Consider the following 243,793-nt stretch of genomic DNA (forward strand, 5'->3'; position numbering starts at 1 on the left):
CTTTCTAAAGATAAACTTGCAGTGGCTTCACCATCTTCAATATTAAGCATGGTATTAATATTATCATGACTCCATTTAACCTTCATTCTTATACTTGGTGAACATATACTCCATAGCTAAAAGCCGTAAGATCCTTTTGCTTAGTTAGTTAACTCAGATTCCTGACTTGTCACGATTTGATTTCTACTACACTCATTTTCTAATCTTATTTTGAGTATTTGGTAGAAAGGCAATGTAGTTTTTAAACATAGTGGCTGAAAAAATTGTACATGGTATTTTAGGCAAGTTGCTTTCTTTGAGATGTTCTAGAGAACTGCATTTTATGTTTCATAACTGATTATAACTAATTGTTTGCTCCACTGTTTAGCGTGTCATCTCCTGATCACATATTCCTTCCTATTGCAAATTGGCAGCCCAAGGAGAATCCAGAAACAGAAGATGATATAGGGCCTCTAGTTCAGCATATCTACGAGGTATGCAGTTTCTACTAATTTCAATTACACTGTTCTGTGATAAAGGAGAATAAAGAAATCTTCAGTGTAGCTTTCTGCTGAAGTGGATGATCTTCTTTTACTTTTTTCTTCTGTAGAAACAAAAACTTAATTATACTGGGTTAATAAGTAGTATCTGCAAGAAGGGTTTGAATGCCTGCAATTACTGTAACAGAAGTGGCCAAATACAAGAGAATATTTTTTTTTTAATAACTTCGTTACACATCTTTTATTGTCTGTAAGATTTTTCTAGCGCTTTGAAATCTAGATAAAATATTTGAAGTACTTTGAACTCAGAAAATAATTCATAGCTGTAAATTATTTAGTATTCTCATTAGTATTCCAACTGTTCTGAATCATTATTGTAAAAGTCTTGAACAATTTTAAGTATTAAAAACTTCCTTAGAAGAATGATCACAGCTTAAGTCTAGACAGTTGAATCAAACAAAACTGAGAGAGCTGTGTGAACAGGAATAGTGAAAGTTCTCGAACTTATAAGAGACCATTTATCTAAAGAAAATTAGAGGTGTATGTTATTTGTGCTCAGGGTGTCTTGGCTGAGACACGTACAGAGGCAGTGATTCATGATGACACTACAAAAACTACATTGCTTCAAGGCGAAAAAATTAATGCTAAAAAGCTTTCCTTGGAAGTTTTTTTCCCCATCGTGTTACAGAAATAATTTCAAGTTTTGACTGCTGCGGGACTGTAGTTCAGTTACCGTTTTTAGGTAAAGTTGTTGATGTTATTGCTCTAAGTTGCTGGGGGTAGCGACCTTCATGTAAGTATCTTTTGTGGCTGAAATATAAACTAACCACTGTGTGTGTGTATACTTGTGTATTTATATACACATATACATGTACTATATGTATTATATATAAACTACATGCATTTTTTAAATATATATATGTTTTTTTTTTTTTTTTTTTACATCTGTAATGCTTTTTTTTCATAATCAGCTGAGAAACAATGGCCCAAGTGCTTTCAGCAAGGTGATGATGACTCTGCAGTGGCCTTACAAATACAAAAACTATACGCTGTTGTATATTGTTCAGTATGACATCGATGGTCCCATGAACTGCACTTCTGATATGGAGATCAATCCATTGAAAATTAAGGTATATGGTACTTTCCTTTTTGTTTGAGTGAAATGCAATATGTTTGCTTATTTGCAAAGACTTTAAAAAAGACCTGAATCGAAATACCTAACACACTGAGTTGAGTGTTCCTCTATTGTTGAGGAGCAAGACCACAGTGTTTGATTGTACTTGTTAATGTACATGGCAGGTGGAATAAAAATAAAAGGTAGATAACAGATTACCAAATTGAAGACAAATTTGTGTCAGATTTCCTTTTGCTTTTTTCTTGAAAGCCATACTATCTGAACAAAGACCAAAGCAACTGAATTCTGTTGAATGTAGATTTAAAAATATTCCAAGTAATTCAGGGCTATTCATGTAAATTTTCTAGATTTTGTTTCTTGACAAAATTGCTTTATTTTTAATGTTAGTAGCTTTTCTGTTGCTTAGCCACTTCCAAAGATCCCACCTTGGTCAATAGGTGTGTTTTGCTGGAGAAAATAATATTTACTTAAGCCCAATTGAAACAAGTAGCTTGTAAAGAACAGAACAGAGGAGAAACTCCATTTTCCCAGGTTGGAATAAACTTATTCTATATTTTTTCAGGTCTCTCTTATATGTCTGTGTACACACGGACAGTGATGAGGTACATCAATACAATACTAGTGCTATTTTTTTCAGAACTAAGAAATCCGAAATGACAAGGAAAAATACTTAATAGAACATGACAAAATCAGATTTCCATTGCCATCTAAGTATTTATATGTTCATTGTGCACTTGAAAATGTTTTGAGTTGAAGAATTAAGTTATTCAAGGCTTTTTGTTAGATCTTAAATTTAGCAGTGGTCAAGAAATGGCATGAGTAATGCTTTGATAACAGCTATAGCGGAAAGCAAAGCTTCACTAAGATGGAAAGAGGAGTTGTATTATTTTCTTGAAGTTTTAACTGAACATTCAAGTAGTTGATTATCTGAAGGTAAGAATTATTGTTTGGGCTTCCTTGGTTTATCCAGATTTCTGCTTCAAAAGAGGATGAGAAGAATGAAACATTTAGCAGGGAAGATAATCGCAATCATCGTATCAGTCGGAGAGATTTAACTGCCATTGAAGGAGACGTGCAAACCTTGGTAAGCTTTTAACGTCGATGTATCCACAGTATGTTGGCTTATAATGGAGAGATGAAAGCTCTGTGTGACAAAGCATTGCTTCAGAAAACATGCTAGGGTTCATTCTGTGTTTTAAAGGATAACAGACGAAGAATCTCATTCTCTGGAGCTGTGTGATGCGTTTTGTTTGTTCTTATTTTTCTCCAATGTGTGCATTATTCCCATTGTAGCCATCCAATGATGTGTGTGGCTGCAGATTTGTTGTAAGTTTTATGCCTTCAAAAACAGAACTCTAGACATTCAGTGCCTTACTTCTGTATTGTGCTATTTCTTGAATTTAATAGGAGGAAGACATGCAATGCAGGTAAAACAGAAGCAGACGAGTGCTGTACCCATTGCCTTCGCTGCAAGGAGTAGCTTACAGTTTAGGTCAGTGAGTCAGACCACATTGAAGAGCAAAGTGTAGTTTTACTAGTTGCAGTTACTTAGACCTGAGTTTTCCTAGTGAAACAAATGTGGAGGATGGTAATGTAAATTGATCAGAAATGCCCTTCAGTCTGCAGAAATTTTTTCATACGTACTGACAGAAGTTTCAGCTTTGGGATCCAAAACTGTAGAACTGGCTTGAGTAGCATTTTTCTGAATGTGAACTTACTGAACACTGTCAGTAGTCATTTAAAATTGATCTTCATTTAATGTACTTAAATAGCTTACGGTGCATTGCCTAGCAAATAGAATGAGTACCTATATAAATAATGGCGTTAACAAATATTCAAATGTTTTAATCTTTCTCATATCATTTCTATTTTCCATGCACAGGGCTGTGGAAATGCTGATTGTTTAAAGATAGTCTGCCAAGTTGGCCACCTGGAAAGGGGGAAGAGTGCAATACTGTATTTAAAATCACGACTTTGGACCCAAACTTTCATGAACGTAAGTAAATGGATACAGTATGATCCTTCTTCTGAAACACAATAAGTGATTTTATATACATACACAATACTAATTTTGTTCTTCTTCTATAGAAAGAAAATCAGAATCACTCCTATTCCCTTAAATCATCTGCTTCGTTCAATGTTATAGAGTTCCCTTACAAGAACCTTTCTTTTGAAGATATTCACAATTCCACAGTGGTAAGTCATTTACATCCACCCTGAGTTGGATGTAAAAATAAATAAATAAATTATTTTGTGAATGGTACAAAAAGAATGATTGTTCAATAGCTGTGCGTGGCTTCGTTTAATTCTAATTGTATCAAATATTTAATTCGTACATTGATTTCAGAACACTTGAGAATAATGGCAATATTCTGTGCTAAAATTAGAGTTAAAACGATTTGTAGCTTTAAAGAATTAACTGAAAAACGAGAAAAGGAAGTCATGGTGAAGAGTTCTAAGTATTCTTGTTAACAGCAATTTTGCTACAGAAATATTTGATTTTGAAAATTGTGCTTTTCTGTAGTAGCACTTACAAGTCTAAATATTGGGCCTTGATTGTATTATAATGTGTGAGACTGAAGACCATCTGTGCCCTAGAGAGGTCTGAAGAGAAAGGAGACAAGGTGCAAACAGGAAGAAAGATATGGGTCACTATTTGGCTGCCAGAATAAGGTTTTGGTTGGCATTACAGTGCATTATAGTGTAAAAGAGATGAAAAAGGACCTTGGCTTATTTTAGAGTATAGATGCCAATGACTATTATTAACTGCTTTTTAGCTCTTAGAACTTCAGGAGTTGAATCCCTCCTGCCAAGGAATTGTAAGGGAATTTTACTTTTTTAGGGGAAAAAAAGAAAAGCAGTGAAGAATTTTTCTCTAATTTTCAAAACATTTCCAAAACCCTGCAGTTGTGTTCTATAATGCTTGGTGATTCTCAGTACAGGTTGCCATGGTATCTCTGACTGAAGGGGAAAAAAAAAAACCACAAACAACTTGTGAAAATCCTATTAAATTTGGGTCACTGAAGCCTTTTCGTCACTATTCTATGGCTGCTTACTCACACTGGAGTGAAAAGTTAATTTCTGCTGGATTGAGATTATTTTAATTACAATAGAAACCAGATAAGCAGTACTTAAAATGCATGAATGAATTCACAATTCAACTGCTGTGCAAAATGTGTTTTTATTGTGTTTTTCTTTTAGGTTACTACAAATATTACATGGGGCATTCAACCACAGCCTATGCCTGTGCCAGTGTGGGTTATAATTTTAGCTGTCCTAGCAGGATTATTGCTCTTGGCTGTTCTAGTGCTCGTTATGTACAGGGTAAGTACAGTATTGTTTACTTCAGGGTTGATTTCAGTACCAGTGGTGTATTACTTCAAATAGTAGCAGCAGCTTGCAGAAATAACTTGTTTTCCTGGTGACCTGTATGTGTTAACTTTTTTAGTTAGCCATAAAAACTTTTCTGCTTTGTCAGGGAGAAGTTCAATAATAAAAAGAGAACGTCTGTGATTGTGCTGAAATAATCAGTTTAATCTGTGTATCTGGTAATTATTGGCCTTAGAGGTCAAAAAATCAAATGGAAGTGAGTGGCAGGAAAAAAAGAATCAGTAGCTGATAAGATGAAGTCTGTTCAAGATGCAGAAAGAAAAAGATGTGTGTATGTTTGAAAATAACACGGTTCAATTTCTCTGTTTTCTGAATTACAGATGGGCTTTTTCAAACGTGTGAGACCGCCTCAAGAAGAACAAGAAAGAGAACAGCTGCAACCACACGAGAATGGGGAAGGAACATCAGAAGCTTAAGCAGAGTTTTATCTGTAAGACATTCTAAAACCTTAAAATGCCTACATCTTAGTTACAAATACAGGTTTCCCCCCTAAGGAAAAAAAAAAAACAACTCATGACTGCAAGGATTATGGTGTCAGAAGATATCAGCACACAGATAATGAGAGCAATATATTTAAATCCTCCTTTTTGTATTAATCATGTCCATACATGTGACTAACACGTCTGCACTGATTTGCGTGTGAAAACTGTTAAGTAAAACGTAGTGCTGTGAGTTTGCTTATTGGGATGCAGGAGACATGTTTTTAAGAGACCGACTTTATATGAACTACTACACAGACTCCTTTTATTAGGCTGAAGCTAACAGCTTCCATAGATACTTGAACGATTACATGTTGTTTCAACAGTTACTTTTTTCTGTACACTACAGTTTATTTCCCACTTCTTGAAAGCTAGTTGCACAAAAATGACCACGGCTTGTTGAATTTTGTAAAAACAAACAAAAAACAAACAAACAACAACAAAAAAAAACTAACAAAAACCACTCCTTGACTCATTAACTGTGCTGGGGATTTTCCTCTTGCTCAAAAAATACATGAAAGATTATTCAGTGGAATCCCAGATGTGATGCCTGTTGTGCACTCTCATCTGCTCTCCTGTCTAGAGGTTCGTCTAGAGCTTTCCCTCTAGATGCTACAGATACTGTCCTCCAGGTCCAAGGTTCCCTACAAAAGGGGTTGAGCCTACACCACAGGAGGGGTAGAGGGCTGGAGATCATGTACTTTCTATATGGGACCTAACAAAAGTATTCAGGGCAAGATCTAAAAACTGTACTATGTGTTTCATGCAGCAAGATCCACATGTCCCACAGTGTCTTGGCAGCATGGTGCATTTTAGGAATGACCAGGGATAAGCCTTTGGACCATGGCTGCCCACAGACACATCTGATGAGAAAACCTTTCTCCAAAGATGAAACCTCCACAGGGTTTGGAGTCTGAGTCTGTATATTACTTGGGCTGGCTGGATTACGGTTTCTGGCAAAGCCATTGGTTACCTGAGTGACAGTTGACCTGATGCACCTAGGAGAAGATGTTAATAATTCTCACATTGCATAGTTGACTACATCCAAGTGCGGGATAATAGTGATAACAGGGATGGTTTTAACTATGCTCTGTGCCAGCCACCTGTGTCTCGATTACATCAGTACATTAGCCTCACTTCCACCTACCCTAAGAGAGTGGTGAGATTGTCAAATGAAGCAGAGTATAGCAGGCAAAATGAAAGGGTTTTAAAAGAGAAGGTTGAGTTGGCTTGCTCCAATTCATTCATTCATTGTATATTTGATTGCACAAAAGATGTTTAATTATGTTCAGTACATTTCATTGCCAGAAGAGAGACTATTTCATATCACTGCTGGTTTATATACATAAAATAATGTGAGTGGGCTCGAGCCACTGGTTTTAGTTATTCTTAGCTTAATTCTCTCATTACTGGTCTAGTAAAGTGAAGCCTCATATACTTACGAGAGCGTACAAAAAGTGTGTATGCATTTTAGTAAGTAAGTGCAAATCAAGCAGGTATTTGGCTCGCATATGTAGCTGTGTTGCACAAATCTTAGAGTGAACATACTTAAACTGGTAGAAAGATGCCTTATATGAGACTTGTTTATTCTCTATTCTGGAAAAGAATTCAGCCACATACAGAAAGAAGCATTCCTTCTCTAATTAATGTGATTTGTGTTTAAAAAAAAAAAAAGTTCTTAGAGGGACAAAAACTCATTTTGTAATTTGTGGTTTTCATTCACATCTGCATCTCTCCCATAAATGTTGCAATGTCCAGTGAACCCAGAATTACTTGAAACAAACAATATGATTTGACTCTAATTTCTTCCTCCTTTCTGAGCTATAAAATCCACAAATAGCTTTTGTTAAGTCCACTTTTACTCACTAGACCATAAAGGCATTTGAGTTAAGGGAGACAGCAAAAAGGTTGTGAGGGCCAGTTTGTATATCACATCTTGGTTTGTATATTATCCATGTACACATTTCTATTTTAAACAAGTTGCTCAGATCTAATTAGTTTATTTGAGAGAATATAGGGCAAAATTCTGTTTTCCCTGAATTTCCCAGGTCTTTATTGTGAGCAAGGTCATGCTTTTGCATTTGCTTCTAGTAATGTTACTAGTAATATAGTAAGGAATTGAGAGTCAGGCTTTGATCCTGGCTTCAAAATGTGACTTCTATAAAACACAACTGTAGTTACTTACGCAGGCTTCTATTTCTCACACCTTGTCAATTAATTATCTATGTGCAAGAAGGTTGTTTTTCCCAGTCTTAAACTTAGTAGGTTAAGAGGTTTAAGGGACTGCCAGACAGATCCATAGCTCTAATTCTTGTGTGTTTCTTCCTTACATGTACATATCGGGTTGACTTGAAATTATTTAGACTACTCGCATGTCTAGGCACTATAAGCAGATGAGGAGAAAAAAAAAACAGCACAACAAAACATGGTCAAGATCTCTTCAGCTGACGTGAAAGGGTTTTTGTAGCCCTGTTAATGTCGTTGCTAACTATGTCTTAATTTTACTGTGGCAACTGGAAAATCGTTTTGCTGTTCTTCAAGATAAAGAGGTACATTTTGTTGGTACATGTACTGTAGCTATGGAAAGTTTCTTCCATTTACTTAAGTTACATAAACACTTATTTAAACAATTTTTATTTTCCAACGTTCTATTTGAGAATAAATGCAAGTAGTTACTTCTCCCACATCCATTAATTTCCACTTTGACTGGTTAAAGAAAGAAAAGTAGCATACATAAATGGAGCATACAGAGAATGTCAATAGATACAACATCCCAAATTCACTTTCAAGTCATGTTATTCTTTCAGGAGGGTTCTGAAGAGACTGCTTTTCTGAAGGGATGTACAGGCAGGGATGTACATTTTGCATTTTAAACTTGATAGTATGGTTAAAGAAAACACATGCACTTGTGTCACTATAAATTTTACAGTGGCATACAAGCATTGATGTATTCTTATAGCACATATTTTAGAGAGACGTTAAAACTTTCAAATAAACTTAAAAAATGTATTTTGGAGTGAAATTAATGCCCTTGAGTCGAAACTAATGCAAATAAGATGCATACTGCAAGCATTAAGAAGCAGCCACTAGAAATACAGTATCAAATAATTGTCTTAGCCTTCTTTTCAGAGAGTTATGTTTCAGAAGCAAATGTTTATGTATATAGTATCAGGAACTACGTAATTCTTTAGCCAATGGAAACATTATCAAGTGCTGTATCTTTTACAGTGAAAAATGAAATAATGTAAATGTGAAGAGGAGGATCTAACTGAACGGTTGTTTCTCCCAAGAAACACTACCAAATTGAGATAGCTTTTGCCTAACCATGACTGCAAAGTCAGACATTTATTAACATAAATGGAAATATTTGAGAGATGTCGACGGGGTTAGTACCAAGTTTATCATTTTACTTGTCCCACTGTTCTAAATTGTGATTGACGTGTGGATCTTAGATTCATGTAATGCTTATGAAACTCTTAAGAAAGTTTATTATATATGTACTTTCTTAAAAAAAAAAAAAAGTTTATTCCAAGCAGAGGCTTCAATGTTTTTATGTTTCTCAATTTGTAACTAGGGTTAAACAGCCATTTAGCTAAACTCTCATGAGTATTTAAAAAATATTCTAGCTGTAATCAGCATGTTCTTGGTCCTTCAAAGGATTCATGTTGCACTTCAATTTTCTGCAACACTGAGCTCTACTGATGGTTATCCCTAGGTCCTGAAGTATTTATCCCATCCCATCCCATCCCAAATAGTCAGCAATAGACCAACATTACACTGGTGAAAATCCAGTTAGTTTTTTTTTCTTTGGTCTATATCAAGCCACAGTCCAGTGAAATGACAGAAAACCTTAAATTCACTGCAGTTGCCTTTCAATTATACTCTTCACGTTCAATGTTAATAAGGAAGACAAAACAAAGGAGTTCATGAAATGAAAATGGAAGTCCAGTATAAAAAGTAGTTGGCAGACCAAAGATGAGCATTACGGTGAAGTCAGAGTTCTTTGTTTGCTCACTTGAGTGATGGGATGAACCCATAAGTAGTGGCAGTGGCCTTCAATTACAAACAAATGGCATACATTGGAGCATGATTCCATGCTGAGCTCTACTGATTCTCACAGATGGGAGTGGGATCTGAGCTCTTTGGTACAGAATCTCTAGCTTCTCATTCCCAAGTGCAATATACCATGATCAGAACTAGTTCACTGCCAAGATGTCTGGTTTTGTTTGTCTAGGAAGGGATGTAGCATTTGTTGACTTGCAGCGGTCAATATTTTTCAAAACTTTAACAAAACTAGTGTGACGAAATGAAATGATAAATGAATGGTGTAGAAAGATGTTGATCCACCCACATTGGGTGAAACAAGATGTATATTCTAACCTATATCCATTACTAAATGTTGAATTATTGAGAATTGGTACAATATTCTTTAAGTCGACTCTTGAAAACGTGTCTAGAGGCTGTACAAAAATGGGTTTGAGTCTGTAGTGCTACTGCTGTTTCATAGAATGTTGGTCTTTTTTTTTTTTTTCCATTGTGTAAAAGTTTTCAATAATAACCCAAGGAACTTAGCATTACACGCAGTGACCTCTCCAGATATGCTTCATTAAGATTGAATAACTTGACCTTTGGCTTTTGTAAAGAAAATGAAGAATTGATGTAGCATTTCAGAATCTTCAAAAGCATCTTCAAAAGATGTTTTCAGGTTTAGGTGGCCCTTTCTAGTCCAGGAAGGCAACTGGTATTTGCTATGATATAATTATGTTGAAAATGTAAGGTTGTTTTTCTTGGTAATAGAATTTTTTCATTGATTTTTTGCTCGTGCATTAAATCATTATAGCATAGTTTGCACAGGCAGAAAATTAACATACTAATGAGACTGCTGCGTTTTGGGTTTCTTAGTTATGTAGTAAATATTTGTAATGAACGGGAATATTTTCAGTAACTATGAACTTGTTTCCAAGGTCTTCGGTACATTTAAAGAGAGCAATATGCATTTGAAGTCACCTTATTTTTATTAAATTATAAACCTTGAAAAAAAAAGTGGATATTATAGCACAGTAATTTTGTACTGATATCAAAAATAGCTATTAAGCTATGGTTTACTTTTCAATGCATTCTTTTCATCTTAATTGAAAATTGATTTTATTAGGTTGTATTTTTCTATATGTGTATGCAATTTCAAAATATTGTCGGATAACCTGTTTGAAAAAAATGTATTTTGAGTTGATTTTGATGTTAAGAATTTTGGAATAAAATACCTCTTAACTATCATGGCTTCCTTCATTTTTCTTTCCTAGATTTTAAAAATATATATCTAATTTACCTTCAAGTATTGCATTGTATATGTTTACAATCACCATGACGTACTAACCATGAAAAGGTCATATTTTCGTAACTTGTACACTTTCAGGTAAAACAGCGTAGGTTAATCTCAAGCCAAAAGAATTCATAGCCACAAGCAAAAATGAGGATGTGGTCAGAAAGAATTTTCTCATCACAAAAAAAACCAAACCAATTTTCTTACAGAAATTTCTGTGTACCAAAAGTAACTCAGATTCTGTAGCTGTTGCATCGTTGTAGAAATTGTTCAGTTCTCATTCTTTGCCCAGGAGAAGTCTCAGAAGTATTGTTTTTGGTTGTTGTCGTTGTGTTCTTAGCCTAACTTTATGTTAGGATTACAGTCTAAATAACAATCATCCTTGTGAGTAAACACTTTGTGTCACGATAAAGGTATACACTTTTACTTTCCATTGATTGCACATTTGCTTTTTTTTAGAACTAAATGTTGACATTTGTGAACGCTTGAGGAAAAACTCCAAAACTGGGTTACCTGGATTGTTAGTAGAGAAATTGTTGGCTTAAAGACAATGACAAAAAGACACAGAAATAATGAAAAACTGTTAGTTATGTTTTAACAGCATTCTGTGCCTTTACAATAGCTATAGTTTAAGCATGTACAAAGCACTATTACAGCAACCGAAACATGCTTCTGAGTGTTGTATCAGTACCAGGTGCAGCTGATGTAGGCCTAGTTTTGGATAGCTTCAGTTAGTTATCAGCACAGATAGATATGCAGATTATATATATCTGCTATACAGATTGCTATATCTCTATAACAGTTCCAAAACAATGCATGATTAAGAAATTAATGACAAGAGCTGTATCTGTACAGCAATATGAAGACAATGTTTGTTCAATGTTTTTCCATCTTATGCAATGATCACCTCAAAGAAAATGATGGTCCCTGTCTTGAGGTTATTTATACCAATGGAACTCTACTCTCTCCAACTCTGTTATATTGCTTCACATACTCTGGGTTTCTAAGGTACTGGTATATTAATAAATATAAGCATATATAAATGCATTCTAAAATTACCTGTTCAGGTAATTCAAGACTGTGGTGATAAATGAGACTTTTTTTTTTTTGAGTTTTTGTGTAAACCTCTCACAAAGAGATAGGATTAGTGCTGTTAGAAATCCATAGTCACACACACAGGGTATTCCAGAAACAATCTTTTATTGCATCTTTCAGATAAACCTTCTGCACATTGGGTGCTGAGCCACTACCTCCATTCACAGGTGTGTAGGACTTGCCAAGACCAACCTCGTAGGGCCCAAGTGTGTAACAGACCTTTGAATGTAAGAAGCTAAAAATACATACCTTGTCTTTACAACTTCACATGCAGATCATGTCTATTTGTTATTTCTATTAGATATCTGCATTTACATTTTGTGTTCCTTTGTACAGGCTTTTCAGTCTCTGACAAAATATTACCAGATGCCATGTTGCATCCCTGCGGTGGTTAATGATGTGCAGATATTTTGTAATCTACTCAAATTTTGAAAAGTATAAGGCCAACCTTTGGAGACTGCAGAAGTTTCTGCAGGATGTATTACCTCAAATAAATACTCAGGAAGGTGAAATAAATTACTTACTATCAGATAACAACCTTTTTTAAGAAGAAAATTTGGCTAAGAAACTTTAAACTTGATTGTGATTTTTCTTATTTTCTGAACTTCATGTTGTTTGTACTTTCTAGGGTGTGCCAGTGCCTTTTTAGAAGTTTATCTAAATGCAATACCACCACCAAATTTCCATATAATGCTTCCTTTTGTGAACTGTTTGCAATAATATTATCTCTTAACATGTGCTTAATGGATTTATTTCAAACTTCAAAAAGATTAATTACGCATATTCAGACCATCAATGTTAATTTAAAAAGCTGCAGCTGCAAATGGGTTAGACCACCCATCTTCAACTAAACTTGGTCTATCTTTTCTTTTTCTAAGAGCCCAAATATTTAGAAATGAAAATCTACTTGATCCATGCTCACCCAATACCACACACCCTTCATCAGACATTGATTAACAAAGGTAACAAATTGCTTACAGCATTTAATTAGCTTTCTGTGGATCCCTTTCCTCTCTCTCAACAATGGCATGGAAGCAGGCCCTCTTACTTTGCCCATGTTAGAGGTTGAATAGGAAGCTAGTTAACAAGATGTTACCTGGGTGCATGGGCACTGAGCAAAAAAGAATCTCTTCACTTTGTAAGCTGCTAGAGGAGAGCTCCAAAATTCCAAATGATGGTTGCGTTCTGTGCCCTTTTGCTTAGTTCAAATAAAGATCCTTTCAGAAGACATACTTTCCATAGCATGTATTTTTTGGTGTTGATGAAGAAGAGGGAGACCCAATGTACTCAAACTATTGCAAAGAAAAATAGTGGATCTTACCTGTTGAGGCAGCCGTTAAGTTTCCCACTGCAGCACAATTTGTCCTTAAGGCAAGACAGCTGAATTCATATTTTTCAGCAAACTCAGCAACTGTAACAAAATCATATTTTCAGTGACAGCCCCAAATCTCTATGAAGTCATTGTTAACGTCAATTAAGCAACCATGTTGCACAGAATGACATGAAATTATAAGAAAAAATATATTAATTTTTATTAGATTTGTTAAAAAATCCCCAGAAAATACACTTGTAACCAGCGGAGAAAACAAATATTCTTCCACAGTTTGTATTCTGTTGCATTCCTTTTCTACTACACAGAAGAAATCTGAGGTCTGAACACCAAGGTTTGGCCTGGCTTCTCACTATGTTTAAAATAAAGATCATTATTTGGCTACTATTTAATTTAAGGGAAATAAATTTCAAAGCAGCTTTATACCTTCTGAAGAAACTCGTTTACTACTGAAGCAACACATGGAAAAGCTTCAGCACCTGCCTCTCTGAAATCAAGGCACGGCCGCGTCGGTGCCGTCATGAAATGCTCAGCGAGGCAGTCCCCACACGCTTTCAGCACTTAGCCCTGCAGATGATGGACACCGTTCAGTCCGAGGGCGGTGAGGCCCCGGCGCTGCTGCCAGAGCCGTTTCACCTCATTGTCACTGCGGGCTCTGCTCCCGGGCACCAGTGACAGGACGGGTTGCGCTGAGGGAGGCTGGGCTCGGGTGTAAGGAAAAACTCCTGTGAAAGAGCGGCGATGCCTGGCATACGGCTGGGTCACCACCCGCGGAGGCGCGCGAACGGAACGCCGCAGCCCCAGCACCGCCCCCCCGTGCGGCCCCGCCCCGGCACGTAGTGGAGGGGCGGGCTCAGCGGCCGCTTGGGCCGGAGCTCCCGGTGCGGTGTTCGCTCGCGATGCTCCTCCGCTGCCCGCGGGCTGCCCGCCATGCCGGGGACCCGCGGGCCGCTTTCCTCTCTGCTCTTGGCGCTGCTGTTGCTGCTGAGGGGACGGTCGACGGCGGCTGCCGCCACCCGCCTGCAGCCGGAGCGAGCGGCGCTACCGGGGGGAGCCCCCGCCTCGGCGGCCTCAGGTAACGGCCCCTGACCTGCCGTCGCTTCCCGCCTTCCCTGAGGAGAATTCTCCTCTCCCTCCGCGGGGAGCGCGACCCCGAGGAGCCCCGTTTGCGCGAAGCATTAAAATGGGGCGGGGGAGATAAGCGGCTGTGGCGCAGGGTCGGGCGGAGCAGAACCGTGTTGGTGCGGCTGTGTCGTACCTGCGCGGAGGCTGCGAGAGAAGAGCCAAGCGGAGCGGGATCCATCTTTGATAGCGCGGCTGCCCCGAGGCGGGAGGGGAGGGGAGGTGAGGGAAGGGAGGCGCGCGGCGCGCCCCGCGAGGTGCCGTTCGCGGGGTGCCGTCCTCGGCGGGCGCCGAGCCGCCGAATCACCGCCGGCCGCCGCCGTATCCACGCGCGGAGCTGCGGCCACCGCGAGGCGTTCGTCGTCGCATTTGTAGATGCGTTCTGAAGCCTTTAGGGCTCGAGTTAGGAGCAGGCTAACGTTTGCCTTGACGTATTGCCTTTCGTCGGAGGATCCCGGAGCGGTTTCAGGCGTTAATTATTGAAGCTCTTTTAGCACCCGGGTTCCATTTGGGGTTTCGGTGAAGCATATGCTTGGCTGTGCCGCCTGTGCGTTTCTGTTTCCAGCTGCCTCCGAGAAGGTAATGTATGCTTAGCTTTGGGCATATGGTTAGCATTGCTGTGGAATCGAAGTGCGTGCACACCAAGGTGTGTATGTTAACTGGGAAACGAGCACAAAGGAAGGGGAAAAAAATCCCAAATTATGGTCTTGTAAGTTCTTAAATGTGGGAAGCAAGAAGCCACATTGGGTAGAATGTGAACAGATGCTTAAATGTTCCTGATACGTGCTTAGAAATGTATTAATTTGATTTTTGTGGTTTATTGGTTGTTTTTTTTTTTTTTTTTTTAATTGCTTTAAGTTAAAAGGTCTTACCTGTAGGACTGCGAGGAAGGCTGTCCTCCTTTGGAACAGATTCTTTTCTTGTTATTTTGGCTCTCTTCTTGTTTTCAGAGGAATGTGACATGCATCACCACTGTGAAAAGGCACTGTCAGCATTTCTACCTTGTGCAGCCAGCGTTTTGCTCATTAAAACCAGCAAAAAAGACCGTTTTTTGTGATTTGCTGGTTCTCTCTGGATTTGTGTATTGATTGTGTTTTGTTCTGAGAAGCTCTGGGACCTTGCTGCCATCAGTGCTGCCAAAATCCCTGTGGTACCCAGTCTGACCCCAGCACCATTTGTTCACAGTTGTGGCTGTTGCAGATCCACGTGCCTGGCGGTTGCTGCTTTGCTTTATTTGCTTACTGTGTCTCGTGGCTTTGCAAGTGCTGAAATGATAATATGGGATGTAGCTTTCATAATCAATCCCACCTTACGAATGTTAGAAGCAATCATTTGTACTGCCCTTAGCATTTGGTTATGTCACGTCTAACCACAGCTACAGCCTTGTTTCACTCGTTGGGCTGGCTTTCTAAATCATCTTTTTTTTTTTTTTTTTTCCTGTCATAACAAATTGATAAAGCCTACAGTGATAAATCTTAAAAAGCAACAAGCTAATCACCATCAGGAAACCTCCTATGAAATCTGCTAAGCGCTGCTGTATTTCATGTGGCATTTCCTTTCGATCGAGTGCTGTGGGTAACTTTTGTTATCTTGACGCCTCTGAAATTTTAAAAAGTAATGGCTTGACTCTGGACCTGGTTTTATCAGATGTTCGTGTCCCACCCCCTCTCAATGAGCTGTCCTTGTGATGGCTCAGTGCCGAAAGGCAGGCAGGATAAATGGCTGTTGCTTTGCTCGCAGGATGCTGGCAGCAGAGCGTTCCCTAAGGGCAGTGCTCTGAAAGGCCGCTCCTGCAGCAGCTGCAGACCCTGTGCTGGGGATCTGCAGGCAAGCGGAAGGGGAGAAACCTGAGTTTGGATTCGTGCTGGTTGTTTGTGATTCCAGTGTTGAAAGGGAGAAGGAGACATAACCTCCTAGAACAGAGAGCTGAGGTTGGAGTTCACAACCTTTTCTCGTTTGACACTCTGATATCCATGTCCCTTCTCTGTCCGGGCTAATTATGCAGTTTAACAGATCGATTCCCTCCTGGCTTAACAAACTTCTGCCAGAGTAATTAACATGCTGCTTAGGAAGAGATGCTCACGTCTGCACAGCTGTGTGTGAGGGTGCTGGGGTGCACAATGTACTGCTAACATGGAAGCGGAGTGATGAGGAGGCCATTGCGTGTGATTGAATAGTTGTTCTGTTCTCCTCCTCTTTCTTCTCCCTTAAAAACAACAACAAACCCACCGCTGCCAGGAGAAATAATAAAATACTGAAGGGTAGGCAATGAAAATGTGCACAAGAGAGACTTGGTTCAAGAAGTTACTCTGACTCATGCTATCTAATGAATGTAGCTATTCTTCCAAATTATAGAAGAAAGTATTCAGGAAGAGAAAGCCAGCCGTTGTGGTGAAGGTGCTGATTGCCAAAGTGGAGAGCCTGTCTTGGTTGTTGTTATTCGTAGGGAGTTTTCCCATTTTCTGTTCAGACATCTGGGCTCTGGTGTGCAGCGGTGATCAAAGCGAAGTCAGTGCGAGCTTCAGATACTCAGCATTGGGTCTGTGGGTTTGAGCGCAGGATTCAGGAGGCAGTAAATCATAGTCGTGGCTTTGATCCTGGCAAATGTTATTTATTTATTTTCTTTGCTAATGTGTATCAACGCACATTCTTTGCAGGAGGTATGGGGGTTGTAGTTGACAATGTTTAAGAAGCGTGGATATTCTGGAAGTGGTTCGTTGTTATTCTCGTTATCATGTAGATCCTGTGCAGTAATTTAAGCAGAGACCCCTAATTGCATACGTGACACTTAACTGCCTCGGTTCTGTGGCAGATCTGATGTGTACTGAATGAACAGTGCTGGGGGAAAAACAGCCATTGTGTGAGTAGGAGCTACCACAGTATGTGTAAATAAATAGGAAGACGTGCACCTTATTAAGGTCTCAAAAAAGAAAACAAAAAAAACAACATGAAGTTAGGTTTAAACTGTGTTGAAGAATACTAATTGTCATGTCCTTAAGCATATGTCGTATCACTGCATGTTTTGCTCTGTGGGTACTCGCCATACCCTTTGAGATCCCAGCATCAACAAGGAAAGACTTGACTTGCCTTCCAACATAATAAATCATCTCCAATCTACATTATGTTATGAATTCAGGGAAAAGAAACTTATTTATTTCGCTTTTCTTTTGCTGATTTTTTTTTTTTTTTTTTTTTTTTTTAATGGCAGGTGGCCTTGTACACGACAGATCAGCTTGTTTTTTTGCTGGGTGAAATGCAGGCGGTAGCAGGTGACAGCTCTGTTGGTTGAGGCTGATAAGAGAAATACTTGAATGCTGGAAAGCTCTGAAGAAAATAAGAGGCTGCTTTTGTCAGCCATGTCTGGATGCTGCCTGTGCAATTGGGTTCTGTGCCTGTTTCTCAGCATTATCTATTTGCCTCTGGTATTAAGTTGCTATCTAATTTGAAGCCATGTTCTAGACAAGGGATTTCTCACTAAAATTTTTCTAAACTTCTTTGTCTTATTTGTTCTGATCATTCAAGGAGGAGGTAGCTTTCTTGTGTGTCCTTTCTTCTGAAATAATGAAACAGAAATATTTCTGACACTGTCTTGCGTTTGGTTTTGATAGCTTGTTCTGTCAATCTGATTGGAGTTAGTGATAATGAATTGTCATCCACTTCTGTTTGTTTGTTTTAATAATACAGTGCTGTGTGAATGATTCGTTGCTTGGTGGTGTCTTGCCCCTCTAGGCAGTGGGCAGGCATTAGTAGGGTAGGAATAAACCCAGTGCTGCTTCAGAGCTTCTGGTGCAGGCAGAGACCCTGAAAAAATGAGTGAGGAGTTAAAAGCTGTATAGGAAATGGTGCAGTGCTCTTACTAAGAAGAAAATTGAGCAGTTTTAACAGTTTGTGCTGAAAAAGTCAGGGCTCTCTAATTAAAGAGCTCTAATCAGCTCTGGGGTTAATTGTTTCAGACAGCCAGGAAAATGTTTTTCTTACCCAGTTGGTATTGGAATGTAACTGGTGTCAGGGCAGATGATGTATTTTTAAGGTATCAAAGCTTATGAGTGAAATTATACTACTTGCTTACTATTTGGACATGGAGGACCTAGCTGAGGATTTTTGACAAAAGAGAATTTTTAATGCTTTAAATTATTTCAGATGTAAATGTTTGTTGGGAATTGGTATGTTTCGTATGTAAAGAACTTCCATGAAACTTAGGAGAGACTGAGTTGCGATATGGAAAACAATTCATTATCAAAAAGAACTGCAAAAGTATTACATGCATGCAACAACAAAACGGTTTTGTGCAAGCAGCAATGAAATTTCAAACAACCAACTGCACCTCCTAGATAGGAGCTTGGAAAAGAGCTATTTAGTTGCTCCTGAATTTTCTCAGCCTCTGAAATCTGTAGTAGTGGTTTCTCAGTTAGGTGAGAACGCACAGAAAGATTGCAAGACTTAAACTTGTCCTGGTTTATTAGACCTGATGGTCTTAAGTGACTTAGCTTTCTGTGCTGCTGTGAAGCTTAGTAATAGAACAGAACACAAGGAGGGGCATTAGGACGCATGAGAGAGGTGATAAAGCATCTGTAGTTTGAGTCAGAAGGGAGTAATGAAAAAAGAGGAGATTGCATTTGTTTGTCCATGTGTTCCTCAGTTTAAGCTATTCTGTCCCTAATAGAAGAAAAAGAAGAGTTTGCATTTCTGTCGTTGAGGCATTTTCTGTCGTTGAGCACAAAGAAAAAAAATGTTACTTTGCTAACTTTGGTGAAGTGCGTAGGTATAAATGGGAAAGTGCTGGAGAGTTCTGAACAGGTAGGTAGCTTTCGAGTATTTTTAGTGAAACCTGGAATATATTACACAGCATTTAAAAAAAAAAAGAAAAAAAAGCTGGGAGAAGGAAGGGCAGGATTGACTATTCATGAAAATGGGATCCGTGGTTCCGCCTGGCAGAAGTGGCAGGAAGTGGGAGCCATCAGTGATGGCAGGAAGCTGTGGGTTGCAAGGGGTGGTTTTTGCAGTTCTTTGTGTTGTTCAAGTTTCATTGCTTCTCCTAGTCTCCTGGCAGGCAAGACACTATCAAAGACTAATTGATATGTAAAAAACATTCACCCAGTTGCTGTCGTGCTTTAAAAAAAAAAAAAAAAGGCTGTTTAGTGATTTGGAATACAAGTGCTATCTGTGTCACTGGGGATCTGTGGTATGTTTCATCTGTGAGCTGGCTGAGTGGATGAAGCCTCTGAAGACAGAGGCAAAGATCTGAGGGGAAAGCTTATTCAGAATGAACCTCTTTTTTGGCATTAAAAAAAAAAAAGGGAATTACTCATTTGCCTAGAAAGCTGCACATTTTTTATCATCACTGTACCTTGCTGTAGCAGATGAGGATTTGAGGTGTGATGTGATAGAACAGTTGAGTCCTCTGTATCACTGCTGGTTTAATTCCAGATTTGGAGGTTGAGAGCAATCCGGTGTGTCATCGGAGCACCCAGATCGATTGGTTAGGAGTGGCCTTTGCACTGTAGAGGTTAGTGCAGTTTTGAATTACCCTTCTGTGTTCTGTAGGGTGAAAACATCACCAGTGATAGCTTGTCCTACGTAATCTGGTTTGACAGGACATAGCCAGCAGAATTTCAGTACATGTGTATGTGTGCTCCTAAATAGCATCTTCCACACGTCTGCAGGAAACAGCCTCTTACAGGCTACAGAGGGGCTATTGCACTTCCTGCTTTGCGCTCACTGTTTCTGAGGAAACATGAAGCTTGAAATATTGATGATAGCACATTTGAAATGAGGACATGAATGTGCACAGCTGTACAATCAGCAGCATTGAAGTGTTTGATGAAATGACCTCTGCAAGGGAACTTAGGGGTGAAAATCTCAAGGGAATGAATTTAATTTTAGCCGTACCTTCTGTTCCTAAGTCAGGTGTTTAGTAAGGAGGACTTCACTCAGTCTGTGCCTCATCATTTTGTTTGCGTTCCAGGTCTGTTCAGAAGAGCTGGCTTTGGCCAAATGGAGTTTGTCAAAGCTGTATCTGAGACTGGCACAATTGAAGGCAATGCCTGTATGGGCCTCACCGTATTCACTCCATCTATACTGAAAAGGTGATCTGGCAGATACTATCCTGTCTGGGAGAGAGGTTGATCAAGATGTGATGCTGTTTCCCTGTGAGAGGGCACACTCCAACTTTTGCATGAGCAAGCTCTTGTGACCAGCTCTTGTGAGCAGCAGCAGACAGCCTGTTGTGTGAAAGGCTCTCCTAAAGTACCCATTGCATTAAACACCACTTCATTGATAGGACTCTGTGCCACACCAGTGGTTCTGTCAAGCAACAAACTATCATGTGTTACGAAATGCACCAGAAATTGTCATCTGTGGAGATAATGTGGAAAGACCTTCCTTCTTCCTGCTCAGTTAGACTGGCTGCTCAGACTAGTAGTTTCCAAGTGATTCTGCTGTCCTCTGGCTGGTAGCAGGTATTGTATTCTTAGAAACAGATTACTGGCAGCTCTGCATATTATTGTTTGCGTGTGCCGTGACCACAGTGTTGTGTGTTCCTGTCTGATGTAGATCCTGGGGCCATCCTGCATGGCCTGCTATGGCTGGCAGGGCTAAGGAGTGAGGTTCCTTACTGTCTGCATGCCTAAGGCACACCAAGTGCAGACATGAATCCTATCAGGTTCCTGTTCTGTTCTTCCTTCTTCCCCTTCAGTTTCTTGTCTTTTTCTTCCAGGCTGTAATTAAGCTTTACAGTGGGGGCCAAGGAACAGCGTGGAATGACTGAAAGGCAGAAATGTTCAGACCTCAGGACACAATTGTTTCCTTTTTCCATGTGAGAATGGGATATTAGCTTACAGGCTCAGATCCCCCTGCTGGGCTTTCCAGGGGACCCTCCTCACTACAGCATTCTGCATCTCCTCTTGTTAGTGCTGGCTAGGACGGTGCAGTCATATCAGTGTAAGAGGCAGAGGTGGCCTCTACTGAAATGACGTGGAAATAGGTTGTGGCTCTGGGTAGGTTAGAGAGCAGGAAGAATATTTTAGACCTTCTGTCTTCAGGTTTTTTCCCATTTTGAAAGATTTAGATGCTTTGATATGAATCTCGTGTGAACTACTGCCTGCTGTAGCAGTTTCCCTGCAAATGGTAGATTAATAGCTGTAGTGCCTTTTGTATCGAACGTAGTGGGTGTGAGGCAGATATTGAGCCATGTGCATTAGGACACAGCAGTGTTCTCACGTTGAAGTGCACTATTGACATGAGCAGAGCACCCCAGAAGAGCTGTGATGTCTGTGGAATGTGGTTTGATGAGTGTGTGCTTCAGCTCATGGGTCTGAGCGTTCGCTCGAGTGCTTTGGCTGACAGCAGAGGAGTCGTAGCCAGATAAATTGGTGCACTGACCTGTTAGCACACAGCCTGTTCTACAGAAAAGAGTGAGATGTGGCTTTTTAAGTTTCTACGTGGTCAGTAATAGTTCATCTGCTTCCTCTGGAATGTTTTCCTGTGGTCGACCCGTCTTTTAGTCCTATTTGTCACCAGTTTTTGTTTGTTTTTTTTTTTTTTAACCTTCGTTCTGTGTGCATGCAGCTGCTGTTTTTTTTTTTAATCTGCAGGTCCAATCAATCCTTACGTTATTCATACTGAAGGCTTTTCCTTTCGTAATCATCATTGTCTGTGTTCACTGACAGCGAGTTGCAGTAAGATCATGCAAAGCATATTTTGTCTTTTCATCCCGTTTCCTTATCTGTACAACTTGCATCAAGCTCTGAGCTGCAAACTGCCAGGTGCTTCTGTTCCCCTAAAACAAGCAGGCAGGCCCACTAAGCGTGTTTAAGTAACACACCTTTGGTGGTTTAAGAACCAGCTTTGCTCTTTGTTGGAGTTTTTTTGTTTGTCTGTTTTTCCCTTTGCAATGTTTTCTGTCATTTTTGAAGTAACTGACTGTGAGGACCTGCAAGCATGAAGTGTGAGGAGCACTTGTCCAACCTCGTGCCTAAAGCAGGGTTGTTGCTGAGTTCAGAGCAGGGGCTTGGGGCATTTTCCTGTCAGGCCGTGCAACAATAGGGATCCTGAAACCTCGCAGGAGAATTCATTGCAAAGTTTTCTTGTTCGCAGAGAAAAGAAGAGTTTCCTCGTGTCCAGTCAGATCCTTTCCTTTGGTCTCTGACTGTTGTGTCTGATAATCCTGCCACTCACCACAACCATAATAGGGCTGTCATCTTGGCAAATCCTTGGCTATAAGAGACTTGTTTAGGTCCCCTCAAGCCTTTTCTTTGCAAGGTTAGCCAAGCCTGGTTCCCATAATCTCTCCTAGTTGACCTGTGCTCCTGCCTCCTGACCATCTTGATCTTGCTTCTCCTCTGCTGAATGGCTTTTTTTTTTTTTTTTTTTTTTTTTTGAAGCAACCCCAAATGTAACAAATGCTGATTCTAGCTGCAGTAAAAAGACTTAATTTCTCTGCTTGCTATGGTGCTGTTGATGCAATGCAGCATGCCTTTGGTGTTCTTCCACGGATTTCATTTTTGGGGTACATTCTTTTCCGCTAGTGAGTATAAATTAGAAGGTGGGATTACATCCTTTGCAACAGGAATTGGGGCTGTTTTCTAAATGCTCTGTCTGCAGTTGGCTCAGTCAGTTGAAATTGATAGCAGTGTGCAGTATGGCCTTCCTGCCCCCTGGTAAGGATTTCTTGGGTTGTAAAATCTGTCGGGGAACCAAATTTATTTATTATTAATTATTATTACAGACTTATGTGGGCAGTGTTCCCAAATGCAGCTAATTGGAATGTTCTCCTGTAAGTAATTTTTGATGATGTCGTGAAGCTGGTTGAGAATTTGCCTGTGATTATTTGCTTGCACTAATGCGAGCTAAACTGGGAAAAACGTCAGTGATGTCAAGGCATTGGAAGATCCAGGGCACTGTGCTGGAATGAATGAGGTGATTCTTGCCCCTTTGAACTGTTAGAGACGTTAATGGAATTAAGAAAAGCTTCTTAATGGCATTCTGGAAAATATTTTTTCTTTTCTGACATCTTTCATGAAGTGGTTGATCAGGAGAAATCAGTATTTTTATGCTGGGTGAATGCAGAACATCGTTAGAGCACGTTAGGAACAGTGGAAGCTGTTAATAACAAATTACCTTCTGTAATAAATATAGCAGGAGCTTAATTCATTGTTTGTGAAAGTAAGGGAGAAAATGTATACTCTCACTGGAGAGATTTTATTTGGATTATAGACCACGAACACTGAGAACATTCTATAATTAAATTGGCTGAAATAGAGACCCGACAAAATATTGGTGAAAATAATGCACACTGTTTTGGTGTTGGGCAAAAAGATCGTTGTGTCTGCTTGCTTTTTAATTACTTGTCAGGTTTCTTTTTATTTCTCTCTCTTTCTAAGCTCAACATAGGAAACCTGTCCCTGTGCTGTAGTGTCTCTGATTGATTGATTTTAATTTCATGGGACAGATAGTCTCAGAAATGACTAAGTGGATCTGTTTCCCCCCATGAAGTTGGAGCTGTGTCAGCTTTGCAAAAGCTGGCCCCGTGTCACAGGTGCTGGGTGAATCTGAGCATGTTGGGGAGAAAACAGTACTTCATGTCCCATTTTTAGTCTTGGTGTCGATAAAACCCTTTTCATCATCTTGGAGAGGTTTCCATGGTGCTAAGTTGTTCTCCAATTACTCCCTACAGGAATTCGGCTGCTTGCTGTGCAGGGAGAACTAGTTTGTCTCCGGGTGTTTGTGCTGGGGACGCAGCTGGGGAGCAGATAATTGCATGTCCATTTCAAACGGCTGTCCCTAAGCTGGGCCCTGGAGGGCTGTGGTGAGGTGCCCTGGAGGCCCTGCTGAGCTGTGGTGAGGCGATAATGATTCCAAGCAGTGATGGCCGCTTTGTTCCTGTGCTCAGTATCACCCTTAGCTGGGTGGCATCACTGTGTGCGGAAGCGGTGTGTTACTGTGGGGACATGGTTGCAGCTTTATAGCTGTATTGTGGGGGCTGTTGCAGCTTTGTAGGTCATCTGATCTGGGAGCTATTACGTCAAGATCTTTTATGAGATATGTGGAATTTCACTTCGTGAAATTAATAATCACTAACATTTAATCATTGTCATCATTTGCAATTGTATTTGTAGAAGTATCGTATTTATTGACGTGGTATTTAATAATTCAGTTTGTGAAACTCAGCTTTGTTAAAGCTGGTGTAGGAAAGACAGAGTACGTTATTGGGTGCTCATTTTGTTGCTGCGATATGCCTTTCCTATCTACTGCCTTCAACTCCTCTCCTATGTGGACAAGACTTCAGTGAGGAAACACTGGCTTGTGAACTTTGCATTTTCTCCATAACATCTCTGCAGAGTGGCCTTACTGAGGGACTTAGGGGACCTTTATCCTTTGGAAGAGATGAACAGTGCACGTGATCTTGCAGCTGTCAGGGAAGAGAAGTGTTTTCAGCCGAGAGAGGTGACCAGTGTGTTATTGAATGGTGTCATTGAAAGCATCGGTGATTTTCCCTTGCAATTCCTGAGTGGAATGAATTGATGTTTGAGTTACTGGCTCGTAGGTTATGCTGTTCTGCTGTGAGTTTGTACAGGCATATCTGTCTTAAGCTTAAACCTACAGGGCATTAAATGTCGTGTTTGAAGAGGGTATTGCTTTGTCTTTCTGTGCATTTGTTTTCATTCTCTGTCAGATTAAGGGGATGCTTGAACTTGTACAGATCTTTTACCGGCTAGTTCTTACTAGCCACCACTAATAAATAGGTGAGATGAATAGGTGAGACCCTAACCTATGAGGCTCAAGTAAGGTGCCTGATGCTTTAAAGCTACTGGAATATTCTTTGTCTGTTGCAGTGCATGGACCATTAAGGGGCAGGATGGACAAATCATTGGAAATTTTTCTGTAGGAAGTGATACCATTTCATCAAAGAGATGGTGCTGAATGAATTTTTATATCCACGTAACAGTGGTTTGATTGTCAGCTTCAGGAGTGGGAAATGCATGGTGTTTGCTTATCACACAGTAGGCTTGTGCTGATGGATTTTCATTTTTTGATTCCTGAGTATAAAATGTAGGGTGGGAATTTAAGACATGACAGTTGAAATAAGCTGTTGTGCAGGATTTGATGTTTCCTTCCGCCCTTTCTGCTCAATACCGTGTAAGGAATTGTGAATTGTAGTACTCAGTCTTTTTCATTCCCTCAGTTCTGACGTGAGGTAAATGGTACAGGCAGTCACATTTACTATCAGCAACTGAGTAAACTGAGATCAGAAAACTTACAGTAGCTTCTGAGCTACGTATGCAGAGGTGCTCTGAGGTTCTGAAGGTGTTGGGAGTTATTACTGGCATTTGCTTGTTCATTTAAACCTCTTCCACTCACAGTCTTTTCTTCATTTGATGCATGTTTGAAGACTTTGATGTTGTATATTCGTCATCTATCTTCCCTAAGATTACAGAACGAGTTACTTAAAATGAAGAAATTAATCCTAAAGAAGTGAAGCTCTGCAGACCACAGCAATTTGTCGCGTCTGCCCATCTGCTTTGCTCCAGGAGGTGAATTCCCAGCTTCCATAGTAACCATCCTTCTGACAGCCAGTCTGGCTGATGCAACAAAATAGCAGCCAATAAAAATGCTAAGTTGCTATGGTAATTGTCATCGTTGCAGCATCACTAGTACGTGTTCATTTTGAATGTTACTGAAATTATTATTAGTTATGCAAGTATGCCGATGCTGTAGAATTTGTGAAATATGATTTGATATGAAACCTCTGTCTTATCATATGCTTTGAGCTAACATGTTAAGTCTTGGGTGGTGAAACGTCAGGTTTTCAATATGTAAGTCGAATGGAGAAGGCATTTGGCAGCAGGGAGGAAGGAACATTCAGCTACTCACCAAACAAGTGTAGTGTGTTCTTTCACTGAGTTCTGTGAACAGCAGCAATGTTAAAGTCATACAGAAATAAATCAATCACGTACAAATTGTATAGCTGTTTTTATATCTGAATTTTTTTAGCTCCTGCTCAGGTAGCCAATAAAAATATTTGAATTGAAATATTTGTTTTCTTCTGTTTCATGTATATTAAATAAATACATATATTAAACCCAATATAATAGTGATTGCCGTGTTTGGGGATATACTCCCATTGGATAGATCAGTGGGTTGTTAGCAGCTTTATGGATTAGCCTGATGACATTCTTGCACGGTTTTAACAGTTGTGATCATTCCTGGAAGGTGTTTATTGATTATGCATTAGTAATCGTGGAAGATGCAGCCTATAATGATCTGGTTTATTTTACAGATTTTCCAGGGGCTTAGTTTTGTCAATATTTGGTTCTTGTCAACAACTATGGAATGATTATTGTGCTTTTGATCAGTACAGTTCTGTGTTTGGTCTGAGATCTTGGTTGAAAGTATAACCGTTTACATTGGTACTACACTGATATCAATTGTGAGGGTTGATATATATATTTTTAAAGTAATTAATAAGTCCACTCTTGTATACAACAGATGGCAATAGAAGAAGATGACATGTTAATTTACCTATGCTGTGGTACAGATTTCCCGCTCTGTGTCCAGATCCATGGTATTGAAGTAGTTAATCTTTCTTAATGCTTAAAAACTTTCGATGGGTCTGCTTTGGTGATAGTTCTGTAAGCCCTCTTTTTTATTTTAAGAGTTACTACTTGCTTCTCTTGGATGCTTAAACAAGTTCAGTAAAATCCCATATTGCATAAAACATAATACATCACATATGTTACAAAGTATTATGTAAGCTATCAAATTATATATCAAATCCACTGCAGTGGTAACAAGCACCAAAAGCTTCTGTGTTTGATATGTGATGATTTTTCTTTTGATGTGATCTCAAGGTAAGCTTGCAATCTGTATTTGTATAGGTGCATATTGTGCAAGAAAATAGCTGGATTGATATGGCATGTCTACTTGATAAATACTGGGATTTCTAACGTCTTTCAGTTCTGTGAAGAATCTCCCCACATTAGGCAGCTATATCCTCTATCAAAATATGATAGCTAAAGTGCGCCAGTGTAGAATGTTGGCTCTGCTTAGTGCTGAATAAATCTCAGCTGTTTAAGTTCCTTCTGAAATTGGAGTCACCTATTCCAAAAGCTGTAAGGAGATGAGTTCACTGATTGACACTGACCTAGTGAGTGCTCAGTATTTTGGGAACTGCACGAGTGTCTAAGCACTGATGAGGCATAATTTGAAATCTTTTGGAGGGCAACGTTTCCATTCAGAAAGTGATGTCATCCTGTTGATCTCCTGCTTTAAAAACAAAACATACAAACAGAAATGCACACACAGAACGCGTGCCTCGAGCTGCTGCAAACCCTCCTTTCATCTTTTTGGCTTCAGATTTCTGTTGGTGTATGCACATGCATACCTATAAAATATAAAGCATAGAAATATGGTGTTGGGGTTAAGAGAAAATAAAGAATTATTCTGTTTTCAAGTGAAACAAGATTTGTTGTTGGTAAATTAAGTCAGTGAAGAACAATTTTTTGTAAAAGCATCAGTAAAATATTCAGTGATGATTGTTACGTGAAGATATGGTGCTGAGTCTGTAAATAACTCTGCTGGAAAATAAGTTGGGATGTATAACTGGGAATCAAGTCTGTTCTTTGAGTGGTGCAGTGGTTCTATTACTTCTTTACTGCTAGAATCTCCTTTAGCAGTGAAATGGACCTTAGTCTTATCTGTACAATACCTAACTGTAAAAATATCTGTATATATATTATTTCAGTAGATAATGAGATTTTCTATTCTGTCTGTTAGAGTTTTATTATAAGATGAAACCGGTTTTTGGGTCAGTTTTGAGCCAGATGACTAATTATTCTCTGACCTACCAATTGACCCTCGACCTTGATGCTTGTTTTGGACGTGTGCTAATTTGCCATGGGCAACCCCATGTGGCTGTTCAGTCTGCTAGATTTGTGCTCTCCATTTGAAGTGCACGTTCTGGCAGGCTTGATTCAGTACATCTGATGTTATGTAATTGTCACTTTTTTTAAAGCTGATGAAACTTGAAGAAAGCCATTTTAGGAGAAGTAAAGGTCTTTGTCCATAGGCTCAGCCTTCTCACAGACTGAAATATGATGCAGAGTCATCCCACAAATGGCCCCAGGATGGAATGAAGGAGACCGAGCAGGTGTTCTCAAAGAAAAGCAGGCAGCATTGCAAACAGAGAATTAGTAAATCCAATTTTCAGAATAGTGAATGAGCAGGCAAAGATGAGATGCTACTGTTAGAGATAACAGTAGATACATTCCTCTCTCTCTCACATTGCTGCTTTGCTCTGCTCTTGAAAGCAAACGTGCACTTGTTTCAAAAGGTGTCATCTGATCTTTGTGTGGAACTGGGAAATCAAGATGGTGAGCAAAATGTTTTATGAAGTTGTGTTTCCGTTTTGCCCAATTAAGGTAGAAAGAAGGGCCACATAAACACTGCAGTGTGTGATGAAATAATGCGCGTGTCGACAGGAATGAACTTGCAGTAAATAACTGCCATTTTCTTCTTAGTAATTTGCAGATGCTTAAAGACTCTGGCACTGTGGTCTGTATGTGCTTAGCACAGCATGTGTTGCAGAAGCAAGGAAATGTCTCTGTCTGAAATAATGCTGCATTTGAAGTCATTGTAAGATTCAGGGATTGAAAGTCTTCTGAACGACATCAACAATAAATTGTTTAGACTAATAATAGCTCATGAAGTGGTGGAAGGGATTTTGAATCCACGCTTAAGCAATACTGAATTCAGTTGTTTTTCCTAGTTTAGCTGTCTCAGTTTTTCTTGAAGTGTTTGTCAGTGATATCTAGATTTGACTAGAATGGGTTAAACTACATCTGCCATAAAAATGAATGTGAATGCCTTTCTCTGTGAAAGGCACTGCTGTTCCCCTCAGGATCTGGCCTTAGCTCCTTCATAATTAGGATTTTGTTGATGGCTTCTGTGGAAATTGGTTGACCAGAAGTAGGGCGATGTGAACACTGCCGTGTCCTACTTTTCCAGACCCCGCTCTGCTGCTTTGTCCTTGGAAGTCAGTAATGTGTTCTGTTCCACTGCATACATTTTTGCTCTTTTCATTGTATACCTTCATGTTCCATTGTGCATTAGAATATTTTCTTAAGATAGTGCTGAAGTATGGAACTGCACTGTATAGATATTATGGTCCTGCCTTCATGGAATTAGCAGATTGTGTTCAAGTGGAGCAGATGTTGATTAGCTCTGGGCTCCGATTTACTTCGTGCTTCATTTTTACTATGGCCTTTACATTGCCTAAAAGCAGTTCTCTGCGTGTCTCTATTTATAGTTGAATGCCACTGAGCAGCACCACTGATAAATAAAACTGAAATGCCAATAGGTTCTTTTTCCAAATGGCGTTTCAAGGAGCAGTCCACGCTTGCTTTAAAATTAGAGTTACCATGCTGCTGTTTTGCTTGAAGATTAAATTAAACATGGGCAGCTCTGATCTGTGGCTGTACCCCAGCTCTGTCCTTGTGCATGCACTTTTTCCCACCTGCTGCCCGGTTGTTCCTTGCCTGTCTGCTGGCTGCCTGGAGGCAGTGATGCTTGGAATGTTCCTGCAGGGACGTTCTTAAGGCTGTCTTCCAGGGCAAGAATAAAACCCTGTCAGCTAGTTGTCAACTGTTTGTCCTTTTTGGTTAGTAGAAGGTCTGTTTGTTGTTAGTATCTAAATGCCCCAAAACAAAGCTAAGTGGTTTTCTTTATTTTGTGCTATTATTTTAAAGCAGAGGAGTACCATGTAATTATCACACATGCATATTTTGTAAAGAATGCTATGATTAGTTACTGATAGAGATATTCTGTTACCAGCTGGGATTATGTAGAATTGCTTCTGTGGAGTTAGGAATGACTTTATATGTGTACAGACCCATCTGTACACTGAGTCTATAGAAAGCTGTGTGGTTCCAGGAAAGCACTGATAGAAAGGAAGCTTATGTTAGGATATAGGGGTTATTAATCAGATTTGCAGGTTACTTGATAGCTGTGAAGCATAATAGCATGAGGCATAATGGGTCTGACACTAACCAGCAGGATATTACCATGAAATAGTTAGCAGGGGTTGGGGGCCACCAGTAAGCTCCTTGTAATGCACTGCGCAGGGCAGCAACATCTGCACTCTCAGCGCCTCGCACCGTAGTGCAGAACAAAAGGTTTCCACATAACCTTTTTACTAAAGCCAGGTAGGTGTAGGTTGCACTTCACTGACTGTTTTTCACTGGTGCTACGCATGAGGTGTTGCAGTGGATCGCACAGGCTGATATTCTTGGAACATGGGATTGCTTCTTCACAGATCAGTGCACCTTTCATGTCCTTAATTACCTTAAGCCAAAAAATATGGTGGTGTATGAATATAAGAGAGAGGAAAAATGACTGTTCAGTAAGTTAAGGTCAAGCAAATTGCACAGCACATGTTTTATCTCTCTCATTAGCTGAGAGCTAGGGAGTATTGGCAGTTTCCGTAAGACACATCTAAGTCCATGTCTTTTTGGGACTTTTCTGGCATTAGATTAAACATTCTTTAGGCAAGGATGAGAAAAATCTCTTCTTGAGAAAGCAACTAATAAATAATTTAACAGTAATTCCCGTTCCTTCCACTCTGTAAGGCAATTGCTTAATTGGATAGTTGTTTGTGTGCTTGAGAAGGGTAACGGCCAGCCTTTCTCACTGTAGGAAGTTGGTGAGAGATATGGAAAGGGAATTGGGTTGGGGCTCAGAATGTGTAGGGGTGCTTCCCAGGCAGTTCCCTGTCCCAGGGTGCAGGAGGATTTCAGTTCCAGCACTCCTTGGCTTTAGGCATTGGAGCTGGGGCTGCGGAGGGAAAGCCAGGCCCACAGATAAATACAGTAACCAGGTAACGTGTTTGTCTGCAGCTGAAGGATTAACAGGTTACATCAGGCTACTATGAAGACAGATTTTTCTTTGCGCTGTTATGCTCGGAATTGAGAGCTGGGTACAAAGTATTTCTTGTGCTTAGCGCTGTGATATGATCTCTGAATTAGGATAGTGATGTGAAGCGAAATCCCAGGCACTGTGTCTTGTTGCTCATTGTGAGGTGTCGTTTATTAACTGTGGCATTTCTGAAGCATGCTAAGTGTGGTAGAAGGCATTGTTTCCCTTTTTCCAATTAGCTCCTACATTTGTATGAACATTTATCAGCAAATGTTTAAATGTCTTAAAGCTGGCATTTTCAGTGGGCTTGCCAAGAGACAAATCTCTATTCCTCGGAGGCAGCGCAAATCAAATTAGCACAGACTGAGTTCTTTTTTCTAACTGTGGGAGTTCTGTCAAATCCATTTAATACTGAGATAGAGCTGACCCACTTGTTTGGCAAGTGGTAGTGAGCAGAAAACAGCACGAGTTCGGGAAGTTCTTAAACGTATGAACTTTGGTTTTGTGAAATAGTTAACCAGCACTTCCTTTTGTAATAATTTGTTCAGTATGTATTACTGTGATGTTTAAAAAAAAATTCCTCCTTATTTGAGTCTTGAACGTTCTTGAGGACTTGTGCGTTAAGATCTTTTATAGAGGAAAAGATCCTCAAAACTGAGGTATTGTCAATGTTAAAATAATGTTGTTAATAACTCAGTGCTGTTAAATATGCCGATACATTTGCACACTGAATGTATGTGAGGGAATTGAAAGAGCTAATATGAAAAGTGAGTTGGTCCAGGGATGGATGTCAGGTTTGGAAAGGAATGGATCAGTCAGGGGCACTGTATTACCGATGCATGCGTGCACAGTCTGAGCTCTGAGAACCAAAGCATCGTGTTGCTTTTATCTAGGTTGTTGTTGCTGCTCTGCTGCAGGATGCTTTGGTGCAGCCAGCTCCATCAGCGCAACAGTGAAATATGGCTGGGGGAGCAGGAAAGCTCTTGTTTTTCTTGAAGGATTCCGCAGTCTGTTGTTTCAATCAAAATCTGCTAGAGAAGTAGGTTTTAGCACGGCTGTAACTGAAGGAAATGAGAGGAAGTCATATTCTTGCATGATAGTATCTTTGAATGTACTAATTGCTGGAGAAGGGATGTAGTGATTCTCTGTGTTTTTATCTGTTTTGATTTACTAGTGGAAAATGGGAACACACAAATAAAAACATTGGTAGGACTAGAAGATGTCAGAAGTTTAAACATGGTAAACTTTTCAAAAAAATTTCCATTTCTTTTTACTGCATCGAGCTGTTAATGGTAGGTTCCTTTCTCAAGTGACTTCATTGCTTGATGACTGCTAAAATACCATTTTGTTCCAGGTAAACGAAATGCATCCCTGCTGGCGTGAGCATCAGTTCTATGCTAGTGATTCTATTTTTTAATACTGTTTAACAAAACGGTTTCTGGCAACAGGATCAGAATGTTGGGCGCAGCCTATTTTCCCTGTTTGGTGGCTGTTTCAGCAGCCATTGCTGAGGGCAAACTGCCTGTCTTCCAAGTTCCAGGAACCCCTGGAATGATGCTAGGACCAGTGTTGAAGGATCTGCTGAGTCCTCATAATTTGGTTACTTATCACAAATGTATCTAATTGTTAGAAGTTTTAAAAATCCTTTCTCAACAACAAATTAAAAGCAATTGTAATTTAGAAAAATAAGAGATGACAAATAAATAAAATAAGTAAATACAGTTATTTACAGTAATCTCTGTAAATAAGAGATGACAGCAACATTCTAAGTTCACTGTTTTTTAATTCTATAAATATGTTTGAGTACTATTTTACCTTTGCTTTAAGTAGATACTAATTTGCTGGATGTGGATTACTCTGTAATGTCTTAGAGGATCAGACTGACAAAGCTCTGAGGTTTTTTGCTACATGTGATAAGTAGTAGTAAACTGAGTAATAAGGTATAGCTTTCTGTACATGAATATATAGTGTGCTCTGTGCATACAGTAGACATTAGCCAATACTTACTTCACAGAGACCTCACGTGTTTTCCTTGCATACTGCTCTATAGGTAGCAGTTGGCTTCCCAAGGCCTTTTGATTTAAATCAAGGTCAGTGGTAGTAATCTTGCGGTGCAGTGTCAATCTTGATTATAGGGGAGATAACATAGTGAAATTGAGTCTGTTTTTGTGCTGAGAAATTTCAAGGAAACTCTCGTTGACAAATGACTTAAACATAAATGCATACTGATAACTAATGCATTTAATAACTCTTGCATAGCAGGAGTGCAGTGGTGTTGAATAGTAGTAATTCTGTGCTCAGAATATTGGGAAATTGATGTTGCAACCTGTCTTAACAGTGGTCCATAGGTACTTCATGCTGAGAACTGTATTTCATCCTGGAAGTAATAAGAATTCCTTTTTTCTGGTTCGCGTTGATGTACTTGCTCTCTGTGGAAAGATTCCCTGGTAACTTAGTTACAGTCGAGGTGGCAGATTAAATTGAATGTAATTCAAGTGCACTTAATGTTTTCAGTATATTACTCAACCATTATGATCCTCATCTCTGCAAGACACCTGGTATCCCTAAGGAATGAGTAATTAGCAATAGGCAAATGGTATTTAGAAAGTGTGATAGTGAAAGGTGAAAACCAGACCAGAAGGGTAAATCTGATGAGAGATATTAGACAGTCTAAATCTGAATTTGATTACTGTTTAAGAACTTCATACATGTAAGAAAAATTGTTGGCCCACCATTTGTAGATTTTAATTTCTGTTCCTAAAAAAAAATGTAAGATGCAACTCTGAAAGTGAGGGCCAAGCTGAGGGTTACACTTGTCTAACAAGACCAGCTACAACTGTCAGTGTGATATGGCAGAGTACTTGCAGGGCACACTGAGTCTCACATCGTCACATGTGCATTGTTCAAGCTTCAGTGAGAGCAGGAAGAATTGCTTCTTAATTTGGGAAGGTGTCTGTTGTTGTTTTTGTTAGTAAATGATTGTCATTTTTTACTTCTGGCATCTCCATTACCAAGGTTTTTTGCTTCCTTTTGGTACAACTCTTCCTCCCTTTTGCAGTAATTTAGCTATGGTGGGACAGGAATGGACCATATATGAAATGGACTGCATAAGCACATAAAGCATGAGCTATAGGACACAGTAAAGTGGTTAAGTTATAGTCCTCAGCTACATTATGATCTGCTTTTTTCTTCTCTTAATAGGGTCGGTGTTTATGCTGAAGGTTCAAGTAAATGACATCATCAGTCATCAGTACCTGGCACAAGCAGTAGTGGAAGTGTTTGTTAACTACACCAAGACAAATTCTACTCTCACTGGAAACAACGGAGCAGTATTAATAAAAGTTCCTTACAAGTTAGGATTAAGCTTAACTATTGTATCATACAAAGATGGCTACATGTTAACACCTTTGCCTTGGAAAACTGGGAGAATGCCAAGTATGTAAGCCTCTTACTGTCCTATTATTAAACTGTATCTATTGGTAATTACAGTACCTCTTCTCAGCAGTCCATGTAGCTACTATCAAGTGAAAATGACTGCAGTCAGTTGAGGGAGGTGGTGCCTGTCAGTGCAGATGTAAGGGTGAAGGACCTGTTAGATCTGTCACAAATTCTTATTACTGTGCAAGTGAGGAGAGCCCTTGTTAACTCTGAGTAGGTTGTACTGCAACACTGTGAGTGTACTCTGAGAAATTATTCACTTAAACATAGCAAAGGGCTTTTAATGCATTTTTGATAAAAATCATATTTTATCTAGTGATTCACGGTGTGCCAGTGCTTTGAGTGTAGTATAACAGGTACAGCCTTTTGTTCCACTTTCTTTTCAGCAGTACTTCCTCCCAAGTTTTTCTCTTCTTAAATGGGCAAGAAAAAAATCATTATTTAAAAAACAAATCAATAAGAGGATGCTTCTAAGAACTCTAGCGACTTGTATTCTATAGAAAACATATAACAGTACCAAACACAGCCATATAGAACTTTGTCTAACCAACGTAATTCCTCTTCTGGCCACCAGGAGTCATTGATTTCTCTAGTCTTCATGTGCTCCTTTTCAGCTGCCCTATTCTTTTGGAGTCGGAGAGCTTATTAAATGGTTATTTTTTCAGTTGCATAGTATAACAGATATTATCACTTTCCACAGTATACTCGTCTGTGACGCTCTCGTTGTTCCCACAAAGTCAAGCTAATATATGGCTGTTTGAAGATAGTGTTCTGATCACTGGAAAATTGTCTGGTAAGTTCGTTGTGTACTGCAGGCTAAGCAATTCATGATACTTAGAAAAAAGAATGGCCGAGTTCATGCTCTCTGTAAATGTTCGTTTATCAACACTTGCTGATCTTCTAGGGACATGGAAGCCACTTAAGCCAGGGCTACCTGAGCACTGCTTTTCACAAGAGCTAGATATTACCTATGCCAAGGCTAGAATTTTGGTTGATTGTTTAACCATTTGTGACGGATGTGAGACTAGGAACTTAAAAGCCTTGAAAAAAGACTGTTCTGCTGACTGGATTTCTGAGCAATATTAAAAAAAAATGTGTATTTTTTTTACCATTGCTAAAACAAAATATTAATCTTTTACAGATGCCAAATCTCAACCAAGTGTTCAGTTTCAAAAATCTTTAATAAAGCTTCCAACAGATCACCATATTACAAATGTTACAGCTTATTTGACAGTGCCAGAGCAATTCTTGAAAGTGGACAGTTTTCTTTATATGACTGGAATTCTTCTAAACAAATCAGGTATAGTAGATGTATTATTTACATTTTTAAAGAGATTTTAAAAACGTCATGTTTTTGAGCACAAACTGTTTCATTAAAAATATGCTGAAATTAAAAGTGCCTGAGCCAGTTTCCATTGCATTAAATTGGTTTACTCTTCTTGCTATGGAGAAAAGCTGTGAACACAGCTGGTAAGTAAAGTTGCTCTTTGATTTGTTCCATGTATGTTTAGTGTAGTGAGTCAGAACTCGTAACGGTGAATTTTTCCTTGAGTCTGCTTTACAGACGTGTATAGATAGTTCTACTTAGTGCTGAAGCACAGTTACAGGATTCTGATGCGCAGTAAGTAACCTTTTAAATGACTTTCAATTGAAGATATTTGAGATATCGTGAGGCTGGAGAGCTAGTCAAATTAACGCCTTAAAATGCAGTTCTGGACAGTGTGAGTTATGGGAATCTAAAGCAGTCAGTGGGATTAATTTTAGCAATGGGCTTTTCTGTTTTTTCACTCGAATTCTGTCACCTGGTTGCTAGAGCTTTACACTTAGCGTAAAGGTCTTGTGCAGAGTATAATTTGGCTCACTGTAAACCTGTGTAAGCCTGTTTGAGACCAAGTAGTCTATATATATACAGAGCACAGTTGTAGTGATGTTTTCTATTCTGCTTCACAGGAGTAGCAGTGAGTGTTTTCAGTAGTCATTCAATCCAACTGCGTATCGGCATAGTTTAGGATTTGCCGTTGTATCAGATTTAATTTTTAATTACAGTTATCTCTGGCAGATCATACAGTTCTGTCTGTTTTGTTCTTTTGTTTCCATTCCCAGGGAGCTTGAAGCCTTGTGGCTCTGAATTTGATTACAGCGCATGCGGTGGCTACTAGTTGATTTATTTCAACTAACTGTTCTTTAATTTTCATTGAATATCATCACATCTAATTGATATGTTGACTGATGTATTTCATAACTGTTCTCATCTGTATCGCACCTTGTTAAATTTAAAGCATAAGAGAATAAGCAGCATTTCTCCTCTTCAGTTTTTCTTTCAATCTGTCTGGCATGTGTATTAAATTATTCATATACTCCTGTAGGAATAAGCTTCCTTTTAGGGAGATGGAAGCTAATTGATATCTGATGCACCAGGAGTTTTGTCGCAGCGAGCTTCTAACAGCCTGTGCAGATTTAATATTATTCCAGTACTTATTAATTCTGTTTCAGTTTTTTTTTTTTTCCAGTAGCCTGTCATATCGTGGACTCTGAAGTATTTGCAAATTAGTGTGAAGGAAAACAAAGGAAACAAAATGACAAGCTGCACTGTCAATTTTTGGTTATGGAGTTTCTTTTGAATACTTTGACATGTTTCAAGCTTGAACTACTCAGTTAATTTTAACTGAGTATGCCAAATTAGCATATTAATTGGTACGGGAAAGTTTATTAAGAGGGTTTGACTAAAAGGAGAATTGTGGTGGTTGTATATTTGCCATGTGTCTTCAGTTGGTTTCAAAGTTGTGTATATTGCATGATTAAAAAAAGTTAATCTGTTGGCTGACTCTTTGGGAATCAAGTTATATGATAAAGAAGGGTTTCTCCATCTCCAAGCCATCTTTGGCGTAGTCATTGATTCTACAGCCAGTGATGAATCTGTATGTTAGAAGTGTTTCTCTTTCACAGATGTGATATACAAATGACTGTTTTGGGCTTAGAACACAAGATTTACAAGTCTAGAAGTGTTCATTTCATTTGATCAAGTTAGTGATGTGTAACTGTGCATCTGAATGCAGATGAGGGCTTGACTTTGTTCCCAGGGATATATAATTAATTCTAATTATGTTTTTTGAAAAGTGTACTGTGAGTGGAGGATTACAGACAAAGTATTTCTGTAATTCAGGTTTCAAAAGCATTGAATTGACTCCTCTTGCTGCAATATGTGCAAACGTTCTCTTGGCTGGGAAAGAACTGAAAGTAAATGGTCCTATTCAGATTACACTTCCTCTTCCTACAAGTACTGTAAAATCAGGAGATGCTATACCTGCATGGACATTTGATATGAAAACTGGTAAGTAGGCTGATTTGTTATTCAACGTTTTAACACATTCTTACAGTTCTGAGTATATGCCATTTTATCATAAAATATTAATAGCGCTGATAAGTTGTTGTTAAATAGTCATCAGTTTGGCTGGAGATCCCGTGCTGGTTTTTGGATGACTGGCCTGAATTGTTCCAAGCCATTTCACTGCTTTCGCTAGTCTTAAAAGTGCTGCTAAAACTCATCAGCATTCCTATTCAACACGTTTGATTTAACAAATGATTATTTTCATGGGCGGGCTAATAATTCGGTGAACATATTTCATATGGTGTTGGACATGAAAACCTAATAATTCTGTGAAGGTCTTTCTAAAGGAAAGTGAATCAGAATTGAGAATTTAAGTCATTTGTTTTCTAAAGTATAGCTCTAAAAATCCTTTGATATTGAAGCTGGAATAGATGTTACTTAAGTCAATAAAAACAGTTATGAAAGTGAAATGGAGGCTACATAAGAGTTATTCATGGTAATACCATAGTTCTTTAAGTATGCAAGGGAGGCTGGGGATAAGACATGCTAAACCTTCTGTCATCACTCCATGTCTAATTTTAGTCAAGAGTAATGAGCTGTGTACACTTAGCCATTTAATTGTCCCATGTTTGGTGTGTGTGCATTGGTGTACTCACAGTCTTTGCTTGTTCCTTACACCTTTCACCATAGCTCATCTTAAAACATGCAAGTGAACAAAGATGTGAGTCTTTCCTCGCTGCTAAAGCAAATAACTGTTGTAGTTGAAAGTAGAGGAGAGGACGCTAACTCTGAAGATTTATTGTTTACACACTTGAGAGAGAAATTAATCATATTGATAACAACCAAAGAGCATAATTGATTAAAACCGAGAGTGTGCTAATTAAAAATTGGCATATAGAAAAATTTCTGAAGTCAATTTTAAATCTGGCTGTGCACCTAGGAGGCTTTCAGAGAGGAAAGTGGTAAAAGGTAGCATTCTTCATCAAAGTAAGTCTTTATCTGTGATGGCAAAATAGCCTAAGGGGATTTAATTTCTTGTTGCCATAGCCATCTTTGTCATCTCCTGTGCTCATCTCTACCTATGCTGAGCTGTTTTGACTTAGTAAACGAACAAAACTAGGTCAGCAGTGCTGTAAAAACAAAGAACTGACAGAAGTAGAGCAGATCAGCATAAGGGCAAATTGGAAAGAAACCAGTGTAAGGTGCATATCTGGGTGCCGAGGAGCCTACCCAACGTGCCTGATGAGGTGTGTCGGTCTTGAGACAAGAACAAGAACATGATGTACTAACTTAACAACTGTAGCAACAAAGGAATAGTTGATTGTTCACCTTTGGGGTTGTTCGCTATTAGAGGTTCTGTAAAGGTAAATTGTTGGCGATGATCCCTCACTGAAGTGCAGTACTGAGGTGGAGCCTGGAGTTTGGTGAGGGAAGAATAAAGAGAATTGAGAACAAGGAGAGAGAACTTACAGGTATAGCTTTAACTTGCATTTTTCATTCTACTTCTTCAGCTGTCCTATAGAGTAAGTATTTGCAACTATCTTTATGGTTCTGGATGTTTGTTCTTACATACCTTTCTTTATTTTACTTTTACTCTGACGTGTACAAATTGTGACTAATTTCTGACGTAACTGAGGAATAGCCAAGTATTTAATGCTGGTAACTGAAGCCAACTGAGCGTCTCAGCGATAGCACAGTCAAGAGCATCCACAGGAGCTGAACAGAGAGCTGTCACCACACCGAATAATAGTGTGAAAGGTCTTACGTGCAGGATGGCCCAACAAGATGTTGACATGTACTTCAGTATTCTCAAGTCCTTTGGTAGTTTGTCATACGTAATCAGAACTTCCATATCAATGCTGATAGATGTAAGTGAACAAGCCTGTGTTGTTGTGTAGATTAGTCTAGGTGCACCAGAAATAAAAACATAGAAAGTGTTTTCTTGTATCAACTTTTGAAGTGCTCCCCTGGGTAGCTCAGTGTACTGGTACAGACACTTAATGAAGTTAAGTGGTTGTTATTGTGGCTGCTGTAAATGCACAGTCTGTTCACATATGTTGAGTGTGGCCTCATTGTAGCTAAACACGTTGCTTTATTACAGTTGATAGAAGAATCGTAGAATCCTTAGAGTTGGAAGGAACCTCTAAGATCCATCTAGTCTGACTCCCTTGCAATGAACGGGGACACCACAGCTAGTTCAGATTGTATTCAGAATATGCACTTGGAAAAAATATTTTTTTCTTAATATTTACTTTTTTCTATGGAGTATGTTGTAGGCAAGATAAAACTTGAGTAGTCAAAAGAGATTATACTGCTTCTCATAGATATCTTAATTCGAAGCAGAGCTTTTGGAGACGTAGGATCTTTTAAATGTGATGGTGTGTTATTAATTTATTTTTTGAAAGCGTCTAAGTAGCTCACCCTCTGTACTTACAAAACTGTTGTTTTGCAGCATAGGGACATCTGACTTTAGAGCTGACAAGAAATAGGATTTGAGGTTCTGTTGTTGCCTCCATGTGGGAATTAGGGATGGAAGACACTTAGAGGTGTTGCTACTCCTAAGTCTGGAAAAGAGGTTCTCGACGTAACTGAGAAACCACCTCCTTCAGGGTTCTAGGCTCTTGCTGTTCCCTCTCTGCCAGCCATTATAAGTACCAAAAGAAGACTGCAAATTTTACTGCCAAATGGTTTGGAGAGGTGAAGGAGGTTGCAGACACGTGTGGCATGGGTCAACTCTCATCTCTACCTTCGCTCTGATAGTATGTCTTGGGTTTTCTGGAAGAAAGGGCCTGGATATCAGTTTATGTGGCTTTATATAAATCACACTTTTTTTGTAGTTTGGTTCTTAGTTTCTGTTTTTCTCCGCATGTTAACGTTTTTCTTTCTTGGTATTTGCAGTTTGAAAATGTAAGATTGTTTATATGAGACAGCTTTCGCTTTTCAGGATTGCACAGATGGTATACAGCTAATGTATTCAAATAATGCACTGTTTAATTCCATCTCTTCTACTGCACGCTTTATTAGTTGTAGAAGTTGGCATACCATAAAACTTGTCCTCTGCATTGCCTACCAGATGGTGTGGAGTCTGTGGCCTAACAATAGACCTTCCTTGGTCTAATTCAGTCGTTACTGTATTAGAGGAGGAAAGGAATGTTCATGACAAGCGTTGTTTATCCTATTGTAGCTTATTAGATTATGTTGCTTTCCCACTGATTGGTGTAAGCTGATGGAAAATTTCTATTCACATCCTTAAATTACTTGCTCCTTGATTTTTAAGTTTCTTACCTAAAATAAGGTCCTTTTTTTTTTTTTTTTTTTTTTTTCTCCAAATAATTGGCAGGAATATCTATTTAAGATACTTGTTATTAAGAAACGAATGATGTGAAAATAATTCAAGTAATTGCTTATGATGATATTTTATTTCAAAGTCAATGTATGTAAGGATATTTGTGTTGTAATTGTCGAAAGAAAACTTGCATTTTTAGCTAAAACTGTAATGCATAGCGTACAGGACAGAAGTTTAATTTTTCTTGAGTTTTTGATAATAGTTTATTTGATAGTGGTTTTAGATAGAAAGGAATGTGGCATGGCATTTTTGGAGTATCTTACCTTTTTCAGGTGCTTGGGTAAGCCGTGGCCTAGGAATGGTGAAGGAAGCAAATGATCAGTTAGTATGGACATACACTGCTCAACACTTAGGCTACTGGATTGCAGCTCCACTGCCTGGAACAAGAGGTATTGCACGTACAAATAGTGAATAATTCAAGTACAAAGTTGTCATCAGGCTGTTAGTTTGATTGTTTTGAATAACAAAAGAAAGGGAAAATGACATGGAATTTCAATACTGATAACCTCTGCTTGTTTGAATTCTGATAATGTGTGCCTTTCTGCATGTGATTGTTTCCTGGAATTTGCAGCACAGCCTGTATTTCCCTCCAGCAGTGCTAAAAGTTATAAGTTTATATTATTGCCATCTTCTGGAAGAACCTTGCAAGGAAACTGTAACTGTGGAGATTTAAAATGATCAGTAGCGTGTCCCTTACAGCTGAGGATAGTGTAAAACAGGAAGAAATGCAAGGAGATTAAGCTTAGGTGTGTGGCCTCAGTGGATCCTTTTTTATGTATACATGTTGCATACTTGGATTTTGCAGATTCAAAATGAGGGATTTTCCCAGGAGAAATGTGATGTGAAATCGTAAATATTATAAAAGCACTTCTTAATAGAAACACTGAACAGAATATATAGGTGATGTTTCTAAGTCAATGTGGACACCTCAGACAAATGTCATTTGGCTGGAATAGAATAGGTTCATGGTATTCCTTTAGTATCTAAGATGAACCCTTAGAAATCCGTTATACTGCACATTTTCTAGACTGCTAAAATAGCAAAGTGAGAAGGGATAGATGAATATAGTACCATAGGAACACACAATTATGGGAGGAGTACAGCATGTTGTATTGCTACAGCTCTGCATATCAATAACCATTACTTGATTTTTAAATCTAATTCTTGTCTGCTTTTGTGTTTGAAAATCTAGAATCGATCATTAGTGCGGTTTCCAAGGACATAACAGCCTATCACACAGTGTTCCTTACAGCCATACTGGGAGGCACTGTTATCATTATAATTGGATTTTTTGCTGTTCTTCTTTGTTACTGCAGGTAAGCAAAAAGAGGGGCTGTAATGAGCTCAGCATTAATGTAATTTAAGATTGATAAACTTGGACTTGGCAGGTTTCTTAACACTATTGAAAAGATATTAAGATATAAAGCAAACAGAATGTTTTCAACTCTTAATACGCCCAACTCCAACATGTAGCCAAAGATTTCTTTAATTTTGGTGCTTACAGAAATTCATTTTAAGTTTTTTGACAACATATTATACTAGTAACTTAAACAACTTCTGATATTCAGATATGGAATTGAACAGTTGTTGTATTTCCTAGCATACTCTGCAGTCACTCTTCATTTCTTTTGCTTAGGGACAAATGCGGTCAGACACAAAAGAAGGAAAAAAATACAACCAAGCTGGATGTCATAAAAAAAGACCAGACCACATCAACAACTCACATAAATCACATCAATGCTGTCAAGGGGTCTTTAAAGTTAGAGGATAAGTCGCAGCTGTATACGCCGAAGATGTCTTCATACAGCCCTCAAAGAAGGATGTCCACGGACACAGAAGATGGAAAATCACGAGACAATTTTAAAATCTACTCGGAAGATGCTTCTTATCAGTCATCCTATCAGACTGGTCAGTCAATAAATTCACCTCATTCCTTGGAGCCTGGTGCTGGACTCAGACACTTGCAGCCACCAAAACTTACTAACAGTGCTGCTTCCCAGGCTCCTAGGGACATTCAAGAGCAAAACAGGTATCTTACACTGCAAGAGGAAATATATGGGCTTTCCCATATCCCAGAACATCTAATGCATATTTACAACCAACCTATTGCTATTCTTCAAACTTCTGATCTTTTCCATTCCCCAGAACAACTGCACGCTGCTAAATCAGCAACTCTGCCAAGGAAAGGACAGTTAGTGTATAGCCCCATGATGGAGCCTGTGAATCGAGATGGTTACATACAAACACTACCTAAAATGCCAGTGCACTCTCATCCACAGCCTTCTGTCTGCAGAGATGAGAAAAGCACCTTGGATGGTGAACAAGGCTTGCCTTCTCAAACGTCAAACTGGGGTCGGTACACTAACAGCTTACTGGAATCTGTCTCTGTCCCCGGAACTTTGAATGAAGCAGTTGTAATGACTCCGTTTTCATCTGAGCTTCAAGGCATTTCAGAACAAACGCTACTGGAGCTCTCTAAGGGAAAGCCATCTCCGCATCCTCGTGCATGGTTTGTGTCCCTGGACGGGAAGCCGATAGCTCAAGTGAGGCATTCTTTTATAGATCTGAAAAAGGGCAGAAAAACAGAGAGTAACGATACCAGTCTGGACTCCGGTGTGGACATGAATGAGCATCATCCTGGTAGGAAACTGGAGCGAGAGAAAACCTTCATTAAAAATATGCCGCATTCAAAGATCCTTTACTTGGAAGATCTGGATCTGAGTAGCAGTGAAAGTGGGACCACTGTGTGTACTCCAGAGGACCAGGCTGTGAGGCACATTCTGGATGGAGGGAATGGGCCAGCCATAGAACAGCAAGATGAAGAGGGTCTAAGAAGAAAAACTGTGTCAGGAAGTCAGGAATCCGGTATCCCTTCCCCTAAAAAAAGGGATAGGCCATCTCTCACAAAAAGAGATAGCAAGACTAATATCTGGAAGAAAAGAGAGGAGAGGCCACTTATTCCTATAAATTAAAACACAATGTGCTTTGTGTTGTTGCTCTCCCTGCTGGTTGGTGACTTCTTGGCTGCTTGTGTAATTCTGCAGTGTAGGGTTTACAAGGGAAATATTGTTTTCTAGTATCAAGAAAAATTAACGTTTTTTAATGTACAGATTGAGTTACTTTAACTTCAGCTGGGCAATTGATATTCAATGGGAATTAATTGATAACAGGGAAACACATGAAAAATTTACAATTCCTAAAATTTTGCTGGCAGTGTAGAGAGGGTCCACATTTTAATTAGCCCGTCATTTTTTTTGACACAACTCTTAGAATGCACAGTGAGAAATGTAGGCACATCTATTTTTTTTTTTTTTTTTTTTCCATTTTTTTGCTGAAGCAGTACTATAGTGGCTCAAGCCATTTCTCAGTCTTGTTCCTAATAAATGTGATTATCTGTACAGTATTTTATATGTGAATTTTTCTAGGGATTTGTCACTACCACTTTGTATAATGCGTCATCATTTAGTCCCTTGGCACCCGAAGAAGAGCTCTGTTGGATTTCTCAGAAGAGTTCTAGAGCATTGCTGTCCTCTCTGTGTCCATCGGTGTGCAAGAGGTAACTGTTTTGTACAGCAGTGGCAGCAGGGGGATCTGTACATGCTGTGTGGTTACTGGAGTTCATGATCTCTGCTGTCATAAGATGTTGCCTATCTTTTTTAGTCCGCTTTGTTCTGAACTGAGGATGTTGACAACTGGCATCAGCATCCACCTGCTACAGGAAAGGACTGGTTCTGGTCACATTTAGAGCTGCTGTTACTGCTGATCTCAGTGGCTTCTTTAAGCTTTGTTGCTAGTTAAAATCTTCTCTTCTGCATACTGTTGAAAGAGCTGTGCTCCAAAACATCGTCTTGGATTCCTTCGGATTTATAAGTTAGACTTTGGACTATGATAATAAGTGTGCAGGTTTAGACAAGTTATGTTATAGTATGTAATAGTGCCCTTTGGTGGGAAAGCTGTTGCTTTTTATTTTATGATTTGGAGATGTACGTGCCTACATTTTACTAATCCAAGCTACTTAGGTCCTAGATTGTGCATCACAGTGGAGTTAAGCAGGCTTTAAAAATTGGGGTTTTTTATAAGCATGAGAGCAGATTGCAAAATTTGGTCTGTAATGCAGTATAAATACTACTTATGACTCAACTTAGAGTTAAGCTTACCAAAAGTCATGGATGCATGAAGTGTAACTAAGATATGTATAGGGGAAGGGAAAGGCCATCAAAATGTTCTTTATTTTTAATGTTCATCTTGTTGAAGTGATAGTTTCAACTTTGGCTAACAGAAAAATATACATACCCTTTGAACGTGCTTTGTATATAGAATGTCTTTCTGTGGCTTTTAAGATGCTTCCCTGATTAAATAAGTTCCAGCATCTTGGCCTTGGCAGTTTGACTACAAATCATCCTAAAAAACGTTATAAGTGTTTCCTGTAGTTTGTAGTAGTTTAGGTTCAACAGTGAGGTCCAAGCATGAAATGCATGCAGGTAAACTGTAGGGTGCACTTAGTTGACTGCCTGGCACTGCCATCCTCCTGCCTTTTTGCCACCGTTGTTGAAGCACGCCTTGATTTTCTTCCATGCCAGTGCTTCAGGAATTCTGTCTTCTGAGAAATTGGGGGGGAGGTTGGGAGTAAAGTGTGATGGTGGTGTTTATTAACTTCCATCTCACGTGTGCACTCAGAGTTGGGAAATATCCTATGTGGCTGGGCTCGTGGGAGTGAATACTCAGGAAATTGTTCTGTGAACTGTGTCTCTTCTTTTGGAATTGTCAGTTGTCTGGTGGCTGTTTCTAGAAGAATATGTAAGATAATTGGGATTGTACTAGCAGTCCATTAGTCCAAGTTTTTCTGACGTCTCTGATTCTCTTTGGCGAAAAGACGCTGATTTAATTATGCAGTTCATCTGTTTTAGGGATTAAGATGGCTTGCCATATTAGCATCCCTTTGGTACTTTTTCTGGTTAACTAATTTAACTTCTCTATACGAAATACAGTACCTATTTTCCTGTATTCAATCCACTGGTTTATTTATATGACTAATTTTATAGCCAAAAGTGATGAAAATTTCTTTTTTTCCTTTGTTTGCTTTATTACTTATCCATTATGTATTTTGAAGTGTATTTTTGTAAGAACGCACAATTTATTGAAAGTTACTTTTACTTTAGAGGTTCAGCATTGCCCTGCTTAGAATTGCATCAGTTGTGATGAGTCCCTTTTCGAAAAGAGACTTTCATATCTTCTGTTGAAAATAACAGTAAATCCTCGATAGTGGATTTGAGTTGTCTAAATTGAGTATCGTTTTCCTACAGTAATTTAAATATGCAGCAGATTCTTTCTCTTGTTTAAAGAATATTTTAAATTGTAGGTACCAAGACTACGTCATTCCTTAAACTCACTTTTATCATGGGAAGGCAAAGACTGTAGCAAATGGCTTTGTTCATGTCAGCTCAAGTGAATGAAATTTTGCGCTCCAGTGATCCTGTTCTGCATCAGAGTAGGTATCTGGTCAGCAAAGAAAAAGGGTTAGAAATTTTGGAAAGATCAGTTTAGGATTTCAAAAGAGCAGTTTCCAAAGATGCACTGAGTTTGTGCTGATTCTTGTCTGCTATGTTGTGGATCACAAGCAAGGAGTGGAGTTATTTTCTGAACCTTCAATCTTAATGGGCTTTTGGATGTCTGGATTAAGCCACAGTTTTGCTCTTGTAGGCCTCTTGAAAGGCTGTCCATAAGTGCATCAGCTCCTAGGCAGCCAGGCAAGTTGGAGGGGAATATTATTATTAAGAATTCCTTGCTGCTGAGCTTCTCAGTAGTAGGAAGCAAAATGAATTTCTTTCTGAAAATGTGCTTTATGTTCTCATGACTGGTAGAGATGATTTATCTGTGGATAAAGTACGTGTCCTTAGTAGCCTTGCAATAGCTCTAGCTGTGGTGGGACATCTGCTAACAACTTCTTTTGTGAACGAAGGGCCTCAGTTCTCTCTTGCCTAATGAGAATGTGAGCGTTTGTTTGTGTGGAGTATTTAAATTCTTGTCTAGAGTGCACAAGCAGCAGTAAAGGTAATTCAGTTTCCAAGACTGTCTTGAACTGTTGCTTCCATCCATGCTTTGCTTGCTTTGTAGATCCCATATGCCAACTCTACTGTATGTGACTTGCTGGCATTTATCACGTTGTCATATACTGCTGGTAACACTGCAGAACACTTTTCTTTAGGTGTATGTGGGAGGATAGTTGTATGAAAACAGATGATGCCCCTAAGCGCACAGTGAGAGGGAATTCTTCCCTGGCCCTAACTTGAGCATTAAAACTTGTATTTTTAAATTTGTCTACTATTCTAAAATGATTAAAACACTTGATATCTGTATGCAGTATTTACAGGCTATATCCTGTAAGTATAGTCATCATTTTCCATTTGTGTGTTGGAACTTGGTGCACTAGAAACCTATGTTACCTCTTAGTGACTGGAATTCTTTATTTTACTCATCTGTTCAAGAAAAGGAGTTTTGCTGCATTGAGTTCTAATATTTTCATTGCAGATACTGTATGCTATGTGTATGTAGACAAAATGTTACCGAGATGTTGAGTTTCTTGCAGCTGGGTATATCTTTTCTATGTGTTAGCAGGTTTTGATGAGGTGGTTGATGGAGTGAGCTGAGGCCTTGCTTCTGCAGATGAATCCGTGTGGCTCAGATCAGTGCTTTCATGCACTGTAATCATTTTCAGGATCTAAAGGGGGTCTATAAGAAGGGGATGGATTCTTTAGCAGGGTCTGTTGTGGCAGGAAAAGGGGAGGTTATTTCAAAATAAAAGAGGGAAGACTGGACATAAGGAAGAAGTACTTTTACAGTAGGATTGGTGAGGGGCTGGAGGTTGTCCAGAGATGCAGTGGATGCCCTGTTGTTGGAGAAACTCGAGGTCAGGCTGGATGGGGCTCTGAGTACCGTGATGGAGCTGTAGATGTTCCTGTTCACTACGGGGGAGTTGGACCAGATGACCTTCAGGGGTCCCTTCCAACTCAAACGATTTTATGATATTGTAGATGATCAGATTAAATAATACATAGCTGTATATACATTAGTATTGTGTATGGTAACCAGAATACAAATGAGCTAATAAACAGTAATTTTCTGGTGGTTATAATAAGTCAGGTACTGCAGGAATTTAAAAAAGGAGAAATGCTTAAGAATTAGATTAGATTAGCAAGAAGGAGCTTGTTAATACTGTCAGAATTAGGAGAAGTCTACTATCTCATAAACCTGAAAGCACAACTGATTTGATAATTAGGGACATTATTTACCATTGCAGAGCTAGAGATGATGCAAGAGAGATAATCCAGTATGTAGGACTGCACATTTTTAGTTGTCCGCTCTGTTTCTGTGCAGTGATTTGTACCAAAGAGGGTGAGATGATTAGGCAGCACTTCAAATTCTTCTCGTTAGTTAAAATATGAAGCAGATTAACAATGTTATTGCTATAATGGTGTACAAATGAAAATACAATACACTACAGCCATTGTCCACTACTGCATGTGAAACGTGGCATACTAGGAATATCTGAAGATCTAAATTAGCCTGCTGAAGTGCCTTTCTCTGTCATCAGACTTATTTTATCAGTGGGACACGTGACTATCTGAGAAGCACAGGTATGTGGTTTTTTTTCTGTTAGCCAAAAACCCCAGTTCAAACCTTCGGTTGTGTAGCTTTTATAATGTTTTCAAAGGCAGACCTAGTGTTTTTATGTTGGAATACTGACTTCTGCATGTTGATGATGATGACTGTTGTACACCCTGTCTTTTTTGTATTTTATGTTTGAAAAGAAATTAAAGAAGTATATCTTTAGCAATCAGAACAGTAGTATCTTTTAAAAACCACATACAGAATCCAATTCAACTTAATAAGCCAGAATGAAGCATCTTGGAAGTCACTGGGCTTATGAGTCTGAATCTGTGTTTTTTTAACTTCAGAAATGAAATTATTATGTTTTTAACATACAAAGTATGGTGATGATAAAAAGCCACTGTCAGTTGCTAACCCTCATTGGCGGTAGGACGTATATTGAGTGAGGTGTATTGAGTTTTATTTGTGTTTTAAAACCAGTTTATATCTCATTGTGAGGCCTACCTGGGATTGTTTACATAACCCAAGCTTCTTCATTGATTTGATTTTTGTTTTTTAAATTTGGTGCAGTTGTACTCGGGCAAAACACGGTGATAGACCTATAGAGTTACAAATGAGTATTCTTTTATAGAATTCTTACTAACTTGTGCCACAGTTCTAACAGAGGACAGGTACGTTTCTCTTAAAGAACTCATACTACAAGTGGGTTAAGAGATTTTAATCTCAACTTCATTTTCTTTTAACAGCAGTATTCAGTGTGTTCTGCTTATTAAAAGACAAAAATTACCTGAGGTTGTTTTCAAGACTAGCAGAAGAAATGTGTGTTGTAAGTCTTTACTATTAACATTCAGCCTGAAAATTATCTTACAGAATAAGACTGAAAATTGACTGAAACCTTTTTCAGTCAATTTACAATTGCTGAATATTTCTATATTTGCATCTGTCCAAAAAGTGTACTGGTACATTTTTCCTCAGTTTAATTTTTGAGTTCCTGTGAAGCACTTGGTGCACTTCAGTCCATGCTAGAAGAATACTGTTTTTACAGCATCTTGCTACTGTGTGTGAAGACACTGTTTAGTGCACAGTTTGTGAACGGAGGCCATAGACCATCGTTGGGGTACCAAATTGTAGGTGAGCTGATGGTTGTGGTCATCACCTTGTGTGTTGGAGCTTTACACTCAGCAGGCACTTCATTACCTTCACAGGCATTTCAGGAATGTTCAAGAACAGGTAGGATCTTCATTTACAACATTCCTGATGTTCAACATTCAGATTTTAAGTATTTTTACATTTTCATTTTTTATCGGAGGTGTCTTCTAATCTCTATTTATTACAGTATCAGTGAATATGTTGCTGAAAATGTAACTAAGACTTGTAAGATGTTAGAGCTTATGCAATATAATAAAATAGTTAAAAGTCATCAGTGCCATAACTTCAGTTTTTATGGTCTTTGAAATCTCACGTTGTCCAGGGACACACTGGTCTCACTTTTATCTTTGTTAAATAGTGCTAAAAAATATTCTGTATTTCTTCCATGGCCATAATTCCAGTGTTCAACCAATGTTATCCACCTTAAAAGTTTACCAATTCTAATTCAGCCATATTCTGTTCCATTTCTAGTAAAGAAAGCCTTTGATCTCCACAGTGCATCTGATTCCTCTCCGTTTGCTGGCGCAGCTAAAAGTATTACCTGTGTAAATTGATTTTGTTGAATTGGAAGGAAGTACCCAGAGAGCTAGAATACTCTTTCAGGTTTTGTTCGTGCTCATAATATTTTTTTTTTTTCTCCATTCTTTTATTTAGATACTTTCTGTGACTCTAAGAGCAAATAAGATTTCTGCATGTCTGAATGTGCAGATATGCCGAAGCATCGGTTCTACCTACAGATAACCTCAAAATATCCAGATAGAACAGAATGATTGTATGATACAGGAGAGCTTAAACCAAACTTCAGGGCTTGAAGTAATGATTTTAATCGCATATAGTGCAAGCCTTTTTCTCTTTTTCAGCTTTATAAAAGCCATTTGTCGATTATCTTGTGTTTGTTCAGAAACACTACAAGACTACAGGCTAGCATGCCACAAAGGTTCTCCTACCATAGCAGGCATTCTCATGTGCTCTGCAATCAAATGCTCTGAGAAGCTACTATCTTCTAGGAAATTGCTGGTTTTCTTCTTATTCACTCAGAAAACAATATTTTCAAACTTCCTGACAAGTTGTTTCACTTCATTTAAACCTATTGTGAATTCGCTCGTTGCTTTGAAATGGAAGGAGTTTCCTTAGTCTCTACAGGAAAGCAAAGCAATCTCATGAATTTTATTTCCAGTTCAATAGAGGAAAACTCAGCGTCAGTCAAATTTCATTTTAATGTAAAGATTAAATATTTTTTAATATTCAATATAAATTTTTAAAAATATTTATAGTGGGTCGTCAGATCTATGAATGCAAATAATTATACAAAAAATGAGCTGAAGTTCAACTCAGTCTATGTTGTCTTAAAATAAAAAAACCACAAAGCTCAAGCTCTCTGGATTAATCATTAAATATCAATTCAAGTCTGCGAGTGGGTGACACTGGTAAGTTTGTTGTGAAGAAATTGCAACAAATTCTGGTTTCCCTTAAAGCTATAAAGATACATACTGTATACTGTGTCAAGATTTCATTCCTCTTGTGAGTATAAATTATCAGTGAACTATAGCAGATCTTAAAGAAAGTACCTGAGACTATAAATAGGTTCTTTTACATCTCCCTTGTATTATTGTACATTGAAAATAGCAGTTGATAAGACTTTTTTCAGCAGTGATGTTAAAATCCATCTGGCTATTTATTACAGCTCTGAATAAGAACTTTGTTGTAATTGGTCTTTCAAGAATATCAAAGCTGTACTCATTTTACATTTCTTGGAGCAATTTACTTGACTGAAGGCTAAGAACTTAAACAGCAACAATTTCACAAGTATGCAGCTATTTTCTGAAACATCTGCACCAGCCAGGTCAGTTGCTGTACTTATTTGAGATGATCTAATGTAAACACTTATAGCAGCAATGAATTAATTTTTGCGGCGTATACAGTTAATGGCATTGATTATTCATTTATTAATTTGTTGTCTGATCTCCCAGAAATCCTGTGTATGGAATATAAAAGCGAAAATACAGCTGTGTTACTTAAAACAAGAAAATAATGAGCTGGTATGCAGAGGAAATCCTTCCAGGAATAAATCTGTTTTTGCAGGTTTGAAGTTGAGGTGATGAGGGAGTCCTTGTCTTAGGGGTTTTTGTTGATGACTGATCTTTCCCACTTGTTTACTCTCTTTTTGTGAAGAATGGCTTGCTACACGGGTGGATGTGAAAATTCAGCACTCTGGGATGTCTTTGAATTGAGGAATTATCACAGATACCTGTTGTTAAAGCAGATGTGTTCCTTGCACTGCCATTGTCAAAGCGATGTAGGCTTCTCAAAGCTTGGTTTATGTCATCCTTTCTAATGGTATGGGACTTCCCAGAAAATGCTGCCCCAGAAGAGCTTAGAGAATTATCCTCATCATGCTTTGAATGCTCACTCAGAGTTGTGCTGTTACAATCAGAATCACCTCCTAGGTGGTGGTCAATATAACTGCTTAAAATTAAATCCTTTACAGACACAGACACTCTTTTGTTGTAAAGTGTTTTGATGCTACTTGGAGAACTTTCTGATCAGTGTTCAGATGATACTTGCTTGATTAAATATTGATTTCCAGAGACACATGTTTCTGGTTCCACTTCTTTTGCAAGTTTTCTTATGTGTGTATGAGAACCATTTGGGAAACGTTCATGTTTGACTGGCATATTGTTTCAAGTCAGAGCATGGTATACAGCACATTGATCAGTAGGTCATTGGCTTTTTGGTGCACTAGCCAACTGTCAATACATTCCTTATGAAACTTAAAAGACAAAGGTCAGTTGTGAGCATATTTCTCAGCTAAGTATGGGCTAATCAATTGTTTGACCATTCAGCAGTAATTCAATTTTGTCCAGTGTTTTGGGTGTCAAGAGGAACTTCACTGAGCACGATGGGGGCTGTGCTGCTGGTGAATAGAGTGAATACATCCCAAGTTATGGACACTGTTAGGCTATAAAAAAGTTTTCAGGCTGCTGCAATTGAGGTATCTAGATGAGGTGTCTGAAGGCTCTCCAACCGTCTGTAAGAGTAACTTGAGAGTAAGATCACACACGTTCATTAAAATGAGGAATCAGTGCTGACTCTGCTAGCTTTTCTTTGAGCTTAATTGCTCTTATGACTGTGCTACGTATCAATGCTTGGTGTAAAGGGTGGTGATTATGGACAGTGATGAAGATCCTGAAAGTGATCAAAACTTGGATTTTCTATTACTGATGTTGTTCATCAGTGGAAAAAGTACTGCTGGATAGGTAAGCTAGGTTGAGGTAGATCTGAAAAGTGTCTATGTTCTAGGGGCATGCTTAAGAGTGCAAAGGTGATCTTAACAGGTTGTCCGGGTAATATGTATTTCCAAATACTTACCAGTTGAAAAGTCTGAGGTGGTGCAAGTTAACAGATTTTGTGAAGATTTGGTTCTTTGATGTTTGAAACACTTTTTTTTCCCCCTCTTGTGATTACACGGTAGGAATCTTAGTGTTGACCAAGGTGAAAGCTCTTCAAACAGAATCTACGCAGAGTACCTAGGGCAAATAAATTAGTTTGCTACCTAAAATGCTGGATACAGAATTTGCAGTGTTGTGTGGGGTACAACTAGTCCTAAAACAAAACAAAAATGAGTGCATTAGGAGAAGTAGGAACTAAAGCTGGATGCTTGAGAATGAAAAGTTTGCCTTTGACTGAAATTTTGTAATTGATAGTTGAGTCAGTCTGCTAAACCAGAGCTGTTGTGCAAATCATTTCTGTGCTACTGATCTTGTGGGAATTGAATGTTGTTTCTGCATCAGACACAAAATAAGAATTTTGTTGATTTCATGGCCTCTCTACCATTTGGGTCATTTATTAGAACTAATAGATCTTTTTAGGAGCCTTTCTACATTATTGGGGTTCTCTGATAAATTTTCATTGGTAATCCCCTAAGTAAATCTTCCCCAACAACACATATTTGGTAAATAAGTAAAGTAGTATGTATGAATATATATAAGCTAGTTACAACTTATGTATAGCCAGTGCTGAGAATATGTCACACACATTGCAGCATTATTCTGTGTAATTTAAAAGGATGACTCGTTACATGCCTCAGGGAGTGCCTGAAGAAGGTATTGAGGAAGATTGGGCACCTCCCTTCCGTACTCTTTGTTTAACAAGGACTCTGAACAGAATCGCCGTATCAGTATGAACAAGAATGTATTCTTGTATTTATGTAAAACATAAATGTTGAGACATCTTGGAGACAACAGGACCGACACCAGATAACAAACAAATTAACAAGTAATTAACAAATGTAAAACCTTCTGATAAGATTGTGAACCTGGAGTACGCAGCCAGTGGGAAAACAGGGGAAGGGGGAGAAGGCAAGGGGAGAGAAAACAGGGTCTAAAGGCTGTTATGATGCGTCCATAGGCGCGCTCCTGCTTGTGGGACGCCCGCCATTGCATTCGTGAATAAATTCTGCTTTAATCAGAGATACTGTCCTGACAAAATTACTTGGAGATTTCCAACATCTTACCAACCCTTAAACTTCCAAGAACATCAACTAGTATGTTGCTTTAGCCTGAACAATTGCATAATGTAAGTTATTGAATTTTTGCAGTAGTTTGTGTGACTTTTCTGAAGTTTGACTTGTTGCTTTATTAGAAATATTGCTATATGTTCTTATTAAAATGTTTATCCTTTTGTGTACAGTATTTACTATTTCTTCGGATGCTGTTTAAGAGAGTGTTGTGAGAAGATTTTTTGTTTGTTATAGTAGATGGTGCAGAAGAAGACGAGCTCTTACTTCCCTTGAAGGCGTAATACTTCTTTGGAACAGTTTGCTAGGTTAAAGCTTTCGTATGTTCCTCTTTCATCTGATGGTTCTGAAAGCAGTTCATACCATTTCCATTTCTTATTTCTCTTTTGTGCAAAATAATTGAGATAAATGGAATTCTGTAAGATAAAGTGCCCTTGTGATTAAAAAAAAAAAAAAAAAGTAGCTGAGAACAGTTGATTGAATTTGTTTCCTAAATGTTTTTGGTGTGGCAAATACAATTAGCCTTCTTAAGTGAAATCTCTTACTTGGACCCTTGCAAAGCCTGGAACAGAAAGCATTTACTTCAGTTTGAACATGAAGATATTCTCACTTCTTTTTTCTAAGACAACTCCCAGGAATGGCAAACCTCAAGAACTGGTATTTCTAGAGATTCTGACACAAAGTGACAGAAAAATTAACCTCTTAAACGTATATTTGTTTATGGTTGTTATGGTAATCTGAACTGATTGATGTTTTTCACTGCTCTGATGCTGCAGAGTGAATATAAAGCTGGTCTAAGGGAACCGGCTTTCTGTAGACCTGTATGTACGTGTGCTTTCAGCTCCTTGATTTAATGGGTTTTGTGTTTCAATTGTAGGCCTGGACTCTTAACAGTCTTCTTGTAGGATTTATTTGGATAAAAACTTGTTGACAGACTTCCGTCAGCCTGCATTTGTCTCAGGCGTGCCTCTCAGAGAAGGTAAGCAGTTAGTTGCAAAAACAAGTTAGAAAGGCAGGTTAAGTTAACTAATGTATTCACAACTGCCCACATAAGGGTGTCATAATACAAGGCAGGCGTGCAGAGGATAACTGAGCTTGTATCTCAAGGTGTTACTTCTTTCTTATCTCACTATTTTTTCTGTAGTTACTTAGCAGGGAGCAAAATGAGTATAGTTCAGTGTGTAACGCCTGTATGATTCGTTTAAATAGAAGAGAGGTAATATTGCATAGCTCAGGGTAGGAGATAAAAAGAAAACTTTTCTGGTACTTGTCTAAAAAGAAAAACGTGAAAAATAACAAAATCCAGCACACTCCGTACAATTAAGAGGAAAAAGAAATCATGTCTACAGAACAAGGAGTTAGGGTAATAAGCAGTTAATGTTGTACGGTGCAGTAGTGAATAAGACTTTAATTTAGAAAAGGAAGATTCCAAATACGTATTACAGAATTGTATGGATGTGTATTGTCTACTCTGTAGTTCAGATCATTGATTAAAAAAAAAGAGAGGAATAAACAAAGACGTAGCTGTCTCAATCTTTATTTAAAAATACCTACTTGCAGCACTTCACCACAATTGGAAATACTCTGCAGTTATTGCAGGGGATTCTGAGGTGCTTATCTAGTTTTGCTTTCTCTGTTGTGGTCAAAAGCTGGCGAGAGTTCATAAATTCTTTCAGAAGGAGCCTCCCTGCCGAGTGGGCACTTTGCTACAGTCATTTTCATCTTGGTGCTCGGTCCGATTTTTCATACATTTTATGTGAATGTTGTTAGAGAAAAGATGACGAATTTCTGAAATACTTCCACAAGCATGTTAGAAAAATCACAAAGCAATACTGAGCTGCCTCTGCTTTTGTTTTCCTCCTCCTCCTCCCCTCAGAGTTTAGCTTGTAGAATTGCCAAATTTTTAAGAGTGAGGAACTACAACAGCTGTATTCTTGTGTACTGAAGCTAGCAAGGTCTTGTAAATCTGCAACTAGAAAAGTAGCAAGGCAAAGAACAAGTAATTATTATTGTAATTGTATAATGAACAGTAAGTGATGCAATGAACAGTAAGTGAAGCAGTAAGTGATGGGATGCGTTTTCTTGAAGAACTGCTGACAAATGGGACAAACATGCTTTTCATCAGTTCTTTCCCTTGATGTACCACATTTGTGAGAAGGGAGTTTGCTCTGTTTGTGTTCTTGGTGCGATTGCTGCAGTACACCCTCAGCTTCTCTTTCCTCAAGACCCAACTTAGAAGCATCTAGCAAAAATCAATGCAAACATCTAAACTTTTTTGCATGTATCTCATTTACAGGAACTCTATATCTCCAAATGCAGAAGGGACCATGTATGTCAAATAAATATGCTATGTTTCAGCCCGCAGATGATGTAAATTCCTTTTTAAGTACCAGAGAAGCTTTTTGCAGTATGCAGGTTTTAATCTGCAATGTTGTCTGAGGCAAAGAAGAATCTGAGATGTTTTTAAGCCATGAAGCTATCAGTGACAGCTTACATTTGAGATACAAAAGAATAAATTAAACGGTTTTAGCATAACTCATGATGCCTGCAATTAAATGGTTTTTTTGCTTCTCATTTAGGAGGCTGATCTTGCAGCCGATTGCTGACATTGCAGTAAAAATTTCAGTGAGATAATGAAGAACTCTCCTTAAAGCGATGGGAAAGCGATGCAGGATAGAAAATAGCTCTGTTAGCAACCACCTTTGGCCTATTAATCTGGAGCTCCATCTAGGTGTAGTGCTGATGCCACAACATCGGTCGCACTGCAGTCCCGCCGCCATGGGGTCATTGGGATGGTGTCTGTGGATGCTGTTGGTGAGATGAAATCCAACTCGTTGTCTTCTGAAGCTACTTGCACCTGTACAGACCTTCAGAAAGTTCTGAAACGTTGCTGCGATAGAAACACAGGCTAGTTTCTGACTTACTAAAATGAGTTCAAACCGAAGGGGCCGGTCCCCCTCCTGCCGTCTCTCCCTGCCCGTTTCTCCGCACTATCCGGCCGCTGTGCCCAGCGGCAGCAGGCGGCTGCTGAGGGCTGCAGCGCCACCTGCCGGCACCGCGTCGCCCCTGCAGCGGCCGATTGGCAGCAGGCGGGCGGCGCGCGCAGCTCCGACAGGCGCTAAGGCGGCACGCGGGCGCGCTCCAACCGTTGTAACGGTCGTGACGGCTGCTCCGGTTCCTCAAGCAGCGTTTGCTTCTTTCGCCTACGGAGGGATCTGCAGAAAACAGAAGGTCGTCGCCTCATCCTTGTTACTCGCTGCTTCTTTTCTCGAAATGCACCTGTTCCGTTACCTGCTTCTTTTTTCTTCGGTTTGGTTTTTTTTTTTTTTTTTTTTTTTTTTTTTTTTTTTGCTGAGAAAGGCCCTGTGGCCGGAGGGGTTTTACTGAGGGGCGTGCAGTTGTGGTTTCAGTGACGGTTCCTGCTGGCCCTTTTGCCGGTATGGGGTGTGTTGGTCCCTGTGTGTTTGTAGGTATGGCTGTAAATTGCAGGAGTTTGTGAGCTTGTTTAACAAGCAGGCTTCAGAAAAGAGACTTAGAGTAAATGGTGTGCATCAGCAGCCACGTTGTGCGTAGTTTAAACACACGTTTTTCACAAGCCTTGTAGCTAGCAAATGAGGGATAGTGTTATAATTGCTTATTACGTATCCAATACAACAGACCCTTCCCTTCTGCAGGTATGAGCCAACCCGTTACATGATGTTTTGTGTGTCATTTTGCTCTTATGAGGTGATGCTTGACTTTTCAACAGTTCCAGAGCCGGTCTGATACTGATTTGCCTTTTGTTTTGTACAAGTGCTTTCGGTCCTCCTCCTCCACTTACAAAATGCAAAATGACACCGTTTCCTCCGTCTTTAATGCAGACCACCTTGTACAGATCCTTGCTAGCATGCCTAGCATCTCAAACAGCGTATCCATAGTGTGACAGTTCTCACACCATGTGGCAGGATCCAGCTGTATGAATAGTCTTTACAAATAACTGTTATGTAATAGGGCACTTTTTCTTATGTTCTTTGAGGCACTGAGTGCCTTTTATTTCATTTTATTGTGTTTTAACAGAGAGAGCTTCTTCTTTTCTGTGAGTACATAAAAGCTTCTGGAAGTTTTGTTAATTTTGAGAGAATGTATGTTTCATCATCCATCTTCATCTCTAAACTGTTACCATGAAGAGTACAGGCAGCAGTGGATTATTTCCCCTTTAACATGAAGCAGTTTTGAACACTGCTAGAGCTCAATTCTGATTTTAGTTTGCAAGAGGATAACACAGTTTCAGCTCTCACCTCTTAAGAAGGTCAAATCTGCATTTCTTAAGCATAGGAAGCATCTCATTTTCAGAGTTGAAATTACATGAAGTCATACAGGAAAGGGAACTCCGAGCCTCTCTTTCTGAAAGCCTGTTTCAAGTCAAGATTTCTGTGGCCAGACAATATGAAGGTGATTTAGGTTACTTTTTATTTTGTGTGTTTGTAACTGTGCAACTTCCAGCTCTTTTTTTTTTTAATAAACCTTTTGTTCACATTCACTGCACAGACTGCAAGTAAGTGGAAAACATTTAATCTTACACATTTCTTTTTTCAGATGAGTATCTTAATTGCAAATTCCATGATTGATTCCTTTTCTTCTTCAGGGAGATTTTGTCATTATTCCCATGTACTGGCATCATTTGGGCATTAGGAATGGGGAATGCCTCCACCGTTCCTATTCCATTCCACTGGAAGTTACTGTGAAATGCTGCCCTTCTAATTTCTGGAGAAGCCAGGACTTCTATGCCTATCCTGGGGTTAGGTATTCCTTCTCATGAATCTGATCCAAAAGTTATGTCTCCTATTTCATTCTGTTGATCCATGATATTAGAGGTGGATGGCGGTATGGCAGTAGATGTTGAACCTTCCCATCAATATTCTGTTACACATTGGTGCTGTGTGACAGATGGCAGCAGACGGGTGTGCTGAAATGGAAGTGTGCATGAAACAAGGGTTGTCTCATTGAATTCCTCCATGTGGAAAAAACTGACATTCATGGATGCTTGCTGAATGCTTACGGAGACCAAACAGTGGATGTGAACACAATAAGGAGGTGAGTGATGCATTTCAGCAGTGATGTGAAAGACAAGACATGTTCTAGACGTCCATGCAAGCTGTTACATGATAAAATGAAGAGTGTCTCCATCAGCTTGTCACTGTTTCGTGACTTGTGAGCAGTTTTATCTTTCCCTCTAAACAGAAAAGGGAAACAGAGCAGTAAAAGTTTTCTGGGATATGTATTCTTTAATGAGAACTAGGTGCCTGGAAATATTGACAGTCTGTGGAACTGGAGCTTCAATTCTTAAATTCCCAATGCACGATGTGATGTTACGATGTGGAACACCAGTAACAAAGATCATAAAACCATTACACAATCTTTCTCTTGAAATATGGTAACACCAGGCCCCATACCAGCATGAAGACCATGGAGCACACTGCCAATCTTGGCTGGGCTGTCCTACCACCCCCAGCGTGTAGACTGCATGTGGTGCCTTCTGACTTCCACCTGTGCAGGCCAAGATGGATGTCATGGCAACATTTTCTTACCAACAATGCTGTCACAGCAGCTGTGAAACAGTGGATCACCTCTGCTGGTACAGGTTGTTCATTGTGGGCAAAAATGCAAAGTTAGTGGTGGTGACTGTGTCGAAAAATAGAATTTTGTATCTGAGCATTTGCTCTATCAACTGGTGTTATTGTGCTCTTTGGATCAGTTTCCATGGAAATAAGTAGGAGGCATTACTTTTGGAATGAGCTACATGTTTAACTTCATCCTGTTTGATATATACATGTCTACATTGTGCTTAAGCCCACGAAGTTCACAAGGTAAATATTTTTTTTTCTCTAGAATTCAATTTGACAGATGCTCCCTGCCTTGCTTGAGAATCGATTATATCTGCTTCCAAGGTGTGTTTTACAATCACTTTATCCCAGGAGTCTTTAAATACTGTGAGCATCATGAAATTTTATTCCAAAGAAGCTCTTTAAAAAAAGAAAAAAGAAGAAAACTTGTCTGAGAGATAGGATCAAAGATTCTGGGAATCAAAGGGAATTATTGAATCTGTGAAAATCTCCAGCAAATCCTGAAAACAGAAAATATTTCCTGTCAAAGATACTGATTTAGAGGTAAGAAAAAATAAATTCTATTTTAAGGCTTAAAAAGCCAGGTGATCTTGTGGCTCAGTGATAGACTTGTGGAGATTCTAATTATCCTGGCTCTTCTAAAAACTTCCTGAGTGCTATTGCTCTGCGCCTCAGTTTTCTGATGGTCGTATTTCCTTTCTCCTCTTCCCTGCCTCACCTGTTTAGACTCTGTCCCTAAGGAGGGGGACTTGAGTTTTATCACTGTAGATTAAATTCTCTCACTAAACACTGGCAGTGACGTATTTGTTCAGTTCTGTCATTATGTTCTGATAGTGACTCAGGGTTTGCTTTCCTGTATCTGTTTATAATTTTGTGCTCATCCTAATGCAGCACGGGACGCTGTCGATCACCTTTGCTGCAAGGCCCCTTTTTCCCATGTTCTGCCTGTTGTTCACCAGGATGCTCGGAGTCTTTCCCACAGTCAGCATCTGCTGGTGGTTCATGGGATTATTCTTCCTCAGCTGTAGGAGGCTGCATTTCCCTCTGTTGAACTTGACATTCCTGTCTGCCTTTCTGGAGCCAGCAGCCGTACAACCAGCTGATCCATCAACCACCCCTCCTGGATTTTTATCATCTGTAATATTGCTGAGGTTATGTTTTGTCCTGCCTCTTGGGTTATTAATGATGACCTTCATCAATCTCAGCCCCTGTGTCAGGCCCTGGGATTTTCAGTAATAGTTTGATGAATTAGGTGTGGTGTTTGGAATATTTTCTTCTGGTCTGATTTTCTACAAATATATTCATGTCCTTTAGTTTATGTGTGATGTGAACTGTAATATTTCCAAATCTGAGATCATTATTTCTATTCTGTGGTTAATAGTTTTGCTCCTGAACGTGCTCTTGGCATCCTTAGATAGAAACTTTTTCGTTTTTATGACTTTAATTTTGAGTAGTCGATGATCTGTTGTGCTTGTAGATGCTCTTTGCCTCTTGGAGGGAACCAAATTTGAACCTGTAATTCACCAAAAGTGATTAAAATTCTTACATTGAAACAATATTTAATGAAAACTATTAACTTATGCTGAGTTTCTTTGGCATTATACAAATGCATCAGCGAGTTTGAAGGTAGATGAGTTCCAAAGGGTACAGTTCATCCTGTTAGTCACCATGAGGATTTTCATAGTTTACTTGTAAACAGTTCTCAGGAGTCTCAGTTCTTTTATGTGATAAACTGTGTGAAAGCCACAAAGCAGTAAATCCCTGCTGTGCTGAATTTCTATGTGTTTGTTACCGTGATTAAATTATTTCTGTGTATTACGCAGGCAGGTGAGTGTTGAGGAAACCAGTACAGTAATTCACACGTCTGCTGTAAGACTATCTTCTGTCACTTCTGAGGCTGTCACCATGGTAGGAACTTGTCTGGAAATTCAAGTGGTTAATCAACACTTCATTGATTCAATTACAGGAACAGGACAATCTGCTCTGTTTCAGAAAATGGTGTTTCGGAAAGACCTGATGATTTGGAGACATTCTTCCCTGACTCATAATTCCATTTGTATTGATTATGCTATAGCAACATACTCATCACAGGGCAATGTCTCTCTTTTTTTGTTTTATTGGTACTAGAATATCTTAAAGAAAAAAAAGCGTGGTCTCCCATCAAATATGCTTCTTTTGCTAGAACCTAAACTGTGAGACTGCAGTGTCGCTGTGTCCACTTTGCCTTGGTGTAGAATATTGATATAGGGATAACTTAGCACCTCTAACGTTGCAAATTAAAGAAATAGCTTTACTATGTCACCTCCTAGCTGCATTGAAGGATATTGTGGTAGGGATAAGGACCTCTAGTCACAGTACAAACTTTTTCAGGTGGCTTGGCTGTATTGTGCAATAGGTTGTGCGTTGGTGAGAGCATTTTCCAGAAAGATGCATGGTTCTGTAAATGGTAACCCACTATGAAAATGTGGAGTCCTTTCTAACAGATCAAAAGTAATAAATCTTTCCCAACAGATGCCTTTTAATATTCTGCAGAACTGAAGATTTATCCGTTTTTTATTTTACAATTATGAATACGTTTAATGTAAAATAGCATCAAGTGATAATTCAATCTAAGGAATTTCATTCTGAGCTATAATCTTTCTAAAGGAATTTTTTTGGATTGTGGTACTGCGCGATTTGGAGCGACTTCCATTGTGAAACTGTATTCTGACCGTTTGTCACAAGAGGGGGCTCAAGACCTTTTCAGTTTGTAAATGCTGATATCCCACTCAGTGAGAAGAGTGATACTGTGTACGTGTGTGTGTTGACAAAAGAAATCCTCATTATGGGGATTTTTATTTGATTGTTTTAAAATAATTATCAATCTTGATGATAATAATAATAAATAGTGATGTTTTTAAATGATTTTACTGCTTTTCAATAATGGTCTTCACAATTGTTGAAATACATCAAAACGCTGGGCAATTACTAAGAAAATAATTTTCATATTGTTTCTTGTTTTGTGCTTTGCTGGCGGATATGTAATTATAAAAACCATGATGTAAAACTTAGTATAAGTAGGTTGGTAACATATTCCTGGATGTGGTCAAGTTATCAAGCAGTGAAATTCACAGAACATGAGACATTCTGTATCTCTAGAGAACCAACTAAAAGTGATTCGAAGGCATCAGCTAGCCAGGCTAAAGTACACAAAACAGTGCTTTTTAAAGCTGAGGCATTAACCCTGCTTATGCCAGTATTTTTAGGTTGTCAGCGTCCTGTATAGATGCTGTCCTCTAATTCTGTGGTGAAGAGACAAATGTCATTGCCCTTTTTAGAATGCTCATTGGGAAAAAGCCTTGAAACAGTAATAGTACAACAATAGGGGCATTTTTTTTCTGGATGATCTCTACAGAACCTGACAGATTAGGAGGTTCTGTACATTCTTGGCTCGTTTATTTCTGAGTGCGCAGATCCAGGATGAGGAGTGCATTTTTGGCAATGCTTGTGAAAAAAGCCATGGACGGTGTTAATGAAATGGCTAAGGCTCTACTTCTTATGGCAGAAGAGGATGATGTGACTGAGAAGGTGACGTCTTCCATGTTTGGTGATAGAATAGATTTGGAAAGGCTTCTCCAGATTTAGAGGGGGTCTCAAATGTTAGGTGATTGCAAAGACTTGGTTTCAGTTAGTGGTAAATTATTATGATGCAAGAAAGATAATAGAAATATCTGCTAACCATCTTGTGGGGAAACCTCAACCTCTTTTCTCCTTCTTGTTCTGGAGTAACTCGAGTTATTTCTCTTTATCTGTCTGTAGGCATCCATGAGACTTGGATCTTCTCCTTGATATATCATAAATGGATTTCAAATCTTGTACATCTGGCAGCACTTCGGGACTTTTAGAATTTCAACACACAACTGAGTGGCTTTGCAGTGCTGTGGCAATGGCTTCTCTGTTTTTTGTGCCTTTGTGTTTTCAGTCTTCTAAGAACATTTTTTACGTGAGCTTTCTTAGAGCTAAAATCACAGAATACATAAAATGCAGTATTTTGGGGGAAGAAGTGGTTTTCTAGGCAGCACCACGTGTACTTTAAGAAATACAGCTTTAATTAACGCAACCACAGGAAATAATTCGGACATTGCTGGTGTGTGTAAAAATGTCAGAAGGCTGTATGCAGTCCTTATGGAGAACAGTGTATTATGGCGGCCCGGTTCCTCCCTTTCACTCAGTTTTGTTTGGTTTACTTCAGTATTCTGTTGAAAATCCTGACCAAAAGAAATGGAAAAAAAGAGAGACAGAGGGAGAGAAAATCAGTGAAAGAAAAAACCTCTTGGGCACTGCAATGCTGAAAAAACAGCGTACACTTCAATAGATTTTGTTTTACAGTTACTGCATATTTAAACAGAGACTGTACCCTCACTTTTTTAGTTGTTGTTACTGAGTACAGCAGAGTTCACACATCAAATGTGGAGTATCATACAAATTTGACACAAAGTAAGCTACAGTTCATTTTGTATTTACTCCTGGGAACTTGAAATAAAGGTCAGCACAAGCTTCATTGTGCCTCTCATTTGGGTTTTCCCACACTTTTCTTTTTCCCACACTTGCATGAATCAATCTAGTACTTGCTTATGATCATCGTGGTGCTTTATGTTTAAGATATGATGTTTTTGAACCTGAATATCATGCAGACTCATAACTGAGGTTCGATGAGATGTTGTTAATTAGGTCCTGTTTCTCTAAGTGAACTGAGGGTTCCTTCTCTCTTTCCTCCTCTTGTTTGGAAATACTTTTCCTTACATTTGTAATTGATTCACCACTGAGAAATGTCTCAGTCTTTTTTCTTTTCCCAGCAGTGGTTTTTTCTTAAGAAAGCAGCCTGAACATGCAGTTCCTTCAGAACATCTTTCTTGTGACCAAGACTCTCAAAATATGAGAGCAAACACAGCCTTTCCCCTGTGAACTGTAAACTACAACTTCATTTACCTCCTTAGCTTGTTTGCTCTGATCTTGGTCCCTAGCTGAAAGATGTGAAGAACAACAACCAAACCTTATTTTGAGAGTGATTACAAATAGGACATAGTCAAAAGGAAACATTTCTGGTTTTAAACTTCTGTCTGCAGCATCAAACATGAGATTTTCTATCTTTTGTTTTGCAAAGTAGGGAATTCCTAGTTCTTTGTTTTATGTGTGTGTTTAAAATTGTCTTTCAGATTCATATTTATTTTTATAAAAACAGCTGCTAATTAAAAAAAAAAAAAACCTTCTTGCAGTCTTCCCACTGTAAGCTCTTTGCACTGTTCTTCAGCTGTTGCAATGACATACCTTTTCCTGCTGACAAATTAATTCACAAGCTCAAAGGAACAGGTGTCATACCACACTAGGCAGCCTGAGCAGAAAAGAATTTTCTTTGGAACATCCTTTTACTGCCAGTTTTACACACAGTCTTATATGTATCAACTACTAAGAAATGAACAAGTGTGAAAGTTAACTAGGAATTTACTTTGCGTATGCTTTAAGGTAAATGTGTATTTGAGCCAGAAGTTGGCCTAAATGCCCTCTGAAAGTCTCTAAGTATGACTTAGTTGTTCTCTGTTGGAGACTGTTACCCTGTGATGTGGGTAGTTTGTTTATCCTAGACAGGTAGGTCTGGTAAGAGACCAGATGGGGCCATCAGCTGTTGCTTTTCTGCTGTAGCTGTTGTTTTTAAGTTGTCTTTTGGTGGTTTTGTATACAGACAGAACTTCTCTTGCATCATGGAGTCTTGTTAATTTCAGGTGAGATTTGTTTGGGATATAATTGGACCAATGAACAAAATGGCCTGTCAGTGTCACAATTAAATATCTAGGTTTGGAATACGGATACCCATTAAATTTGTATTGACACGAAAGCGGTGTTATCACGTGGCTAAATCGACCCCAACTGGTTTAGAAGATAATATGAATAATACAAGGTATAAAAGTAAAACAGGAAATTTCTACTGCCATTACTTTAGTTTTAAATGTGTAACAGTAAAGAGAAGAACACATATGGTTCTCTTAAGTTCAGAGACTTTTGTTTCTTTTTAGAGAAGGTTACTGCTGTAGAGGTTGCACTTTCTCTATGTTTTAGCTGCTGTGGCATTTGAAGAGTTTCATCTCAATTTCTCAGGTGAAACAGTTCAATTTTTGGTGATTTTTTTCTGAGTTCAGAGGTAACTCTCCATCTCCTTTTTAAGAGGGTTCTCATGAGAGGTAGATCCTGCAGGACTTTAACTGCCGTCAAGTAATAGCTGGTCAGCTTTGTACTATAACTTCAACGTTCTCTTTACTGAACTGTGACCAGTAACACATTTTTTTAGTTGTATTCTTATTCTCCAGAACTCATTTTATATTTGTAAACACTTTCTGAATGTATTTGTGGCTTCTGCTTGGAAGATAAAGCAAGCAAATGGAAAGTGAAAGATTTCTACAGGTTGTCTTTGCCACAAAAGGCCCAGGAGAATCTACATTAGTACTTGAGACTTGTTTTGCTTTTAGCCTCCCAAATAATACATTTCAGAACCATTCTTCAGCTGCATTCCTTACACCAGATACTGAAGGATAGAAGTTGTTTTACTGCGTCATCAGTTCATTCTAGCTGGTCATTCCCAGCTCTGTCTTGTGTGTATTATATGTGTGTATAATAAAATACCTTGACTTTTTACTCCTTGCTACAGAAACACGCCCATTTGTTTTCTCTTCAAAAGCTTTCTGGTCTCTCAGCTAATCTTTCTGTTAGGTCTTCAAAAGATCTTTGATAACTTTGCCTCAGTAATAATTTTTGTATTCTTTATTTCTTCCTATGTGTTCTTGTTTTGAGGATTTCCCCTCAGCTTGAGCAGACATTTAGTTCCAAAATATCTTCAAAATGTAGTATAAAAAATCATTAAGATTTAAGATACTGCCTATCTCAGTGCAGACACGATTCAACTTTGCCAGAGGATGACAGGTACTTAGAAACAAAGGTACTCACTGATGTGATTTATTTGATGAACTTTTTGTTACCAACCAAATCTGGCGTGGTGCACAGATTTCTGGAAGCGATAGCATCCAGTGAAGTACAGTTCAGTGAATGCACAATGCTTTAAGTTCTTTCCTAGGGAACATTAATAGTAGCTGCTGCATAAACCAATAAGCTGGGTTCAGGATGCGCTGAGTTTACTGAGGATATGTCTGAGCTGTAGGTCTACTGCTTCAAACCTTCTTCAAGTAACAAGGTGTAATTTTGTTGTGTGCTGAAATACTCTGTAAAAAGAAATAAAGTTGTGCATGCAGGATATCCCCTTTCAAAGAGATGTTTGTAAGAAAGCGTTAGAAAAATGAGCAACTGCTGATAGTTATTGTAAATCAGAAGTTTTACAGAGTCAAAGAATGGCTTGGGTTGGATGGTGCCTTAAAGCCCATAAAGTTCCACCCCTCCTGCTGTGGGCAGGGTTGCTACCTGCCAGATCACCTTGCCCAGTGCACCATCTAACCTGGCCTTGAACACCTTCAGGGATGGAGCATCCACAGTTTCTCTGTTTCCATGGGAAATTGTATGTATCAGCCCCATCCATGCCATGTTACAGAACATATATCCAACTCTTTGCTAAGTTAGCTGAATACTTTCTATTGAGTATCACATCTGTGCTTTTTATCTGACAAAAATACAGATGATTGAGTTAGAGATGTCTTAATGTTGGTATGAGTTTAAAGTTCAGGCATTAGATACACTGGCATAAGCCATATCTTCCTCACTACCACAGAATGAGTGAGAAAAGGACTAAACCTGCTGCTTTTGTAATTTGTTCCTGTTCACTGCGACGGCACACCCTCAAAATGTGGGAAGTGAATGTCTTCCTCATGAAAGCAGGCTTAAGTGCTGTGATTACCTTAATTTTATCTGTTGAACAGTTTGATTTACTTTCTTTGCAAATGTTTGCTACATGGATGCTGTTGACCATAGTGAAAATGGAGTTAAAATCTCGGAGAGGAGCCTCTGATGCTCCCAAGATTCAGCCTTGTTAGCTGCTGTACTTTGCCATAAATCAAGTAGCCATACAAAGAAAAATCACTACACAGTTCAGAAGGAAGTGGGATATGATAAACTCCTGTTTAAGCCAGAATGACTTCCTTTCGAGCCTCCTTCTTATGGGAACAGAAATATTATCCTAAGCTATTTGACAAATTAATATCTATTCAATGTGTTTTATATCTATTAGTTCCTTTTGTGATGAAGCATAGGCACTTCAACTGGAGACTGTGGTGCTTGTTATGCTAGGCACAGTTCAAAACAAGTTGAAAAAACTGAGCTGGCTTTGAAGACTAAGTTTTAATTACCACACAGAGAAAGGAAAGAGCTTTTCCTTCCTGTCTAAAGCTCCATTTGTAGGATACTTCATGCTAGTTTGTAAATCTGGCTAAAAGGCACAACTGAAAGAGGTGCTTTTTTGTTAAGAACCACAAAATATGATATGGCTATTAAGTCTGTAAATGGATTTTCAGAACAAGTAAAGCTGCTGTAGGCTTGTATGTAGTTGTTTTACTACATGAAAATGTGGCACTCATCGCAGCTTTTATATCAAATAAACTGAAAATGAGCCATGATCTTCAGTTTGTATTCTGTCATTCAATATAAGCCAAACTGATATACATATATTGGGGGTCGTTAATGAGACACAGCTTAACTGCTGCCAGTGGCATTTCATAGTATTAATGGAGCATCTAGGGTCTCTATTCTTGTGCCACATGCAACAAGTATACTGTGAAGAGTTTGTAAGAGAAAGGGTAACTGGCACATGAACAGATAAGGAAGGAATTAAGTGGCCAAGATGGCAAATTAAAGAATGCTGTAGAAGTACAGAGGAGGAGACTTCTTGAGCCCTGGCTTGCCAGTTAGCCCATTAGTTCCTGCAGCAGAATACAGAAGTTTTTTAAGCCTTTGCATGTTGTTGAAACAAATTTCTTCTTTTAAAGTCTAGCCACTTACAGGTTTTCTCATCGCCGGCCGTAGATAGGCTAAGTGACTTTGTTTGGTTTCTTTCCAGTTTAACATTCTGTGTTTAAATGCAGCTTTGGGAAATAACAATGAATGAGCGGAGTTAATAGGTTTGCTGCTTAGTCTTCAAATTACAGAGTCAGACCTCTGCATAAAGACATGAAGACTGGCGAGAAGTGTCTATGTACTTTCTGCAGAGGTTTTATTGTTTTTCAGCCCACCAAAACTGCTCTGTAAATTGTGTGATTCTGACTAATATAAGCACATCAAATTTTCCTTCAGATTACTACTGCCCAGTGTTAGATGTGCTCATAAATACATGTCTTCATTTGTAGCCCGGATTTTAGAAATCCCCACAGACCAATTGAGGAAGTGTAAAGAGACCAACCCGAAATGTCCTGGGAGAATTTCCAAAAAAAGCAAAGAAGCAAGAAATGGAAATCAAAATAAGGTCTTTAAATGTCTCTGCCCTGAGTTCTTACAGCAAAACTTCCCTTTCAACTTTCTCACAAAAACATAATGTTGTCATTTTAGTAGTTGCGGCTACTGCAGATTGAAAAGCATTTCAGACCATAGTTACAGACTCAGTGCAGCCCTTCTTCCAATTCTTTTTTTTTTTTTTTTTGCTTTTGTGATTAAGTGCCTATGTTCAATTTCCTTAGTAAACCTGGGACTTAAAAACGAGGAAGAGGTGTAAGCATTTAGTGGGAATAGTCAGGCTATTTGCATTTTGCTATTCTCTTAAGTGGCTTACTAAGGGCTAGGCTGTATGTTCTATAATTTCTCTAATGTATCTCCATTATAGTGCTGCTGCCGCTGAATGCGTATATGGAATTACAGATTACTGCAGTGTGACTGTTTAGAAGATTGACCTTTAGCTACTTCACTCGTTAACAACAAACTCCTTGAACATTTGAAGTCTTTTAACACGTATCAGCATTAAGGACACAATGCTACATTTTGGCCTGCTGGTGATAATGCCATTTATTTTGGACTGATGGTGAAATCCTTGATGGTTCTTGGTCTCTGAGATAAGGGTGATGGCTTTTGAGATCTCTTTGACAAAAATTAGAACCAAGGTGGACTTGACTTCTGTCTTCTCTGATTTTCCTTGACTACGTTTGTTGTTTTTACGCCATTGCTCCCTCCCTCTCAAAAAGGATACCTCTATGCTTTTTATCTTCTTTTTGGCTTTACTGCTCACCCTTCTTTTGTAGCAGAGTGGTTGTTCTATTTATAGTCTCTCATTCTTATCTTGTCTGATAGCATCAATTATTTGAATGCCACTTAAATGTACCCAGATTCACCTGTTTTTGCCTTTTCTGTCACAACACTCGTATTGATATCAAAGCTATATATTTCCAACCTACTCCAGGAAACTGTTTTAGCAGAGGGGTTGTGCTAGATGTTCTCCAGAGGTCCCTTCCAACACATGCAATTCTGTGATTCTATAAAATATTTGAAAATCGTGTACAGTTATGCCATCAACAAGATTGAAAAATACTTTCAACAAGATTGAAAAGTACTGCTGTTACTTACACTGTTTTAGTATATTGATATTTGGATGAAGGCGAGTGAATATTAATTGTATCTTGATTAGTGCAGTTATGCTTTTTGGGTTTTAGAGCCCTCTATATCGCATACAGTGGAAATTTAAGCAGATTGATAACATCTCTGAAAAGAGAAAGCATACTGAAAATTTCTGATGAATTTATATAGCAAATGAGAGCCACATGCATATTCTTTTATGAGATTCAGATTAGTCCTTAGTCCTGCAAATCTGGAATAAGGAGTATTATGGAATAACTTTCTAAGGCTGGTGCTCTCACTAGTGCTCGTTTTTCTACAAGACTGTGATGCCTGACACAGTGCATGGTACAAGAATGGAATCTGGATTATAGCCACGAGAGACACTTCAGTGAGTTCTTTTCAGACTGAATATGAATATGATTAAGCCCTGAAACCATTTACATGAAGATGATCGAATCTCACACAGTCAGTGGTTAACCTAGATATTGCTTCCATCTCGCTGGGACAGGGACACATTTTCTTTCCTCTACACATCCTTCTGAAGCAGGAATCAGCATTACACTGTTACATCAGCACCTGCTTCTTGCAGTGACTTTCTTGCTTCTTTCTTCTCCCCCTATCAAATACAGCTGCCAACAACTGTTTGTGTCAGGATAGAATAGAGATGAGGAGGCTTTTTACTGTTGGAAGCTTTTGGCTGTTGGCAGAGCTTTCATTGCTCAAGCAGCTGTTCCTTAAAGTCCCTGGGGTAAAGTAATATGGAAGGAAGCCAGCTGGACTGCATGAATTTGGGTGTCTTTCACTTAAAGTTATTACATTGTACTTCATAAGAAGTTCAAGCAGTTTTTAAGAACAAGCCATTGATTGCCAACACATGACAGAAAGTAATTTCTAAACTGCCAATTTTCATTATTTCTTCGTGCGCCTTTTTTTTTTTTTTCAAATGAGTTTTTAAAGACAACTGCAAATAGTAAATTTTAAACAGATAATTTTCATTAAGCTTTTTCTTCTCAATATTCTGTTTGAATTGTAGTACTAGATACAGAAATGTGTAATAAGCAGATTACCGGAGCTCCTCATTCTAGTGACATTTCATTAGCACCCAGACCAACAGAAAAGGAATGCCATTTTCATAAGAATACACCATTATCAAGTAATAATAGGAATTTAAAAAGCAGATAACGCAGCCATCCAGTCGCTATTGTTTAAAAACTTCTTGTAAAAAACTTTGGTTAATGTAGCTCCAGGTGAGCTGTATTTGTAAGATATTGCTTCTGGTGGATTGTTCTTCTTCTTGGTGATGTATATATATTTCAAATTGCTCGACCGTGTCTATAAATGATTCTATCAGCTATGAGTGATAACTACATAACTGTAACAGCTAATTTATTACCAGTGTAATACCAATGTACCAATTAATTATATACCAGTGTAAAGTTCCTTTGTTAGTATCACTACATACCTCAGGGTGTCCCTTTAATTTCCCTACAGTGCCCAATAAAAAAGTGTTTTCTGGAGTACCATAAGGGAGAGAGTATCTGTAACGTTTAATGAATTTAAGATTGTACCCATTTTGTTCTTCTGCTTCTTTACTGTCTTCTCTTAAGCTAGGGAGCAAATATAAACTCTGTGGCTTTTCCAGCAAGCTAACAACAATTCATATTAAAATAATGCTTATCATACAAAGTTAACAGTAGCTATCAACTACAGTTGTTCTAAGATAATACATGGGGAATAATTTATTTCTCTGTTCTAATTTATGAGATTGATGAACAGAACAAAAATGTAGCTTTCATTATTGGTTGCTTTAACATTATGTGCTAAAATTTTGGTTAATTTTTCAAAGGAACTTGAAAATACACATGAAATTCAAGATTGGTTAATCACATTTTGAAACAGTCCACACACATACGCTGTTTTCTTCATATTCTTTTGTATTGCGAATTTCCAGGATCAAAAACAGGCATAGATTGCATTTGCCACTCTTTTCTTCCCTGCAGACAAACGCACATCTGGAGTGTCTTAAACAAAAACAACTTCTAAGTGCTGAAGTCAAGAGATCTTGTCTAAAGTTAGTGCTGGAAATCTTTGCAGTGGTTTTGGACTGCATTTATTAAGGACCTTGAAATATTTGCACCAAATGAACAATAACAGAAAAATCATTGTTGCGGATCGTCATGCTTACCTTCGGGTTCTGTTTCCTTGAGATACATTTATTTTCTAAATTAGATATTGAAAACAGCGCAGTTGATTTTCCGTGTTCTGGAACTGTTGTTTAGTAAAATGCAATTTTCAGCATGTTAGAAGTACAGTAAATGTTTTTTGTGTTCGTTTTTGCTGAGAATTTGGAGCTAGTGCATTTGGAGTGCAGTTCTGCAAGCCCAAAATGCCATCCTTTGAAGTGCTTGAGTCTCCTATGGTAGCAAAGTCTGGGTGCATATCATGCTTTTTAGTTTCAAGAATTTGGTTCTGTAGGCTGACTGCTCCAGAATGGGGTTTTTCATACGTGTTTTCTCCATACACCCCTCATGATCTGTTTCTTTGAGAACACTGGATTTATGTTCTCATTGCTGTGCAGATCTGCCACTTTTTAAAATTTATACTAAGACATTAATGAGGGCTGACAACAAGTAGCTGATCTACAGCAGTGAGACAAGAACATAGGCCTTTTCTTTGCACTCTGCTGAGAGAAAAAAAGAACAGTAGGAGCACTGCTGATGCGACTTAAAGGCAAAGATAGGAGTATGCTGAGAACTGACTCTCAGCTGACCTGAAGAAAGTACCTGCAGCTGTATCTGAAGCAATTGCGGATAGTGGAGGTTATGATCTTGCTCAGGTACTGCTCTCTGCTTGTTCTGTGGCCAAAATTTCTTGTTCTGTGGCCAAAAAATGTGGCCAAAAAATGAGGAAGTATTACTTTTCAGAAAGGGTGGTCAGGCACGGAATGGATGCCCAGGGAGGTGGTGGAGTCACCGAGCCTGGGGGTGTTCAAGGAAAGGCTGGACGTTGTGTTGAGGGACATGGTTTAGTAGGAGCTATTGGGAATAGGTGAACGGTTGGACTGGGTGATCTTTTAGGTCTTTTCCAACCTTGGTGATTCTATGATTCTATGAAAATTAGTGCATTTGTGCTGCTTATTGAAATGATTTATTCTGGCACCACTGAAGCTCCATAGTTTTCCTGCATTCTCCCTGGCCTTTTTTGAGGAAAATTTGTATTCTGAAATAAAAATTAAATTTTTATTTCACTATTTTTTTCACTAAGGATACCAGGATTATATGTGCTTTTTAGCATCTTTATCGGTGATACTGGAATGGAATGCACTCCTACCAAGTTTGGAGATGATGTCAAGCTGAGTGATGCAGCTGACAGAACAGAAGGAAAGCATGCCAACGGGTCCTGCACAGGCTTGAGTAGTGGGCCCACATGAACCTTACTGAGGTTCAAAAAGGCCAAATACAAGATACTGCACTTGCATCAGGGCAATCCCAGCTATGTGTACAGGAAGAAGAACTCCTTGAGAGCAGCCCTGCAGAGAAGGACTTTGGGGATGAAAATCTTGAACGTGAGCCAGAATTGTGCTTGCAACCTTTAAGGCCAACAGTATCCTGGGCTGCAACAAAAGGGGGGTGGCCAGCAGGGAGAGGAAAATGAGCGTTCCCATTTGCTCTGTCCTCATGAGGCCCCACTTGAAGTACTTGCCTAGGGCTCCCAACAAAGAAAAGATAGCAATCATGCCCAAAGCTGGGGATTGGAATTGCAAGATCTTTAAGGTCCCTTCCAACCCAAGCCATTCTGTGTTTCTATGATGTATTTGAATCAAAGCAGCCAACTTTAAATGGCATTTCTACTGAGCTCTGTAGTGTTATTTAGCTTTATAAATTTGTATTCCTTGTAAAAGCCAATTAATGAAAAGTTATCTTCGGCATAAAATGGTAGCCATCTTCATTTTGCTCTTACATCAGTAATTTTCCTTTGGCTTCTCTTTTTTCTTTTCTTTCTTTTTTTTTTTTTTTTTTTTCTTTTTTCTTTTTTTCTTTTTTTCTTTTTTTTACTGCATTGAAGATTATTCCTAACAGTTAATAGACTCAGATATTTTTGAATTTTCTTTTAAAAAATCATTTTGTCTCGATAACATTTTTGTTACAGTTTTTGGTTTTTTCCAAAGCAGATTTTATCCCCAGGACTAATGCTGTAGACCTAGCACATGCTGTTCACTGTAACTTCAGCATTTTCAAACTACTTTTATGTTTAAGCTTAACACAGCTGAGGTGCATTTTTACATGCAAAAAACCCACAGGGTGTGCCACTTCTTGCACAAGATATCGAGTCACACAGTCTCTTTCTGGTTCAATTTCCTAACTCAATAATGCAACTTCACATTTGCAACCGCAAGCAAAGTTTGGTTTGCGATTTTTATACATACAAAATTCAAAAGCCAATACCTTGTAATCTGAGAGATCTTTTGAGTAAGCCGTGAGTAAATTATGATTCTCCATCTAACTCTAGGGGAAAAAAAATCAAATAAAGGAAGAAGTTAGTGATATTAATTTGACCCATTATCCAGAGAACGAAGTCATCAAAAATCAGTCTGTTGCAGTAGATGTTCAGTCATGTTCAGCTTGTTCCTGCAGCTGAGGTAGTGACTGCTTTAACAAACAATTGTATTCAGAAAAATGTAAACCAGAGAAGAGAGAGAATTTCCGTCCATTTACCATTAAGTAATTTAAAAAGAGATCTATTCATTATTTATACAAGGAAGACCTAGTTATGAAATCATGGAATGCAGGTTTAGGCACAAATGTTGAAGTTGGAAGATAGAACAAATACTTAAAAAAATATCTCTATTATCTGTACTTTTTAAATCAGATGTATGGTTTCAGATTGTATTTTTGTTTAAGTTCAAATACTGAAGTGCCAGCCTTTGGTTCCTTCTGTCAAAGCATGTGACTAAAGGTTGGTATGAATGTCAAAAAACCAAAACTTTCATTTTAATAAGACATTTCATAATTTTAATAATCATAGGTGCACATAATTTGCAAACACTTCTTCAAAATTAATCATATCTGATCAAACCCCACCCAGTTTTGTGAAGATGCTGCAATGCTATCTTTTAAAAGGATGTTCTTAATTAAAGCTATGCCCTGGAATGTAAAATCTCCTAACCCTGCAGGAATGGAACAGTGAGTAACAGGAAAGAAGCTACCTGATTTTGGTGTGAGGGACTTCTACATGGTGGAAGGAAAAATCTCATCAGGAGAATTTCCATCTGCTTGAGAATACACTGAAATTGGAAGGATTATGGGTTCAAAGGGTAAAATTGTACATTTAACTGTGCTGCTTGAAGTGGCTTCGTTTCTCCGTGTTACTGGGCAGAGATTTCTATAAATCTGCTAGGCTAAGAAATTACTCGCAGTTCTGCTTGCGATTACTTTCTGATTTAGGTGCAATTGTCTGTACTGAATTCTACTCCATCTCCTAGAATCTCTACTGCTATTATTCCATCACTAACTAATCTGGTGAATGAAATGAACTAATAATGAACTATTCTTGTGTGAAGGACAGTGAATTAAAACTACTAAGGTAGCATTAATACTTGTTTGGAGGTGGAACATTGTGGCCTACTCCTGCAATTCACTCTGCAAATGGGTGGAATTAGCACCATTTTATTACTTGCTGTTACAAGTAATTAAAAACTACCTAGTTCAGTAAGGATGAAAGCTGTTCCTTTAGCATTATGGATACATTTTATTCAAACCCCAGGTGTGTTTTCAATATACAGTGGATGTATTTGTCAGTGTAACCTTTCTTAGTAGATTACCTGCAAAACTGGGAGTTAGAATTCATATGGAGCATCTTGCCAGTAGAGCCAAAGAAACTATAAACAGGGACAGAAAAAACATTAGTTTTTGTAAATAAAATGTGATTTGTTTAATTTTCTCGGCAGAAGGATTTTCTACTTTCAAAACTGTCTTCTCTTACACACATAAGGCTGGAAATAATGTAATCACCTTGCAGTTAAAAGCAAAGTGAATTGCCATGGAGACAAAAAATAGAAGTGCTTTCGATGGACTAAGTGAGAAATGAGGCAGACTGGGAATGTCAAGGTTTTTTCTGGCAATTTTATACAAATAAACACAATTATATGCAATTTTACCTGTCAAACTCTTATTCAAGTAACCTAGGAAAGAGTGAATATCATGGTAAGCTAAGTTGCTGGCCTTTATTTATCCATTTTTTACAATTTGATACATCTTTTCCTTTCTATTATTTTAGATAGAATGCAGAAGTGAGGCTCAGTATCATTAGATCTGAAGACTGTGTCACTGTGCTGGGAGGATACCTTGAATGAACACACGCCTGTTTGCCTAGAATGTCTGTCTGGCAGTCTTTCTTGCAGGAAACCAGCTGTTAATTGGTCTGGGCAGGGCTCAGAGAGGAAGTTCAGTGGTTGTCTCAGTCCAATTAGTACCACTAGAATGATTATTCTAGTACTAGTTGTAGAACATGGACAAATATATCTCATTTGGAAGGTGCTTAATAGGCAACTGCAATCAAAGTAGTGCAAAAGATGCTTACAAACTGCAGTTTAGATCATCACTGGTTTGACATTTCTGTTTATAAATTTTCATGCTAAAATTTATTGTGGCACTTTGTCAAAATTTAAGTAACAAATACAAAGAACAGAAATGAATCTTGTTAAAGTCTTATTTCCTTTTTAATTAGGAAATTGTGTTTGGAAACTAATACTAACAAGTATTAGAACTGAAAGCTGGTGACTATAGTTGGTACAAATACATCTGTGTGTTTTGAATATACCAAATCTACACATGCTCAGATATAGTACACATAAAAAGTGAAAAGGCTGCAATATGTACAAGTGCATTTTCCTTGGTATGTAATTTTAGTGGCCAGCTGTACCTTGGGGGTAAGTAAGTAAGAGGGGAGAAGCAAGGATGCTTGTGAATGGATCGGATGGAATAGAAATAAAGAATAAATACTTGAGGAATTCTGAATAATCCTGTTTATTATTTTATTTTCTTTCAAGGTTATGAACATTATAGCGAAACAGAATGCCTTGCCATTCTAAGTCTGTTTCTTTACCATCTTATATATGTCATTCAAATTAGTATCAGCTCCCTGGGAATAATAAGAAAAAAACTTTCTTGTTTCATCAAATGTTTTTTGTTAACTCCAGTGGAATTATTAGAACAGAGCTGGTTTAACTACAGATTTACAGAAAACTTCATAATATGACTTCTCATTAAAAAGGAATTTAATTTCACAAGTATCTTGAACGCCTATTAGTCAACCTGACCACACTTCTTGTGTGGTTACACAGACGCACGTAAAGTAAGCAAAAGCAAACTTATTTCAGAAAATTGAGCATTCATTGTAAGACTGCCATCCTACAGCCTGTCTTAGGGAGATGCTGTTCCTGGTATCAGTCTCACGTTTCTGATACCATGTCTGACTTGTCATTACTCCAAGTAACTAGTCCCTATTCAAGTAACTTGTCCCTATCTCATTTCTACCTCTCCTTCCAATTTTCTGTCTGCATCTATTATTTTCTTTTATATGACTTGTCTGTGCAACCTCTGACCTTTCTTATCATTTTCTTCACAGTATTACTATGAAATTCTGGACTGATCACTGCTATATGAACCGCTGCAATCATTTCTGAATCTAGTATTGGTCTGTGGGACCTGCGAGCTTTGTGCCTTTTGAAGTTTAGCCTTCCTTATAATTAATATTATTTTTTGTAGCAATTAAACTATACACTGGCTGTTGACTTCCACAGGGGAATTATTAGTCCATTATGATATGAGCATGACAAATGAAAAATTAATTTGATATCTGAGGATATAGCCGTAAGAAATGGATTCATTCCCATCTGAGCAGCAATAAAGACAAAGAAGTGAGTTGGCTTCCCACCAGAAGGAAAAATGATTTTAATACTTAGAGACATATGCCTCACTACACCTAACAGCTTCTACATGTTTGTAAAGTCTTTGCCACAGTAGGAGATCAGCCAGTTTTGCAGACAATACGTTCTGTGACCTCAAATTCTAGTCCAGAAAACAAATATTTACGTCTTGGATGTTCTCTTCAGAGTTACAGTAGTTTACCAAGAACTTATATTGAAGGTTTTCGTCCTGTGGGGAAGAAGTGTTGTATTTCAGAAAACTGAGTTATGTTGTGCAGACAAAATTAATGGTGTTATAAAACGTTGTTATAATTACTCATGCAGAACTTGATTGATGCAGTATGTTCTGAAAGTCCTCACCATATTATTCATAACTATCTTCTTTCTAGAAGCAACAAAATGTTCTGACTATACAGTTTCCTTTCTGGGAAGAAGCTTTTTGCGTCTTGCTACAGTTTTCTAAATAGACTCTTTATACATTTAACAATAACACAAAAGCAATAAATTGTGATATAGAGTTTTTGAAGTATGCCAGCTAGGGCGGGCTGGTTTATGTATTAGAGCTGTCTACATTAAGAGAGGGGCATGAAGAAGTGTGTGGCAGTTGTGATATTCTTCATTGTGTCTGTACAGTGTAATAAAACCTGGTAGAGCTTTATCTATCTGTCCACAACTCTATAGTTTTAGTATTGCATTAGTATGAATTCTTGGAAAACAAAGACGGATGTTGCACATTATGCCAGAGGTATATGGGTTAGTAGGAAGTCTTGTGATTTTCTTTCATTAACATTTTCTCTCTTTGCTCTTGGAGTTTTGAAATTCATATGGCTTTGGTAGCAGTTATAGGGAGCCTATTAGATCAAAATGTTTTATTTTCTAGATTTTCTTTAGAAACTTTCTTGAATTTTTCTTTTGCTTAAAGACAGTTTATTTATTTATTCATTTACTTGTTTGTTTATTTGTTTGTTTTTCAGAGCTTGAGAGGCAGAGGGTAGACCATGCTCAGCTCTAACTGTAAACATACTGTACTGGGTACCAAAGGAACGAAGCCTTGCTAATTGAAGGCTATGGTGAGTGATGCTTGCTTTGATATTGTAATGTCAGTCTCTCATGAATGATTGTTTGTCTTCTATTGATGAAGGAATTTTTAATGCTTTTGTAGAAGCCTATCTATCGTGTATAGTACTGTGGATTTTCTGTATTTACTGGGTTTCAGTTTATTTCATAGAAAATAGGCTGGGAGGAGTGGTCCTTGAGAGCAGCTCGGCAGAGAAGGACCTGGGGGTCCTGATGGACGAGAGACTGAACATGAGCCAGCAGTGCGCTCTGGCAGCTCGAAAGGCAAATGGGATCCTGGGCTCCATCAGGAGAGGGGTGGTCAGCAGGGACAGGGAGGTGATTGTCCCTCTCTACTCGGCTCTTGTGAGGCCCCATCTGGAGTACTGTGTCCAGGTGTGGAGCCCTCAGTACAAGAAAGACATTGAGATTTTGGAAAGGGTCCAGAGGAGGGCGACTAAGATGATCAGGGGGCTGGAGCACCTCCCCTATGAGGACAGGCTGAGGGAGTTGGGCTTGTTCAGCCTGGAGAAGAGAAGGCTGCGGGGTGACCTCATGGCAGCCTATCAATACCTGAAGGGAACCTACACCCAGGAGGGGAGTAAACTCTTCAAAAGGGCTGACAACAGCAGGACTAGGGGAAATGGATCCAAGTTGAAGGAGGGAAGATTTAGGTTGGATGTTAGGGGGAAGTTCTATACAAGGAGAGTGGTTAGGCCCTGGAACGGGCTGCCCAGGGAGATTGTGGATGCCCCGTCCTTGGATGTGTTTAAGGCCAGGTTGGACGGGGTCCTGGGCAACCTGATCTGAATGTGTGTGTTTGGTGGCCCTGCTAGGCAGGGGGGTTGGAACTACATGATCCTTGAGGTCCCTTCCAACCCGGGTGATTCTGTGATTCTGTGATTCTGTGATTCTGTGATTCTGTGTGATTCTGTATCGAATGGCTACTGTTATCACATTCAGAACAACAGTGTATTTTCTGAATGGCTCCATCCCGTTATCTCTTCCTAGGGTATGTGTCTTCACTCATAATAACTTAATCTAAGTGCTGTAATATTTTAGTTAGTGTTGTCTGGGGTTTCAGTTTTACAATGTAGTGAATATTACCATGCCTTATGAAGAGCTAGACTATTAACCATTTATCTCATGCAGTACAGAACCATTCTGAGATCCCCGGCTAGCACTGCTAAATTTTCTTATGTAAATGAGTAGAATCATTTGAAATAACAATCTTGAGTAATGGCAATTATATGATTGTGTTGTCACAGCACTGCAATAGGAGCAATTAGCACTATCTCTCAAACTAAGATAAACATTCTGCCTCTGTGTTTGGAGTTTCAATGTCTCGATGGTGCTGTTATGAAAGAATGAGCAGTGATGCTTCTCATAGCTGTGATTTCATGAAAGATCAAGACACAGAGAGGATGAGCTTTGTGTTAATATGGATTTCAATTATGCAGAAGGAAAGCATATTGAATATGAGCACGAAAGCTCTCCAAAATAATAAAATTAGTATTCTAGACCTTGCTTGAGTAACCTAGGTATTCAATCTGCAAGCTCAGTTCCACTCTCTGTGTGTGCCTAAGGTCTTGCACAAAAGAACATTCATGTGTCCTGCTTGTGCTCTTTACTCATTGTGTAGTGTGAAAAATATACTGCAGATCATATTACTGTGTGGTTGTTTGGGCTTTTGTGGTTTCCTAATACTAACTGACTTGTCTGTAAAAGAAAACAATGCCAGGATTTTCAAGAATTCCAGCTTAAACACATGGGAGTTGGATGGAACATTTCCTCTGTTGTATGTCATAGAGTTTAATGGTCAGCTTTGATGGTCTGGTGTTCAGGCTCCATTTTTGCTACTAAAGTAATGAAGCAATGCACTGTTTCAGTTTCCAGCTACAGAAGAAAAATTCTTTCCAAACTTGTAGGAGTGTAGAAAAATAGGATTGGAAGAGCCTGAAGAAATAATTTAGGTTATCCTCCTGATGAAATCTGCTTGCTCCACAGTCTTTCTGACAGCAGTAGAAATTATTAGGTAACAGCCTGAAACAAACTGTCATATGAAAATCTGATTTATGTTCTGAGTGAAATGTAGCCTTATGCAGAAGCAAGCATAAAGCATCTGATTATCTATTAGAAACTTATGTAAAGAAATAGACGAACGTGATTCTGTTTGGTATGTGGGTGGAGATAGCTGCTAGTGAGAAAGGTTCCATGCAGAGAGGGATGAAAATCTAGTGGGAAAGAGCCTTTTGTAATTTAGCTCACAGCGTGATCTGCTTGACTTAGTATTTTTTGTCTAATGAATTAAATTTTCTTTACCTCATATATTACGTATTTTCACACTGCTGTCTGTATAGCAAGACAAATTGAGGTTAAACATATAAATGCTTTGCTCATAGCTGGTCATCATTAGGAGACCTGTGATTTATAGCTGGTCAAACTCTTGGATTTTCACGTAAATACACTAATGTTTCCAATTTTCTTAGTTTCATTTAGTAAGAATAGCCTAAAAGAGCTAAGAACAGATAATTTCTGAAAGCATATGCTGCAGACCAACTTGGAACTGTATTCAGAAGATTAGAGTAGTGTTTATTTTTATGCCTACTTGACTCTGTGCTGTTTCATTTTAGAGACTATATCTAGGGATTGCAAATATAACAGTTTTCTTTCTATAATCAGAAAAGTATGCCATTGGAGATGCTTCAGCTTTGAAGAGCAATCAATTAAATATACAAAAAACTAATGATAATGCTCCTGGATGAACAGGAACGAAGGCCGATGTGAATGATTACAGTACCCTTCACTCCTGTACATTTGACTGTTGTGTTGACTGGAGATCTATGTAGTGCATCTGGTTTGAAACAATATTTCTATTATCCTATACTACTGGGAACATATATAGATGGCCTTGTTCTCCATTACCAATAACGGACATTTACATTTATACCAGAGCGAAAACGTGTGCTTTTTTGGGTATATGTAGCAACTATACTGGGAAATGAAGTAGCAATGTTTTTCTTCCCTTTTCCCTTTTCCCATTCTTTTCCTATTTTTTTCTTTTCAATATACGTAAACACATTTCTGCTCTTGCCATTTTCAGCACTGAATTTTTTCTTTTATTTGACTAAAACCTGTCATCAATATATTTTAAATCATGCCCAGCTTGGAGTATAAGCTATACTAAATTGTATTGTAGCCAGATCCTAATTATATTTTGAATAGTTAAATAATTCTTTTTAGAGGCAGAAAAGGCCTCTTCCCGGGACCTGGCACTCTGATCAGCAACAGAGGTGGTTTTTCATAACAAACTGTGTGTGGAGTTTATAAACTCCAGCTTTGAATATGGAACTCCTTCTTCGCAGTCCTCACAAACAACGAAATGCAACTGTCATAATGAAGCACATAAATTTAAATATGCACATAATATTTAAATATAAATATAAACATAAATAAGTTACATGAAAACGCCTGTTTTATGTCTGAAAAACCACAGCATCTTTCGCTACAAACACCTTAGACCTTATTTCTGTGAGCACTGTTACATGAAAATTATCGGAATATACAGGTTATCATAAGGTATATAATTCTTTATTAGATTTGCAAACATGAAAGAACATGAAATGCTTCTTTCCTAAGTTGACATGCTGGTAGAAACAAGGAGTAACCAATGCATTGCCCTTGTAGCATGAGTCAGAGCTGGTAAGATACTGCACTTGCTGTAAGAACTGAAGCTGGATGCTTCATCTGCTAAAATTTTAAGAAATAAAATCTGTCTTAATTTGTCCTGAAGCTCTATGTACTCCAGTGAGTTCACACATCAGCATAACAATCTGCTTTCCTTACATATTGAGGCACTTTGTTATTTTACTTAATTTGTTATTTAATCTTCTGGATGCAAACCTCTGTAAAGTCCGAGCATTTCAGTGTGTTGCTGAGTGCAATCCCACAAGTACACCATTCCTGTTATTGTTGTGTGGAGCTGACAAAAGCAAGAGCAAAAATTATCACGTGTACTCATTTCAGAAATGGAATGCAATGAATAATATAAAATGCAGAATACTGTCTTAGACTCAGTGATTACTATTAAAACAGTTATGTTGTATCTTCCCCAATCAGTATTCAGTTCTATAGGTGTGGTTAATGGAGGATTCCTGAAGGCAGACAAGAACGATAATTATGACTTAATGTGAAGTAGATGAAGGCAGCTGTGGCAAATGGAAGTCAGTTAGCATTATTATTTCTAATTAATATGTAAGTAATAAAATCTCCTTTAATAGGCATGGAGAAATGTAGGGAAGAGCTTCTCTATTTTGTTATGGCATATGGTTACAAGAGCAGAGGAACAAGTATGGCTAATGGAACAATTGATGCATTTTATAAGCTCACTAAGGGCTGGAGTGAAAAGCTACATAGGATTTCAAGCAATCATTTTGGCTTAGATTTCTATTAAGAATTACTTACCAATTATGACTGCCTGGAAGCAGGTAAAAAAAATCCCAACCTGAAATCATTATCTCTTGGTTGTATAATTCTTCTAAAACAGTTTAAAAGGTTTCACACAGTGGATGTTTTGCCTTAATAAGGCATATCTTTTATTATTTGTTGAGCCTATTGCATTATAAGAGAATGACTATTGATTTCCTGACACTATGATCTCTGCTCTCAAAAGTGCAAGACCTTGCGTACTTCTGTTGTGACACAAAAAGTGGGAGCTATGAATATTTGAGAATTAACATTATGTTGATGGCTTATATAAGGTTCCTCTATTACTTGAATTTTAAGTTGTTTCAAATTTGGATGGAGAAAGAACGAAATTCATGAGTCCTTTCCCTTGCTTTCCCTTTCCCTCCCTTCCCTTCCCCCTTTTCATCCATCCCCAACCTTTCATCCATCTGTGTCTATTGAAGTCTATAAACATCACCAGTTCCACTTCAAAATAGCCTGTTAGCTATTTTTTCATCTGTATGCTAGTTTCTAAAGAGAAGAAATTAAATAGGTAGGTTGCTCAAAAAATGAAGCCTCCTTTTTATTTCCATGGGAACTACAACAGCAGCACCCACTGCCTCACTGTGCTCCTCTGTTTGGTCTCCATCAAAATTCAGCAAGTATCCATGAATGTGAACGGGTGCCATTTTTGCTGCATGGAAGAATTCAGTGTCACACCTTTGGCTCATACGTACTTCCGTGTCAGGCACTGTTCTGTCAGATGGCAAAAAATGTACTGGAATATTAGTAGGAAGGTTTGAGCTCTACTGCCATACTGCCAACATCATCAAACAGAAGGCATTACTTTTGGAGCAGCCCTTGTATATTAATAGTTCTCTAAGTCCTCTTACCTGAATCTCATTTTTACACTTCCATAACTTAAAAACAGAGAAATTCAAAAATATTTTTAGGTGCAACTTATTAGGGAAAAGAAATGCCGAAGACAAAGGACTAACATATAAGATGTACAATTACAATTTCTGATTAACATTCATTTTCGATGAAAGCTTGCAACGAACAAGATCACTTGAATTTACAAAGCGTGGTACAGATGTGACAAAAAAGAGGTAAGAAAAATATACACATTTCATAATTATTAAATTCACATTTTAAAGCAAAATATAGACATTTGAACACTTAGAAGGCATTAGAGTCAGCTTTGAACATATTAGATATACTTAGATAATGTATTGGTTAATAAAGTTCTGAGAAGAGTGAAAAAGGGCATATGAGTAAGCTTGATAGAGAGAGGCATCCTCTGGCTTAGGACTCTCCCTGTTCTTCCCCTGGTCCCACCTCCTTTGGGGAAGAGAAAGTGCATTTCTCAGATAAAAAACTGGCCACAAGAAATGGAAGAGGCTGCCTGGCAACAAGGTGAGGAAGTACTGTGACACACTAAGCCTACGTTGGATAACAGGTTCACAGTTTTCCATGGTAATGTGGTGCGCTCCTGAACCCTTCTGAACTTCACCTGAACCCAACACTTGAGCACTATAAGAGCTTCTATAATTCTTCTATAATCTACCTTAGAAGTGCCCTTCCAAGTCATGTGCCTTCCATATCGCTAGAAAATGCCCCCCCAGTAAATTACCTTAAGAGCACTAAATGCTTTCAGAGGAGGAGGAGAATGAGTGAGTGAGGCAGAAAAGGAAGAAAAGTACCTACATCTCTGAACTGATATCACTAGTTCCTATAAAAACAGTACAAATAAAATTAGCTAAATGCTTGGTGAGGGATGGCAGAGCTTTTGTTCAAGCATGCTTATCTCAACAAGATAAGCTTTTTTCACTAGCTAGAGTTCTATGCATGTGCGCTGATATAAATAGAAATATTCTAAAATAGCACAGTTTGACATGTTGGTATAAAAGTTTTACTTATTGGGTGTTTTTAGTGAATTCAGCTTACATTATGACAACCTGACAAATTATTTCCCATAGACTGTCGGATTTTGCAGAAGTAAAAATGAGCAAAATTAGCCTTTGGGAAAACTTGAAGCATGTGAATTTGTCTACCGTCTGTTAAAAAGAAAGTTTTCCTTTTTAAGAAAGAAATGTCAGAAGCATTTCTTAGATTGTTACTTAAAGTTCAGATCCAACCTTTCAAGACAAAGGTGCACCCATCTTTGCTTTTCTAAGTACATGGCCATGATGAGACTAGTGCTATTACATTCAATGTTTCTCATGGAATTCTTGAGGATACAGCCGTGATGAGTGTAGCTGCACAGTACTGAAGAGATGAGAAAGAGCTCAGAAAAAGTAAATTTATCTTGCTTTTGAGGCAGACGAACCTTTGAGTACTCAGCTTACACATTCACACAGTTTTTATGTGAATACATACAAACGCTGAGAAATGTGGTAAAAATTTACTATTTCTCTGCCTCTTCTTTTGTTTGGAGAAAACAACATACAAACCTCTCTTTTAGAATTCACCACAGTGTTTTTTCATTTCTGGAGAAATAAAAATTGGGCTAGGCTTTGAAGTACTTTACTAGCCCTATTTCTCTCTTGTTTGTGTGGGAATATGTATGGTACAGTTTAGTGGGCCTTTTGCACATTGCATATCTTAAAAAAGTCATGTAAACACAATATTGCTCTAGTTTTGGAGCTCTAATATTATGTTACTTTATGGTTACCCAGCATTTTCAATAGTGGAGGCCCATGATGAGGATTAAATTGTGAGAAGCTGTGCTGATGGCCACCTGCGTGGTCTCAGGTTCTTTGTGTTAACAAAAACAAGCCGTTGCCGTAACGATATATAGAATGCACCTGTGTCAGAATAGAGTTTAATTGGGCTGGTGCTCTTTCTCCACTAGTCATAAATAGGAGATGCTGATTAGAGGTTGTGAACCTGGTCCTCATCTGCAAATCATTCCCCTTAACTGCTGAAGGCACTGGGTGAAGGGTAAGTATTTGCTATATTTTTTTTTTTTTTGTCTTTGTAATTGTTCTTTCCAGCTCGGTTTTTAGAAAGAGATTTTGCTTGTTGTTTTTTTTTTGCTGAATCAAAGTTAAATTGTCTTTGCTGTTACACAACTGAAATCCACTGTGTCTTGTACATGTTACAGAGCTGATGTCTTTCTGTGTGTAGCTTTAAACGTATTGAACTGTAGTTCAAGAAGTTGCAAGTAGTGAATGTACTTGGAAAGTATCCTTTATTGGGAAGAAAAACATATACTTTATGAATTGCTTAGAAGTTTTATGTAAAACAATTACTTCCAGAGCTGCAGGTATTTTAATTTCCCCTTGTGATAGATAATTTAAATACTTGATGTTAATGAAGTTGATTGTGGATCACCCCTATGTTATAGGATACAGGTTTAAGTGTTTAGCAGTGAAAGCTCTGAGGACTGAAACTGATCACCAGTTTATTCATAATTTCATCCAAGGTCAATGATGCTGCAGGAATTTGTTTTGTCTGAGTTTGTAAGATGAGTTCTTTTTAATATATGCAATTGAATCAATGGGTGCTGTTACTGCTAAGAGGCTAGAATTGAAGTCATCAGAACTCTCTGTAATTGAAATATTTTCACACATGCTTAGCTCTTTCAATCTGTTTGTTTCAGAAACTTGTTTTCCCTGTCTTTCGTTTGCATCTTTCTTTTTTCATGTTGTATTCTGTTCTCTGATCATTTCAGAATTTCCACACTTTTTTTCTTTCTTTGTTTTTATACAGTAGAACTGAATAACCCCAGAATAGTTGCATTTTTTTTACTTTTTACTTAAGCTCTGATTTGTCCTGTTGGAACTCTGTGTAGGTGGTTGTCTACTTCAGAAAGCTACTACTGTGATCATGTTCACCTGTGCTGCAAAAGCTCAGGACTGCAATTTTAGAGTTCTAGTTCATTCTAATGGAAGAAGAAGTTGCAGCTGTGGCTCTAGTGGCTTTGTTTTTTCTATGATTCTACTAGCCCTGCTAGCTTACTGTGTAGTTTTCCAGAAATGTGGCTTTTTCAGAAAGCTATCTCAATGCTTTTATTTTACAACAGTTCTTTCTAGTCCCTGGTCTTCAGTTATCTGATAATTCTTAGATCCATCAAATAGTTCTGGCTGTAGGTATGTGTAATTTATTCTGTGAAGAAGAAAGAGGAGACTTTTGTCAGAGAAGAGGTAATGTGGAATGGCATTAGAAGGTTAAATTCTTTAGTATTGTAAATAAGAGTTTCCTTACTACTTGCTGATTCCAAGAATTGCTGTTTATGGAAGGCTTGTATCAGAATAAGTACTAAGTTTTTTTGTTTGTTTGTTTTTGTTTTTATATGATTATTAATACTTAAAGAAGTTAAATCATTCATCCATAAGAAACGTGTAATGGTGGAAAAGATGATAATGTGGTCCTGGAGAAATGTGTAAGAAGAGATTACAACTCTGACAAAAAGAACAGTTAAGAAATGCAGAATGTTGGAATCAACTTGGTGGTGGTGGAACAGAGATTCAGTGCACTGTGATCTCACAGAAACTTACTTTCTCATTTCTAGCTGCTGGAACTGCATGTGGCAGTGCTTAAGTGGGAGCATTCTAAAGGGTTTAAACAAGATAATCGAAGCTGTGTATGCAGGCCTATCTCTAGACAGAATAAGCAGAGAAAGCTCTATGAGTTGAATCAGTTTGAACAATTTATCCATAGAAATAAAAAGGAGCTCTTCTTTGATTTCCCTGGAAAGCTGCCTGGATTAGTCTAGCACTTTCCTTGAATTTTTAATCTCCACATGGAAGTGTATAGACATTATTTCTACCTGTAGTAAAGAATCTATTCCCTTTATTCTTGTTTTGGTTTGTTCTCTTGTTCCATCAAAGCTAAGTGAAAATTTGTCCACGTAGATGTATTTCCAGGAAGTTATATTACGTTATAGATGGGTCAGAAGTATTCCTAGTAAAGTCAGCATTCATGTCAATGGTGACTGCTTCTTTTCCAGGTTCGTTTTGATTTCGTGTGACCATGAAGTCTGATTTTCATAACAAATTCCTTGCCCTCACCAAAGGTCACATTGACCTAAAAATGTATTATTCGATACTTCCTCTTGGCTTTATTTTCTCAAGCTAGCTGGCTTAGAGTTATTTGAGTTGTAATTAGACCATTAATAAATCACATTCTATCGCTTACATTCGCTCTTGATTGCTTGAGAGAAAACATCAGATTAGGCTGCAAGAAAGCAGTCAGGGCTGGCAGCTCCAGGAGAGAAGGTGAGCCCAGAGCTAAGCGCAGTAGGCTGGCAGCACCTAAGTGAGGTATGTAAAGCAGGGCTGGTGAGGGGAGCCTGGGTCAGTCAGTCAGGATGGCTGGGCAAGGTCACCAGGAGAGGCTGGGTGTCAACACAGATGGAGGCCTGGATCAGCATGGTGTGCTGCAGGAGTTGTAGCTTGTGCAGGGACCAAGTGGTCAGTGATAGCTTAAAAGCAGCTCCCACAGGAAGGACACTGGGCCGCAGCAGTGCCTGGATGTTCTCTGAGATCAGCAAAGGAAGGGTGGCAGCCTGCAGCTGCGCTGTCTGCCTCTCAGCCTGGAGCCAGGCAGGCAAACCTTGTGGAGAGAAATGCTTTTAAGGCATTTGCGTAGACTTTGCAATTCTTACGCTTTTAAGAAGCACTGAACACTGGTTTATCTAATTATTGGTTTCTATTTTTCTTTAATTTCTAATGACTCTTTAGAATTGGGTCCTTGATTTTTCTGAGCCTATTAGAAGCTGAGGATCCTTGACAAAATCATGTTCTTGGGAATTAGATTTTCTTTGCTTTTTTTTTTTTTTTTTTTTTTTTTTTTTTTTTTTTATAAATATTCTCCAAGATTACTGTAATTCTTCTGCTAATGTTCTGGTACCTGCAGCACTGTCATGTGAAGGATGACCCATGTCCAACATGTACATTATATTTGTTCATTCTGTGTTCTGTTTTGTTGATAGCAGGTAGTAGTGTCTGCAGGAGATGTTCACAGCTGTGTACAGGGAAACAGAGTCATTTAGTTCTGTGAGATGCTGATCTCCTAGCCAGGCTGTCTTAAATTTGTTGTGATTGCAGTTGCTCTTATTTTCAGTCAGCCAGAGCAGTTGTGGTGGATTTTTTTTTTTTTTTTTTTGTTGCTGTTGTTTTCTTTGGTTTTGTAAACAAAGAGCTTTGAAATCTAAGTGAAACCGACTTGTCAAGAAAAATTATTTTATTTTTCTCTTCAGTTAGCTTAGGATTTTAATTTTGTCCTAGCTTAAAAGAGAATACAGAGAAATAGAGAGAACAAAGGAAGGCTGTAAGCATCAAAGAACCCAACGTTTCAACAATCTGCAATCTCGGGGTATGAGTCTTGAATTTTAAAGCATTCAGTGCTATCAGTTTAGGGTATTCTCTCAATTTTCATTTTCTGCATGGCTTCTGCTTCTCTCTGTCTTACATGGTATGCCAACACTTCAGTTGTGGTGAAGTGGCTTAAATGGATCATGGTGTGTGCTGAGAACAAGAATACCTTGATTTTCTCCATTTTTCTGTTGTGGAACTGTATGTATCTGGAATGCACTGAATTAACTGTGGAAGCATTTACTACATGCTGTATATGGGAGGACTGTATTAGGTACCAGTTATTGCTTCTTACTAATAGTAAATATTCTCTAATGGTCAATTTAAAATATAGCTAATCTTTGTAATAGGTGTGGGAAATGAGTATTGAGTGGGAATTTAAGCCTTTTCCATAAACAAGCACAGTCAACTTTGAAGAAAACTTAGAAATATCTATCAAGATGGCTGTGATGATACGAGTGCATGCAATTCAGCTTGTGCCATAACAAACTTATGTGGGAGCAAGAAGTAAAATGTGAGAAGAACTTGAATACCTAAGCTTTCAAAATACTCTTATGTAGATAATAAAGGAGAAAAATGGGTCCTATGTTTCCTGATAAATTTAGGATATCTTCTGTCACCGCTTAAACTCTTGCATGATTACAGTTCTCTCTGAACATCAGCTTCGATACAAGTCATGGCATTGAAAGCAACTATAAAAGGATATGGATCAGAAGAGCTTTTAACTTAGTTTTTTAAACCTTTTTGCTTTGACTTTATTTAGTGTTTTAAACCTGTGATTGGTGTCACTTTTGCTTACAAAAGTAAGCAGTATAACTGCTAGGAGGTTAAGCTTAGCTTTCCTTAATTGAACCTTTCCCCCATTTGTTGTTGTTTGCTTTGGCTATTGAACAGAAAAGTTAAAGCAGTTTTAAATCTACCACCTGTCGTTCTCATTTATTTTCTCCACGTTGTGTACATGTTTTTTTTTTTTTTTTTTTTTTTTTTTTCTCCATATAAATACCATGCCTCTTCTGGATTGTATTTCCTTTTATTGGAAAGGACTTGGATGCCTTTCCTAAAGCAGAAGCATCCCCTCCCACAGAACAAGAACAAAAGCACCAAGTTTTACCAGTAGCATGAATTTCTATGCTTCTGCTTAAGAAACCCTTTAGTGTTGTGTGTTTTTTGTTAAGAGAAAAAAAAAAAGTGGCATTTTGAAGCTTTTACTAAGTCAGTGTTTTATGTGATACAGTCCTGTCAGTTCTCTTGTCTGAATAAACAGTTTTAGGTCTTAGGTAAGAGTGAGATAAATGAAGACTTAGCCTGGCAATTCTTAGTTGCTTTGCTGTTGCTGGCTTTCAGCCATAGAAACATGGAGTAAATGTAGAGTAAACATGAAGGGCTTTTCTTCTTATCCTTTGCGTTTGATCATAGAGGTTCTAAACTGATTTTTGCAGCTAGAAAGCAATACAGTGACCCAACAGAATTTCTGAACTTGTATGCAATGACCTCTGCCGTTCTGAGCAGAACAGCAATATAGATGTACTTAGATTTACTGTGTTGGAGGTAGTGATTACATCCTGTTAATTTTACTTTGACTTACATAAGCATTTAAAACTGTCAAAATATGCTACTAATAAAACAAATTGTATTGCAGTAAATCAGATCCATGTTAGACCATTGCCTCATGCATAAAATCGTGTTGTTAATGTAGCACAAAAAAAAAAAAGGTTCTAAAAAAGATCTAGTTTTATGCTTTTTATGCTTCTCAGTTTGTGTGTGTTATTTTTAAGAACTTAAGCATTACTTACACCACAAAAAAAAAAAAAAAGAAGAAGAGAAACTTGAGAATAACCTATAGAATTGTTTCGTGAGTTGATGCCAGTAAAAATTTTAAGATAATTTCTTAACAGTTCAGTCCTGATTCCAGGTTTGTGCTCTTCATAAAGGAGATATGAAGGTTTGCTTGCTTGACTCTATCTGTAGATAAGAAAGCTTGTCCATCTCTGACTGTGAGTAGTACTGGATTATGGAATAGATAATGCATGAGTATGTGAACACTGAAAGAAATTACCCTAAAATGTGATCTTGGGTTATTTTGATTTTTCAGAATACATAAAACTAAAAATTAAGGTTTTTTTAATTTGCTTTTATTTTTATCCCAGAGCGAGGGTCTTGTAATTTGTTATTGGAATAAAGTGGAAAAAGCATAAATATCTAAGCACTTATGTGTTTGAAGTGCTTTTTTAAGCCAGTGGCATATACGTCTTCAATATTTTTGTGCTGCTTGTTATCTGGAAAACACTGTTGTTGAAACAGGACTGCAAACATTATGCTGATGGGTATCTTGTATTTCTTTCTGCCACACTGCTCTTGGAAAAGCATGACTCTATATCCCAGGTGTTGTAATGCTCCAGGATTTGCTAGTTAGATGCAATCCAAGAATGCAAATTCTTGTGCATCACAGTCTCCTAAGCTGCACAGATGAAGGTGTCTTTGAGAATCCAGTTCTTCAGTTACTAAAGTTTTAGTGTAATGTCAGTAAAGGAGGGTTTGCGTAGATTTGATAAGCGTACTGGTTGAGGATCAAAATGTAGCAATACAGACTGTTAGTATAACTGTAAGAATTACTTTTTCTCTTTTGCACCCCTTTTTGCTGTTCCTTGAATTAAGTAGCATTTACTTCGATATCAGTACTGTCATTTCTTTTGTGTTCAATCTTAGGGCTCAAGGGAAAATATAATGAATCATCCAGAAATGAATCCATGTCAATGTCACTAACTACAAGTCAATGGAGAATATCTGTCAACCTGGAAATAATATAAGATCTTTTTTTCCCATCGTCTACACAAAAATGATCATCTTAATTCACGTAATTTTTATCCTTACTCTCATGGGAACTTGGGAAATTTTTGCAGCTATGTAGTAGAGTTCTTGAATTACCAACTGATGAACTGAGACCATATTTTATCTTTGTTCTAGATAGCTGAGCAATTCAATCTGTTAATTCTGTTAAGTAGATAGACCTATCCTGATTCATTGTTCATCATCTGACCCTTTACTATTTTTGTCATTTTTGAGACTGAAGTGTGGCAATCTCTCTAGTGTAAATCCTGAGTGTGTTCATATATGACTTCCAAGACTCACACCTTCAAAAAGATCAGAGTACTTACCAGAAGAGAATGAAATAATTTTATATTAATCTGCTCAATGAATAACTTTTTTTTTTTATTAGTTGAGATCATTTCATGACTTGGCATTCATTGAACCCTGAGTTCTTAATGAACTTTGAGAAAGCATAGAATCTTAAGCCTTCAGATTAATTTTTGTTTCTTGATGTGCTTTGCTGTCTACGAGGAGAAACATTTAATTTCCTGAACACTGGAAGTCCTCTTTGAGAAAAGAATTCCATTCTTTATACTGCTATTATGATTTTCAGTACTTAATGACCTTCTCAGGCACATACATACATATATATTTATATAAAAGGATTTTTGTGAATACATGTGGGGGATGCTATTGATCACCAGTTTGTTCAGCTTGTATTTTAAGTGTAAATACAGTAATCTAGACTGAAGCACAAATAGCCTTGACAGAATTTTTAGTGTTTTGAAGAGTCATAAATGCCTCTTACACTTGCAAAATAGATAAACCATCCTAGAAGCATGCACAAGTTCAAATGTATTGGTTTCAAAAGAGCCAATTGCTGTTAAGTGTCAAACATTTCTTGACTTCTGGCAAAGGACGCAGTGTTGGAGGCTGGCTCTGCATCAGTTTTCTCTTATGGATTCAGCAATAACTTTCTATAGTTAGTAGTTACTAAAGCAAATGTTTTATAATATTTATTAACTGACTTATAAAAAGTAAAATCCTTTATTATTAGTGATTATTTCGTAATTAGTAGACCAGCTCTGAGCTTTGCCTTTTGCACTCAGTTAAAGCTGGTTTGTTGCCTTCATTTGTTTGGGGCTGCTAGATCCTGTCTCATGTTTCGGATACTGTCCACTTTGTCACTTGGGCAACATCTATGGAATTCTTTGGACCCATATCTTCCATAAAAATATACTGTACTTTTTGGTAGAATTTTAAATATTTCTGTACAAGATTGTAACTTATTTATTAGCTTCCTTTTAGATTAAAAGCATGTTTCTAATAAAGGCAGTAGAAAGATTTCTATCGGTCTTGGAGAAAAATAATTGTATTTTAAAATTTCATTTATGACTTTGTGCTCACAAACTGTAAGATAGCTATGGCTGCCCAAATAAACCCAAACAACAGGAGAACAAAGAACAAGCTTAATGTCTTTGCACTTTCTGGCCCATCAGCCTTTACTCTCTATGCAAGAAGTGCTTCTAGATGATTAGACAATGAGTAGCAATGCTTCTCGTACGGAATGGCTATTAGCATAGGCAGAAATCATGTTACAGAGAAATTATTGTAAGAAGAAGGGAGAGAATGTGAACTTATATGAATTTAACTTGAAAAAAGTGTAATGCAACCAGATGACAATATAACAAGAGTGTATTAACCATCTGTCAATTTCTGTAGTTACACTATTAAGAAATCATTCATTTCAGGCTCGTTTGCAAACAAGTATTTTACAAGCAGGGTAGGAAAATGACTTAGGAAATCTTAAAAAGGCATTCGCAGTATTTGACTGATTGTACTTGATTAGCCTCCCTGTATGTATGGATATATTTTGCTCGAAGTGTAGAACTCCAAATCTAAGATACGTCTGTAGCCATTTTTGTCTAGGGTTAACCAAACCCTTCACTGACTGTTCGCTGATTCCTGACTTTGACCTAAGAATTTATTACTGATGATATTAATATTTTTTTCTTGGAATGATAGAGTTCATTAATTGCAACAGGTTAGAGTAATTATGGTGTAATAGGTTTTTTTTTTTTTTTACTAGAAAGGAATAGCTATATTATGATGTCAGTATAGTATTCTACTCAACTGAGTTTATACTAATAATCAGTACAGATCATTTGCTGTGTGTGGATAGCGTAAGTAGAAGAAACCCTTTAGTCTTTAAGGCTTTCGTTAACTGTCTCAAAGTAATTTCTAATTAATTTCAAAGTAATTTCTAAATAAACAACTCTGTTTATTCAGAATGTAACTACACAGTGGGAAATCAGGGAGTGTTCTGAATAACAGAAGGTCTTGTTGGAAAGGAAAGATCCCTGTGTGCTTTTGGACACAACTATATTCAGATGACCTATATGTGTTGATTTTGATGCCTTGGATGCATAGACATTAGGGAGAGACGGTGCAGGGAAATGACCCTTGGGAGCAACGTGTCTCTCTCTCTCTGTTGGTTTTAGTAATTCTCCAATTCCTCATCTCAGTTAAGAGGACAGAATTATATATGTTGAAAATGCCTATGTTCTCCAGCTCACAAAACAGTTGAAGCATGAGCAGGTGGTGGGAACATCTGTTTCATACTTTCTGAAAGTTGTGAAGGAGTTTTCTTCTTTTGATCTGTTACTGGATGGCTTCTTTCTGAAATGTCACATACTTCCACAATATGTTTTCTCTTACGATCTTATGCTTCTGTTTAGATAATCACTGATCTCAATACTGTGTAGTATTTGTCTTCTCTGAATCTAGAAACAGCCTTAGTATGAAGTATTTATCAGTGCCAGAGATGTAAAGCCCAAACTGCTGTTAAGTATTCCTGGTGCTAAGAGTAAATGGAATAATATTCTACCTTATATAAAAGCTTGTGTCAGTCCGGGCTATTTTAATTTATGAAAAGCAGGTCCTGAGAGTGATTAACAGTAAAAAAGGTCTTAAGATTTTGCAAAATATACTCTGTAATATAAATGTGAACTAAACTACTGCACTGTTCTGTCCAGTTTGCATATCAAAAGTAATCTTTTCTGACACCAGCAGTGATGAAATATCTGTCCAGAGTTGTCATTATCAGTCTGTAATCAGTGTGTGTATATTACTTTCATTATAATTTTATTACTTTTATTATTATTTTACTTGTATTAGCGTATAGAGTAATTATGAATAGTATGCAACCACCACGGTTATTGTAGTATGTATTTGACCATACCTTCCCTAAGTTAATAGAAATTCTTAAGGGAAGCCATCTAAGCAGTTTCTGGCCCCAACCACAAGATAACAAATGTGTTGCATCGTTGTACTCAAAAATGCCTTTCTAACTAAACACCAACTTTTATAGGTACTTCTTTGAGTAGCTTTGAATTTTTCAGATCTAATTTTTCAGATTCATTTTCATGTGACAAACCCTGAGAAACAGTTTTTCAGTTGTATTTCCTGTTTTTAGAATTACTGGAAGTTTGGAGTCTTTCAGAACAGTTCTGACTCAGAAAAGAAATAAGCAGGGTAAGGTTGAGGAAGAGCACGATAAATATTTCAGTATTTTTGTAAGGCTTTACTTAATAAAGGCAGAGATGGCTACCTAAGCTGTGCCTGCTATAACTGCGTGAGGCAACAAACCATACAAAATGGGAAAAATAATCCAGCGTAGTGACTGCTCATTGATATGTGCACAAGAATAAGTATGTACAAAGATGTATGTGATTGAAGCCCAAATGTGTAAGTGACAGAGTTGAAGAGTGCAGAAGGTTGAATATAACACACAGTGTGAAAAAGATTCACCTTCACTTGTCTAACAGTATAATGGCATAGTGTCAGAAATCTCATGCACAATTCTAGGCTTTCTTGTAAGTTAGTTTTCTCTAGGTGTGGATTTTTTCACTTTGAGGATAGTATATTTTAGCCATACTGAGATGTTGAGAAGATAAAATTGAAGGAATTTCAGAAAGGCAGTGAGGTGCTAGGATACTGACTGCACATACTTTTAGATACCAAGAGCAGCATCATTCTAGACTGACTTCTGAAAAATCAGGTAATGGCGTTTATGTAGGCAGCTTTCAGGAAAAGTATGGTAAGATAATTTTTCTAGTAAGTGCAGTTAACTAAAATGTGTAAGATTTGAATGAAAATGAATACAGGCTGAATGGCTGATTTTGGAGACTTATTTTTACCAAGTCTGTTTGCCTGCTCCAAATTAGATTTCAAAAGTAACACTGTGCTCAACCTGGCTGGAATCTATATTTTGTTGAATTACATATAGAATTTAAAATTAGAAAAAGAGTAATTGCAAATCATTCAATATCAGCCATGCATTATTATGATATATTTAACCATAAGATTTATAGTTTATTTTAGGACAAGGCCTGTAATTGTGATTCCTTTCGCCAGTGTTAAGAACATCCTTCTAGAATCACATGATAAGCTTTAAGCCTACAATGAAAATGGATTTTTAAAAATTTCTTTTATGTGGGAGGCAAATAATACAAATGGTTCCAGAGTTTACCTTATTATTTCTAATAGAACACAGTTCTATAGTCACGCATTTTGGTTATCCATTTCAAACAATGGGCAGTTGAGCTTTCACAAAACAATTTATTTTATCAACTTAATAGTGAGTATAAGCACAAAGTATTAGTGTGCAATTATGTATTTAATGTAATCCAATTATTCCTTATTGAAATTTGCACTTGCATTATGCATATGCTGTTTTGATTTGGCTAATTGGTTTTGATGGTCCTGTATGAAGCAACTCATTTACCTCAAGATTTTCATTATAAATCTTAATACCTACTTCAGTAGTGATATTTTACCTCTACTGACGTCAGTGACAGAAACCTACGTGTTCATAAATGAACCATATTAAAATAGCTCATGTTTCTGTAATTTTTGCTTGAACTATTGAATATTTGGGCCAAAATACTAGGGGCAAATTGGCTTCCCTGTTGTTTCATGTTTGTAAAGGGAAAAGGTCTGGTATGCATTTAGAAAGATTGGGAGCAGAAGACATTAACGAGGCAGTTCTTTTAAGGAAATTAAGATCTCTAAGATTCTCTTATTGGTTTTGATGTCGTTTGCTTGAGTCAAAAAGTTGAGATTGCTTTTTTTGGCACTGCTCCCAGGTATGACCTGTTTTTTCTTTTGTGGATCTGAAGATAATCTGACTTAAGCATTCTAGTGCATTTTGGAAATGCAATTTGTGCATCATGGACGAGGCTTTCCTAGGGAGCAAATGGCTGCTTGCTGTAAAAAACAAAAACAAAAAAACTTGCAATGATTTGCTAAACATTAAAGAAAGACTTGCAAAAATAAAAGACAATTATAACAGTATAGTTTGTATCTCAAAGAAATTATAATCTAGGTGGACAGTATGAAGAGATACTGTTGTGATATATAACAATGTGATAATTCCATATTTTTATTTTGTGATATTTAAAACTGGATTAAAGGAAAGCAAATGAAAGTGTATGAGGAATTCAGTTTTATATTGGTTCATTTTTCTTAGAAGACCTTAATTGTCCCTTTGCTCTTGTTTGAGAAAACAGTTCCATGAACTGCACTTGAGTTGTTCTGCAATGAAGTTGCAAATGATTTGTGAGAGAAAAACAATTCGCTTTTGAAGAAAGATCTGTAATACTTCTATGTTTTTGGGGCCATGGATTTGCCTGATATATGCATGTATGTATTTCTCACTCATAGAAATCTAGTTTGACCACCATACTGCTTGTCACTGAAATGAATCACCGTACTATTTGCTATGGGAATGTAATCCTGGATTGTAATTGAAAAATATGCACAGTGTATCATGTAGGATCACGTCATTCAAAAAGATGTTATCCCATGTTTGCTAAGGCATCTGACAAATACACTGAAAAGGGAAAAAAGCTGAAATGCTTTGAAAGCTTGTGGAGAATTTAGAAGCTTAGATTTGTGGAGAATGACGTGATTATATTAAAAATATTCTAGGTTTTTTTTTCATTTCACGTCCCTTCTCTAAGGCTCTATTTTGTATAAAATGTTGTTTTTTAAGGGTAGCTTCCTGCTCGAATCAGTGGATGAGCCCTAATTCTTTCTGGGAGCAAAGCTAAAAACTTTTCCATCACTTTCAACTCCCTTGCTAAGCAAATGAATCATTTGCTTAACATTCTGAGAAAGAATTGGAAGTGATGAATAAGGTTGCACCTTGATTAATCACAGTAGCCTCAGGAGTTGTAATTATTTAGCCATGCTGAGAATCTCTTATTCTGGAGCTAAATTGCTCCTGATCCATCTATTAAGAAGGTAGGTGATAAAAATTTATCTTATTTTCTGCTTTGAGACTAAATGAAGTAGGGCATTTGCCTGAGAATCTTGGCTATTCTTACCATGCTATTTCATTCTTGTGTGTTGTTCCTTAAAGTAGGTTATGACATCTGCAGAAAAAGATGAAGTGTTTACTAGTAAGCCATGGTTATCATGGTATGATAGAAATGCAAACAGACTTGTGTCTGAGATGAAATTAAAATAAATATGCGTGACTATTGCAATTGATGAAATATCTAACTGGATTTTTGTATAGGATACTTACAGTAGCCTTGGTTCTCCAGAGGGAATCTTTCTGGGAGAAAATGCTATATATAGGGCTCTCAAGACATTGTGTGATAGTAAATAATTCAGTTTGGAAAGCATTCTTATTGATTGTGCCAGTAACAGCGTAACACAAAAACATGGATTCATTGTGGGTAGATAATCTTAATATTCTTTTTTTTAGTTTCTTTTCTATGTTCAGGTTAAGTTTTAAGCAATTAAAAATGATTCTCTTAAATTTAGATCAGTAATGCCAAAGGCATAAAGAAGGTCATTATGTACACCTTACCTCTTTCACAGCTACATGGATGTGACTAATGAACTTTGTGAAGTAGCTTGAAATCTTTGAAAATAAATAATTAGGTATTTTAGTAGTTCTGTCAATAATTCCAGTGTTTTTAACCTGAATGTGGCCAGATGTGGCATAAATATAGTACCAATGGCAACAACTTATATTAAGGAGAAGACTGGGCTTGCCAGCCGGAGCTTCTGTGGATTATTCTTTTACATAAACTAATATAGTGTAGTGAACTGTGAAACTGACTGAGCTCAATACTGCAGATGCTAAACACAAATTTATTTCTATGTAAAGAAAAAAATGTATAATTATTTGCCTTTTCAGTTAAAGCAGGCAATACAGTTATCCAGATCTCTGAACATCAAGGGTCACAGTCTGAAAATCTGGTTAGATTCACAGGTGAACTTCAAAAGTTGGTCTCGCTTGAATATGAGACAATCAAGTTGTCAAGTCTTTTGTAAGCAATTGTGAATTTGAAGCAAAGCCAATATGTTTTATAAAGTAATCTGAAGTAAACAATATTAGTTCATATAAGCAGTGAGTCACAGATGGACTTAATCACACTGCTTGCTTAGAAGTGTATAAGTGAAGCAGCTAATCTGTAAAGGCTTCTAATGCCATCGGTAGGCATAAAGAAAAGAACTGTAAATATGCCAACAGAGTCCAGTTTCAAACTCTTTGGCTGTATTAGCTTTGCACACAGCAAGGATATTGATATATATTTTTTATTTCTAGTGCTAGTGGTGGCAGTGGTGATGAGGAGACAGTTGGACTAGATGATCTTATAGGTCGTTTCCAACCTTGTGATTCTATGATTTTATGCTTCTAAGGAACTATGACTTAACTGGCTCTCTACATTCTCTGCTAAGTCTTAATTACTTTCCTACTGCCTTATCTGCCCAATTTTATTTATAGGAAATCTCCTCTGAAATCAATAAAACTACATTATGTATGTGCAACTATTTCTTCAAGTTTTTCTTCTTTGCAAGGTCCACAGAGAAACTTGTAGATCTTGCCTTGAAAACAGCATTGTTTTGTGCTTTCAGCTGTAGCAGCCTTTGGTTCAGATTTTGCATCTGGCAAGATATGAACTAAAACTGTCTCACAAGAATTTGTAGACTTGGCACAAGAGAGATGTAGCAGAATTGATGCCCTGGATGGATATTTTGTTTCTCTTCTTCTGTTGTTTTGTTCCAACTTTTGATTCCAGGAGTGAAGGTCATTGATGCACTGACTAGGATCACTACAACTTCAGCTCTTATTTTTTGTAGACTCAACACGAACAATTTCAAACATCTTCCCTTGATATAAGTCTTTCTGTTCTCTTTAAAAACTAAAAATTGAGAAGCACAGCAGTGTGTGATTTTTATCAGTTGAATATTCTGTCATTTTCATTGTGATTAAAAGCAAATCTGCTCAGTCTTTTAGGTACAACTCTGTATGTGAGTCTGCAATTCAAAATGTTCTTCTGAGCAGGTGGTATCACATCTACCTGTTCATACCTTGATTTGGATACGGAAAGAGATAAGAAAACTAGAATTTCTGAAATGTTTTTCCATCAGAACGAGCTTTTTGTCCTTTCTTGCCTCACGTAATATAATATACCTTTCCTTCAAAGGCTTATAGGGTATTGCAGCATTTTATTTTATGTTTTTTCCTTATACTGTTTGTTGAAAGTTTCTTCTGACAAAAGTTGGAAATGATTGGGATGAGGAGTGGTTTTCATTTCCTGTGGGTCACGGGAAAATTGATAGCAGAATCAGAACTGAGAAAATGATATAGCAAAAACAAACAAACAAAAAACCAAAAAAAGCCTTAACTTGGTACAGCATAATTTTGTTTTCTGTCACATCTCTGTAGCTGATGTCTTACAGTGAAGTCATATTGACAGCACTGACATTTTTGCAACTGATTCTTTAACAAAGAAATGCTTTCCTTTCAGCGAAAGTTTCATGTTAATAGCATTTATAGCTAAAATGTCTTATTACAAAACTATAATTCCATAGTTTCCTCTGTGTTAATTCTACCACTGTGGCTAATATTGCTCATGTAATTTCAGGATATTAGCATACTTAGAAGGATGAGCAGTGGGTATATTTGTCCTGTGCATGCAGCTGGCATCATTAGCATTGTGTCTGGCAAGGAGAAAAGCACTGCTGGTAGGTTGTATTAGAGCTGTTACTACTTAAATATCATTAGATATTTGATAAAAATGTAGAGCCTTTTTGCCTTTCTCTCTTCAGCATAGTTAATCAGCTTTTTATCTTTATATCCGGTATGTAAAAGAAGATATATTTGTACCACTTGTATCGAATGGGTTAGAACTAATTACCAAAATTGCAGTATTCTTCATACTTTATTTTCATTGCTCTCTGATTTTGTGTTATGATGGCAATCAGACAAGCGTGTTAGAAAGTTGCATGCTTTCTATTAGCTTCTAAATACTGGACACTGTCCTACTATAACCTCTGCTATTCTTCAGTTCCTGGGTATGATATGCTAGGAAAGGATTATGATATACTAGGAAAGGCCAGAAGTTGTACCAGAGGAGGTTTAAGTTGGACGTTAGGAGAAACTTTTTCTCTCAGAGGGTGGTCAGGCACTGGAATGGCTGCCCAGGGAGGTGGTGGAGTCGCCGTCCCTGGCAGCGTTCAAGAGGTGCCTGGATGAGGTGCTGTGAGATATGGTTTAGTGCTTGTGGTACTAATAGGAATGGGAGGGTGGTTGGACTAGAGGATCTTGCAGGTCGTTTCCAACCTTGTGTGATTCTGTGATTGTCAAGGTAAGTGAAAATTTGTTTATAGAAAAGATCGTATGCTCTGTTTACAAGACTTGAGAACAGCTCTGTTATCTGGTATAGCATTTCAATTGTAATAGGAGATTTGGTACATAGAAAAGGAAGGGCAGGCAGTTTTGAATGTAGTTTGTATGTTTTTAACTGGGGAAAATAATAACTCTGAGATTAGGGCTGGTGAGAAAACCAAATATTTGATGTGTGGTGTCAAAGCGTTTTGAGTTCTTGAATAATCACCAGACTGTTAAGGCTTTTGGGTTTGTGTTTTCCCTATTTGTCATCAAGTGCATTAAGATCAGGGATTACTTTTTTTTTTCTTTAGGAAAACGTATAAGGAAGGAGAAAGGTGAAATTCTTAATTTGAGAGTTAATTAAAAAAAAAAAAAAGTCACAGGAAACAGAGTACAGAAATACGGTTGCAATAAATGCACTTGAAATACAACTGCCATTTTAACATTTTACAGCACAGGACTTGTAGATTCACATCCATGTGAAAATCAGTAGCATATTGTGTTGTGCAGTCATGTCGTTGTCTATACTGTCATGCAGAAAAGCTTCAAAGGTGCTCAACATCCCTAATATCATTTATGTTCTGAATTATTTCTTTTGCAAGGATAATTCAATCTGAATGACATGGTGGAATCTGAATTTTGCTATTAGCTTGCCAGGTTGAGAGTCCTTGAAGCAAATAAAATATATTTTTTTAAAGAGTTCTTCAAGAATATATTAGAGGACGGAATATAACATCAAGAATAATGTTATAAAAGAATAATAACATCAAGAATATGTTAGAGGACAGATAATGTGCATAGAGAGACATAATCTGTTAGGAGAAATCTGATACTCTGTTTGGGGAATTGTAATTTGCTGAAATTCCTTAAAGTGAAACATGCTGTCTATGTTATGTCACTCAAGAAGAAAAAAAAGACATGCATTTCAGAACGTTTTAATTTTATGTGCTTTCAGAAATGATATTCGTCAAGACTCACAATAATTGGAACGTAGCTGAAGTCAGGTTTCTATTAGTAATGTATCATTAGAATATGCCCAGCATTCTTAGTGAATTTTCAAGTCAACATAAACATCTTTCAGAGTAGAAAAATGTGAATTTGCAATGTAAGAAAGAAATTTCTGAGAAAAATACTGTGGGATATGTTGGACTTAATAACTGGGATCTTGCTAGGAGCATGTATTCTGAAAGCAGAACCCTGATCTATTTCTCCAGCAAAATCCAAAGGTTGTGGAAAGAAAAAAAAAAAAAATCATAAACAGCCTTGTAAATGGAAATTCAGTTTCCGGCCTTCTACCTGGATTGCTCCCAAGTAGGGCAGAGTGTGTCTTGGAGAGAGGAAAGGTAATTAACATTTCTGAGAAGTCTGTATGTTCCACTGAAAAACACTTTTCTGAGATTCCTAACGGGGTTACATCCTTTTTCTATCCCTCACCACCCTTATTCTTTACTTCAAAGGAACGTTTCCTCTTCTCTGCAAGCAGTAGATTTAATGCCTTGGGAAGATTTTTGTATTCCTGACCAGACATATTAAAGCAGGGCTCAGTAGAAGCTTTCCAGCTCATTAAGTAAACTGAATTAACTTATTCAGTTCTCATGCCTGGGGATGGCAAAATTCAGTTCTGTGGAGGTGGCAGCCTGGTCAATCTTCAGCCTCCCATTCTGTGTGCTTCCATTTTCTTTTCCTTCTTCATGCCCAGCCCTTTTGGAGAGATGCCTGACAGCTGCGTGGTCTTTTTCCCCGGAGCTTCTCACACAACTTCTGCTTTTGTAGTGATTTTGCTGTCTCAATTGGGGCCCTAGGCAACTGTTGCCTTTAATGATTTTTAAAGCTGGCACATGGGATCAGCGTCATTTAGAACAGAATTATCTACTAGAAAACAATAATTTGAAATACAATGTATGCTGCGAGCATATTTCTTAGAAGGTGAAGGTGAGTAGCCAGCTTCCATGTAAATCTATCTAATACTGCGCATTGATTAAATACCCGTATTGGGAATGAATATGATGTACTGTTTGATATCATTAAATAAAGCAAAGGCACACATCTGTGTGCGTGTACAATTTTAAGATTTATTTTAACCAAGGATTTAAAGTAAATTTATATAACTACGGTCTACACAAAAACTGCCCCAGCCAAAATTGTTCTGTAGCTTGTCACAAGATGGTGACATCATTCACAACATACAAATGCATCCCTGCCAATTTTTTTTCAAAACACAACAGCTGCAAGTTTTCTATTAGATGAGAAAGTTATTGAAATAATATCTTACAGAAACTTATAGCTAGGAAAGGTTCAATCGCAAATACTTTGGGAAATCTTTAAAGTAGGGGATGAAGCAGTTGATTCCAGTAAAATATTTTTTAGTTAAAAGATAAAGCAAAGTTACCAAGGCAGTTTTAGCTAAACTATCTTACAAATCCATTTTATTTGAATACAAATAAAGTTTCCGTGCTGATGGAAATTCAAACTTGATTGTGAAGAAAGAGACTAACATTTCTGTTAATGAGTATAGCAATTAAGATGTCCAAAACTTATTATTTATGAAGAACACTAGAGTACTCTAAAAAACAACTGATAAATTTTCACCTGGATGCAAATTACTATTTTGTGATTTTTAAATTTTAATTTCTTCAACCACTTGTTTTATTTTGTGGCTCAGCATATACATTTAAATAAGTTACCCATAAATAAATGATTTTCAAGAAAACTCATACATGAAAACTGAGATTTCTTCAGTGCTCTGAACAAACATCAAGTAGTAATTGTTTTGGGTCTTTTTTTCAAACAAGTCTTGATGCATTTCTTGTCCAGCAATAAAACTGGAAAAAAAAGCTCTACTTTGCAAAACCAATAGTCTGTCTGGTCCATCAGTGAGCCCAACTGTGTCAAGAAGTCAGGAAGAATATGAATTATTTCTCTATGTATTGGATATAATTGGCAGAATGACTGTGAAGTCATAAGAAAATGCATAACAGCTGAAAGGACTTTCTCCAGTAGAGGAGCGCATGCTAGAGCTATGAAGTAAGAATTCAGGAGTAGTGGAAGATAAGGATCTGTTGTTAATTGGCAGTTAATGAAATTGAATGGAATTTCCCAACTCTTTTGTTGTTTGTGACACCATGCCTTTCCTTCTTGCTCAGCATCCAGAACTGTTGTTTTGGGGATGTTGGAGGGGGTAAATCCTTGCCCTCTGTTTTCAGTGTTCAGACCGTGAGTTTCTTGATTTTGTTTATTTCCCTCTGTGGAGTTCATTCTGTCCTTACAAATCAGCTGTTTTCACCCGCTTGATATTTTAAGTTATCCTTCTTGGGCCTTCTAAGTCCATTACATCCTTTCTGAAGTGCAGAGACCACACGTGTGTTCAATATTCAGAATGTGGATATGGCAAGATTTTATGCAGTTGCAAAATGAAGTACTTTGTCTGGTTTCAATACCTTTCCTGAATGGTGGCTGATGATCTGTTGGCTTTTTTTGGCCGCACTGCCTGCTTAGTTCACTGATTTTAGAGTGCAGTCATAGATAATTCCAGTGTCCGTTTCTCGAGCTGTAACTGACAGTCTCAAGTTCAGTGTCATGGTGGTACAGTGTAAATAATTTCCCCACCTCTACAATACATTGTCATACTTCTGTCTTAACTACATGGAAGGTCTTCTGCCACATTTCAGCCCCGTTCCAGAGTTTAGTGACGTGCTACTTACCATAGGCACAGCATTAGTTACCTGAAAGAGCGTATTATCCATTGGGTGATTTCTTATTCTCTCCTTTCTACAGATGATTGATCAAGATGAATAAAACTGTTGTCTTCTGCCCACTTGATCATGCATACCTTTTCCATTCTCGGAATTTTCCCTTAGTCTTTATACTTTTCTTAACCATAAAAGAGGACTCTAGACTTGTGGCTGCTTGATTTCTTCAATAGCATAACTATGTAAAGCAAGATCTTTGCAAATTATAGATGTGTGACTTGTTCTATTCAGTTCTGGAGAATTCACTTTGTTTCTGTTATTTATCAGATAAAGTAGTTTGCAAACATAATTCGAGAAACAAAAACTCTGAAGACACAGTAATTGAAGTACCTAAGGTATACGTTCCTAGAAATAATTATAACTGAAATGTAATATGAGTGTTGGAGGGTACCTCTAGAGGTTTTTTATTTCTTTTTTCTCTCCTATTAGTATTTATAAGTTAGAGTAATATTTATAGCATGCTATGAGGATTACAACTTCTTGCACACTTGGAATAAACCTCAGTAAAATCTTTGAGGAATAGTAGCTATTATTCAGAGAGAATATTTAGAATCAAAGCATCTTCTGGGTTGGAAAAGACCTTAAAGTCATCAGGTTCACTCCTCAACCTCACCTACCTACTCCCATCACTTAGCTGTGTCCCTTAATGCCTCGCTTTGTGTACCATAATTGGTTCAGACAATTCTGTTGAATTGCAGTGAGCAGCAGTTTATATTTCATACTGCATGTGATGTCGCTGGTGAACAGTAAACAGAATGTAAGATGTGGAATGTTGGCTCTGTTAGAGTTGTAAGAAGTTTGACTATGATGTGAAGGAACCAACTTGATCACCTGTGGTTTACAGAGATCACCATCATACTCTCACTGGCTGTGGGATGGTAGCCAATCCATGCTGAGGACTGTGCTGTCTTTTGTTCTAGTACTATTTTATCTGAAGTAAAATTCTGGCCAGCAAAGATTGTCCCTCTGTATCTTTTGTGAATAATTTTCTGCTCCCTTTTATTTGATAGAATTTCTGAGTTGGCAGCAATAAAAATCACATGCCGTTTGTTGTTTTTTCTCACTTAAAAATCAAAACAGAAAAAAATCAGGACGAAACAACATTCAGTAAATTTTAAATGACTTCTTTTTCTGTAAAATAGCTACATATTCTAGTAATACCATACCCTGAACTTCTTAAATTGTTGCAAGAAAGCTGGATTTGTGCTTTTTGACAACAAACTAAACAAATATCAAAATTATTTGACAGTATTGTTATGATGTAAATCTTCAGAAGGATTACGTTATTGCATTGTGTAAATAGACTCAACTGTTTACTATTCATGGTAGCTTCTTGAATATTCTTGTCTACTGTTTTGATTTTGTAATTGTCTAGTTTTCAGATAAAAATAAAATGATGGCTTATTTGCAGATTTTGTGTATTCTGCACTGAAGAAATGACTTAGTTTTTACTATTCTTCTAAGATTGCAGTGATGTTTACTTGTTTAGAAAAATCAGCCTTCTCTATCTCAGCTTTTTTGGATATTCCTGAAGTTCTCGAGACATTTTGCCAAATCACAAGCATATACATCATGACTATGTGGACACATGTTCTTAAATAGTTGTCTCAAGTACTTGGTTAATTTGGTAGCTTTCTCGTTCGTTACGAGCCTTCCTGCTTCAAAGACTTGCCAGATGTTAATGGCAAATCGGCAGTATTAGAGTGATGCATACCAGCTGGGGAATGGATACTGTGAATTATACATTAAGGCTCTAACCTATGAACTAGTCCTTAAAGCCTGCGTTCATCTTTTGGAGACCCGACTGGGGAAGGAAATTCAAATGTGCTAAAACATGAAGTAAGGATAAAAGTTTGTGTAGAATAATAAAATATACTCTTTTTTTTTAATTAAAATAAAAAAAGCCTGTGGGTCACTTTCCTTTTTTTTTTTTTTTTTTTTGTTTTTTTTTTTTTTTTGAAAATTGTGCTGCAAATTCCTTGCAATAGCATCAGAAATTTCTGTCTAAATGGATATAAGTACAAAAAGAAAAGGCATAATCATGCCTGTGATTATTGATTTGTGGAATCTTAAGCTTTGTATATAACATAACTGAGGTTAAATTTTCAGTTATTTGCCAAAGATTATAATAAAAAACCTGTAAAAAATGAGTTACACACAAAACATTCTTGCATTCCAGATGGTTTGAATTATTATTTGAAAGTGAGCTGGTGCTAACAACCTGTAGGAAAAGAAATGATACACTTGGGTTTTTTTCCTCATTTTTTAAATTCTTGTGAATTACTAATATATATTTTAATATGTGTCTAATAAAACACTTAACACCTTTGAGGTGTGTGCTCCTTAACAACTAGGTATTTAAATGATTCCTTTGGTCCAGGTAAACTAGCAGTAATTAAGTCCTGCAAAAATCTTCAGTATCACTTGAGCAGGTGTAAAATAAGTGACACTTTTACCCAAGACTAAATATTTTGTAAGAATTGTCTCTCTACAGAAACACATTAAAGAAAGAAGTAATTAGTCCTTATCATTTTGAAAAGAAAACCTGAAAAGTTTGAGAGGTACATTCAGTACTCTGTGAAGGATATTCTGTTCTCTGGCAATTTTAGTTGCAGTATTCTGTTGAATAAACAGATGTTTTTTTCTAGACATTGGCATTAAATTCAAACAAAAAACAGTTTTGGCTTCCAACTTGTCAATAAATCTAGCAAGAGAACAAAAGCCAAGTATTTTGTTCAGTCGTTTTTTTCTGCACAAATGCTATTTTCTTCCTTAACTTGATTTTGTAATGTACTTAGTTTGAAGGGGTTTGAATTTTTTTTATTATGGTCGGTGTATTGTGCTGAAGGAAATAAGTTTGTCCATATGAGCCATGTTGAGAAAGATGGGCTGTTTCTCTGTGCTGCTTCTGAAGAGCTTTTGAATAAAGGAGTACAAGTCTGGAAGTTAGGAGGAGGCTTATTTCCTACTTATTCTATTCATTCTACTGTTCCATATGAAGTCCCCATGCCTCAGTTAATCCATACATTGACAATACTCTATGTGGATATATTGCTATATGTTAGTGTTGTCACAATATGAAGCATGAAATTAAGAAATGAAAATGGCAGGACCAATATATAAATTGAAGGTATTAATAAAAGTAAAGCTCTAAAAACTGATCGGTATATGAGTGTCCTCCAGGAGTAACAAAAATTCTGCAAGTTAAGTGAGCTTTGCTTAAAAAGTAGAAATTAAAGAAAAAGATTTATTCCCTATGGAACAAGCAGTTGGTGAATAATTACTCAGCGTGACTACTTATTTATCTCATCATGTTTTTTTTTTTTTTTTTTTTTTCCAAAATCTATATTCACATAATTTCTAGGTATGTTTTCTCTACAGCACTTCTTATCTGGTCCTATTTCAGGTAATTTTTTTTTTTTATTTTTTTTTTTTTTTTGTGCACTCCTCAATGATTTGGATTTTTTGGTCTTTACATGTTTTTAAATGTACAAAAATTACTTAAAAAATAAAAAATAAAAAAATCCCTGTACCATTCTCCTAAAGTAAAAGAAAGAGAGCTGTCTTGAACAAACCGAAGCCCCACTACCAAACAGCAACAAGAAAAAGAAACAGCAGCCATGACCCCCCTCCCAGAAAACAAAAAAACAAACAAACCCAACCAAATAAAAAAACAAAAACAAAGTTCAAGGTACTAATATAAGTCTTCTCTCTTTCGATTTTTGGATCTTCAAGAACCACCCAGGAACAGCATGTAGAGGGATCCTTAAATTTAAGGACTTTCTGAGAACTTTCTCCAGCTGGACTACTGTTACTGTTTGTAACCATGTCATCTCAGTAGGATATGTTGGCACATGTCAGCTCTGACTTCCCTGCTTCACAATCTTTGTACAGATCTTTTGACTGAGCAGTTGTAGTCAATTGAAAAGACTTTTCTTTGTCGAGAAAAGATTCGTTTCTGAACTGTGCTCCTGACCCGTGCTGACACAGAGTGTGTTTTACTCCAGATCAGCATGTTTTCAAAATGAAAGTCTGTGTACCTGGTTGAGCTAGGTACATCACCTCCCCATGTCATAAATAATCAAGCTTTAAATAAAGGGAATGGATTCAGTGATAAGAAATGTTTGGGCTGCTGGACTGTTAACTAAGCCCTTTTAAGATTTAGAAAACAGCAGTTCTGCAAACATGTTTTTGTTCTTTTTTTTTTTTTTTGGCTTTTTAACCTAGGTAGAGTTTTCTTTCTCTCCTGCTTGGCCTGAGCATGTGACATAATGGCTTATGTGAAGAAAGTACTGGGATGAAGTCCAAGTTTGGCAGAAACTAAAAGAAATCAGAAATTAGTTGTATTTATGTTCCTGTATGGCTCTATGCTTACTTGCCTCATTTATGAGCTAAACTGATAGACAGAAATCATTGAGTCGTGATTGGAAAGACAGCATGAAAAATGGCAAACTCAGATGGTACTTGTAATAATGTGAGTAGCAAACAATGAAAACATCTATTAACTAGGAAATGATGAGTTCAAAGACAATGGAAACAAATCTTAGCCTCGCCTCTTGGGATCTCTCCCCAGTTGATGCCCCAGAAGTTCTATGCTCTGTGGGATTTCAGTTTTTCAATGAATTGGTTGGGAATTATGTTCTTCAATCAGATCCATCAGTCAGTAGCAATCGTATCCTTTAAGTTCAAAATACTTTTACTGATACTTTTTTTTTTGTTGTTTTGGTAGTTATTGTGGAAGGAATTTTATTGCTCAGTGGTTGAGAAATATCAAGATTAGGCCACATATTGCCCATTGAAGCCTGGCAAATGCTAAACATGTATAACATACGTGCTATTTTACCAATAATGCTCTTACAAGAACATTTAGTACTTTCTGACTTGATAAGGTGAAACTCCTGCTAAGTATCAAGAAAGCTCTATTCACCTTATTTCACGCAATTTACTTGAAATGTGTAAGACAATATTTGGTTTTAATTTCAAACATATGTAAAATATCTCTGTAATTAAAAATGTTACATGTTTATAAAAGCTAGAATAGGTAACATCTAGGAAGTTTTTCTTTTTAAACTTACTTGCAAGATAGGCATTATATTTTCTAAACTGTGATGAAGATGCAGGATTTCTTTCCTTACTTCCACAGGGGGAAGTCTTTTTTTACATAACTGTTAAGATGAATTAAAGAAAAAAAAGTGAGATCTCTAATCTTTATCGCAGCCTGTGAATGTAATATTTTTAAGCTTAACATATTCCCTTGTGAGTACATATTCTTGTCTATGAAAAGCCTTCTTTCAGAAGGGTACCACTGAAATGCGATCCAGGAGCTCGGATGTATTTTTGTCTGTTTGAACCAGTGCTGCAGAGAGATGGCACTGAAGGCAGTCAGGTTGACACTGTTTGTTCCTGTGTGACTGGATCTGAAAATAATACCAGAACTCAAAGACTTGAATATTGGTGTGAAAGGGAAAGCACTGGAATTGCTGGTGGTTACAGCAAAGCAGCGAGAAAAGGAGCTGAGGGGAGAGAGAGAAAAGCTAGCTTTGACGTGTTGTTTCTTATTTGGCAAGAGGACATCTGGAGAAGATTCTGTAGAAGCAGTTTGAATTTCATGTGTGAACAAAGGGGAAGGGACTGAGGGGGAGCGAAATCTGAGAATCGTTGACCCAGAGATTGTAATTCAAATCCCTGAGAACTGCTAAGGTTGCCCAAGGATAGTTTAGTCATGCTGCGTGCGTACTGCAGAACCTCTTACATTTTAAAATAAAATCTTTTCACTTAGATACTAATTCTGAGAAAACTGAAATTGGGGATGATCTTGAGACATGGATTTAATGTAAAAACACACTTTTGCATTACTTAGTTCTGGTGAAAATAGGCATAATTAAGGAAAACCAGGATATGAAGCATATTCTCACTGGACAGTAGCATGCCTTCAGTATAGGAATAGTAAAAGTAAAATGAATAAAATAAATAAAAATTGAAGGCACATTACATTAAAATTGCATAACATTTCACAGAACAAAGACTGGACAATAGCGATAAAAACATTTCAATTTTTAGCAGTGATGCATCAAATTCTATTGTAAAAGTGATTGATTTTATACTCTTCGTTTTCCCGTTAAAACAAAAACATATTTCCCTATTTTTGTGTTACTCCTGAAATGTGAGGGATTTTTGTTGTTGTCGTTACTATGTTTCTCTGAAAAATGAATCTAATTCTGAGTTTCACATGCCTGAAAGTTACTGTTCACACCCAGTGATAAAAGCCATGCAGAATACTGACATAACTGGGTGTACTGTAGTTCATCTCCTGCTGACGTATCTGTCTTTTGGATTCAGAAAACATCAGCTGTTCAAAACATTGCAGTTAATAATAAATGGAGAAAAATATCAAGAGAGTTGTTTCTTCAGACATTCAAGTTTGTGATCAGAGTTCAGTTATCTACTTCAGTTTAGTTCTTAGCTCATCTGTTTTTGAAAGAATATTAAAAAGAAAAATGTATGTAGCTTCCCTTTCTTGCATAAATGTATCAACACAAAGGGTATCATTTTTCCCTACAGCTTCATCCTAACTACTTTTTTTTACTTGATTTGTCACCCATAATTTGTATGCTTGGTAATTTGTCCTCTGGTTTTTAGGACTACTATACAAACCTGGGCTTACAGCATGTCTCACTTGGACCACTGTTAATTTTCAGGGAAGTTATGATTTTATTAGTGCTCATGATGTATGGTTTAATGCTTCAGTCACCTACTTCCTGAGGAGAGGAAATGGAGAGGGAGGTGCTGATCTCTGCTCCCTGATAATTGAGGACAGGATGTGAGGGAAAGGCACAGAGCTGCTCTGGGAGAGGTTCAGGCTGGACATTAAAAAACATTTCTTACTGTGAGTTGTCAAACGCTAGAAGAGAATTCCTGATGAGATGGCTGATGTGCAGTGCAAGTCAGCGTTCAAAAGATATTTGGTAGATTTCTTCAGTAGTTTGCTTTCAGTTTTGGTTGATCCTGACGTGCTCAGGCAGTTGGACTGGATGATCTCTGTATCTCCCTAATTCTGACCTCCCTGGTTAGCAGCATTCAAAATACGTGACATTTAGAAATGAGTTATAAGACTGCTTCAGTATTCTGTACCGACTTACTATCCTATTTGACACTGTAATTTATTATATCCTGCGGAGAAATTATGTCTTAATGTTGGACTTCAGAAAAGATCACAAAGGGTATTCATAGAATTGTCACGTCCTTTGATATAAATGCGGGTGAATATCCAGAATTCTCTGCTACTATTTGAAAGTCGTAACTATTATGAGTTTTTTAACTGAAGATCTTCTTTATTCTGATAAATTCTCTCAAGCTGTGAATTATTAATAGATAAATAAAAAATCCCCCAAACCTATGGCATTCAAATTCAGGCCTGCAACAGATCTTTCTCTAAGGTCAGTTTTCAGCCTTTTTGGTTCAGTTCTTGTCGTTGTTCTGAATCTAGCAGAAGAATTTAAAGAAACACCAGCTCAAACCTGGAGGCTTATATGTAGAATCCACTCTATATTTACAAGGGTTTTTCCAAAAATAATGCCTGCTATTTTATTCTGTTGGCCCTTGATGTCTGAGGGGGATATTGGTGGTATGGCAATAGAGGATTAACCTTTCTGCCAATATTCTGTTACATTTTGTAGCTGTGTGACAGGTGGCAGTAGAGAGGCACTCTGACAAAAGGTTGTCTGACGTGGAAGTGTGTATGAAACAAAGATGTGCCATTCAATTCATTGATACAGAAAAAATGGCACTTACTGATACTTGCTGAACGTTTATGGAGACCAAACACTGGATGCGAGCACAGTGAGTGCTGCTTTTCAACAGTAGCAACAGCAAGAGTGGGGTACCTCTGCTGGTGTAGATTTTTACAGTCGTGGCATGCACACTGTTGTTCCTTGCATAGCGAATGGTGGTGAATATTTTGAAAAATGCCATTTTGTAGCTGAGAATTTGCTCTATCAAATAGTGCTCTTGAGTTCTTTTTATTTGCTGTCATTTTTATGGAAATAAGTATGAGGCAACACTTTCAGAGTTAGCTGTGCATGTCTTGGTGTGTTGCGTGATTGCGCAAACACTTAATAATGAAGCAGAAAACAAGTGTGTTCTATTCAATATCGCCCAGCTTTTTTCCAAGATAGCTCTATTGTAGTTAGGCTGCATAGGCACCACTTTATCTTGGTTTATATCATCTAACATCTAAGCAAGCGTAAAACAGGCAGTGACCATTACTTTCTCTTTTAAGTGCAGCTCATGACTCTTGTTGTTTTGGCAGTTGTTTCTGGCAGGAAAACAGTACCACTTCTGTATTCTAAACCTGAGGGAGTGGGATAACGTGTTGGACAAATCCATCTACACAATAGTACTCTGTCTCTGATTGCTAGCTTCTTTTTGGTTTGAATATGTTTTGAATTTGCTGGTGAAGAAGAGCTCAGATATGGATGTGAACATCGCTTGGTTTGATTGCTTCTCTATGAAGAAGAGACAAATGGCATAATGCAGTAAAATTTTGCTTCTGACGTCCTTGAGCTTCACTGTTTCTTTTATTTTCTGCTGAATCCTGTTTCTTTGAATCACAGCATATTGTACAGGTTTTGTACAATACTTCCTTATTTATGAGAGATGAGAGATCAGGTGCTTGGCAACCAAGATTCATATAGGTCTTCAATTGAGATTCTTTTCATACATAGAAAACTAATACAGTATTGTAGGACAGATGTAAATTAGTGCTACTACTGTATGATAAGTAATTGACACGCATATTCTGAAATACGCATACATGTATATGTATATATATATATATGCACACATACACGTTTATGGAATCATTGGTTGCTTAGCACTGAACAAAACAACTCCTTTATTTTATCCTGAGATTTTGTTCTTGCTGGGCCTTAGTATTAGTCATGAGATTAGAACAAGATCTATGTTAAGCAGAAGAAAAAGGGAAAATCTGCAACTGAATTAGTCCCAGAGCTCTCCTCATGAAAACAAAAAGGTGTAATTTCACTTTATTGGTCATGGTATAAAAAGGAGAGTAATCTTGTCTGCAGGTATTTTTTTCTGTACTCAGGGTCACACCTGATACAAGTCTTACACTCTGGCTATAAAGCTCTAGCTATGGGGATTGGGGGGGAGGCGGGGGGGGGAGGGAAGTGCGAGAAAGAAACAGCCTGCATTTGGGAAATATGAGTTGTATTTGCAGGCACACCAGCACTGGTAATGGACTTGAGGAATAATAGGGTACCATATTGTAGGATATGAGTACTTCATGCATTTCCTCTCCAAGGGAATAAAATGGTAACAGTCTCACATGGAAGTCCTTCTGTGAATTCTTAGTGTGATGTTACAAAAGAAGAAGAAAGAATGGCTGGATTATTGACATAATTTTCATATTTCCTATGTGGGAAGAATACACTTGTTGTTAATTATAACTAATGATAAATTTACTTAATTTTCTTTATGCTGTGGTCGTTTTTCACTTCCCCACTGTTCACAGATAAATAGTGAACTAGTACACTGCAAATCCTATTTTTACAAGCAGTTCCTGTTAGGTTGCTATTGAGAGAATTCCCGTGGAATTAGCTATTCTCCAAAGCTACGTGTTCAGGCTAAGGGGATGGAAAATCAAAACGGTTGAACTCTGTTCTCAGTTCTTCTGCTAACTGTGTGGCCTTTTCTGAGGCTTAACCCCTGCATTTCAGCTTGAAATTCTTTAGAATGAGCGTGAAAATAGGATTTTTTTCTGGGCTATTCCAGGTGTGAGAGTGTTTTCTTAGACTGGGAAAAATGCTGAAATGTAGGGCAGCATTATTGAGAAATATACCAAGTATGCTGGCAGTTCATGATTTGAAACAAGCAAACATTTGTAACTGAGATCACCTATTAATTGCTTTCAAAATGTAAAACCTCTCTAGCCCCAACCCCCCTGCCCCCACCTTCCCACTACCGCCATCTTGTGCCCATCAAAGCTGCTTGTGAACTGTGACACACACATCTATACCATATAATGCTGTGCAATAATGAAGCTCCACCTCATGTGGCACAGTGCAAAGCAGGGCTGTGACTCTGACTTGTTTCAAGTAACCCAATCAGCAATCAAGTAACCCAATCAGCTGAGCACAAGATTGCTGACGAGGATACTCAGCTTCTTTTTATGTGCATGGTAGGCTTTTGGGCAGAAATATCAGAGCCTATATTTGGGAAAGGCAAAATGTTAAGATCAGGAGTGTAAAATGTTGCTCTGGTCCAGCATAAATATAAAAAGAAAAAAAAAGATGATGAAAAATGAAGGCTCTGCAGAGGGATCTGAACAGGCTGAGGCTGGTGGGATGAAGTTGAACAAGACTGCACTTTGGTCACAAAAACCTCCAGGCAATACTACACGCTTATGGAAGGCGGTGTGGAGGAAATGGACCTGGGGGTACTGGTTGATACTCAGCTGAACATGAGCCAGCAGTGTGCCTAGGTGGCCAAGAAGGCCAATGGCATTCTGGTGTGTATCAGAAATAGCATTGCCAGTGGAGGCAGGGGAGTGATCATCCCTCTGTACTCAGCCCTGATGAGGTTGCACCTTGAGCACTGTGCTCGGTTTAGGGCCTGTGACTCCAAGAAAGACATTGAGGCCAGGGAGTGTGTTCAGAGAAGGATGATGAAGCTGCTGTTGAGGGGTCTGGAGCACAAGTCTTATGAGGTGTGGTCAGGGGGGCTGGGATTATTTAGTCTGGAGAAGAGGAGGCTCAGGAAACACCTTATTGCTCTCTACAATCTGAAGGGAGGTTATGATGAAGTGGGGGTCAGCCTCTTCTCCCATGTAACTGGTGATAGGACTAGAGGGAATGACCTCAAATTGCACTGGTGAGCTTCAGGTTGGATGTTAGGAAATAATTCTTCTCCAAGAGAGTGATCGGGAGCTGAGATGGGCTGCCCAGAGAGGTGGTTGAGTCACCAATCCTAGAGGTGTTCTAGAAATATTTAGATGTTGCACAGAGGGACGTGGTTTAGTGGGAACTATTGGTAGGTGGACAGTTGAACTGGATTATCTTGGAGGTTCTTTTGTGATTTAATTGTCGTATTACAGTGGTTGTGCTTCAAGACGTTTCCTGGGACCGTAGTGACTAGCTGGGATTCAGTCTGGAGTTCAGCCAGGCACCTGCAGCTCCCACCAGCGAGTCATTAATTCCTGGGAGGTGTCTTACACTTCAGTCTCCATTACTTATCTCAGTGTTCTCTTAGTAAAATATTGTTATGTCTTTGAATCTTGTTAATTACTAATTTTCAATGTGAAGTAGTGGCTTGCACTAAAATAATGTTTTTCCCCTACACCTTTAACAGTGAATGAACTTCCATTTGTATAAGATAAGTAAGTTGAGGGCTGTATTATTTCCAAAGAATTTGCCCTAGCACTGAGATTTTCAGTAGTATTTCTGCAATATCCAGTAGTAAGCTTGTTAGGAATTCTGCTGATTTTCATGATAGAAATCTGTCTCCTTTCCAAGTCTTTGCTTCCTGTTTTTATAATATTGTAGTACAAGAGCTCTTACAAGTACAAGGCACTTAGACTGAAGGCATTTGGAGCAACAGCTTTTTTGGGTACCTTTTCTAGTGTTCAGATGATACACTGTATTTGGTTAACTGGGAATGAGTTAATAGGGAAAGGCACAGGAAATGTTAGAGGAAGGTGCATCCGGGAAGTGTATTTGCCCATCCCTTTCAGGAAGTGACGATCTAGTTCTCTGTCATGTCAGTCAGTTTAAATCCACTTGATGCAGCCAATTTCCTCCAATTCATTGTTGTGTAAGTAAAGTGCTGATAGGAATTTCTTTCCTAAGTTTCAAAGTCCCCTTCTAGGAAAAAAAAAAAACCAACAAAAAAACCCCAGCCTGTAATTCCACCGTTTCCTGCATTTGTTCTACCTTAAGCTGAAGAAGATATGTGTGTAGCTGGAAAAAGGCAGGATCCTGGAACACTTAATTGCCTTTGTTACCTGGTTTGTTGCCAAAGGCGGGGCAGAAATGATGTTACAACATCTTCATTGATAATGAAATTTTACAGAGGTGTATTAAACTGGACAGTCGAATAAGAGATGAGAATTTGGATCTCTTCATTCGTGGAAGTGTAGAAAAATAGACTCTTAATGTCATTTTCCTGCATGTCCTTTCTGAGGTTTTAACTTAGTAGGATATGAATTTACTGCAGCTGTCAGTTTGTCATGATAAATATTTGATGTCCAGCCATTCATTATCCACGTCTTGCTTAGCAGCTTGAAAACACTGCTGAACTGTTATGCAGTTTGTAACTGCATGTTTATCCAAAATATACAGTAAGACTAGCATCTTGTAACATACTGCACAGAGTAAATGACTTCAAACTCTTTCAACTGAGTACCATGCAGTCCAAAGCAATAACAGTTCTGTTTTACTTTGGAGAATGTATCTCCAGGTAACTACCTCTTAGTTACCTACTAACTCCCTTAGTTATTTATTACTCCCCATTAACTCTGTTGAATGACAGACTTCACTGGAAATGGTTTGAGTTAAATCATTTAATTATCCATTTACCTGTCAGTAAGTGACCTTGTGGAAGCTAGTAGAGCAGAACAATTAGGCTTATGATTGACATCTCAGCTTGTTTTGCACTTCCCTGGCTAGACAAGCTCTTATATGATTGTTTTGATTGTGCTGGAATCCAAGTACTGATCTTGTTAGGTTTTGTGAACTGCCAAGTGCATGAAATTATTGTTGTTCTTATCCAGTGTTTTTGAGATACAGTCAAATCAGCTCTAATCCACAATAGCACTATTTCAAGTTTTCAGTTTCATATCTTAATTGCAATTAGAGAGGGTTATGTCTGTTGTCTGTATGTCTGAATCTGCCAGACTGAAAGTAAGTAAAATAGTTCTAGATATGGTTAAGATCTTGTGTATCTTCTTATCAGTAATCAATTTCACATCAGTAATCAAAAAGAAGGTTGATTGTACAGTTATTTTTTACTTTCCCCTTTTAATACTTCAGGGTAAAGAGAAAACTTTGTTTTGGAGATGGTTTACATTTTTCTTACTTAATTTTTCTTTAGAAAGCATAACTTTTTCTATGTTTCATCTACTTAAATATTCTCTTATTAATATATGTCTGGGTAAATATGTAAATGATATTTATTTTGTAGTTCAACACTGTGTTCCAGTCCAAAGCAGCAAAAATTAATTTGTTACTTGAAGAAACATGAAGGAAATATGTTCTCTGCTCTTATCCAGATGCTCCAGTAGGGAGCAGTGTATTTCATTTCTTGGCATAAATTGTTATATTCTTATTATTTGCTAGCTGCATTGTAGCTCACTTTTTTTTTCTATCAAACTGAACACTTGGAAACAGACATCCTTGTAAACAAATTGCTGTCTTGAGAAGCAGTTTTAATATTGGCAAATCAGCAGAACAGATGGAGTTTCAAAACAAAAGCAATTTTTTGAAAACTCAGCATAGCTTTACTTTTAATTAATAAGCTTAATCCCTACCTAGCTATCTGAAGGCAGTGATCATTCTGTTATGCTAGCTGTGAAAGTTGTAGTTAGGTAAAATTCAGCACGCAGAGAGCCTCACGTGATCCCTTGATTAAAATAGTCATAAGTGTAAATGCCTCCCATGAATCATGCATAAATTGAAAGCTGCTATTAGTTTCTGTGAAATCTGAATCAAATTTTACTATTTATAGATTTAATCTCAGTAGGAACAGGCCTGGGTGGGAGCTGAATTTTCAAACAAGATTTGTTTTTATTTTGTCTTGTGTTCGATTTTGTTCTTCTTTATTTCTTTGGCTGGGTTCATTCCTACTTAATATAATGAAGTTTTGAAATAGTCGTCTCTACCCAATATGTTACATTAGCTTACTACTTTTATACTAATAGTAATGTTACTTATTAAAGAACTAAAGATAACAATAATTAATGAAATCTTAAAATCCTTACTTCCTGTTAGCACATTTTTATACTCAGTGAACCCTTCCAAATGACTTTAAGCTAGTTCCCAGAGTGGAGGGGAAAGTGGGATACCTTTTCTGAGAGCTGTTGGATGTCAGCTCATTAAAAGCAGAAGGACGACAATGTCTGCGAACTACAGTAGAATTATGTTGTCTCCTCAGTTTGGAACTTCTTGGTTTTGAATGTGGAGCTTTTATTTCTATTTTATAGAGTTTTAAGAAAACAATTCTTTGAGTCTCCTTATACTCCTGTAGGTCTTGGTGTTGAGCCAAATCTTTAATTAACTTCCTGTCTTTTGATTGTTGATTCTGCCTTGTAATAGCAAAACAGAGCCTCTGCTTGGTATTCAGTAGTGCTAGATACATCACGACTTTGCTACTGAAATACTGTTTCTTCTACTATCTCATTCTTAGAATATTATCCTTAGAAATACAAATTAATAGAGGCAGATCATTTTTTTCACTTGAATCAATCTTCAGATGCTAAAGTACAAAACAAAGTTTTTGTGCTAAGAATGTCTAATTTTGATTTTTTCATTCAAATAAAAGCCAAGGCTTTGTCCTATGATTTACAAGGATTTGCAAAAATACAGTTTATTCCACAGATTTCCAGCAGAGTTAAATCTTCTTCAAATATTTAGACATGACGTTGTTTCCCTTTTCTGAATTCCTATTTTTGCATCAGGCCTGACCAAACAACTGCCATCTGACTTAAAAGATATTTTCCTAAATAGTCACTACACTCAGCAATCATATTGCCTGTCAATACAAATGTATAAAGTTAAATGGTAGCTCCACTTTCAGCATCACAGATTTACCTACAGACTGAATGCATCCTGGAGCTGCTCCCCTGTTGCTTGGGAAGAAGTGGAATGCTGAGTATATTAATTAGGAATCTGCACAGTACTCAGTAATACAATTAGGGGTATGGAATGTGGATAATAAAGGAAGCAGGGTAACTGTAAAGGAGTGTCTGTGGAGGCAATTAGCTACATTAAGAAGTTCTTATCAAGGTAATACATGTTAGACCAGTCTTTACAGTTGAGAATGGGTCCTGATAAGCTGAAACAACTACATAAACTTCCCTGAGGCCTCATTTTTCCCTAAAGGCTACACCAAAATGCATGAAAATTCAGTAGAGCTCAAGAGGGAAAAAACAAATGAACAAACAAGCAGAAGCATCTTAAAATAGCGGGAAGGAATGGTAAGATTATTATTAACCAAAACTGCTACGTGTTTATTGTTTTGAAAGATAATTTAAGCAAAGCAAATGCTAGAGGTGCCCTCCAAAAGAACTGTAAAGTGAAAAGGCACCTGCCATTTTCTGAAAGATTTACTTAGAAATGGCGTTGCCTTAAATTGAGTTTAAGTATAATAAAAGACACTATTTCCAAATGCAGTGAAAGTGAAGCATATTTGCATAACTTCTCAATGCTTGTGGGGCATATTATTAATCTCTGAAGACAATCAAGTTCATGGCTTAAATGAAGCTGCATACTTGCAGCTAAAGCATGTTTTATGGTTTGTTACAAACTATAACTATATGAAGCATAACAGATGAGTAAAATTTTGGGTTTTTGAAACAAATGTTAAATGTATATTGTACTTCAACTTCAAAGAAAATTACAATAAAAATTTATGGTAGGCCAGATAGTTGTTTACAGTCAGAAAGAAGAAATGCATAGCTCTGTTTGTAGAAGGCCATAGGAACATGTTAGTGCTTTCTAATGGTTCTGTGCCATTGACTGTAAGTGTAACTTTCAGTATGGAGCTGTATTTATCTTCTATAGTTAAGGGCCGTTTCCAAAACATTTGGTCCAAAGAATCCATTATCTGGTACAAATCAGATAAATAATGCTTTTGCAGATGAGTACTTGTATGATTAAAATAAATGAATAAATAAAATCCTTATCTTGGCTAATTTGAGGGGAAAAAAGTAAGTCCTGAGATAAATCTCTGAGAGGAAAAAAAGTTTGCAACATCACTAGCTTTATTCAGAAGCAGAGAAGGTCTTGGTTCTGGCAGCGAGCTGCCTGTACAGGCAACATAAATTTAATGAACTGCCAGATATTTCTTAGCAGTTAAAATAGCCTTGTCTATTACTGCCTAAGGAAACCTAGTTAATATACGTATGTCTCTCTAAAGGTAATGCCTTTATTTCCATGAAGACTAGATAGATACAAACATCACAATAATGCTGTTTGACAGAGCAAATTCTTAGCTACGAAACATTGTCTTTCTACGTAGTCACCACTGTTAGCAGATTTGTGTGGGTGAGCTGATTGGGATGTTCTTCATTTCATAGTGTGACAGGTGTTCATAACTGTCCAGAACACGGCTTGACTTTCATGTCGCTGTCACCACTGCTGCAATCCATCACCCGCTGCCTCACTGTGCTCATGTCCACTGTTTGGTTTCCATAAATGTTCAGCAAGTGTCTGTGAATAATAATGGGTGTTGCTTTTTCTGCATGGATTAATTCAGTGACACACCTCTGCTTTATGCACACTTTCATGTCAGACAACATTTTGTCGGACTGCCCTTCTGCTTCCATCTGCCACACATCCACAGCATATAATGAAATACTGGTGGGAGGGTTCAATCTCCTCTATACCACCAACGTCTGGCACTGATATCATGAGCCAGCAGAATAAAATGGGAGGCATTACTTTCAGAGCAGGCTTTATAAATCATTTTTCCTGAAGATATTATTTGACCTTCTGGATGATACAAAACATCAGTCTGTTTGTTTAAATTAGATTTAGCTACAAGTTAAAACAGAAAGAAGTAATCCTCTCTTTTGGCTTTGTCAAAAGGAGCCAAATTATTTCAATAGGAAGGGGACGTGCAGTCCTTACGTTCAACTAGCAGTGTTTACTATGCCCAGAGGGAAAGCCTGCTGGAACTTGGCAGCCCTGTACAGGCATAGTGAGTTGTGATTTTTTCTGTGACGGAATGTTTGGTGGTGAGTTTTTCAGCTGCTAAGTTGTGACTGTACAACTTTGAACAAAGGAGGGTTCAAATCATTGTTCAGTGCTTTCCCTGCTGTAATCTGCATTCAGACTTTTAAGATGGCATATGAATGACCTAAAGGACTGAAGCTTTTTCTATAGAGTGATAGCAATGTGCATACTCGGTAGGCATGGATGTTTTAGAATTAATATGCAATGACTCTTTGACAGAAAATAGAAAGAGGTATATTGTTTAGCATTGGTGCCCTTTCAAGTGCATTACTGAAAAATCAAATCCAATTCTTCTTTTCCTAATTGGGAAATCTCATAGTTAAGATTGAAAAGCAAAGTGTTTACCCATGGAAAAGCATTGTAGGAAAAAATAGTCTAGGACTGATGAAAGATGATTTTTATGAACAGAACACACTTTAATTTGACAGATGTGAAACAGAATAAAGGCACTTGTAAAAATGTCATTAAATCTGCTAGAGCTGTTACCATGACAAGTCTTGCACAGTTTCTGCTTGACAGCTGCATTCAGTGTAATGGTAGATAAGAACATTTCAGACTAAATTCAAAAGTAATGTGACAACTGAGTATTCTGATTTGCAAAGACGCTGCAGAGAACTTGTAACCAGGTCAGTTTATCTCTGAGAAGGGTCTGTGACCAATGGGATAGGCTTTGTTTTTCCTTTTTTTTTCTTTCCTGAGGAAGAAGCAATGAGGGAGGGAATTTCAGTTTTGCACTCTGTTCAAGAACAGGTTTGATGTCCTGCAGGGTTCCATGCAAGACTAATAAACTCCAGTAGAGAATTTGTGCTCTCATAACTCAAATGGTGGAGCAAGTCCATCAGTGAAGCCTCATTTTGCCACTTAATTGGAAACCTCTGTGCTGATATCCCAAGAAGAAAAGAAAGATCTACTCTGTGGGAAGTTCCACGGTTTTGTTTTAGAAGATTAATCCTCCTATAAAAGTTTTGTTTGCTTGTGAGCACACTGTAGAATTTAATATAAAATTATATCGCTTATGGTGAAGGAAAAAATAGAGAGAGATAACGACTATAAAAATCAAAAACATCTTCAGAGAAATTTCTCAATAATGCACCATGCATGACTCTTCTGTGGGATCTATGTACTTTCCTTAAGTTTACAGAAGCTTATAAAGATGAAGAGCACTCAATTGCAGAGATCATAGAGAATCTTGTGACCTTATTTCTGGGATTCTTTCAAATCAAAGATGCTTGACTGTTGAATGCATAGTGTTAGTAGAATGATATTTCTAGTTAGTTAGTTCTAAGAATTCAAATGAATTCTGATTATACTTAAACTTTCTGCTGAGGAGATCACTTAGATTGTATTTCATAGAGACTGCCACCTCAGCACTAGTGCTTATTAATTAATCCAGAATTGAATAATTGGTAGCTGGGAGCATTAGTTTACTGTGCATTAGTGAGGTCCTAATGGCCCACTCAGTAATCTAGCAAGTCAAATAAACGTATGAAGTAGCTGTGAATAAATTATTATAGGCTCAAAATTATAAAGTTTCTAATCATCATCTGAATAGTGGAGAGAAAATATCCCAAATTGTTTTAAAGATGCACTATGGCAACTTAGTGAGTAGGATTGTAACAGAGGTTGTTTACATGGGACTAGATTTAGTGACCTCCTGAATGTCTGTGCAGCCCTCCCTTTCTATCTTATTAAATGCAGAGCATTATTTATGAACTTTCATGATACTTAATAATATTAGATTAATTTTTGCAGATGAAAGGTTGCATCAGTTTAAATCACTGTTGCATTTGGGTGTATGATCTGTCACTGGAAGTGTTTGGTTTTTTTTAACTTTTGTTTTCAGTCTTTATTTCTTGACTTTTTCGTATTTGAATCTGATAAAAGCAAAGTCTGAAAGCTGCATGACTCTGACAGTCCAAAGATAGTTTCTGGAAAACTTAATTAAATAATGATTTAAATATTTATTGGGATCATTGCAAGTTCGATCTGGTTTAATGAAGTTGTAGAATCTCAGCAGCCAGTAATAAAGTTGTCATAGAGGTAAAAGAAGAATGTCATGTGATAATTATCAAAAGGAAATATGAAAAATATTAAGGTATTAACCAATATAATTAGTTAATTAGAACAATGAAGCCTGCTGTGGGTGAATCTCTACTCATATATCTTGAGCTAAGCCCTTTTAAGAAAGGGCTTAGGTGGCAGTTTCAAGTAAAAAGATCAAGTCTGCTCAGATTTGATAATTCTTTCATATAATGTATTCTGAAAGTGGTTGCAAGCAGCATTTCTTCACACTGAGTATAATTTTCTTGATTAAGTACCAGATGTTTGGTGAAGTAGGAAGTATTTGACATAGTTAGAAACAGGAATACACAGAGCCAGAGCCCTAGATATCAATATCAATAAAAAGATTTCCACTGATTTAATTAAGCTGTAAGTCAGGACAGTGTCATAGAAATCTTATTAGTAATGGACACCCACATATACAGTTCAAAAGGAATTCTTTATGTTTTCATCCAAACAGCATATTTGGAATGCTTCCAGCACATTTTGGCTCTGATTAGATTAATTTATTTCGGCTTGTTAAGCCACTCTTCCACAATTTAAATGAATGTTATTTTAATGAACACAGATAAGAATAGATGGATTTTATGACATATACTTCGATTGGTGAGTCTTGACTTCTTATATCTTAGTTGCACCGGAGTTGCAATTTGGATTGCTGTGCAGCAGTGGACCTGAACCGTATACTAGTTATTCACATGGAAGAAGGTTACATTTGAAACTCAGGAATGCAGAATTAACTGACAGCCTTCTTACCACAAGTTCAGGCATCCACAGTAAATTGTATTGCAGTATTTAGAAATGGCCTATTCCAAGTTTGGCATCTCTTTCTCAAGGAATATGGAATTTGGAATATGTCAAGAGTGAATTGTATGTGATGTTGAAAACTGCATTACCGTTCATGCTTTAATAGTGTGTCTCAGGTCCTTTTAGGAAAACAGAAGAATATTTTGGCAATCTGATATTCAAGAGGGTCATATATCAAAGCCCTTTATATAATCTTGAGAAAGATTAGATTAGAAGGCTTAAAATCTGAGTCTAGATTTAGGTTTACAGCTTTGGTCGTTGTAAGCAAGATGAAGTGTCCCTGGCATAGAGTTTTCAATTATAATTGACAAATAAGCTTTAAAAAGATCTCCAAATAGCATATCATAGCAAGTAGCGGAGTATTTTCTGAGATAAAGAGTGAATAAATTTATTGAAAACTTGTTAATGAGTATTAGAACTGACTTCTTGTTGTTCCTCATTTCTTTCCTCTCTGTTCCATGTGAAATCTCTCTAAGTCTAGGTAACCGTTCTTTCCCTCACTAAGTTACTCGGACATCTTAGTTTGGCTTTGGTGTGAAACTTCGTTTTCCTTGTTTTCCTTGGCTGCCGATGATTCCTGGGATAACTTTCAAATGACAAAAGATTGTCACTCGATCTTTGATTTCAAGCCCTGGTGAAAATTATGCTCATCGTCCACCCTTTTTGAGAAGTATAAACCCAGTAAAAGAATTCTGTTGCTCAAGGGTAAAATTGCTAATTCAGTAACTGAGCATCACTCAGTAAAACTGAACAAACATCCTGCCTGCCTCATATGAAGAGTTTTTCTTACTTCTCTGTTCAACTGATTTAATACAATTAGTTATGTTGGAAGGTGCCTGAACTTACTTCCTTTTTCCTTTTCAGCTGCCTTATTTTAGCTCAAATGGTACTTTACTTCAAATCACATAATATGGTAAAAGGTCTGTTATTTGACCTAGGACTAGGGTCACATAACCAACCTTAACTAGTCTGAAGTTAAATGTTAGCAATACCAAAATAAACTGAATAATTCACAATTTAAACTTGGCAACTTCCAGGTGAAGTGTTATTTTATTATTGCACAACATAATGCAACTAGGATGGTGACTTGATGATTTAAGGTGTATGCTATATGAATGTACCAAACTACTTACTCCACAATTCTATTATTGCAGCTGTGTTCTATTTGATGAGGGCTTGAGGAGCCGTTTCCTATTTTGTTTGATTTATAGCTTCATAGCTTCTCAAACAGCAGGAATTTTCCACTGGTGCCTGCACAATGCATGGAAAGGACAAAATTATTTTTAAAATTGATCGTTTCATAAATTGCTATTTCTCTTCTGTAGTCAATGCTTCCTACTTAACTGTCAGAAAATATATTTACAAAGTAAACTTTCTGACTACGCTTGTGTTGTAGAACATCAGTTTTGGCAGTTTTCTGAAAAATCAACATGAAAGAATAAGAAAGACTAAGAAGTATTGTGTGGCTTGGTAAATACTACAGTGGACATGCTTATTTAAGAAAATGCCTGCAATTGTTGTGAATTAATTAACTTCCTTAGTGAAGCCTTGGAAAAGAGTTAGCATGTTACTGTTCCAAAACGCTTCTAATGCTGGATGAAAATCTAGTCGTAATATGCAGAGTATTGTGTGTTCTAAGAACATTTGTCTAGTGCTGAGTTAGAAGTAAGCATTAGTTCACATGCAGCTCTCACTTTGATGAGCGTGTACTGAGCAAGATGGCTTTGGGAAACCTATTTTGTTTAGTTACTGTAACTCGTTTGGATCGAGCAGAAAAAAAGATCTCCCACATCAGAGAAAGCAAAGTAGTATTGCTATAAAAATGAAACTATGTGGAAGATGTGTTTTATATTGGTCACAGAGGCCAGACAAATGTTGTTGCCCAATGCTGACTCCAACATGCGAAAAATGCTTCTTTTACAGTTCAGTAAATCTATTTTTAGCCCATTTAATATAATATTACTTTGAGAGATTCACAAGTAAGAAAAGCCAAAACTATTGTTTGTTTGTTTGGAGGTTTCATGTTTCAGAAGTGACACCCTTAAAAAAATCTTACTGTGACTGTGATTCACAGAAAATTTTGGTGATGTTGAAAAAGCTGTTGAAGCTCACAAAATGCTCACCTTAACATTTTAGCTCTGCTGTGTAAGTGCAGTAACTCACAAATCATCTGCGTGTTCTCATCATTTGCCTCACAGTCTCACAACGTAACAGGAGCAAAGTTCTCATAACATTCAGTCACTTATTATATAAACTGAGGAGTGTAATTTGTAACAAGGCCAGAGAATCAAGACCCTATCTCAGTTTTCATTCCAAAAATTAAGAAATAATAAAAAAAAAATGCTGTATGAAATTGTCATTATTTTTAACTGTTTCATTAGAAGTCTCCTTAGCAAGTTCATTTGAAGGTCGTTGTGCATGTGTGTGTCCCTGTGCATGTGTTTTCCAAGTATTTTTCTTTCATTTATTGTGGGTTTTAGCAAACCAAAGCTTAATGTGAACCAGTGAAAGCTTGGGCAGCAGTTCTGAACTTGTGTCTGGAGTTCCAGGAACTCAGTTATCATGAATTAGTATTTAGAAAAAAGGCAAGTTTCTGTCATTTAAAAAGCAAAGCAAATGCCAACAAAATCTATGCAGAAATTGAGTATTAAGATGTAAAAAACCTAATGGAAAAGTATTTTTAGAGAGGGTGGGATTTAAGCATCTAGATTGAATTAAGTTATTTTGGTTAGCTTTCAAATCTTAAATATTTACCTCACAATGCAAATATCTATGGTCATTTGTTTAGAGATTGAAAGTATACTACAAATAGATAGTCTTTGTAATAGAAATCTAATGCATTTATAACAGAAAGCTAAACAACTTTGCAGTTGTTTTCCTTTGTTTTCAGAATAGAAGCTGAAGTTTTTACAAGCTTTCCTATAAAATCACTGAAAACTAGTGATTTTCATTGTACAGTACATAAGAAGACACACTGGGCAGTAAATATCATTAACTTCATTGGTGATGATGACTTTCATTTTTAAGTTTATGATAAGCACAATAATATTAGAATAACCTTGTTTTTTTCGCTGATGATAATGGAACTTAACTTTTTATTTGTCTAGAAATTATAGTCCTGCAATTTGAACATGAACCTTTGTTCTTATTGAAAGGGTGGTTGGGCAATCTAGCATCTGTCAGTTAGATATGGATACATGTGTCTGAAGGCAAGCACAAAATGAAAAGCCCTGCTTGACATGGTCTGCTAGTGAAGAGCCTTGTCGGTATTAACTCAGTTTTGCAACACTAGCTGTAGGCTTCTGTGAATTGAGATTTTTGAATCAAATTTAACTGTTAAAAAAAAAAAAAAAAGTATTACTGTGTGAGATGCATTGATGCAAAGTCTCTGAGAAAAATACAGATGGAATCAGTGTGATCCAGAAGTCATTCCAGGCAAGATATAACCTTTTGTTTGGGATTTAGGGCCTGTCTGTAGCCTAGCCAAGTTTTTGGATTCCTTGTGTTAAGTATACAATTAACTAAAACTCAGATGGTTATTTTAGAAACAGAGATTAATGATTAATTTCAAAATAGTTTAGTTGTAGTATTCCTAAAGAATACATAGAAATTCCTTGTCTTTTTGTATTCAGGAAACAGAATAATAATTTCTATTTGTTCAGTAGAAAAGAAACCATACCAAGAGATTGCACTACAGAATCTGTTTGTGACTGGAAGATTCCGAGTTGAAAATGAATGCTCGTTACTTTCTGTGGCAGATTTACTTCCCACTGATAAATGATTACTGTCCTGACCATAGCAAATATAATGATATTAATTTAGAGGTGCTGTGGAATTAACACAAGTAATACTTACTTAGCTGGGTGATCTAAGCGGATGAAAGATCTCTGAAATTTCTCTGAAGGACTATCCTCAGAAAATTGTTTAAACTGTATGTCTGGATGCTTTGGGTACTGAGCAGCACTTTGTCTCGGCATTTTTTTTAACAGCTGCTGATAAACAGTGAAGTAGAAATCCAGGTATGTCCTCTGCTCTGACAGAGAAGTTTGGTATTTATGTAGTTTGCTCTGAAAGTCATGCCTCCTGTACATTTCCACGGAAACCACAGCCAAAACAAGGAGCACATTAACACAAATGGATAGAGCAAATTCTTGGCTACAGAGCACTGCTTTTCAGCAATGAGCCTGCATGTTGTTCTGGTAGAAGCCTGCATCAGTGGAGGTGACCAGTGGTGCTGTTACTCTGCTGAAACGCGCCACCCACTGCTTGACTGTGCTCTCATCCACTGCTTGGTTTCTATAAATGTTCAACAAGTAGTAGTGAATGTCAGTGGATATCATTTTTTCCACATGAAGGAATTCGATGACACAAGTTAAAAGAAAAAAAAAAAATAGGAGGCATTACTTTGAAAGCAGCCATCGTAAATCTTTGTACTAAGACAAGGAGTGCAATTTCAGGAGATTTTTGGAATCGAACAGCATAGCTTTTTATGCTTTAGTTCATTCTTACTGTGCTGTTCCTCAAGTTGCAGAGCAGAACTTTTTAGTGAATCTAGTTTACGTTTAGCAAATTAGATTTGTACCAGATAAACTTAAAAGAGAAAGAAAAGTAGGCTCCAGAAGCCTAAGTACATTCATTCTGTCCATGGAAGCAGCGGGGGATCAATGTTAGCTCCTTACTGCACTTTTCCCTACAAGTCTTTTCTGACTGCTGCACACTGCTCTCTGTAGGCATGCGTGATCTGGATCGTCTACCACAGAATAAAGAGGCTAAAGATACAATTCAAGTGTTGCGTGAAGGTACAAAATTCTGTTTTGTTTACATTTGTAGAGCTGTTAGAAGGCTATGTGTGAGATCAAATTGAAGCGAGGAACTTTTCAGGTTGCCTGCTGATTCTGGATTGCTTTGAAACTTGCTGCATAGATAGTTGTGGAAGTCTGCCAATGTTGCTGCAAATGGCTCAGAATATTTTGTCGGAGGTTTTTTTTATGGGGGTTTGTTACTGGAAGAACTATGAGTCTATGCAAGACAATAACACTGACAACAATGCTCTTTTTTGGTGTGGAAAAGCTGCCAGCATTTTAGGTAATGTTTAGACTGAAAAGACTTTCAATGAGAAAGCCTCCATCTTCTATTTATTTTAAGGAAAACAGGCTTTGTAAGTAGGATTCTATTAAGGCAATAGGAAACACTCAGCAGTTTCTTTTTCCAGTGGTAGTGTTATTTGTTCTCTGCACATAGAAATATGAATACGCATCAAAGAAGCTTGCGTGGTCCAAGCTGAAACTGTTTTTCTACAAGATCCGTGACCATTTCAAGTGACTGCTTTCTTGTTGAGGGTGTTTTTTGTTTAGGAGGCCCTGTTAGCCTCTGGCTCTTGCACCTGCAACCATTCATTTCCTGATCTAAGTGCTCAACTGAATAAGAGTAATGCTTAATTCAAATCAGAACAAAATTGTGTTGCTCAGAAAAGCATAATTGCAGAATGATTAAAGGAAGAAAAGGAAAATGTCTGACTGATACTTTGAGTTTACCCCATTCATTTTTGTTCTCGTCTGCCAGATAAGCAGTTTAGAAACCACTTGGCTTCTTAAAGACTCATTTGGCAAATTTAGGTTACAGAAACCATGTGTTGAGCCATGCTTCCTTGCACCTACTTTGCCCCACATGGGGGTCTTCTGAGAAGACTGCCATTCATGTTGTTTAGTTTCTGAGATGACAGCATATTTACATGACTGTAAAATCTTCTGTGTTTCAGTTCTCACAAGATCCCCTGCTACGATATTACAAATTTCAAAACACTTGTTTCTGAAATACTGAAGATCATATAAGTGCATGCAAAATCAGCATACGCAATATTCCTTCTATGTCATCTAAATGAAAATATGGAAACTTTATACAGCAGGCATGGGTCTGTTTCAGCACCTGATATCTTACCATGGTTCTCTGGGAGCTGTGAAATGCATCGTAGAAGGCTGTATTCGTGCAGAAATGGATTATCTTGGACCTTTAATGGTGCAGGAATACAACTTTCCTATGTGGACTTTTAAATAACATTCTAATTAATCTCACTACTAATGAATCTTTATGTTTAACTTATTAATATCTAGCTCACGTTTTATATTTTGGTGCCAACTTAACAAAATATTTCAATCCCCCACAGAGTACTAAAAATCATCCTGTAGGATATCTAGTGGGATAAGTATGTTTAAGAAAGCTGTTATCTTTTTTCTTTTTTCTTTTTTGTGACTGGTGGTCAAACTGGTTAGGGGATCTGATTGGAGTTTTCTTCTTGTTCTAGGTAACCATTATTTTGTGGAATGGCTGCTTGCTTTAGTTGTGGGAAGTAGTTCAGCGCTTATCTACTTTCTGCAGCATTGGAGCAGATGTGTGAGCATTGTACATCTTGAGGTTGCATGAGCACAGGGCCAGATGGCTGATGTCCTGGCTGAGCACAGAGGTAGTCTTCTCAAACAGAAGCTGTGCTTGTAAGAGCATTTGGATGAATTGTTTGCTGTTTTGGATCCGAGGAGTTTTGTCCATTGAGTTCAGGTCTGGTAGGGACATTGTTAACTACTTATGTTATTCTTGTAGTTCTCTGTACAAAGTTTGCGCATCTGGTATTGATTGTTTTATAAGGACATGAAATGGGCTTGGGGTTGTATGATTGTGTCAGTATGTTCCTGTCCTGTGGCCAGGCATGAATGCATGGCACTGTAAACTACTCGCAAACAGGAACTGCAGTCTTCTGTGACCCCTGTGCTGAAGTCTATTCCTAAATATGCGTCTACAGTGGGTCCACGGAACAGTGTTTGATAAATGGAGTAACAGCTTACTTTCAACCATTTTTCAAGGTATTTCCTCATACCTGTGCACCCAGTTCTCGTTATGTTTCATCAAAGATATATTTTTTGAAATAAGACTTCCAAGTTTTACTCCTCTCCTCCACAAAAGAGTCAGCAATTTAACTATTTATAATTGGGAGCAGATGTTGTCACTTGGCTACTGGAAGTAACATTAGGAAATTACAAAGTAATGGAGTCTCTTTCATCACCTTACTTTGTATTAATGTGAGACAAGAAAATAAAGGACTACTTTAATTGCTTTTGAAATATCACTTTGGATTTAAAACAGTCAGTGTGCCAGAGGTCTTACTGAATGTAACAATTTCATTTACAGAATTTATTGGTTTTTTTGGTGGCTGTGCAATTTGAAGTTAATTATTTAATTTGAGACCATTCGTTAGAAATAATGATGTATTTTGGTGATGCTATATCTAAATCCCATAGGTATAACCTATCATATAATAGATCTTATCTTAGGTACAAGACGAGATTTCTTCTGCATTATTACATTTTAAAACTCATAAAATTTGGTAACTAAATTAAACTTTGTAAGTGATGTTTCTGTTTTTTTCTTCTGTGAAAGAGAGTATTATGGACTGACTCTTTCAGTTATAAACTTCTGTCCTGGAGAAAGTTAATATCATTAGAACAGATCTGATCTTTTTGCTGCTAAGTGATGATATCACTTCAAATCTCGGAGGAAGGATATTTAATGTTAACCAAAAGCTAAATGGATATTGTTTAATACTAGATTTAGAAAGGGATCTTTCCAAAACAGTCTGATGTAACCTTTTTTGCAATTACTACTTGTTTTATTTAATTACATCTGTGCATGTGCATGGGTAGTGCATGTTCAGTTTGATGGGCAATGTAAATATACTGAAGGAACAGCTTCTACACCCAGAAAATTCCTTCTAGTCCTATCTGTAGTGCTTCATATGTGCTATGTGCCAAAGCCACACCTCTTTCAGTGAGGTCTTGAGCTTATGGAAAACTGAGCAGACATTATTTATGGTACCTATTCTATTTAATTTCTGTTTCTTGCTTAAGTGCTTATTTTTAATAACAAGAGAAAATAACCCTATTTACAGTGGTGAGGTCCTAGCTCATTGCTTTATTCTGTACACAGGGAGACATGCTTGAAGCTGAGGATTTATGATAAAGTTTAGATCATACAGACCTATGTCAAAGGTCAGGCAAACATTGTCTCATGTCCTTTAGGTTTCCCTTTCTTAGAGCTTTCTTAAAACAAGTACTCAGCCTTAACATAATAAAAACAGCAGAGATGAACTTTCCTTAAACAAACACATTTCAGACTGTGTACAATCACCAGAGCTCTGATTCTGAGAAATGTTAGATGCAGTGATCTCGGGATCAACAATGAAAATAGCAATTAGCAAGATCCATAGATGAGCTGAGAACTGTCTCTTAAAGCTTTCAACTTTGCTGGAGATTTGCAAAAATGAAGAGAGAAGCTGGTTATGATTATACAGGGTTTTTAGTTGTAGGCAAGCGAAGTTAATCACATTTACTATGCAAAGCATGAAAAATGAAAAACAGAAAGAAAATAACAGTATAAGAGATTAATTCCTTGGCAGAAACTAATGGTCTTCAAGATTCACGTAGCATCCAGTAAAACGTTAGCTACTCCTGTAGAATATTTTGCATTGGTTTGTTCGTCATCAAGAGCTCTGTGAAGCTGCATAAACATTAAGTAAATTTGATTTGATTAAACTAACTTCGCTGAACCAGAGCAGGATATGCTTATCATACATTCCTGCCCTGCAAGCACCTTGTATCCAAGAGCCTTTTTTTGTGCTATCATGCAGAAATTCTGGGAGCAGCCCACCTTTGAGTGCACTTCTTCCTACCCCTGTCATAAATCATTAGCTAGCTGTTTAGTTCCATGTGGGACATATTTTTTTAAATCAGTGGCTTCATGAAAATTTGTTTATGAAAGTAAGATGCAAGCAGCACTGAGACTGTTATTTTTTCTTGGAATCAAACAACACATTTTTTCTCCCTTATGTGCCCCGTTTTGTGATGTTTGAATTTCAGTATTTTTCTTTTCAACACATCAAACTGTGTACATACTTTTAAAAACAATTAAAACTGCATTTTTGTGGATGTTTCAGTAATGAGCTTGGAAGAGTTTCATGTTGTCTTCATTTTGTGATAAAACTTTCTCATTCTTTTTTTTTTTAATTATTTTTTTTATTTTTTATTCTTAAGTGACCCACTGTGTCTGAATTTTCTGTAGTAAGCGTTGTCAGCAGGCCTTACAATTAAAAACTGAAATTTGTTAGTTGTACATATAATACTTAGCTTTGCTTTGCTGTGTGGTTTGTTGGGTTTCATTTCTTTTCTAGTGGGGAGAAATTACATGTGTTAAAGAAAAATATGTGACAGTTGATCCTTTTTCTAGGCAAATATACCTATCAGTCCTGTTTCTTGCTGAATCTCTTGTCAAACAATTCTAAACCATAGGACACTTCACTGCAGTTTTAGTGAAATATGAATAGTTAAACTATTATTAAAATTATTTAAATGAAAATAATAATGCTATTTTAAAATAAATTATTAATAGATGAAATTGATTTCAGAAATCTTCACTGATACATTTTTCTGTGCAAATAAACTCCTTTCTCAATTTTATCTATCATTTTCCCTGCGTATACTCAACAAATATAGAATATGTGCTGTAACTGAGTTTAGATATGGGAAATGCTGCAATTGTTATTGAAGGAAAATGAACTTAAAAGGGTGTGTTTGAACATCTCAGTGCTTGTTCCTGATCATTTTATTCTTTCTTTTGAGGTGAAGGTCACAGTCCCCTGCAGACTTGAGTGATAGGATGGAAATACTGTAATTTGTAAAATTAACCTTAAGGTTGTTAAGATATCTTGTTTTATACCCATGCTGACTGTATATTTGGAAATGCATGTTTTTTTTGTTCTCTACACATATATATAAAATAAGTCACTAACTCGTTTTTTATTATCCAAATTGTTAATATGGTGCTGACCTGAAGCTTTCTTGAAGGCTATAGCGAGAGACTAAGTATTACATATTTGTCAGCAATGCTTCTGTGATAGAATGCACCAGGCAGAGGGTTCAGTAGATAATTAATAATAGCAAGGTTGCTTTAGGCGTTATCTTTCTTATGTTGAATCGAAGTTTCGTTAGTAATGCTTTTTTTAAATAATTTTCTGTTACCTCATCTTTACTTAGTTTGAACTCTTTTCCAAAGGTGAACATTCAGAGATGTGGAGTGAGTGTTCCACCCATTGTACTGATTATTCAGGTTTGAGAAATTTCTTTTCACAAATTTCCATTCAATATGTAGTGATGGAACACTTGGGATGACACAACCACTTTCTGTATTTGTGGAAACTGTTGCTATGAGCAGATCCTGATCCCGTATGTAATTCTTCATCTGCAGAAAAGAAAAAAAAACATCAACTCCCTGCACACTTCCAAATAACAAAGTATTATTTATTACTGTCCTTAAATCATTCCAGTTTGTCCTTAGTACTTGATTGCCTGGTGGCCTCAAAGTGAGTTAAAGATGCTACTATTTTAAACCTATGCAGACAGTCTTGTTTCTGACTTAGTTCTCATAGCAATGAAATCCAGACAAGTAAATTCATATAATTTATGGTTGAACTGAAAGATTGAGTAGACATAGGAACAGAAAGTTCCTATTAGTTTTCAAAATAATCTTCTCAGACTGGAGTTGTTAAACTGTGCAGTTGTCATAACTGTACTTCTCTGAGTAAAGTGTTGCCTATAACATGTTTAAATCAAAATTTATGGCAAATGGGAGGCTTTTAGTTTAGCTGCATAAGGTAAAAAAAACAAAAAAGAAATTTTGCCGAAAAGAATGCTATTATCTCAAGTAGTGAAAGTAGTTTGGTGTCTCACTGACTAACCTAAGCCGAAACTGTGTTAGTGTAGCACAACAGTGTTGTACTGAAAGCACAGTTGTCCCTAAGTAAAGATCAATTGCCTAAGAAACCCAAACATATTAAGGAACTGAAGTGAACAGGCAAAATGTAGAGTAGCTGCTCTTTGGTAACAATACTATAGAGTAATTACAAAATTAAGATTAATTAAAACCTATTTTCAAGGGAGATTATATAATCATTTTTTTCCTAGGTTAGTGTAAGAAAGACAGGGAAGACCCTAGAAATGTAGGATTGGAAGGGACCTTGAGAGATTATCGAGACAAACACCCTTGTTTGTCACCCTGCAGTTGGTCTTACAGGAAAGTGTCCAGACAGATCTTGAATATTTTCAGAGACAAATATTCCACACCTCTCTGGGCTACCTGTTCTAGTGCTCTGTCACCGTCACAGTAAAGCAGTTCTTCCTTGTGTTCGCATTTCAGCCTATTGCCCCTTGGTCTGTTGCTGCACGTGACAAAAAGGAATCTGCCCCCATTGACTTGACTCCCTCACTTTTGATATTTGTAAACAGTGATGAGACCCCTCAGTCTTTTCTTATCCAGACTGAAGAGTTACAGGGCTCTCTTTGGCAGCTGGCAACCTGCCCATGGCAGAGGGATTGGAACTAGATGATCTTTAAGGTCCACTCTAACCAAAGCAATCCTATAATACGTCTTTCTGCAGTGTTGTTCAAAACAGATGTATGCCAGCATTGTGAATTTTTTGTTTTCATAATTGCTATCATTTTGTTCTGTAGTCTATTTTTAAAAAGGAGGAGTGTAACCAAAAAAGTTCTTGCATGTAATCTGTGGGACACAGTACCCACGTGTTTCAGTTGTCTGAATGTGATGTTGTAGTATGAGGTCTTAATTTTTATTTATTTATTTATGTTGAGAAAGTCTCTAATGGCAAGCTTGATGGTTACCTTGTTTGTTGGGTAAAATTTCAGCTGAAACTTGTATAAGCGTAGTCAAACGAGGCAAGAGAAAGAGGTATTCAGGCTTGTCATTAACTGTAAGAGTTTTATCATTCTTTTGCAATGTAAAAAGAAAGCCACTGGTGTAATTTTTTTCTTTTAGTCAAGTCTTCTTTCTCCAAGGTTTTCAATTTGTTGGGTTTTTTTTGTTTGTTTGTTTTGTTTTGTTTTTAAATAATCTCTTTAAACAATATTCACTTTAGCAGTACTTGTATATTAAATGGGGTCTAAAAGAACCAGCTTCTCTGGGCAATCTGTTGCACATCTCAGCGAATTCTTCCATTCTGTATTTGTACCTGGGATTGCCTTGACCCAGATGCAACACCTTGTGCTTGGCCTTGTTAAACCTCATTTGGTTTTCATGTAACTGCGTGCATCATAGTTTTTTAGTTTGTGCTTTCTGTGAGATCTGCATCATTAAGTACAGAAGAGTTCTTCTGATTCTCAATTAAAGAGAATATTTCTGAGTTAAGTTGAAGTTGATACTGCCCTGGATGAACTGGTGTTGTATAAATCTGGTGCAGAATTAGAAATGAGTAAGTGTATCTATACTAAATAGAATAAGAAAAGTCTAGAGAGTTGAAATATGAAATTTAGGTAGAGAGCTTTCATTTTATTCTTTTTCTTTCAACTATTTTTGAAATTTCCTCCAATATCACCTTTATTTTCATGAAAAATCAATTAAATTGATACTTTTTGATTTAGATGTTTATAATTTATTTCCTTATTTTTGTTCTTATACAAGTAAGCAAGAATTGTATATAAATACCTTCGCAAGCAGCATCATTCCATTTTATATTTACATATATACATACTGCTCTTTTTTTTTTTTCCCCAGAAATAATAATATTGAAAATCTCCAGAAAAGCCGTATTTGTAACAGAATGGCTCACTCACAATGAAAGCTGGTGATAGACTGAAATAAGGTTACTGCAAAATTTGCAGTCTGTTGCAACTGATGAACGTCAGAGCTCTGGTAGAGAAGGTCTGCACTCTACCAGGGAGTAGCCAAGGCTTTGCTCAAGGAAATTTTTGCTACTGCCAGCATCAGTAGAGTGGTAGGAGGCAGAAGTTAAAGTGGGTAAAAGGCAAGTCACTCACGAAATGCTTTAACAATAACAGCTTTTTACCAATCAGTGTCCCAAAGGGAGCCTGCAACTCCGAGGGCATCCTCTTGGTGTTCTTATTGTATGAAATGAGGCAGTATTAAAACGAGAAAAATCTTGCAGAGGCCACTGAGGATATTTGAAGGGAATAGGTTATGGGGAAAAATGTAACAAAATGGGCCAGCTTGTTCCATGTTCAGTACCATTTGCTGAAACATAAGAACTATGAAATAAAAGCCATAAAAAAGGTTTTCTTTCCATCCTGTGGAAAAGAAATGAATTTCTCCTATTTCAAGAGAAATTATGTATTTTAATGGTTCCCATCTGCTGACATAAGTAAGATTAAATAATTAAGCCAGAGAAGACAAACCTGGAGAAAGGAACTGTTCTGTATTCTTGACTATTCCTGTTTAATGAAATTATACCAGTTGGATTATAATTGCAAGATGTATTATTTTAATGAGGATCAAATGATGTCTGAGAAATTCTGTCTTTCAGATCTATTGTTTTTAATTTTTTTTTAACGGAACTGGTCTAAGAGTGGCTAGAAATGAACAGCAGGACAAAAATCAACCTTTACCTACTCTAAGTAGGGACTGCATTTTACTGTGTGTAATGAATTTTTTTTTTTTTTTTTTTTTTTTTTTAAAGAAATATTCTCAAAGACAATTAAAAATAACTGTTAAGAAACGTTTTTTAAGCAATGATTTCTGTAAATATTTTATTTGTCAAATGACTGTTTTTTTAAGAATTTATTTCAAATACTCCATGAATAACAAAACTCGGTCACCCAGATCCTGAAGTGGTGAGATGAAATATGTTCGTTGAACAGCATCAGAATTATAGCAGTTTCTGTGCTCACTTTGCTCTGCAAACTATTGCGGTTATGGAGAAAACAAGGTATCCACTTGTGTGCTGTATTTACATGGAAGTGTTTACTTTGTTCTTATTTTCTTTAGTAATAAAATAATTACTCTTAAACCATAGTTAAATGCTTGCTCTTTCAGCTTGGGAAAACTTTGCTATAGAGAAAATGATGATTGCATCATGTGCTGACATGTGTCAAAGGGAAAAAAATGAAGTTTGGTGTTACCTATGTTGCAAAGTATTTGCCAGTGGCAATCCAGCTATCCACTTATTGCAGTGCTATCTCCTGTTCTTCTGCAGGTTGATACTTCCTTTGTAATGTTTTTTTTTTTCTTTTTTTACCAACAAAAGAATCTCCTAGATATAACGTACACTGAATATTGACAAGAAATACTTCTAAGGTTGGAGTATTTTTAACTGTCAAATGCATCAATTTTGAGGATTTAGAAATAAGTATTTCTTGAAAACTGTAGGGTATAATGAGAGTAGAACGGTGCATGATCTCTCCTCCCCTGTCATCAGTAAAATCTCATCAGTAAAAATATTTTTATCTCATTATATCATGGGAAATTCAAGGTCGTGCAGAGCTTAGTGCTAAAAACAGAAGTGTAAGAGGAAATATTTCCCTCCTTTTTAAATTTTTTTCCAACTTCCAGCATTTTCTTGTTTATTTTCAAGTGTACTATAATACAAGTCAAGCTCATTGTAAGATAATAAATAATAAATGGAGATAAAAATATAATCTTAGAATATATCTCAAATATAAATGTTGCTTTTGCTAAGGTAGTTGTAGTCCTCCATAGAAGTTCATTTTAACTGAAAGGAAATGGAAAAAAATAAAAAGGTTCCAAAAAGGTTCTTCCTTTGATACTATCTGTAGAGCTCAGCCAATGTTCCCGTTGGTAGGATTTCCCTCTCTGGTCAGCCAGCTGCGGTGCTTGCTATCCTCACAGTGATTGAGTAGGAGGAACTAAACCTAAATAAAACGCTGTCAGTGTATCACCCAGGAATCTTTTTACAAAGAATGACAATTTCTTTCCTATCAGAATGTCTCTGTAGTGAAGCTGTGTTAATTTTGTAGTTGCACACCACTGTGCATACCAAACAGCACCTGTAGACAAACCAGCAGATTGTCTTCAGTTATTATAGTTCTAGAAGCACCTGCAATTCCTCTGGTGTTTCTTTTATATTGATGTTTAAAAGGTCAATTCAGAGTTGCTTGAGTAATATTCATAGCATTTCTGACATTTTGTTCTCTCTCCTTTGTTTGGCTTTGATTAGTTGTATCAAGTTCAATTTCATTTCTAGTAAGTACCCAACTTTGCTGTTTATTTCAATTTTATTATTTGAACTTTCCATGCACCTTGAGATGGCAGAGTTGTATTATAAATATAATGAGGGCATGCCTGTACTTGTTTTCCTGAGATTTAATGCTTTTGTTATCTTCTGGTAGTATGTGGATTTAAGCACTGCATTATTCATTTGAGTTTATACTGATTCATTTTCTAAACTGCAGGTATCAACAGAAATTTCAGGGTCTGGAAAAAGAACGGGACTGTTAGATAAGTTCCTAGGGCTATGGGTGAGCAAGTTTCTATACTTAGAAAAGGATCAAACATCACCTATTTAGTAATACTGTAACAGGAGACAAAGGTAATTATGTTTTTTCAGAAAACTGCTGAAATGCCTGCTCTGTGCTCCTTCCATGAATCACTTCTCTTGGGAAGCTTCAACTTCTCAGTAGTGTGAAAACACTGTGGGGCTGACTTTTGTGACCCTGCACAGAAAGAAGGGTTTGAAATGCCCCAGGGGATCCTTGTCTTGGGATTTCTTTGTGGTGTTCTGTTGTTGGAGAAAAGATTGAGCAATCTGAATGTTGAAGGGAGGCATTCTGGGCAGAGTCCTCAAGAGCTAATGTGGATTATGACTGGCACGGAATAACCTTACGGAAAAAAATTCACAGAGATGAAGAAAGCCCCACATCCCTGTGAGAAATGGGCATATGGAGGGCAGGAATCAGGCAGAGCAAGGGGGGCAGGATGTGGCCGTAATGGTAAAGGCCACAGAGGAATTCTCTAACTTTGCCTTGTCCTCCCCCTTCTCTTTCAGTTGTAAAAGAGGAAATGTGTGGAATTTTATGTCTGTTGTTAAGAACAACTTTCCCTTTGTGGTCAATTCTGTGCTAGCAGATTTCGGTGACTGGCTTAGGAACGTATTATTACTCCAAAGTCACTTTAGGTTTGTAGGCTCTAGAAGTCCTTATTTATGATTTGTTCTTATGTCTGCCTACTAATTATAATGAGGAAGATCTGAAACAAAACCAGTCACTGCTTTGATTTTACAATTTAAAGAGTGAACAACTGCAGTTTTTCAGCACTGGGCATGCAAATACTATTCAGGGACATTAAGAAAATGAAAAGGAAAATAAAGGCAAAACAACTTTGATTAAATTTAGCACATTTTTAATGGCATGTACTTTTCAGTCAGCATATTCTGGTTTGGATAAACATGTTGTCAAATGGCGAGTGACAAGGAGTGGCAAGTTAGCATGTAATCAGTGAATGAGTCATGAAACCAATATTATAACAATTATGACGTCAGATTTGCAAGACATCATTTGCAAATGTACAAGCCAATGGCTGAGAAATAGACTGCAAAAAGGAACCTGTGGAATAAATCAGTCGTGTTGAAATGGAATATGACAAAGTGCAAACTTCTTCTAGTTACAGGTGGTAGAAATGCTGGCTGTTGTTTTTGTGGGTTTGGGTGCGTTACCTGAAATGGTACGCTTGGGTGTGTGTATAGTTAGGAGAGCTTTTAGTATGTATCCAGTAATGTGAGTTGTCTTTGAGTCTTTTCAGAATTTGCCTACTGCTTTTCTGAATGCAATTGATTTTTTTTTCTTTTGAGAATTACAAGGATGAATAAAGCAGGGAACAGTAAAAGCCTTCTTGCTCGTTATCTAGATTGGAGTGTGAAAATCTGAAGGTGTGGCAGTTGAGTTTAAAAGCTGTGCTCCCATAACATTTCCTTCCAACCTACTATATGTTAGAAAATGTCTTCTGAAATCCATCAGTTCTTTTTCCATTGTACTGTCAATGCCTGTTTTCAAACTTTAGCGATGCAAATGTGTAAAAAGCTATTGCAGCTGTTTAGAAACTTTGAAAATCCATTTAAATATCATTAAAGTTGGGATGACTTCTCTGTGTCTAATTGTCACCTCTGAAAGATACGAGTCATATGTAGAATAATTAATGCCATGAAGGTATGTTGTTAGATGCAAAATTAAAATTAGATACTCTGTTTAAATTCTTTGCTTCTTAATGTTTGGTTGATGTAAATAAAATCTGTTTGTAAAGAAGTAATTAGTTCTAAAGACCTACTTAATTCTTTCATCAAATCATATTTGTCAAAACAGAATAATTGACATAGTAATTAATTATGATATTACATGCAGTGGGCTGTTGCTTTGTTTAAGAAATAAGCTTCTGGAGCAGGTGCACTATTGCTGAGAAAAAAAATCACTTTGCATTCATACACATGGAATAACAGAGTAGAAGATACAACACTTGAAGTTATTTATGAATTTCTTTTGCTAAATTTGTTTTGGAAAGTCTAAAGAGCAAATGAACTGAGCTGTATCGTTGCTTGTTTAATCAAGGATTTTGTGGCCTCTTGTCCGGTGGGTCGAATGCATAGGTGCCAATATGTCTAAATATAGTAGGAATTTCAATGATACAATACCTAATACTTTTTTTTTTTTTCTTAGAATTAACTCATGAAAAACAGAAAACTTGATTTCAAGCCCTAAGATACTGTTAGAAGAATGTCTTCCATGTTTGCATTTAGTGTTTGCAGCACATTATTTGGAGGCTGTGGTAAATTTTTCACAATGGATGGTTAATTGCATAGGCAAAGTTTATCAAAGGAAACAATGATTCATGAGGCTGCAATTTTTGTTTCTCTTCAAAAAACTTCACCTACTTTGCCATAATTATGCATTTATTAAAAATGTTACTCCACTTCTGTCCAAGAACACAGTCTTTGGAGATAAGAATTCCAAGAGAGTATTTCTGTCGTTTGAGACAAATACATTAATTGTTGCATTGCCTCCTACAATTAATTCATACAGTGATGAGCTTTTCCTACTTGCAAATGCACTATCAAAAGATGAACTCAGGAGCAGTCTCTAGCACCGTACCAATTGCTCAGGAATCTGATTTACATTTTAAAGAACGATCTGGGGGGGTAGGAGGGCAATCTATTACTTAAGGAGTATGGGTGAGTCTGGTTAGAAATTGGGTAACCTGAACTGAAAGCGAAAAGATTCTTGGAATTAAATGTCTCTGTAGCTTCTGAGTGGGCAGAAACTGTTGATGGAGGTACTTGGATAAATAGGAAACAATGACATTGCTTCTCCAGCATCGGTTACTTGGCCAGTAATCCAAGTTACTTTGTTCTTCTGGTCTGAATTCATTTTCACATGTGCTATACATTGGCAGATATAAAAATGGTCTTAATTTGTTTCCCTGTTTTGGCCATTCCTGTAATGCCTCAGGCTTATAGGATGTCTGCCTCTGAGAATTCGTATGTTCTCTGATGACAGGAAGAAAGAAAAGAATATTTCTGAATTGAAGGCAAAGTTCTGGTCTTCTCATTTGTCTCGCTTCTTGCACAAGCAGAGTAGAGAGGCCAGGTTTCCAATGCAAGGCTTGATGTGTGCCATGGCTTTGAACTTTAGAAATTAGAGCTGGCTTTCTTTGCTTGCTTTTTGCTTTCCAGGAATTTTTTATTTCTTGTGAGATTTCTTTCTCAGTTTTAAATAATAAAAAGATCATAATAAAAACACTACAGGCTTCAATGTTCAATTCAAAGCATCATGTGTATAGATGTATTATTAAGGTCTGAAATTTTCTTTTCCAATATTATGGGACTTTTCTTTTGTTCCTGAGTGATGTGTAGACTTCTTCTTGCTCTGTTAATAGAAGATAGAAAAAGTGGTACTATCAGAGTATTTTGAGGTGTTCTATTTGTGAAACAGTCATTTTCTGAGGCAGTGTAAAAAGTAAAGAAATAAAAAGTATATGAGCTGAAAAAGAAGTATACAAGCAAGCCTAATGATATATTAATATTGCCTTTTTACTTATGTCAAATTAGCCTTTAAAGCAACTCAGCTCAGAATTCAGACTGAGATTTAGGAACCCGGGAAGGTATTGAAATCTGTTATCAAATTGATTCATTTAGATCTGTTTACAAATTTTATCATATTGGAAACTTTCGAAGGTTTCAACAACAAAAAAAGCTCAGGAACAACAAAAAACTTTTTTTGGTTTGGTTTTGGTTTTCTTTTTTTTTTTTTATTTATTTAAAAAAAGTCATTTAGAAGTGTGGGAAACTATTCAGTTAGTAGGTTTTTGAAACAGATGTGTGCCCCTTACTATAAAATGGTGATGATTGATCACATGAAACAGTAGAAACTACAAAACTCACCTTGGAATGTTTTCATTCAGAGCACAACAGGAGACACATTGGGATGTGCAAAAGTGTATCATGCAAATCTGGAATTCAATGCAACATCCAGTTGAACCAAACTTCAAAACTTCTCTTCTTTAAAGCTAATTAGAGCTATCAAATCTTGGGAAACTGGAGCCTCCAATTTTCAATGTACCAATTTCAATAACTAAAGAATTGTAACTGTGGTGAAGCAGCTTCTCTTGTTTATGAAAGATATTTTTGTATTCAAAGATCTCGTTAGTAGGAAAAGTAATTCTTGATTCAAAGCTGAAGCAATTGTTTCAAATATGTTGCAGTTCTGGTCTGGAGTGTCAAGACAGTGATCACTGAAACATTTTCATAAATGAGCTCTCAATGTTTGGAGCCTGTCTGGAGGCTCCTTAGAAGCATAGCTCCATTTGAACAGAAGTTCTGCATTACTTTGCAAGCTCCACTTTTTCTTTGGTCTCCTCAAGTTGCTGGAGGCAGAGATCTTGGAGATTTGTGTAGCTAGAACAGCTTCCTGCTGCCTTCTCTATCTGATGATTCTGCTTCTTCATGTGGATGCAGAACAAAGTGCTGTAATTCAGGTATTACTGCCTGTAGTGTGGTATGCAGACAGTATCGGCAGGAGGATGTTACTGTGAGAATTGGGTATGCATGATTGGATATCATTTGATTACTGATGCTTTTCAGGTTCAGCCTCATTATTTTCACAGGACCCTAGCAAATACTAGTCTTCCAAGTGACAGCGAGAGATGAGTGAGGGCCTGGATGGGGCAAGCCATTTGATTACTTGCTTTCTCTTACAGATTTCCAGCTCAAGTTTCTGTGCCTTTCTATGTAATCCTCTTGTTATAAGGTGCTCTGTGGTTATGGCAGTGGAAGTCTCTGCTTCTCCATAAAAGAATCAGGACAGCTTAGTACCTGACAACACAGAAGAGAACCTCACACAAAGCAGACAAGCTTGTTCAGTGACACAAAGGAACAAAGCACACAGTTATGTCATAGATTTGCAGATTCATAAGCAATTTTTAATTGGATAATTAGTATTAGAATTGGTCTTACCCAGGAAAAGCAAGGATGTTCAGAAACAAGGAGAACTGAGGTTTTTGAAACGCCCAAACTTTGCTGTCATTTCTCTTAAATGAATATTCTATATAAGCGCTTATTCTCAGTTACACTTACATAGTTTTGTTAGGATTGAGCTATTTATGGTATCATAATTGGCATGAGAAATGGTCAAGATGAGTAGAAACGATATGGATAATAGAATACAATAGAGATCTTGAAGATCTTGGCCATTGTTTGAACATCTCTTCTGGCATTATTAGCCAATGAAGGCAAAAGTAAATATGCTGGGTTACGGAGTACAAGAAACTTCATGGATTGTCTGGAGAAGGGGAAGGTAGAATACATAAGGTTCTTTGAATCTACATAAGTGATGACTACATCAAAACTGAGATTCAGTCAGTTTTCTCCCAGGTAGCATCTACAGTGCTCGTTGAATTGTTACTAAATGTGAGGACTAATCTGCTTGGCATATCATTGGGATAAATATGGAAAAGTGAAGTTTGAAAGTCAGCACAGAACTGGGTCAAATGTTATCCACAGCCTTTCTGAGGTGCAGATGTGTATCAGAGTTTGTTCTGTGAGGTTTCATAGACCAAGCTGCACACTACTGCCAGACTTCTGAAAAGCAGTATCTGTTGTCTTGGTTCAAACAGGTCATTATTATCCAGGAACAAACACGCAGCTGACCGCTAAGCTTCCTTTCGGTTATTCCCTTGGCCTGAATCCTAAAGACACTGCATTACCACTGCAGAAATGGAGTCTTGGGAATTGTTTTAAGTGCTGAAGACTCCCTCCCCTGACTTACTTCCTTCTTTATCAGAGACACAGCTGATTAGATAGGAAAGCATGCTGGCTGGCGCCTTCCCACCCTGTTTGTTTTTGTACCTCGCTGCTCTGTGGTGCTGGGTCACGTTCCTATTCATTTTTCATGACCTTTCCTCATTACACCCTTCTTAATTGCAGCTTGTTTCTGTGACCTTGGAGTCCTATAGAGCAATCCAAAAGATCAGGCACTGTTTTTAAGTTACCTTCTGAAAAGGCTGGAAACACAAAACTTTTCAGCAAAAGTTTGTGGCTGTCCATTTACTTTTTTGTCTGAGAGTTGAAGAATCCTTTTTTTATATTCTTGCTTATTAATTAATTAATTAATTTTCTTTTATATCCATCCTTTACAATTTTCATCTTAGACACTTTGTGAAGGCACTGTGCAGCCATTTTTGTGTGTGTGTGTATGAATACATACCTGTTAATTTTTGCAGTCAATAGCAAGATAATGAATTCTGTGTTGAAGGATTCTTGATTAAAAATCTTTTATATGTGGTATGTGGGTGGATATTTGATTTATTTAAGTAAAAAAGTAGTAGTATGATCAACTATTGTTGAATTTGTCTTTTTCACAAGTTTTCATTTCCACAGTTTTGGTGCTCTTCTCTCTATTGATGACGTGTGTTTCTCTCTTTCTAAAAATCATTCAGCTGTAGTGGCTTTGAACTCATACCTGTTTATTGTAGCCACGGACAAATCAGGTCATATGATGAACTTTTACTATAGCAAATAATTGGAATTAAAAGTATGTCTTTTAACACATTATTCACATTTCAGTAGCCTTGAATAGATATTTTATTTTGATTGTTGGATTTGTTTAATGTTTTATTCACAAGTTCCATCTGCAAGTAGTGTTAAAAGTATCACTGTCCTTTACTGGTGGCAAAGTGTACCATGACTCACTGAAACTACTTCCTTCCTACCCCAGCCCATCTGCCTATCGGGTTTAGAGCCAAAAAGGAAAAATGGTGGAAGTCATACGCTGTGTTTTGAGAAAACGCAGAATATGTCTACCTGTATAAGAGTACAAGAACATATTGTTATAGATCTATTCTCCATGTTTTCGAAGTGGGCAGGATGTGAGGCTCTTCTGGCCAAAAGTTGTGTAACGTTAATTTGTGTGGCACTGAGCCTGTTCACATACCTAGCTTCTCAGCATCAAGCGTCACTGCTGCTTCATTGCTTCTGGATTAGAGCTTTCTCAGACCTGGTGAGCTGTGTAGAGCAGATACACAACTTTCTGCATGGAGTCATGTCAATATGCTTTGAATGCTCTTCGGAAAATTGGAGAGCAGAGACATTAGCATTCTATGTACAGGCCAAAATGATTTCCATTGCAGTTTTGTCATTTGGTTACAGCTTTCAATATTGGGACTTAGTATAAGATGTATCCTTTGGGGTTTTTCGTGGGTGCATTGAGTTCTTGCAAGGTAGAATGAAATGCAGAAAATGGAAAACCTGTATTCATTCAGAATGCCTGCCTAGCCATAGATATTTAAATCTATCATTTCTGACATTGACATCAGAAATTTGATTATAAATCCTGCACTAGCTACAGAGGCAGATGCAACTTACATCTAAATAGGAGGATTCTTGGAGCAAAATATCCTCTTCATCTGGTGTCCATGCCTCAGAGGCAAATTGGATTTCTTTATTCCCCACTGGTAGTATTTCCTTTCTGTGTCTTCTTGAGCTCATATGCAGAAAAAAAAATGGCTGGGATGTTTCAAGTCCTCTTTGTGCATTTTTGCTTCTTTGGAGCCATTGATGGCTGCTGTAAATAAGAGTGGTCTAGAGGCAATAGTAACAAGCTACAGAGATGCAAAATTTTTTTCTATTCTGTCTCCATTTTTTAGTAGCAACAGATAAAAGCTGTGCTTTGAATTATAGTGCCATAAATAGTTGTGTACATAAATGAAAAACTTCTTTGAATATAACCTTGCTAATCTTGTTGTTCAATATTTATAAAAAAGAGTAGATTTCTCCCACGCCTTAGAGTGTTTGAAGGGCAGAGTTTTCATTTAGCAGCACACAGAGCTCTAGCAGAATGTAAAATGTTGCTTCTTTAATTATGATTTTAATGTCACATGGTGGTGACGTTAGATTATACTTTTTCTCTAGAAGAACATGTTTGTTCTTTCTCTTAAAGGCAAGTAGATTAATGTGTGCTTATGACACTGGTAAGTAGTGCTCTGAGAAGCACTTTGCTGTAGTCAACTGTTTTGAAATAAACATGTTTTTTAAGTTTCTCAGAAGATTCATCTGAATGTGAAAAATAAGTGTAGTCAGAATTAACATTTAGGTCTTTTAGCCTTTACAATACTGAATTCTAAATGTTAATATATCATATATATCAACTATTTCAATAGTTATGTATCAACAGTAATAATGATTCTTACTACAGCATATGTGTTAAATACTTGCTGGCACTAAAAGATTCAATTCTGTTGATTCTTTTTTTTTTTAATTTTTTTTTTGTTACAACAGCAGCAAAACAACCTCTTGTCTAATAGCTGAAGCATAAACATAAAATTGAAAGAAGAATTTTGAAAAGAGCTCAATGTTAGTTAAAATATGCTCCCACTGAAGTTAAGGGGCAGGTTGTCTTTGCTTTCAGCTAAAAATATTGCAAGTCCCCTGTCAGCAGCTTTTGAAAAGCTCTCTGAAAAGATTTTCTTAGAGTTATTTACAAGAACATGCATTCTGCCAAGCCTTTGCTCTTTTCTTTGCAGTTTGAAAAGCCTATTTAACCTGATTGATAACAACAAAAATTTTGATTTGTTAACTCTGGTCTGTTCAGGGTCTTGCAGTAACTGCTACAGAAACTGAAGCAGGCTCTTACAAATTAATTATGTGAAATTATGTGAAGAACACATCTATTGCACCTTATATTGTCTTTATTTTTTTAATCTATTTTTTTATTCTTTTTCAGAAGATAGCTCTTTTTTTAAAGGCTAGGTAACTAATAGAAGTAGCTCTTGGTAGACAAATCATACTGGTTTTGTGTTTTGTGTAGTTAGTTGATTTTGTTTGCTTTGTTTTTGAAGAAGAACGTAAAAAATGCAGAGTTTTTTAAGCTTCTCCTGAAACATAGGATTTGGAGTAAGCCAGTTTATGCTGAAGCAAGAAACGATATCTGTTTCAAGATGAAACTGTCATTCTTTGTAATGATTTTGTAGAAGATGCTAAAAAATGAGTAATTTCCTACTGCTTACGATGCTACCCAGTAGTAATCATTGTACCAAAGGATAATCCAAACAATGCCTTCCTCATCATTTCTGGAAACAGTTCCCATTGTTCTTGTTCTGATTTCTTCTGATGATGCAAGATAATAATGGGCAGTAATGCTTTTCACACTGAATGTTTCCACGAGTCCCACATCAGTGAAAAAGCTGGGAAGGTAACAAAGTCAGGTCTTCTCTTATCAGATCATGCGTGGTACAGCATGGAACATAACTTATATTGTTCCTTTTATAAGAGCTTAATCTGCATTTCTCTTTCTATAAGACATAAATATACAGTCTAAGAGTGGGCCAGGCGTTTACAACAGAGTAATTGGAAAGTCAGTGATCTCTATGAATCTCATTTATTTATTTAGTGCATACTTAAAGGGATTTCTTAATAGTTGACATGAAAATAATTAATTTTAATGTGCAACAACAGAGGCAATGTTTTTTTCTCAAGTCTTAATATGTTCTTCAACTGCTTTTGTGTGTTTTAAGGCTAATTTCAGCCAGACTTTAGAAAGTAGAAGATTTAATTGACTAATTTACTTGAAACTAAATTCGTCACATGAAAATATTGTTTCTTTAAATATTAGATGCTTAATTAATGATTTGATATGACAAGTAGGGAGGGTATTTCCTGATGGTTGATAATTCTTTGAGTTGAGTGCCAACAGCAAATCTGAAGTCTCTTAGTTGCTATTAATTAATTGTCAGGAAATGCCCAGCTTGGGTGGAGTGAGTGATTATGGTTCTATTATATGTAAAACTCAGCGTTGAATAGGAATCAGAATCTAATATATGAAATTGACTGTACAAGACCAAGAACTGTTTTTCCTCTGTGGTTGTACAGTGATACAAATACAATGTCGTGGTTGTTTTGTTCACAAGCATAACTCTGGCACCCAAAATTTCCAAGGTGCTTTTAGAACTGCAAAAGAATGCCAGGATGATGTGTTTACAGTGGGATAGCATTTTATAAAATGCCTAACTGACCAATAGTAACAACTCCTAAGGATTCTTCCTAATCGATGCTCTTTGGAGGTTACACTTACATTTATAGTTGAGTATAACTTTGGCCGTTCAGCACAGATGGAGGGTACATTCTCACTCAGGATAAATTAGATTACAAAAACTGTTGTGAGAGATCAGGACTTCTGCCACATGTCTCCTACTGTTCTTTTTAAATCACTTCATTAGTAAGGAAAAAAGTATAGATAACCTTGATAGGAAATTATGTCTATTTCACTGAAATTATACAACAAATTTTCAAATATTTCTAAGAACAAAAAGGAGGAAAATGACTTGATAGGTGTCTTTTCATAAAATAACTTATGCCTGTCATCTAGTGAGTTATTGTGGAGGGGGAAATATAAAGCCTTATTGCTGTACTAAGATTTTGATATTTCATCAATACCCCTGAGAGACCAAAACTTTCAGAATCAATTAACATTCACCATCTGAAGTTGTCCGGATTCATACCTGTGTGTTTTAGATTAAGAAGTTTTATGATATTATGATATTATAAAATCTAAGTCATTAGTGTGTATCAAAGATTGGAAATTGTTCATGAATTTCATGTTCTCTTCCTGGTATCAGATTCCAACAGTACCGCCTTAAGATTTCTGCTGCATTGAGCTTTTATCTTACAAAAATTATTGCACTGAGAAAAGCCTTCTCTTAAATTTCAGGGCTAAGTTGGAAAATGTTTTTTAGCACTGGAAAGGAAAAGGGCAATGAAGAATCTCTCATTTGAGAAAGATTATTAAAATGTATTTAAGATATATATGTTTTTAATGGTTTCATACAATTAAAATCTTAAGGAGCTTTTCTGCCTATATGGTCACTCTTACACAGAGTGCTTGAAACAGTCTAATATAGCCAGGATGAAAGCCTGGTAATATGTGGTGATAGCTAGATATAGATATGGCTCACTGACAGAGGTAAAAGCGCTCTATCACAGAAGGGCAACAGGGCTTCTCAAAAATTTTATTTAACTCAAGAACTCAGGAAGCTTCTTATCCTTCCTGTTAGGTATCTCAGGGTCTCTCTTTTAAAATGTTTCCCCTTTTTTTTTTTTTTCTTCTTCCCCTCCAGAAGATGATATAAAAAGTAGTTTTCATTATTGATGGTTCGAAGGTTACAAAATGTACAACAGGTACTTCTTAATTTTTTCAAAATACTGCTAATCATAAGTCTCAGAAAAACAATTATCTGTGATCTCCATAACTGAAATTTCTGGTTTGAATTAATAAAAATTTTTATTCACGTTAGTGTATTTTTCAAGGTAGTTTCCATATTATCCGAATGCAGTTTCAGAAAATGATTTAAAAAAATGCATAGTTAGATTGACTTTTATGTCTCATTTTAAGACAGTTTTTAATAGCTTTGAAGAACATTCATAGTTACACAACCTGTTTTTCAGCTTGTCTTGAAAGGATTATAACTGGAGAAAAACAGACATGTTTGATGGTATGTTGTAAGCGTATTTTTGGTGAATGTTCAGTAGGTGTAGTGATGCAGAGCTATGTTTGGAATATACTCTAAGCTCACATTCCAGATTCAGTTTTGGGAGCCCCAGATCACTTCAATCAAGGATGATTAAGGTTATTAAAGAGGGGACTGATAATTATCCCATGAGATAGATAATAAAGGGGGGAGTTCCTATGTAGTTAACCAGCCATTTTCATATTTCCATGTTTTAAACTTCCCATTAATATCTGCAAACTCTTCTTGCATGTAAGAAATTCTCAAGTATTATTTAGACAACAGCAGCATTTCAAGTAGTTAGCACTTCCACTTATCGTTTTATTAAATAAAACTAGAATTTGGTGAAGATTTTGCAAGCTTTCTTCCTGTACACCGATGTTGATCATACTGTTCAGCAGTAGAGTTATCACAACTTGTGAACACCTGGATGTGCAATAATTTTTCTCCATCAGCATATGGTGCTTGGGATTTTTTTTCCATCATTGAACTTTCAATTGAATGTTTGTACAGGGACAGAAAAGTTACTTTAAGTGGCAGTGCAGAAGATGGAGAAACAAATGGGACAGAGAAAGAAAGGGTGAACTGTAGGAAGTGTACAGCGAAATAGTTCATTTCCTTATATTTATGAAATGAGTTCCCAGACATTAGTTTTGGCCAGAGTTGTAGCTAGATAGATAGATAACTTATTTAGCTACTGGAACCTTGCCTTTCCTCTAATAAAATAATTGAGGTGTTTTGTGTTGTTTTGTTTTGTTTTCCCCCCAGAATGCTGTGTCTCAGCAAAATTGTCCTCTATTTAGAAAGAAAAGGAATTTGAATTGTAACTAAACTCCAGAATGCTGTTATTCCATGACTAGTTGTTTAAATAGTGTGTCCGTGAGAAAGGAAAAAAACTACTGATAAGAAACAATGTAATGGTAAAGATCTTATGATTGGAAGCTTTTGAGTGATCATGCTAATAACTCATGTAGTTCATAATGTAACAACATATCTTGCATTTATAAATGAAGGGTGGATTTCACTGAATAAACTATATACAATGCTCTTGTAGCTTTTTGTTTAGATGCTGCTTAATTCTGTAGCACAAATTCTGCTGTTGCTGGAGCGAATGATGCAATTTCAAAGAGAGCAAGAACACTCCCAATTTATTAGATCTAGGAGAGATTCAATGGAACAACGAATACAGTAACACAGGGGTTTTACTCTGTTGTTGGGTTTTGCTTTTTTTTCTTCTTTCTAGATGTAAACTTAAGGATAAAAAAGGAACATATGTTATTGCTCTGATTTTTCCCTGTAGGACACAAATAGTAACTACAGTAGTACAGGGCTTTTTTTTGTTTTTAAAATGTGGATAGAAACTGCACATTCCATTCAAAACATTCAACTGCATTTTAAAACTCAGTTTCTAAATCCAATTTCTGTTGGGGAAAAAAAAAAAACAACTAATAACATACGGCCTGAAACTTAACGCTGATATCCTTGTCTTGTTCTGAAGTCACCAAAGTGGCTAATATAATATTATTAGAAGGTTACCTCTTATCTCCAGCCATGTTTAGAAGTGCAGACTCAGAGACAAAATAAAAATCTTAAATGATCTGATGCTAATACATTCTTAATAAGGAAAACTGACCAACTGTTTGAAATGCCACCTTTTTTTTTTTATCAGCTCAATAATCTTAACTAGAAAATGCAGAGAGTTCATTTGAAAATCACTTAATTTCTTCTCTAGCATAAATGATGATGAATGCTTTCTCTTTCAGTCATTAATAGGCTCAACATATATGCCTTTTTAGTAAAGGCATTTTTAGTGACATTTATTTTTAGGTCATCACTTTATTGTCCATATGATAGATCTTCTGGTGGTTTTCATCAGTGGAGCCTTGTAAGTTGATATCCTCTGGTTATCTAACAGTAGGACCTCTTCCCACATCTCTTGAAAACTACAGAGTAAGAACAGTTATGCTTTCAAAAGAATTTTTTTTAACTTGACATCTTAGTACGTCAAATTTACCTGTTACGCTTTCTCCATTTCAACCTGTGCAAACTAGTGAAATTACGCATGCATAGCTGTGCCAGTGATGTTAATTTTCCCTGGTTTCATTCATAGATGACCAGCATTTATAATGTATATCCAAGGTAATCTAGAGTAGTGCGACAAACAGGATTTTTGACCCAGTGTACATCAATTCAGAGCCAAGTTTTTTTATTATAGTTGAGTTTTTTTCAATTTTTATTTAACAACGTTTGCAAGTCAAGGGATGATCAGAACACATAGAGAATATGTGAGCGTCATTATATAGGAGAAATAATTTTTCAGGATCTTTACAACGACCAAAACAAGTAAGACAGCACACAGCTTGAAGTTCACATCTTGTGTTTGCTTTATGTGATTTTCTTTAGTGATTGTGATTTCTTTTGTGATTGTCTTTACGTGATTTTTTGGTTATTGTTCTTATATCTGATTTTAAGTAAATAATTAGTTTGTTAGAAACACTGAGACATGTTAAAATCTTACAATTGTAGTGTAACTCAAGAAAATTGTTTTTTTAATATTTCGTCAAATGTATAAAATGTATATATTTAATACTCAGCTGTAAAGACATGGAAATATTCTTTGCTTTTCGGCTTTTGGATGTTTTCTAATTCATTCTTAAGGGTCTGTAGCATTCAATGATGATCTCGCAAGTGACATATGTCTCATTTTGTTGCTTATGTTTTCTTGTTTTACTTCATCAGTTATGTCATTCTTTGACGCTTTTCCTACTGCATTCTCATCACTTTTCTTATCTCTTTCCACATTTGTTTCTTTGTGGCATTGCCTCATTCAATGCATTACACTCTCCGAGTTCCTTAACAGCATCTAGGTTCATTCTTTCTTTTGTGTAAAGGTTTTGCTAAGCCTCTGATTTATTTTCTTCTTGTACCAGATCTTTTCCTGCAGTTTCAATAACGTGTGCAGTGCTCCATGAGAGGAATTAACAATTCCATGTGTTTATTGGAACGTACACCAGTGGGATTTTTCGTAGTCATGTTGTGGGATATTGTATTCCTCTTTCTTTTTTTGGAGTTTGTTAGTACATCTGGGGCTTAATTTGTACTAAGTTCAATTTGCATTTGATTCGGGAAGTGTGCAGGTTTTTAAATTCACCAACTGAATTAATCTATTCCAAACTTACATTTAAAATCATTTCTCAGCTATGGCTCTTGTGCAGTCTTCTCTGTGTTTTCTCTGTCTTTCCCTTCCTTGCTTCCTCAAATGTATCTTGCTCCTTAAACGGCTTTTCACAGTTTCTTTAATTCATACTTGATATGGAACATAGTTTTGTATACCAGTAGTAATTTTAGCATAAATTATTTTCAAAGAAAAATTTCTGAGATTACCCCAAAAATAGAACATAGAGTTAATGCTTAAAAAAATAAAATAAAAATCAACAAATACTTTGCTCATGAAACTTCACAAATCTATATGGAATTACTTGGAATCTATTCTGTCAAACTCTCCAGTTTTCCTTGTAAGTTACTCAATTATTGTAATATATATATATATATTTTTAAAGGGGCTAAGCATTCTCTTGAACTTAATAATGTACCCTTTAGAAAATTGGAGTAGTAGGAAAACATCAGTAATGCTGATTGTCTGAGGTGATGCTGCTCACTGAACTGTTCTTTACATATTGTCGGAAATAATCTAAACAGAGTAGACCAAATTGTGCGATTTATTTCCCTTTCATTTGTTTTATAGTACTACATAGGTTTTGTAAATTTGGCATATTTTTCTCTTTACATTTTACTCTTTACCTAACTGTGGGATAAGTGAAAGGATAGCCCAGAAGCTGGACGGAAACATTAATCTTCACTCTAACAGTAGGGACTGAATTTAATATGTATTTAAGGAAACATTTTTACCTTTCTGTGTCTCCATTTCCTCACTCACTTGAGCAGAGCAGCCACGTGTAACACTGCATTTGGAATCTCAAATACATAAGCCAAGTACCTACCTTCTTCAGAAAACAGACTGGTCTCAAATGCTTCACTGCTGTAGGTGTAATCTAATACTTCTTCCTCCTTATCCCCTCACATCCCAAAATAAATGTTTCTTCTTCCTGATAGTGGGAAGAGGTGCTATATGATAGGCTAAAACTATGGTAGAAAAAAAAAAAATGGACAAAGCAGATTTATTGTGTATATATTTCAAATTAATTTTTAGTAGCAATGGCAGAGTTCTCTTCTTCCTGCACTGGGCTGAGTCTTGCCATTTTACGTGCTGGTCTAGCATCAGTTTCTACCCAGCATGACGATGCTGTAGCACAGGGCAGTGCTTTTTCCAGTGAGAATGATTCTTCTACAGTCAGAGGTTTGTGTGTGGGAACCAGAGTTTCCCAGCACTGCGGAATTTAGTAGTATAGAACACTTGGTTTCTTTTACTAGTGGTTGTCTCTAGCAGCTTTCTATGTAGTTTTGTGGAGAAAGATGAGAACTAGCATGAAGTTTTTATGCTGTCAGTAAGGGACTTCCCTGAGTTAACTGTCATGCAGAATTGCAACTTCTTCTTTGCTTGTTCTTTGCAAAAGCAGCAATTGCTCTGATTTTTAGTGTTTATACTGGTATAGCAGAAAATACAGAGTGCTGAACAAAATGTGCTATTCCTAGACTTTTTAACAAATATAGCAAAAGTTGGAGGCAAAAAACTTGTATTCTTGCACTTGCTGGGCAAAAACAAGCTTGATGAGTCACGATCTTGTGCTCTTTTGCTAAATGTTCAAGAAGTAGTCCATGACCTGATTTTACAGATGAAGAAGGAGTTTCATGTACTTACCAACATTACACTTGCAATTGATTGAACTTATTTAACTGCGATGAACAGCATCACAGACAGCATTTCAACTCACCTTTATGGTCCAATCTGTGTGACTTAAACTTAGTGCCTCAGGCAATCTGAGTCGCTGTAATGACCTGAGATTGGATCCTGTGTTGCAGTATTAGCCCCATTTTCTGACTAAATGAGTCATCAGGAATCAGGGAAGAAGTAGTAAAAATCATTTAAGAAATTTATAGAATTTCCACTGTTAAATTTAAACCATCACAGCTTAGGGGGAAAAAAAGGAAAACAAAAACCATTGTGCTGTTTTTTTCTAAGAATTTTTCTATGCGAGTATTAAATCAAAAGAAGAGTGGAAAGATGAGCAGTGATTACTTTAGTAGATCTGCAGGCACAGAAAAGGAGAATTTTAAAACCAGACCACTGCAATGTAATAGTATTTTGTCAGCACTGAAAGAAATTTGTTGTAACTTGATGTAGCCTATACTACATAGAGTAAAGGAAGTGTATCAACTGACAACGCTTAGCTTTTAATGTAATATGTCCATTGTAAGAAAAGCTCTTGTTTCTACCTTTGCTAATCCCTTCCTTGAGCAAGGCATCATAGGTGTTAATTAGAACGTCCATCAATTTTAATTATATTTCTCATTGGAAGTATTGGCCCCAGAATGTTCTGGTACTTGTCATGCATTCATTCTAATGTTTCTTGAGGCTAATGGCAGGATCCATAGTAGAAGTAGGCTAAAGACCAGCAGGATTCCCATGTATCCTTAGCAAGTCTGTGTGGTTCACAGTCCTTCTCAGGATTCTCATTGCACGGCGGAAGATTTTGTCTTGGGGTCAAATGAGGAGGAGACATGCTCTGAAGAAGTCAAGATAATACAGACAATTCTGAGAATGTGTTCCCAAGTTAATCTGACTCTGTTTATAGTACGTGTAAACAGAGTGGGATAAAAGGGAGTTCCTGAATGAGAGCTATTGTTAGGAAAAGAAAAATTCACTGCAGAATAGGAAAAAACAAATGATTAACTAAACAAAGAAACAAAGGGCAGCAGGTGTACAACTTGGAAAAAGAAAAGAAAAATGGAGTTTTATTTAAACTTCTAAAAATTTAAAAGCAGAGATTTGAAGTAAATCTGTTGTTCTGCAGAATCAGAGTATGATTGGTCTACGTAGATTCATTTCTCTCCTCTTTAAAGCTACTAACTGCCAAATTGCTATTGGCAGCAATAGATTTAGTTGATAAGAGGAGTCATTTTGCTCTAATTTTGAATTATTTCCTTTCTTTGCTTCTCTCTTATGTTCTTTCTATGCCAGGTATGGTGCGAAAAAGGATTTCCATTCTCTCTTCCATGGGTGATAACTTATTTAACTGCCTGGATTTTATGAAATATGTGTACATAAGTTTATCTTGCTTAATGAATTGTGTTTTTTACCATAATAGCGGTCTGCTTTGAACAAATGTTGTAACTCATCATTGATACATTATTCATGCGACTGCCAGAATACTTCTTCCTAGTTAAAGTGACTGTATCATGTCAGACACTATTTATTTTTGAGGGATTAAGCATCATTAATGTCTTTTCAGGGCAACCTTTTCTGTGCAGCCCTTGTTAACATTTACTCGTGATCTGTTAAAGGAATGATAATACATTGGTTACCTCTAATATGGTTTAGAACGCAGATGAAAAATGCACAAATGTTTTTTCTAGTTTTGTAGTTAACGATGTCTGCTGTTGTGCAGCGTAGAGCTCATGTTTTAAAACCAGCTATGATGATACAGCAGTACGTGTTCTAAGAAATGTTCTCGTGTGTTACATTTATTAAACTAAATATCCAATGTTTAATTACAATCCAAGCCCTACGGAACTGTAATTCCAGCTCTACTGTAAGCCAAGTTTGGCAGATCCTAACCTGAGAGATACTAAACTTGGGAAAACTTGTTTGGCATGTAGTCCTTCTTAGCTGAGCTTGAAAAGGGCTTACCTCAATGAAAACTGACCTGAATTTGAAACAAATTGACAAAAATTAACCATTTGAATTTCCCAGAAATTTGTTACCTTATTCCATAGAAAATGTGTAGGAAGTTGGGCTGCAAAGTGTGTAGAAATGTGGTTTTAAGTGGGAGCCTATTTACTGAGTTGAAGAACTAGGGCAAAACTTGGAGTTTGCATGCTACATGTTCCTAGGCACGTCCTTAAGCTCTCTTTAATGAATGCCATTCTCATTAACTTAAATTGAATTCACATGCAGATAGCAATAATATAGTTGAAGGAGTTCTTAATTTAGAAGCAGTTTATATGGTTATTTCACATGAATTAACAGAGCTATAAATTGTTAGAATCAGGACAGGCATATGAATTTTACAGGGATAATTTTAATGGTAATAAATGCTAATCTCCGGTGGTGAATCATTGCTTTAATTCTGAGAGGATCTTGTTAGGAAGATACAATGTTCACTTTTCTTTAAAGGAGATTTTGTACTTGGTAACTAAATCTTTTGGGGAAGAGTCTCCTTTTATTTTGTGCTTGCATTGCATAGCAAAGTTCTGGAGTGTTGTGACAATAAGATGTGGGATTGTAGTCATTAGCTAGGAAAAACACTGAGCAGACTATCTGATGCACGATGCTGATATGTCCTTCCAAGGATATTGTATTAAAAGAGAAAAGTCAATTCAATTCTGCTACAAATGAGTTCAAGAACTTTCTATACATTTTTTTCTGGATATCTGCCATATGAAAGTTATCTTTGTGGAAAGTGCAACTACTTCTCATTCATATGACTACTTTTCCCTAGGTTGGTTCTAGAGTTTGCTTTCATTTTACTCTAATTTCTTTTTTAACGGTTACATCTGAGTGATCCTGCATTGCAAAGCAACTTCTGTTGGGTCTTTTTTTTTTTCTTTTTCTTATTATTAAGTGGGCACTTCTAGAAGCAAAAATTTTCAGGACTCAATAAAAACTGCAAAGCCCTTTTGCTCCCACAAGGAGTGATGTTTGCTCCAAAGCTTTGTGAACATAATATTAGAATTTCTACCGGTATGGAAAATGAGCAAAATAGACTTTCTGTGTGTATGTGTGCATGGCATTTTGCACATCAGTCTTACAGACAAAGTAGTGAATTTGTCATTTATTATAGAAAGAGCCCTTATAATAAGTGGTGTGAACAAATAATATCTGATCATGTATTTCTGTCTTATTGTATCAAAATCAGCAACATCATGACCGTTTTGAGAAAGTTTAAAACGGGGAGGCATCTGGAAATTCTTTTTTTTTTTTTTTTTTTTTTTAAAAAAAAAGAAAAAAAAATTTGCTGTCTGTTTTTGCAGTAAGATGGAAAAAAGATGTTGTAGTTTATGCAGTGCGTGATATCTGAATTTCATCAAGCTTAATTTCTAGCTTAGTACTGTATGACCGTGTTTGTCTAGTGCAAATAATTCAATGCTTGATGTTGCATCAGAACTGCCATCAAAATTGCATAGTTCCTTGTGTCTTTCACAAATCCTAAATCAAATAGCACCGAATATGTCAATGTATACTATGACTGTGATTAGTAAACTGTTTTTTCAATATGCTGGACTATGTAATCGAGCTTCTGTCGTTGCTGTCTATACTAAATCCCTTTTTGAATATTCTGTTTTCTCTTAGGAGTCTGCTTTATCGACTGTTTGGTACAGAACACTGCTGGCTGAATACTGTATATGAACAAGCAAGTGAGTGCAACTTTTAATTTGTTTTAAATATCACTTCAAAGATTTTACTTACTCTGTGACCTAATGAAGAGGGAAGAGATGTTTGTGTGTTTTGTAATGTTACTGAAATGAAACAGTCTACTTAATTAAAGCGTGTTTCTGGCCACCCCGTCTGGTGTTGGTTGGCCTTGAGGCAGGAGAGACCAACATTACTCTTAGTGCTTAGATGGACAGCTGGCTGTGGAACCAGTGAAAAAAAAAACAGACATGGAACAAAGCTCTTTTAAACCAGGTTACAGAAGAGAAGAGAATCAAGCTGTCAAAGCTGAGTCCTTGATGCGTTCAGTCTGTTAAGAAATCAGACCATATTAGAAAAAAGTTCCCCACTGCTGAATTTCACTGCAATTCCTGTGTATTTTTAGTTTATCCTCTATTCCATCAGATCTTTCTTAAGAACATATTCTCTGTTTTCCAACAATAGTTGTTTTCTTTATTCAAGATTATTCACTGAAAACGTTTCATCTATGATCGTGACTGGGAAATGGTAAAAATTTGTCTACCTTAATAAATATTACTTTTTGTCTTCTCTTGTGCTCTCTGTATCCTTTTCATTTTTTCTTTCTTTTTATTCAATCACCCTATGACTCCAGCCTAGCTGCTTTGCTTCTTTCTTTTATTAAGTAGACTTTTGACCATAGCTTTAATTCTAGTTCAGTCATAGAATAATAATTTAAACTGACAGTACGTAACAGTGAATGAACAGCAGTGAAACAATGGTTTCATTGCAAAATGGATGCATAGATTAATTAATGATATAGGCAGGAGAGACAGATTCAATTTTTTTTTTTCCAATTAGACATATGCGTAGGGAAGAGTTCATTCACAGTACTTTGCCTTTCAAAATCAGTTGCTAAAAGTCCAAAAGCTGAGCAAACTCAGCTACCTTTTTTCTAGCAATGGGCTGAGTTATGGTTTTATATGGCAGGTAGCAGTCTTTTTTTTTTTTTTTTAATTTGGATAACTTGGTTTGTTTCCCAAAAAGTTTCTAGGAGCCTGTCAATACGCAATGATATTACGACAAAGGAAAGAATTTTGAAACTGCTGTTCAGAATCATATGTATACTTCTCTGTCATTCTTGATCAGCGAACATCCATTCTTATCTAGAATCAGATCCTTTCTTTTTTAAAAATTATTTTTTTAGAACCAACATGCTAATATAGTAGGATTGATGTAAAAGCATGCTTTCTAGACCTTGATAATGTTTGTGTTGATAAGATTAGTTGATCAGTAAATTAGCTTCAAAGCTTTAAAGACACTTTCCTGAACATTTTAAAACCAAGCTATTTTTGCAGTGACAAGTTAAACCTTAGATGCTTTTTTGGTGTGATTCATTTCCTGATGTTTATGAGCACTATGATAGCTTCAGCATTAAGATGTTTCTAATAAATCTGAAAGAAAGCCATCATTCTTAAATATCATGATATTATCTTGCTCCGTCTTGAAATTTACTGGTTGAATGCTTACCATTGTAACATCTCTAGCTAAATCGCCATCATACAGTGCTTTTATCCTGCTCTTCTAGTTTCAAAGGCTTTGTGTGGCACTGGGTACGTATTCCTACAGATAATGCTTTGGCTACCCTAGCTGCTAAGGTTCAATTTGTGTAGAATATTGACAGATGATTTATGAAGCCTGTCAGTCAGCCAATATCCTTCTCTCTTCTGTCTTTCAAGAATTACAGTTTTTCAACAGTTTTAGCTGGCTAAAATACTTATTTTTTTTTTGAGGTAAAACTGTAAACATTCCAGTTCAAATCTTTGTGTCTTTTTTCAGATTCCTACAGTGTGTGGTCCTTATCCTTTAGGTAGTTTGGAGTAAGATAGGTTAGAAATAAATAATTATACTTAATAGTGATTTACTCATTTTAGCACTGATTATGACAAGTAAGTTGGATTTGGTTTCAATTTTGTGTGAGAGTTCATTCTGGGTGGAAAAAAAAAACAACAAAAATCAACCAGTAAAAATCACATCATCTCTTACTGTAGCCAAATACTTGCAAACTGAATTTGCTGAGAGACGAAGTGGTAACAGTTATGTTGCAAACATACGGAACGTTCCTTTGTTTGTGTACTTTTGCCCTAGGAAGCAAGAGGTTAAAGGAGGATGGAGGAACAAATAAGAAAAATGCTCAGTGTTTACTACTTATGAGGCAGTATCATGTGGCAATAATTCAGGCATTTGTATAATAAGTCACTAGAAATAGCCTCAGAGCAATTCAGATAGCATCAAGTAGGTATCATTTTGAAAATTGCCCTTAGGTATTTGTACAGTTGTTCTTTGTGGCCTTCACTTAGCCACAGTAACCAGAAGGTGGGTGTTACTCTAGTCTGTTGATGATAAATTACATCTGTAAACAGAAATTTACTCCCTATACTTTAAAATGAACTAAAAAAATCATTTAAAATATGAAATAATTAATATCAATAGCATTTGTGAAAGTGTTTTAGTGTGGTCTAAAGAACGATCTCTTTGCTGTGCACGACGTTAAGTGCTCTTCTACTTAAAAGAATAAACTTAGTGGCAGCACATTTTCATTATCGATTCTCTAGAACTCCCTATACTGCTTAGATGACATCACTGCAGGTTGTCGGTGTTCACTGGTACACTTTTTACACCCTGTTTCACAATTGGCAATGGTGCACACTTTAATAAAAAGTGAAATTGTTTCCTATTGGAGTCAGGTTAGGTAGGAAATATTTTCTACAGAAATTCATCTGCAAAACGTATTTTTTTAATCAATACCTTATGTTTTCTGAAATATTATTATGCTCCACTAATGCTATTCTTCCAGCTGTTACAGATTGTTCACAAGCTACTGATATAACCGTGGAGATGCATATAGTAAAAGTCAGCTGGGATCAAACTAAAAGGAGTGGTAATGGTGGAGTTGCTTCTGTATCATATCTCCTGCTTTCAGCACAGAACTTGTCAGGCACAAATACAGTGTACAGTGAAGCTGGAAATGCAGCCTTTTGCTGTTTTAAAGTAATCATCAAAACTAAGGGCTATTCTAGAGTAAGACTTTTTACATCTGAACTTGGATGCTGCTGCCTCTTTAGCAATTCAATTTCTGGTGCCTAGTCAGTGTAAACGCCTGATTTAATGCACTGTTTGATATCAGTTTCACCATACCAAAGAACACATCTATTTTAGTTTTAAAAATAGATTCCTGACTAAAACCTGTGATGTTAGTGTAGGGGTCTTTTTATTTCAGGGAAACAGTTGTTGCTCTTACCAGGGAATAACGTTTTATAAGATTGAATGTTAAGCCGTTTGGTCGAGTGTCTTGGCTGATCAGTGATCACTGTGCTTGATGCTGTAGATAGGCTCCTATAAGGCTTATGTTCTCAGTGATGTAGTCCTTTTACACAGTAAGGCCCCTTGTAACATTTTTGAATGGATCGATGAAATATGCTGAGTGGTGATTTGATGCGTTATTTCAAGTACATATTGGCTTGGAAACTACTGTTGCTGCCTCTTTGTGGTGCATTCTACTTGCCTGAATGCTCTTTCAGCACTTCATTATAAAATCAGCTAGCTTGTTTGACAGAAGAATATTTTAAAGTAATTTAAGCTGTGTTGCCTTGCTTTGACTTTGTGCCTCAGTGACTGGGGTAGGTACAGAAAAGCCTTTTTTAAGTAGGAACTCCTGCTTCACACAGGATGAAGAGAACCAAGAATGTGTTAGATTCAGTGAAGAACATCTGCAAATCTTATTACTTCCACTTGAGAGTCTATCATCTTTTGATACAGAAGTATTTAGCTACGTTTAAGAGTGTTTCCATAAAGGATTAATAGTTTTTAAGTAGGAGATCAATTATCAATCTTCTAAAGATGAAGAAAATACTGAAATTGAATGTTTTCTAGTCAGCAGAACTTTTAAGAAGGTTTTCAAGCTTACAATTACTCTAAATTCAATTGACATTAAAAAAAAATGCACTCAACTGTTCTGAATTAAAGTCATAACATTGAAAAACAGTTACTATAAAAGTGAAAAGAAGAAAGCTACTTCATCTGGCTTGGTTTTTTGTAGAAGCCAAATTATGACTACAAAGGTTCACTGACGTGATGGCAGAACATGAAAGTACTTTATTGAGGATGGGAACTACTTCCAGTAAAACATCAGGAACAGCTTTAATAGAACTTCCAAATAGCTTTTTGGAGATGCTTGGAGTTTTTATGTTCTCTTTGACTACATGTATGTTCAAAGGTTCTGCACATGCATTCACCTATGTTTGGCCTTATAATCTGCTCATTCCAGCTGGCCTGCTTTTTAAAGTCAGCAGGATGGTCATGCTTATTTGCTTGTGAGATGCAAATTGAAGCTGTGTGCTTCTCGGTGGTGGTGGTGTTGGTGTGGATTGCTTTTTCCTGAACCAGTTGTCTTTTCAGGATAGCGATACTTCCTGTCACTGGTGCCACTGTCAGAAGTCTGTAGTGTATTTGGTATAGAGATGCATGTATTTAACCTACATTTGGTGACAATAGAATCTATTTCTCTGTCAAACCTGCGCAGGGCTTCACTTTAGTGAAGAAAATCTGGGAGAGGAAAAAAAAAAAAAGGCTCAGATTGAAGCTGTGAGAATCTTTGACAGTTGGATTATTGGATTCTTAGTTGAATTCTGTATATTATTTTGGAGTGAAGTATTAGAGTTTGCAGCAGTGTTATTCTGGTATTAGTCAGAATAATACAGCACTGATTGTGACCAGCCAAGAAAACTGAGTTATTCAAGCTCTCTCATTTATTTATTTTACAAAACAAGTTTGGCTGCTTATCAGGAAGTGACTTCAGTATGGAAGCGCAGTGATTCAATTATCAAACAGTCTTTTTTCCAGCTCTTCCAACAAAAGGCATGTGAACTTAATGTAGATAATAATAATAATAATATATATGTATATGTATATATATATATTCAACTTCTCGTCTTCAGTGTCTCATAAATAGCATGATTCACCCTCAGAGAGATCATCTGGCATGGGAAAATGAAAAATTAAAAATGAAACAAAAAATTCCAGGTACATCTAAAACATGACACGTGATAGACAGTGATACGATTTCCAGGCTCAGTAGCTCAGTCATCTGTTTGGAGGAAATTCCTTTCCTCCTGGTCCTCTTAAGCTGAATAATTAGAAAATCTCTAGATTGGGGATAACAGTGTATTGCCCCTGATCTTCTGTTGCTTTTTGTCAGATAGTGAATTTGGATCACAGAAATTGCAATGCTTCGGATTGCTGCTTATACATTTTAAGGAACCGAAATAGTGAAAAAATTGGAGAACAGTCAGAACAGTTCAGTCACTGTTCAGAGTTGTCAGTGCTGCTGTCAGTTAGAAGAAAACAGCCATATAGTAGTAAATTCACAAAAAATACAAAACAAGCATCACATGTCTCTTTGTTCAGAGAAAATCTAGCTCTGAGGAAGCTTTTTGATGCCCATGGTTAAATTTGATTTGTGTGTGTGCATATATGTATGTTTTAACTTTATTGGCTTCGCACACAAATTCACAAACAGTTGTCCATGATATTGATTGAAGAAAAACACTGTGTCAAATTAATCTTTACTTTTATTTCAGTTCGGCCATCATCTTCAGCCTGCTTGAGCTAATACCATGCATGGCCTTGACACACAACCTATATACTATGAGAAGTTCATACCATACTGATGAAAATGAAAATAACTCATAATTTTAATAATTTTAAGTTAATTTTAAGTTAAGACCATCTGTTATTTGTGACTACAAATGTATGTAGCCTCTCCAACATTGTTTTTAAGCATCTCAGTGTGAATGTATCCTCATGTTTTTTACCATTATTCCCATTCTGTATGTAACATGAGGAAAGCTGTCAGCAGAGCTTAGCACTCTTGTGCCTTTAGTAGAATATTTATGATAATTTGGTAGAATTAAAAAATAAAATAAAATAGGTACTTTGTTGTGGGAGAGGACAAAAGCATTAAAGCGCCTTGTGTGAACAGGTTCAAAGTATTTAAATAAATACTTATTTATCTATCTTTTCAAATATAATTTTTTAATGAGCATTTTTCAATAGTTGCTCCTTTTCTGTTCTAACTTAAACAAAAATAGCAGAATAAAAAATTGTGGCTGTCTAGATTTCCTGTTACAGAAGGCTGCAATTCATGTTCTCTTCAGTATTTCAGGTGTGTTGCACAAAGTAGGCAATTGAGGCAAACGTAACATCAGAAGTTAGTTAAAAGCAGAGACCTCCACAGAAGCTCAGAACATCTTTGGAAAGAAAAAGAAATGTCAGGTATCATTAAGTGATAATGTAAGTTATGTTACGAGATCTAACAGTTCACTTCTGAGGAAGAAGTGAATGTGTAAAAACATACTAAGTAGGTCAAAGTAATATTCCTTGCCTGACGTACCTAATGGTGTGTATGGATTGCTTTGTATGGTGGCCTTTTTGGAGATACTTTTTCTTAGTCTAACTGCATTACTCAGCAGTCTCACACTGCTGTTTTGCAATGGACTGAGATTTGGACAGAAATCTTAGTGACTAGTCAGAGCAGTTATGTTACTGGGACAACAAGAATACTGGCAGAGTTCTTCTGTAAGCAGAACTCGGCATCTTGTGCAGTGCAGACACTAATAAATCTTAGTGCAATTGTGATGAGATTAAGAAAAGATTTCTAAGCTAATTGGGTTGGGCCAGGGGAAAAAGTCCAGATTCGTGGAAGGGATACATTGGTTGAAACTGTCCAAAAGGAAATTTTTCTATTGTGAAAATTACCCTGGCAAAGTCTTTTTCAAGAGTTAAGAGATAAATGCATAATTATTAGACTGAATGTAAACCTGAAACGGTTAAAGGAGTTGAAAACTCTGGCCGGAGTCCAAAGCATTTGTCTGATTTGGATAACAACAGGAAACACAAACATGCCGTTCTCTGATTCTGCATTAAGTATGAGTGTTATGTTCAAGACTTCTTGATAAAATCTCATACTACTGCTCAAGATGAGAAAATCCAAATTTAAGCTGTAAACACAGTTTGCTGTTTTCTCTGTAAGAGCATAATGAACACATAATTTCATATCTTAAACAGTATCTATTTATGTGTACTATATATACTGGGGATGTATTTGTTTAAAGACATCCAGGTGGCGCATATCTTCCTTGTTACCAGAAATGAGATAAATTTTAATAGCCTGCTTAACTGCAAGTCTGCGTACTACGGAATTTGGAAGTACATGAGAAACACTGAAGTACACATTAATTGTTTTTAAGCTGAAATGGGATACGATAGAAGGGGTTAACTGGCAATCTACATCCGCGTTGTTGTATCTAGTACATAAATGAAATAGTTTGGTATGGAAACACTGATAATGTGGTTTTCCCTCTAACATGCCAGTGGTCTGGGAGGACAGTCAATTTTGTCAGGGCAGCTGGGGCTGGAGCTAAGGGCAGTAATATAAACTACTAAAGCATAATTCCTTAGGGTTTATTAGTTCATTCAACACAGCTGTTATATGGTCTTCGTGAAGATTAAATAATGTATTTGAAGAGAGTTTGAAGGAAAACAAATCTGTCCAGAGCATGTGAGAAAGATCGCTCTAGAGCTACAGCTGGTAAGAAAGTACCAATCTGCATGTAGAACAGATTTCAGTGGTAGATGGGTCTTGTGTTGTTCGTAATACAGAGCAATGCTGCAATCAGAAATTTAAAATCAGAGATCAGAATCAGCAATTAAAGCATGTTTAATGAATATATCTTTTACTAATGAATTTGAAATGAGTGAAAAAAAGGAAAATATCAGGGAAAAATAAACTCAAAATTGCTTGGCTATAATGGCAAAATAGCAGGGAGAAGGGAATATTGTTCCGTTGATGAGGAATTTGTTTTTATGATAGTCTGCTAGAAATGACACTTTATATCCCAGTAAAATAATCCTTCAGTAATTAACTTCTTGTTCTAAAAGTAAACATTTCTTTCCTTCAGTTTTTCCTCAATTTTTGCATATTTGGAAACAGTTATCCAGAAAATAAGATAAATAAATACATGATGTATTTTTCAGAGGAGAGTTAAATACCGAATTTCTTCTGTACTTGTAGAAATTGAGAGTAGTCTGTAATATACATTTTATTGCCATTCTATTTAGAACCTCATATTTCAGGTACTGACAAACCACTGTGATGGAGATTGACAAGTGGCTGAAATTTCACTGCCACTTTTCTACAAAGAGCACTGATTTCCCCTGATATATTTGTTTCAGACTTCTCCTTATCTGATAAATCAATTTCCCTTGGATATAGACTGGAATAGGACAAATTGTAATATGCCAGAGGCTTGCTCAGATAACCCAGCTTTAGAATTTTAACAGAGACAATTGCTTAGAGCTTTTTGCTGATTGAAAGCTTGTTGATTAACCCATTCAGTTGCTATTATTAAAAAAAAAAAAAAAAATCACGTATGAATAGGAACTGAATTGAGAAAAATGTTTCTTCTTCTGTCTCCAAGTAGGTCGCCTCTCGGGTCAAGATTCTGATGTCAGATATTTTGAAGTATATTGAGTTCAGAACTGTAACATGGGAATAAAGCCAAAGTTAGAAAAGAACTGGCCTGAGAATATAGTCCATGTTAGTGATCCTGCAAATATTGATTGCAGTTGCTGTGCTTTTCTGCATTTCCAAAATACACCCTCACAAAATTCTAGTGATTCTGTTCTTGAAGTCTTAAATTTTAAGCTTTCTGTAGCAATTTTTTCATTGCCTTAAACCAAACCTAGATCTTTTTGCTGTTTTTTTTTTTTTTTTTTTTTTTTTTGTTTAGGGGGAAAAAAAAAAAAAAAAAAAAAAAAAAAAAAAAAAAGGGTTGGCCAGTACAATATGTTTTACTATCATGACTTTGCTTAGTGGTGGGCAGTATCAGATACAGAGTCTTGTGGCAATCGTACATGAGCAACAGTTTTATAGCACAAGAATATTAAAGATTCCTCAAGAATCTAATATAGTGAATGAGTGAACACTGATTTATAGATCCAAAACATGTCCTGGAGTCTTGGAGAGCATTATGTTTTGCTTCTCTATTAGCTACTGATAGAACAACTGTACTTGTCATTACCATAGTGAATTCTTCAGTAAAAAAAAAAAAAAAAGAAAGGTTACAAGGGTTTATTCCAGCACGAGTAAAACAAAATCCTCTTTTATTCTAAAGAAAGTCTCCAGAAGGGGCATTTTGGAACAGTTAGTCTGGACTAAGTCCTCTGATTAACTGCAGTAGCTTTTTGTATTACAAACTCTGCACTTTTTTTTTTTTTTTTCAGCTGGTGAAAAGCACAGGTTGGCTCATAAAAAGAGCCAGGATTGACTCCAATGAGGCAAGGAAACTGATCAGAGCATGTTTGGTTTTGTTCAAATTCGCAGGACAGACTGAAGTCTCAGAGAGCTCTTTCCTCGCAATTGTCTCTGCGTGGCTTACAGGACAGAATATGAGAATAACCCAGCACAAGGCAGTGTGAAAGGAAACCTGAATCTATTTACCATTAAGAAGCCCTGGACTGAACTGACAGGTAAAAATGGATCTTGACTGAAGTACCTCAATTGTTCAGGTGTTGCTGTGGCTTTCTGGCACTCTGGAAGAACAGGTGCAGCTTTGTTGTAGCCTTCAGTATGTTTAAGGCTCATATATTCTTGGGGCTGCACTTCAGAGACAGTTGAAATACTCAGCAGATGAACTGACTTTGAATCGAAAAGCAAAGTTGAGTAATTTTAATGACACATAGTTGGAGGGAGCATAATATTATAATTCCCAGTCACATGGCCATGCTAAGTAGTTACAGATGATGAAGAAAGCTTGCAAAGAGAAAATGACAAGTTCAGAGCAAATGGTGAGAAGCAAGATCTTTTTTTGCTGAACTATGCTTTTGTTCATCACTGAAATGACAGCATACTGCTCACAACTTCTATTTGTTACTGGAGGTCTCACGTTCTCAATTTTGAAACTGTTACTTAGGCGATGCTGCAAATCAGAACAAGTCTGGCATCTTCAGCACTCAAAATAAGGTACTGAATGGTATTTCATGTATGTGTAGTATATTACATGAGCTACGTTGTTTACAGCTAAAATATCGAGGTGATGATACAGTAATATCTTCCTGGATCATCTTTAAATATCACTTATGTAATGAAATGTGAAATAACACTTTTAATTACCAGCTTGCAGGACATTTTCTGGGAGGTTTAAAGGCACTCTTGTGTCTGGAAAAGGGGATTCACTATTTTAAAAGTGATTGCAATGAGGAAGCAGTGAAAAATCTCCAATTTTAGCAACAGGGGTAGGCACTGTTGCCAGATATTGCTGTGTTCTTCTTTATTTGCACCCTGAAACTAAATGGACATACTGTAATTTTAAGATGTCAGTGCAGTCTCAGTTCTGTGTGGGCCTGGAAACAATAACAAACACTTGAAAAATGTAAAAACTTGTGTGTTTGCTGGAGTTTTCTGAAAGCGGTGTTAATTTGATTTTTCTAGATACATTATAATGTTCTTTAGAGCATATTATCTCCCTTTGTGGTAACTCATGTCTCTGGTAATTATCTATTATTTGCCACTTCAAGAAAACTGTTCTTCCCTGGGTGAATCCCTCTAACTACATTGTCTGTCATCACTATGTACAGGCAGCTGGTATGTGTGTTTTAGAAACACACAGCCCTATTGTCAGACCTCTTTAACTCTGTAACAAGTTACGTGCTTTAAAGTCTGATGCTTATCCTTCACGTAAACGAAAACTGTAAATATTCAGTGCTACTTCTAGGAGATGCTCTGAAAGAAACGTGTAGTACTACAAACAAAGACAGTGCAGAAATTGTAAAGTTACAATGAGGGATTGCAGTTAGCTGGACAAAATCAGTCCTGCGCATTTGTTGATTCTGTGGTCTCATAGTGGTTGTTAAGAACCAAAATGGTATTCAAGCCTCTTTATCTGCAAATGTGCTGACATACTAAGACAAGGGTTAGGTGAAATCAAGCAAGATAAATTTGATTTTGTTTTTATTTTTTGATTTCTTGATGCATATCCACTTTCATTTAATCCCAAACCATGCTGTTTTTGTGGAGTGTACTTACAGTTGAAAATGAAACATTGCTAAACTAGTCATTTTTACTGCATTCATTTATTATTGCTTTCAGCTGCAGACTATTTAAAAAACAATATTTTTAGCCTATGAAATGGTTGTGCTTACTTTTAGATGGTTAAGTTAGTCTAAACATCCTACTTAAACATAAGTCCATGGGAACCTTCTTGTCCAGTCTAGAAACCCTACAGTAAATAACTTTGCCAGTAAACATTGCTGTAGCAGAAAAAGGAATAATTTATCTTTGCACACATTGTAGGGAACTGAATTAGATATCTAAGGATTTCATCATGTAGAGCTGCAGTAGTTAAGGCCAGAAGATATTCTGTTGTGAAGAGAATAAGGGACAGGTGAAATTCGAGGAAAGGAAAGGAGAAAGTGTGTGTAAAATTACCCTATCCTTTTTCTTAACCATACATGCAATATCCACGCTATTAATGGAAGAAACTTCAACCTCCCTTTTAAATTTTCCTCTCAATAGCATATGTAGACTTGGCAAGGGAATTTTTTGTACCTTCTCGAGACTGGACATTTTTTTTTTTTTTAAATTACTTTTCTTTGATAGAAGAGCTGGTATTGTAGTTTTTAAATCATTTATATGCCATACGTGTGTTTGGTTTTTAATTTATTATTATTTTTTTTTTCATGCCATTCAGGTACGGAATGTAACATTGCTCCAAAGGCTTGGCATGCTGATATTGTCTTTGTGTATTTGAAGTATTTCCTCTGGCTTTCAGAGTGTTCATATCATCCAGAATGGTTAGTAATTTTATGCTTTATTTATTTCATGCTTCTGCTGGATTAGAAATATATTGAATTCTTAGATTTGTCTGGCTATAAACTTTCAGCTGCCTCTGCATGTAGAAGCTGATGGAGATTCTGTCTTCCTTTGGTTGTTTCTGGGAATGATTGAGGAGACGTACAGAGATTCCTAAGTGCAAAGATGAGACACCAGACAGAAAAACAACAGCTCAGTGAATTCTTCCTTGCAGAAAGGCATAATGCCAGTTACTCTCCAGTGCCAAAACAACCTCACTGAGCAAATGGGTATGATTTAGAGGCTCTCTGAGGCTTAGATAGCTTCATTCTTATGCCAAGTGTACCTCAACCTAAACAGAAAGTCTTTGAGTACTCATGACATGCTTATTGCTCTCTTCCTTTGGTCTCTGCACAGCTGGTTGGGAAAAAGAGGCTGGGTGGGAGCAGTAGTAGCTCCAATTCCCAAGATGTTGGAGACAGCTGGTGGTACCCACTTGGTATTGGTGTTTGGTAAATAATAAGAGAGGGAGAATAAGACATCATGTCAATGCATACCAGTGAAATACTGAGCTTAGAGAAAGATGGTGGGAAACAGAGTAAGATGGAGGTCATAAAATATTTTCTTAGTACTTCCAAAAAATGTTTGCTTGTTTTGTGACAAAGAATTCTTATTTCCCAATAAGTTTAAAACAACTTTTCAAAACTATTTTTTCTATGATACAAGGAAATATCATGCAGTGTTTAATATCTGTAATGAAAACATGTTTCTAAAATTCTGATACAAACATGTTTCCATTGTTGCTTTCAATATTTTTTTAATTTGTGTGGAGGCATCCTGATTTGTATTTCTTCATTAAGGTTTTTGTATATTTTAATTACAAATCTTTCTAATAATCTTTTTAATTACAGTTAGAACAGGCAAAGAGCACTCCTGTCTTACAAACAAGTCCCTGTAGGGAAAAATAAGGAGGAAAGAAAAAGTGATCAGTTAGAAAGGAAAAAAAAAAAAAAAAAAAAAAAAAAAAAAGCTACTGTCAAACAAGAAAATGAAATATTTTCTATTCCTTGAGGCAAACACTGAGTTGAACTGGAAAGGACTGACTGAGTCAGCATCCAAACCTTGAAATTATCTGAATTTGAATTATTTGTACCACAGAAATTTGGCTTTAAAAAAAAGGCTATAGAAGGAATTGATATTCTAACTTTAATTATTGCAGTCTATTGCAGCATCTGGAAAATGCATATTACAATTATGCTAAACTGAGATTATTTTTAAGAGGTTTGTGAGTAAGAGAAGTTGCAGTATTGCTATATTTTGAACAATCCCCAGAATATTAATACAACTTGCTACGATATTTTCAAGCCATCTGTGACGGCTTTCTGTGAATTTTGTTGTTGTCTCAGATCCTAAAGTATCCATGGTGGCAGTCTGCTCACAGAATACTGAAAGAGGCTCTTTAACAAGGAAATCCTTGCTGGCATTGTCTGCCCAAAATGTCATGACAGGAGCCCATAATTGACAGCTCCTGGCTTCCATTAGGAATTGCAAGATGCAAGTTCCTTGTGAATAGCAGAAATAACTGAGGTGGTGTTCTGCAGAATATATGGCCATATAGAATGGAATATATAGGACATGGGATGCAGCCAAATGTGCTTTGAGCTCTCTGTTAAATGCAGGTATTTGGCTCATATTCATATTCAACCAAATAAAACATGATCGAGCATTTGTGTGCTTAGATGTTTACTGATATTAAAAAAAAAAAAAAAAAAAAAAAAAAAGCAAAAAAAAAGCTGTATTTTGAGACCAAGTCCAAGCATACAAATATGTTGCATGAAAGTCAAAAGAACTTCAGTTTTAAACCCTCCTACAGTGGAACTATAAAAACAAAAGCAACATAGTTCTACCCTTTCCTTTACTGTAAGTGTAATATACCTACTAATGGTTTTGTCATCATATGATGTCAGTGTGATTAAGAACAAAAAAGTTTTTGACAGGTACTCCTGTATGTATTGTGTACTGTATGTTTTGTAAAATGGAAAGGTTGTTGTTCACTATTAATTCAAGATTTTTTTCTCATATATTTACATACAAAACTTTTGCATTTGCATTGGAATCCACAACACAGCGCTGTGAGCATCCTTTGGAAGGAACAGACCTGACAACCATCAACTTATCTGCACTGTGTCAGAGGAACCACCAGTTTGACAGCAATCCATATCCAATGCATGCAGGACCTTCAAAAGAAATTTCTCTGCTACAGTCACATATTTGTCACGTTTCGTTTGCAAGTATCAAGGTAAGGAGCCAAGCAAGAATGTATTCATATTCAAGCTCATTTTCTACCTTAATATTTTGCGCAGTTGGTATCTCTTTATGTATATATTTGCTGTAGAGCATAAGGTTTCACTTCTAGACCTTGTCTTGACTGCTGGCCATAAGTCTTCCACAAACTGCAAACCATTTTTCTACATAAAACAGCATGCTCTTTTAGGACAGAGAGAAAGAACAACTATGTAACCTTGCAGTAGTGAGCAGGTGGCTTGCATTATTAGTCAACTCTAGCTCCAGCAGAGCTGGAAAACACAGCTGTCCTGCATGCATGTGCGCCTTGAAAGCTTGGTTCAATCAGGGAACACAGTACTGTTCAGCTCTCTGTTCTCTCTGTGGTTTTCTTGTTTGTCACTGATTGTGAAACTTAATTTATAGAAAAGCTTTGTGATCTCAAATGAATAATTAGCAATGTTCAAATACTTTTTCATAGAACATGCATTAGAGGGTTGGATTTTTCTGTATTCTGCTAAATTATGTATATGTTTATGTGAGATAGCACTAATCAGAAACTCTTTTTTTCCCCTTAGAAATTTGTGACTTTCTAAAATGAGGGGAAAAATGGAAATAGTCATTAGAAATTATACTTACAAATATCTTTACAGTTCAATGTGCAAATCTTTAGTTTGGGTTTAAAAAAGAAAAAGGTTAATTTGGAGAGCAATAATACATGTTATTTGTCATAAATGCAGTATGAACAATGCACATGAATCTGAATTGTTCATTTAGTCAGTTATAAATGTTATTAAAAAATATACAGCTGTGAAATGATGGGAATCATTCCAATTATCATCATGAGGCTGCCAGCTCTGTACTTCCAGACAGGCTCATCACAGTGCACAGCCTGTCTTGCGGAAGGGGAATTGTAGCAGTATATAAGTATGAAGTGGCAGAAGAACAAAACATTCTGCTTTTTTAGTTGAGTATTACGTATAGGAGCAGAATATACATATAGATAGCACTTGCTCAGGCAGTTTTGTGAGATTTGAAAAGATAATCTCCTAAGGTTTTTTATGTCTAGACTTATTTGCTCATTTGTTAAATAAATGCCGTGTGTTAATGCTATTATGAGGGTTGCTACAAAGTAACCGTACTGGCTTTATGTAAGTTGCATGACTGGAGATTCTGCTTGGATGCTGGGAAAAATTTCCTCTCAGGAAGAGAGGTGAGGTGCTGGAATAGGCTGACCATGGAGGTGGAGGAGTTACCGTCCGTGTTCAAGAAAAAGGTAGGTGCCACACTGGGTGACATGGTTTAGTGGTACAGTGGTGACGGATTGAAAAGTTGGACTTGATGATCTTAGTGGTCTTTCCAGCCTTGATTGTATAATGCTTTCTATATTTTGATGTTGACCTATGACATCAGAGGCAGAAAGGCAGCTTGTATGTAATTTGTATGACAGTGGCATGCAGACTCTTGTTCAGCAGTAGCTATGCATTTCCATTGGCAGAGGTGCTACGCTGAAAAACTGTTTTTTAACTGAGAATTTGCTTTATTAAATTGTGTTACTGAGCTCCTTGTAGCTGGTATATTTTCCATGGAAATAAATAGGAAGCATTACTTTTTGAGAGATCTAAGTTGCAACACGCACAAAATTATCTTGCTGTTTTAAGAGAGCATACCTCTCTATAGTCATTGCTTCTGCTGTGATATCTCAATTAGCTAGTAGTGGTGTGCTGTGTAGTCTTTACAGTGGCCTTCAGCAGTCAAATGCTTGTCCTTTCCAAAAAGCTTACTCGTACCTCTTGATGAATAGAGTACAGCGTACATTTACCTACAACAAAGATAACTAATGTTCACAAGTATTTTAATTGGTCTTTCAATTTTGCTTCTTTATCTTCACTGTGTGTGGTTAGATGCTCAGTGTTAACACTGCGAATGATTCACTGTGGCACTTAAAGCAGTTGGACTAAGAGAATTCTGTATTTTTTTTTTTTTGCGTATTTTTTAGAACCAGATAACTATGTTGGCTTAGAACTTACTTGGATAATATCTGTTATGACCAGAACAGTCCAAGGTACATTAGCAGAGCATTTAGAACATTTTTAAGTGAAGCAGCCTTCATATCTTGCAGAGGGTGGAATTGCTATCACGTTGTAATGATATCTTAGAAGTGATATGAAATTTGTTTTTGCCCCACTCAATACAGTTGCTGGCACTTCTAAGTATTGCATGGATACCTGTGCTGTAAGGGCATTTTCTCTTTCAAGAAAAATGTAACAGAAGTAGTTTTGGAATCCCTGTGTACTCATCTGCAGAGATTAGGTAGCTATCTTAGGTTTTTCTTTAAGGCACAAAATAGCATGCTTTTATGCACGTGTTGTGGATATCTTGTCATTTCTGCATTTGGATGACTAGCTTTTCCATCTTTTTCTGTATATTTATATCAAAATGTATGAAATTGCTAAATGTAAGGTTTGAACTCTGTAGTTTGAGTATCACAGAAAAGCAGCCAGTGGCAGGAGGCACTGGTAAGGAACAGTAAGCCACACTCTTAGTTGCAGTAAATAGGTACAAAAGAATATTAGCAGCTTTAGTTAAGAAAGAAAACCTACAACAAAGAAAAGAAAAAACACTGCCAAAACAGTACATTTACTAGCAGTTACTTGCAATTAGAGTGTATACTAGATAGTATAGCTACTCCTGCACACTAGAATTCTATTAAATGGATTGAACTATTAAATTGCAACTAGAATAAGCTAAAAATACTGTATCATAGCTCAAAAGAACTAAAATTAACATTTATAACCTCATTTCTGTCAGGTTATTACTTTCCATTTGAAAACAAGTTACGGATAAGAGGACATTGCAACTCATTGCAACAGTAAAGCTTTTAATCAACTGTAAATTACTGTTCCCACCTCCAATTTTTTTTTTTTTGTTCCATTCTAGATTTTAATCATCTAGTATAACAAGGAAACTATAAATATGTCGATTAGTAAACAAAATCTCTGAATTTATGCTAAATGTGATACTGAGCTCCTTTTCAAAACTATAAGCTAGCTAATAGCAAAGAAGCAAGCTAGTTGTTTGCCCATCTAAAACTTTTATCATGTCAAGATGCAAATTTTCTGTACGCCTTTAAAAAGAAGTCTGCTGAAAGAAAGATGTGCTGGCACTTCAGCTATAAGCCATACCTTCAGTTCATGCAAATGTAAAATCTAAGATTAGCTGAAAATGGAACACAATGGAGACAGTTCATGCGTTATGTAAAACTTTGTGCTTGTGTTTTAAACAGCCAAGGGTGGATGGAATCTTACTTGAATAAGTAAGTAAGTTAATACATTCTTGAAGCAGTTATGCTTCATTTTAGGACCAAGTAAACCAGATAATGTTAGACAGCTTAAGTTTAATGGGTTTTACTTAAGGTAATGCATAAGGAACACCCACCTTCACAGTTTCTGATCACTGACAAGTTCACAGGATTCCTGTATATTTCACTTGGAAATAGATGGCTAAATGTAATGTTCACTGTAGTTAGAAATGTACTTAACCCAGTAACGTAAAACTCATGACCTGCAGCAGTGCAGGTGGAGAGCTGCAATGGCCCACTGCGACTGTACTTGCTTCTGTACTAGAACTGCTGTGCCCCCATGCTGCTAAGGCTGGTGTCCATGCTGAGGTGTAACAAGGTGAGTAGTAACTTAATTCAAGTTGCAGTATAAATGTTCATGTACTTCGGCGTTCCTTTTATCTATGTTTCAGTGGTTTGGTCATCAGCTGAGTTTAGCTATTACACATCAAGAAACACAATTCTATGGCTCGAAAACATGCGTACTTTCCACACCACTGTACAGACACCATCAACCCGATGTGAAGGAAAAAAAAAAACAACGCAGAAAAACCAACAAGTCAACCAAAAAATTCATTCATTCCTTCCATGACTTGCCTTGTTGCTGGTCTTGATGGAACAAAACAGCTTCTGCACAGCTAAGCGATTTGGACCTTATTTAGTTGGGGTTTAGTTGAAAGCCAATGGAATGAAAATATGCATTCATGTTAGTCTCTACTCTGGTTCTGATGGAACAGAATTTTTTTTCCCCACTAAATATTAAGTTATTTAGTAAAGAATTTTAAGAGCAAGCTTACTCTAGAAATGCAGCACCTTTACTATACATTACAATGAGAATTTTAAACACCAAATAAACAAATACTAAATTGCAGTGACTTTCTCCTTGAGTTAATACTTCAGTAACTCATAGTTAAAAGCGTCAGTGAAAGCCTATTTCCATATTTGAATACATACATGAAAGTTATTACTACTTTTATACAAATGTAATGTTCAACTATGGAAATATTCTATTGAATGCAAACATAGTATTTCTTTCTGCAAATAAAATGCATGATGACACATATGAAAGAGGTAAGTGAAAAATAAGGCACAACCAAAAAATAACTTCTCACATTTTTTTCTATTTCACCCTTAGTGGAACAATAAATACAATGGCATAGCTTCTATTCATCTTATTTACACAGTACAATACTTGAATGTTACCGGGTTTCCAGCCCAAACGTTTTGTGACGTTAACAGGAGTATGTGTTGCAGCATTTCTACAGCCAAGCACTTCAGGAGATCATCACAAAGAAAAAATAATACATAGAATAGCTGTTAAATACAATAATAAACTGAGGGAACTCTGCAGCAGAGAATCAACTTGTGGCATTTACTAATTGATGACAGTAGCATTAAAAATAGACATTCCCTTTAACACATAACTAACATGCCAGTTACTTACACAAAGTCTAAGACGAGCATTTCTGTAGCCTCCTTCTTAATGATACAGTAAATGTTCACTAACAAAAAAGAACAATAATAGATAGCTGTCTGCTGTTGAAAAGAACCTCACAGCCCCCAAAAGCTTTCTTACATTCCAGACAATACAGGCAAGGACTACAATATTCCATACAGTAGAAAATAGACCACAGGACAAAATCTCAGCATAAAGATTTGATTTCAATTTATAGTGAAAAAAAAAAAAAAAAAAAAAAGGAATAAATTAAGCAGCAGACTCTGGTCTTAGCTATGTAGGAACTGAAAAAAGGTGAGGTAGGAAGACAAAATAAGGAATTTATGTTTTCCAATGCAAAATAGAAGCTCATGAGGATGAGGGAGTGTTCCTCTCCTTGTACAGCCACAAACCTTTTTTTGCATATCCAGCTCGATGTGTTTCCTTTTCAAAAGTGTGCCTAGAAACACACACACTGTGACTGACCACCTAGAGGCAGGATAGGTTCTGTGGAAAAGCAGTCTCCCCCTATAAATTACCATTACAATCATCTCTCAACAGAAGACAGTGAACTATTAGCATTTAGTACTTTGTATCAAAAGGCACAAATTTGCAGGTCATTAAATTTAACTGCCTAGCTGAGAAGTAAACTGAAATCAAAATCTAATATCATATCATATTCTCAGCTGTTACATGTTTTAATTGTAACAACCCACCAGGTACCATTGAAATAATTGTCACATAATATGCCGTCCAGGACTGTGAAGCACTTTCCAATAGACCAGTATCTGCACAGGCTTTGATTCTCAGCTAGTACCCACTGATTCCAAACTTAGAACTCAAGATTTATACCAGTTGATGATCTGTTCCCCTGTGTGTGCAAAGCTGGTATACCAGACTAGGGATGTCCTGCACTACGTGCACTTTCAGAACATTGCAAAGATTTTTAAGTAACCCTTAATTACTTAATTATTTACTTTAAAAAAAAAATGAGCAAGTTGAGTTGTAAACGACTTCTAACCATGTTGGAACAGACACCATAATCAGGTGCTGTGAGACAGGGTTTCCAGATTTCACACTGTTCTAGTATAGCACATGATTTTCATGTTATTTCTATCACTCGAGCAGATAGCCTTGCACAAGACATCTCCATTTTAATATCTCAGCTGATATTCTATGTTATGACACTACATCATTAACAAAACTCTACACTGAAACTCTAGACAACAGTGTTAAAAAAATTAACAATGAAAGGTGCAAGTGGCATGAATTTACTGCATCCTCTTAACATTTTCCTTCTAAATACAAAGCATGTGAGGCCTTACAAAGTTACAAGAAAATAAATACTGAAACAGCAAATAAATTCCATGCTAATGAAGCTTACAGAAAGGCTACTGAAAAAAATGTTTAGATGTAAAAATCAATACTTCATATACAAAATTAAGTATTTAGGACTAAAGTGGTTTAGAAAAATCTGTCTTTCAGTTTTTTTACCTGCTTACCTGATGCACATGAGCATAATCGTCGTTGATAAGCTCCAGTCTCCACTCCTCTTTTTTTCTCCCCCAACTTTTGAAGTAGACTGTTCTGCAAAATATACCTATAACACATTTTTCTACTTCTTAGATTTTTTTTAATAAGACCATTACAAATTCATCTCTTATACTTCAGCATTTTGTTTCACTTAATATAACTACTATTTCTTTGAAGCATAAAGATGTACACAGGTTTGCTAGACACATATTTTAAATATCCACAACCTTCTCATTCTTCAGAGAGACCTTTATAAACCAGTACAACCAAAAGCAATAACTTCCTTAAAAAGAACTGGTCTGAATCAAGCACCTCTCAAATAATATTAAAATTCTTAAACATTAAAGTTTTCTAAGGCAAATCCTATATTGGATTTTCAAAAAAAAAAAAAAAAAAAAAAAAAGAAAAAGAAAAAAAAGGAATAATATGTTATTGATGTTAATTTGCTTGATTAATCTATCTCATACACTGGCTTCACAGATAGCAAATCATTTTCACTGTGTTCAGTCCAGTCCATTTTTCCCTAAATAAACAAGTCACAAACGTAATCAAAACATTGCCCTCCAAAACAAAGGAATAATTTTATCAGGCATTCAGGCATATTGGCCATAGAAATACTTAAAAGAAAAACAAAACAAACCACATGGCTATAACAAAATCTGTACATTATTTTTCCCAGCCAAGTAAAATGCTTAAGCAGACAGTGAAATTCCATAAGCTTGAATTACTAGTCAGATGGATTTATAGGTATTCAGGTTACTATTCTTTCTGTACTCTTTCTTACTTTTCAGTAAGGCTTCATCATTGATCTCATCTGCATTCATAAGCTTGAAGAGGAGGAGACACTCCTGTGTATGTGAAAACAGTTTAAATAAAATTGTTCAAGGCTTGCTGTAAACTGTTATGCTGCAATACACAAGTGAATAGAATCTTAGACTTGTACTAGCATCTCTGATGCTTCATTAAAAACAGTTGCAAAATCCAACTGGCTCAGCATTAGTATCTTGAGTCTATTATCTTAGACTATCTGTTGGTGTTTTTTTTGTTGCTTTTTGACAATAAAATACTGGACATAAAATTAACCTGAACAAGCTGCTGTAACTATTGCACCTATTGTAACAATTTTCCTTTGTTCAGTTTTAGGTTTGATTAAGACAATATAGTATGGTATTTACACCCTAAGTTTCTATAGGCAAATGAAGTGGCTTCAGTACAACCCCGTCTTCATAGAAACTTCCAAGAAAATACGAAATCCTTCATTCTTTGATTCCCCTTGTACAAAAAATTGCCAACTTTGTCTACATAGTAGAAACTGAAGAGGCAACGTTTGTATACTTATGTAAATACACACATATATATAGCTAAGTGGATAGATACATGTATGGATGTCCATACTATCAATAGACAAACACAGACACATATATTTATACATACGAAAATGAGTTGGTTTAGTTTGCATCATTCAGGAGAAGGTCATACTCCCAAGTTAGACTGAATCTTCTGGCCATTAAGTCATCAAATCAAACTTCAAGTTCATAAACTATGAGGGTGAACACCGGCATATGCAGAGTCTTTTCAGTCAACCATATAACTTTTCAGTTTTTAAAACTACGCTCTCCATGTCATGATAGCCTTTGCCATTTAAATGTTCACTGGTGCAGTCGTGGTTGTAGCTGTAGCCTGGAACATCACTGATTGTTGATACTGTATAGGAAACAGTGCGCATAGCATCTGAGTGGCTGAAGCTGTGCTCAAACTGGATTTTGTACTGATTCCAGTGTCTTCGCAAAACAGCTTGGACCTATGACAGGAAACAAAAACAAATGCTCATAAAAAAGATATGTCAGACTCAATGATTTGACAAATGAATGCCATAATAAATGTCTCAGAAAATTTGATAATAAGGCTCAGTAACCCTGGGTACCTAGGTGTGATGATATATTCTGAAAGAATTAAAATGTAAATAGACATTATTTGTGCTTTTCACACCAAATTTGCTAGCTTATGAAGGAGTAGCAGCAACACCATTTTCTAGTTTTTCCCCTGTGGGTTGAAGTCAAATGTGGACAGACAAGATTTACAGTTAAAAAAAAGATAATTTCTGCTCATCCTTACATTAAGGTTGCAACTGTAGCAACTGCAAACTCTCATACAGTTCAGATACCACAGATTATTTCTGATACAAAAAAGCCTTTATTAATTTCTGACTACTACTTCATCAAATGACAATTTGATGAAAGACAATTTCCTGAACACCGCATTTCTACCAGAGTTAAAAATAATGACGATAAAATAGCTCAAGGCCCCAGCTTGTTTACATGTCTCCACAGAAAGGATGTTATGTTTATCATGGACTTCCTCTCCTACATTATGCTTAAACACCTGCGCATGTGTGATAGATGAAGTGTCACATTGATTAAATTCACACGGGATCAGTTTTGAGTCAAGATGCCAAGTAAGGAATGCTAAGAATGGCAACAGCTACTGTTGTTTCATTCAAAATATCTTCTTTGAAGTACCAGCTTTTCAAATGATTGCCTACAGATCATGAGTATTTTGTTTCCTCTTCAGCAAACCTTTGCGCCCAATGGCCAGCAACACTGAAAATCTTTCCTGCACGGACTGGGAAAGTGCAGTTGTAAATGAAATGCTAGTCAGAGCTGACAGCTAAATTTATCCAGCAGTGTACCCTAAATCACTGGTCTCGTTTAAATTAAACACACAGAATAACTAACCTTCCCCCACTTAGATACTGACATTGCAGAGTAAAAACTGTGTTTTCTTTACATTTTTATAACACACTGGCTTTTTTTCCTAATTTTATTTTGTCTTTAAACATGAAAAATAAACAAATGAGAAAAGGATGTACATTTTTGACTTCCTGCATGCAGTACTGACTTCTTATCTCTCAAAACTATTAACAAAGAAAATATGAAATATCGAATCAGTTCCATAAAAGATTAATATTTTAGGGCAAAAAGAGATGCTCTTCTCCTATGTTCAAAAAGCTATTTAAATCCCTTTAAAATGTCTGAACAGGAAGCTGTCCTCCTCTGGACCCACTCCACATCTTTCCTGTGCTGAAGGCCCCAGGCCTGGATACAACACTCCAGATAGGGGCTCACTCCTCCTTTGATGCAGCCCAGAATGCTGTCAGCCTTCTGGGCTGCAAGAGTACCAGTCCAGAGACAGACCACTGAGGGACACCGCTCAGACCTGGCCTCCACCTGACAACAACCCTCTGACTGTGGCCACCCAACCAATTCTTTATCCACCTCATAATCCAGCCTTCAAATTTTTCTCTCTCTCTCCAGTTAAGAGGTAAGGACATAGAGTGGGACTGTATCAAAGGCCTTGCACCAGTCCAGAGAGATTATATCAGCTGCCCTTCTTTTGTCCACCACTGTCACCACTCCATCCCTCAAAAACACAAGAGAAGAAGCATTCTGAAAACTCCAAATTGCCTGAGAAGGAAACTTAGAATGTATTTCTTAATTATATCTATCTCTGCATTTCACTAAGTTTTCATTTGTTCCAATTTTTATCCTTTCCATAGCAAAGTTCCTCATTAAGATTAGTGTCTTATTGGAGAAAGAAACAACAAAAAAATATCATCATGAAGAATGTTCACTTCAGAAAGAACAGACAATAGGCAGGGGATGGGAAAACTATAACAAGTGCAACTAAATGGCTTAAGCAAAGTCAGAGAACCTATTGGCAGAGTTGGGAAATAAAACAGAATTGCCAGGTTGCAAAAGAAACTTATGCCCACTCCTGTATATCCTCCTAGTAGCTCCAGTAATTAGGCTTATTGCAGTTGTAAACAATATTTGTAAATCAGAGGAAATCAGTCCCCACATCTCAAGAGAGCTTCTGGAATTTCTGCAAGACAAGTGCCTGCTGCCTATTTCTGGTGTGAAAATTCTCTGTTCAGGCTGCTTTCTCACCAGTGACAAATTGCTATAAAGAATAATTTCCATATCGGCACACAGTTTCCTCTGTGCCCTCCCTGGTGCCCATCACATCCTCTTGGTGCATTTCTAACTAAGCCACACACACCTGGCATTCTTCCAAAAGCCTCTCTGTTACTGCTGAGTCAGTATTTCACCTCTGACCTTCTCTGTGTCTATTCTTGTAGGGCGTTACATCCTTTCATGTATTATTGCTACCTTCTGTCCAATCAATCATTCATAGAAGACGGGAAAAATCAATGAGACAGCTAATTTCCACCACTGTTCATACTGTTGAACGGCATGCAGCATGCACACCTCAATAGATTATGCGAGAGCAGAAGACCTATTGCTCTTTTCCTCAACTTTGAGCAGTTGGACAGGGCTGTAGATTCAGCTCAGGATGGGCAACATTGTGAGAAAATATTAACCAATGTATTTTTTCAAAGTAAACAATGTCACAAACGTAGTTGCATGTCTCATTAATACAGTATCAATTCCAACTTAAGCATTCATACTTCCTCACCTTATTAGTAAAGGCTCCTTCCAATGAGCTTCAATGACTTGCACTTTCTTTAACATACTAGTACTCTGATGTCAGTGTAACACAAATGTAATGGCTCAGTAGTCCCTCCCCTCTTTCCCCCTGCCCCCCCCCCCCAAAAAAAAATGAGGAACAAAAATCCCAAACCTTGCCTATTAAGAATTTTTTTTTATAATCCTGCAGAACTGAGACTGTAGCCTTAACCACATTCCCAATGACTACCAGAATGAGGGGAAAAACTACCACTACCAAAACCAGAAATAAAAGAACTCCAAAGCCACAAACTTCACATGTCTAACATAATCATATCATAAGTACATATTATGATCTATTAATAGGTCATAGGAATTTTTCTACTTTCTTTTTACAGAGAAAGCTGCTACAAGCTTCTCCCATTACTGCAACCTGCATCACCCCTAAGCCAGCCATAAGCCCACTCCAATTGGGAAGCATCAAGAAGTAGTCAAGAAGCATCATACTCTGTGGATGCTAGGACATAAGCAGAACATGAGTGTCCTTAGGGAATTCCTGCCAGAGAATATAAAGTGGAAGGGTTTGCATGTATGCCGTTATCTGCTGTAGAAGCTGCAGTGACAGTTGCAATGGATGTTGGCACTGGATTTGACAGGACATCCCTAGCTACACTGTCTAATGAGTTTGGAGATGTTTCGTAGCTACAGCCAACAAAGCATTCCAACATTTTTTTCTTAAATGTTACTTAGTTTCTTCTCATTCTGTTAGCAGATGATTTTTTGATTCCCTTTTTGGCCATTGTCTGAAAAGGCCTGCAACCCACTCCTTGAACAGGATTTGGCTCTTAATGTTGATAGGAAACATTAGAAGCTGCAGTAGCATTTGGGAAATAGCATTTAGATAAACAAACTAATGCTTGTAGCATTTTAAATTGCTAGTATCTTACTGGAATATCTTTTTTCTGTTTTCATTCAACGAGTTGATTCTAGTCTCAGGATTCATCTCCAAGCCCCAGACTTGCTACAGAACAGCACACAAGTGTTCACACTGAAGCCATTTGGTACAGAACATAACAAGGAGTTGCTGTGACAGATGCTGATAGGAAAGGTCTTGTACACAACAGCTAAGCTACAGTATCAGGATGAGTTAAGGCATTGTTATGACAGCAACATATGATAATGGCAACAGAATACACATACGCCTACAGGCTCACATGCCAGAAGCCACATTTTTTAATCTACCTTTTTTTTTTTTTAAGCAACTGTTTTTTCTTAACTATATTATTATTCTCCCCATGAGTTTCCTTACTCGTCCAAGTGGTTATAAAGCAACAAATCCTCTCCCCAACAAAGCGTAATGAATTGAAAAAAGGTCAATATTGATAACTGAAGCACTGCAATCAGAATTTAAACTTGCTTAAAAAGCCTAAATTTCTGCTATATAGAAAGCAAATGGAAAGAAATGTGTAACTGAAAACAAAAAGACACAAGATCTAAACATTTTGCTTAAACATCCGAATCCACTTTTTAAATTAACCTGACCAGAGATGTTCAAGAAATTGTTCACCTGTTACCATCTGTAGGAGCTGCGGAGGAGCTCATCTTATACACTCATCAGCCCAGGGATATTCTGCTAATACTCCCTTAGAGGAACAACTAGGTTTTGCTTTTCTTATGCAGCAGAAGAGAGCAGTGTGAAAACCATGAGTTTGTAAAATGCGGAAAATGATCAGATGAAACAAAATCATTGTCAGAGGTAGGATTAAAGTAGCCTCAGAAGACCAAGAGGGATAAAAGGCAGAGCTGAGCATTGGACAATATTGTTTCATAGAAAATGTGTAAATTTTAAATATTTTTGTCCATATTTTGCATTGAGACAAAGCAAATTGTCTGTTTATTTTTCAAATGCCTCTTAGAAGGGAAAGAGTGTATAAAATACTTATTCTGAACATGGGAAAGTAACCAAACCAGATCCATAATGCTTAGTGATATGCTCTGTTTTGAATCAAATACATAAACAGAGACTCGAACTTGGATCACCTTGCCATAAAACCAGATCAAAACCACTGACCCAGACCTTATGAACTGTAAAAAGAAATCACTCTTTCTTGATCTTTTCTGCCTCCTTAGCTAAAATTAATAATAATGATGACAATCACTGACACTCATACTTTTGTTGGAAAAAAAAAGTATCTTAAAATCACATGGAATATTCATTGCAATTCAGACAGCTTCAAATTTAAGAGGGAGAGGAGTAAGCAAGACCTATTTGAATCAAATATTAGCCATATACTTCACACGTAAGTAAATATTACTGGTCCAATAACATTATGTAAGAACACAACGTGATAAAAGAAACTAAGGATTCAGTCCTATGAAAACATCTGGTTACTCCCACACATCTGCTTACAGCCCCATACTGCAACTGCACTAAATGCAGAAAAAAAATGAACAAACAGATGTGTAAGAATAAGGACAGCATTGTAATTGTTCTTCTGCCAAAAGAGTTGGAAAAGCCCTACTTCTTTGGTGGGATGTTTTTATCTGTTTGTTTTGGTTATTTTTTCAAGCAAGAGTTGCAAAAATTGCAGTGAGAAATTTAGTGTGTGCGTGTGTATGCATATATATTTAGCCTTTCTAGTATGTTTATCTTTAACACTAACTCTATAAGTTACTCTCAAGCATAAAGCTTAGCTGACAAGACCTTAGTCTATTCAAGTTAACAGAAATAACTTATTAGTTGCAACAAGGATCAGTTCCATATATTATTGAAACAGTGCAATTCTCTGACACAAGAATAAAGAAGTTAGCTGCTGGAATTAACTAATCACAATTTTTCAGAAGTACACTTCTTATTCGAGATATTCAAGACATTTTGACCCAAGCACAATGAGCTATTAAGTTCTGAGTTCGTAACTATATTTTTCAGGTGTGCAATCTCCTTAATTGCTAGAATATATAAAATCTCTATGTACAAAATAATACAATAAAAACTATTACTTTACCTCTCCATTGAAGAAGCAGAAAATTGTAGCGACCAGTAGACCCTGTAAAATTAAGATAACCTTCTTTATTTCACACGCATGTGGAATTTTTTCAGGTTTGTAATACAACTAGAGGTTCCCGATACAATTCCTATATACATAGCAAACAAAATATTCTACAAATCTAAAATCTGTGTGTAGTTTCTAACAACACCCTACAAAAATGTAGTAGAGCATGCAACGTTTCTTTCCTCCAGAGAAAAGAAAATTCAGTATACTGAGAAAGCTGAAGTTGTTTACAGGACTATTGCGTAAAGGTCTTTACAAACTAAAATAAGGAAAATTTGTCCTTTATTTGCCTCGTATGCCAACAGCTAATCTAGCTCAAGTGGGCAAAAAATATTTAATTCCTACCTGGTAATGCATAAGGATGTGCATCACATATTCATAGACTTCCTCAGTGATTCGACCTTCTGGTCGCCATGGAAACAGCACAAATTCAATGCCGAGCAGGGGAACCAGAATGAGGGTAGCTCGTACTGCTTTCATGTATAGGTTGGATTCTGCCTTGTGGGTGTCTTTCAGCTTGGTTATGAGTACACGGACAATATTTAACAGGAAGAAAAGATTCACCTGTTGGAAAAGAAAAGGACACTGAAGCTATTCTGAAAATAGTTTGCAAACTATCTGGGAACACGAAGAGCCAGACTACTCAAAAAGCCATGTACTACACAGAAAACATTCTGGCTATACAATAAGCAAAAGTTAACACTCTCTGAAAACATCTTGAAGAGAATGAGGCTGACTGGGCTCTGACATCTAATTCCAGAGCCTCTTTTTCTACCCTTTTAAGTGTCAATCCGGGTTACTCTTATCTTCCAGTGTTTACAATCCGTATGCATTTTCTGTGCTATTACAGTAATAGTACCAATCCCAATGATGCTCATGAGAAATTCAAACCGCAGCTTCTGAAGAACAGAATGGCAGTCGCTGTCTAGTAAAAAAGAATGAACAGAAATGAATTGCTGGCCATGACTGATGCACAAGTATCATCTTATGGAAGCCAGTATACCCAAAGCTCTGACATCCAGTGCAAAGCTGAAGACACTTTCTATCTTGCTTCCAGTTTTCTATTTTAACAGCCATGTATGAGCTGTAATGATGTTCTTTGGAGAGTTTCTGGGAAAAGGTAAGCACAGGACATGGATATCACCACAGCATCAGTAATCACAGCCTGATCGAAATTAGCTCCTAAAAATTCAGTGATCCATTAGCAATGTAACACACAACTTGAGCACAGGTCTCTGCAGTTGAGATCCTTACAGCAATGTAAAAATCTGATTCTACCTGGTTTAAAATCTACCCTTTCTTGTCTATTGAGACCTCAGTGATCAGTTAGATCCATTTTAGAGACTTGAATTTGAAAACATAAAAAGTTTTCGTTATTATTGTCATTTTACATGAAAAACAGTTGAATTTATCTTGACCTTTCTATCTATTACAGTTTAAAAACAATAACAGAACCATAACATGCTCTTAACATTTCAACATAAAAAGGGAAAAAAAATACATAATTCTACTTTGAAGACCTAGAGTAATAATCTGAAAGAATGTCCTGAGTGCCACAGAACTAAGTGAACTATATCAAATCCTTACAATTTTATTTTGGCAAAATGATTTCAAAAAGTCCCCTGTTTTACAGCAGAGGAAATAAACTGATCTGGGCATTATCTATTTATTAAGAGATTATGCCTTTTAGGTTGGTCAAGTAAAGAATGACATTCTCCCATCTTTGTATTTTAAAATGCTTCTCTATTCTTTTTTTTTTTTTTGCCCTTTTTTTCAGCTATGAATATGAATTCACAGCTATCCATACTGAATCTCATTCGGCATGTTAGCGCTCATTATCGACCAGAAAAGCAATACTCTCACATATATGTGTGTGCGTATACATACAACAGTCCCAACAGTCTAAGGATGCAAATCACTAGAGAAACAGCAATGGTAGGGTTGTATTTTATTCCTGAAACAATGGCAACCCCCTAGAGAAACTACACTCAAGCCACCAAAGAACTACAGCTAAAAGCAGCCTGGAGAGAGCACAGCCAATCCAAGCCCTTGCCCAAGGACACAAGAGGCAAGACAATGCTGTCTAGATTCCCACTATGGGAGGCGGAGAAGGAGAGTCTAGTTCATTTATCTTCTCTTCAGATAAATTGTCTTTCTTGTCAACAATTATATAGAGAAAAAAGGGGAAGCGGGGAATAAAGAAATAATCAGAAACACAGAAAAGTCCCTTCTACAATAAATAGGAGTTCCCGGTCTAGCAAGCCTCTGCCTCTCTATAGCACAAGTACAAACAGGGAAGCCAATCAGACCATGTGTGTCACCATGTTCTCCACAACCCTGGCAGAATTCCTCTCATGTCAATTAAGGTTTTCATGACAGACAGCTGTGCATTGTTACAGCAACGTGGCCCTTGACAGACATGTTATGTTATTTATATTCTACTTACATGCTATTTAAATCATTTTAACAGGAAATTGTTTTACATAGGAAGCTACTGCATTAATTTCTTCTGGAATATTCCAACTACCTCTTGGCTTTGTTTAAGCAACCAAGGTCTTTCGGTTCTCTCTCAAGGGATCCATTAAGATTTTATGCAGCCCACGATTCTCATCCAACTCCCTATGGCACACGCAGACAATAAATCCATACTCCATTTCTAAATTTAATCTCACTTAAATTACTAGTAGAGCATCAGCCTCTCTCAGAATTTTCACCCCTCTTGTGCTTTGGTAGCATAACCAATCCCTATAATACTGTCCTTAGAATGCTAACTGAGGATGAAAGTAGCAGCAGATGGAAGTAAATACCACTGAGAAAATTATTTCATTTGTAAATGCACAGAGTTCTTCTGATTTTTTATTTACCCACCGAAACAAAGCAAACACAAAAAAAAGAAAATAAACACATTCAGTGCTTGCAAGTAAATATCAGGACAGAAAAGTGAGACAGAAAATAGGATCCAGTTAAGAAGAGCAATATGTTAGTAAAAGTACATATAACCAATGTCACAAGTATAGGGAGCAAGTATGAGGACAAACCAAATTCTTACTGAAATGAATAAGTCTTGATTTGAACAAGGTAGAGAGTAGATCTTTGCACTTAAGGAAAAATAGGCCAATGAAACTACTCTGAGGTGTTTTATCATCAGATTGACTGTGATGGTTTGCAAAGCCCCAAAGGAGTTCTGTTGTGCTAGCTGCAGCATGAACAAACAGAAAAGTACTGGCAGCTGCACAGTGACACGAACATCAATCCAGGCAAGTGAACAAAGACAGAAACAAAGGCAGGGAAGGGAATCCTAGATGAAGTTTTGGAGCCTATGCTATGAACTGAGTAGAACTTATGTTCCGCCTTCAGAGCAGTTGTTACATGCAGTCTCTGACCTGCAATTCCTGATTTAAAAATTCCCAAGGTCTCTGATATTTCTACTTCTCTCCACGTCCAGTTTGTGCTTAGCAGTACTAAGTATTTAAATCCTGTTTAAATTAATTCTTGGTTGCTATAAACAAATCATTTTTGGATCCAGAAACTCACATATTCTTAGACACTTATGGTAGCCATTGCTTGCTTTTAATACAGGTATGCAACTTCAGATCTAAGCCTACCTGAGCCTGGCTTCCTTGGGCCGTGCACTTGTATGTGCTCATGAATACGTTTTATACCCAACTTACAGACATTCTCTAGGCTGAGTACATGAATGCTAGGCTTTCAACTTCTTGAACCTAGTCCAGCTTAAATTCATGAAACAGGTCAGTGACAAAAGCAGAAACAAACTGAGGCTCCTGAAATTCCTTCTAGTACAAAATCACTAGATGTCAGTCTAAGACACTGGCAAGATCCTCATATATGGTTTTACTGCTGGACAAAAATAACCATTCCTTGAGTATTTATACAAATAACTGCATAGCTTTAGTGGTGCCAAAGCTAACTAAAACACTAGCATACTGGCATATCCAACTCTGAAGTCTCCCTCCACTTTTATCAGTATTTGTCTACTGTAATCATACAATCATAGAATGGGTTGTGTTGCAAGGGACCTTTAAAATTGCTTAGTTCCAACCCCCTGCTATAGGTAGGGATACCTCCCAATAGACCAGGTTGCTCACAGCCTCATCTCCCTGGATTTCCCTGAAGCCTTCTCCAGGCTGAAAAGCCCCAGGTCCCTCAGCCTGTTCTCTTAGGAGAGGCATGCCAGCCCTCCGATCATCTCTGTGGTCCTCCTCTGGACTCACTCCAACAGCTATAAGTCCTTCTTGTGTTGGGGGCCCCAGAATTGGACACAGTTCTCCAGGTGGGGTCCCACAAGAGCAGAGCAGAGGGGCAGAATCACTCCCTCAACCTGCTGGTCATACTTCTATTGATGCAATTCAAGATATGGTTGGCCTTCTAGGCTGCAAGTGCACATTGCCGGCTCATGTCGAATCTTTCATCAACTGACACTCGTAAATCCTTCTCCTCAGGGCTGCTCCCTAGCCATTTTTCGCTTAACCTATATCTGTGTTTGAGATTGCCCTGATTCAGGTGCAGGACCTTGCACCTGGCCTTGTTGAATTCCATAAGGGTGGCAAGGGCCCACCTCTCAAGCCTGACAAGGACCCTCTGGTTAGCATCCATACTCTAGCGTGTCAACTGCACCACTCAGCTTGATGCCATCTGCAAACTTGCTGTAATAACTAACATCGTTCTCTACTGTTTCATTCCCACTCTATTTCTTTAATTGTGGTTGCTTAGGCAAACATATACAATTAAATGAGCAACTGAAGACAACTCCAATCAAAATGCAATTTAGGTCTGCTCCCATCTTCAGATTCTTTGGCAGGAATCTGGTCACAGTTACATAATAGCAGGGACCAGCATTTTTGTTGCTAACATTATGTAATTGTAGAATTTTCAGTGATGTACAAGAGTTAAAGACCTAATCCCCATTGGCTTTGGCCAATTTTTCCCAGCACCCCCTTGACACTTCTCTTCATGCCCTTTAATATCTTCCTCCCGCAAATAGAAACTGTGTTTTTTCCCTTGTTATCTAATTTGCAGTTTAATATTGTTACTTAAACTTCTACTAAAGCAGGTCATGCTTAGTAAAGTGTGAAAATTGTATCTGGCAAGCAAGCTGGGAAGCAAATGAGGGTTCTGTTCACCAAGTCTGAACACATGCATTTCATCTTCTGTCTTTATCTCTTGCCTGTCTTCTCTGAATCAACGTATTAATTTTTTTTGTTACCTAAAAGCAAGTAAATAAATAAATAAAATCTTTTACAGTATTGTCACATCACGCATTTCACAAGCAAGATGTGTACTCGGGTCTAAACTGTTATTCTTTCCTGGTTTTCAAATAAATCTGCTGATTGCACTGAGGTGAGAAAAATGCAGTACCTGAAAAATATACGAAAATCAAATGTGTATTTATTTGTAAATTGCAAAGACAATGGATAGGGATTCTGCCAAAAGCCATCACACACAGCAGATTATTATGCTCTTAATAAAACCAAAAGACATTCTTAGTGTTGCCTTGAGTGAAAAGACGACTTGATAGTTTTGGACTGATCCTGTACGAGCGTCTGAAGTAAGTAGGACCCTTACCACTGTATGATTTTGTTGAGGCCACTGCTGGAAGGAGAAAGTGATCTTACATCCTAAAATGAGGTCAATTAGTAAACAATGGTATCATTCTCATACTACAGTTTTTGTTTTTGTTTTTTTTTCTGCTGTTGTTTAAGCAATTATATCTCAGCTTTAAAGAGCTTTTCTAAAGTGACAGATCTGTGAATTGACACCTACGCAAAGGAAGTAATGATCCCACGTTACAATTAAGGGTGAAATATGGTGCCATTCAAGTGAGCAAAAAATAATATTGCTTTCTGAGAAAACAAGATTTCATCTTCTGTGTAAATTGGATTAAAGGATTTAGATCTGGTTTTAGCTTTAAAAATTAAAGTACTAGTTAACCTGTCTTTAAGACAACATGTGTGGATGACCTAACAGAGCAAGGTATTATCAGTAACATGCCGAGGGCCATGGATCTCAATAATTTCATGGGGACTACCTCTGGCTTCCCAAGCAGAGGATCACAGATGTGTCATGCTGTCAAAATGGCCTATAAAATATACATTCACCAGTCAGCTTCACTGTGACTGAAACTGAATCACAAGAACCACAGGAATTATGGAACAGTCTTCAGAGTGATTTCTCTCTGCACAGAAGTGCCCCATGAATATCCGAAAACATTTAAAAGCAGAGGAAGTTCATATACATCCGAAACCAAAATGTTTCTGAAGGTTACTTAATGTTATCATTCTTAATTTCCTAGCACAAACTGGAAGTCATAAGGAAAGTCATTACACAGATATTTAATATCTTTGCCAGACGAGCTTCAAGTTTCTGTTAAGGTAATTATGTCTGTTAGCATTTTCTTTTACTATGAACTTATTCCTATTTAGAAATTAACTACTGACTGAATTTATTTGGTTAAACTCAATCTTAGAATAATTTAAATATAACATTGATTTAAGTAAAGTGAAGTCTTAAATTACTTCAAATTCATTTCTTCAATAGCAAAGATTTGTGTAATAGCTCCATAGAAAGGCCAAGACATAGGTATCTTATGTTTTTAGGACACTTACTGGGTTAAGTGAGAATCCTGTAAATGAATGACTGTTAGGAAAGAGCCTAAAACTACTTTATAAGCCACCAAGAACAATTTTAAAAAGTCAAGTGAGAAAAATTATTTGAAAAATGCCTACCAATAGAGCAGCACAAATAGGGCCATGGATGATGTAGAGCAGATGAGTATCAGAGCTGATCCAACAGCTAGAGAAAAGAAGCAAGGAAAGAAAAACATTTGGTATTTTGTTCTCTGTTCTATTCCTTATTCTTCTCCTTAAACTAAAAATAATCATTTTGCAAAGCAAATTGAGATACTACTTACTTGTCATTATAATACAAGCTTCTAGCAACAGCATGTATGCAGGCAGGGATCAGTGGAAAACCTGCGAATAAGAAGCATTTTCTTAATACATAAACTTACTGGCCAATAAATAAATAGCTAACCAAACTTGCATCTTCTGCAGAGATCTTCCACCTCATCCAAATCATTTGTAAGTGCAGAGCAAAAAAAGGATCAATCCAGTTTCTGTTTTCCCAGATTTATTTTAGAGGAGTGAATGAAACCTTATTCCCACTCTCCTATCTGAAAATCCATATCAACGTATAGAAAGAAGAGGCAAATCAAAATTTATAATTATTTAGAATATTAACACAGATGGTTTTCTGTGAATCTGCTACAACCTGCAGTAACGCTCAACGCTAAGTAAGATAAGTATACCTCTGTCTGTAACTGTATATAAATAACATGATTAACCATGTTAACTGTGTTCCTCCTGGTGTTTTCTGGGTATCCATAAAACATTGCAAAAATAAAGAATTAAATAAAATTAAACAGGCTAGAAACCTGGCATGTACTAAATTTAAAAGAATAATTATTTGAGGTGCTTCACATCCTGGTGATCCCTATTTTTAGAAACCACAGAGTACATGTTAGCTGTCAGCCTCATCTCAGCTGTGCCCATTGTGGTGCGGCCAGTGACACAGGCACCGAGTCACGCTGTAGCTGAAAGTGCCCATGCAATAAGCTGAGGAACAAGTCCTTACTCGCACTTTGTGTATATGTTGTTCTACACTATCTGAAACCACCGGGTTTGGCTTATTAGTTCTAACACGGACATTACTTCAGATCGTTAGCTACAGCTACTCTGTATTTGCGGAGTGAACAATACAGGTCAAATGGAACCGCTGGAAAAATAAGTTCTTAGCCATTCAGTTTTGACCCTCCACCCTAGACATGGCAAGACTTCTCTGAAAACAAACATTCATTCCTGAATAAATATCTTCAGTGAGGAACAATGAATAATTACTTCTTAATGTCTTTTTATAATAAGAGACTATTTTCTCTGTACAAAGGAGGAGTCACTTCCTGACAACAGAAACAATCTCTCTTTCAGCAAAGATAGAGCTACATTCAACTTCCTATATTAATATTTCTAGGCCTGTTAAAACATAACAGACAAAGAAGAAGGGCATGCTGTCATTGTTCAAATCTACCACCTCAGAGAAGCAACAGGACAGCTGTTCAACCGCTCATGAAAAGGAGTTAAAGATAGCACTGGCCTGAAAATACAGTGTGAAATTGCGTACCCCAGCCAAGAAGGTAATACCACATCAAGTGCTGTTTCTCAGCAAAAACAGCCACCACAATAAGGGTATGCAGGTAAATGCCTTCGCACAGCATCCAGAAGTAGTTGCAACCCATTAGGTACAGGTAGATAAACATTGACACTTTGCAGCTAACCTGTGGAAAAGAAAACACAGTGCAATATGAATTCTTAATTTGCAAAAATCTCACAGAGAAGTACTTGGAAAAAATATTTTATTTTACAGAATTCAAATTCCATATTTTATAGCCAGTCTATTTTTACTAAGCCAATATAAGAAGCGAACATCCTCAAGCATGATGGCAGGAAGCAGTAATGATAATATCTCTCTTTGTCACAAATAGTGACACGTTTGATCATTCCAGTTAAAATGGAGCCCTCAAATTAACAGACGCATTAAAAAAACACCGTTTGAAGAAGCTAATTCTCTGGCAGTTATACCAGTCACAACATACAGAATGATAAACATTCTAAACATCCTTACAATATTTCCAATTTAAACCTAGTCACAACTGAAATTAGCCCCAGGGTACAGTTCATACGGTCGATTCTAGTCATAAGCATTCTTGATTGCAAATATTAGGCTCATTCAAAATATCCTGACATTCTTCAATTGTAGTGTTACGTAAGAGCTTGCTGTAAAGACTAAAAGAGTGAAATTGCAAATAAGAAATAAGATGCTGTTATTTCTCTCCTGTTTTCTCCTATGGAAATCAGTGTGCTTGATTAATTGGGTTGGAAGGGACCTTAAAGATCATCTACTTCCAACCCACCTGCCATGGGCAGGATTGCCAGCCACCAGTGCCTCATCTTCCTAGCCTTGAACACCTCCACGGATGGGGCAGCCACAGCTTCTCTGAGCAACCTGTGTCAGAGCTCCACTACCCCCTTTGAAAAAAATGTCCTCCTAATATATCATCTAGAACTCCTCCCTTTTATTTTAAAGCCATTCTCTCCCTTGTCCTATCACTATCTGCCTGCAGAATAAATCAGCCTCCATCTTCCATACTGGAAGGCCACAATGAGGTCTCCCCAGGGCTTTCTGTTCTCTGAGCTAAGGAAGGCCAACTGCTTGGAAGCCCCAGACCTGGATCCAGTACTCCAAATGAGACCTCACATGGACGGAGTAGAGGGGAATGGGACAGTCACCTCTCTCAACCTGCTGTCACCCCTCTTTGAATGCAGCCCAGGATACTGATTGCATTCAGAGGTACAACAGTGCATTGCTGGCTCACGTCAATCTCTTCATCCGCTAGGACCTCCAAGTCCTTCTGCACAGGACTCTCGGGAGAAACAACTCATCACTAGCCTCCATCTAGCCATAGAGCTGATGACCACAGCCCTGTGGTTGTGACCAATTATTTATCCATCTAATCGTCCACCCTTCAAAATCCATTTCTCTCCAGTTTAGAGACAAGAATGTGGTGTGCGACCATGTCCAAGGCCCTGCACAAACCCAAGTGGATGACATCAGTTGCCCTTCCTTTGTCCACCAGCTTAAACCAAATAAACAACGCAATAATGTTTTACCGTGTTCTGCTACTTCACATATTAATGATTATTAGCAGCTAACTCAAGCCTGTTTTTCATTATTTTTATGAGCTTTCACAGAAGAGAGAATTGATCTTTTTCCAGAAGCTGTTGGAATCAAGGATTTTTACCCTGTCATAGAATTAAAACTTATCTTCCACATCTAATTAAAAATAAAGCCACAGTTAGGGATCTGTATGTGCATTTCAGTTCCTAGCCTTGCAGGAGAGGCTACTCATTCACACTTAACCCAATGAGAGAGAGACAAAAAGTATTTCCATTTCAACTCGAGATCGAAAGCAAAAGCCCTAAAAAAGTTGCTGAGAGAGCCAGAATACACTACCAAACTTCGGCTGTCACAACCTCACTGACATCACAACAACAGGCTACTTTCTTGCAGTTGTTTCAGTGCAGAAGTCATCTGCACAAATTCAGAAGAGTACTTCAGTACACTTTGTCTCTGAGGCTGCTTTATTATTTCAAAACCTCAAATGTGAAGGGCCCAAATCACTGTTTGACATCTGTTGCAATATGTAGCATGGATACATTATTACTGAACATTTTGCCCTTGCTGTACACAGCATTTCATCAACTGTTCATGCTTCATCTCTCCCTTCTACGTCGCTGAAATGTTTCACACACAAATCAACAAAGCTGCCAGATATACTTTCACTTACTGGATTAGCTGCAACTAATTCCTGATTGTTGGCAATTGCAGTCAGTGAAATTATTGTTACAACAGAGTTGCAAACAAAAGAGAAAAAGAGATTTTTATGAAGAGTAATCCTCTGGCAACTCAAGCTCCTAGAAAAGAGAAAGAAGAACAAATGAATACACAAGGGGGCAGCTATGTGTAACTGGGGACAACTCTGAAATTTTGAAATACTAGAGCTCTTTATTATGCACTCTTACATCAACCCTTTCTTCAACTCCAGTCCAAATTTAATAGAATGATGTGAAAGGTAATACCTTCCCTTAATCTCTAGTTCATTTGACAACAGGAGGAAAACAAGTATGTTCAGTTCAAATACATTTACAACTAAGGACTTGCATTACAGTGGTTACCTAAAAATAATTTGGATACCGGTAATAACATGCTTCTGAAAACATTCTGCTTTTGTTAGTGTCTGATGATCTTCCAACTCACCATCACACCCAAGCTTGAGGAATTTGTGTCAGTTGTGTTTCAGTTTACTCACATCTGCCAGGATTTTTGGAGGACAATTCTATTTTACTCACATTATTGGTCACTTTTCTTCCCTAATCCTACAGCTAGATAAATACCCAAATAACTAAAAGAGTGAAAAATATTATCTTGGATCGTGTATAATCAAGTTATAAACAGAATATGAAAGTTAAAAAATGCAATATGCAAAATGTTTGTGCTTATTTTCAACATTTCCTTTGAATATTGCAATAAAATTTCAGACCAGAATATATTTCAAAGGGTTATTAAAAAAATAAAAATAATAATACTTAATTAGACCATTGTGAGACAGCTTAGTTTTACCCTACTGATCATGTATTGTTGTAACCTCAGCTAGTAATCCTGCTCAGTATGAAAGAAACCACAGGTCCAGACATTTGATGTATGCCCTTGGCTGAGGACCCACTGGAATGAGGCTGCCATCCGTGAGATTATGACTGAACACCTCTAAGTCAGAATTCCCCCCTAAATGTAGCAATACTGCAGTGCTGAGGCATCTTGGGGGGCTTGCAATAGCCAGCCGCTTTGGCTGCCAGTGCAGAGTAAAGGGAAGGGGGAAATGGTTTGAGACTCAAAGAGGGTAGACTTAGGTTGAATATAAGGAAAAAATCTTTTACAGTGGAGGTGGTGAGGCAGTGGAACAGGATGCCCAGAGAGGTGGTTGATGCCCCATCTCTGGAGACTTTCAAGGCGAGGCTGAATCAGGCTCTGGGCAACCTGATGTAGCTGCAGGGGACTTGGACTAGATGGTCTTCACAGGTCCCTTCCTACTGTAGGGATTCTACAATCTATGATTCTGTGATTCTAAATTATACCCAACACTGAGCATAGGAATAGCGGATTTCTGCTTACCCATCACTCTAAAGAAAAAAAAAAAAAAAGCAGATCTAACAGTGTCATTGCAGAGATAGGAGTGCTGTTCATTCACGTTTTCCAAAGAAACTGATTTTTTCAAACAAACACCAAACAAAATTGGAGTTTCTGCAAGTCACACCTTGGAGCCATAAGGCATTTCCAGCCTCATGTCCCCAAATATAGGTCAGAGAAAACTCTCTAGAAACCAGTGCTGCCATACAGTGTGGCACACAGATCAACTCTGATCCTAAACCATCTTCTAGTATCCAAGCTTTATCTGACTGAGGAAAGCACACATACGGATATAAATTAAGTGAAAAAGTACATTTCATTAGGCTTTACAAATACTTTTGTTTCTAATGTTGTTTTTAATCTTTGTGTGTTTAAATAACACATGAAGTTTGATTATAAAAATATGCTTAGTTTTTATATTCTTTGAATATATACATCTCTGCACTTTTTTCCTATACGGTTCATACAGCAAGAAGGAAAGGAGCACTGGATTCCAGCTAACAGTTTTGTATAAACAAGTCCTGAAGAACTCTGGAAGCCTGTCTGCTTATTGTTAAGATTCAGTGCAGAGGCAAGGAAAAGCACGTACAACTAACGGGGCCATCTCCCGGGGTCATCCAGCAGCTGTTCCTGTTGAATATGCAAACACACCCATCCACACCCACCTCCACCCATGCAGAAAAGGATTGAAAGGATCACCGGACAAGAAACAAGAAAGCAAGACTGCTGACATTTAAAAATGAAATTTGCTTTTGGTAATAAAGGCATTTCTTCATTACACTCCCTGCCCCTCCCTTTTCTGTTATCCTTCCTATTTCCTTCTTCTGACTGTTTTTCTTAGTGACACTATGTCCTTTAGTCATCTAATTCTCATACTGATGATCAGCATTCAGATGACCTACCATTGAATGCTTTACCCCACATGGCACAAAATAAAAAACAATAACAAAATCCTCCTGTTATGTACTTTTATGTAGTATAATTATGTATTTTTAATTTCACTTCTGTATGTCTTGGCACTAAGGAAAAATTATTTCGAGAAGAAAAAAAGATGTCATTTTCTAATTTCTATTAAAAAAAAAAAAGTGAGAGCCATATATACACCCAAGGGGAATTAGCCTTTATGCTTAGGTGAACTTAAAGTGATTTAGGAACCCCACTATCTTTCCATCTGTCTTATCCAGTGTTTGTCCACACTAAGTTCAGTGTTGGTTACATCTGCAAGCGCTGTCAGATCACTGGGTGATGCTTCGTCAACAGCTTCTCCTTCATTCCAGATTTTTTCCTTTTTCTCAATGCCCTGCTCTTTTAGGTTTTCTGTTAACTCACTTTTCCTTCTTTATGAAAATAACCATACAACTTTTTAAAGAAAAGTAATCTATGAAATTATGCACAATTTTGAGTATGTAACAGAACGAGAAAGGAGAGTCACTGCAAATCACTACTCTTGTCTTCACTGATGATTTCTCCAGTAGAAAGACTGGAGTTCCAAGTTTGTATAACCCATTTCAAAACAAAAATCCACTTGAGGAGCACAAGTCACAAATTGAACTGATATTTCCAATGATACAGTTTTCTGAAGAAAAAAAATTGAAATTGAAAATAAAATGCACAGAACTGTAATAATATGAAAAAAAAAAAATCAGTGAAAATCAAGTAATTGATAGTTGGAAAAGCTGAAGATTTTGGGGAAAAAAAAAAAAGCTGTCATTTTTCCTATGAAGAAATACCCCACTTCTCTAATTAAACCTGAAGATACTGCAATGGTCAGCAAGCCAGCAAATGTTGTCTGGAAACAGCCTAAGAGAATAAATTCATAGGCTTCCCCACACAATAGCATTAAAAAAAAAGAAGAAAGTCCACCTGTTAAGAAGCTATGAATAATTACACAAGCTTCAGCTGATACATAATACATCCTGGTATTAATCTAGATCCTTAAATATCCTTCTGGTACTAAAAATACTTTAGAGGAACTGCACATCCCAAGAGAATAACTCGTAGAGAACTTTCTTTAGTTTCCTTTAAATTCTGTAATCTCCTTTTACATCCCAACATAACCACAGTCTAGAAGTTGTGGTGTTTGAGTCTAGATTAATTCCATGTGCTTCTCTGAAGACAGAGGATCCTTCTACAAAAAGGAGAAAAAAGTTCCTGGAGTGTATGACAAATGTAACAGTTGTGATGGCAGTGAAGCAAACCACCTTCTTCTGTAGGAACTACCACAAACTAAGATAAAATTGGCTCGGTTTGCATTTGTAGCACAGAAAAATTCGCTGTCTTTGAGCTTTTAAAATCGTATTCAAAAGCTTTTTGCTTTTACCTTACAAATTTATGGCAATGCATTTTTTTTTCTACCATGTGAGATTTTTTCATCTGTTGAACTTTATTATGAGGTTCACAATAAAGGCACTGTATTTTTTAATGCAAGAAATCAAACCTATAGGGACTTGGGACCATGTAAAATTTGAATTTTGTGGAGGGAAAGTGAATTTGGAAATACGAAAAGTAGTCAGAAACAGCTAAAAAATCATTTTAAATGCATTTCAAAAAGAGGAGCTATAAACTTGAAACATTCTGTAAGGAATTTATTGCAGTGCTGTTCCAGAACTTTGGCAAATAATGCATAACTAAATTGGAAACACTACCTTCTGCCAGATCTGACAAAAAAGGAAAAATTTTTAGCAGGTATCTACTACCCCCTACCAAATCAACTCAAAGTCTGGAATAAGAGAAAAGCAAAATCTGAAATGCCCAACAATTATTGATGTAGGTGCTACTCCTATTTACATATTAGGGGAAAAAAAAAGAAAAAAAAAAAAGATGGAGTGAAATGGAAGGCTACAGTGATGAGAAACAGCTAAGATTGCAAAGTGGATCCATCTATCATAGAGCAAATCCACCTTTTCCAATGAAGAACAGATGCAGAAATGATTAAAGGAGTGCCAGTTAACAAGGAGAGCCGACACCACGCAATGCAGCATTTGGCAGAGAACAGCTCGTCATTGACAGCGCCTCAGCTCTGCTCATGTGGCAACCCTGCAGTGACACTGGTTTCAGCTTTCTACTAAGCCTCATCATCTTACAAACACAAAAAAAAAGTGAGCAAAGTCTGAAGCAGACAATTTTTTAAGACCCACACGCTATACTCCAAGTTATGAAATTGGTTACGTTGGCAACACACTACTCAGGCTTGCTTGTAAGATGACATAGTAACTGCTAAAGAGTGGACAGAACAGAACTCTCAGAAAAATAATACAATGAATAAGGAAAATTAAGATTATTTTTATAGTTGTCATTCCTAATGTTGCTTTTAGCTTTATTTTCTTCACAATTTATTGTGTTACGTGGCTATTTACTTCAGAATGTGACTTACATGCCATGTTACACCATACGTGTGACTTATATACCGTAAGTATTTTGGTTTCCATTTACTCTTTAGTATGACCCAGGCTTGACATATCCACATCTTAAGTTATAATTAAAAACAAACAAACATAAGCAAGCCTTCTCCATCAGAAATGCTTGTTTAGTAGTTGGGTGTGTTTTCTAAGTGCCATTTTCCCCATTTCCAACATCTGCTACAATTTTTAATTTGCAGATCGGGAATTCTAGGTTCCTGAGGATAGAAACCTAAAATTTTATTATAACAGCATGTTCAATGCCAAACCAATATACTGATTTTTTTTCCACCTTGTTGCTCCATCTGATTTACTGGGAAGGCCTGTGTTTCAAAAACATTGAAACCAGTATTGTGGCAAGCACTAAGATTTGGTAAAAAATATTAAGTGTACTTACTTAAAGTAAAAGAATATGCCAAGAGAAATCAGAAGTGAGGCAATTGAAAGACCATGTCCTATGATGGCCAAATAATACAAATTCAGAGCAGTCTGCAACAGAAGAATAAAACGAAGCACATGTGATTCATGCAGAATTATTAAGGAAGAACATGCTTATACATCTCTCTACTTACAAAATGACTGTAATGGGATTCAGAAAATAAAAACTTTACTGATAATGAGCCAATCCAGAATCCTGCAAATCATCTTACTAAAATCGCTTTCTGTTGGGCAAAAACCAGATTCATTTAAAACACCTGAAATTCTCTCTTAGATGTTAAAACATCAGGCTTTTAAATACACACTATGTTTTTTCTGAGTATTTATGTAAAAACTGGTCATTTCTGCTACCGTGCTCAGTGCACTCCCATCTGAGATTGGATTCATCTATCAAACATCTCTTAAAGGAAATAATGTGTTGCACATATGAATGTGCATTTTTTCCTCCCATAATTTTTTCCTCTTACAAAGATATTTTCTTTGTACCAATGTTTTGTTTTAAGAATGAAAAAAAATTAACAATGATTCTGAACTATCAAAGACTAAATGGAAAAATCAAACAAATCTGCAGCCAAATTATAGTATTATGAAAAGCTAGATGGAGAGCAAAATAATAATGAAGAACTAGTAAAGTTATGTTAGGCATACGTACAAGATGTTACCATCAATTACTTGAATTAATAGTTTCAATTCTACCAATAACAAAATTCTGCTTTCAATTATGGAACCTGCCTCACAAATTTGCTTTTTTTGTTTTCAATTACAAAAATCATCATCTTACACAGAAAAAAAAGAAAGATCTTTAGGTTAAACCTTATATTACCAGGATAAAACATAGTTATCTAGATTGTGTAAGAAGGAATCACAGCCTGCATACATAAGCTCATACAATAGATACTGTACACGTCCACTCAACCTATTAGTCCAATTTAATGTTTGAAAGGCTGCAGACTTGTGTAATCACATAAATAGATTACAGGTAAAGCTTTAAGAATTATTAGATGAGACACTGTGCATGCCAGAATTTTTCAAGCTTCACAGATGAGTTTCTTGAGACTGGTGACATGCATTGATTCCTTTCCTACCTTCACTTTTTCGTGCGTATAGATATTACACTGGGTGTAGTTTGTCCATGTCCTGTTGCTTTCTGGGTGTCTAAACCAGTTCCCACTTGGATCACAGATCTTTGTAACTTTTTCTACAGGCAGTCAGAGTAGTCGAAAAGAAAAAGAAACAAGGCAAAAAAACAACAGTCAGCAGTGAAGTTCTACTTCCTGATCCTCGTGTTTCGTGAAAAAGATTGGCAAACAAATGACAGCTTTATTAATATGACTAGAGAGACGTTGCTTGTTACTTGGAATTCTGAGAAACCAGAGGCCATTGCTTTTGCTTGGCAAGGGCAACTAATGATGTGTTTTTTCTTAAAAAAAAGAAAACCAAACAAATACATTTCCCCTCTACAAAATACAATCAAAATATATCAAGCTGTTACAGAACTACCAGATGAAGTGACAAGGATACTTAAATGGCTACTTCAACATGCAAGATATAAATGGAAGTCTAACATCCTACCACTGTAAATTGAACAGGCAGGAAAACATCAATAGAGAAACCACTCTAGAATCAGACTGGAGAATTTCCAGGACCACATAATGATTAAATCAAATAGAAACGGGCACCAGAAGACCTTGGGAAATAGCAAATGCAGCAGAAGCTGACAAGAGTGGAAGTCTGTGACATTTTCCACATGCTCACACAGTGGCAAAGTTCAGCTTACTGGAAAAGACTCACTTGTGGGAGAAACACTTGTTAACTTCGGCTGCCAAATTGAGGTAAAAAAAATATTACATTTCTGCTTTCCTCTCAGAAGGTAAAGCTCAGCACCAGGAGCTAAGCCCTCCACTTTTCTGTGATAAAGGTGAAGTGCAAATAATGCATTTGAAGCTACTGAAATTCTGATGCATTAGTGGCTTGAGTAAGGCAAAGAGTAGGCATCAAGCACCCAAAAACTCCTTTCATTAAGCAATACGTTTATGTAGAAAGTCCATGCACACACTTACCTGATGGATTGAAATCTTGGAAGTAGTCAGGACAATGCTGTACTGATACAGTTCCTGCAGCAACATCACTCCAGCACAACCAGCCATCCCACGTCCTGTTACAGTAAGGACCTAGAAACAAGTGGACAACTGGTAATAAAATAACTCTTCCTTCATAGCAGTCTTTCAAACATAAGGTATAACACCGGACAAGGTAAGCTTCTCATTTGCACACTTTGCTTTGTAAAGATAAAAATGGAAACTTAAAATTAACCAGCAGTTAATATTTCATGTAATAGAAACACCTCCTTTTAGGTATATTTCTCAGAATACATTTTAAAATCCGTTACCATTCCTCTTTAAATTATCTATCCCTACAGTTCATAAAACACGTGAGATCTAGAGCACAGCAGGGTAATATTCTCTGGGCAAAGCAAAGTAAACCAATTCAAACCAAAAAACGCACAACAAAGATCTCTGAATCTTATCTGCCCTGACAGGGGGTTGATGATCTTTAAAGGTCCCTTCCAATCCAAGCCATTCTATGGTTCTACGATTTTGCCAAGACCCTTTTATTGAATTTATTTACATTTTGAATGTATACCTAAGCTATACATGTGTTTATTAGCTCACCGAAAACTAAATGGTATCCTAGAAACAATCAGAAAGCCTATCTGGGAGGCAGCCATGTTTCTCTTCCTCAGAGATGAACCTGCAGCTATTTGTCCATTCAAGGTCAGGGATGTTGCGGAGTCCCTCAAGAGCCTGTTTTAATCCCTCACTGTACTCAGTGTAGATCTGTTTTAGAACACCTAAAATAAACTTCCTTTGAGAATCAGCTGGGGCTTTATAACAAATTTCTTTCCCAGAACACATGCAGAAGGACTGACCACAGATTGGAAAAATATTTTTTCTGTCTTCCTTCAGTCTTCTATTCAAAAAAATAATACCACCTTCTCCCTGCTCCTCAAACTATCGTGAAGATTCAAACACCATACTTCCTCTACTCCTGATCTGGACATTTTCCAATTTGTCCATATTGTTCTGAAGTTGTGGTGCCCTGGCCTCTACATAAGCTTCTACATAAACACTCCCATATCCATTTCTGGCTTCCAGACATTTGTTTTCCTCAAAGAAACATCTCAGAAGAGAAAAAAACATTTTGTGAAAGAGTGCAATTGCCTCTTCTCCCCAGAACCAGTTAATATTTTCAGAAATTATAATGCAGAAACAGTCGCAATTTTAAAAATCTGAATATTTCTTTAACATTTTCTTATCAAAAATAAAAGATTTGTGTCAGGTGATATACATCATATTACTTTAATGTTGTTTCTAAAAAACTGTACAAAAAGCCTGAAAGAATGATTGCTACCAAGACATGACATGAAAATAAATAAAGGCTCAGGATCCTGAATTACTTTAATTATATGTTGGGCCCTTCCCTTTGGAAAATCTTGGGAGAAAGTAAACTCTACCTTCTTTCCTATGAATGGGATCTTGCATAATTTTCTGGTAGCATTCATACTGTGCTGTCATAATTTTATTCCGTGTAAAACTCAGTTGACCAAAGTCCTCTGTCATATTCTGATGACCTTCAGATGGAATAGCAGTGGCAAATAACTAGGAGGAAAAAGAATTTTTTAGCAAGTCATCTTTTTTCAACCAATTTTAAACTACCACTCACATACCAACCGATAATAAAATTTCAAAATCTTAAAATAATACATTTGAAATATAATTTTACTGAAGCAAAGTGATCTTCAAATCTTACTACTGATAATCTGATATTGTGTTTTTCTGGCTTATTTAACAATTCTTATTACTGAATCTTGGCAAATATCACCTGATTGAGCATGGAGGAATAAATATCTGCAAGATTCATAAAAAATAATTAAAAAATGCAGAGACAGCATGGAAACAATCACAAGTGCATAGACAGCTTTTTCAACATACAGTACAGTATATGATATTTGTATTCTTTTAAGAGGCATTTGGATCAGAAACAAAATGATCCTTCATGAAAAGGCTGCCCACACAGTCAAAGCATTTGATTAGTTTATACACTGTCTCATTTATCTATGGTCTTGTGAAGCAGTCAATCTTCAGAATACAGAGAAGTGTTCAAATGACATGAAATCCACTGCAGTAGTTTTTCAAAACAAAACTTGCACACACACAAAAGTCAATCTTAAACTTTCAACTACATTTTTAAAGAAGCAGCAAGTTTTACCTGAATCAACTAAGCTTCATGGAAAATAAAACACCTGCAGATAGAAATCCTGTATCTTTCTCATGTAAGCAAAGAAATTAAAAGTCCCTAGGATTTCCTTCGAATCTGTGCGATAAGTCTTCCCCACTCTTCCATGAAATTACACAGCACTACTTGTATGTCACATGTCACCTGTTACCATAAACTTCTATGCTAGCAAAAGATACATTTGGTTCAACAGAAGCAATTACTATTACTGTTCCTTTAGTACTGTTAATAAAAGGAAGACAGATAGTAATCCTGCTCTGCAGAAACTGTATTTGAATACATCATTACCTTATAGAAAAATAAAAATTCCTATGGTATTCTGTACAGCCTTGCTCAAATGATACTGATTTTAAAAACAAAAAATGATAAAACTCACCAAAGTAACCGAGAGGAAGAACAGCAAGAATGTGATCCAGTTTTTTGTCATTTTTATTTCTGACGCAGTGTATTTTATGTTGTGATTGAATTAATGCAAACTGCCATAGAAAAAAATATAGGAAAAAAAGTTATTTTGTGAAAGCAACAACTGATGAATGACTTCATATTTTCTTTATGCAGTAGAACAAATCAGTGGAGGTCCACCCAATTTTTATTCCACCTAGTGTCTTTTGACCTACATGGAGATGCACAATATCACGTGAAGAAAGTGCATTCAGTTCACCATAGCAAATTCCAGCACCCAGATCTTGCCTGCACCAGCACATCCATCTCTCACAGTTCAGGCAGGAAGGGCCCGCCCATGGCCTCAACTAATACCATTTCTTCAGAGGGTTTATCTCAATTTGGTAGCTGATATCAATTCTAACAGACAGACAACAATTAACAGGTCCCAACGGCCAAGATCTGAGTTGCCTACTTAATTCAAAGATTGAACTGCTACTGAAGCAAGAGGGCTGCTGCTGTCTGAATATCTTCATGCAAACCTTCCTCCTGACTCAAGGCACATTTGACCTGCGATGATACTTGTGCTTGTTTTTGGATTTTTTTTCCTATCCAGCATCACAACCTACAGGTGGTGCACAAGAAACAAGTGACAGTACATTGCCCAGCACAGAGAATTTTACAAGAAGATAATACTTCTAGAACATCTCATTCACAAAAAGCAAGCGTTCTGCACCTACTTTGCCAATACAGTGGCTCTGAGTCTTCTTAACTGTAATTCAATAAACAGCATTTTGTAGGCTGTACAGACTAAATCTTGATAGAAATACAAGAAACCTGTTTTAAATTCAGTTACTGCTGCCCCATTTTAATCCAGAGCAAGACTGTATCAGTGATCCTCCGTCTATTTTTACTGCTGGCATGCAAGCCTCTAATACTGATTGCTGGAAATTGCCCAGGTAATTCAGTGGAGCACTGGATTTCAAGTATGCTGTTTTGAAGTTTTTTTAAAAGATTAATAGGAAGACCAACTGACACACACAAAATATTTTTGCAATGCAATCCAACAGTTCTTTAAAAAATCCACATCTGATGAGAACTACAGTGAAGTGCTAATTGCAGAAATCACCATTTGTCACACAGTACGGCAGCTTTTTGGTCTTTGTTACTAAACACATTGTTAATTAAAAACATCTAAATATCCATGTTTAATGACTGAACACCAAGTGAATAGAAAATACAGATGGAGACACCCATATTAGTAATGGCATGATGTGGTTTCAATTGTATGTGATAATTGGGAAAGGGGTACAGTAATTCAAACCTGATAAAATTCTTATGACATTTTTAGTTGTGCCTGTTTACCTGGGAGAGAAAGAACCAGAACACCGGCATTCTAAGAAAATCAAAATGAACTACTTGGATGTAAAGAAATACTCTAAATGTTCCCTGCTCTCTCCAAGACATGTGAAAGCACATCTGCAGAGGTTTAAAAGCCATACAGAATGTTCACAGAACAAAGAAAGCAATCGAGTAGAACATAGCGATCGTTATTTTATATTTCTTTGTTTTTTTGCACGTGAAGAAGTTCAAAATAATTTTCCCCACAATAGTTCCAAAAATCCTTTTGCTACAAGAGACAGTGGATGAGAAATTTGAAATTAAGATTAGATATGGCCCTTGATTAACCTTACTTATATTTCTTTACGTATATGATATCGTACGAACAGCAGCAAAACTCATCTGTGTTGCTTCACAGTTCATGACTGTTTATGTTTCACAATATAAAAAGTCACCCTTTGGATCAGTTCCTTTAAGTGTCTGTATCTAGTGGTTCTGTAGACAATTCCTTTCAAATACTCCAGCATCCAGCATTAAGTTATCAATTCTCCTCAAGTGATAAAAGATTAAGTCTATTATTTTCACAATGCTTTCTACTTATTCCTTGCAATTACTAACTTGTAAATACAAAAACTTATACATAGAGGGAAAAAAAGCATTATCTTCCCAAATATTACTATTGGATTTAATTACAAAATGCAGGGTCATTCAGATGCCTATTTCAGCAAATCATGTCGGACTTCAGCAAAGCATTTCTTTCATCATCAGATAAATTCATTCAAAGTTTATTTCAGTTGGATAGGACAAGCACTTTCACAGCAAGATGAAAATCTTTCTTAGCAATGGACAGCAGTATACTCAGTTATTGAATGAGGTAGCAGGACAGTACTCTTGACAAAGCAAGGTTGTTTTTATATAGCATCTGTTTTTATGAGCTCAGAAACTAATACAATTTTCAGGACTCTCATTATTGGGAGGCATGAGATGCACAAGGCACAGAAGTTAACAATAGAAGAACCCACTGTTAGATTTCTTTAAATAATAATAATGCTTCCCAAGGTGCTGTTCTACTGTTACACATCTTCAACGATTCTACTGTGGGGAAAAGTGGACATTTTTATTAGACCAAGATTAACTTTGAGTGTAATGGAAGTTAACCTGTGGGAAAAGATGGCAGGAATCTATGCAGCATCCTTCAACGCCACTCACTGTAAGCCAGGGGGCACAACCTCAGAACTAATAGTTCTGGTGCCCGGCCTGTTTTCCCAGTAAAAGACCATCAGTGGGATGAGAAGGGCAAATTTCAATAGCAATTCATATCTCTAAAATTTCTTTTTTTTTTCTTAATGCATGTTGCCAAAACATCAGGGGAGCACAAAAAAATGAAAATGGGGAAAAAAAAAAAAACAAAAAACTAAAGAAAAAGAAGCCAATCCCACACAAAAAGTATGAAATAAACCAAACCAAGCAAACAAAAATAACAGCAAAAGCAACAGCAAAAATAAGAACTTTTTGTCTTCATTACGATTGCCAAAAGAGAAAGCACAGGAGCATGCTGTGTTTCTCAGTGATAGCGGTGACATCTATTGAATAACAAATTCAAAAGGAACTGCAACATAGCCAAAAGGGTCACTGGTACAGCTTTAGCAGATGTTCACGTTTCTCTTCCTCCTACTTTCTTTGCACAGCCATCCGTCCTGCCTCATCAGCTGTTTCTACTTTTAATCTTTTCCCACTCTCCCAAGAATAAATGTCACCCTTGCTGAGTTCCAGACACTTCCCATTTCAATCATACAGCAAAAGGGTAAAAAAAAAAATAATAAATTAACAAGTGAAAAAATAAGGATTTTTTTGAACTTCAATCATCTGACTGCATTTAATACATCAAGAAAATACATAGGCTTTTACCTTAAGCACCTGCCCTTTAGCTTGACTTGAAGTCAAAATGCATCTCTGTATGTCTGAGATAGGAGAGAGTTACTGACATTATTGTGCCTACATTCATACACTGCACAAGTGTATTCCACAAATTGTCTGGTAATCTGTGACTCTCCTGAGAAAAATTTTCCAGTAAAAATTCCATTAGCTTGCAACGATGCTGCAACATTGCAACACTGAAGTTGAACGTGCAAACATAGACGTATATATCCTTCCTCTCTGCTGAAAGTGGCAGTGCAAATGGCTATTTCTTGACAAAAAAAAAACACACCCTCTTCCTGTTATTCTAGCACTCCCTACTTTCTTGGGGCTAGCAGTCTCAGACCGGGTATTTTGTTATTTCTGGTTCTTTTTAGAGATAGGGATACAGTTCAAAGTATTTCATTCCCTCAGGTAGGGTTTGGTTCTTTCAGCCCAAGGTACAGCCAAAAAAAAACCAAGTTGGAAAATGTCCAACCCTTTCCAAGCATCCCTAATGTGCATTGCTGTATTGCACTGTTAGGAAATTCCAGGAGCCCCAAGCAGAGCTACAGAATCACTTACTTCTCTGGTCACATAAGTTTAGGGGGAAAAGACTCTTGTTTTTTTTCTAACTATAATGGCTTTTGTGGACCATATTATGTTAGTCCTGAAAGTGAACTACCTCCAAACTTGCACAGAGGCCAATTCAGGGCAATTTGGAAATCCTCCTTACCAGGTAAAATGCTCTTTTATTTCTGAAGGGACTTCTGCTAATTTTTGGACCAAACTGCTCTGATGGCATTACACAACAGTTCACACCTATATGTGTAGAAATTTCTCCATCCTCCTAATAATTACGGGGATAATGAAGGAAACTTAAAAATAATGGCCACAGAACAAATGTACTGAACACTGGGTAGAACAGTTTCATGACATTAGAATTCCTTGCTCCCTACTGGTGCTTTTAACTAAGACCCAAGCATCAGCAGTTGCAGACTCCTAAAACAGGTGAGACAGGAAACTGAAAGATGGTTCTCTAAGACTACTTCTAAAGCATAGAAGCACTAGCTCTTCACAGCTTCCTACAGACCTCAACTGCACTGTTTATTCAGGTTTTTTAAAAACAACAGCAAAAAAAAACCAACCACATTTACATACACTGAAATCCATAAGTTGCTGTACTTTGCAATAAACAAAATTTAATTTACACATACTGATTTAAAGCACTGATAGGACCTGTGAATCCTGTCCTGTGAATGCTGGCAGAACTGCTGTAAGGCAGTGCTTACAGAATTACTATTGCTGCACTTATTCTTTGATACTTGCGTGACCACCACTCTTCAAATCAGATACGGTCGCTTCATGGAAAACAGATTAACAGAAGTAAAAACAGAAATGCTTCCAGTACCATTCTGAACTCCTTCAGAGGGCTGGGACAGATCACTGTGCGTACCACTGGCTGGTAATGGGCAGCATCAGAAATATGCAGTACTACAAAGAGCTTGCCTAAGAAATGCAGCAGCGCATACAAGGATCAACTGAGATCCCTTCATTTGCAGAACAACAAAAAAAAATGCTTACAGGCCTATTAAAGATGTCTCCAAGTGGGCTGATAACTATGAAAAGATGTGCAATATTCACTGCATCACCACAAAATATAATATAGAAAACAAACTCCATGTGCAACAAACCCAGTTTCTTTCAACTTTTCATTACTTTTCATTCTCCAGACTTGCATCACTTCTCACACACACGGAGACATCTTATATAAATGTCAAATCCTTTGTTCCACGCACTAACTTTTCTCCCTCTTTCTATCTTCCTTTCCAACGGTTTTTTACTACCAAGTAGTATGACAGCATTTACTCTCCTCTCGTGAACTAAAAGAAGAAATGTACGAACCGTATGTGTGGTCCTAGAAATGAACACATACGGCGTGTTTCAAGGCCCACTTAGAGGCTTACAGCAAGTAGAAAATCAGCTTTAGTTCCCAAAGATGTATCATATCTTTTATTCTATTACCATTCAAATTGTTTGGGTTTGGTTTTTTTTTTTTCATCACTCGAGAAGCTTGCCAGAGGCCTTGCAGAGATTGCAGAACCATCTGTAGATAAAATTACACAGATTAAATTACTTCTGTGTACTTTTTCCCATTAACAGCTTTTGGCTACCATTCATCTAAGTTTTTTTCTACTGCTTTTTCTCCCACTTCCAACAGATTATACTAGCAGTTACGGACAACATTCTTGGCCATTTCTAACAATTCCTAAAATTGTAAGAACGTATCCATAAATTGAGGTGGTGCTAGTTCTCCAGGTTATATATTACAGTTAAAAACCAACCAAACTAGCCAACCAATCAAAAAAAAAAAAAACCCAAAAAACAAACCAAAAAACCACAACCCACATAAAAACGCAAACAACCCACAAAACTGTCATTACAACAGTTCTGAGGGCAAAACTTTAACAGGTTTCTTCCCATGGAATAACCAGCAACTTCTGCCCTCAGGCACTGTCTCTCCTCTCTACACAACAGACTGCAGAGCTAAGATGGTTTGTGTCTTTGTCCAATGCACCAACTTGGCTCTTTAAATATACACTGACAGGGATTCTATTGACAAAAAAGGATGCATACCTTTAGGTATAGCTGTTAGAAATACAAAAACATTTCCTTCTTTTGTTCTTGCAGATACAGACATTCTCTCTGCCTCTGTTTCAATGTTTCAATGCCTTTATTATAGTTTATTGAAGTTCTACTCTTCCCACTGAAATAAGTTGAACTTTCTATTGACTTTAACATACGAAGCCAGCAGTATGAAATGCTGCAATTCCACGTGGAAGAAATGCAATGACTCCATTACAGACTAATAGAGCTAAAACTCAGCAGGATTGTTTTCCTTTGTTAGATATCTAACTGCCAAATAAACGCATCATATGAACGTTAGAAATATTAAAGCAAAATAACAATACTCCACACTTCCAAAATAATTTCACAATGTTTTCTTGGTTATATTTTCTGCCAATAGTACTGATTATTTCATCTTCTAAATGAAAACCACTATCAAACTCTGATAGCGTGATATAGTATAAAACTTCCTTACGTCTAGCCTAAAAAGAGATAACAAGAACTGGCAGCAAGCATAAAATGACTTTTACTACTGAAATCAGTTTCCCAGGAACACACACCTTTACATATTTTACCAAATTAAAATTATAATAAAAAAAAGCAGGATAATATTTTCTCCACTAGTCACATTTTCAAATGATTGAGTTTCGTTCATTTAGTGCTTGTTTTACAGTTCCTGCCTTATACTGCCTGAGCCCACGATTCTACTGGAGTCATAGAATATCACAGAATATCCCAAGCTGGAAGAACTCTTATTTCTTCATTCCAGCTGCTTATTCAAGCAGGGATTGTCTTTAATATTTTAGACTAGGCCTTCGTTAAGCATTTTATTCCAAGGGCTCTATCTTTCTTCCTGTCTCCTTTTACAACTCCTTGCAGCTTGAAAATACAGGACAAGGATTTGCAGAGACAACACTGCCATTCATACAGTTGCTACAGCGAGGACAAGTTTCATTCATCCCTACAGAGTGGGGGCACAGGCCTTAACTGAGAGCACGAAGACAGAGAACTGATTTTTTTGCTATGATTAAGAGAAATGAGAGCCTTAACAGCATGCTCCAAACAAGAACGTTTCTCATCTTGCTTTCCACTCAGCTTGCATCTGCTGATATTAATACCACAAAGAGTAACTAACCTGCAATAAATCTCAGCAGCACTGCATGTTGGAAGTGTGTACAATGAGAATTTTATCCTGTGGCAGAGAGTCTTTGCCTGCTTCTTTTCTTTCTTCTAGCAGCTTCTTCGTTCTCTCACACTTGGCTCCCTACTCCCTCCTTTCCCAACTGGGAAATACAAGGGAGTTTATTTCAAATACTTTATTTTAAACAGTACAGTTATAAGATTAAATTTTATATGTGAAAAATAAGGCACGTTTACCTCTCTCCTCCAAACATTTCTGCACTTCCAAGAAAAATCAGTCACTCTGAATTAAAACAGTGACAGCATGAATTGATGACTTCATCAAATAGACATGAAGACAATTCTACAAAAACTCTCGCTCAGATGTTTGACGTTCATTTATTTTCCAGATGCTGCCTCTTCACAAGTGCAGAGAGTGAACTGCTGCTCTATGTATGTCTTGCAGGTGGTGTTTTTATTTGAAGGACTGCTGCAGCTTACCAAGGACCGAAAAGAAATCCAAAGGTTGCTTTGTGAAAATGGTTACAGTTTGAAGCCATTTACTCAACTGGTCCCCTTATGAAAACTTTGTTGTGGTTGTTCATTACAATGTTAATTTTACAAGTGCAGTATTTTTGTAGTTCAAAGACTTTTCTCGAGGTCAGAACAATGCGATAGGAACAGGAGAATGAATTAAGCAAAATGCTTTAGGACTTTTGTTTTTTTTCCAAGCTTACTGATCTTTTGATACTGACACTTTTTGTCACTGGCCTCAAGCCAGTTAGGCAATTTCTTGTGTTCTGCGAAAGTCACAGGTCTTAAATCACAAATTCTCCCAGATTCACATATAGAAGCGTGAACACTTTCACAAAAATGCAAACAGAAATGCTTTATTTTTTTTTTAAATCAAATTTCCTTATATGAAGTTTTATATAAGCATTATTTTTTAGGTGGACCACAGCACGCTAACAACTCAGAGCAGGACGGAGAGAGAGCAGGTGGCCAGGAAAGGGAACTGCTCGTGCCAGCATAAACACAGTGTTGCAGTAACCACCACATTAGAACCAGCATCCTAAATTTGAGTTCACCTTTGGTCATTGACTTCAATACAACGGATAAAGCAAACAGAGGTAAGTTTGCAAAGGAAGTATCTGAAGCACTATCATCTTTTGATTTTGTGTTGATAAACTTATATATTTTGGGAAACCCAACCAAACAAAACATAATATAAAGAAACAAAACACTCCTGAAGTTTTCATCTTTTCAGCAGTAATTGGTCTCACTGACAATTAACACTCAGACAGAAGTTCATTCTGAATAGTGACATTTTCACTCACAGAAAATTTCTGTGCATTCACTACTCCAAAAAAAAGTTCAGATAAATTTAAGGCAATTAAAAAAAAGTTCAGCTTAGCATACTTAATCAAAACAAACAAAAAAACCAAAACGCTCAGCTACTTCAAAGTCTTTACCAGGTCAACTTAAGCCACCACAGTTCAAGTCATTTCCTCTTTCAGAACACATTTAAAACTTCACATGCCGAAAGTCATAAGAGCAAGATCTGGTATATTTCAGCCTTTGAAAATGAGACATTACAAGCTATACCGAGCTAAATTATCAAAACTATTAATCTTTACTGTAGCAAAAGCCAAGAAAAAGCAGCCAAAACCAGCCTTTTGAATTCTAGCAGTTTGAAGCCTGTCTTTTTTCCTTTTTAATTAGCTTGTTATTTCCCATTTTTTTTCCTATGCTTTTTCACCTTTTGTATTTCTCAAATGGCATTTTATCAGCAAATATTTTAGTTGGACTCATACAGAGCGTGTTAGCCATAAAGGAGATTTGTGAGATTCAAAATGCTAAAAACCAGTAGTACTTACCCCAACAGTATGGAAAGTATCATAAAACATTTGGAGTTGGGAGGGAGCATTAACCGTCATCTAGTCCAACTCTCCTGGAATGAACAGAGACAGCCACAGCTAGATCAGCGTGCTCAGAGCCCCATCCAGCCTTGTTTTGGTTGTCCCCAGGGACAGGACATCGGCCACCTCTCTGGGCAATCTCTTCTTATGCCTCACCACCCTTACTGCAAAAAAATCTCTTCCTTAAGTCTTACCTAAATATCTCCTCTTTTAGTTTGAACCCATTTCCAAATGTCCTGACACGACAGACCCTGCTGAACAGTCTGTCCCTCATCCTGTCCTTGCAGGGAAGTTGTTCCATCCCTTGGATCATTTTTTTGGTCCTTCTCTGGATGCATTCCAGCAGGTCCACATCTCTCCTAAACTCACTAATCTCTCCTAGACTCCACACCTAGACTCAGTAGTCTAGGTGACATCTCACCAATTCAGAGTAGAATGGCAGGATCATCTCCCTTAACCCACTGGCCATGTCCAGGCCTTCCGGACTGCAAGGGCACACTGTTGGCTAATGTCCAACTTGTCATCCACCAGTACCCTCAAGCCCTCTTTGGCAGGGCTGTGCCCCATCCTTACATCTCCCAGCTTGCACTGACAGCAGGGGTTACGGTGACCATGACACAAGACCCTGCACTTGGATTTACTGATGCTCATGAGGTTCACCTGGGCCCATTGCTTAAGCCTGTCTAGGTCTCTCTGCACAGCATCTCCTCCCTTGAATGTGTCGTTCACACCACAGTTTAGTGTCATCCACAAACTTTCTGAGTGTGCACTCAATCCCACTGTTGATGTCATTTTTGAAGATGTTAAAGAGTACTGGTCCCAGTACTGATTCCTAAGGTACAGTACTTGTCACCAATCTCCATCACCGTTCACCACCATGACTTCTCAGATATCACCAACAATGGCTTGGTGACTATTTCAGCCAGTTTCCTCAGGGATGTATCTCATTGAGACCCGTAGGCTAACAAATGGTTGGGTTCCTCAGGTGGTCATGAAGTTTATTTTCACTTATAGCAGGAGGAACAATGCTTCCACCTTCCAAACTATCTGCTTGAGGGCTGTGTGTAGAGCAGTCACCAGTGAAGACTGAGGTTAAAAAAAAAGAAAAAAAATTGTTGAATACCTCAGCCCTTGTCCCCTGAGAAATTACCTCCTACATACCCTTCAGAAGTCTATAGCACTAATAATGTTTTCTAGATGTTTATCCACCTATACATGTCTTCTTGAGATCCACAGAGACGTTAAGCTTGACTTCCAAAACCATGGCCTATCTCTCCGAACAAGTATACAAATGTAGAAGAACAAAAGCTTGTGATTGACTCCTAATGACAGAAAAGAATGGAAGCACATACTCAGAGACAAATTAAGAAAACAGCAATATGAAAGCTTTCGGCTTTATGTCTATGACCAGAGACTTCATTATATCTCTCTCCTCATTTTCCTCACAGACCAGCTGCAGAGGTGGTCTTAAGGTAGCCAAAAGTAGAATGACCGATAAAAAGGTGGTTTTTTTTAATCCCTCTACACACAACTCTTTTAAGTGCTACACCTAATAATAACTCATGGATAATTTTTCACTAATCTGAATTAATATTAGTGTGGACAAATACAGGAAAATATCATCCACCAGTGTTTCTAAATGGGAAGTCCCTTCAGCTTCATCCACACTGTACTACATTCATAGGAATATTCACATAAGCACAACTCTGACACAGGCTCAAGCTTCTAAGTGTAAAAGAAACACTTGTTTTGCAAGAATTACTGTCAGTTTTAAGAAGAATTGCAGGAACAGAGTAATTAACTAATCATCTTAACCAAATGAGTAGTGAAATCCTTCAAAGAGGAATCCAAGTGACTACACTAACCTTACGGATAGACCCATACCTGGCCTTACATTTGAGCTGACACTGTTCCATTTTTATGCTGTTAACAGGAAGGTGATGCTATGCCAATGAAAAAGCCCCACTTGAAGAGATTATGCTGCAGGGAAACATGTTAGAAGTTTGAAATAGCAGAAGCAGTTGGCGTGTCACCTAACAATTTAGCTGGCATGCAGTCTGTAAGCCACACACGTATTTCATGGCCAAGCACCACGCTATTTCATCTCCTCTGAATGAGAGCTGCAAAGATGACCATTAATAGGAGTCCTATTTTAGGCATGAAGTATTGCCTTTTTCCTCCTTTTCACGGTGCGTTCCATCTGTTTCACATAGCTGTGTAGTAACACTGTGGCAGGATGAAATGTATCATTGCACATTATCACATAAAATCCTCCTCTCTTTGTGAAGCACAGATTTTACAGACAGTGCCAGCTGCAATCTGTAGGAAGCAGCCTGAATGTTTCCATGAATTCAGTTAAAGATCATATGCTCAGGGCGTGGCCGTGGGAAAGCCTGGTGTATCTTACACACAGTCCCAGCAGTCCAATTAGTCTTCCTTTAATTACAAACAGACTTTTCCATATCCTTTTGCACTATTCCACCCTGGCTTACCTGACTGCAAACCAAAATAAAAATATTAGTTAAGAACATTAAAATACCACAGGTATTGGACACAATTTCACAGCCTTGATAAAACCGAATCTCTCTTGGATCAGGTATTTCTCGAGAACCAAATGTTTCGTTCCAAATGTAATAAAACATCACAAGCACTATGGCCACAGCACAGAGGAATGGGAATTACTAGGCACAGCTATACAGCACATAAATGATGTATAAATTCTACTTATACTTCATTCACATATTTAAGCTCATTGCCTCCCTGTCAAATGTAGAAATATTAATAATACTAAGGCAGAAAACTGTTGTGGAAAGTCTCAATTAAGGATTGTCCAAATGGCAAGCAACTGAAAATTTCCCACTACAAGCATGCAAAATACAGATGACTTTAATGTAGGCATGCATCTGTTCTGCAAATTCACAGCTTGCATTTGTTTTCTTAAATTAAAACAAAATAAAGCCTACAAAATTCTGATACTGACTTAATCATTCTCCATTAAAACAATCCTGGGGGAAATAAAATGTGAAATTCTATAGGAAGCTTTGATAAGATAATGTTTACTAAATTAAAACACATTCTACTGACCGGTGCTTGCCCTTGATTTGCCAGTTTCTCAGATGTAGCTGCAGTACTCACTTTCAGTAGGCTTGCAAATCAACTTCAATAGCAAATATTTCTTAAACTAAATTACCCGAAGTCATTATGAAAAGATAATCTTCTTTTGCATTTTTCCACCTTTTCCTGCAGTTTTCTACATAACACTTTCAAAGGACCTCCAATGCATATGCTCCCATTTTACTCAGAGGATTGGAACTTGTGGGCTCCACCTCATCTCTCTCAAAGCTTTGTGTGTGTTTTTCCTGTTCCACTAAGTGTGCAAAACTTCAAATTCTTTTTGCTGAGAAGTTTTGTTCACAGCTGCTTGCTTGGCAGAGATTTGGCTGTGGGGCAGGATGGGGGAAGACAATTTTCCTAGCAATGGGGAAAAACAGTACAAACTTTCATCATCAATGGCCTTGACATTGCTGGCCAACGGAAACGTCACCAAACTGAATCCATGCAAGGGAACCATACAGAAACAAACAAAATAAATATCTCCTGCATTTATATCGAGGCAGCTTATGCCAAGCTTCCTTTGGTGAAATGCAGATTTCTCCTGCATGGGCTTCCTCTTGCTGTTGATAGAGCAGGATATTTGCTTAAACTCAACAGGTAATAAATAGAATATTCTGAATTAATCAGCATATATGGTAGAGAGAGAAGACTGTTCTCTTCTGAAGCTGTAAGAGCAGAAATCAAGTGCTCTTTTTGGTGACATAGATAAGTGGGTCAAGCACAGACAGAAAATTTCCATATTAATTCTTCACTATATGCAAATATATTCTGTAAGAGGTATGTGCTTTGTGTATTTGCAGAAATAAAAGTGCTTAGCTTCTGCTTCAGATCTACAGAATTCAAAGAACAGAAAAGACTGATGAGCTAGCTACTTGCTTCCCTAATATCTCCAAGTTTCTCAACTGAAATCACAATTCGCAGCTATAAAACTTCTTTTTTTTTTCCTCTCCCCTCGTGCCACACCAAAGTAACCACATTTCTCCATCCCAGGACAGCATCAGGGAGTAACTGTTGTACTGGTAATTTTACTTTTTTTAACTGCTCAGTGATGTGATAGTGCAGAGAAATAAGTCAGGCACCTTCTTTAGAAAAGCTGAAAGCTACTAACAGCTGTTTCTACCCAGACAGTCTCTCACATTTCACAGAACTTTTTTTTTTTTTTTTTCCTCCATTTGTTTGTTTTTCTTTTATGCAACACCTCAAATCTATACTGACTGCACCAATGAAGGGTTGCTGTTGTTGCACATCATTCCAAGTCCAGTGAAATTTTATGAAGGCATTAATTATTCCAGATAGCATTTAAATGTTTTACAGATTAGGAAACAAAGTAATTCTTGCTTTGTCTAAGAAAGTGCATTAAACACAGACTTTGATCAAGAGCAACACTGACAAGCTTAGCTGCATCTGATCTGTCCTATTGCAAAAGTCATCATCTGCTAGATATGAATTCAGTAAGACACTGAGATATCAGTAAGCATCATTCTCATTCTCCAGACTGAAATATATTCATTCCCAGACTGTTGTTATCATACAGTTTCTAGCTTTGATCTGATCTGTCTCATACCACTTCAGGAAGCTATAGAGAATGGAAAACCTTTGATAAGCATTTTTAAGGAATAGAGAACTTCAAGTCTGAAGTGGCTATCACCCAGAGAGCTGAACTCTGAACCCTGCACTACTGAGTACCAATCATTACATAGAAGATGACCTTAAAACATCTGTTGAAAATCAAACTACAAATCTTAAGGGAAATTTGAACTAATTCAGAACTGAGAGCCAAATCAGCTACTGAAAGTATATAGTACTACTAAATGTAGAATGATTACAGTACAAAGAAGATGAGTTCAGTTCCCAAAACAAGAAACAAAAAAAAAAACCCCACAACAACAAACCTTCAAATGATGTCTTTGGATATTCCTTTAAGCTCACAGAGAAGTACCAAGAGAACACAAAGGGATGATGATAATCAGCATTTTTAATTCTCCTACTGAACCATAGAGTTCAGAGTCTTTAAGTAGCTAACAGAGATCTAATTTTTATTCTCTGCAGGAGAGAATACCAGTGAGAAATGCAGCGTTTAGAATCAGCCTACTCAAAATCTGTTCTCAGGCTACGGTTTGGACATGATTACCCCTGTTAGTACACTTCACATGCTGAGTTTGAAGGAAGCTCTCCCAGGAGGAATTCCCCACAGTAAGTCACTTCAGTGAGACAATCTACATCAATATTCTCTCTGCACCTACGAATCACCAGCAGGCTTCCAACACAGCTAAGTAAATGTATAATTGTTACTAATGTGACCTCCTGTAGCCAGCTTTATCTCTTGCAACCCATTCTAAGAATTCACCTTATAGAATGAATTACATGTAACAACCTTGTATAACAAATATTTGCATACTTCTTAATCATAATTTGACCAGCAGTAACAAGAAAAATTCACACTGTAATTACCAAATGACATTCAGGTGTAGCTACGTCATCATGAAGTGCATGAAACACGAGTGCTGCATTCCATGAGGTAACAGTGTCCTGCAACATACTGACACGAAGAGTAAGAATTTCTCATATCTCTGTGCTTAAAACAATAGAACTGAAAGGGCGTTACCTTCAGAAGCTAAGGATAATTTTTTTAAAATAGCAACACCATTAACAATTTTACTACACAAACTATTCCTTGAGGACATTCACAACGCATGCTGGTCCAGTGGAAATGGACCTGCCTAGCTACTCATAACATTCATGCCTTTTAACTAATCTTTTGCAAAAAGAAAAAGTGAACATCACATACAAATACTGCAGAGAGTGCAAAAAAAGTTACAGATCAAACAACTGCTTCTCATTCTGACTTTTCAACAAATTGCTGGTAGCATAATTGCTCCATAGTATTAACTGTACTTATCTCAAGTTGCAATCTGCAAACACACAGATGTAACTACATACATACTGCATCTTCCCAACCACAATTCATCACACATTTACATACTGTGAGTTATCAAACCTAAGTTCACTTGCCTGCCCTGAAGGGATAAGAGACATACTCCAAAGCTGGCCTCAATGTCTCTCAAACTTCCTGCATGGATGCAGCTGCCATTGAGGTGCAATTTGCAGGCAGCAGTAGGTGTCCATGTACTGTCCCCATCCCACCTCAAATATGTAAAATCCTTACAAATCCCTGCCCTATTAATAACTTTCCTATAAGCAGCTTAGCTGAAGGAGCAGGAGATAAAAAACATACAAAAAAATACGATGGGAATTTTAAGAAGCATAACAAATATATAGCACATGCATGTTTTGAGTTTCCAAGCTATTCCACTAAAGTCATTACGTAATCACGTGCCCAGAGCAAAAAGAAAAACAAACTCAAAAGCAAAGGTTGTGTGAAAAGAGGAGGGATGGATGGGTGGGCAGGTTAAAGACTGAATCACCTCCACAGGGTGCAAAGAAAGAGCAAGCCAGTTAAGTAAAGGTTTCAGAAACACTTCACCAACAGCCAGAAAAGCATCACGAAAATTTTGGGTGAGATCCCAATAAAAAGGTGAAACATTACGGTATGGGGTATGAAATCAAAAGACAGCTGAAAGAACACTGGAAAAAAAGTTGTGCAGATTTCCAGCAACTGTAATCTGTCAAAACAATTGCTAAGGCAGATGAGTACAGCAGGCTGTTTAATTTGTCTTGTTTGTATAGACTTCAAATATTGTATACCAAAATCATAGACAAACAGAAATATGGAGTCATTTTTGCAGCAAACAGCTCCTCCCAGAGTTTAAGTGATCAAATTCAAGTGTTCTTGAAGCAGTGAAAGGGGTGAAGGAAAGGAAGGTAACCATTTGCATCACATATTAGTTTTACTGAAGCCTCATTAGCAGCTTGCCTTTCTGATTGCAAATGGCACCGCTGGGATTTGACAAGCAGTCATAAAATGGCAGCTCCAAAGACACAATTTTATAGAAGTAATACAGCAGCACCATCCCCTATTTCCTAACATAACTTACATCTTGCAATATTGGTTGATGAAAAATATATCCAAAGACAAGTGGCATACACTGCTCAAATAAGATCCAGGCAGCCCCTTGAATAATTTAAAATCCTCTCCAACAAGTTATTTTCACCACAGGGCTTTAACAGTTCTAGTTTTCTAGGCATTCAGTGCTGCCTTAGTTTTGCTCAAGGACTCTTCCATGGAACTTCAGTGACTATTCATCTGGAAATTAAGGGCTCAAGAGATTTTTTGAAAGCTGCAAGGGATATCCTGAGTCCCAGCCAGAAGCCTAACAATACAGCTTCCAACAGCCAAAACTGTGTGAATTATTTTGTAAACATCACTCATTACCATGCTGCATGCTCATGGACCCTGCATGTAATTGTATTTTAACTATATAACGTCTTATCTTTGAAAGATACTAAGATGTATCTCATAGATATCTAGTCTATAAAAAAAAAAAAATCAAACTATGGTTTTAAATTACTGTTTATATCTAAACACATTGAAGTAGTCAGCTTTGAAAGCTATTCAGTGTAATTTTCATGTACTTTTTGGGAACAAAAAAACAACTTCAGATTTGGAAAGTCTGTTCTCTAAATTATTCCCATATCATTTGCATTTCACATCTTACCAGTATAATATTACACTTTCTTTATGATAACTTCTAGGCATAGAGAAAAAGATGAAGAAAAACCTGATTCATATTTAAATCTCATTGAGAACCAATATTTGTCCAACATATACTACCATAAAATGTCACCAGTGCATTTCTCCAAGCAGTATCATTTTTCTCCAACAGGACTGTGTCATAGATGGAGCTGATCACTATGGGATCGGATCAGATTAGTTTCTTGGCACAAGTGGTTATGACATACTTGCTGCTACATCCCAATGTTTGTTAGCATTCTTCATCCTAGCTGCAGCTATCACATCCTATGGGGAAAACTAAGGAATTATTGCAGAAATCTATTATCTGAGCTATACATTTGAGATTATAATTCTTGAAATGGGCTTCGGCAGCATTTGTTGCATTCATTGCAAGGAATGCAACCCTTCAATAACTTTGAAAAATATTTATACATTATTTCTTGTCCCCATAAACTATGCAAGTAACAAAGCAGGGCTGTTTAAGTTATGAAAACTTCAGATTTCTAAAGCTACATGTTAACACTAACATGTTATTTCCCAAGCAACTGTTCTAAATGTCTTAACTATGAAAATCTATTTGTAAACCCTATAATACTTTGTAAGATAATTCAGTTAATTTTGGTAAGTAAATCTGGCAGTTACTTTTGATTAAGGTGTTTCGATTTGAACAAGAGACAGACTTGATGAGACATCCACAAATGCAAGTCTTTGCATATTTGTCATTCTACCAGTGCCTATTGCTCTCCTCACGGCTTGACCAGACAGTGAGAAGTCACTGCTCACTGTCATTTATTCACTGTTAGTTCCCTTAACAGGAACACTTACGAGCTGTGGCTCTCTTGACCCAGGAGAAGCCCGAGCGTGACCCTGACTCTTACAAGTTTTCTCATGACAGCAACTGTGAATGTATTTCTTTTACACTTCTCCATGCTTCACTAGCCCTTAGGCCATCATGAGAGAAAACAGTCTTTGAAGTTTAACTACCATGTTGAAGTTGCATTTATTAAAATGCAGAATGCTACATAAGAAATGATCCTGTTCTGAACAAGGCTAGATGCCCAGATGGTCACTGTGAAGTTTTGTTAGCATTCGTGGAGGACAGAAGCTCCAGAGCTTAATCAAGCCTACTGCATAGATGGCAAACATACATTTAATTTGATGACATATGCCATTTATGAGCAAGTAAACTTCAGAAAAGTAAAAGAGAAAGTTAGGGAGCTGTTGTTGATCAAGGTTTCAAACAAAACACAAACATGCCTTTCTTTTTGTGCTTATTCTAGGAGGAAAAGGAAGTCAACACAATTAATGGCTGATAATTACAAAAATAATGTTACTTTTTATAGCCCAGAATATAGCTTGCATAAACACAGATGATCTTTCCCTCAAGTACTTTTAGTCACTTCTGAAAAAGTCTGGATAATTTATATGCTATTGTTATTAACTGAGTGTATAGCTAAATAAAGATACATGAGTTTCAGAGCAATCAGTAAGTTCCTAGACAACCAAGGAGAATTTTCATTATTATTATTATTATTATTATTATTTAGGCAAAGCAATGCAAAAAGAAGCTAAAAGAAGGATACTGAAGCTCACTGGTATAGAACTGATTCACGATCAGAAATCCTCCATTTGAAGTGTAACTGCTCCAGTTCAATTTTATCTGTGCAACATAATTAAGTCTTCTAAAACAGATGAAAAGATCAAAAGGCGCATTACAAAAAAATAATAGCCCTGCGATATTCTGAAGCTTGAAAACAACATGATTGCTAACAAATCAAAAACATCTGTTTCCACAGAGCATTAATTGGTCTTATGAGTAATTTGTTACGGAGCCAAGCTTTTAAAAACTTAACAAGATCATCAGGATTGGAGAAGAGGTGAGAGTGGAAGATCAGTTGCCTCCAGTATACCTAATGTTCTTCCAAAAGGAAGCAGGTCTCTCCACAAGCATAATTTTGAAATAGAACTCATTAACGTTTGAGAAATAGAGGACAACTGTTAGATGCTAGTAGAGGTCAAAACAGTGCAAAAACCACTAGCAAAGTACCAAGAGCTGATTTTTCCCTTCCTTACTCACAATGAATATACTTTCATAAATCTTTTACCTGACAGAACAATTTTGGGAACATTGTTCCTATATGTAAATATTTCCTGGGAGCTTCTGCAAGAGGACATAAGTTAGAGAAGTAAATTTTTCTCAGGAAAGTACACGTAACTAAACGAGGACAGAATCTAAAATATAACTGTTACATTCTCTAGTTTGCTGGTCAGCTATCTAAGCATATGTAATACATTTTATTCTAGGAAGCTACAGATACGAATGTCAATAAAATTTGAACCATATTAACGAACCATTAATAGGAGTGATTATGGCATAAGATATAGCTTGCACTGAAAATAATGCCTCCTATTTAGTTTTAAGAAAACTGTGATACAAGTAGCACAAGAACAATATTTGATAGAACAAATTCTCAGCTACAAAGCACTTTTTCTACAGTCACCGCCATTAGCCAACTCGCATGGATGAGCTGATTGAGATGCTCTTCACTTCATGGTGTGGTAGCTGTGCATGGTCACACAGAACATGGCTTGCCTTCCACAGCACAGTCAGTACTGCTTAAACACACCACTCACAGCTACACTGTGCTCACATCCACTGTTTGGTCTCTAGAAATGTTCAGCAAGCACCAATGAATGTCAATGTGTGCCATTTTTTCCACAGAGAGGAATTCAGTTTTAGAATTTTGCCTCATACACACTACCACGCCAGAAGCCATTCTCTCAGACTGCCCCTCTGCTGCCATCTGTCTCATGGCAACAAAATATAATGGCATATTGGCACGAAGGTTCAACCTGGGCTAGCATTCCAGCAATGTCCACCTCTGGTGTCACAGGCCAAGAGAATGGAACAGGATGCATTAGTTATGGAGCAGCCCTCATATTTTTGTCCACATAGGTAATGAGTGTCAAATGTGTTTCCCTTTGAATGATTAAGTTTACTGATATTTATCTGTGAGAGATGAGAAACAGTTCCAGCGAGCTCAATCCTACTTCCCTGAGAAAAAAAAAAACAACAAAAGAAAACAAAACAAAAACAAGAAACAGCACCAGCTGCTTGGCAGGGTTCTGCTAGAATGAAAGCATGGTCTTCAAGTGCTCTTGTCAAAGCAATGGAATTAATTACTGATGAACACTGACACAGTAACAACTGCATCAGCTATACCAGAAAAGTAGCTCTCTGCTCATGCTACTCTAATAGACAGATCCTTGCATGAATTGTTTTCCTATAGTAACGTTTGAACAAACTGGTCAATCATGTTTAAAACTATGAAATATTTTAATAACAAAGACTTGTTAGTAAAGAGAATTTGATATACTAATAACACGTATATTCTTTATTAAATCTACCTGAACTAAACAAATTTTCCCCAAATGATATTCACTCTCTCACTTGGGTTAACCTTCAGTAGTGATTCAGTTCAGAGTTCATTCTGCATGTGGACTGATACACTGCCATCAAACTCCACTTCAAATAAACAAACTAATGCTCATCAAAAATAACACCTATTTTACAATCACAGTGAATGATAAATTGCACTAAAAATATTGGAAAGGGAAAAAAGAACATAGGAAGTGCTTACATATTTGTTTTGCTGAGAAGACAAGAGAGGAAGAGTAAGAAATAACTAAGATTGTGCAAAAAAAAAAAAAAAAAAAAAAAAAAAATTACAAGGGAAACAGTCAAAAAAATCCAAGCAAGCAACAAAAACCAACAGCAACAAAAATAATCCAAAATGTCAACCACAAGTTCTGCTGTAACTCTATGAGTGTCAAAGAATCTACATTTCTTTGGATAATGTTCCAGATTTATTTGTCTGGAAATTTAGACAGGAATCTCATGAGAACAAACTTTCTGATGATATTTTAGATACTCCCAAGTTGTAAGCATGCCAGAAATAATGCAAGAGCAGCCTTTTTCCATAACATTTTGGTACTTCGATTCCAAATCTAACAAAAAAAAAATTAGGAACTGCAGAGGCATGTGAAGGAGTCATCAGCAATAAAATCTTCACCCATTCATCAACTATGTACAATACGGTACAAGTTGAATTTTGGAGAAGACGAGAGAGGCCTCTCACTTCATTTGAATCACTTCATCCCTTTCTAATTTTGAAAAAAAAAAAGGTCATTATTTAAAATAAATCAAATTTGACAATAATCACTGTTCTGTTTGTTTTGTTACCAAGTGGTTTTCCAATAAACATCAAAGATTTTTCTTGAACACTATGCTGTAATTTTAACATAAGACATTTCTACAGATTATAGATATGACTGGTAAACAAAACAGAGCGTTGCAAAGGTTACCTGCCTTAACCAAAACAAGGAAAAAGTTAATTCATTGAAAAGTTGTCAGAAGAGATCTGTCTAGCTGTAACAATGATAATGTGCTCGCTATATTTTCAGAAACGCAAACAAAACTCCAATTTTCTGTTAATTATTGCTTAAGCCTACAAAAATAGAGGCAGTTACATCCATGCAATTGACCATATACCTACCATTTCCACAAGCAAATCTTGCTCTTCTTGCAACTTGAAATAGGCTTTCTGATAACCATGCTCTCATGCAATGAGGATTAAAGAAAATCAAATGGTTTACTCGGGAAAGAGAGGCTTCTGGTTTAATCACCCTCCATACTATCCATGTAGGTTTGGAGAGGAAGAATTATGTTACAATTTGTTCTATTACAATAAATACACAGGTTATATACAGAAAACACAGTATGTTCTTTCAGATAGTTACTGAGAAGTTGGAATCCTCCTAATGATTTGGGGATACAGACAGCTTTGGAAAGGCAGCTGTGAGAGACTACCAAAACACACAGCGAATCAAAAACGTACACAATATCAAAAATGTATAGAACTGGGTAGTTCCACAGGGACTATGCCAGATGAAAACAAGGTCTACAAGATCTCAGATGGAACAACAACAAAAAAGAAAGCAAGTAAATTTTAATTTTGCCTTTGCTCTTTTTAGCTAGATGACAAGATGTAGATAGTGGCAACTTCAGAGGAGCAGTGCTGTTTTCTCTTTGAAAGCAGATGCGCCCCAACAGCAGGGCAGGAAAGGCATTTGAATCTCCTCTAACAGACAGTAGTTACTTGATAACTTGCTGACCTTCCTGTTAAGCCCAACGGCTGCAAACACACAGAATCCATATGATCAGTGACATCTTCAAACACTGGAAGTTGTGAACCAACAACCCTTGCCAGGAAACAACTGTTTCACTGTGGCAAACTGAGGTTCATCTCCCTCTATGGGACTGGAAATAATTTATACTCTACCTGAGAGTACTTACAAATGTAGGCCCACATTTATTTTCTTTTTAAATTACCTGAACCAGTAAACCAAGTTGTATATTAGAAGCCTTTTTCATCTTTTTATGTATAAAACTAATCTGCAGAATCAGGAGCAATTTGAAAACAAAATGAAGAACAATTGCCAGAAAATTTCTCATGATTCTTTGAGGGTTCTCTTTTGATAAGAAAGGCCAATATTATCTAAATTTTCAGGCAGTTAAACTTTGTGAAAGCACATTGGTTGCATCTCCATGTAAATCAAGTAACTGTGATGATCTATGGCAGTATGAACCTTGGGCAAATTAGTATGACTGAGTGATCTCTAGATTGCAGGCTTCTGGTGCATCAGCTAGAAGCCTACAAAGGTGAGAGCTATTTCCATCTCTCTTTCTTGGGTAGAGAGAGTAAAGAGATATGCTTTCTCACAGCAAAAGCAACCCAACAGACATCTTTTTTAATCATGGCTCTCGTCCTGTCCTGGAGACATGACATAAACTCAGGAAATCCAGTGTTCTCTCAACTAGTCACTGTCTAAGCAAACATGGTTGATTTCAATAAGGAAATCATCATCATATGTAACCCTTTTCATATACTCTGTGCTCTAAGCAATTAAGTGTTCCTTTCGAAAATGGATTCTGGAAGTGCATGTGTATTTCTTGCAGCCATTTCCATTAAAATACTGCATGCATACAGGCATACAAGATAATCTTCAGAAGGAATGCTTTAACTAGTGTGCGGTCACATAAATGCTATTAATTAGTATTAAATGGCTGCTTTATTTTTTACATTCATCATTCTCTTTCCTTTGCCAAACAATATACTGCTATTCTTTGTTGAACAGATAATACCATTGGGCATGGTAACTACTGGGTATCCTCTCAAACAGTAGTAGTATCGTGGCCCCAGCAGCCAACCGACATTTTTTCCCCAAACATACTTTCTTCACAATGTTTTCTTGCCAGTCACTAGCTTTTTTCCTGCCATCTGTACAATTTCCTTCAACTTGTTGCTGATTTTGCAAGCCATTGGCCTTGTTTTGTGCTCTGTGTGCCATCCATACAGTTTCACTTAGTACTTTGTAAGTGTCCTACTCCATCTTTAAGGATTTGCAGGATTAAGACTCAAAAGCCAAACTGAGTCAGAGCTGAAGCAAAGCAGTTGGTCTCTAACACTTCCAGTGAGCCATTCAAGCTGCACTAACTTTTCAATTAGAAAAAGACTTTGATGAGTAGCATCAACTCAAACCTCATCCACTGACACCTCATATCAGCTAATGTGCCTCTTATTCTGAAAGAACCAGAATCTTACAGATGAATACTCAAGCAGTGGCTGATTCCTCCACCCCCTTGTCCTCCCATGCAGAAGTTCGTGCAAAAGAAGGCAGCACTGATATATTTAGCTGCCAGACAGACTTCCCCTCACAGTTCTGCTAACCTCAAAACTGTCCTACAGTACCCTTAGTTTTCCATTTCACAGACTCTGTCACACAGCTTCTGCCCAGTATTCCAAATTAGGCTGTATTTATTCCAAGAATCATTTTCACATCTAAGAAAATTACGCATCTTGATTAAAGACTGAGATATTCTCACACAATCCTGAAAACACACAGTCTTCACCAGCATCCAAAATCCATCTGGGTTGGTTTCTAATCTATTCTACTAATTCCGGTATACCAATTCCAAATTTGTATCCTCCCAGATGTGACAGAATCCTCTTGCTTCACCTCCTTATTTCACATTTTCCTTATTTGCTTCTGTGATCATTTGTGGGTGTCCCTCATCTAGAGTAGCATCAAATTAATCACACATGACATAACTGTCCACAGATGCTTCAGAGACCCACAGGCACTATTTCTTACCCCCACTTTTTTAGAGCAGACTGGCCTCCTGTATTATGAATGTTGAAAATTACCCAAAATGTACTCTCAAAACACAAAACAACCCTGTAAATCAAATGTTTTCTTTCAAAACTTTAAAATCAAGGTATTTGTTGTAAAAGATTTATCTAGACCTTTAAATTCAGCAGCTCAGCATAAGCTTCTGGAAGCTTATTTTGCAAAGTACACTAAAACTAATTTGCCATTTCACACTGAAGTGTTTCCTGGCTCTTTTTCCTTATTACTTTATCCACCCTTCTTGTCACTACCAATGATGATAAATACAGAATGCTAAAAAATATATAGAAAGTTGTTAGGAATAAATTTCTACAAATAGATAAAATGTCTATCAGATTATATAGAACTTTGAAAGAAAACAGGCAGCTCATAACCTTACCGCACTAATGATAGGGTGCTGACAAATTAAGCAAGCTGGTAAATATGTAGCTTGCTCATAACAGGATTGCACAAGAAAATATACTGTAATGACCCTGCCTTGAACATCCTGTTATAGCCCATTGTTCCTCTCTATTACTCCAATTCAGCAATTTTTTTTTTTTTTTAATTGCGGATGAAAGGAAAGGAAAGGAAAGCAAAGGAACCAAAGTAACACTGAATTGCATGTGCACAAATCATGGCTCATAACTAAGCAAAAAAAAAAAAAAAAAAATCCTGAAAAACTGAGAGAAGTTTTGAGCCACCTGATAGCTCGAAATGGTGCCTTAAAAGACAACAAAACTAGCATGGTAATGGAAAAAGGAAAATTCCTTTCCTTGCGCAGATGAGGAGAAGATACAATAGTAAGAATCCTCCACACACACCTTCACTCTATATGAGAAAATACAAGCTAGTTTATAATAGCACTTACTGGCATCTTAGCTGAATCAAGTACTAAATCCCAGCAACTGCTTTTGTTGCCAAATTTAAATAATGAATAGACAGTTAATTTAGCAACCCTAATGTGAATTCCTATCATACACACAAATGCACACACAGATATCTCACTACCTGAAAGAATCTTTCTCTTTACCTTAGTGGTCATGTAAGTAAAGAAATGGCTTTACATTTCCAAAGAAGTGGCCCCCAGGTGACCACTGGACACCTGGCTCAGCTTTGTCACCGCAGTCAGAAAATCATCCTCTAGGCACTATCACTCCAATTACTTACTTGCAACACAGTTTGTTTTACAATGGGAACTGCATTATAATTAGCTTGGTTATTTTCTGAGTGTGTGCTAGAGCAAATTTAATTCCTTCCATCATGTGATCTTTCTTGCTACCAGACTTTATCATTTTACTGTTAGCTCAAGAAGGCAGAACATCTTCTACCTCAGAGCTGGAATACTTATATACTGTTTAAATGCTTACTAGAAAGGCTTAGAAGTCTAACTAACAGGCAAAGAAATTCTAAAAGGAAAACAAACTTCTGTGGGACTTCTTAAGCAACTCCTGCACGGTAAAATGCTATTTTTGAACACTTTGGTTTGGCATGCAGGCACTCTCTGAGAAAGCTGAGTTATCACAGGTAACTGCCTATCAAGCCACATGTGTCTATCATATAGTTTTGGTTTCATTAGATAACATGCATTTTAGCACACCTTTTCTCCCCTTGTCTAATCTTATTTAGAAATTTTATTGCAATTGAGCCCTAAAATACACTTTGAATCAGAGTTATTTTAGTTTTGCACTGCCTGTATACACTTCATCTTACAAACAGTGGTGTATGCTGATATGCTCTGGTGCTCTAGTGGCCCCACAGAGATGGTGCAAGCATTTTGCCATCCTTTCAACATACCATGAAACACTGTCATGTCCTTCATGGGTTGTAATGTGACTCTAAGGGAAGCTTAGCATGCCTGCAGACTATGTTATCTCTGTGGCTCTAAATAAAAGTGCCCAGTTAAACTACATAGGGTGAATTCTACCCCTGAATTGTATGCATAGTTTTTAGAAGAGAGATGTTAGCTACAGAAGAAATGGGATTTTTAAAATATATTCTGAAATACTGGGAAAGGGAGGGGGAAAAAAAAAAAAAAAGACCCATGCCTAGCAGGCCTATCTACCACCATGCAATGGTTCATTCTGAAAGGCAAAAACAAACAAACGAACAGAAAACCCCTAAAAAGTTCCTAGGAACTGATAAGAGCTGTGAAAATACTAAGATAGTGCATCCAGCATGCAAAAGGACAACACAAGGTTCTCCCAAGGCAGTGCTGGGACTTCTGCAATCGATCTGTGAAAGACTGTCAAGATTTCAAGTCTGTTCAAATCACCTTCTGTAGTCACAAATTAAGCATCTCTAGTATGAATAAATGAACACGCAATAACTGTACTCCAGCCAGAATTGTTGGATCTTCCAATTACAAACACTACACCTATTAGTGATAGCAAATAATTTTTCTATTTCTACATTGCTTGCTAGTGTGCAATTTAAGTCCATGTTAATTTTTTTTAATTTCACTTTTTATTTTTTGTTTATTTACAAAATGTGAAAATGATAGAATGGATTTAACCTTTCAGATTTCCTTCACTCTGAGCTGATGGAGAAGTGAAGCTGCTGTTCTGCAGCTCTGTGGGGCAATCAGCTGAGTTCAGCCTAAAGGGAATCCTTATTCTCATGTGCTAATTGTTTTCCAAAGTCACTCTTCTCTAGGACTATAATTTTCCTTGTTTGGTTTTAGCAGAAAGACTTTTGTTTCCTGATGCACGTACACAATTAACTGATCAGATTTTTTTTTTTAATGTTTCTATCTTTACCTACCCAGAACTGAAAAAAACAAGACAACCCACATTAAACCTCCACACCCCCCCCGCCCCCCCCCCCAAAAAAAAAAAAAAAAAAAAAAAACCAAAAAGGAAACAAAGAAGGAAAAATAAAAATAAAATAATAATAATAAAAAAAGGAATAGCTTTAAAACCCCAAACTGCACTGGCATGCACAAAACCACAAGAAGGGTTACAGTTTAGCTCTGTGTTTAAGTAGCCACTTAGAGCACTTGGTTAACACTATCTGATGGCTGCTAGCTTCATACCAAGAACACAATCCTGGTGGCCTTCAATATGTTATGACACAATATACAAGGCATTTAATTAAAAAAAAAAAAAAACAACAAAGAATGCAGAACAGTAGCCATGCAGAGAGTACCTGAACAGCAACCAGGAAGGAGCCTTAATTTTGGCTTTCCTGAACGTTTTCCAACTAACTTTTTCCTGACCGAATAATAAATCAACTCTATAAGAAGTTACCGATCTTGATATTCAGCTGTGGTAAACATGTTGGTTGGTCTTAAGAGCCTTTCATGGAAAAGGACTCCTAGTTTAAATATACACAGTCACTAATGGAAAGGGTTCTCACCCTCACCTTCCCCTTCCAAGAAAATGGATGTGTTAGGACAGATATTTCTCTTTGAAAGGAAGGATAAGGCAGAGGTTAATTTCATCCACATGAGCTAGTGTAGGATAAGCTTTAGGAAATACTGTCAAGACATCTTAATGCCTGGCAAAGTGACTCATTCAGAGCCACCACAGGAAAGGAAGTGGAATAGAATAAAAAACGGAACAGGATGGAGGCTTACACAGGAGAAAGAAGTGAGAGAAAGGAAACTGAATTGTTTAAAGAGGCTTGAGGTTACAAGTCATGTAACTACATGATTTTTTTTTAAATGTGCACAAAATACATACCTATACACATGTAAAACACGTGTTCTATGTGTATAATGTACATATACACGCACTTAGGTATGCACACGTGTATAAAAAACAACTTTCTGACTGAAGAGAGATGTGCTTCACTTTGCAAAGCTGCCTGCTGAAGTTTTGTTTCAGCACAAGAAGGCTTTCCCATAGTACAGGAAATAAGCAAGAATTTCCTCTAGAAATCCACACATTCTTCAACATGCTACTCCATACAATATGGAACCTTAGACTACAGAATCATCCACTTATGCAAAAATCCACTGAAACACAACACACTAAAAAGATACACTCTGTGCAACAGATGTAAAACAAAAACAACAAAAAAGCCCTTCTTTTCCCATTACAAAACATACAGCATTGAATTTCTCCTACCAGCAACTTGCTTCAACGTGAAAAAGTCTCTCTTCTCCAAGTATTTTGAATGTTGGGATAATTATCTGTGATGTCAATTTTTGGATTTAAATAGAAACCAATACATGGACTGTTTCAATAACAAACAGCACTTGTGCAAACAGAATTTCCACTGACAAGTAATTTTGATTCCCAGGGAAGAACACAAAAGCATTTTTAGTAAAGGCAATGCTTAACTGATTCCCAGCTCTCCGTGGACCAGATTTGACAACTACGAATAAACCTTTTCATTGAATAGTCCAATACAAATGTGTGGGTTTTCCTGTTCAACTGGACATTCAGAAAGATCAGACTCATTAAATCACATAATTTTAAAAAAGAAAAGACGTTTAAAAATGAAAAAGGCATGGTCAAAAAGTTATCCTGGAAAAAATACATTGAAATAGATCTTTTAAATTCAACATCTCATCTCCCAAACAAAGTTATATCTCTTTGTGGAAGATTCCTTATTTAATCCCCAGAGTGACACCTGCTGGATTTCACTACGAGGAAAAAAGGGCAGATATCCCATATAAGAACATTTCAGGATAATCTGGACAAGACCATGTCCTTTAAGGAAAGATAATTAAAGAATGCAGTCACGTTTTTTTTCCTCCGTTTACAGCATTAAATTAATACATAAATACATGCAGGAAAGTAATGTGATGTCTCAAGTTCTTATTTATGCCTGATACATACATTTTCTATAATTTCTAGCAAGGAAGGACTATGGAGTACAACAACACTGGGAAACAGACTATATTCATTTCTGTTAGTATTGACAAGAAAAGAAAAAAAAGCCTAAAATGCATGAGTTCGGAGAGAACAACTGTGCACAGTCTATCTTCTGCTTACCTTAATAAATGTTTACCAGCACTGCCACTACTTAAATGGCTGTACAATTTCCAGGCTCAGGATTACAAAACAATATACTTTTAGAAGGAAAATCCAGTTTTTGGAACTAAAAGGATACCTTTTACCATCAGCCTAAATGCAGCTGATGGAATACTGTACATGGAGAAGCTGCTTTGAAATAAAAATAAAATCAAATTCACTGAAGTTTAGTTCCTTGTCCTTGGTATAATAAGGGAAGTGAGACTGGTATGGGCTTTATTAAACAAAGCACTAATTTTGTTTGGGATATTTTCTTAAGTAAGGGCTCCAGGCACAAATCCAGAAATACAACGTTGTTTTTGCTTTCCTAAAATTTGGTTAGTGTCTTAATTGTCAGCCACAGCTCAACAGTGGCCAAAACTGCCAGAAACTCTTGGGTGATATCTGTGTTATATTTAAAGGTAACAGCTTCAGGGAGACATAAAAATTTACCCTAGTTAGGAATCTGTTTTCTTTTTCCTGAAGTAAGTGCTTCTCTCATGGAAAGTTTTGTTTTGTTTTAATGCATTACATTCAGTTAAATGGATTTCAAATGCATCTTTCCAAGGAAAAGCAACTCTAAATAAATCATTCCTGTTCTTTTGGACAGCACATACTGCAGCGGTGATTGAAAGTGTTTGCACTGAACTAAGGCAGAAAAAGAATGACTGCTGGGAAAATGTAAACATTATAAACAAGCTTGGGAGACAAAGGCAGACATGCAGGAGAGATGGTTGTAAAAATAAAAATAACTGAAAATTCTAAAATGTAGCCTTTCAGTTTTTTGTCTTGATTCTAAAACAGAACTAAAAAAATGCTGCTAAAAGAAATTTATTTTCCTAACAGTATTTTATTAAGATATTGTATTATACTGTACTGGCTGTGGACTTTTCCACGAAAATAATAGGTACTTATCATGGAGATAAGTAATAGGGTCATTTCTGCTGCCCTTTGTGCAGTGTATTATATTGGCTATAAGAATAAAAAATAGAAGACATTCAATACAGTAGTACTGCTAACGTGAGACATAACAGGATAAAAAGGAGGGGGGCTTTGACCACGCATGGAAAGCTTCCTCCTTCTTCTTTTAAATATTAATACAACATTCAGATGCAGCCAATTTAAAGCAATACTAACTATTCACAGTTTTCTAAACAAAGGACAAGGTTTGAGGCTCATTTACTTGGTACATCTCCTTCAAATCATGTACATTCCCTCTTTAGTTGATACACTACGAATCAGCATGAGATACTCCGCGCACATGTATAAATCAATGATACAAGGATATAGTTTAACTCCAGCACTCTAACAACTTGCTACAACAGTTACATGAACTGTTTTGTGAAACAAGCAACCGTTTTCAGAGAGTGCAAAGCTAAATGCAGGCAGCCCCTGCACACAGCAACACCCGCCTATGCAACAGAGGTGACCACAACGCTGCGGTGCTGCCAGCAGTGCGTATGTGCTCTGTAGGAACGACTGCTGATCAGAAGCACAGAAGGAATTTTGCTAGCAGATCACGAGCACTGTAAATACGTTGGGAACACATGAGAGCTACTTCTTAAAGAGAAATTCTACTTTAAAATAAATAAATAAATAAAAATCTGTGTATTTGGCTTCTCATTGGAGAGATTCCTTCAATTTTCTTCATAATAGCTGATGTTGTGTCCAGCACTTACTATAGAAGTGATTAAATAGATACTTTTAAACTATCATTGTGTACACTTTGTTATTAAAAACACATTGATAACAACAGTTCCCTCCAAATGACTGAGTCGGTTTGAATACTTCATCAGTATGATTTCATAGCCTTGTGGGCCCGGTCCTACCCATGTCTTCCACATGCTACAAGTGCTTTTGGAAGCAGCTAATTTACTGAAATTCACAGAAAATTGGAACTAAGTTAGCAATTATAGCACCAGCAAAGGAAATGTCTGTACTTTTCTTCTCTCGGTTCTGTTCTTAATTGTATCCTTCTCTAAACCTGGATTGCAGAACTCAGCCCACAGAACAGTGCTGCTGTCCCTGAGTGGGCTCCGTTTTTTAGCCAGGTAAGCCACTATTCACAAAGAACAAGACATATGGATCTGTTTAACACAGAACATAAAATAAAAATTATTAAAAGAACAACTGCCAGTAGATCACAGTATGCCAGTTACAGGATGGGTAATGACTGTAACCACAATAAATAACTCCTTCAACATAAAAATACCCACACTGAGGAATATCCTGCCCTTTGACAGTCAGTGGAAAAATTCCCACTGGCTCTCAGCAAATTAGAACTACAACAGTTGCATTGTATTGGGACAAGAATATTCAAAGGGTAACATTACATTTCTTTATGTAGAGCAAGAACCCAGATGATCAGGAATTCAGAGTATGGCAACATATGAACAGGACAGACATACTGCCCTTCTCCACCTTGCCACCACACCGTTCAGGCAGTCAGTTTTGTACAAAACAACATGGACATTTTTCTGAAATGCCATCCTGCTTGATTCAGTACCATCAAGCACCTTTTGAGCTGATGGTTTTTAAGGCTGGATAAAGACTCTGGAATTGCTCCTATATGCAGTCAAGTCAATGACAGTTCAAGCAGATTGCAATAGCAAATACTGTGAAAATATACACCTTTGTTTATAATTGAGCATTTCAGTGTGCAGCATGTGTATTTTGTAAGAAAACACAGATTCAAATATTGTCTCATTCATGTTTTTCCAGAGCCAGCATGCCTCCTCTCAACACATCAAAAGGACCTCGAACGCAACATTCAGGCTTTTAGCACATCATGAAGCTGAACAGTTTTAAAAGGTTATATGCATTATTGTTGCAAATGAATGACACGATCCTCAGGATGCACAATATTACTGCAAAGACTCAGCACTGACACATTTGTAAGAGCAAGATCCAGCCCCAAAGTATTTGGCAGAAGTTTATTAAGGTAGAGAGCAATAAAACCACAGCTAGTTTGTTGGGGTTTTTTTACTGTTTCAACGTAAAGCACATATGGATGACTAAATGAACCAATGCAGATCAAATCCAACTGTGATACCAAAGCTATGTTGGTTCTTAACTGTCCTTCAGTAATAAAATATCTTCTCCTGAATATTCTACAGATCCATTACTCTCCCCCAACAGGCAGATGATCAGATGTAGTGAAGGCAATCATCATAACCACACAACTGTATTTTTCCAAACAGAATAAATACGGCATCTGCTTTCAGAAGATGAAGAAGTGGCAACACTCTCAACTGTACAGTGGAAGGCACAGAATCACGCATTTCTACTGACCAATAGCTCCTCAAGGCAATTCAATAGTAGACAACTACCCTTCAGCAAATCAGTTCAGTGAGTGTAGGAAAAACCCCAGCACATGTATAAGCACTAAGCTCAAGCTAACTTTTTCTCAAGCAAATAGATGCTTCATCTTTTCTGTCATATAATAACAATGCAAAATCTAACTGAAATAATTCGGATACAATCTCTTTTTGAAATAATAACGCCAGTAAGGCTAAAAGAGCATTCAGTAAGAGAATTTGCACCACTTTATCACCTAATTTGTCTCCTCTTGAAAGAGCTTACGTTGTATTGGATTAGTCTCATGGACCGTTTTCAAATCAGGATGCCTCTAATTCTCTCCAGATGCAAAGTCAGAAATATGGTTAACTGATATTAGGGTTTTAGAAGGAAATCTTTAGGTGATTATTAGGATTTTTTTTTCAATCTTTCTACTTATTTATCATTGGCTACTTCCTCAAATATATATATTAAAACAACACCAGCTATAAAATCAGCCCAGGGTTTCGGTAACTAAAAATAAACGAAGCTTTTTCCTAAGACCCCTTTCTCTCTGCTGATCGCATAGCACATGCTGAGGTTCACATAAATGCATGCAAACACACCTAACTCTTCCCTCGAACATACGTAAGACCAAACGGCGTTCAGACGGCACAAACACATCGTTTTTAGGTGAAACAACGAAACTGTTTAGATGTGTACTCACCACGCGGAGTTGATCCGAGCCCAGTCGATTGGATCTCCGTTCCCAGCGAGAGAGCGGAGAGCTGCTCCTTCGCTTCCCCGGCCGGCCGGCTCGGAGCCGCGCAGGCGCCCGCAGGGCACGGTGCAGTCCGAGAGCCCGGCAGAGGAGCGCGGCTCTGGGCAGCACCGGGAGAGGTTCGGCCGCTAAGTGAGGAGCGGCGGCAGCAGCGAGCCATCAGAGCTTCCTGTTACATCACCGAGACCCCGCCCGCAGCCCGCGTTAAATTACTCTTCGCGCTCATGTGGCGTGTCCCCGGGAAGCGAGGCTCTTCTAGGGTTTCGAGGAGCTGCCCCGTTCTGCCTGCCAGCGTTGCTCCTGCACCATTCCCGAGGTCTGCTGCGGCTCGTCCGCCAGCCAAAGCCTCGTGCTCCTGAACGAGTTAGAAAAGACTCGTTCATCTTACAGAAAAGAGCACACTAGAGGACTTGTCTCACCAATCTTCTCCTCATACTAGACCTAGAGAAATGAGTTATTAAATGAACGCTTCTTCAGAGCCAAAGAATTGACAAGCTGCAGTCCTCCCAAATCTCAGTGACCCAACTCACCTCTGCTGACACTGCAGGACTGTATCGTGCCTCAGAGTCAGTACAGGAAAATTGTATAGAGAAATACTTGTGTTCAT

At 37.1% G+C, this 243,793-nt stretch overlaps 3 protein-coding genes and 1 long non-coding RNA gene across 6 annotated transcripts in view; 3 read left to right on the forward strand and 1 right to left on the reverse strand.

Moving 5' to 3' along the window:
* ITGAV (integrin subunit alpha V) overlaps positions 1-10,038 on the forward strand; it is a 44,414-nt gene extending 34,376 nt beyond the window's left edge. The window contains exons 24-31 of one of the 2 annotated variants that reach the window (XM_042822352.1): positions 368-473; positions 1,451-1,609; positions 2,585-2,698; positions 3,497-3,610; positions 3,703-3,810; positions 4,816-4,938; positions 5,325-5,434; positions 7,847-10,038. In XM_042822352.1, coding sequence (XP_042678286.1) covers positions 368-473; positions 1,451-1,609; positions 2,585-2,698; positions 3,497-3,610; positions 3,703-3,810; positions 4,816-4,938; positions 5,325-5,420 — 820 coding nt within the window. In that variant the 3' untranslated portion in view covers positions 5,421-5,434; positions 7,847-10,038. Of the gene's footprint in view, positions 1-367; positions 474-1,450; positions 1,610-2,584; positions 2,699-3,496; positions 3,611-3,702; positions 3,811-4,815; positions 4,939-5,324 lie in introns of both variants that reach the window. The other variant, XM_042822351.1, reaches the window with a different exon arrangement.
* Positions 10,039-14,158: 4,120 nt separating this feature from the next.
* On the forward strand, positions 14,159-53,216 carry FAM171B (family with sequence similarity 171 member B). The gene is made up of 8 exons (XM_042822367.1): positions 14,159-14,303; positions 34,460-34,693; positions 35,397-35,489; positions 35,838-35,996; positions 37,860-38,027; positions 41,643-41,759; positions 42,563-42,686; positions 43,007-53,216. The coding sequence occupies exons 1-8, from the start codon at positions 14,159-14,161 to the stop codon at positions 44,340-44,342; spliced, it is 2,376 nt and encodes a 791-aa protein (XP_042678301.1). The 3' UTR covers positions 44,343-53,216.
* A 26,463-nt stretch (positions 53,217-79,679) lies between these two features.
* On the forward strand, positions 79,680-171,526 carry LOC122162353. The gene is made up of 3 exons (XR_006169498.1): positions 79,680-79,752; positions 161,905-161,969; positions 171,386-171,526. It is a non-coding gene; the product is annotated as an uncharacterized LOC122162353 (long non-coding RNA).
* Positions 171,527-180,575: 9,049 nt separating this feature from the next.
* CALCRL (calcitonin receptor like receptor) lies at positions 180,576-243,258 on the reverse strand. Of its 2 annotated transcripts, none has more exons than XM_042822538.1 (13): positions 243,133-243,258; positions 210,284-210,383; positions 209,126-209,270; positions 207,672-207,782; positions 206,697-206,809; positions 205,571-205,662; positions 200,379-200,505; positions 198,155-198,308; positions 196,890-196,950; positions 196,705-196,771; positions 190,307-190,525; positions 189,914-189,955; positions 180,576-184,243 (listed from the first exon to the last, which is right to left on the reverse strand). In XM_042822538.1, exons 2-13 carry the CDS (start codon positions 210,332-210,334, stop codon positions 184,022-184,024), a joined length of 1,404 nt encoding a protein of 467 aa, XP_042678472.1. In that variant the 5' UTR covers positions 210,335-210,383; positions 243,133-243,258; the 3' UTR covers positions 180,576-184,021. The 2 variants fall into 2 exon arrangements, with proteins under 2 accessions (XP_042678472.1, XP_042678473.1); XM_042822539.1 differs by lacking the exon at positions 243,133-243,258 and adding an exon at positions 219,150-219,224.
* Positions 243,259-243,793: the final 535 nt, after the last annotated feature.

Source organism: Centrocercus urophasianus, unplaced genomic scaffold (assembly GCF_019232065.1).
Source record: "Centrocercus urophasianus isolate 14NV4802_14NV808 unplaced genomic scaffold, USGS_Curo_1.0 seq_20, whole genome shotgun sequence".
Lineage (NCBI taxonomy): Eukaryota > Metazoa > Chordata > Aves > Galliformes > Phasianidae > Centrocercus > Centrocercus urophasianus.

What these genes read in the sequence shown, in the direction of transcription:
- FAM171B (XM_042822367.1), top strand. Translation starts at nt 14,159, where the DNA reads ATGCCGGGGACCCGCGGGCCGCTTTCCTCTCTGCTCTTGGCGCTGCTG. An exon ending in CCCCGCCTCGGCGGCCTCAG is followed by an intron (nt 14,304 to 34,459) that starts GTAACGGCCCCT and finishes TTCTCTTAATAG; the next exon opens with GGTCGGTGTTTATGCTGAAG. An exon ending in GAAAACTGGGAGAATGCCAA is followed by an intron (nt 34,694 to 35,396) that starts GTATGTAAGCCT and finishes CACTTTCCACAG; the next exon opens with TATACTCGTCTGTGACGCTC.
- CALCRL (XM_042822538.1), bottom strand. Translation starts at nt 210,334, where the DNA reads ATGACAAAAAACTGGATCACATTCTTGCTGTTCTTCCTCTCGGTTACT. An exon ending in GGCATATTCTTTTACTTTAA is followed by an intron (nt 200,506 to 205,570) that starts GTAAGTACACTT and finishes TCTCTTTTCTAG; the next exon opens with GAGCTTGAGTTGCCAGAGGA. An exon ending in AATTAGTTGCAGCTAATCCA is followed by an intron (nt 198,309 to 200,378) that starts GTAAGTGAAAGT and finishes TCTTTTCCACAG; the next exon opens with GTTAGCTGCAAAGTGTCAAT.